A 220978-nucleotide genomic window follows, 5' to 3' on the forward strand; every position below is an offset into this window, starting at 1 on the left:
ATGCTGCAGGATGTTGTGTTGCTCTCGCTCCTCTCACTCTGTATCAGTGATGCATTAGGACAGAGTGATACCTCCCCTGGCCGTTGGGGATATATTTGCATTGGAGCGTCTGAAAGCAGCTGGAGTGAACCAGCTCAGTAAAGGCACCTGAGTGCTGAGCGCTTACTCTTTAATTGCTTCATTATCGTCTGAGCTAATCCCTCTCCAATTTCGACACTCTCATTTTCCACACTAATTTGTCCCGGTCCCTCTCCGGCTCTCTCCTCCCACAGTCCGCGCTGCTATGGCACCTATTTGCTTTCCAAGGCAATGATAACAATTAATGCAGCAGTCGGCGGCGCTCGTTTCATATAAACCTGTTTTAGCCGACCAAACAAGGGGCTGCTGATAAACAGACTCCGGAGCCGAGGCGCAGAGCTTCCCGGCACCATTTGTCTCTCTAATTATGCTTTAATTACAACTGTGTATGCTAATACACTAAACATTTGCATAGAACATTCGCACAACTTTCTGCGTTCTCTTTAGGAGTGCTCCGGAAGGAGGCGAGAACAATTGGAAGAGGCCTGCACTGTGTTAAATTACATTTGGGAATTGTTTAGAATTAAAAACAATGCCGCAGCACTCTCTGACAAACTGTTTACTTTGCATTGTTAGGTAACAGCAAACAAAGTCTGAGCGATTATAGAATGAGGTGGTAATTTGTTTCTTAAATGCAAAACACTGTATTACATTTGTACAATAACTTAAATAATTAAAAAAGCTCCGTACGAAGGCACTCGGGATGTTTTACTCTGAATATCCTCATGAATATCTTTCTGCAGCAGGATGATGTCATACACGTTCTTTGACATTATGAGACAGACATTAAGCCACTTGGTTTTAAAGGTTTACAGAAATGTGTCTGGTTTTATTTAACTTCTGAATAATTCAGCTTCAGATCTGATAACACAACAGGAACAGGTGGATGATGCATGATCAGGGTTTATGATGATATTACAGTGTTTCACTCACTTATGGGAAGAGGGAAGAACTATTCTATCACTTTTGCCTTGTGACAATCATGGAAAATAGGGTTTATAGTGTAAATATAGTTTGTTTTTTTTACTGAAAAACAGTCTATTTGTTGATTCATTGTTTTTTTTATGCAGGTTTAAGCAAAAACTACTCAACAGATTACATACAAACTTGGTGGAAGGATGCAACATGGGCCAAGTTAGAATATACTCGTGCAATTTGCTGTGGATGCAAATGAAAATCTAAATGTATCAGGTCGCTGTTGGTTAAAATATGTTCTACAAACATGTACCGACCACAAATGTGTATCATAGATCATATGGATTTGTTAGGGAATCAACAGTTTATTTACGTCTTGAATAGTTTGTAAGCTAAGTTGAAATAAACATGACGGATTTCGTGCAAATATAAATCCAATTGTACAGTTTAGATTTCTGAAAACCCATCTCCCACAACTTAGGGTTAGTTAGTCAGTTTATTGTCTCCAAGAAGTAGTTCCTTGGAGTAAAATAAAGATATAGTTATGGAGAGACAGGAGGTCTGATATTGTTTAGAAATAGGGATAACAGATCAGTTTTCTCTCTAGGAATTCATTCATAGACATGAAACAATCAATTTATAATCATACTTTAAATATTTATATTGGAGAAATATCAAATTCCATTCTTGACCTTGGAAACAACAGCTGACGAAGCATTCTAATCTTAAGGTCCATTTATCGGCTGGTCTGCAGTTTTTACACTGTGTCACATGATCTTCACGGTCAAATGCTGCCTGCCCACTCACGATGGGAATATATATGTTCAAATTCACATTCTTTTCACTTTAAACACTTAACACATCCACGTGCTGATGAAGATCATGAGATAAGATTTCAAGCGTCAGAACTTTGCACTGTTTTTTAAAAAGTCCTACACCGATCAAGTCGTCTTGTTTGTTTGCCGATCCAGTGAAATATTATATTCTGTTCTGTTCTATTCTAATCTGCTCTATACCTCCGACAGCGTTGTCTCCACACTTCACTCCAGCGAGGCGTTCAGCCACACACTTAAGTTAACTATGTGTCATTGAGTCATTAACATACAAATGACCTGCAGTTATCCTGCGATCGGGGGGGGGCCTCAAATGCCACCAAATGCTAAAGAATCACCATTTACAGAAAAACGCAGCCGGTTTCTGGTAGGTAATTCCCCCCCTCACGCCGTTTTGGTTAAAATGAAGGCATGTAATTGGCCATTAGGAGGAATCGGCGTGACAGTTAAGGTTAGTGGTAGAGGTGAGGATAATGATAGTGGTGGTGGGCGGGTGTGAAGCGAGAGCTGAGAGAGGAAACAGACACACACTCACTCTCAGTGGTAAACACAACACATAGCTCCTCTGTTGTAAACGGGTGGTGAACCCACTCTATAGGATGATGTCATACACTGAGTCAATCCTCACTGACGCTGTCACGTGACTGTTTGTGTCACCGTTTCTGGGAAGACACACAAAACTGTACACACATGACACATGATCACACTTTCCAGGAAATGTTCACTTAAAATCTACGGGTTGAAAGCGTTTTTCTTAACCAGCAATATTTCATGATTGGGTTTACGCTCATTAAAATAAAATATTAATCCAGTTCATATTCATTCACTCCAGAGCAGGGGAACAATTATTCCTATCACGGGTCATTTCAATCTTTATAACATACTTTTGATGGCCACACTAAATTACTTCACACACATCACCAGTCTAATGCAATGGCTGGAACTGCTCCTATCTGGTGAGGGGACTGATGTCAGATGGTAGTGATGATAATGATGCTAGTCGCAGCTACACAATCAAGTCCTCACATTAGGGTAACACATTTTATTTTAACATCTACAATCAAAACAAAAAACTCCATCTATTGGATCATGTTATATGATTTTAAGCTTCTGAACACCTACTTCTAGCTCTGTCTAAGATCAACAATCTAGTTAAAGTTACACAGTGAAATAGTAGGGGTGTTATTTTCTAATATTGCATTATTTTGGCAAACTATTGGAAATTATATCAGCTTTAATATCTCATAACAGTCCATTACATAATCATTAACTGCAAATCATAACAAAACAACCGTCACTAATCAGAAATATCTAGAAACTCATACATTTTCACTCATATCACATTTGCTGATAGAATATCCAGATGATTGTGTTTTGTCACATCCACAGAAGATATCTCTGATCTCTACGCTTCATTAGCATTAAAGCTCACGCAGCTTTAATAAATATAAATATGTGAGGCTGAGTCACACCAACCTGCCATTGACACTGAAATTGATGGCTATCAGAATAATAAAACTCCTCTTGGCTTCACGTTTGGCCTCCTGCACTGTCTTTTATTACATTTTTGGCATCAGTTCCTCACACGCGGCACTCAATGGGACACAGTGTGTGACAGTAAGATCAATAGTGACCTAACCCCTCGGTCTGTCCAAGCAGGAAACCTAACAGCGATGAAGTATTTCATCTGGACCGAGCCGTAACCTCTGATCCTGAGAGAAAAAGGCCTCTTCTCTCTGTGGCGCTCAGAGATCTACAGCAGCAAACACTGACTGAGAGTTGTTGCACATTTTTCACAATGTTGACGGCGACTGACACCGGCCTCTTCTTCTCTTGGTGTTTGTCAGAAACACATTGTGCAAGTCATTCGTGGCCTTAATACAGAGGTTCAGGTTCAAAATTTCCAATTGATTTCAGCAGATTTGAATATAATACACAAGCTCAGCACCTGCGTCACTGCAGCACATTTACATTTTAATAATTATAATTTACAGAACTGTACTTGGTTTGTGGTCCTATACTCATATTGTCAGTTTAGGAGCCGGGAATCCATCAGATGAATTGTGGATATGCAAAGTAATTGAAGGACGCAGGGCAGAACACACAATGAAATACAAATATTTAAAATCAAATGTATGGAGATCAATCCATCAAGAATGTAAATGTAGATGAAATAACCATTTAGAGACTTTCAATTAATGCCCTACCCTATTTGTCCAATTATTTGTATCATTATGATGTAGTGTTTTTATTTATTTGACAATTTATCATTATATAATATCATTCAGTTATACTGATGTATTTCCTTTGTTGTGATGATGCTTTCTGCAAGTTGCGAGTTTTTACCATAGCCACAACCTTTGTGCAGCTAAGTATTAAAATTCAGGGAGGATTGGTATAGTTATTAATAATAATTAACTAATGACTGTAAAATATTCCTGCTAGATGTGAGAGCTGCAGTATTGCAAACTTTACACCACCTAGGACTTCAGCAAGGCTATGCAAATTTATATTTAAAGCACATTTTATACAAAGAGGCGATACAAATGTATACAAAATTGCATAGAGCAGAGCACAGAAAAATAAAAAGTAGAGTTTGTATAGGATCCATAAGAGTTGGGGAGAATCTAAGATGTTTCTAAAGTTTATTCAGAGTATTTATAGAATAATAAGTGAATCACCCTGTTTTGTTTGAATCCTATGAACACAGATTGTTCCCCTGCAGCTTTGTGAGAGGTCCAGTGGTTTCATAGTGTGAAAGAAAGTCTTAGGCCCCAAAACCATTAAGTGATTTGTTGACAAGGAACAATATTTTTTAGGTCAATTCTTTGGCTACATTTCTCTCCACTGTCATCGAGATTGAGACAGGAGGACGGAGGAGGACAAGACAAAATCAACAGAGAAAACAGAACAAATAATATTTCGCTCACACATCATCCATCTGACAGAAGGCAGCAGAAGGAGAGAGGGAAAGGGAGGGAACACAGGAAAAATCTCGTCCTGCCCGCCAATCTTTCATTTGCTCCGCGCTCATCCATCCTGGGTGCACCTCTTAATTTGGTCCTGCCACGGACTGCGCAACAGAGACCTTCAGCCATTGGAAAAAGAATGATCTGGCCTGGGAGGGGCAACAACTCACAGCCGGCAGGGCAACACTACTCAGCCGCTGGGGTTTGGTTTGTATTGCAGGAGCAGGTTTGAACCCTCTGGGCGACCCGGTTTTAAAGAGATGATCTGGGATGTGATTTCTGAGACATTGTGCAATCCAACTAACGACCAAGACTAAAAAACATTTATCATTAATCTATTAAATCATGATATTTGAGACTAGGCCAGCTTTATTTTGATATGTTCAGCAGTGGCAGTTGAGTTTCTTTGTATTCTCGTTTGAAACGATAGGCACTTGATTTTCAAACAGAAGTACAAAAGTAGCCTCATTTCTCACTGGAGGGTATTAACAGCTGAAAGGACAATGTCTATAAATTGTTGAAAAGTAAGTAAGCAAATCCTGGCTACATATGTTGATTTAAATGCTTGTTCTTGTATTGCAATAAAAGATAGCTCTGGCATTATAAGACCTGTTCATAGACCTTCCCTGTGACATAAGCTCCTATGTGCACTCAATAAAAAAAACACTATTACGAACTAACATCTGGCTTTTTTGATAAGCTCCAGATATGATTAGCTGTCATGAGAACATGATACAATAGTGTGATGCTATGAAACACGCCATGGAGACAATGGAGGTTTTTGACTCTTTTGTGACACATAGGAAAAATAAATCAGAGAGACGACATTACCTACTGTCAATAGAACATTTTGGTGATTTAATCAATCTATCAATCAATCAATCAATTCAGATTTATGTGTGTAGCTTGTATTCATAAATCACATAGGACACCATAAAGAGCAGAAGAGAGTTTCCAGAGCATCATTCCAGAGGCGTCAAATATTCATATTTTAAGCATAATTTTGATATGCAAATCATAACAAGAACAACAAGCACAACATAAAACACGTATCTATTGAGACACCAGAATTTCTGCCACTGACACAATCTCCCACTCAGTGAAAAATCTGTATCTGGGTTTGCACTCGGAATGACAACCCTGGAATAAAGTCTGAACACAACCAGTTCCACTTTCACTTCCGCTCTCTACAATCCAGGAAGGTTGAATAAATCTGCGATCAAGTTCCGAGTGTTGCCTCAGTTTGACAGATTAAGTTTTATAAATAGGTCAGACTGCAGACACAGGTGGGCCACGGCAGCAGACGTCTTTTTGACTGACAACCAGAACTGAGTGACGGGGAAAATCCCACTTGTGTTGCCTGATGACACAGACGCACACGAAGAAGAAAGGAGAAAGGACCCAGTCAAGTCTCGGTCCAGCTACAGTAAGTTCTGTGTGTTGTGGTGAAGTGCAGGGTGGCCACATGGTGACATTTGTGACTCTATCGATGTCAACCTAATTTTATAGTGAAACCAGAAGCCTTGTGTCATCCTCGTGAGAGTTGAGTAAGAGGCCTAGAATACACTGGGGAGATGATACAGCGCACACACACTCACACAGACACACACACACACACACAGACACACAGACACACACATGGACTAAGAAAGGAAAAACAAAGCTCACACGCTTGCATGGTGTAATAGGCCGGCAGTCTTATACAAGGTGCAGAAGAACTACATGGTGCATACAAACACACTCACACACACACACATACACACACACACGCACACACATACACACACACACACACACACACACACAGACACACACACAGAGAGACAGATATTCCTCCTGGGGGTTTACAGTAGCGTGCAGATCATGACACACACCAGACGGACACGAGCGCTCTCTGAACTTTGTGACACTGAGGGATCATGGGACAGATGCCAACTGAATGGACCCACAACAGTGCGACCAGGGCGAGGACATACGACTCCTCGGTTGACGTCTTCTTTAAGTGGACAGATCATTAGTGATGGACACAAGGACGCAGAAAGCTCCTCAGTCCTGGTCTGAATGAGATGATGTGACACAGAGACAGGAAATGGTCGGTTGGTCAGTCCACCACTTTGGTCCAGATTAAGATGTCGTCAACAACTTCTGAAAGTTATGATCATCTGATTAATGAACTTGTTGATCATCTCTCACTCGACCAGTTGGCTGGTGGACACGGCGCCATGAACTCTGGTCAACAACCAGGATTTACAGATGATGAATCATAACAGCTTCTCATCCAGCGCTATTAGGGCAAATGTTTAGTTCGCTTTTATAACAAATACTTTTGCGATGCTAAATAGATTAAACATTACACCTGCTACACATCAGTGTCGCTGCTGAGAATTATACAACCACCGCGCTAGAAAAAGGTAAAGAAGAAGAAGAAGAAGAAGAAGAAGAAGAAGAAACTTCTGGCATTTCCTGCACATCCTGCTGTTTGCAAAGACGAGAGCAGTGATCACAAACTACGGTTTAGCATTTCCATTGTACACATAGCACGCTGATGTTAGCATTAAGCTCAAAGGAAATCTGTGTAAACCTTTGTAATTCCTTTGCTTCTAATCTCCTACTAAAGACTATTTCACATTATTCCACACATTTTGCACTCGGTTCTCTGCCCTTTCGCTTTTACTCTCAACTTCTGCTGACATTTAGACAAGCAACATAAACTGTTTTGAACAAAAATAGGCTGTAAACACGGCAGGAGGAAATAAAAGGACCATCTGAAACCTCAGAGTTTTAGTAGCCTTGAGCAGCTGGTATTTAATTACTCAAAGTTTTGCCTCCGTCAGTATAATGACATTTACTTTACTGCTTAGACAGTGATAAATAAGTTGGGTCTTAAACTTATTGCATTAATGTGAAATGCCACTGATCTGCAAGCACAAGCGGCCTTCCCACCATGTGAGATGATGATGGCCGGCCCCGGCCGCTCACTCCTCAGATGTTACTGTGCTGCAGCAGAGAGAATTAGATCCTATTAGAGTTGTGTGTGGACTGAAGCGGCATATAGAGGAATTCCTGTCAGATGACTCTGGTTTCAGACAAATACAATTTAAGGTAACTAGAAGCGTCTTTGAAATAAATCAAATGTTTACAGAGTGATTAATGAGCTAAAATTGAGAGGATTCTTGGAACAATAATCAAGGGTCACAGACATTTGCACACACTGGGTCCACTGTACACAACACTGTGGAGGATTGTGAAGCAGCCTGTTGATGTTTGATGCAAGTCAACAAGAATTTACAGAAGTGAGGGACATTTTGTACCGGCTAAATAAATGAAGATAATTCAACTCTCGCTCTGACCCTTTTGAACTTCAGAGCGTTACTACAGCGTGTACAGCTGGGTACTGTATGTCCAGTTTCTGTTCTGATGCTCTCAGCACTGTGTGATTTTAAGTAATTGATAATTTGTGCACTAATTTTACTTCAAACTGAGCTCAGCACAATGCAACTGAAACAAATTGAGGCAAAAGTCAATTAAAGTAGTAAATTGAGATTTCAGACAATTACAAATCATCATTTCGTATTGTAGCATAATTTTCTCATCACTAAACTAAAGTTGTCTTTCAGTCGTAAAGTTGATCTTTCTGGCTTTTGAAAAAATAAACATCACCAATTTTACAAGTACTGCCCATGCATGGCTCTACCAACGTGGTTTTTGCAAAAAGCAGCTGTGAGTAGCATCATTATCTGACATCAGATGCCATATCAAAGAGAAGCAGTTCCAGCCATTGCATTTAAGGGGTTACTGTGATTTTGTATATAAGTAAAGCAAGCACGTTTATTTGTATAGCATCTTAAATATGATATATGAGTTCAATGATTTAGTATTGCCTATAACTATTTAAATGGCCCTTGATAGGAAAAAGGTTCCTCACCCCTAATATAGTAGATGCATTGATACACTCAGACATTCAGATATGTTTATTTTGTTTTTTCAATATCTTTTGTAAATGCTGCAATGTGCATATTTTTTTTAGGGCACAATGCATTGAAGTCAATGTGTCCGATGTTTGTGAGAGCAAAGTGGTTGTTTGGTTGGTTGATTGGTTTGTTGGTTGGTTGGTTGGTTGGTTTGTTGGTTTGTTGGTTTGTTGGTTGGTTGGTTTGTTGGTGGGTTTGTTGTTTTGTTGGTTTGTTGGTTGGTTGGTTGGTTGGTTGGTTGGTTGGTTGGTTTGTTGGTTGGTGGGTTTGTTGTTTTGTTGGTTTGTTGGTTTGTTGGTTGGTTGGTTGGTTGGTTGGTTGGTTGGTTGGTTAGTTGGTTGGTCGGTTGGTTTGTTGGTTGGTTGGCTTATAGTGCTTGGCTCTTTGATTGTTGCTGGTCGGTTGATTAGAAGGTTGGAAAATGTATATACAATCATTCATCAACAGACGTGTTTGTGCAGACTTTTCACTCAGAGCAACAATTATCAGGGCTTAATTTTTTTTAAATAACATCATAAAATGATGGTATCACAGGTCTGTTTGTTGACAGTGTTTCAAGATCAGATTTTCAGTTTTTTGAAAGCTAAACTTTGTTGATCTGCTGCAGAGATTGAGCTGCATAAGCAATGTCCATCTAAAATGAACAAACAAGCGATCAGCTCATGTACTATGTCATGACAGCACGGGTGAATCATCCACACGACCAGTGGTGGACTTGAATCAGATTTCTTTCTCTTTATTATTCATTGTTAATTGTTTGCTGTGCATAGAGAGCTCTCTTAGTTTCCCTCTCTTTCTATTCAGTTGACATTCCTGACGGGGAAAATCCAGAATTCCTAATGAAGTGCAAAGCATTACATCTGCAGGAAGATATCTGGGATCGCTCGCAGCTAAAGTCTTGAAGTGTTTCCCGCTGCATGAATCTGCACTCAAATGCCAAAAGAGCACGAAACAGACATGACATATGCTGCGAGACTTGAAATGTATGTAACTTCCTCAATATTATCCTTGACTGGCCTGCATTGTTTCAAATGTGTGTCCAAACCATGTACACAGATGAATGACCCAGAAAAGGAATTCCTGCTGCAGCTCAATGAAATGGCTCATGCCGGCCAAATTTAATATGTGATTTTGCCCGGACAATACCGGGGTTTGAGTAGAGCTGCTATGGCCTGGAGCTGGATGATGGAGAAGAGCAACACGGAGGAGAATGGGGCCTTTGTGAGCTCCTGAAATTTTGGAAGGCCCCTCGCAGGATGTAGCAAAACCTGACCCAGGAGGACAAGACCCCGGAGGGGAGGGAAGATGGGTAATCATTACACAAGTGCAACAAGTAGCAAGTAACTGCACTGTAATACACCACCAGTTAGATCATTTTATAAAACTGCATGGTAGAAACAGATGGTTGTTAAACATGGATCTGCTTTGTATTATTTAAAAACGTTTTAGATAAGAGACACTAACATATGATGCAAGTTTTGAGCTCCCTCGTGAATCCTCTAAATAAAACCTAAATGGTTACATGAATCCATCACGTGACATGGAGCCGTTGTTATTTGTAGAGGCCACTTTCTTTGCCACTCAAGAGGAAAAGGTCCAAACTTACCCCAGTGTACCCAGTTAAATCGAGAGAAAGTGAGTTGGCTGCGATTTTCTGTTTGGACCCGTCCGAGCCAGAGAGAAAACTGACCGAATTTCGAACCCGAACCTGACAGGCATTTAGTTTTTCAACTTGGCCCGATGCAGTTAATGTTGTTTCCCTTTCCCTGACAAATGTGGTCATTACTTGTTTTCACCAATTACAGACATGTGCAGTATAAAAACTCAGCCCAGCAAAAGTGATCGGCCCGACCCAATCACAAATATCATTTCAAAACTTTTTTCACTACTTGTACAGGTGGTATCGAAATCCCATTAGGACCAATCAGGACCCAACGTGCTGAGGTCAGGTGGCCCCAATCTGAGCTGCACCAAGGGGGTTAGTGTTGTGTTAATCGGATTCTAAAGAGACTCCACTTTATTGAAATTAAACAGAAAATGTCTTCAACAGAATCTATCTCTTCATTTCAGGTCACACTTCTACTGTTTACTGTCAAAAAACAACCATCTCACATCTGAAATTGGGTCAGACCTATAAAGATCAAGAACAGAGTTAGTATTCTAATGTTTGGATCGCTCTTTGATTCAACACTTGTTACCGATCATGCATCATGGAGCGTGCCCCCCCCCCCCCAGGGAAACATCGCTGCTGCTGGCACAGAACAACCAGTAGATCCTCTGATAGCATTTTAGCACATTAAGGTCTTTTGTAAACATTTGATAAGATTCAAAGAAGGCGTAAGGTTCTCCCAAACGACATTAGCCTCGCTAACAGGAGTCATCTGACAGGACTCCCTCTAATTTCTAGTATAGATTGTTTTCATGCAGAATTCTAACATGATAATTGAATCTGCTGTTCTGAGCTGCTTTCTCAAGTCCAGTCACATGGCCCCATTAGCCTGTTAAGCTTCCCCCTTTGGTTCCAGGGATGACAAGCGAGGAGGAAGCCGGCCAAATGAATATTAACCACCAACACTTTGATGATTTTTGGAACATGTTGAAATGAACAAGTGTCTCGATTCTTCGGAAGACGCCGCTCCGATGAACCAGACGCCTCCGGCTCAGAACAACCGCACACTTTGGTATTGTCTTTGTCTTTGTTATTGGATTTTGATTATTCACGTTAACTAACACTAGGTCACATGACGTCATTTAATAGCACCTGCAACTGAGGCACTTAATGTCCATCATGGCAGTTAAGATGTTACTGGAGCAGACACCCGGTCTATGGGTCCTCGGCAGGACTGGTGCAAAATTGAGGACAGTGGCACATATACTGTAAGGACATGGATAAATAAGTTTGATTATTCCCCCCCACCCTCCCCAGGCTGACACACACATGCTGTTCCACTAACTACCAAGAGGAAAGTTTTAGAAGCGTTCACAGTTCTGATACAACTGGTGTCTTGTGTAGACAGTCGAGCTCTGTGAATTGGTTTGAATGCGAATTTAATTTTCATGAAAGGTTTGTTTTTATTACATTTAATGGGTCGCATCGGTCCAAAACACACAAACCTCAACTCAACTGAAACCTTAGAGATTAATAGGAATTGTAATATTTCCAGGTACTACCATTGACATCCCTACCATAAACTCATATAAACTCCATTTCATTTGAAATATGAAAGTGCAATCCTCTAAATAAAACCTAAATGGTTACTTGAATCCATCTATCACATGACATGGAGCCATTGAATATTTGTAGAGGCCACTTTCTTTGCCACTCAAGAGGAAAAGGTCCAAACGTACCCCAGTGTACCCAAGATGACAGAAGCCATCTTTGGAAAGAGATGATTTGGCGCGTACATTGATATTTTTAATTTGGTCCATGAGGTTGAGTCTATGCAGCCACAAAGGGGGGCGATCATGTCCTCTATCTTCAGTCTATGGTATGTGCCCTTGAGTCCATCCATGCCTTTCGAAGGTTAGTGTGCAGTACATTCACATGTGTAGAAAAACTGGCCACAAAGAAGATGTTCACATGCAAAAACAATCCCTTTCTTCAATGGGCTAAAGGTGACACACTGTGAAGAAATGTGACCATCACAACTCACAGCCGATGTAATTCTACAGACACAAAGAGGCTGTAAGAGAAACCACGATGACGATGGAGCAGAGGGGTTCTCTTTATTTGGGAACATGCCCAAGGCCTTGATTAGTATCACTAATTCACACTTGTATCTTAGCTCACTACCAGTTAAGAGGACTGTAACTTAATCAGTGAATCAAGTGGTCCGTCCCAGTGCACTTAACAACATCAGGGGGGTTGAGAGAAGATGTGAAAGAGATAAGATACAAATCTTGAGCCTTCACTATTCTAAAGGAGGAGTTTGCCTTTTCACATTTGGAAAACGCAGCGAGAGATTCTCCAAATCAGAAGCATTCACAACTGCAAGATTGTCCGAAGTGTTCATGGGAGGGAGGCACCTGGATACAGCAGCAGGACATGTTGGATATATTCATCTGTTTGTGAACAGCGCATTGACACGTGTTGGACCTTATCACCAAAGGATCTCGAAACTTGTCGTCTTTCCAAGTTCAGATCTTCAGTGTCCCCTTGCTCCTCTGTTTCATCCTGAGATACGTGTTTTGTATTTGCAGTTTTGTCATTAGAAATGTCACCAAATCGCCCGTTAGCTTGAGGTGAGTTCTCTGGACATTTTCCGGCTGTATTCTCACATGGGCTCATACGGAAATTCTCCAGAGGTTTGTACCAAACTTCGGAGAATGTTGTGAGCAGCTGACTTTGACTTTTGCCCCCTCACATACATCCCCTTCGGAAACATTCAGGGAAATGTCTGGACTTTAGCGCTGATCTAAAACATCAAAACGTTACTACATGTTAACACCTGTATGTACGACTGCCTGCAGCATTTTACATATACAACAATATAATTACAAGTATAACTGTGGGATGGGGGTGGTTTACCATCCTTTAAGCAACAATCTGTGTACTGAGAACCAGTGCAACATAACATGACTGAAGTTTAGTTCTGAGGAATAGTTTCACTTTGAGAAAATGGAGACAAATGACAAAAGTGAGACGCTTGCAAAAAAAAGCCAAATAACAGATGCACATCTAACATTTAGTCTAATGCATTCAGACGTTTAAAAAATAAAAAAAGCCTTCTAGCTGAATGTATCAGGGCACAATCGCTCCCAGTTGTCCCTGCAGTGGGCTGACGGTACATTTTGACACCAGTTCATATGCAAAGAGCGGCCGGGTTTTATTTTAACATCCCACAACACTCCGGGCATTGTGGTTCCCTGTGAAACATATTCCAAACAAGCGCCCCCGTCACTTTTCATGCCAGCTCTGAGTCATCTTGACTTAGACATCCAAGCAACAAGACCCCCCCCCCACCCCTCCATGCCCTCCTCCTCTCCTTCGCCCCCCCGTTTCCTCTGACAACAGGGTCTGCTTATGATCTGTCTCGGGTTGACAAGCACACAGAGCGGGATTCCTAACAGTGAAACAGGCGATTTGGTGAAACCCGGCCATTGTGCGGCGTGGCGTTGGCCGCTCCTCTCAGTGCAATCAAAGGCACTTCCTCCGACACTGTGGCAGAGCGGGCCGCCGCTGGAGCCACCTCATTACTACATGCGAGGGGGGACTTGTGATCTTTTTAATTATTCTGCACTTCATTTCTATCCCACCATTCAAAAACGCAACACCAGGATTGATAGCTTCAGAGATCCATCTTTATAATCTTCCTCCCGGGCCCATAAATTATATCCAACTTTGGGGCCGGGCGGACGAGCCAGGGAGGCACAAGCAGATCCCTGTGGCAGCAGAGTGTCGGGGGGGCCGAGCTGAATGGGGCTGCTCTTTTAGGAGCTGAAAGCGGGAGAGAGAGGGGGGGGAGAAAAAAAGTACACTTGTTATCTTGTGAACCCTCAAACATGTAAGATCGGAATCTCTTGAATGTCAGCGACCGAAATGGAATTAACAAGAGATCTTTTTATTGTCGCAGAAGGTCATTAGGCTGCCAATCGGGGTAATTATGGAAATGATCTCCCCAGCTCTCTGGAATGTTTTCCTGCTTCCATAAGGACTTGAAAGTGTTCAATCAGCCTCTCTCGTGGGAAAGTTCAGCCATAACTGCAAGTGTACCAGCAAAATCAAATTAAGCAAAGAGATTTCATTAGTATTTATAGCCCGGAGGCATTTGTAAAAGTATGGAGCGGCAGAGTAATGTGGGACTGTGGAGGAGAGAATTATTGCTTAATGACAAAGGCCATACCTAGAAGACATACACATGGATAATGAATAGGGGGCATTGATTGCATCTTTAAAGAGGATTCTTGAGGGAATGTAAAATATTGATGCCTGTGTGGCTGACGGAGGATTTCCAGTGAGGGCGCTAACTTCGTTTGGGTGTTAGCACTTTTCAGCTGCTAAGTTTGTTACACAGAAGCTTTTAATCTTGTGTTTAAAAACACGAGTGAACACTGTAATATTATATACTAAAGATGTGTCAGTTGATTGGTCAATATTATGGTTGCAAAATTTTGGCTTAATGTTACAGAGCCACAATGTTGCTTTTAATCTTTTTTATTTACCGAAACTAAATCTGCAGTGGTAACTAAGTACATTTACTCCAATACTGTACCAATATGTGGTAGTTTCATTTCATATTACCTCAAATTGAATCTCTTATACAATGTAGGGGAAATATTGGCCTTTTTTACGCTGCTGCGTTCATGGTTATACTATAATTACTGCTTATAAAACATGTGTATTGTGATTTTTTTTTAATCATCCAACAGTATGTAAACTCAGAGCTGATATAATTAGTAAATTAATCAATTTGTCATCGTTCCAGATTCTCAGATATGTTAATATGCTGCTTTTCATTGTCGAGAATGAAGTTAACTGATCAAATTTGAGGTGTGATTGTTAATCACAATGCGTATTAGAAATTAAAAGCATTCTGAATGTGTCAATTTAATTTTGCGTGATTATAAATGGTGTTTTTACTTTATTTTAAAGTTTTACAAACCAAACAATCACTTGATTAATTCAAAGAACACAATTGCGGTTTGATAGAGGATTCAGAAAGTGTTCACACCCCTTTCCTTTATTGTGTCTCATGGTCGGGTGCATCCACTTTGCTTTAATTATGTGACAAGTGTGTACAACGTGACTGGAGTCACTCTGAATTGATGGGCATAGTTTAGAAAGGCAAAGACCGGTGTATATGATGTGACACAATCCACAAGGCACGTCTGGACCAAAACAAAGCCATGAACTTCAGTGTACAGTCTGTACACCTCCACAATAAAGAACTGGTGAGACATAGATCAGGGTGAAGGTGTAAAACCATTTTTTAAAGCATTGAGTTTGGAACCGCACCAAGACTTTTCCTGGAGTGAATCCAGGTAATCAGGCCATAAGAGGTTTGGTCAGGGAAGAGACCAAAAGCCCAACCTACTCAGACAGAGATTCAGGGCCTCTGCAGCAAACAGAAAACGAAGTAAGTTCACACACACTAAGCAGCACTCCATCAATCAGGCTGTGAAAAGTTGTGGAGTTTGCTGAATGACACTCTGAGAGCAGGATGACACAAAAACTCAAATTCAGCCCTTTGGTTCCTTTCTGGTGATGGAGGAACTGTACATTGGGATCTGGATGCATTTCTTCTGACCCAGTGTTAAACACAAGATGCTTAAGTCAAAACTGACACCTTGCAAATATCATATTTTAACAACCCCTTGTTTTGTAGCCATATTTTAGTTTTGGTGAATCGGTCAATAGTAATTTTATTTTGAAAAACACTCTACAACCCTTTTGGTGCTGCTGGTAAAGAGAAGGCATTATTGCATTAGTGCTATTAACCTGAATTAGGGCTGTTTGGAGCCGGTGTGTTAACAGAACTGTAACTAATGAAGATTATAATGGTCAATCAAGACATTCTGTGTATGTGTAATGTAAAGTATTTAATATTCCATGTTAATAATGTGAAACTGTCCAAATACATTTAGTTTCATTGCCTCAGTGTGACAAAAAATACAGCCCATTGTCTCCTGGAGGGACTCGGGCCAAAATGAAATGAAGTCAGATGGCTATGCACAGTGAATTGTAACGCCTGACTTGAATCATTGGGTCCATTCAGTCCACTTAACCTCCGAGTAATTGACAATTTAAAGGTGCAGTCCATGATTTGGAGAGACAGCACAATGACTTTGATTAGGATGTGGGAGATGCACTTCCACCTCCATTCGCCGGAATAACTGACAAGGACACACTTTTTTTTTTACAAAGCAAATAATGGATGGATGGAGGGTAAACTGCCCGGGATGAGAGGAGAAATATTATGGTTTTTACATGAATTAAATCATTTGACTTTAGGTGATAACACTGGGATGAGCCAACTTTATTTTCCATTCGGTACAAGAACAAAGGAACAAGGAGTTTAAAACAATAGACTTCATAATATATTGAAATCTCATCTCACCACCACATTGGCAAAACAGAAACACACACGGTAGTCGATCAAATAAAGTCTAAACCTTTTTTACACCACCATCATCTTTATCTTCAATTCACAGGGTTGGAGAAAAAGGTAAAGTGTCTTTGTGAGGAACTTGACAGATTGTGTGAAAGGAATATTATTATGGGAAGGGCTGACAGGACGTAGGAGGTGGTTTTCTGTGATGTTACATATAAATGTGTGTGTGTGTGCATCAGTAGGCATGAGGATATTGAGTTCAGGGGTCATAGTCAATGAGATGTGAATTATCAGAAACATTAATAGGACACACAACGTGACTTTTAACAGTGGACATGATGGAGAACATTTTTTTGTGAGGGCTTTGGGATGAGAATCACAGTTTTACTAATTAACAACCAAATTATAAAAATATATTTAACATAATTGACTTATTCACTTATATTCAGCAACTGATATTTTAATGATCCAGTTATTCTGATGTAGAAATAAACGCACTGTCCTGTTGACACTAATTTATTACCTGGATTTCCTTGGCGTCCCCTCTTGCTTTATTATTGTCCAATTACCGCGACCACCCGACTGCATTAGCACATTGTTTACTATTGTTTTATGCAGACGAGTGTTTGCCGCATGGGTCGTGACACCGTGTTAAACGCGCTCTTTAAAGGCCCAATCTGCGCCGTTTACAGCCTGAATCGCGATGTGCAACTTCTCAGCTCTCAGATCTGAATGACAAAACGAGGCCTGCAAACCGAGCGACATGGCACGTACTTAACAAGTACACATTGGCATGGTAATCCGGATTCATTTAGCTGAAGGTGTCACTTTCCCACCAGGTCCATGCAGCCCCCCTCCCCCCGGGGATGGGGGGGTGCATTGGTGGGGGGCTTCCCACTGACGGACGAGGGTTGGACGGGCGGAGCTGGGGCGGGGAGGGGTGTGTTTCCAGACGTTTGGGGAACGGGACCGGGATTCAAAACATTATGATATATATTTAAATATATATATATATATGTAATAATTAGAAAATCAATGAAGCAGATATTTTGAGATTTAAACATCCACGTGGAATCAGCCAATGAGCTCTCAAAAAAGATTTTTGCAACACTTTTATATATTCTTTTATTTATTTGTATTATTTGCCTGAAAGATATGTGGAATTAATAATGTCATTACCTTTAGATTTTATTTTTACCTAAAGATGTTTCATTTTACACCAAAAAGCATTGAAGCATAATCTGAATTTAAATAAAGGCCAAACACACAACTTCCAAGAATCCATGTCTGAAAAAAACAGAAATCAGCTGCTGGTATTTATGAAAAAAATCTATTACTGACTGGATAACATCAACAACTTAAATACACTGATGACAACTCATAACTGTCTGAAACTGTGTGGGGAAATAACAAATAAGAATATGACCATTGCATGCTTTTAAACTGGTGAGTCATCTGGAAACGTGTATATGGATTATTTCGTTTAAAATAGCCAATATGAACAAATGGCCTCAAAAGTCCATGATAACAGAATTTATCTCAGCTCAAAAATATGAGCAAAGTGTAAAAAGGAGAAGGTGCAGCGAGAGGAGATTTGAGGAAGAGTCGTTTTCTGCAGCTTCATCTGCTGTGATGTGTCTTCATACACACACGTGGAGACCTGTCTTCTATTTTGGGCCCTTTGTGCTTTGTTGTGACGGGAGATCCGGCTGTGGCTGGGCCGGCTGAAGGGTGGCTGCTGGTTAAGAATGAGCTCCATCATATTGTTTGACAGAAACTCGCAGGTTGATAGAGTGCATTCCCGGAGAAGCACTGGAAATGGTGATCTCCAAAAAGAAGGAGACAGAGAAGCAGCTCACATGTCTCTCAGCCTGTCAGAGATCTGAGGCCTCCACAGTGTCCACAGTGGAGAATCCATGTGTGGAAGAGTTATTTTAATGATCTATACCAATATATTTGCTGTTGTGACAATATCTGTTTACTTATTAAACCTGACAAGCTGAATATTTGGCTACTGGTGTAAAATAATCAACCTAATGGTCGTAATTATACAGGCTCACTCATAATGCCATCAATTTATCATAGTTGCCCCCAACTGCTCCTTCATCTATTAAATGAAATGAGTTGCCTTTAAAAAAATAAAAATCTGATTCTACAGACAGCTGCATTTGAGAATGTGAGTCAACTTCAATATTTTCAATATTTCAACCATATTTGAAAATAGTCTCATGTCTGTATTATCACTGTGAAGCAAAAACGAATATTTTCAAGTAGATGAAGATTTTAATAATTAAACAATAACGTTTTATACTCGGTTCCTGTTTGAAATGGGTTCCTGTGAGACAGACCAAAATTTAATCCATTTGTGCAACATGTTTTTAAACATATATGTAAAGCTCAAAAACGAAAAGGGAGCAAGGAATAACTACAGATTATGTAGTGTGTGTACAAAAAATAAATAAAATCCCAATCCACCTCTATGTCTTCAGCCAGAAAGACATTTGTTCTTTATCTGCTTTACAATGTTTGCAAATCCTCATAATTACAATATTGGAATTTTTCAATATTTGAACATATGACCTTGAAAAACAGTCAAGAATTTGCATTTTAATGTTTATTTTTTTATTAAATAATAAAGTGATAATTTATGTGAAGGAATCATCTCTGTATTTTCTATATTATGTAGAAAGAAGAGGAGAAATCACTCATTTAAAGAGAAGTTCAGCAAAATTGTCTGACAACCTAATAATGATTCACCCACTATTTAACGAATTAACATTATTCCACATCTCCCTGTCACTACTGTCAGCAGAAATATTATAAAACCCAAACACCCTCCCTGCAGAAAGGCCTAAGAGGAAGACCCTGCACCCCCCTGCAGGTGACCCTGACCTCTGACCCCCCCACTGGGACCGAGGGGGGCCACAGAGGACAGGAGAAAAGAAACCAGAGTCACCGGAGCAGCACATGATTATGATCACATTTATTTGTTTGGTGACCTTGTTGGTAGTTTGTAGTCATCACATGATGTGGGGGGGGACAGTTTCCCCTCCATCACCTGCAGCCCCCCCGCCCTCCCCTCCACCACCACCACCTAATGGTTTCATGGCGGAGCGAGTTGGCTTATTACACTAAAAGGGGTTTTGTCGCGCTAAGTCGTGCATGTGTGCTTAAAACGTACATTTCATTAACAAACTGCGGAGGTATAAAAGCGGATTTATGAGGCTTCAAAAGATCACAGGAAGGACGCGGTTTGCACCCCCCCCACCCGACACACACACACACACACACACACACACACACACACACACACACACACACACACACAACTGTCGGTGCCGCCGCAGTCAGGTTATATCAGCAGTTACTCTGCCTTTCACACAACACTGCAACTCCGGGATTCCTCTAAAAGGGAAGCTGACTGCACCTGTCTCCACACACACACACACACACACTGCCACACACAACGCATGGACACACACATGGAGAGGGACGCTGGTGAAGACACTCCATGACCCCCTTGATTCCTCAAAAATATGATTAAAATAAGAAATATGGCAAATACACAACCAAACATAACATCAGGTGTTTTTATTTGTAGCATAGAAAACGTGTAGTTGTATTTTCTAATGTCTTGTTGGGCCAATGGACATCTGTGTTTTGTGCGTAAAACAATAAATCCAAAAAGGTTTGATTTTATTTTGCTGCTGTGAAGAAATGTGTGAAATCATCTAAAGAAAATGGAGAGTAAAAATAAAGTAAAAAAATTGGTTTTAATTGAGGTAATTTTCAAATTTGTGGCCTGATAAAAAAACGTGTGTTCCTTAAACACACCTGGTAAGTGGGATACAAGTTGCTGTAGACTCTGATTTCATCTGCTAAGTAGTAGTGCGTATTGACGGAGCTCCAGATCACACAGGTCACCGGGAGATTAACACACACACACACACACACACACACACACAGACACACACAGACACACACACACACACACGGAGGATCTAATCGGAAGCCACGGTCCCCTCCTCTGACCCGTACGCGCATTATTAATGATAGCTTGTGATTAATCCCACTTTTATCCCGGGAGCACGACGAGGTGGCGGAGGTGGCGAACCGAGCAGCGGGGATCGAACCTGCGATTCAGACTCACTGTAACACACCAGACATAACACTGATGGGCCTTTTAAATAAGGTGGAATAAAGTGAAATCTTTAAAATGTGCTTTTTGTAAAAATCAATTAAGAAATTAATGTTAATTATGTAATTAATGTATAATATTTGTAATAATAACGATAATAATCTAAAATTCATTTGGTCCCATGCTGCTTCTGTAACTGGAATTAAATGCATGCCGAGAAATAACCACCACCTGTGTAATATCTCAATTTACAATTTATATTAAGGTTTACATTTATTCTAATAAAGGGTTTTGACACAAGGAAAATAGGCTGGTGTCGATTATAGATATTTTCATTAACCCCCTTTAAAAAAAAGACTTCCGATAAAAAAAATCAATTGCACCTTTAAATGCTCCGTGGCACATCGGGGGGAAATCTCATTTTCTGCATTAACTGGAATATTCGCTTTGAACCCGATGTGAAATACAAAAGCCTCCTCTTCCTTTCCCATGCAGTCTGGTTGGATTTCCTCCCCGGGCGAAGGGAAGTCCTCTCGGTATTTGATGTGACATCCACTCACCTTCATGCTGGTGAATAAAACGCTCTCTTTGCATTCACCCGCTGACCGCGTTTCCTCGGGTTTTCACATGTAAAACCGAGCAATGATCGGGGTCGTTAGCACCTCATACAAACTCTTAAGGGAAAGTCTTTATTCCCCTCCGATCCATTCATTGTCTCCACCGCTGCTGGTTCTGCTGCTGCTGCTCAATATTCTCTTCCCACCATCGGGCTAATCCTGCGGGAATAAATAGATTTTGAATTCATGCTTTGCAGCTTGGATCCACACGACGAGATGTGGAAGCTGCACAGAATCAAGTGCATGCGTCTCAGCTGCAAAAACTACGGAGCAAAAAAGGTTTAAACTTTACGCACGGAGTCTCCATTACGCACAGGAACACTTTGCGTAAAAGTATAGGATAAAATGCACGCTTGCACAAATTGTTTAAGACAATTAAAACAAAAAGAAGAAGAAGAGTCTGTTAACTTAGCTGTCGTCGTTTTCGTTCTGCTGCTCTCAATCGAGTTTGTATTTGTTTGTAAAGCTTTGGATTGTTGTTGTTGTTGTTTTTTTTTTTTTTGGTTTTACGCAGCCACGTTATAATGCGCATCGGATCTTTCAATCACGCAGCCCAATTTTCTCCTCCTCCTCTTCCTCCTCTTCCTCCTCCTCCTCCCGTTAAATGGTCTATGACGGACGAACACAGGGAAATCAGCGGAAAGCAGCATTGCTGATGTCCCATTGTTGACAAATCCATGAAACAACTCCAGTTTGCATGGTTTAACAGAGAGAGAGAGAAAGAGAGAGAGAGAGGGAGGAGAAGAGAAGAGAGAAGGGAGGAGGAGAGGACAGGGGGCGGTCTGTCGTCACCGCACCACGTGCCCTCCTCTGATAGTATATCTTATAGCTACTGGGGGAAAAGTAATCTATCAGACAGCCCCAGTTTTAAAAAAGCTCCGGCCTTTAAAAGCAGCATGTGTGTCATCTGGACTTGGTTCTGCTGATATCACTCCGCTAGGAAGTACACGTTCCCGAGGAGCGAGAGGAGGAACATCTCCACCAGAGCAGCTTCCTCCACTTCCAGAGGAGACACTATCTGCAGAAGTTGAAGTTGCTCTTTTGGCTCTTTGGCTCTTTTGGCTCTTCCCTGGCTGGAGGTCGCATTTAGACTCCGGGAGACATCCGATCACTTGACAGGAGACCAGCAGGATCCGGACCCGCTGCTCCTCGGTGCCATCACACCCGGCTGCTCCATTCCTCTGGCTCCGGAAGACTTTTCCTCTCTTTTTTATTTGTTTTGTGAAGCAGAGCAAAGTGAGAGAGTGTGTGAGAGAGAGAGAGAGTGAGAGAGAGATAGAGAGATGACCCTGTCTGGAGGCAGCGACCGAGCCGGGGACATGTCCGGCCACACCGTGCTCACCGCGGAGGACGTGGACATCGACGTGGTGGGCGAGGGGGACGACGAGGGCATGGAGGGACAGGGGGGAGACAGCGACTGCGACAGCCCGGTGGGGGGAGGCATCCTCCTGCGAGACCTCCGAGGAGGGGAGCCCGGGGACGAGGAGGAGGAGGCGGAGGAGGATGACATCGAGGTGGAGAAGGAGGAGATGGGCTCCGGCGGAGGGAGTCCGGGCTGCGAGAGCTCCGGGGAGGGAGGAGAGCCCGGCACCGGGAATAAGGGAGAGGGTCCGGAGGGGGGCTCCGGGTCGGGGGGCTCCTTGCAGAAACCCAAGAGCAGCCTGGTGAAGCCCCCGTACTCCTACATCGCCCTCATCACCATGTCCATCCTGCAGAGCCCGCAGAAGAAGCTCACCCTCAGCGGGATCTGCGAGTTCATCAGCAGCCGCTTCCCGTACTACCGGGAGAAGTTCCCGGCCTGGCAGAACTCCATCCGGCACAACCTGTCCCTCAACGACTGCTTCGTGAAGATCCCCCGGGAACCAGGTAACCCCGGGAAGGGCAACTACTGGACCCTGGACCCGGCGTCCGAGGACATGTTCGACAACGGCAGCTTCCTAAGGAGGAGGAAGAGGTTCAAGCGGGTCCAGCCGGACATGCTCCGGGACCAGACGGCCCTCATGATGCAGAGCTTCGGTGCCTACGGCCTCGGGGGTCCCTACGGCAGGCACTACGGGATCCACCCGGCCTACACCCACCCGGCGGCCCTGCAGTACCAGTACATGCCCCCGGTGGGACCCATGCTGCCGCCGGGGGTCCCTCTCCTGCCCTCGGTGGAGCTGAACCGCAAGGTGTTCAACTCCCAGCTCAGCCCGAGCCTCCAGATGCAGCTCAGCAGCCTCAGCTCGGCGTCCATGATCAAGTCGGAGCCGTCCAACAGACCCTCGTTCAGCATCGAGAACATCATCGGGGTCTCCAGCGCCTCCTCCGTGTCGCCCCAGGCCTTCCTGCGGCCCCCGGTGACCGTGCAGTCGGCCCTGCTGAGCGCTCAGTCCCTGTCTCTGTCCCGGAGCTCCGCGGCCATCGCCCCCCTCCTCAGCGTCCCCTCCAGCCTCCTCTCAGGACACGGCTTGTCCTCCGCGACCACCCTGTCCAAGTGGCCGTCACAATGACTTTATCACAGGAAGATATAGACTCTTATTTTTTATATATATAGAGACGTTACACGGGGGAGAGCACATATCTAGAGGCAGCACTGGACTCTGTAGCCAAGTAAAGACTGTTGTTGAGACAGAGCAAATAAAAAGAGAAGAAGAGATATTTCTGTACAGGTAATATTTGTAAATATTTGTAGAAAAGAAAAGAAGATTTTACCTGTTTGACTTTTAAATGTCCTTTTTCTGTTTTTTGTCCTCGTTTGAAATCTGTAATAATTATTTTTGTTTAATTTCATTTTTTGTATATCGGGAAGCTCCAGTTCCCTTTTTTTCATACAAGACACAAAACAAAGCTCTGAGGAAAAAGATTGTTTATAATGATAATTGAAAAAAATATTTCAAGCATATGTAATTCTATGTAGCTATATTGTGTTGTCAACTGAATTTATTTGTAAATAAATCCAAGAAAGAAATCAAATCAAACTTTCCTTTCCAACATTTTTTAAAAATCATTCGATAGATTGAATGAACTCGTGGCTGTTTTTACATTTAATTTCTCAGGCGTTGCAGTTTATTTTAGGAAATTTGATTTTTACAACCAAACATAAGATAGAAATGTTATTTCTTTATTCTATAAAATCATAATTGTCTTTCCATGTGAATTTTACTTCATAATTCCCAGGGTTAATAACAGTGAATATCGTTTCAAGATGTTGTTTTTAATTTAATAGTAATTCATAATAATACTATTCTAATTATATTACTCGAGCAACAGCAGGAAATTTGAAATACGATTTACAACAGCTCAGACAAACTACCAAACCACAAGCAGTTACTTTTTTAAAAAGCTTAACTTAATTATGAGACCTTAATAAGGAATATTTTGGGGGTTTCGCTTCAATTTAATTTCTACCTTCTGCCAAAGATATAAATATAATCACAAGGAATTACGTAAAATAATTAAACGTTTGCATAGGCTATAGATTTTATAATTTTAAAATAATTTTAAAATCTATAGCCTATAAAAACGTTTAATTTTGTTTCAATACACGTTTGAAAGGATTATTATATAAAAAGCAGGACAGGTTTTATCCTGAGATTTAGCGATCACAAACCTAAACATATTTATTTCAGTAATCATTTGAACTCAGTTAAGAAATATTTGAACTTGCAGTAAACAATTAAAACCATCTAATTATTTTTTCAACCCTATATTTATATACATGTTTGTTTTCCTGACAATGGCCGCAGCCTGGGTAGAGGTCACAGTTTAGACACCTTTTAATTTACTAGTAGCTCACATCAGCGCTCGGATCGTCTTACAGGATATTCTGCGGCTTGGCCACTATAAAGGTAACAGTTTCGCAGTTGTGTCTTGCTAATCACTTTTACACAAACAGCAAATGGTGTGTGTGAGTGTGTGTGCGCAGGGGGTGGCGGGTGTGTGGTTCCGTGAGTTTGTGTGTGTGTTATAGGCGCTATATTTATCTGATCCCCATGGGAAAGAAAAAGGGAAAGGAGCTCTCTCTCTCTCTCTCTCTCTCTGCCTCAATACTTCCAGACACCGAAGAAGGTGCTGATGATGCAAAAGGCTTCTCCAATGTCACCCTGATATTTCTACTGAACACATGTATTATAATAATAATGATGATTATTATAATTACGCCATGATTGACATTTATTATTACTAATAGTCTATCGGTTCTGGATGATATTATTGTTGCGTAAAACTTTTAACAGTGACATCAATATCGAAACGTAGAAGAAAGACGAAATAAAAAAATAAATATAGATATTACAGGGTCTGTAAATAGGACTAACCAATTTCTGCAATAATTGTTTTTAAGAATTATAATTTTCCAATAAATTTAATATTCACACATTCACTCTGACAGACAGTTTAAAGTGGCACTGAATGAAACACACCCAGAGGTCAGTTTCAGGGGACGTGTTTAAAATTTAAATCTGGTCAAATGTTGTCCAGAGGGGTAAATAAATAAATTCCAATAGTCATAGCAACAATAAACTAAACAGACCAATCGTATCTGTTGTTTTGATCGTAGATATTTTGAGTGTATACATGTGTGAGGCATGTTGCAGGTCCAGGATCAGCCTCCACAAATCAGACAAACTCTCAGTCATGTCTCGTCTCAGTGGTGTGTGAGTCTCTGTGTGTGTGTCTGTGTGTGTGTGTGTGTGTGTGTGTGTGTGTGTGTGTGTGTGTCAGTCCGACTCTCACCTCGGAGGGGGAGACGAGACTCAAGCCGCTAGGGGGCGTTCAATGACACCTCTTGTTCTTCATTAAAGAGAATCAAAAAACGAAATAAATATTGAGAAAGACCTGAATTGATTTCAGACAAACCATCTCATTAATTAACTCAATCAGTCATTTGCATGTTAATAACACGTTCAGGCAGAATACATCCTTATAGTTAATATAAGTGGAGGTGCAGATTTAATTTAAAGGAGATGATGACACTGGAAATAAGCGATTAACCATCGTTAATTTCCATTCGCAGCAGGAGATGTGTGACCGGGAGGCTGCTGCTTATTTTCATCCACATATTCTGAATACAAAAAAATGTGGATGAGACATTGTATACAGTGATTTACATGTGGTTCTATTAAGGGGGTGTAGGCCTCATGTTAATCTTGGAGAAGGTGGATATTGCTGATGTTGAGTTTTAAATTTACGGTTTCAGTGGCAGATGGTGGGAAAATACAAAACTGATTATGGCTGCTTCAAAAACAGATAAAGAAAATACATTTCAAAATGTTAAAAACGGGTGATAACGTCATTATACAAATAAGTACAGGCCTTATTTAATTTGGTGACACCTATAAATATGTACATTGATAATAATAATAACGAAAATGATAAGAATCATTTCCTCATAATATCGCAGTAATAAGATTATAATTTGTTCAATCAAATACAATATCGAGCTTTCCACGTTATTATGACGTCAATTTGCTCAGTGGACGCAGAAGAGAGAACCCCCCCACCCCCTCTCTAGCGCGCGCTCCACTCAATAATGACCTATGCGCAGCTGCAAGTGCGTGTGCACAGGTGGAGAAGAGGCTGAACTGGTTCCCACAGCTCCACCACCACACTGCACTGGTTCCCACAGCTCCACCACACACAGTCTGTGTTAGTCTCAAGATAGAGTCTATGACATTCTTCATAAAGTCTGAGTTTGACTGTTGACTTATCACATAACTACCATATGAATATAACATCATAGAAATAACATTTGTATTCTTCAGATTGAGTCAGTTGAGCTTTTTAACAGGATACAAGAAAACCAAAACGTATCTATAATCTTTCATTATTTAGGGTGTTTACACATCACCTATGATTGGGCCAGGTGTACAGACTCTTTAAAAAACTACCGCATTACCGAGGTTTAATTCAGAATGTTTTGCAATTTTGCACAGCAGTTTGATTGTATCATTATTGACAGAGACATCATATTTAATGTACCTGCCTTTAAATACATCTTGATAAATACATTTCAGGTTAATATGGCCCAGGTTGTAACTGAAAACACACCAGTTCCATTGTTTGTAGCAGTGCTGGGTTTTCAGAGAAAATATACCAGGGGACAGGAAATACAGGAGATTTAAAAAGACAAATCTCAAGAAGACTATAAAAGAGTGACAAAAATTATAGGATATGATTGATTACAATCGATGTGAAGGAGACAAAGACAACATCACACAGGTTATCAGCGAAGCCCAATGTATTCACCTGGTAGGAGCCCTCAGATGTTGTTTCAATACACCCATGAAAAACGTGTTGTTTGCAAAAAACATAAACACACAAGTACTAATTAAAGTAATCCATTACAGGTGAAATTTAAAAGTAGTTTACCTAAAGGCTCTAATTTAAATATTTGTTAGACTTAAAATAATATCAAACCAGGTCATAAAATGGTTAGTTGCCATATATTACCATGACATGTACAGAAGCTACTCCTGAATCTGGAATTTTTACAGTCTGATAATCTGCACACAAACTTGTGCCATTGCTGGTTTGAGAAAAACAAATAACCACATTAGACACCTTCATTTAATGCTACTAGCACGAGCCCATGTAGCCACCTGCAGTGGGATTTGTCAGAGTGAGTCCAGAGCAGCTGAGACTTGATCCTTTGCCCATTTACATGCCATTTTTACCCATCTACATACAATGTGTCCTATCATGTGTTACATATCAGTATTTTCTTGATCCCTGAGAGGATAAAGTGCTTCATAATTCTGTCTCACATTATCATAACTTCACATTTAATGGGATGGATTCACTTGCTTTCACGCAGCAGTAGTTCCTGCTTCCCTTGTCCTAAGCATGCAGGGTTCTGGCTGATATCTGGCTGATAATATTTTTATTAAAAGGAAGGAATGCATGTGCGACCTATGACCTTTAAATCAGTAAGGCCATGTTAAGTGTCACAAAAAAGAAGCCTGTTTCTGAACCAAATTCTGCTTTGATGGAAAACAAATGGCACTAATGGTAAATATTAGTCATCGCATCCTTGAAATTTAAAAAGATAAAGGTTTTTATTATAAGTTTTTATTTCTCCTCATATTGGCAGACATGTGATAGAATAGTAGAAAAGATCAACTTGGACTTGTTGGAGCCAACTTGACTGGAACTATGATAAACAACAATGACATTGGCGAGCAAGGCCCAGGCCTCCATAATAACTAGGTCATCCTCCACCAGCAGCTATAGCCTTCTCCTGGGTGGAGATCACAGACTGTAAATGTAGGTACAGCAGTTACTGAATATTTAAAAAGGCATAGAGATGAAGCAATAAATGACAGAGTAAAGCTGGTGTGGCCGGGCATTAATAACTAATGGGTACCAGTGAGTTATAGGCTACTGCCGTTGTAATGAAAGTGTCATTGCAAATCAGCAGTTGTCCGAGGTTATTATTATTTATGCATAATTGATGCCGGAACCACAAGGAACACGTCTCACCCAACAAATCCCAACACCTTGGGAACAAAGACGACGGTGTCAACACAGGAAAAGGTCACAGAGGAGAAAATGCCCCTGGGCTGAGATTTACAATGTGAGGGGAGGGCGAAGCTGTTGTAACCACACATACAGAAGGTTACAACAAACTAGTTACACAACTGAGTCTCTGCAGGGGATGGTGGCTCCACCAGGGTAAGCGGCTGCAAAATGGACGACACGTGTAGTTGCACTTGCTACCGTGAGATCCTCATCTGTTTCCATAACTCGGAAAATATATATATAAGATAAAGGATTGATTTTTTTTGTGTCGTTAATTCAGTCATCTTCGTTTCTTTAGTGGCCAGAGTTCCAAATGCACAAGTTATACTATCTGTCATTCGGTCACTCATTCATTAGGTTCCCTTTATTCGAAGTGTGCCATATTAGTAAACTTTAATTTCCAGAAGAAGACCAGTTTTGGAACCCACACATTTTTTTGGGTTATGCCGACAGTCATTTGAAAATAATCCTGTCTTTGTTTTCCATAATATTTCATTCATATTTACATTTATAACAATTTCTATGACTTATTTTTCATTTGTAGGTGCCTAAAAGTGCCCTGTGCACTGGAACCAAAGGTTTTGATGATGCACATTTCAGTTCATTTCAAATCTATCACTGTATTTGTATAGCGCCAAATCATGCGCTATACAAATGCATTATCTCAAAGCACATTACGCAAACACATACCAACTTTATGATACAATTATTATAACTAAGTGTACATGAAAACAGAGAAATTCGAAGAACGAAGGAGATAAAGAAAGAAATGTTCCTGCAATCGAATTCATGTGTTCATTCAGTTTGTGGCTGTGTTGTGTTGTAAGTGAATTGTGTAATGATATTATCAGCAATGGTTACGTTGTGACTAAGTGGGCAGCTTATTCATTTCACAATAAAACGTGATAACACTGATGAAATGTATCTTTGCATGATATCCATCAATTTGCCATAAATCATTATAACAAATGATGCATTCAAGTGCCTAGGGAATTTAGTTCTTCTAGATTCGAGTTGTAGCTATATATATATATAAAATTAACATTGAATACCGTGAATTGACGAAAGACTAAAAGCGCATCTAGTTATATCTCCCATAGATCCATCAAACTATTAGGGACGTTATTTTTTGCATCAGCAATGAAGCGTTTGCTGGACGAAGAAGAAACACCAATTTTTCCTAATGTTCACAAACGCCTCTTGAGTGTCTGCGCCTTACGTCATCCCCCAGTGTCCAATGAGAGCGTGAAACGAAGCCTTGGTGGATTACGTATACAGGAAATGTTCACTGCCTGAATGGGGAGATGAGTTTGTTTTCATCGTTTCTTTTCCTTTCCTCGATAAACCTGCTTCTGCCTCGTTGAAGAGATGCCGACGTGGAGCCTCGTGTCCATCTGTGTTCTGCTCGGTTTGGCGGCGCGATGGGGGGTCTCGTTAAACCCGTACTCAGGTAGGAAGTCAGTGTAGTTCCACGACAACAAGAGAGAACTACAACAAGTCCTCTGCTGTAGTTCAGCTTGGACTCTCAGCAGGGTGCTACACGTTAGCATGTAGCATGTAGCCTGCAGGAGATTGTTGTGCTCTGTTTTATTCACCTGTGTCTCTCCCTCTCTATCCACAGGGGCGGGGAAACCTCCCATGTTTGGAGACTACGAGGCTCAAAGGCACTGGCAGGAGGTGACCCACAACCTCCCAGTGCAGGAATGGTCAGTGTGTACAGAGGAGAAAGTTTTGCCTGGAAAGAGGATGAGATAATTTGGGGTTGGAGGGGTTGTGTTGTTTATCATCACATTGTGTAATGACTGGGCTGAACACACTAGTTTGCAGTGTAGAAGGGACCCTTGTCCAATTTCTGAATAAACATACACAACATGTGTTCTCTTACAGGTACTTCAACACCACTGACAATGACTTGAACTACTGGGGCCTGGACTATCCTCCTCTTACGGCCTATCACAGCTGGATCTGTGCTTATATGTAAGTAGTTTTATTAGATTACACAACTTCAGTATGAGTGTAGCCTCTTTGCTATTATATGTATATTTACTATGAATTATGTTCTGCATAGTGGGCACATGTATTGCAGTACACCACACATCTGTGTTTCAGGATGTCCTTCAGACATTTGATGAACCAACAATAGTGTTAAAATTAAAATTCAAAATCGAAATCGTCCGTGTTTTTCCTGCAGAGCCAAGATGATAAACCCTGAGTGGGTGGAGCTCCACAAATCCAGAGGTTATGAAAGTCCAGCGCACAAGTTATTCATGAGAGCTACAGGTACAAGAATCACAGTAAAATAAATAGAAAACCTTCCACGATTCATGTCCATCTCCACCTTAAAATACCGATAATTGTTTTACTTACATTACTTCACTTACAGTAATGATTCAAATTTGCTTAGATGGATGATATTGTGGTTTGGATTGAAAATTAAGTATCATGTATGATTTCTTTCTGTTCCAGTCCTGGTGGCAGATTTGTTGATCTACATCCCCGCTGTGGTTTTGTACTGTTTCTATCTGACGGACGGATCCTCTAAGAAAAAGGTAACGCTCGCATTTAGTGCATTTATCTCTTTACTATCTAATAGTAATGAGTCACATTTTCCTCTTAGTTTGGGAAAACACCCGTATTAAAGCCATCTACAGCACTAAATCTGAGAATTACGAAGTCATCAATATAATATGATAATAGGATGTTATTACATTTACAGAAGTTACTGCTTTTTAAGGGAATTGCCCGTTTAGATGGAAAACTTCTCTTGTTTTTACAGTATCTTACATTATCAAACAGTTATTACAAGATCACCAGTTGAAAGAGACTCTTACCAGCTTTGTCTGCAAAAAAATGCAGAACAGATTATCCCAGCATGCATTGCAGGACAGACTCCTGGTACCTAACTATCAATAAGAAAGGACTGTCTAGGATTGACTTAATGAAATAAGAAAACAGCTCAGTTATCAAACCGATTATCTATCACTGGAATCTAACTAAATTCTGTCAACTTGTAAATGTTTTCTTTTTGTGTCACCAGGTCTCCACTCTGTTCTGCTTCTTGCTTTATCCAGGACTGATTCTCATCGACTATGGACATTTCCAGTATCCTTTATTTTTTTACTATTTGTAATCAATCAAACTTTATTTCTATATGTTTATGCAGTTCTAAGTCACAAATGACAGATGAGCCAAAAATAAGAAAACCAAATAAAAATGCAGATAATGAAATACTGTAAAAAACAATTGTTTTAAAAGCTATTACAAGAAAATAGATACAATAAATGGAGAGAGCTTACGTTTAAAAATATTTATTGATTTATTAAACATTACATCTTTATTTTAAAATGCTACCATTGTGAAGTAAGAATTTAAAATACGTTGTACATCTCAGAACCTGCCTTTTTTATATTTTGCTGAGTTGTGTAACACAGCTTTCCTATGTTTTGAAACCAAACCCTGCAGCATCATTATTTTATGACGATGGTTATGAGCCTTTGTGCCACGTGGAAATGATCATTTACTTGAGATTAACTGAAAAGAAACAATAGCCAACTTCAGACATACTGTGGTTGTCTTGTTTCACCCATTCACACTGTATCTTCTCACGCCATCACATGATAATTAGATGAAAGATCAGAACAAATGGAGCAATAAAAAACGGAAAGTGACATAAGCCATGAAATTTATGGTTCTTCATATCAGTGTTTTAAGCCCTTGTTATTCAGACACTAAAGAAATACAACAATGACATTGTTCAACACATCTGGACTGAACTGACCCTGGATCAGCTTCTGTGACTACACTTATAATCCAGTCATGACCTTAATGGTATCAGGTACAATGTAGTGAGCCAAGGCTTGGCTCTGTGGGGGGTCCTGGCTCTCGGTCTGGGCTGGGACGCTTTCGGCTCCATGGCCTTCTCCCTGGCTCTCAACTACAAACAGATGGAACTGTACCACGCTCTGCCCTTCTTCTGCTACCTGCTGGGGAAGTGTGTCAAGTTGGGTCTGATGGGGAGAGGGTGAGTCTCTGGATTTACTTGCCTATTGTGTCCCTCTTGTCTGTCTTCTCTCACATTCTCTCTCTTTGGCAAATTAGCCGTGAGTCACCCACTGTCTCCACTTGTCATCGTTTAAATCAGTAGAACTCAGTAGAGCATTTACCTCCACCTCCAACAGTTAATATAATCAAGCCATACCAAATTACACAAACTCATAGAAATCTGTCTTGTTAATATGCCGGATTTCCTTTTATCTAGGTTCATATATCTCTGGGAAATTGGAGAGAACATTCAAAACTCTCTCGCAATGTTAAATAAAGTGGGGAAATGTTAATGGGATCTTCCATAACCAATCATTCAAACAAGTTTCCTGATAATCCATCTGGTAGTTTTTGTGTAATGCTACTAACTTAACACTCACTCAAACAAACGTCTATGAAAACACAACAATCTTTGGCGGAAGCAACTTTATTCAGCCACAGTTCCCAGATGACCCACGTCTAAAACCACAGAAAGAGAAGAACCAGACCAGCTGATCTGTTTTCCACCGTCTTTTAAATTACTGTTATTTAATTTTTTTATTCCTGCGATCAGTGATGATTTCACCTCATGTCTAAATAAAGCAAAGGCCGGTAAATAGTTATTTAAAACCTCAACAAACTATAAAAAAGATAGATAACATAACATTATGATCCTTCAGTTCATTCCCCGGTGATGTCGTTTTGTCGCGCTGCCTCTAACAGCGTCAACTGAGTGCTGAGAGCAGATATGTAATGTCAGTCTATTAGAGAGCCGTGTCCTCAGGAGATGCCACAGAATGACTGAGGTAATCACATTGGATGTTGTTACTAGTGTGTCCAGTGTCTGTTTGTCTAGTAACAATGTACCAAGGGCATTTAGTAGCAAATGGAAAGCTGGATTAGGAGAGCCAGGAGCGGGGGGGTGGGTGGGTGGGGGGGTGATATGTCCAGATGACACTCTCGCCATGCCCAAACTCCTCAGCTATGTCTGTGTGTGCAACTTAACCAGCAGCTTGACGGTTACAGCTGACAAGATATCCTGACCTACACTAAAGACTTTCAGCTGATGCATGGCTTTCACTGCATTCCTCAACACAAGGGTCAAAGTCCAAATTTAGGACCTGCAGACAGTGTGTACTAATTGTTTGAAGAATACTAGCAGACACAGACGGAACCGAATGCTTTACGTCAACATGTGTATTTTTGGAAACTAAAGCGAGACCAAAACACCCTAATATCGTGGCGCTTGTCTCCGTGTGACCCTTTTTTCTCGTGCAGGCTTATGTTGCTGGTGAGAATTGCTGTCACCGTGTTGGTGAGTTTTGCCCTCTGCTGGCTGCCCTTCCTGTCTGACCCCGGCCAGGCCCTACAGGTGGCCAGGAGGATCTTTCCCGTGGCTCGCGGTCTGTTTGAGGTACAGTAGAATCAACACTCAGCCTGAAAACCACAACTGAGAAGCCCTATCTTCCAATGAGGCCAAGTCTTTAAAAAAAACATTTGTAGTTGTACTTGTTCTTGGGAATTAATGAATAGCTGCTCTCTTCTCACAATCCAAATTTGCCATTTAAAGAAACGAGTGGAAGAAGATACTATCTCCTGACAGATCATGAATATAAAAGGATAAATAGTGTTAGACCAGGATGGACTGGAGATCAGAGGAGCAGGTCACATGTTCATCTCCTGTTCCCACTGAAGCCTGAGGGATGCAGAAGGATTGGAGTTGCAGGGGAAGTAGGAGGATTATAGTTCAGTTTTAAATTTTTTATACGACCCCTTCTTCAACATGTATCCCCGATAAATTCCAAAATATTGACAAATGATTTTGACCCTAATAACAAAAATCAAATATTCTGAAAATCCTGATATTATCCGTTGCATAAAATGAGAAAGGAGACATTTTGAACAAATATGCCGAAGGGTTTTTTGTATGGTTTTCAAGATGAAATATCCTTAATGCCATGTTTTGTTTTGTTATAAGATATCAGTTTCTTCATATCTTTTTAAATGGTTTTCTGGTTTCAAGCTGGAAAATTTAATGAATTAAAAAAATGGTCCAAGAAGTCAGCATTTTACTCATCTGTCATAGTTAGGATCTGTTAAATTATTGTGTTAAATATTAGTCTGAATTGAAAAGGGTCTTTTAAATGTCCTTAAATTGAGATGTTCCACACTGAGTTCGACATGCCTTCACCCCCCAGCGCCGCACGGCTCAGGACATGGATACCCTGCAGCATAAAAGAAAACAGTGGAATAAAATGGTGAAAGGTCAAGAGATCAATTTCACTCTGACTCGCAGGAGTTGGGGTTCGGGATGTACAGGAGGAGGAGGGTATAGATAAATCTAACTAATTTATGGGCTGGGTATTTTTAGCCCTTCTTAGTCAGTCATGTTTTAGCCGTATGGACCAACGAGTGCGGCAAACTCTGCACTTGAAGGCGTATCGGAGCAGATCCGACAACTGTTGCCTGCTGCTGACTGCGTCTTTGGAAAGTGTGTTAGTATTTTGGACTCTTCTATAGCACGCACACACACACATACAGATTTGTATGTTGTCGTCACTCTCATAACCTGAGAGGGATGAGTAGGGACAGGAATCTGACATTAATTAAAAAGGAGGGTGGTAGTGGACAGGGAGAGAGAGAGGGAGAGAAAGAGAGAGAGAGAGAGACCTGACAAACCTCCAGGCGGCAGCGTTAAAAGCTGTCATGGGAGAAGCGGAGGTGAAGTCACTGTGTGGGACTGACAGCTCAGATGCCAAGGTTTGCAGTTCTCATTCCTGAAACCCTCTAACACCCGTCTTGTCCTAGTCCCCGAGGTGGCACCCACCACAAGGTGTCATGGATGTGAGAAGTAATTGAAAATTCTACCGGGGGAGCGGATGGCTGCGTGCCCCCCCGGCAGTATTTGTTCAATGAAATGATGCAAACATAATACACAGGGTGTGAGAGACTCTATCCTCCCCTGTGACGGCAGCATGAGAGGCTGCCCGGGGCCGGGCGTCCTGAACTAATTGTGAAATCGTGCACGTAAGCAAAAGCTTACAAGGGGGGGGAGAAGGGGACACAAGTGAGGAGGGGTGGTGTTGGGGGGGAGGACGAGTGGTGGTCCTGGCGACTTCTGGGAGGGAGCAGTTGTAAGTTTACCCACCGAGCTGCATTCTGACGTCTCACGTTGCCGCCTGCTCACAGAAACGGCACCAAATGCTTCCCCCTGTGAAATTCCATGCTAGCTCATAGGTGAAGGAGCCGCGCTGCCCCCCCCCTCCTCCCCTCCATCGCTCATGTGTTGCCTTGAGGCGGTGTCCAGGAAAATTCCCGTGGTGGTTATTTGGAGCGAGGAGGCAAAGAGGAGAGTGAGAGTGGGGGGGTGGGGGGCTGAGACAACACAACGCTGGATGACCCAGTGCTGCTGACTGGGCTCGAGCTGCCACTAAGATCCACACAGCTGTGCTGGAGCAGCTGTAGCACAGAGGGGAGAGAGAGAGAGAGAGGAGGACAGAAATAGGCTCTCTAGACAGGGCCCAGTGAGAAACCACCTGCAGTGGCATCTTGAAGCTGATCTAGGATCCACGTCTCTACGTTGTGGGATGTCAGCTTCGATATCATCTGATTCTTAAGAACTGAAATCAGCTGAATCTCAACAGCGAGGTTTCCCTCATCGGATCTCACAGCTTCTCTATCAGTCACAGTGTAACAGTGGGATTTCTATGAACTCATACAGTCTCGACACGAGAGAAAAGTTGTGAGTCAATCAACAAAAAAATGTATCTAAGTCTTAATAAAAGATTGATTGTCATTTCAAATCAAGCGGAAAACATTTATTTTCCCCCAAAAAGTTAAAAGTTGCGGCTTTTCTTTGAAATTGAATCGATTTGTGCGCCGTGATAAATAAATTTCTCCGCTAATTTGACATTTTATGAACAAAGCGTTTATAGATTAGCCGAGAAAATATTCATTTAATATCAATACATTTTTTTAATTGTATTGCAGCCCTTTTTTTCCTGGAATCCAAATTTCCGAAGTCAAAAACGGAATAAATTTGATTACATAGAGAATTATCCAGCGTATTGTCAGTGTGTGGTTTGTGGCAGTGCTCTGTGGTTGGTCTGTATCTGCTGGTTATGCAGAAACTACTCTGGTGTGACTCTTGACCTTCTGTCCCCAAGTTTACAAATAAGTCCGATGCTTTCTCTGACAAGGGGGTGAATTTATGACACAGGGTTCCACACAAATGCCCCGAGGAATTTTTATTGAACTCTCAGCGGGGAAATAACTAGTGAAAGCAATGCCAAATATTTGCTTTCCCTTTGCAGAATAGAAGTCGTTGAGTCTTGTAAATTGTTGTGTTTTTTCACCTGATATCAGTTCTTATTTAAGTGTGTGTGTTTGTGTTTGTGTGTAAAGGATAAGGTGGCCAACACATGGTGCAGCCTGAACACTTTGATAAAGATCAGATCCATTCTGTCCACAGACTCTCAGCTCTACCTCAGGTAAACCCTTTATATTGAGTATCTACCGCTTTTCTCCCTCCTCTAGCTTCCATCGTTCCTTTCTCTTGTTTTTATTTCTCTGTCATTGTCATTCTTCCCTCAACTCTTCTGCTCCCGTGTCCTGTTTTCACTCCTTTCATTTCCTGGGAAAGCAGAGTTTGCCCAAGGGAATAAAGACTGTGATCCAGCAGAGTGGAAATAAGATCATCCCCGAAGGAAACGTCTTGTGAGGAACTTCTGAATATAAAGTCACAACTGTTTCTGGAAATGTAGTGACAAGGGGTTGAATTGCCCAAGGAGCCACTGAAGCATGAGTCCTGCGCAGAAAGAGGCAGAGTTTTCCAAAATATTATGATGGATTGTGGGCGAGAGAAAGAGGAGGACAAATAAACGGTGCTATCAGGGGAGAACACGTAGTAAACTCGTGTTCAGCGTCTCCACCCGCTTGGCAACAGTGCATTCCAGGAAGGCTTCATGTTATTTTGACCAAAAGCTGAAGACCTGCGCTGTCACAGCGGAGGGAATAGTCAACGCAGCAGTCGTGTCATGGTGGAACGAGCTTAAATAACCCCACTCGCTAAATTTAGGAGTCCAGTGTTGGACGCATGGACACGTTCCTGCCAGACTGCTAAGACCAGGGATCAAGTTGGACTTCTTTGACTGTTGTGCATTTCAAACAAATGAAAAACACTCCTGTCTTTTTGGCACCGGCAAATGGGTTGTTAAATGCCCCAGTGTGGGTGTGCTGTGTACACAGAAAGAATCAGCTGTGAAGAGGGATCCATGTCCTTCCGGACCGCAGGACCCAGCCCTACACATAACGCACATACAACACACACACAAACACACACTCATACTGACTGAATACCCACTGAGGGCTCTTTTGTTCATTTAAATTGCCACTTGTTCTATTTATCTGGCTATTTATATACATCACTGTTCTCATAATGCTCTGGTATCACTCCTACAACGTGGAGAACAAACACATTGTTGCCCTCACACTTTGCACTGACTCGCTGCGGAGCCCATCAGCACGTTCGGTGCCTCTGGCCCCCAGCAGGTGACAATTGAAGGGTTAAACTAATGCCTGCTTACCCTAATACGGGCCCAGTATTCAGACCTTTCCCACACAGCCTGGGTCTTAGCAGCAGAGGAGGATGAGTTCGTCTCCAACATCGAAATCAGATCATTTAGAGCGACTTACATTAAATAAACATTAAAATTGATGGCAGCAAAACACAAAACAAACAAATACTGCATCACAGTACTGAGGTAACAATTATTATATATTAGATTAGATTAAATTAGATTAAACACAGTGATATTAGCTTAAGAGACACATATACACTGTAATACAGTGGTTCTCAAACTTTTTCTGTCATGCCCCACTTTGGGTCTAAAATATTTGTCATGCCCCACCCGCTCCCCCCGCCCCAAAAAAATGGGCCAAGTTTAACATGTGTATTTACATAACATACACATGAACATTAAATCCACATTACTTTCAGGAATTTCTGACAAAAAGTTGTTTGAAAAATCCTTTTTCTAACAACTTTTTGTGACATTTGTCACTTATTTAAAAAAACAGTGCCATAACTTTGCTTAAATTCAACATAATTGAAGTACTTTTGGTGACATTTCTCACTACATTCCTCCATCAGTCTGTACTTTTCAAAAATAGAGAAAAAATTAATTCAATTAAAATAATTTTGTTACAAAGATGATAAAGCTTTGTTACAGTGTAATACATCATATTAGTGTTTATATAATGAATCCATAGGGGGTAAGAACCAATAATCTCTTTACTTTAGGTAGTGTAACTTGTCTAGTCTCATCTCATCCTAAAAAGTAAGGTATAACCCTGATTGAATAAGTTGTATTTAAAGTTCTTCTTGACTCCTCTTACATTAGGTGTGATACCTGCACTCTGGCTTAGTCGTTTGTTAGCGTTTGGTCGTACAGGAAAAAATTGTCGTCTTTTATTATCAATATTAGTTTTCACATGAATCCGTGTCAACAGAGCAGAGACGTGCTTGAAAGCCTGGGATTATGTGCAAATACATTTAATTATATTCCTCCAAATTGATTTCCTGCTCCTCAACTCGTTCACCCCCCTTCCCCCCTTTTATTTGTCATGCTCCATTGGATTTTCTGCTGCACAATCACTTCCTCTGTTGTTGACGGTGCTGATGTGAGATCATATGAATGTAGTGAATGTGTCTGTTCTGTTTTCCCAGCTTCGCCTGCACCGTCCTGGCGGCCCTGCCCTCCTCCATCAGGCTGCTGACCAAGCCAACCTTCTGGCAGTTTAAACTGGCCTTGGTGAGTGGTTTTGGATTACCCATAAACCTCTAATGTAACTAACACACCTGCAGCTCGAAAGTATGAGATGTGATTGTCTCCTTGAACGGTAAAAACTTTATGGACGATGGCACGGGGTAGAGGGGAGGAGCGATAATTAACGTGAATCAGTGTCTAATATTATATTTATATATTTAATTTTAATTTCTCGAACACAGCATAATACATATATGATTTAGTGATACCTGTGTTTATATATGTTTCTGTCTTTCATCGGAATTATTGAAAAGTATTCTATCAAGTATTTCTGTCCTAAACCGGTAGTAGCTGTTATATTGAATATCTCATTGCCTTTTTTTTCTAGGTAAATTCATCTCTAGCATTTTTCCTCTTCTCCTACCAAGTCCACGAGAAGTCCATCCTCTTGGCAGCCTTGTAAGTCTTTTCTCACACAGAATAACATGTAACATTCGGGACATTTTTAATTTCTACTCACACAGGAGCTTTGTCTCCGTCGTTCATCTGAAATGATGTTTTGCAGTTTTATATTAAGTTGAATACATGTGCACTTTGTTTAAGTGACGTCATTCACCTGCCACAGCTGCTCTCTATTAAAGTAAAGCCTTTGCTAACTGAACGGTTATTCACCTCTGTCATCACTCTGTGCACTAACTACATCTCCTGCACACGTGGGTGTAAGATGTGCTCGTGTGCGGCTCATTATTATTCACCTCCATATGTATAGAGCTGTGGCGGCTGTAGGTGGAGAGTGATGCCTGGGATAGATCTGGCAGCGAGGGATTTGGTTCCTAGATCTGGGCTCATCTATTAATCTAGATTAGGGTAGATTGTTGCTTTATTAACTATTGAGTTATATCTCCCACCTGTCCCCCGGAATCAATCAGTAATGCATGTCCAGGGATTAGGAAAGAATGGCAGGCGGCAGCTCGGGGCATTGTTTGCGCAGGATCAATTATTGGACTGTAACAGGATCGCCAAAGAGCACTGGCTGTAATTATGGTCTCAGGGACCGGTGGAAAGTGCACCGAGCACCGACACAGACAAAGTTCAGTTAGCAACAGTCCTGCACCACAGACCCACGGCTTTTAATAATACGTTTATCACAGCGAACAACTGGAGAGCTTGATTTTGTCGTTAAAAACTTGGTTCAAATAAAAGTTGGATATGGGTTAAACGGCTGCAAATATGCATACAGTGCAATTACACTAATGAGGCGAACACTGACATAAAATAATGTGGAACAACAAACGCTGACTGCCTTGTGAGCAGCTGACAATAATCGATTCCTGTGAAAGTCCCATTAGGTCAGTCGCTTTATTATTACACCCGCATGACATCAATTCATATCCAGCTTCAACCTAACGTGGCCTCACTTCCTGTCTCACTGTAAAATGATATTTAACGGTACTTTCTGCAGAGTGTTTTCAACAGTGACAATATCCAGTTTTGATCTTTTCTAGGCCGGTGTGTCTTCTGCTGAATGACCTGCCCCTGGTGGCTATCTGGTTCCTGCAGGCCTCAACATTCAGGTGAGACTATGAATATGGATGGTAGGTGAACCAAAGCTGGAGGTTATGTTTTCATCATTGTTTATTTTTCAGCAGGATTATGCAAAAACTACTGAACTGATTAATATTAAATTTGGTGGAGGGGTGAGACATGACCCAAAGAAGAACCTACTAAATTTTGAAGTGGATCCGGATAATCAGGCAAAACAGGGATTAACTTTCCTACTTTATTTAACATGGTGGGATAGGGCGATGGACTTAGCAGAGGTAGGTTCCTTCCGGGCGCCTTCTTTCTAGCACATCCTCATACATATCAGTCCTGTAAATATGTCATGTCCATTAATTATTCACTGGGAACATCAAAATATCAACAAAAAAGCCATATCTAAACCAATTTTGTAAAGATGAAGATAGTGGAGAAAGAAAACCTCTGAAAAAGCAACTTGTAATTATGCCTGTAACGGCCGAGTTGAGATAGAACTCTCGTGTCCTCTCCTCTTATCTTCACAGTCCTTTCCAGTTCTGCCCTTTGCTCCAACCATCAAATACCTAGAAATAATCCCAAACAGCTAAATGGATCTGTGACCAGGGTTGAGCTGAGGACCATGAATGGAAAAGACGAGTAGTGCTGCAAACGCTCCGTCTAACTTTCACCAGCTGTTGTTAAATTCTTCCGGCAGCACTAATTGTTGTGCGTGTGGTTTAGTATAAGGATATCTGGGGATTACACGGCATAGTCTGCATGCCTACCATCTAAGTGTGTGTGTGCTGTGTAGGGACAGGAGGTCATTCTGGAGCTGCTTCCCAGTACAGTCTGACTCGGACACATTATCTGCATCCTCTCCAGACTCGGCCGTTTAAAACAGAAATACATCTTTTGTGAGCCTAATTGGCCGAATGGCTGCTCAACGAGGACAGAATGCAGCCAGTCTGTTTTTAAATTGAAGAAGTATGTATTTCTCCAGTGTTAAACAGTTATCCTCTGAATGGAGCTTTATTATCGGAGTGCAAGTCTGAATGAGTGGTCTATTGTGAGCGAGAGGTTTTTTTATAAAGTGGGGTGATGTGCGATTTACTATGAGTCAACTGTTGTTCTTGTCCATGCCCCTCCACTAAACTAAGATAAGCTTGGCACGAACGTCCGAGCCACTTCCCTCCAGGGGACGTGCAGCTTGTGCAGGCCTGTTGGATATAAAAGCCGTGTGGTGTAATGTTGCCCCATCTCTCAGCAAACATGATACCGACCCTAACAATGTGCTGTCAGGCGTGGATGAAGATATTTTGATGTGTTGTCAATCAACGGTGGAATATAATGTCTTTCTCTCCCTGTCTGTTCTTGTCCCTGTGCTCAGCATGCTGCCGCTGTTTCTGAAGGACGGCCTGCTGGTTCCCTACGTCTCGACCTCGCTGGCCTTCCTCTTCTACAGCATCTACCTGCTGTCGGCCCTGGAGCGCTGCTCAGAGGACGAGCTGAGACTGGGAGCCTACCGCAGGCTGCTTTGCTTCCTGCCCAAAATGGACTTGGCCTGCATAGTGAGATGGAAGGTCAGTATTGAAGCGCTGGTACAGTGACTAACAGCCAGCACTGATTCTGTGATCTGCTTGTTCCATCTGTCTCGATGTTACTACCAAGCACAGTCTGCTCGTAAAGTCCAGACGTTGAATGTTTAGTTTATATGTTTCGAAAGGTGGAGGCTGCAGTTTCAAGTAGAATAGAATCCGTAGGGTGTACACCTAACACAAGGCCCAACAGTCCCGTTATGAAACCATTTAATTGATCCAGATTTTCATTTGGATTTACACCAAATTACACACACTCACAAATATCAGTCCCCTAAATATCTCAGATTTCTTCATGAGGTATCTAGTAGTGCACCCTATTGTGCCATGTTAAATAAATTGGAAAAAAAATGGCTGAATATGTTAAAAATGTGTCATGCCATGGAAATCAGGTCAGTTGTTTTTTTTGTAATCCTGCTAAAAATCCAACAAACACAAATTAACACATTGGAGGTGGTTTGTGAGCAAAGGTCACTCTAGTTATACCTTGAATAAATTTTTTTTTTGAAACTAACAATTTAGTAGCACTTAAATGGCACTTAATTATAGCATTTTGTAGTTTTGCTTTATTTTTGTAGAAATTGAACTTCTTGATTCTTGTTGCTCTTGGTTTGTACCCTCGGGGTTGAATGCACTTATTGTAAGTCGCTTTGGATAAAAGCGTCAGCTAAATTAAATGTAATGTAATGTAGTTATTCAAAACCTTGACCACAGGCAGGACTTGCTCCGCTCCATGTGTTCATGTTGTAGACTCGCCTCAGATAAGACGCACGTCCAGTGAATAACAGTGAGCGCAGAGTTCCTGCTGCTTGATAAGTTCACGGGTTCAATAGTTCACCTCGGCTCGTGTACGCTGGGCGAGGACGATGCGGATGTACGGCTGATGGGTTTGTAACAAGTCCGCTGGTGACTCCAGGATCCCAGGTGGCGCTCGACCCAAACTGCAACCGTGCGAGAAAGATATACGCAACTGTATAAATAAAGATCATGTGCCGCTGTAAGCTGTGTAAGCTGTCCGGGGATGAAAGCCGCTGCCAGGCAAAGAATTATTTATCACTTATTCAAGTTTCCACAGCGTCTGGAGGGGGGTGCAGCGGGAGCCCCTCAGCGACAGGGGCACCGATAGGGTGTCAGAGATTAAGAGAAGGTGTCTTTTTATAGCGCGCGTCATTAACACAGGTTTGCCTAGATATATTTATTTACACAAGCAGCATAAATAGCGAGCCCCGATGATGACGATAGGGTTTCATGAGTTTGGGGTGTCGAAGGCAGGGTGGGGGGGGTTCTTCCATCTTACCCACAGTCTAATCCCTGCGTCATATTTCCCAAATAGACACAGCAGTGATCTAACTTTCACCATCACCTCAGGACGGTGACAGTATAAAGAAAAAGTGGTTTTATTGGCCGAAAAATGTTCCGAGTGCCTGTCCTTTTGAATATGATATTTCAAGCCTCGGCCTTCTCTTTATAGCACTTCTCAAATGACCAATTTGATGTCCGTCATTCAAGGATAAATATTCAATGTCGTCTGAGAGCTCTTTTAAATTAAATCATTCATTGGTTTCGTGTTACGGTTGCAATTAAAATTAAGGGAAACGCTAACAGTTTGTTCATAGCCTGCGGTGCCCAGTCGTTTCATTGTTTCACTAGCAGAAGTTCCTGATTCAGAATATAAATTCAGTGATTAAAATTACTTTGGCGAAGAGTTGGACATAAACGCCTGTGATCGGTCTCTTTAGCCGGCAGCAGCTTAGTATTCAAACTCTATAGTGGCACTCAGCTGGTTTTAAGCAGAATAACCCGATGGCATTGACTTAAGTTACTTTAATGTAACTTGAACAAAAACAAACAACCATAATATAATTTTATTAAATACTTCAGATGTTGTGACAAGGTTCACTTATTAGATTTAGACGAAGCTTTCCACCGCTTCTAATTGTGTTCATCAGTGGATTCATGGAGATGATGTGCTTGAAATCGTTGTTTGCTAAGGTTTGGGCATCCCTGGACAAATTAGACTGTTGACATGAAAACAAGTGAATAAAACCTTTCAGCCAGGAGACATTTAAAAAAAAGCCTCTTTTCAGAAGCTGGAAAAACACAATTACTGTGTGTGCAAAAGTTTGTGAACCTTCTGAAGTTTGTTCTTAGAAACTCGCTCTTTGGAACGTACCACATCCAGGTCAGAGGGTTTCTGCAGATCACTTCATCTTCTGAGGTTTTCTTTGCGGTCGTGTTCTCACAGATTTTCCCCGATGTTCAATTTGAGGGTCTGAAGAACTTAACTAGACTCCAGCTTGTGTCACGGTGGATTTAAGATTTGATTTGGATCTATTTCCTGTTCTAGAGGCCAGATTCTAAACTACACTGATATTTAGTTGGATCCATTCTATCATATAATATTTTCACCACCATGCTCAACAAAGGTGTTCTGTTCATCAGATGCTGCTGCATAGTCCTCAGTTAACTTCCCTTTCAGATCCTCAGTCAGTTAGAGGAGCCGGTGGTTGTGTTGTTGAGGTTTGACCAGTCTGAGAATTTATCAGCTCTGGAAATGTCACAGACTTAACGACTTAATGAAGTATTATAGGAAGGAAGTATTTTACAAGTAGAGTGGTGCCTAAACTTAATGCCTTTGCCACAATCGCTGTTTTTTTAAGTTTCTTGAAATGGACCAGCTCGTTAACATTTGGAAATTTCATTTTTAATGTGTGTTTTGCTGCAGGCGGAAAAACAAATCAACAAAATATGTTATTTGCCTATGGGTGTCCAAATGTATGAGCACATGCTGTGATGTGACTGAAACTCTGAGGTCACAAGATGACAGCTGAGCAGACTCTTATTTGGAATCATATAACCTCACTCTCTCTCTCTGTCTCTCTCCCTCTGTGTTACAGTTCTACATCTGTGTCGCAGCCATGGTCGGGTTAAGCGTGGCGAGCGTAGCCGTGACCCCCCCGCCGCATCTACCGGACTTGTTTCCCGTGCTGGTGTCCACTTTGGCTTTCCTGCACTTTTTGGGGACATTTGTATATTTCCACGTCGTGCAGTTCAGTGGCCCGCCCACCAGGAAGAGCCAGAAGAAGATGAGCTGAGTGATGCCAAACCTCGAGGCTACGAGCTGGTTGTGCTTCAGTGAAAGCCAGTGTTACATTCTGGGGTCGATTTCCTCGAAAGGTGCACAAGGGGATTCCCCTCGTGCCGCCAGGAACCAAATAGAAATGGGACAAAGTTCATATTCAGGCTTCATCTTGTTAGCCAGACTCTGACCATAGAGCCTCAGTGATGTTTGCTGGTAAATGTACTGCACAAGAAAATGCCAATTCATTGCTGGGATATTGAATGAAAGGAATGGGTGGTGATATTTTGGACCAAATGATTTTGTGAAATTGTAAGATGAACTCGGTAGACCTCCGCCAAGGCTCAACAGTCGCTTTCTGAAACCACACTTAAATTCACTATATGCTTATTTATATTTGTACTAAATTCCATCACACTCATCAGTCCCCTAAACAATTACTCTTTCCCCATCAAGATCCATGAATTATTTTCTGTGAAGGAAAGTGAAAAAACACTTTAATGTGTTGTTTCCTGATCCAAACTTTCTTTCCAAGTAACAAACTGACAAGAGGTGAAAACACAACATCCTTGGCCGAGGTAACAAGCTGAGTACATCCCACACATTTTAGTTTCAAGCTACAGAAGGTGGTCACAATAATAGGAACACCTCTGTTAGTTTTAGGTTATTATTCAAAGAGGTGCTGGTTAAAGCTGTAGATACTTGCTGTAATGACATGTAGTGGTATTGTGAGGTGTTTGTGTTACTTTGTCCAGCCTCCACCTTCTGTGAGGATTGTGATTGGACTCAGGTCTGCTCGTTATGATCGTTAGTGATCCATTCATGTGAACTTTTTTCCTTTTTTAAATAATTTTCTACTTTTTTTAAGTGAAGTTAGTCTGGTGAAAATAAAATAAAATTCTCGGCAATTGTAAAGTGAACACAAGTGTTATTCCCACAGCCTCACACACAGTAAACTGTCTACATTAACCAAGTCATCTGCTAAATCACCTTCTAACAGTCTGCCCCAGACAGAGCCAATAATTGGAGAGAAATTATATCTTTCAACGCTTTTACTCAACAGCATTAAATTTTAATTACAAGTCCCGGGTACTGGAAGGGTCCTGTACAAGAGACCTGCACATTTGTAGTGACGGCTGAGGCCTTAAAAAGAGATGATGGAAGGTGACATATCTGAACATAATGCTATAAAGTTGAAATACCACAGAAAAAAAAGGTGCAAAGCAATTTCTTTCTTCAATCTCTGAGAAAGTTAATGACCGGCATAAAAAAAATCCATTACAACTATAAATGTTATCAGGTCAGTGAGGGTTGCCTGTGCATCTGAGGCTCGGGGCCAATCGGCACTAATGGACCACAGGGACAAATAGGAGCCGGAGATCTGAGTTAACTGGTTCGACACTGGGACACGGACACACGGGAACCATTAGAGGTGGCGTGTGGGGCGTTCGCTCGATTTTTTACAACATGTGTTTATATAGGCTAATGAAATGTCAATTCCTTCACAAAGATGCAAGAGAATTTGATAATGTCCTCACTTCTAAAATGGAGAAAGCAATAAAATGCAGGTGGACAAATACAGCAGAATCTAAAGAGAAATCACATTTGAAAACAATCTGTTTAATTCAAATTAAAATAGTGCAGCAATGATAAGCTGAATCATCTATTCAAAGAATATTCGATTTCAGGACAACTGGGAAAACAAATCAGCTGTGATTCAAGTGAAAGCTGCTGGAAAAGCCAATGAATGTGGTGTTCTGTCACAGAAAGTTAATCAACATCAATTTTGATAACTGATTTATCGTCCAGTCATTCATCAAGCAAAACGCCCTAAAGGTGCTTGTTCCAGCTTCTGCTGTTTTGCTGCTTCTCTTGTTCCATTTCATATAATTCAGCAGAATATCTTTGGATTTCTGAGGATTTGTTAAACTAGATAAACCCTTGAAAGAAAAACGTGTTGGACTCCTGGTTCTTGTTATGTTGCTCAAAATGAATAAAACAAGTGTTGAAAACAAAAAGCAAAAGACTAAACTACTGAACTACTAACCTTCAACTGAAGATCTGTGTCTGGCTGTGATCACACTGCTCTGTTGAAACTGAAGGAGACAGATTCAGTTTCGCAAATGGATTCAGATGAACTTCTTTCATTTTAACCACTTGAACTCATGGTTCTCTTACTAAAGCTAAACGAGCATCTTCCATTTCCCCAGTCCTCCTTCACCAGCTTTTCTCCCAGGATGCACTCTGGCTCTCAACCTTTGAGATGATGAAGCCTCGGAACTAAACCTGTGCTAATGGGACCACGGATTAATACTCTTGAAATGACACGAGATAACTTGGTATAGATCCCAATCGGTGCTGGTGAAGATGTGGATGTGTTGTAACGGGAGTGGGAGCTGGGTATCAAACCCACCGGGGGTCCTTCATTCAACCTCCTCAAGGGGCTTGTATCAAAACATTAGTTTTGTTTATGGCTGTACCGGCTTTGTCCTTCACGTGGCCTCTAAGGGTGATAAAGTGAGAGTTACACGATCCACCTTAGGCAGAAATAGGAAATGTTGCTGTGAACACCAGCTGTTGCTTAGGTCGACTTGGGCAGCGAGAGGCCTCAGCCTTCCCAGGCGCTGCCAAATAAAGAGACTACTGTGTTGTGCAAGACAGTCCCCCCCCCCACCACCACCCACCTTTACTTTCCAAAGGTGTTAAACTGCACGGGTGGGGAGCGTTGCATAGTTTTAGCCATAAAGGGGATGAGGGTTGCCATCTGAAAGAACATTATTTGCACAGCGTTGCAGCATTGTGGTTAATGTAGAATCAACATTTGTCAGCTGCCCGGCAGAGGCTCTGGGGGGGGTTGGGGGGGAGGCGGGGGGTCTAACGTGTCAGAGGAGCCGCTCCTACCGTTTCAGACACTTCTCCCGCAAATGAGTGACGGCCTCCGACACAACCCGGCCTCACCACTGACAGCCCGGATTCCACATTCGTCTCCTGCCTTATCTCCGTGGGATCATACGCACAAGAAGTGAAGAGCAATTCCACGAGCTGTCAACAGCCAAGGTGCCTCGCTAACACAAACCCGGGGAATATGGGAGAGAGGAAAAACATGATTGTAACCCCACTGGCACCCGGTGATGTCACGCACACGCCGCAGTCACTGTCAGGATTCTCACCGAGAAGAGAGTAAACAGGAGGCAAATATTATTCATAAATGTACGGCAACTTTATTTGTGATTAATTCAACTCATAATGGACTTGAGAAACTGGTAGGAGCTGCCCTTCTTCACAGGATCTAGAGAGAAAAATGATAAAAACCCAAAGTCAAGTTTTTGAAGATATATGTAAATGTGTATATAATATCTAAATTGCATGAAAATAATCTCTAGGGCGAATTGTTTGTCTTTTAAATAAATCCCCTCATGGATGATGTATTCTAAATCTCATTCACTACGACCTACTGCTTATCATTTGCTGTATAGTATATTTTTTTGCACCCCCAAGATGAAAGGCGGTGACGTTTCGGTAAATCAGAAATCACGCCTGAGAAGAGACTGCATACTCTGCAGCCAGCGCTGTGGATCGAACACCACCTGCTCCTGTTGGACCCAAACAGCCTAATATACAACTCCCCTGTTTAATTGCCGCTGTGTGGTCAATCAGAAAGCATAAAACTCCCGGTGGGTAGGTGGCATCTGTCTGTGAGGCGTGAGAGGATTGATGTGCCGGAGCCTCGGAGCTGCCGGGGCCCGGCGGCCTGCAACCGGGCGCCACGCAGCACCATCACTTTTATGACATCTTAAGGAATCTTCTTTTTTAATACAGCCCATTACTGCTGACATACAAATCTTCCCCAACGTGGTCCCATCTATGGCCTGATCAATTTTTACACTGCTGAGCCGTCCCCTTTCCCCTCATTTTGTCATTTCAAAATTCATATTATATAGGATTGTCTTATGGGAGAAAGAGCAATAAAAATACGTTACCACCTCGACGACGTGCACGAGTCAGTGCTGGGCCGTCACTAAAAAGCTTCACCGAAAATAAAATTTGTTTCTGCAGTAAGCAGAACTGTTTAAATGTTATTTATTTTTATGTTCCTAAGAAAATATATTGTGAAGTGCAGCATTGATTTAGAACATAACCATGTCTCGATACGCGTTGAGGGGCTGAATTTATGAATCCTTTGCACAACTCCTTTAATTGAATTTTCCAAATCTCTCAGCAGACACAAATAATCAATAGCTACAGCTGAGGGAAACTTGCCTCAGAATTATTAGGGCCTTTCTTTTTCAATTTTGTAGTCATCAGCACATACAGGCGCTGTGGGTATTTGTAATGCCGCGACTATGCCCCCAAGGATTTATGCCCCGGCCCAAGCCTGATTGCTCACGAAAAGTGACTTTAGACTGCTTACTGAAACTTTTGTTAACCTTACAGGAGAGTAGACGGGAAAGAGAGAGAGGGAGGGGGGAGGCAGGAGGGAAGGAGACAAGGAGACAAGGAGGCAAAGTGTGATTGGAAGATTGAGCTTTAAGGTTTAAAATGGATTTACTCGGAGGAGACTGAGGTATCCCACAGATCCTGGACATGGGGGAAGATTGTAATAGCTACCACGGAAGGATTGTTTTAAAAATTATTGAAATTATAGTATTTTAACGATTAAAACAAACCTGTATACAATTCAATTTAAAGCATTACACATCCTGGTAGGACCAGTAGCTTATAGGAGCTATGTTCTACTGCTCTGTACAGTTTGTGCCCTTATTGAGTCAGTTTACAGTTTTGTGACTTGTCTCGTTGTGCGGCTGTTACACGATGTTTTACCATTTAACGTTATCTCATTATTGTTACTTGTTTAAAGAAGGATATGCAACAATCATGTGCTTCTGTTCTGCTGCACATTTGCCTCCAGGGTTCCCAGAGGACGAGATACAAATAGACATGTTTTTGCAACAGACAATCGAGGTTTACATTGTGGTCGTTTTGTGAAGAGCAACCCGTCACCACAAATCAGTGCGTTTGATATTATCACAATCACACGGTATCTCAACTGGTGCCAATAATCATCAGCACAGATAGATTTGGATTTTTGACATCTCCGTCTTTTTAAATGCTGTGATTTAATCGTGTGTCATATTATCACGGCTCAGTGTTTTGCTCTGTCATTCTGAATCCTGCTGCAGCCACAACACAGAACACGTTCAGAATTTTGACTATTATCTCATGTTACTACATTTTTTTGAAATATATTTATTAAATGTGTTAGTATTGTCTCCTTGGCTGTTTTATATTTTGTACATTTCTCACCTATCTTAAACACGCTCTACAAATAAATCAAATAATGATGAATTGTTATTATACCTCTGGTGTGGAGGGAAATAAATCAAACATTTACTCAGTATTTAAACTTTAGCCCTTTTCAATATGTTTCTTATCATGGCACAATACCTTATATTCGATATTCAATGATATATGTACTGTTTATTATTATATGTACATTATTGAACACGTACAACAGTACATAGTATGTTAAAAGCACCTTATTCCTATCATTCCCACTGTGTGTATATATTGATATATAATATGTTATCTCCCACTGATGATGTTAAATTCAACAACCAGCCTATACAGCATAATCCTACATCCTCAGTTTTTCCCCCCAGACTTTCTTACCCCCCTCTCAGCACATGGACCCGAAGCGTTAAGGCCAAAGCAGCAAATCTAAACAAACATTTTACACAAGAGCAGAATCACGCTTCCAGATACCATCAACATCATCTGTCTGGATTTCACGCTCTCAGCAGATATAGGCCAGAGCTCTTCGGCAGCTTTGAATAACAGTTTGTTTTCTTAAAATGTGTGTCTGCCCGCGCACAGAGGAGCGATTCTCTCCCGCAGCTATCGGCCCTGACATCATGAAGTGTGTTGTTGTAAGGAGGTTTATGCAAAACTGATACATTTCATGGATCCACCATGTGACAAAAATGTGACATTCCTGGGGTGTGGATCCACAATGCATCATGTATGTTTGGCTCCCTTACTGGAACTAATTCAAATAATTTCTAACAACCTTATCGGAAAACAAGCTTGCTTCCTGACAGTAGCCCCTATTCATTTTCCACAAGTCGCCATTGTATGATTGGATCACAAGAATTGCTCTGCTGCAGGCATAACATGTGCCTAAAATAATCAAATTAATTCTTTCCCTAGGAAATCTACTCATTGACTTGTTTGTGCAACCATAACAAAATGTTGTTTTTCTCCGAAAGTCGCGGAGCACACGATTGTTTGAGCGACTAAAACAAGCGTCCATTGATGCTGTTACTGTTAAGGAGCGAGGAAGATGCAGGAAGAAGCGAATCAAATAGTGAAGTAGTGGCGGGTGGGGATGTCCTTGGGAATCAAACGCCCTCGTGACTACGTTAGTGTTCCTTCTCATCTTTGAATCAACCAATTTTTTTTCCTTTTAGCCCTTAACAGACCTTAAGATAAGGTCACAATCACCACAATCACACATGTCTACATGAGGTGAATGGCCTCAGGCTGAGGGAGGCGAGTCACTCAGCTCTCATTACAAGCTTTTTCATGTTAAATCTGACTGAGTGTGAATAACGTTTGAAGAAAACACCTTTTGTGGCGTTTTCTGTTTTGGTGAATTGAAAGTTGCAAGTCAGCGCTGCCTGAGAAAACTGACATCACCACTGCAGTCATTCATTCAGTCTGTATTACGGGTTTATCCACCAAGGAGGTCCATGGGGACACGGTGGCTACACTAGGTGTTTTAGGTTTTCTAGAACATTACCTTATTAATCACCCATATTTTGGTGACAGCTCTCATTGAAATTAGTGACTAAAACATCTGATTTGTTTATTAAAAAGTGGAGATACCCCTATTCTGTCTTGAGTGGTGTAGCTTGGTCAGTTGACTCGAAATACAACACGGCGATAAATTATTATAAAATCCCTAAAAGCACATAGAAGTTGTGAAAAGGATAAAAATAAATGTAGATTATGTGAAAATATTAAACTGAGCTTCACTCGTCTTAAAACCGGCGGCGGCAGCTTTTATTTTTTCAATAAATCTTGAGGTATTGTTCAACCCTCAGCTCCACTAAGAATGAGGCCGTAAAGCGTCTCAGTGTGATAAAACCAAACTGACGTGGATAGGTGAGTTAATGTAGATGGTGTAAAAAGCATAATGAATGAAGCACATGAATGTTAAACAACAGATATTGTTTACTCTGTGTATTGTATTTAGTTTGTTGTATTTATTATCAGATACATTACCTTGAGTGTGATTGTTGGGGCCTTTTAAAGATGAAGCTGCTCTGGACGCTGTAAAGGCAAAAAACATCATAACATTTCTTTACGATGAGGCAACAAATTCAGAAATTAATAGAAAGTTAGTCCCGCTGATCCGATAGACAAGTGAAAACTGATTTTACTGTAAAGTGGGACTCAATCCATTTTACGTCAAGGTGAATCAGTGGGAAATAGAGGAAATACCATGAAACCTCAGTTTTGATTTGGTTTTCTCACACAATCAGGTGAAACCACGGAAGTCACTTCATGTACTCACTCAGTTCTCTGTGTCTCCTCAGCTCAGTCCTCAGGTCAACAGAAGATCCAGTGAGGGGACGTCCTTGTTCACTGCTGCCCTCTACTGGCTAACTCCAACACGGGGTTAAAGAGGAGAATAAAGAAAACCACAAAACCATCAATACACAGGAAATAGAAAGAGAATAAAAAAAGGTAGCCAGCTGTCTTGGAAATAAATGGACAAAGAAAGGAAAAATGCAGTCGTGCAAGAAGCTATTCAGAAAGGAAAAGTCATGTCAGAAGTGGATTTTCAGTGTGTGATAAAAAAAACCACCATCTCTCAATCTGGAGATATGATGGAGACAAAGAAATTTCCGCCTATTCTAAAGATTTAAGACCAAAGGAAAAAGCCTCTCACCAATATTTCCTCCAGCTCTTTCCTGGCTCTGACGAATGCATCTACGGATTGGTCCAGTTTAGATCGTAGGGAGTCCAGTCTGAGTAGAGCCAAAGAGAAAGAGAGGGAGAGAGGGGTGAAGATACAATCACACGTTCAGAAGTATCCAGATTATACAGACAGGGAATGATACTAGAATAAATGGCTGGTTGACAGTAAATAACTAATACTGGTTATTTACATAGCGGCTGTTTTGATATTTATCAGTGGTTTGAAGTATGGTAATTTGATGGGGCTCGACATATACAAAAAGGACATTCAAGATAAACACGCAAAATACCTTTATTTCAGTAGGTTTCTCTGGGTTGAAATACTGTTTATAACTAAACCATTAATTTCCTGAACTACCTTTGCTTTAAAGTAGAGATTTATTCATTCACTCATACGTTTGTTTGTGTCTTTTTGTTATTTTTGTACAACTCTGGCTCTTTTCAGTCCGGCTGTTTTGGATTCCCTCCAAATACAATTAATTTAATGTCGAGAGCGTCAATAAATTAAAACACTGCACCCAAGTGACCCTAATCTGACACGACCAAGTGAGTGTAATGAATGTACTGTAAACCGAGCCGATGTAACGTATTAGTGACAGCGCTATGAAATTAAAAACTAATGCTCGTCTTGATGGATGAGCCTGACACCAAATGTCTGCCTGGGCTAAGGAAATGGTTCTTGTGTTAAGTGACTCTTATACAACTATTTTTAGTGCTATGTAAATCACCGATAATTTGGCCAGTGATGGATCTCCATCATTTCATGTCTCCTGTCATTAAATTCTGATATGTCATTATGACCATCAGGAAAGTGTGGCAATTGCAGTACAGCAACTCAAAGGGGAGTTGACTTTAACCCTTTAACTCTGTGTTCTACTTGGACTCTGTTTAATTAAAAGTGACAAAACTCAACAGCAAATACATAAATAGCACAATATAAAATAAATGCAAAATCTGTGTCATAAATACTCACTTTTCCAATTCTGTCTGAGGGACCCCTTCTTTTTCAGAGACTTTGGTCTTACCGCCTGTTAATGAAGCACCACATCCTTAATAATGTAATTAAGAATAGACAAACTTATATACAAATTATTAACAAAACTATTAAATCCTTGTCTCTATAAATCTGAAATGCAGATCATGAACAGATGTAATTTCCAAGGAAAGACTGAGTAGCAGATTTAGTTTATTCATCTGGCAGTACATTATTGAATTTATCTCAATAAGGTAATTTCTGAAAGGAGAAAGACTATTGGAGATATAAATATTACGTCTAAATCATTGCTTATAATACACAGAATGAGGTCATCTCAATGGGATCTCGATGGGAATCCACCCACCTGCTTGAGAACTTGTGGTCGCAGGCAAGGTTTTGATGTTTCTTGTAGGCACTGGGATTTTAGAAGTTGGCTGCTGTTAAGGGACAGTGAAAAAACCAACTACGCTGAAACATACCACAATATTCAAACATTATAAACACAGACAACCTTGATGTTACATTTTAAACCTTTAAATCCTTCTTAACACAGACTGAATCGAACATGTCAACCCGTTAAATCATTCTTTTAATAAGAAATGAGAGTGAGGGGTGATTGACACCTCAATATATCAGAACACCTGAAAGACTGTTTACTTACATTCTGGGTGGTGCCCGTGGGCAGAGGTTTACTCACACTGTTGGGAAAAATTATAGATTTAATATATTTAATAAGGGAACTAGTACTGGTTATCTGAATATCCAATAGACAACAATGCAGTGACCCAAACTAATTATTTAATGCATCATAAAAATACAACATCAACACTTTGTAGAGAAAGGTCCGTCCCACTTGTCCCAGTTTGAATACCTCATGTATTATAACATATTTCCCACCTCAGTTTAAAGGCATAAAAGCCAAATATAGCAATTTCACTTGGAATATTACAACAAACGCAGTATTAAGCCCATGTGAAAATAAAACAACCTTCATTAAGTTAGATAATAACTTGCAGAAATGAGGATAGACCTTTTTGAAAGAAGCCAGTTTTATACAAAACAATTAAAACAATGACATTATTTAAAGTTATGTTGAATGAATTGATGCGATGTGTAAAACCTGTGTTTACATTCATGGCAGCAGTGAAAACATCTGTAATGTTTGAGTATTTCTGAAGTAAACTGGAGTTAAAATCTCCTTCAGAGCGACACATTTTGAATAAGACATTAATATTATATCATAGTTATAGTATAACTTTAGATTTAAAGGATACAGTAAAGTACTCACGGCATTTTCCAGCTTCAGTTCGTCTCAGTAAAACGTTTGTCACAAATATACAAGTGATGGAACTGGCGCCTTTGCGTCAGTCAAATGGTTCGTGTGAAACATGAGCGGTCACATATATGGTTCCAGCTTCCCCTGTTTTTTATATCTACTGCTCAAAGTATTTTTAAAATTAAATACAAACTCTTATTGGATAGTTTTTGCTGATATGGAGTGTAAAGAATAATTCAAAACAATCACATTATGTGTAATTAGCAACGAGAACTGTGAGTGTTTGTTTCTTTAGGGACGTATTTTCATGAACACCTGACTTTTTTTGTTTACGTAGCAACAGGCAGCGCATAGCAACGGTGCAGGACGGATGTCTCTGCTGACGCGAGTTTCATCCAGTTCAATGAATCCTGCTTGTTCTTGGGTCCATATACACGTTAGATAATTAAGATTAAATCCCATTTAGCTCCAGTAACATCGTTTGATATCCAGGTAGCTAGGAAGCTAGCTAGGGAGCTAAGGAGCTAGCTACCGGAGCTACATCCCAGTCCTCCCAGTGATGTCTGTCCAGGAGTCCCACCGTGACGAAGAGGAGGATTTCTACACCCAGTGCAGAGCCTCGTACCTCGCTGTGTTCAAGTCCAGTTTGTCGAACATCACGTCGAAGCAGCAGCTGTGTCGCGGTAAGCTAACGTTAGCTAGCTGGTAGCTTTTTAAAAGGACCAGTACAGCTTGTACTGTTTTCACTGGGTGTGTGACGTGGGCACAGGGGACAAGCTGCAGAGTTGATGTCAGATAACAACGTGGACACCAGCAGTCCCTGGGACATCAGTGGGATGTGACCCATTAAAACAAACTGGGTCTGATTTATATTTAGCTTCTCCTGTTGTTTGTTTATGAGCCTTTCTTTGTGTTCTCCTTCCCAGACCTTGGCTGTGTATTGACATCACTTTCCAGTTATTTGAAGGAGGAAAGTTTTTAATTTTTAGATTTGTGTGGTTTCACTCTTTCAACTCGTAGCCCCCCACGCTGACCTGCTGATCCATCGTCACTACAAACACATGACGTGCTGCTCAAGTTGAATCGGGTTCAATGAGCCTGTTGTAGTGATCCCAGTTATTAAAAATACCACGAAATGTATGAATGAAATTTGGGGAAATGTGCATTAAAAGAAACTCAGAATATTTCTGCGCCACAGACTTTAGACAATAAGTATAAAATCAGTTCTAGGTTTGTCAGTGACGTCCAGAGGTGTCAAGTAAGGAAGTACAAATACTTTGTTACCTTACTTAAGTAAAGGGTAGAATAATGTTATTTTTATTTTAATATAACATTATAGTCGTTATGGCCTTTAGAAAAATGTTTTTTTTTGGAGGAGGTGGGGTAGGGCACTATATGCCCCTGAGACGAGGTTTAAGAGTTTGCCCTTAATGGAAAAAGATGTCCCCTTACCTTACGGGATTATTAAGTATCTATCTATCTATCTATCTATCTATCTATCTATCTATCTATCTATCTATCTATCTATCTATCTATCTATCTATCTATCTATCTATCTATCTATCTATCTTTTACTTTTATACTTTAAGTAGTTTTGTAAACCACTACTTTTACACTTTTACTTAATTAAAAAGCTTGAGTTGATACTTCAACTTCTACAGAAGTATTTTTAAACCCTAGTATCTATACTTCTACTTGAGTAATGAATGTGAATACTTTTGAAACCTCTGGTGACGTCCCTCTATAAAATGCATAAAGCTTCAGTAAAGAGATGATGGAGAATATACGTGACACTACAAAACACAAAGGCCTATCAGAAAATAAACATACTGTTGTTTATCTGCCTGTTTTACTTCTATAGTCTAAAGTTTTTCCCCCATTTCTCACATGTAGTTCTCCAGCAAGCAGGAAGAAATCCATCCCTGGCCACTCTCAGTAAATACTGGAGCCCAAGAACGTCCAATCTGAACTTTGATGACTTCTGTGAGATTCTCAAGTGTGAGAAGAAGACGGAGGAAGCGGAGCTGATGACAGCGTTCCAGAAGATGGATATTAACGGCGATGGCTTCATCACACACAGCGAACTGGAAATGGCCCTGACCACTGTGAGTAGATGAAAACATATCGTATGAGAGAGACCTGCAACACATTGTCTCCTCTATTGTTTTAAATGAACGTTGCAGTTTTGGCTTCTGTTAAATTGACTGATGTTGTGCAATCAGCCAACTGAGCGACCCATTAATGTTTCATTACAGACTGAGTAAACATAAAATGATTAAAATCACAGTTACTGGCTCAAGCTCAAACAGAATAGAATCGTTTTTTTACTGTGGTGTTTTCTCTACTGAAGTAAAAAATGTGTTTTATCTTTCAGAGTGGGGAAAAGATGACGCCCGAGGAGGTGAATACCATTTTCACATTAGCTGACATCAACAAGGACGGCAAACTAAACTATGCAGAAGTAAGTTTGGACGATGAAACGTGTTCTCTAAATATATTGTCAGCTGGAAGTTATTTAAACTGATACACTGGTTGATCAACTAAAGATCAATTAAAAGAGCAAAATTATACCATCATTAGCAATGTAATTGAATTTTCAGCTCCTGACGTTATTGTCAGGACTGGTTTATTCATTCAAAGTTGTATTCTTTAAAGTTGAATTGATTCGCACACAGAAAACGTTATATTGTTCAAAAGAAAACAGTAGTGTATCCCTCCCCTGATTTGTCTTTATTCAGTGTCATATTCTCACCTCTACTTGTGACACCACCTCCAAGCTGTGCTCATGCATCATGTCTTGACTCGTGGTTTCCCGTTGCCGTCAGTTCTGCAGACTGCTGGTGTCGACAGTGGAACAGTGTCAGGTGGCAGCTTTGGAGCGGCTGGAGGCGGATGCTAAGCTGAAGATACAGAACTTTGGCAGTCAGTCATACAGTCCTGCAAAGAGCGCCGTGTCATCAGCAGCCTCCTCAGCAGCAGCAGCTCAGCCTCAACCTCCAGAAACACCAGACGTGACACTCAGAAAAGGTACAAATCTGAGGCTTTCCAGAAGATTTGTGTATGTTTTTATGCTATTAAAACATGCTGCTGTGCTCTGACATCATTACATTATCATTTGAACCCAGAGCTACATGTCGCAGCATTCACCTGTCACAGATATACACTAGATATACTCCACACTTTTCAAAGATGCACACCGGTCGCCCCAATACACCTCACAGATTAGTTTGGCTGAATAAATAACAGCTCTGTTATCGATTGATTTTTCCCTCCCCCTATGACAAATGGCCTCATTAAGACAGACAATACATCACAATAACTCCACAACTATAACAGTTTTCCTGGAGGGAGGAGACTGTGAAGCGTTGTGATTATGGCCGATCGTTGCCGCCATTAAGAAACTGGCAAAATCTCTGTCTACACCGATGAAAAATGATTCCTTTCAGATCTGCATTTGGAGGAAAAGGATGTGTTTTTGTCGCTAAAACAAGCAAAGACTTGTTTCAGGTCCAGCTGCAGCCTTCTGCTCCCACAGACAACACACAGGCAGGTTTTTCTGTAGAAGACGGCACCTTCAGCCGTGTGAAGACGAGTGTAAAAAATCTACTTTCTTACACTTTAACAGCAGCATTGTGAGGAGAGAGAGGCCCGGAGATCCTGGATGAGCGATCCAGGGACAGGCCCACAGTGGGAAGATAGATGGGGTTGATTTAAGTGGTCAGTCCATGTTCATGCTATTGATCTGGAGGATCCACCACTTCTCACTGGGGAGATGATGAGGGATTAGATGCTGGTAGAGAGGAGGGCCCCGTCGACCACCGCTGCAAAAACAAATGAGCTCCCACATACTAGTCAGGATTATCACATTATTGTGCCTCTCCCAGGTATTGATTTATACCTCTTACATTTTAACAAGGCTCTGACGCCAGGAGCTACGTGATCGCACATGTTGAACGGTTTTTTCTTGTTGCTCAAAAACAGTTTTGACTGCATTTGTCAGTATAAACCAGTATTTCCCTGAGTGCTACACTATAACTGTATTTGACAGGGGTGATTCCGGCTGGTTCTTCGCAAAGCATTGATGACATTAAATTATTTATTGGGTGTTTTGTGTGTAGCAGACAAATTGATGAACTGCCGTGGTGTTTTCTGATAATTGGTTTATTTAGTTCAGTTCTTGTAGTTTTCCAGCACCAGGGAACCACAAACAACTCTCACATTCAATAGAAGCTCACAGTGCAGCTGTTGTTCGGCCACGTTCCAGTGCATCTTCGTCCATATTCACAAACAAGCTACGATTGGCTCCTCCAGATTAAAATACTCCCATCAATACAAAATAGATCCGCGACGAATACCATGACAGTGGGTCTATTTATTCTCTGCCACGGTAATTTGCTTGTAAGCCCATCACATTACTTCGCATCTTGATTTCCCCGGCTTGGAAACAATCAGAGCCCTCATTAGTGAATTGATATTTTCTGGCTTCAATTAGTGTTCGAGATAAAAAAAGTTGTGCGAGGTAATGGATTTGAGAGGGTCCTGTTATGCTATTTGTGATTTAATATGCCTCCATCATTAATGGAAATGGGGCTGAACTTGAGATTCACACGTTTGTAGAACCCAAATGCAAAGAAGCCCATCTTCATGTGAACTTGGGAATGCACTTCTGGGAAGGCAGAGTGCATTCTGGGCCTCATCTCTCTTTTCAAAGTGTGTTTAATATGTGGAGATGGGAGTACTGTGCTTAATCTTATAATGAGCAACGTTTTTTATTAGTAATAATTTTGTCATTTATAAAAAAAATCTATATTGAGTATATTTGTCCGTGTAATTTCTCACCTTTCCATCCTATATGTGTTTTGGTTTTTCTTCAGACAGCCGATCGTCCTCTCGTCCTTCCTCCGCTCGCAGCCGCCGGTCGTCTCTGGCGAACTCGATCAATATGAGCTCCAGCAGCTCCAGGTCCGGCAAAGTACAGGAGCCTGCAGGCTTACAGGTAAACTACAGGCGTCACATATGGTACGGTCATAATGATTTAGTTTTGGAGACTTTTACATTATCGCCATGGAGGATTCTGCAAAAAAATATTTCCATGACCTTTTGTGGGGTTTGGGGTTATGACTAAAGGAAACACTGATTATATTTTGGAGGGGATCTGGAGAAAGAAGCAGATCCAGGATTCATCTCTTTAACTTCTCTTTTCTATCTTCTTTTTAACTTTTGTTTGCTTTTGATTTAGCCTTGGCTGAGGTATGCACAAGAGCCCTTCTACTTTCAATACCCAACCAGATGTAGAGGTATTAGCCACTTTAAAGTCTGTTAAATATCTAATTTAAAAACTGCATTTTTATCTATATAATAGTAATTCCCTACTAAAATTTTGCCACTGCCACTATGTTGCAATGCCCATCCCTATATGTACATATAGTACAAATTTGATGCTCAACAAGTAACTGATATATATAAAACAGTCACAACAAGAACAACAACACAATAAGAATACCACAAAACTGAATGACAAGCATCACAGTTTTTATGAATTATGATAGTTAGCTCTAAATTTCGTTCATGATCCATTAGTCAAATCACAATTGACAACATAAAACTATGTTAAAGATTTATCACTTACTCAACCAAAGTTTATAATTGTCATTTGAATACAGAAAATCAATTTTGACACTGAAACTTAAATTAATGAATGTTATTCAAAAAAGAAAATGTCACATTATTAATAATTTATAGCGTCAATAACAAACCCATGTGAGATGCCCCATGATAACGAAGCCCCTCTAGGGGGCGGATCTCCCCAGTATCACTGTCACACACTATTTTTGACGGGCGCATTTAGCCCCGGGTCAGTAGATACACACCGTATTGATCCATCGCTCTTTGTTTTCACTCTTTTTGGATTAACCTGGCCTGGTTTGCTTTACAGCAGAGGAAAAAAAAGTTAATAAATAAAAAAATATCACAGCCTCCTTCATCTCTGAGGTCCACACAAGGCGTTGAGATTGGAAAGGGCCAGACATCGCCAAGGTAGAAGAATGTGAGTCCAGAGATTACCTCTGAGGGAAGTTCAGCTCTATATTGGCTGCTACACTGCCACAGGCTGATAATTGGAAGGTGGTGGGTGGAGGGCAGGTTGTGTTTTTCTAGTGGTGTAAGTGTGTATTTGCGTGTGGGATTCAGATATGCACAGAAAGGATTCATCTGACTTCCTCAGTCTTTATGTAAAGGTTAAAATTATAAAATGTAGCAGATTAAGTGTGTGTTTGTGTGTTTGTGTGTTTGAGTGTTTGTGTGCGTGTGTGTGTGTGTGTGTGTCTGGCGTCCTGCGACCCTCCGCTTGGCCGTAACTCAGACCTTTGGCCCGAGCAGGTGACAGCAGCTGTATTAGTCTGCAGGCCGACCCTCTCTCTGTGGAGGCATTCATTCTGATGTCTTTAAGCAGGAGACAGGTGCCCATGGCAATTTCCCTCATTTAATATTGTCTGGACAAACCACTGAAGTGTTATGATTTGATCTTTTATGCCTCTCACAGCCCAAGATAAATACAACGAGAAAATAGCTTTCCTCCGCAGGAGTGACACTCGCCGTCTTTATGGTACTTTTCTTTGTTTAACTTGGTGATTTATTTGTCCACTAAAAGGATATATGGCCTATTCCAGACTCGCCCGACCCTCAATGTCCTCTTACCGTGTGTCCACACCAACTGTGTTTTCATTTAATGGGTCCCCGATGAACGGAAGGAAAACTTGCCTTGTTTTGATGTTCCTGTTCAATTTGAAATTATTATGTCGTTTCAGTTGTGCTGCCAGACAAAGGAACAACAGGATTTCAAAATGAGAGAAATATTAGGATTCATAAATATCGCCAAAGTAGCCTCCTGATGGTTTTGAATGAGCCCTGGCCCAAGATTGAAAGGGCTGTATTTATCAAAGTTAAATGGACTCCTACTCGTCGTATCAGGAACTAGAGGGAGATTTAGTAGAAAGCCAGTGTAGCACTTCTGCCCTCCTCTGGACCAGCAGGAGAATAACAAGTGTTTACACGCTGCTGCGCCCAGACACAAGCTGTGGAGTAATGAATGTGCCCCCCTGAAGGTTGGAGTGGTAATTATCACAACGGCAGTTTCTTTTAATCAAGTGAGCAACCTCACTGCTGTGATTGACTGCTTAATTCCCTCTGTCATGCCAAAATATACTTCCCCAGTCACAAGATCAATCCCCCTTTTAATAGGAACTGCAAATTAGTTTTGGTTTCTGTTGAATGAATAAATGCATTTTGTTGTCAAGTAGCAAAACTGTTTGTTGGGATTGTGTCAGGATTTTAACGGCGGCCACACATCATCAAATATATGAGGATATACAAAACGTGAAAAACGATATTCTTTATTTCTCTGTTTAGGAGATGATATTTTTTTCGGCTCTATTAGCCAACACCATGGGAATGAAAGTTTGTGTGAATATTGCAAGTCGGCTGGTGAAGAACAGATGTTGTCTATCGTTGCAGGAGTGGCACCACAGTCACATGAAAGGATGTTTCTTCTTGGAGGACGATGGGAGTGTCGGCTCTCTGCAGTACCAGGTCCACATCCCGCAGACAGCCAACGTCTACCTGACCGTCCAGCCGCAAAGCCTCAGCCACAGACCGGGTAAAAACGGCAAAACTACAGCTGCCATAGGGACGTTATATTTCTGCTTGATAGAATAGCACCTCTGGAATTGTGGGAATTCAGTAGTTTGCTCCTCGGTTATTCAGGATCCATATAGAAGCATGCTGCATCGTTTCAGCAGCGTTCAGGCTAGTTACAATTTTAAATAGGCTTCATGTGACACCCAGACATAAATAACGTGTTGGCCCCTGTAATTATAAGATTATGAATCATAAACAACAAGAAAAAGACCACACAGAAGCCTGGCGTTGTTTATTGGCCCCTGCAGGGTGTTTCTACATCGTGTGGTGGCAGATCGGGTTCTGTAGGAAACGTGCTAGATTGTGTTCCAGCCGAGTGGGCGATATTTTATGACGAACATTAAGAAGAAAGGTGTTGTTCAGTTTATTGGAACGTGCGGTGGAAGATACTGAACTGATGTCAGCGGTAGAAAGTTAATTTTCCTGTATATGTTGTTGAAAACACTACTCAATATGTTTGTAAAGACAGGAGAAAACATGTGTTAACAATTGTGTATTTAAATCCAAGCATCACGTTTTAGCTTCTCAGTTAATATATCATATATTTTTTATATGGTAGTTTTCATTGAATGTGTATTTTGATTGTTGTTTAATCAGGTTAACTTGGATATAAAACAACAGAAGTTTATGGACAAACCACAAACAGATAGTATACTTATAATAGTGTTTATAATAAGCCACAGTAGCATGTTCAATAATAACATATGCAAATATTTATTTGTTTGTTTTATTCATCCTCTCCATTTTTGGAAAGGTTTTGTCATAACCCACAAAAAAACACTCTTATAAGACGACTACTTGATCAAAGTCTTATTTAATTACATATTCCTGTTTATCATGTTTCTTCTCAGACAAGTCTCCTCCCTGGATGACGGTGGATACGGCTCTTTTCATTATGACGGCTGGTGAAGCCAAAGAAGAATCTGTCGTGCATTTCACTGAGTCAAGAGACAAAGAGGTATATTATATTTGTGTTGAGAGATGAACATTTACTCTATCTCTTTATATTCACTGTTACATGTATCTGCACTGTTGTGTTTTATTTTCCTGATCCACTCTTGTTGTTCCTGCAGAAGTACATTTGGAAAGGAGAGCTGAACACTGGGACCTACTTCCTGCTTCCCTTCACCAGCGGCTGCAGACTTAAGAAAAGGAGCAAAAATGATCTTCCTGACAAACCTGTGGAGCTCGTCTACAGGACCGACTCTGGAGAACTAGACCTCACCAGGGAGCTCAGGTTTGTAGTTTGGATATATTCTAAAAGGTTCCACTTTAATCTAGAAATTTGTGGTTTATTCTGGAACATTTAGGCTTTTTCTCATGCATGATCCTATTCTCTACTGTACATATGAAATACAACTAATTTTGAACATAGACTTGATTAGAAAAATGGCGTAAAATATGTGGTTATTGTTGTGAATACTGGCTGAATGCCTTCGATGCCTTGCTTGCTTTCTTCCTTGCTACTGCAACGGCGAGAAGGTCCCTGCATGAAATGTCTCGGTGTCGCTCCCTTTGTGCCACAGGGAGGCGCTGTCTGAAATCTTTGAGGTCATAGACTTGGATGGAAACGGTCTCCTCAGTCTGGAAGAATACAATTTCTTTGAGCTCAGGACCAGTGGAGAGAAGTGTGACAAGGAGGCCTGGGCAGTCTGCAAAGGTAATTATCATGTAAATACATAGAGAAACATCATGTAAAGGCAAAATCAGTCAACCAATGATTAATATTAATATTACAACATGTTGTTTTTGGGGCGGGCCAGAAAACTTTGATATGAGAAGCAATCAACTGACCAAGCAGGGCTTCATGGAGCTGAACCTGATGGAGGCCACAGAGAAGGATGGAGACCCTGCGGACCTGTGGGTCATCCTGGAAGCCATGGGCTACAACCGCATGCTGGAGCTAGTAGAGGTCAGTCTGATTTCACTCTACACAACCATACAACAACCTTATCCTACCAACAAACTGAATGATCTCCTCGTTCTCCCTCTCCGTCAGGCTTGTCCATTCCAGATAGATGTACACTGTGAAGACACGCCGCTGTCTCTCCAGCCTCTCAGTATGGACACAGGGCCCAAGCTCCTGAACCAGGCCATCCAGAAGTCCATCATAGCCAGGACAGGGGCCAAAGCACTGAGGGGACTAGATAATGTTTTCATCTACACCTACCGAGGAGAACACAGGATCTCCTCACTCATAGCTAACAAGGTCAGCAGCCATCTGTGTGTATCTGACTCTGAGTTTGATCTGAAGGTGGTGATGTGAAGGTTCTCACACAGTTTAGCAATACTGGAAATTGATTTTCAGTTCCACCATGATTGTACAGCTGCAGTGCATCTTCATGGCCAGTAGAGGGATAATAGTCCAACTTTTATTGTGATAGAATTTATTGATTATTTACTTTGGTATTGATCAGGACAGGACACAAAGCATCAGGGTGATTATACTTCTCCAGGAAATGCTAGCTCGCACATTCTGTCTTATTACAGTCCTCTGCTGTAAGTGTGTGGTTCGCTGGAGACCATTCAACCCTATTTGTAATTGATATGCAGTGGTGGTATCTGTTCTCATAGCAACAGGAGCTACTCTAAGAGAATGACCCTGTGATACAATAGAACCTCTTACCAGGGAAAAGTTAACCTGGTTATCATGAGAGAGTCATTATTAGTTTTATTTTGTATTAACGCATTGTCTTTCGATTCAACTACACAAACTCTACTGCTTTAAAGAGCGCTTGTCATAGCTGTACTTAGAATTAGCACAAGGGCCACTACCTTGTTGTTGTGTGTTTTTCCACCATAGCTCCTCATTTATTTACCTTTCTTCTATATTTTTTAAATGGTTTCTTTATATTCTCTGATCTCAAGAATGAAAGTTAAACCCTTTGTGTTGCAGACCAACCAGAAAGTGACGGTGCACATAAACAACGAGCAGAACAGGAACTGCAGCAGCAGCAGAGGCATGAGTGTGTTCGCTGTGGAGGTGCCGGCCCGGACCAAGATGGTACCAAGTTTTTCCTTTTGCACTTTCAAAGTCTGAGAAATGTCTTTAAAAATACTTTAAGAAATATAAATATGACGGTAGAAGGGGGTTAAATAATTAAATGGTGTTCTAGATGTTAATACAAACATGTGTTTCCTGTCTTCTAGGTTTGCCAACACATTCTACCTATCAGCGACAAACAGGACTGGACCTATAATTGTGTGGAGACGATATTAACCTGCTCATGAAGATGTGCTGCTATGAAAGATTTAATGCTCTTAGTGCCACTGCTACAGAAAAGGGATGGACCAAAAACCATTAATGAACCAGTGCTTTTAAATATATGATTCATAGATTGTTCTTTATGACTGCTGCTTGTGTGCCTTTGTTATGTGTGACATATTGTGTTAATGTTAAGAATTTCAAAATTCCCTTAAAATAGATTAACATTAAAGACCAAAGGTTAAAATGTCCACATGGCTCTTTTATTCATGATTTAGCATTTAAAAAATAAATGATCTTGTCATGACAAACTAAAAATAATAAACTCAAACACAGAAAATCTGGGATCTGGATCTCAGCTCTCTTTCAAATCACAACAAAGTTTTCTGACAACATTAGAAAAGAGAGAATTAAACATAGATACAGTTGATGTTATTAACTAAGATGACGGCAAATTGTGAGGAGGAGCCTAAAGCTGGTCATAACATGAAGGTAACACAGCTTCACTTTGAAATTAGATGTAGAAGGTTTGTACACTAAGTCTGTGTTACTCTGTAGATATCAGCCACCACCGTCCCTGCTCTTTATACAGTTTGGGGCTGTGAGGATTTAGTGTTGGCCATGAAATGCATTCCTCTGTATTGCAGTCAGGTCTAAACTTTATTCGCCCTTGGCCTTTGCAGCTGAGAGCAGTCTTGACCTCCTATTTATATCCCGCTGGTCATTATTTGCCCTTTGACTTTCTCTGCTGAAACAGTAGAGCCGGTGAACTAAATGTCACATGACACGTGAGAGGAACAGTATTTAATGTCCTGAGCCCCTGTCTGCTTTTCCTTTCCCAGCACAGAGGTTTAGTGACGCTCGACTGCTCGGGTCTAGCTGGCCTTCAGGAGCTGTGAGCCAAACTGGACATCTACAGTACTGGACTGTCAATAAAACTCTTTTTATATGTAGTTATAAGAAAAGTTTAATTTGTATAACTACATTTTTATTTGTGTGTCTTGATATTCTTCAAAATTAAAAATCACACAATGCCATACAATTGATACGCCTCTGAAGCAACAGTGAACATGCAGATATGGAGTTAATAACCTGCCAACATGTAGGTTTAGCTCATTCTAAACACACGTTATAAACATACACATGTTGTGTCTATCCTGGCTTACGCACTCACTTCACACGCCCCCTTGTCACAATGGCAGGTCTGACGTTAAACTTTGTTCTGCTTTGATCAAACAGGCTGTGGTGCAACAGGCAAACAGCAGCGGTCTATTTCACAACAGGTCTCCTGTGAAATAAACCTTTTCACACAAGTTCTCTTTAAATATTTTCCTCTCTAGGGAGTCAGATATTTGGTAAATTGCACTGACTTATTAGAGAGTTCATTAATTTACTCTTTTCTTCACTGTGTTAAAGTTTGGGACAGAATCCTTGGAGTCATTGACCCCTCTGTGCGTGTGTCTTCACCTTAGAGGTACAAAGGTCTGTTGAAGCAGGAATGAACCACCTGCATGTCTACACAGAGGACAAGGCTGGGATGTTGTTTACAACAGTTTGCTGTAAGGGCCTGGCTCAAGGGTACTTCAACAGGGTGGATAAATGCTTAAGTGCCCTTGTTTTTTGCAATTTTCTCTCTTTTTTTATTTGGAGTTTAGCTAAAGTAGAGGACCTCACATGCAACAGATTGAAATGTACAGATGCTGGGCATTTACTATTGTTATAAGAGTATTTATGGATTCAAAATTATACATTTTGTTTTTCGCCCAGACACTCAAATTCCACTCTAAACGGTGTCATTTACACCATGTTTTTAGCCTAAATGTCTTCTGATATCCTCCTGCTAGTTACCGCAGCAGTTTATGTTTTTTCCTGTGTTTTGTTTTTACGTTTGAAGATGTACCCCTGAAACTCCAAAAGTGTTTTCAAACACTTCATTTTTTGGGTTGAACTATCCCATTAATGTCCCATGTTGCATGAATGAGACCTGCTGCTTGGACTCTGCAGGTGAGAGATGACGCCTTTCCAAGTTAACCAGTGGGCGCCCTCTCTCCTCAGCGTTTCTCCGATGGGCCACAATGTCTCCAGAGGGTGTTCAATCATCACGAAGGCAATAATACCTCAAAAATGTATTTTGAAAAATGATATGAGTGTTGTGGTGGGTTACTGGGGGGCACTGGAGCCCCCAGTCCCTCTAAATCTTTCTACGGCCCTGTGCAGCATTATGTCTCCACAGTGCAGTATTCTTATTTCTTAAATACCTTTCATGTGTTCTTTATAAACCCTAAAAAACCAGATTAAAAGTTATTGCACTAACTTTTATCAATACAAACCCATGTTGATCCACTGGTCTCCACTTGCCCTTTAAACCCGAGGGGGCGGGTCCGCCCAGGGGGGCGTCGTCCGCTCCACGGACCGGATCCCCTCGGTTCTCTCTGACCTACCAGAGGAGCTCACAGTCCGGGTCAAACATGGTGAAGATAACCACGGTGCAGACCAAGCCCTACGCGGACCAGAAGCCCGGCACCAGCGGCCTGAGGAAGCGGGTCACCGTGTTCCAGCAGAACCAGCACTATGCGGAGAACTTCATCCAGAGCACCATCTCCGTGGTGGAGCCCTCCCAGCGGCAGGAGGCCGCCCTGGTGGTGGGAGGGGACGGCCGCTTCTTCATGAAGGAGGCCATCCGGCTCATCGTGCAGATCGCAGCCGCCAACGGGGTCAGTCTGCCCGGGGAAACACAGTCAGTCCACCCGGGGGAGAAGCACCGTGCACCTCCGGCTGGCGTGCGAGCTAGCTTAGACACACACAACCAGCTAGCTAGCAGGTTAGCATCAAGCTAGCCGTCCCATTCATTCATGTCAGAGCATCACTCAGCATTAAAAAGGACAATTAAACGTTTTATAACTTCAAAACAAAACTATCTTAAACCACACTTCAATGCTGATGACGTTACAGTAAAGTTAGCTTCTAGTATAACACGTTATTAGCATGCTTTTACTTTGTAGAGGTAATAACTTGCAGCTAACATCGAGCTAACTTGACAGGTTTGCTCTCCTAACTTTATATTTGCAGGCTCGAGCAGCTTCCGGGCTACTAGCCTCCAAATATGGTGTTTCCAGTGTAATTTCCCAGTTTAGCTTGATGGTCACTGGTCTGGCTGGAAGTTAATGGTTCTGTAAAGTCATGTCTGGTCACTAATGCTAACGTCAATGTGGCGAAAACACACAATAAATCAACAATAATGTGTTTTAAAAAATGCTAACATTACTGGGATGTTATTAGTGATAAAGCTAAAGGTGATGCAGTGCACTAAAGTGAAGCTTCCCCTCATTCCTGTGGTTTTCATGGAGAATCAGTGCTGGAGCAAACAGGTTCTTCCTGCCTCTACATGTCAATATCTGATATTATATATTGTGCAAGATCTCAGGTTGTGCATGTGGAAGGAGACTCGATGGTTGTCATGATGGGTTTGCAGCAGTTACAGTGTTTTTAAATGACATGTTATCATCACATGTCTGGCTTCTCCTGCACAGTCTCCAGTCTCAGATTGACCCCAGTGACCTTTTGGATAAAGTGCACGAAGAGGAGAAGGGGAGGGGGGGTGTCATGTCAAACCTTTGACATTTAAACACTGGCCAATGACACGACCCCATCTCTGCATCTTTGCTCCAGCATTTAAAGATTTAAAGCCTTTTTCTGGAGATTAATATAATAGCATTTTGGGGATCGCAAAAATGAGCAATCCTGTGTTTGAATCGTGCATGAAAGGGAAGAAGGGAAGCCTGGCTGTTGTGTGGTTTCATAATAGCTGCAGTGAGATGCCACTGGCTGCTCAGGGGACTCCAGAGGGGGGGGGGGAGAGACGTGCAGCCAGTCACGTTGCCCTGCATATGTCTGTAGCAGAAGCTGCACCGGACAAATGCACGAATGGGACAGGCAGTTTGTATCTTTAATATGAAATCATCCGATGGTGTAATCCCAAAATGCTGCATTCACAATTGCAAGCAAAAACAATCCCACAGTTACTGCACAGGCAGCAGCTAATGGTTTTGCAGTGGTTCCTGGCTGGTGTCACTGGGTTCAAGCTGCTCAAAGCTTTTTGGATATTTCTTTGCCGTCTCTCCACGAGTGTCTGTGGTTTGGTGAAATGAAGCAGTGAGGAAACCGTTTCATTGCCTCACGTCCACGTACAGAGGCGTCTCTGTTCATGTTTGCACACAGCAAACCGCTGCATGTTTAAAAAGGATGGTTCCTGGACTGAGATAGATGTAACATGAAGATACAGTGTGTTTGTGGTGTGTTCTGCAGCAGTGTAAAGGACTTGCATTACGTCCAAAGTGCAGTGTCCAGAACGATCTAAATTAAATTGCTATTTGGTGTGTGCAGGTCTCAAGGTTGTTCCGAAGCATCTCTGACAACTCGCCACAGTTTTAGTTTCTTGTCCACAGATCTGTCTGTCCTCTGTCTCTTCACAGTGTCTCAGACCGACTCCATTATGTTAATGCAGTGTTGTCAACACACAATTTGTTGTAAGGTCTCCCTTGTTGTGTTGTCGCTAAGCATAGATCTTTATGATTCTGGCTGTATAGTTTTTTTAGTCATCATGCTTCAGAATACATTTTGAACATCCTGGTACCTTCCTGGTGGCGTTGTTTGATGGATAAGAATCAACAGTTTTTGCACAGTATTATATGTTTTAAATATATCATTATTGCAGTTCCTGTATCGTAGCTGCCTGTCTCCCACCCTACGTATTTAACTGTATTGTGGATTAACCTGTTCTCCTGTTCTCCTGTCTCCCCCATTTCTCCTGTTGTTGTTCCAACCTGCAGATTAACCGTCTGGTGATTGGTCAGAATGGCATCATGTCCACGCCTGCAGTCTCCTGCGTGATCCGCAAGATCAAGGCAGTGGGGGGCATCATCCTCACAGCCAGCCACAACCCGGGTGGCCCCGATGGAGACTTCGGCATCAAGTACAACATCGCCAGTGGAGGTGAGCGGCGACTACATTATACTCTCAGTTGTCACAGAAAATCACAGACCTAAGGTTCCTACTTGGGTGAAGAGAAATGTCAAATTTTTAAAATGCTGTTTGACTTGAGCACAGTATCACACTATAACCATCCACCTTTGTCCCCAGGACCTGCTCCAGAGGCCATCACAAACAAAATATTTGAGGTGAGCAAAAGCCTGAAGGAGTATCACATCTGCCCACAGCTGGAAGTGGATCTGGCTACAATTGGCAAGCAGACATTTGAAGTGGACACTTTCAAACCTTTCACAGGTACACAAGCATGAGAAGCACTGCCCTATCCTTAAATAGAGGATAAACAGTATAAAGGCACTTTAGTTATTGATTTGTTTGAGATAAACAGCAGGTAGTTGCAATGTGGTCACAACATTTTGCTTTAAAACATGATCATCTTCTTTGATAATGAGTGAATAGCATTGTTTTGTGAAAGATATTATCTAATGAGTGGTGTGTAATGAAAGTCACTTCACCTCTTCAGATGTCTTGACTGTGTTGTGTTTCCTCTCACTCGTCTCAGTGGAGATCGTGGACTCAGTGGATGCCTACGCTGAGATGCTGAGAGGCATCTTTGATTTTCCTGCACTGAAGGAGCTTCTCTCCGGAGCAAATCACATAAACGTGCGACTGGATGCTATGCATGGAGGTAAGAACCAGCACCACACAGGCTTTTGATTTTTATAGTGTGAAGGATTTTTAAAGTTCTATAATTAAGTTCTCTGTAAGATTGTACGGTAGTGTGCAGTTCCTCTAAATCAATTTTTATAAATGTAGTTATATAATTAGTCTTAATATCCCAGTGGGAAAATAGGTTGAATAAGAATATTAAATTTAAAAAAATACACAAAGGAGTAGGTTTAAGAGTTCTTCAAAGTTTTTTGTCAGGACATTCAGATACAGTCAACATCAGATTCATGTCACAATCATCTACATCAAAACAACTTTCCAAAGTAAAGTTAACTTAGGATAGATCTGATAAAGCAATAAAGCAGGACAGCACATGTCTGAGTTTCTGTAAGTAGTGCTGGATAACCCTTTTTATAACACTATAAAACTTATATCTCTGTAACTTTGTTCGTAAAAGATTTATTGTGGCAATAGCCAAACACTATCCAAACACATTTCTGAAAATGACAAGGCTGAAATGTACGGATGAATGAACTGTTTAAAACTTTATTAGGTAACTTTTTTTTTTGTTTTAAGAAACAGGGAATTCTGCATGTATTAAACATAATTATCGAGGTTAAACCAATGATGAAAGAAAAGCAGTTTACCTTATTAAGAATAGATCCATTATTCCATATATGTATGATCTCTTTGGAGAAACGCTATCTTTGTAAATGTAAATATATCAGTTTTGCCATTTGTTTATGGAATGATTGGAGTTTGAGGTGAATTTTACCAACATTAACCAAATACCAACATAAAACTGAGAACCAGTCGAGGAGGAGACATGATTGGAAATAAAATTCCATAAGGAGGTTGGCCACTTGGATTAATGTCTGATCCAACTGGTATTAAAGTAAAGTTTAATGTGGTGAACTCCAGACGCTGACGGTCACAGTTAACGTCCTCACTCAGAGTTCCTTTATGTCCCTGTGAGGGCGTAACGACTCCTTTTAATGATGCGCTGTCTCCCTCTAGTGGTCGGTCCTTACGTGAAGAAGATCGTCTGTGAGGAGCTGGGGTCTCCTGCCAACTCGGCCGTCAACTGCGTCCCCAAGGAGGACTTCGGGGGCCACCACCCGGACCCCAACCTGACCTACGCTGCCGACCTGGTCAACAGCATGAAGGCAGGAGAATATGACTTTGGAGCCGCTTTCGATGGTGATGGTGTAAGTCAGCGTCTCTTCCAGAGGGCGAGATTCTTTAAAGCTGTTTTGAACAGAGGGGGACGAGAACTGGATTTCAATCTATGATGTCAGCTCATGGGAAATTAATTCAATAAATACTGGTTTATCAAGTTTTAGGTTTTAAGGGTTTTCTTTTTGGGGCCTGGGTCCTGAGGTGAGTAATTATAACTTTGGCCCAGGTTTCATTAGTCCTTTTTCTTAAGCAACATTTTTCTCATTTTGGAAAAAGAATATACCAACTTTTAGTATATAAAAGAAATATGACCAATGTGTCATATATTCAGAATTCATAATGAGATCTAAGAAGTATTTTTATGACATTTGTAGGGAATCTTTTCTAAAATATATCCCATTAAGTTACTGAACTTTTCAGGAAGCTAATTACTGTAAATTGAAATATTCTAAATCATGTCTCATATTGGCAATTGTTTCTCCCCCATCTTCAGGACCGTAACATGGTGCTGGGTAAACATGGTTTCTTCGTGAACCCTTCGGACTCTGTGGCTGTCATCGCTGCCAACTTCACCAGTATCCCTTACTTCCAGAAGACTGGTATCAAAGGACTGGCCCGCAGTATGCCCACCAGTGGAGCCCTGGACAAGTAAAAACCATTAAACATACCAGCTACTCTGAGTTTCTATCTCTTGGGTGAACTGTCAGAGAACTGATCTCCACTTGGTTACAGATGCATGTTTTCTTTTGTGGTTTATTTTGTGTGCCGATCTGTTCCAGTGTGGCCAAAGCTCTTAAGATGCAGCTGTACGAGACTCCAACTGGCTGGAAGTTCTTTGGGAACCTGATGGATGCCGGCAAACTCTCCCTGTGCGGAGAGGAGAGCTTCGGCACCGGTGAATTAAAGTCATCACATTAGTTAAACACGGCTCTGTAGTAAGAGAAGGAAGTTCCCCTAACGCATTCCCTTCTCCTCTCCGTCCTCTAACCCACCAGGCTCAGATCACATCCGGGAGAAGGACGGCCTGTGGGCGGTGCTCGCATGGCTGTCGATCTTAGCCACAAGGAAACAGAGCGTGGAAGACATCATGAAGGATCACTGGCAGAAGTTTGGCAGGAACTTCTTCACCAGGTCAGCACTGGTCCATGTAGGATGGTTTATGGAAAGTGGGCCTGAGTCCCTGAGGAAAAATATTTCAGGTTACCAGAGATAAAAAGATATTTAATGTTTGACTGAGACGATGCAGGGATGCACAGTAGTTTGGTTAAATAGAACTCTGCCATCTAGTGGAAAATAAGAGAAGTACAGCTCAGTTGTTCAGGTGGGTTTGAGATGATGTTGAAGTGAGTTCTGTTATGTTTTGTTAGTGACAGACATTTTATCAATAAAGATATACTGATAAACCTCTCTATATAATACAACACAGTTCTACTGCAACAGAAACTACATCAAACCAACTTTATTATTTCGAATTTCAGTAAAAACAGATACAGAACATGAAAACTTTGTAGAACAAAAGTTTTTATCTTTGCATATAAAAAAGAAAGTAACTTTCTCACAAACTCAAAATCATCCCACCTACACTTTCATATTAAACTCAACTTGATTACGTTCTGAGCAAATATAATTTTTTGCTTAAACCTGATTTTTCTTCCCATCGCAGGTACGACTACGAGGAGGTCGACTCGGACTCCGCCAACAAGATGATCTCGGATCTGGAGAAGACGATGTTCGACCCGTCCTTCGTAGGAAAGAAGTTGTCCTCGGGCGATAAGACTTACGAGGTGGCTGTGTCGGACAACTTCGCCTACACGGATCCTGTCGATGGAAGTGTTTCCAAAAACCAGGTAAGGAGCCGACAAGGCAGATGTCATTACCTCAGTTTTCCATCTATCTTTGGATGTAGTCCATATTCTTCCTCCTGCAGTCGCTCCTTCGTAACCCAAACAGTGACTTCATGTTCGAATTGACTCAATACATAATAAAGTCATGTTACCCAGCATGCAGTGGTGTGGCTTACCGTACCTCTTCCTCCACATGTTTTCCTTTTACTCTGCATTTTTCATTCATCATCGTCTCTCATCCGTCTCTCTCTCTCTCTCAGGGCCTCAGGATCATCTTCTCCGACGGCTCCAGGATTATTTTCCGTCTCAGCGGTACAGGCAGCGCGGGAGCAACCATCAGGCTCTACATTGACAGCTATGAGAAGGACCCCCAGAAGATTTACCAGGACCCACAGGTCAGGCCGCTACTGGAGCGATTCCAGCCAGCTAGATCCAGAGAGAAGGAAAGACTAGACAATGAAGTCATCAGATAGGAAAATAAACATCCACAGGACCAGGAAGAGATTTTTCTTTTCTCTTGGAATATTTTCATATGTAGAAAAGAAAAAGATACCCACGAGTCATCATCTTTTACAAAACGGGTCAAAGGTCAACTGCTCGTGTCAAAACTGGAATGAGCTTTGAGTGCTCGTTGGCACGGAGCCTCAAAACCTCCACGCTGAGTGGAAGGATCTGTAATGTCCCAGACAGCCAGCTTGTGTTGAGTGGAGCTCTCCAAAAACAAGTTCCAGAGGCGGTATTAAACATGAGAGGCGATGGGGTTGTTTGGCCAAGTCTTGAGTTATGGCAGCTTATCACGGCCAGTATGAAGAGAGAGGGAAAGTTAGCATCAGGGGGAAATAAAGAGTGCTAGTTCCAACTAGACACTTCATAAAGTCATCCTGACTGGTGTGGACAGGGAGGGGATGTAGAACAAGAAAGTGAGACAAGCTCGAACAAAAAATGAACAAGAATTCGACTCCAGCCCTTTCTCCTCTTCAGCGCTTTAACTCCATGAAGATAAGCAGAAACATCTTGTTCCAGGGTCTTAACTTGACAGATAGATGGCTCCAGGGTGAAGGGTTCAGTTGGCCGACTCTGGATTAGTTTGATTTACACTCCCAGAGGGTTTTTATTTTGATTAGAGCAGGTTTCGAGGGAAGAGGAGAAGGACTGCACAACAACCTAAAGTTATTTTCTGGGTTTATTTTGGTTTGCTCATCTCCGGCTGAGGACCACCACCGGGAAGTGATTTCATCCTGGCAGCTCTCTGCTTAGACCAGGACAGTTTATGTTTCTGCTCCATCTCAAGGGAGGTTCCTAATCTGCTCCTTCACGTGATGAAGCATTTCATTGAAACTATTAATCAGGAGTGATTTTTTACATTAAGTGTAATTAGTTGTGGTTCAAAAATGCCCCCGAAAGGCCACACAACTGACTGGGGTGTGTAACCGGTCACTAGAGCTGCATATAACAATTAGAAAGAGAAATGAACTCAGTGAAGTTGTTTATGTTCCAGCAGTGCTGAGCTGGGTTTATTATCTCAGCCACTAAGATAGATTGAAGATTCAGATATTTATTTTGTTCTTTCAATCCATTTATATGTTTTTTATCTTATCTCTATCCGTCCTTGTGTGTTTTATTCCTCTGCCTCCTCTACACATATGAAGACTTTGGTCTCATGTATTTCATAAAAGTCCAAACTGACAAACTAAACCAACAGACGGGCAAAAAAATAACCTTTTAAATATACGTATTAATCTTTGGTTATTTAATCATAACACATGAATCATTCCTCATTTATCGAAGTTTAGATAGATAGACTTTCTCAAATCACGATCAAGGAAGGTGAACTTTTCCTCTCACTTTAAAAGACGCTTTTAGAAATAATATTTAACTCTGATTACTCTAGATTTAATAATAAGCTCCTATTGTTGCACGTAGCTCATACATGGCTGTAATATAATGTTTGGTTATGGAGGATTTGTGCGGACAACCTGAACAGGAAGTGATATTTTCTGCGTGTCTGTGTTGTCTCCTCGTCCAGGTCATGCTGGCTCCACTCGTAGACATCGCCCTGAAGGTGTCTCAGCTCCGGGAGCGGACTGGACGTACCGGCCCGACTGTGATCACATGATTCCTCAGCAACTGGAGACCTCCACTCTCTTATGGGGGGGGTGAAGCTGCCTTCGAGTTCTGTCTGGTGTTCCGTTCATGGTCCCTTTTTAAAAAAACACAGAGCTGGATGCACAACTGAAACTCACACATCCTGTATTCCAGTATCCACTGCCATCTTCTAGTGTTGACGTACGTTCAGACAAATTCCTAAAAAAGAAAGATTTGAAATTAATAACAAATTTAAGGGACATTTTAAGGGAATTTAAAGACTCAAATTGAAACTGTGTTTGTCCAAGTGTGTCCATATCTGTCTCTGAACTCTCATACATCAGCAAGCTGGGGCAGTTCCACCCCTCTGTCCATACATTTCCCCCGACCGACCCAGTGCCTTCCCTCTCCCTCTGTTCTCCACCACCACCACAACTAAAGCCTTGAGAAACTAACTCATCCCCCATTAATAAAAGATATTTACGTCAAAATAAGGCCTGGGATCATGTTTTAAATCTGCTTCCGTCTCTTTTTTAATGCGTGTAAGTAATATGTCGATGTGTGTCAAGGGCACACCCGGGTCTGTACCTTTCCTTCAAGAATCCAGCTGGTGCTTGAGTAAGTGTCGGGGGTCTGCTGCTGTAATTGCTTTAGCAGAACCTGGGTTCAGAAAACTGAGCGCTCACAAGAGAGACTGAAACGAGAGTGAGTGGAGTGGTATTAATAATAGCTTCTTTTTCACTTAGGGGAATGATTCTAGATAAATGCAGAGATCCTGGGCCGTGGCGAACGAGCCAAGTCGCGGTGCGAGAGAGCAAAGCTTCGCCAGAGACATTCCTGAGGCCAGCGGAGAGGCATAAACCGATTAATTCTCCCACTCCCTCGTAAGTTATCTTGCGTAATTAGAGAGTCTGTATAAGCTTGATTAACGATTAGCATTTAAAAGTGTCAGGAGGTCGGAGGATCCCACTGGCAAGCGGACGGGAGCTGAAACAGATTTAGATTTGGGTTTCTTTGTAAAGGGAACGAGTGAAGGGTGTTTGACGCAGATTGGAGCATTTGAGGCTTCACAGGTGCTGGATCGGTGTCAACTTTCTCCTCATATCTGTGTTTAAATTGGCTGCGATTACGCTAATAGGAGCGTGGGTGGAATGCATCAGGTGCACGCTGCGTGTTTCTCTCTGAACTCAAATAGGTGGAAAATTAGCCTCAATCACAGATGGGCACATTTTCCGCCAATTTCCGTCACGCACGTCGGTGTCATTCCCTCCGACCGCCACAAGCGCCTCGACCTGTTTGCAGCGATCTCCGCCTCCGCACGGAAAACACATGGCAAATAGTTGAAGTTCCCCGGACTGGAACTAATTGGCCAATCAAGTTGTATTTTCTCGGCCGATTCTGAAAGCGTTTGATGTGTGACGACGTTGTGCTACAGCTGACTATTACTGCTATTCTCCGTTTCCTGCGATTTACAGACACAAGCTCTGAGACACGTCACACACACAGACACACACACACACACACACAGACACACACACACACACACACACACACACACACACACACACACACACACACACACACACACACACACACACACACACACACACACACACACACACACACACACACACACACACACACACACACACACACACACACCTGAACCCCAGTACCAGCTAGATCTGAATAAATGCTCCCATTCCTTTTGTCTGTGTTGACTTAACATGTTGGATCAGGCTTTTAAGGCCCATTTCCCAGCCTTCAAAGTCCCAGTCAGCACTCTGCAGGATTCATAACGGCCTCAAACAGGTTCCCTCTATTCTCTCGGGATTCACAAAACATTTGTTTCAGGCCCTGTCGGGGTAACGCAGTGCAACTCATAATGTGTTCCTCTTGCTCGGCCTGTAATGGCTCCCAGGCTGTATTTGGATTGGCTGTCAGTATGTCAGGTAATCACAATAAGGCTTACATTAAGCCGGCCTGGTCCGCAGCTATTAGATGTCCAAATGGCTTTTTCTCTGGAGCTGGCGCGGAGCCGCGGTTCTTGAGAGCGTCCTGTTCGTGGCTCGCTCGCCGGTCGAGGGCAACGTGGCAGACAAAGACATCATTCTCCCAAGTGCTCGAAAAAAAAAAGGAGCCAGGAAAAGCACAAGTGGGTTTCATTCCCCCTCCGGTTCTTCTGGTTCCTTCTGTGAACTCTCTCTCATGCTCGGGCCCAATTTTCTGTGTCAATGATACAGAATTAGAGTCAGAAGAAGTGGATTAACTAATGTTATGCCTTTCTCCATCTCATCCAAAGTGAACAATTCAGTTCCTGTTCTAATTTCAACTCTCAAACCTAAGTGCAGTATCAACACTGTTGTAGCTCGTAACTGTGATGTGAGAAATGTGCACGTCTCAGACTCTGAAACCTCACTGCTGGAAAAGTTCCTGCAAAACTCAAATGTCAAACATTTTTCTTCAACCAGAAACGATTAATTATCTGGATCTGCACCAACTTGTGCACAATTAAAAATCTCAACACGATATACGTGTCTATCTTTTCTTATCAAGATCCCAAAAATATGTTCCTGACAATTTGAAAAACATTTGATTAAGATAAAATATATAAAGTTATGGCAATTTTGACGATTTCAACAGGTGGTCAACCCTGCAGTGGGCTCTGGGCCTGCCACACCTCCGTCTGCTTGGCTGTGGGGGTCTTCAGCTGGGGACCACCATGCTTGTTTCCCTCCTTCATCCCAGAACATGGACTGGTAGCGGGGGTGTGAACACTGACGACAGCTCGTAGCTAACTTATCTCAGCCAGAGCCAAAAGCTGGACTTCTCCGTTTTTCCACTTCTCAGCTTCTTCTCGGTAATATCAGGGTATTTTTTAATAAAGTTAAACCTTTGAAAACTTTGTTTACCACATTTATATATAAGTAACTGTAGTTTATTGGCCTTTAATTATGTGTCCATCTTTAATGTACCCAACCCACACAGCTTTAGGTTTTTTTTTTACCTCAAAGACACTTCTGTAAAATTATGTAACTCATACTTATGGAAATAACTATGTAGTCATATAGTCAGATACAGACAATAGGCCTACATAGCCGTGTATAATCAATGCTATGATGTCACCATGTAGATTTCATTAATATCTTGCTGTAGGCTTATACTAATATGAATGCCATTTGTTAAGTGTTCAACAAGCTGGGCAGGAACAAGCAGGTATAGTATCGAAGTCATAATTTTGGTATCGTGACAACCCTAATAAGTAGTGGGTTTGAAATTACAATCTCCTACCTGCTCCTTACTTGAAGTGAAGTTTATTGGATAAATGGAAAGAAGAAAGGGAGAATATAAAGTTTCTGTTCTAAACACATTTTCTTGAAAAGGTTTCTGAAAGGTTGATGAATTAAATCAGCATTTTCATGATCACAATGACGACTCCCCTTTCCTTTAATGCAGCGGCACCATAATGTTTGCGTGAGAAGTTTCCTCCACCTATTTATTTGTTGTAGATTATCACTGACTTTTCCAAAAGACAGCTCACAGCCTTTCAAAGGTGACCCCATGAAAACACGTAGCCTGTAGCACTGAGTTAAGATGATTTCCCCAGAGTGGAGGGATGTGTAGGTGGATACAGAGGATGGACCACGACCAATACTGTGTGTCAGCCATTAAACGATGCCTCAACTGGGATGGAAACTGTCTGCAGTTATCTGCTGATTGAAGAATGTGTAAAGTGGTTGCACATTTTCTGGCAGGATGAAGCGCAAAATCCAGCTGAAGCACCAGCTTAGATTCATCTGAGGATGTGACGGAAAAAGGGACAGAGGCAGATCTGGAGAAAACAAGAGGAAATACTGAGGTGACGTGTTCACACACACTGTGTAACAAAGAGACGCCTGTCCGGGGGCTGCAGGAAGCCTCGGAGATCTTTAAGGACACCTTCAGGACACGTATCCACTCCCCGGTGAAAGTTAGAAGACTTTCATTAGCATGGTTGCAATTTTAATAATCATATCCTACTTTGGGCCAAATGAAGTCGACAGACATCAAGGAGGAAAACATCAGATGTAACGTAGCTACTTGATCGGCCTGGTGCTGAGTTCTTCCTTCTCCGAAAACCTCCTCCACTGCTCCGAGTCGCTTTAATACAGAGTAATCCGCGGCTTAGTCTGAATTAATTTGTCTGCTTGAGCAGAACATTTTAAAGAAGCTGACATATGAGGTAAATCATCTCGCACGTTTCTCCAAACCATAATCAGTCGCGCCCAATTTCCTCCAGTGTGACCTTCAGTTGTTGTGTTTGCTGCCCTCGTCGTCTCCCCACAGTACAACCAGTCCATTGTTGTGTTCATTAAAATGTCATGTAAAAATCAGGGCACACGCAGACACACACTTTTTGGTGTGCCGTTCCAGAAGAAGCTCAGACCCACGAGGAGAAGACACTGAAGTCTCTGAAGTTACAATTTGCAGTTTCAAAGGAGACTTTCAGCTCGTTTTAACGTTCATAATTTTAGTTTGTGTTATCTTTTAAAAAGCTTTTCATGCTTTAATGATCAGAAAAACACATCTGTCCTCAGACTGTCCGTTGCTGCAGCTCCTCTTTTCAGCCTCTGTCTGAAGCACTTGGTTTTAGTTCCTGTCTCTTTAAGCCTGTTTAAGCCCAATCTGCTCCGATTGGCTGGCTGACCCACTCGGATCTGATTGGTCAACCACTCCCAACGTGTGCAGGTTATTTTGACCTCTGACTGGTAAGATGAATGTTATGCAAATGTGGAGCATAGTGATGTCACCATGACGCAGAAGTACTGGCCGGACTGATGAGGTGTTTCCATTTCCTTTTGGCTTTTTAACTTTGCAGAACTTTTACATCCACAAAAAATCCCCTTTTACTTACAATCTAGTTTAATCAAGAAGAATAATCAAGAATAATAATAATCCAACACCACTTCTTCGAAAATCCCCACGTCTGGTACATCTAGTTTATTAAAGTGTGATCACACATTCACTACTAGCAAATGAGCCTCAGTCTCTGTGTACGTGTTGAACAGCTGGATTTGACCGCAGTGCTGCTTATGATCAACTATTTCCCTCAACCCTCAATCAGTGAATTCTAAATTTCCACAGCCAATCAGGGAGCAGTGGAGCAGTGGACGCTGAAAAGATGACGTACAGTAAATACAGAAAGACGGGGAATTCCACACAGAGGCCGAGTGAATGAAAATTGAAGCTCGTCTTTCCCCCGACCCACACTGGGACCCACCCTGGTGCTATCTGGAGGTCCTCAGGAAGCAGTGTTATCTCCCGGTTTAGCCCCTTCTCTCTCCGGGGGCCTCTGAGTGTGTTATAGATGGAAGGAAGGTTTTGATTAGGAGATCTCAGGAGGCCGCTTCAGACGACCAGGACCTGGACGCCCGGGCCTGATGAGGAGCAGAGATAATCGGAGGTGAAGCCCGGACACGTGTGATCCACCCGGTGCAGATCTCAGATCTCCAGTCTGAAGCGTTATGGATTCATACTTCTCTTTTCCTCTGTGACCGTTAAATCAAAACAGGCTTCTGCGAGGATGGTGTTTTCCTCTAATGAGCGGGGGGGCAGGTCACAATATGGGAGAACCGGAGATGCAAAATTACTTCCATTCTCTTTCATGCTGGTGCTAGTCTTTCAAAGTGAGAGTTTGTCTAAAGCCAGAAGTGAGCAGAGTAAAATGAAACAAGGTGGGTGAGTGTTACTGTAAGGCTCTGGGATTAATAACTGTAAAGGTGTGTGTGTGTGTGTGTGTCTGAATGTGTGTAGTTGTGTTTAACGTGTCTGCAGATGTGATTCTTTTAGGCACAAGAAGCCCCATTCTCTTCTCTTTACACCCCCCACCCCCTCCCTCCCTCTTCATCCATGTGTCCTTGTACATGTGGTGAATTGATGGAAATCACATGAAGTTCACTCAGAGGTTTTAAACATGGCTTTAATGTGGAAAGGTAATTCGTGTCGTTATTATAACAAGCTCCTTTTTGAACAAGGTCTTTATTTGGTTTTTCATTATGCAAACAACAGCACTAGAATAGAAGAATATAATTAATTTATTGTTGTAAGGTTACAATAGTAACTCATCAACTTATTGTTGTAAAGTTAGATTATTCGATTAGGAAGGAAAATTCAGTACTGAGGTGCTGTTAGTGGTCTGTATATATATGTATGTGTTTACTTTAAATGACAGTTTTGCTTTCTCTTCCATGTGATGTATAAAGAAATATCATATTCATCCCTTATTCAAGTTCCTTGATTTCATTAGTTGTTTTTTCCGTATCACACCCAGAGGCTGAAGGAACCGATGTTGCTCTTGGACGCTCATCACGTTTAGCTCATTGTCTAAGTAAAATAAAACACTCACCCTGATTTCATCACCGAGCCAACAGCAACACCTCATTCCACATAATAAGCTGTGGGGTTATAACCAGTAAAGCTTGTGGCTGCAGTGGTAAGTATCGCATGTTACTTATTATGACTTACTGAGGCCTATTTGTGACTCTTATTGCTTGGGGCTAAGAGAGGATTATCTAAACTTATCTTAAACCAGGTAGGATGAACACAAAGTTTTCTACCTTCTCTCTGAACCATAGAGTGTTTATAAGAATCTCTGCACACAAACAATAACAAGTGACAGTTCATTGTTTGAGGAGGACTCACTAATGATGAGGATTCACTCTGAAGTAGACTCCAGAGATCAGTCCAAATCAAACAGGCAGGTTTACAGTTCCTGTAATGAACACTTGGGGGCGACAGTCTGCTAATGAGAGCCATGTGGCTCCTGTGGAAACGAGTCTCTCCTCAGTGGAAGTGAAGGATTGAGAGAGAGAGAGGGAGGGAGAGGGAGGGAGAGAGAGAAGGAGACGAGGGGGAAAGTGAGCTGGGCTCCAGTGAGGAGGGAAGACACAACCCGGGACAGACGGAGACAACTTTCCTCTCCACACTCCCGCAGTGGTTCCTACACGGAGTGTGCGTCTTTTTCATTTGGACGCACACGTTCCTCCTCCTGCTCAGACTCGTAGGGATTTGTTTGAATCTTGGAGGAGCTCGACCACTTGACTCAGGTCGAGCTGTGGATGTGAAGATCGGCTGGAGGTTTTTTACCACAGAGCCGGAGGAATGTACCCGACCCGGGCAGCGCGGTGCCAGGGGACGAGTCCCGGCTGCGCGCTGTGGATCGTCCTGCTCCTCCAGTGCGTCCTGGACCTGAGCGCGTCTGGTGAGTCCCACTTCTCCTCTTCCTCACAAATCCATTCTCCTCTTCCTCTTCCCTCCACCTCACAAAACCATTCCTCTGTCTCCCTCCAACCTCCCTTGCTCCTCTCCTCACTTTCTTCCCTTCATCTCCTTGTGCGTAAAACCACTTTGGGGACTTTTACGCACCATAAAGAAAGTTTGGAATCATCCATCAGCGAGCTCATGGAGGATCTGTGTTTCCTTCTATTTGTTTTCAAGCTGCTGAAAACATCTCATTATTGTCCTCCATGGATGTAAAGCTGCGCTGTTTGCCATCAGCCAGGCTCCTCTCTCATGTTAATGCTCTTTGGTTTTTAGATTAACGTCCCATTGTCATTCTGAGACCTCTGCACGAGGAGAGACTCGACTCCTTAGGCAGACAATGGGGGGGCTCTTAGGCGGTCAGCTGGATATCCATTGTGGCCCCCCCCCCCAGCACATTTAGAGATAAGGGATCCATGAAGGGCCCTGGAGGGGTTGGGCTGCTTTAGAGCCTGTTTGGAGAGAATGAGAAGAGAATTAAGATGTTTGACCTCTGAGGAAAGAGCAATCTGCTGCCTGGGCTTCTCCCACAAATCCTCACTTTATTATCTGAAGCTAAAAGTTTCCTCATTTCAACAAACTACTGAACTACACCCCCCACCCACCCGACCCTCCTTACATGTCCTGAGTGTCTGCCTCCACATCTGAGGGAGCGAGCGGCCTGCTGCTGAATGGAACTCTGCTTTTTTACACAAGTATGATTGAATCCAGTTTGAATGAGTTGTTTATGGAGAAAAAACATTCTCTCCTCTCGTCCTGTGGCTTCTGAACGAGGATGAAACGATCCTCTCGTCCCAGATGATGAATCGTCCTCGCAGGGTTTGTCTCGGGTTTGTTTGGATTCTCTCTGTCCTCCCTGAAATGCTCTTCAGTGTGTTATTTACAGCACTGGGGCACAACTGAACTTAAAGCACTTCTCCGATCGCCATCTCTTTCTTCCCTCTATCTCCAGGCCTCTCTTTCTTTTTCACAGTGAGGCCGAGGAATGTTAATCCACGTTGCTTAACAGGATGAATTTGCTATAACTTCTTCAAATGGACTTTTCATGATTAAATATGGAGCGGAGACGAGCTAAGCCCCCAGCTTCTGCAGCCAATTCATATCTGGAAATATTGAAGAGGGGAATTTCTAAGCCAAATCTACCCTGAAAATTAAATTTCATGTGCTAATACTGATATTCAGGCAGAAAAACTGATTTGCTTTGTATTGAAACTATAAATCTACTGAAAAGTCTCAGTCTCTGTCTCTCGGAGATGATCTGCGAGTGTCGTTCGTGACTTTTGCTCCACATTAGAATAATCATAGCTGCATCCTCAAACGTTAAAGGACAAGAGAATCCCTCCCATCAGGTCGCTCTTCAGTCGGATCCACAAACTTTAACTGGTATTCACAGCTAATGACGCAGCTCCAGGATCTGTTTGCAGAGTCCTGTGTCTCTCCTGGAGTGAAGTCCTACGCCCTGTGATCAGTGGATATAGCCGGGTCTCTGCTGAGGAGGCCAGTGAGCAAACGCAGTGAGGACGAAGCAGAAAGGCGCGGCCGTCTCGTCTGTTGTTTTACTGGTCTGTCTGTGAACGGACACTCGAGAGGTCAGAGGTCACCGAGCCGTGGCTGCAGCGTTTCTAGGAACAGTCGAGGCTTTCCTCCTGCACGGCCACAGGAGAGGAAGTGAGTTTACCTTGTAGACCTGAGGTTAAAGGGATTTCAAGGAACTGCATGTGAGCCACTTACCAACGCCTGAAACTGGACTGGCTCACTCAGTGCAGATGGAATCACATGGATGCTAATTTTCTAAACCAACTAAACCCAAATTAAACACGGCAAGGCTTTCTACATTAAGTTTTCACCCTTGTCAGCAAAAGTCACTCAACCAATTTCAAACAAACTGTCACCTGTTTATTCAAATTGAACATATCCCTTTTTTAAATGCCAGGTGTGAAGCTGAAAGGATGAGCGGTTCTTGTGATATGCGTTCCACATACAGACAAACTAAGGTTTCTGAAATTGGTAGATGGATATTTCCAGTCTAGTTTAAGGAAGTGATCAGATCAAGGCAGAGGGTCAGGTGATCTATACAAGGATATGGAATCCTGATCATGAGATTTTTAATTTTCACCCCCGAGCAGAAATCTACCTCTGCTAATTGTGTTTCTTCTTAATCAGTAAAACTCAAATTTAATCCAGGTTCTGCATCGTGGAAATCAGATTTTGAATGATCACATCCTCAGATTACCAAGTGAACGGATCTTTTTAAATGAAGCTGCTCAAGTGTTTTTAAAATAGTCACCGTCCGTCCATCTAATAACGTTTCGCTCATGAGCTGCAAACTAATAGTCCGTGACATGTTCGTAAAAATAATTTGACAACACTGTTTTCCCGCTACATAAACTGTGGATGTTCCTGAATGTGGGGCATTCACCTCTGCACATAAAAGGTCCTGTGCAGGGCAGCGGCCACGTGAAATGTGTTTAGAGTTGCGTTTAGCCTTTTAATAACACTCAGGGAGGCTATAAATCACGTCGGGTGGAACTGCCTCGGTGCAGTTTTCAGCAGGACACACTGTTGACACTGCAGGCACTTCAGCCCTGGAAAGAAAAACGCTCTCCTCCGTCCGACAGGCCGAGTGTGTAGCAGCCTGTGCTGCTCCGCCGGCTCCTGACATGTCTATCTGTGCTGTTCTACGTCTTCTGGCATTTTACTCCGACTCGTATTAAGGGAGCAATTTACAAGGAGGTGAGAGAGATGTCAGAGGTAATGGCTGCAGGTTCTGTGTGTGTGCATCTATTCAGATCAGCCACGCCCCTTCCGTGAGTCAGTGTGTGTCATCGAGGCAGCGCTTCTATATTCTCTCCTTTTTATGTGCGACTATATTGGGTTTTATTGATAGTTTATCCAGATGCTGTGGGAACCGCTGGGCTCGGTCATGGTCTGAGTGGTGCATCCCGTTCAGATAGACCAGTGTCTCCAGGCTCCGTTACGCTTCTCCGTGTCCGTGGCACGCAGAGAGACGCAAGGATACCACCGACTCTTTTTGGATTTATGCTTCTCGGACAACTTTACAATTCACCGCCAAACAGTAGGTGGCGCAACGGAAGACGAGCTTAGAGAAGCCTACCTCCTCGGCGTTTGTTTACATCTATGGTTTAACTCCTTCCGGCTTTCCTCACACACAGTGAACGATTGCAACTAAATAAAATAAAGTGACTCCCAGCGGGTCAAAATGCTGATGTTATCGTTTCTTAGCGCAGCGGTTCCCCGGTCTTGTTTCCGAACTGCGTTGCTAATCCCACAGCTTGAAGCTACACGAGGCAGCTAGCTTCCGGAAGTGATGAAACCGGAAGTTTGAGGTCCGGAAATGATGTCGTTCCGAAATGCTGTCGTTAGCGGACCAATCACAGCCAAGGGCTAGGTAGAAAAATCAGAGGTGCACAAAAAGCTCTCCGAGGCTCGGAGTGGGCGTTCCTCTGTCCGTTTCTGTCCGTGTCAGTAAAAACGGAGAAGCATGTATCGGCCTTTAGACTCGACCCCCCGCCGGGCAGCCGCCGACTGCTGTGCATCACTAAAAGCTCCTGGCATGACGCAGAAGAATGTGGCAGGAAGTGAATGTGTGAAACAGATGTATGGTCTTCTCTCTCTGGGAGGAGGAGGAGGGGCAGATTTTTTTTTTTAAACATTTTTTGTTGTGTTTTGGAAACGATTCGCCTCCATTTTGAGTTTGTGGAATGAGAAGAAAGTCACAGGCATTCAGTTAATCAGGGAGCGCTCATCAATCATACACACCCCCCCCCCCCCTCTGTTTTATGTCACTAATTTAAAACATTGGTGCGTAAACCACGTTGTGCTCCAGCAATTACCCACTTCCCATTTGTTATTAAGCACACGTGGAGGCCGAGGCTCCGGCTGAACTCAGTGCTGCCACAGGGCAAAACTGTTGGATGATTATTACACACTAACTGTTTAACTGATGTAGAGTCAGAGGCTCGTTTGCTTTTAAATGATGATAATTATCAATTAACTGATTTTCAGTACTTTTAAAAAAATGGGACTTCTGTAGATTACATCTGCCAGGAAGGCTGTGTTCTGGTTGGTTTGTAAAAGAGATTAAGTGGAAATTATAGACGGATTTCTACGTAACTTGTTGAGCAGATGCATTATGGGTCACCGGAGAACTCACAAAATGTTGGTGTGGATCCATAAATGTATCTTCACTTTATTTAGTACTTTATTAAATAGAGTTTAGTTTTACATTTTCAACCTTTTCCAGGGAATAATTCCTGGATCTGGATGAAACCAACCAGGGTAATTTAAGGACCTGATATCTACGAGTGTGTGAAAGCTGGTGCAGCTCGATTGAATTTAAGACGACTGTTGGGCCTTGATGGGGGTTTATTGCCATTGTAGATGTGTTTGTTTTTCAGCAGGTATTTAAAAAAGTCATATTTAGTGGACTGATATCTGTGAATGTGGGCAAATTGGTGCATATCTGAATAATTAAATGATGATAATTATCAATTAACTGATTTTCAGCACTTTAACAAAATGCAACTTCTGTAGATTACATCTGCCAGGAAGGCTGCGTTTCTTGGTTGGTTTGTAAAAAAGATTAAGTGGAAATTATAGACTGATTTCAATGTAACTTGTTGAGCAGATGCATTATGGGTAACCGAAGAACTCCCGAAATGTTGATGTGGATCCAGGAATTAATTTACACTTTATTTAGTACTTCATTAAGTAGAGTTTTGTTTAACATTTTAACCGTTTTCCGAGGGAATAATTCCTGGATCTGGATGAAACCAACCAGGCATATTTAAGGAACTGATGTCTATGGGTGTTTGAAATCTGGTGCAGCTCGATTGAACTGTTGGGCCTTGATGGGGGGGTATGAGGCTATTGTAGTTGGTTTTGTTTGTCAGCAGGAATTCATGAATCTTAATTTTAAAAAAGTCATATTTAGTGGACTGATATCTGAGTGTGGGCAATTTGTTGCAGATCCATTTAAAAAACCTGGAGTTATCTACTCTCTGGCTTGGTTTGTAAAAGAGATTAAGTGAAATCTCTCACGGATTTCTACGTAACTTGTTGAACAGATGCATTATGGGTCACCGGAGAACTCACAAAATGGTGGTGTGGATCCAGGAATTCATTTTCACTTTATTTTAGTACTTCATTTAGTAAAGTTTGGTTTAACATTTTCACCGTTTTCCCAGGATTTAATTCCTGGATCTTGGAGGAGTTGATGCCATTATAGTTGGTTTTGTTTCTCTGCAGGAATTCATGAATCTTGAAATAAAAAAAGTCATATTTAGTGGACTGATATCTGTGAATGTGGGCAAATTGGTGCAGATCCAAATAAAAAACACTGTCTGGCTGCCATTCAGTTGTTTTTATCTCCTCTCACGATGATAGTTTCATCTGCTTCTCTGATGACGACAGAATCTGTAGTTTACTGTTGATGTGAGATGACAGTAAAGTCTGCAGTTGTTTTCCATCGAGCCGCTGGCCGGGATGTCTTGATAATATGTTGTCAACGCTTGGTCGACGGAAGAATTTAGGAAGACTCTTGATTTCAGTTTTCCTTCTCTGCGGCCCGACTCTCTGCCAAGTCACAGAACGTCTTTCTGTGAACGGCGAGGAGTGTAAATCTCCTGCCTTTTTGCGAAAAAGAAAAAATGCTCTTATTTCTCCAAAACCCGTCTCTGAGGAGAACGCTTGTTTCCTCGCGGTCAGAGTTCCTGGGAGAGGCAGCGTTTAATCAAAAGCTAAACACAGTCCGCCCCAGATCCTCGAAGCAGACGTTTGATAAAGTTTCTGCCACTACGAGCTGCAGCCGAGCGTGAAACCCGTTTTCCTGCAATTTACTGTCTGCACAGGAGGTCGCTGGGTTAGGTGGAGGGGGGGAGAGAAAACCTCTGCAGGGTTCAGGGAAGTGGATCAGGAGAAGGAACAAAAACCCTTGGTTCAGGTCTGAGAGCTCCAGCGTGTGTAGATGACACTGTGGCACTTTGCAGAGTCTGGAGTGAGTCAGGAAATAAGCTGTGGCAAGGCAGCAATAATTTAATTTTACAAGTGTACGCTACAAAAATAGATTCAAATTATATATTTGCCCCTTTCCGTCACTTGACCCGCGATGTGTGCGTCCCGCCACAGATGAAATGGCTCACTCTACCTTTTTTTTTTATTCAGTACGTTCTGTGTCCGTGTCTTTCAACTGCTGCCTGGAAGACAAATCACGCCTGCCACATAAAAACCTGCTCTCCTCTGTACTTTACACACGCAACACAATGCCTCCTTTGCTGCAGTGGTCCGGCGGCCTGTGAGTGCAACAGTGTGCTGATGACAAAGTGACACTTTAATGAGTCTAATGGAATAAGCCACACATACTGCCTATCAGTTTCCCCATGTGGACTTGGCACGGTCCACTGTCGGGGACTCGGGGGGGGGGGAATAGCAGGAGGCTTAAAGAGCTCTAACTTTTTATTGAGACCACTCTTCATTGCAGTTTTATCAAATTACTGGTTTCCCCGAGCGTCCTCCACGCCACCGCTCCGCTCCGGGCTTAATAAGAGGAGATCATGCTACATTTGGTTTAACAGGAGTCAGGATGAAACATGGCTCTTTCAATTCCCCTCTATGTGTCAGAGTAAATCTTTTAAAACCTTGTTTGCGTAGCATTAAGGACTTGAGAACCCCCCCCCACTGCAAACAGACCATCCGCCCACAATTAGCTCTTTGTGCGACGCCGCACTCGCTCCGAGGTTTTGAAATGCCTCAGACCTTTTGGGCTCCACAGCCAAAAAATTACTAGTATTTATTTACTCCCAAAAAATGTGTGACGCTTATCAGTCGGCCTTGTTGCTCAGGGGTCAAAACTACGCCTGTAGAGAATCAGTGTTTGTTTTCATGTCTTCAGCGTGTTCATCTGTTTTCTTATCACTAATTCACTGTCTGTTCTCAACCGGCCTGTTTGCAATGGGCTGTTTGTTTAATCTGTGGTGATGCTGGTTGCAGCTTTTCTGTCTGAAACTTTAAAAAGTGTCCTGCAGTGAGTGAGCAAGTGAAGACCTGCTGCTGGAGTCAGGCCACAGAACCCGGGAGATGCACAAGGAGCTGCTCGGTACAATCAGAACCAAGAACTGGAGAATGAAATGAATGAGCTGTTGACGTGATCTATAATGTCATTTATGTTGACGAGTGCAGAAAAGGGGATCAAAAGGACATGAGACTCTGGAACAATGCAAACGTAAACTTTAGAACGTGTAACTCGATATTTGTTTTCCCCAAAAAATGGCCCGTGAAGCTATTTTCGATGGTGAATAATCTGCTTGTTTGGTTTTGTCTGGATGACGAGTTGGAAGGACAGAAGATTCTCCTCCAAGTCACACTAAGTTCAACCCTGTACTTCAATGGGCCCTTAACAAAGAAGAAGAGATCTGTGAGTCACAGAGAGACAGAGGTTTCTGGAATGAGTAGAAAGATTTGAGTCGTTGGCCAAAACCGCTGAGTCGGAGGAGCTGAAGTGGATCTGTGTGATAAATGTCTTCACTCCAACGTAGAGAGGAGAAACTCTCAGAGCAGCAGAAGCTCGACAGAGGAGTTCACGCTGTTTGTGGATTTGAATCGCCTGTATTTTTTATTTTCTTTGGAAAACTTGTTTCCACATATTCATCCCTCAAAGTGTGTTTCCAGTCCAACTCACAGACCCACTTTCTTCCTGCTGGAAATCAGAAACAAGTCACCTCACCACCACCACCACCACCACCACCAGTATGACATCAAGACGCTTTGGCATTCCTCTTATCTGGCGGGCACCAGACGAACGCTGGCACTCGCTGCCCGTTTTCTCATTTTCTTGGCTGGAATCTCTCACTCTCAGACACACACACTCACACACACACACACACACACACTCTCTTGCAGTTCACTTTGGCCTCCGCTTGGCTGAGACTGACATGCTGCTCTTGGCTTCACTTTGTGTGTTTACTCAACAATAAGTGCGAGCGGCGGTGGCTCCACACCAGCTCCTGCCGTCTTTTTACAGACACAATCCCAACGACTCCCACTGGTAACGTTTTTTTTTTTACAGTATTCAGCGTTTTTCGGTTGGAACAAGTGATGTGAGCTGACACAGAAACTCTTACTTCATCCTCAAAGGCCTGTGATGCTCCTGACAGGGTCGTGTATGAAGGGCGGAGTTTAATCACGCTTCTCACTATCGGCTCCGGCTCCACGGCGCTCGGTGCTGCTGCCGTTACGCCGTGAAAACCATCGGACCATCAGACATTTATAGGAACTTATCGCACCGCTGTTATTAATAGAAAATCATCACGTGTTTTTTTTACACAGTTTCTGGTTTCTTTAAAAATGATTCTTGGCATCTTCACCTTCACCAGATCGTTCCCTGTTTTTCTGCCTGTCTTTCAGTTTTCACTCCTCCAACACAAACAACTGGTGTAAATAACACTTTTCCCTTGTGTGTGTTTTTGGTTTAAGTGCAAAAACTCAAAGTCTTTCTCGTAGTTAAACTAGAGATGTGTCAACTGCAGGAAATTACATTTTATGGGGCTTCTTAGGATTTGTGTTCACTTTATTTTAATTCAGTGTTTCCCCTTTGGAATGTGTGTGTGTGTCGACTGTGAAGCCAAACCGTCTTGATCGCCCCCTGGTGGCTGATTGCTGCTTAGGTCATAGACCCCTCCATGTTGGTGGATGGAACATGAACCAAACAAAAGAAATCATAGGACATGTTAAATATACTTAAATAAGTTTCTGTCATAGTTTGTGGTTGTCAGTTGTCCAGTCAGTTTTAATGATTGTGTAACAGAAATCCTTACGTGTGTCTTTTCCATCATTTGGTCTTTTATTGCTTGGTAATCACAATCAGAGTAACCAAAGAGACTTTTATCCGGTTTCAGCCTGAAGTTGAGGAATTCTGTCTTTTTGAAGATTAGTTTCCTCTAAATGGGTTTTTATTTTCCTAAGCTGCCAATTTAACAAGGCCGGTTTGGCCCCTAAATAGAATTTTTAGATCCGCTGAAGTAATAACAACACGATTTTCAATGTTTAAGCCTTTTTTCCCTTTCATAGTTTTCAACAGATTCGAAGTGGAGATGTTTCATGAGACTGGATGATTCTGGTTAAAGCCTGCGGGACTTGTAGACCATGATCTTGTTCGACAGCTGACTGTGTGTTTGATGATGATGATGATGTCTGTGCAGAGATGATTGAATTTGATTCTTGATTCATCAGCTGTGGGATGTCTGCTCTCAACTCTGCAGCAGATGTTCAATTTATTGTTGCCTCCAGCAGAGTAATTGGTTTGCTGTGGGTACTGACCAGTATTTTGTGCAATGTGTTTTTCTATTCTACGGAAAAGTCTTGGCAGGCGTGTGTGAGGTGTTGTTTTACTATGAAATGGAATTTACGGTCAACTGTTCGTTTGGCTTCTTTCCCGTCTGTTTGCTTCTTTCTCTTCCCGTTAAATTTCTCATTTCTTTTTTCTATCCACAGAAAGTCCCATGGCATCAGTACTTTCAAATCAAATCTTTTCCTTCAAGTGCTTGTGTTTGTTTGTAATTGAGGGAAATGAAGTAACCATGATTGAATTAAATTGGCATATGACTTAAATTATGAATAAACTGAGACTGAACTATATTTCCCATGCTGCACCACTGCAAGCAATGATCAGATTTGACAGATGTAGATCAATTACAACAACATTTTTATTTATCATAATTCCTGGTCTGCATATATTTATTTATTATCTTGTTTGGAGTGTCTGTATTTCTGATCCAATCAAAATGCACAAAGCTTAGTTGTGGAAACCGAGTGTGGACACGAGGCCGTAAAAGGAGAGGAAATGATGCCTTTGAAAAACCTCGTTCACTTGGCGGAGACGTGGTCTGAAGTGGTGTTTTTAAACCCGTCGGCGTGAGAGTGGACACAGACTTAGCGTGTTTGTTTAACCAAAGGCTTTGTCACATTGTTGTGTAAGGGAGCCCACTGAACCAGCAGCCAGTGTTTAACCAGCCACTTGATTCCCACACAAAAGACTCAAGAGGAGCTGCCTCTGACTGGGGGCTCCGCGGATCTCAGACTATCACGTGAAGCAGTGCTGCCTCTTATACTCCACACAGAACCGGGCCAGAGCAAAACCAGTGCTGCACCGTACCAGCAAACTGTGACTATGATATCCAGGGACAAACATGTCAGGGACCAGGAGCCTTAAATATATCAGTGACGTAGCAGGAATAGAAAAATGGCACCAGCAACCATGAAGAAATTGGACTTAAATGGAAATTCCCTTTGGATCCGTTCTAATCCTGAGTCGACCGCACTGACCGAGGAATCTGGAGTTAAAGGTCTCACTGGCTTTGATTCTGACGTACTGTTAAATGGCCGTCCTGCAAACCACTGCTGGCCAGGAACCTGTCTCGTTCAGGACCGACCCAGTGAGACAGACCCACCGTCCATGTGGCATTAAAACTATTGTTGACGGGCCATAAGGGAAAATCATTGATCGGGGTAATGCTTTGGTCAAAGTCGGCATAACTTCCTTCCTACGTTTTTTAAAGTTTGTTCCAGGAACTATAGCCGGTAGCGTGAGGGTGTGCAGATTATGGGGCAGCAGACGCTAAGAGCTCTGGCAAACCCTCAAAGCTTCCTTCAGTCCCGGGGAAAAGCTGTGACTGTGCCCACACACTCTCTGGTAGCCTCTTAAATCCATTGTGGCTTGATGGCATTGCCATACGGAGCTCCTTGCAACTTCTTTCAAGGCAAAGTTACCGACTTCTATTAACCCAACTGTCAAGTTTTAAATGGAAATGTGGGTGAGAAGAATCCTAGGATAGACGGGTACGGTCGATCCAACCGGGACCAGGGAGGAACTGGAATGATAACGGGATGGTGCAAAGAAAAAAAGTTTAAAAAAAACAAACTTCTTTCTATCTGGTGGAGAAACACCAGGTGATCGTCTCAGTAACATTCATACGTTTGAATCAGACTCTATGGAGAACTTATAAATACACATGGAAGCATGCAGAGTGAGGAAGGGAGACGACTATAAAGACATAAATATGTGAAATAAAGAAGTTTAAAAGTGAACAACAAATAAAAGTTGACGAACGTTTCTTCCACAGCAGGACAGAACGGAACGAGAAGTCCTTCTAGGTTATTACCTTTTTTTTGGAAGGCAACTTTTTCTATTATTTTTTTAAACCTTTTGTTTATTCCATTTGTGATCAATAATAATCAATCAAGAATCAAAAATTATTGAGTCCGGTATGGACTTTAGATAATAGATAAATTAAAGAATTTTGTTTTCTCCTTCTCATCCAGGCAGAGAGTTCAGCTCATGAAGAGGGGAACTCTGTGTTTAACCCGGGGCGGGGGGGAAACAATCTCGTTGACTTGGGAAGCTTCCAACCAGGAAGTCATACATCTATCCTGCAGGATGCCGAATGCCCTCCGCAGAATCTCTCTCTCTCTCTCGGGGAGCAGGTTTAAAAAAACAATTGGGAGTGTTGAGGGGAACATTTACCAGTTACCCCCCCACCCTGTCTCTCTCTCCCCCTCTTTTGTTTTTCCACTTCAAACTGTGATTCAACTTCCAGGTGGATGTTTATGGAGGGTGACACGACTGCTGGAACAACCCAGGTTCAGGTTTATTTACTCTCGTGCTGGATGCCTCTCACACCTCCCTCTCCTTGTTTTTCTCTCTCTTCTGTCTCTCTCTCTTTCTCTCTCTCCCCCCTCCTTCACCCGGAGAGCATTGATTTCAGCAGGGCAGGAAATGAAACTGCATTGCCCTGCGACTCCCAGCAGGAGAGGGAGGGATGGGGGGAACCTGGGGAGGGAGAGAGAGAGGGAGAGAGGAAGAGGTTCACTGAGTTAAAGAAGTTTTGAAAGGGATGAAACGACCTGCCGGTGCCGGGGCCGTGAGCGAGGGACCGTGATGGGCCCGGAGAGAAAGCTGAGAGGGCCCAGAGCGATTGGGCGAGATTGAGAAAATATTTTCATAAAGGCGTTTGACTGACGGCAGGATTAAATGAACTCTCAGCCGGTCGTATGGAGAAGAAAAAAAAATCTGAAACATTTGGCTCGTTGGGAAAGAAAAAGTGACTGAAGGGCGGAGAGAAATAAACAGCAGACGAGCAGAGGAGGAGAAGAAAGTGGGTCTGGATACAGTCCACGTCTGGTGGCCTCCCCTTTATCTCTGACAACTCCTGACCCCTCATCCCTCTATCAGAAGTCAATGATCTTCTCCTCAGAGGGGCCTGTATAAGAGGCTTAGACCCGCGTGATCCCCCCCCGCCTGTTTGTTTAACCTCTGCGTGGCCGCCGCAGCAGCGCTAAGCTTTACCCACAAGAGCTCATTACCTCTCCGCCATGCGTCTCTCTCTCAGAGTTTCATCCAGCCGTCGAACATGAGGCTTCAAGGGCCTCAGAGTCAATACACTGTTAAAAGTAAAAAGGGTCAACTCGACAAGTCGTGCTGGCAAAACGGCTTCTGGATTAAATTTGGACTTCTCCATGCAAGGAGAGTGATTGCACTATATTGGAAAAATGTAGAACCACCATCACTGGCAATTTGGAAGAAGGAGTTGATGACTTGTCTTGGACTGGAGAGATTGACATACATTGTTAAAGGTAAACAGGAGGAGTTTGCTTGTATTTGGGAAACATTTATGTCATTTTTGACCAATGAAACGGACACTGACTGAACAACAGGTTGTGAAATGATCCTGCCTTTTTTTTTCTTTTTTTTACTCCATTAGTTTGATGTCTGTTGTCATTGTCCATTTTATTTATTTCTTTTTCTTTGTCTGTGTGAATGAGTGGCTGTTCGAGGGGATATAACTGAAAATGTTTGTAAATTCGTCATAAAGTTTGATATGCACTTGAAACTTCAATAAAAAATATTGTTAAAAAAAAAAAAAAAAGAAAATCTTCTGGATTAAATCTGGAAATAAGTGCACGTACATGACAGGTAATGTTGTTTCCTTGAAGGAAATCCGATTTTCCAGCTTCTCCCTCCACTTTAATGGAACATAAAAAAGCCGTCATGTCGTTACAACCATAATTGGAGCAAAGGAGAGACGGCTCAGCTTTGCAGATGTTTCTCCACAGTCCCGCTGCATTTAAGCAGAATATTTATTGTGCTTTATGAACGTCTGTTTATATTGCTGCATGCATTGTGTAATGATGTTTTGCAACACGTCCTTGGCCCTGCCCCTGTGGATGTGTGCAGCCTGCAGGTCCCTGCTGCAGTGGAAGTGGACAAAAAAACAAACAAAACAAAACATGGAATCCCAGCTTTGGGCTCTGTGGCTTATTATTCCTGACATGCTCCGTTGAGAAAGGCTGAATCCAAATGGGCTGATGCTGATGATTCAGAGGGAGACAGTTTGATTCATGGCCTGTTTGAGTGCGAGCTCAAACAATAGTGGAGTCGAAAGGTTGGAAGTTTCCCCCGTGGAACAGTTCTCACTCGGCTGAGACTTTAAAGTTGAGTTTGTTTGAGTTTGTTCTTCTTCTTCCGTCCTGTGTTTGAGCTCGAGCCGGTTCAATGGATATTTGGGGTCAGATAACGATATTAGGGAGGAAATAATGTACGATATGGATAAAGCAGGTCGACATGTCTGTATACAAAAATGTGTATTTATCAAAACCACATGGCAAAGAAATGTAAGTGAAGCCAGATATGTTATACTTGAAACATTAACATCATTATTCATTATTAGTATGCATCTTCTCCCGGCCTTTTCGATAGGACAGAGGGTTAGTAGTGAAAGGGAGACAGAGAGAATGGGGGATGAAAAGAGCCACAAGTCGGAATCGAACCCGGGCCGCTGCAGGTGAGCTTTACGCCGCCCACGTGTTACTTTTCTCTAATTGGCCGGTTGGTTCCTGATCTGAGCTCTTGTCTTTTCTCATGTCTCGTGTTTGTATTCCAGTTATTTCTTGTATCCTGCAGCCTGTCCTGTTCTCTCTCCACCTTATTGGTTCTTCACTTCTCTGTGTCCACGACCAGGAGGCAGTGACCCACTCCTCCCCCCCCCGCTGCCCTTGCTCTGCACCCCGGGCGCTGTTAGTCCCATTTGCTCTTTTAATTTAAACTTGATTTAACTTTAGCCAGCTGGCCGCCGTAACCTCTGTCCAGGACAGGCCCGGACAGGAGGGGACATTGTCTCAATACTTGCCTCTGTGTGATTGTGAGTACAAAGACGTGCCTCCTCCAAACATGTGTCCCTGACCAACGTTAACACATTTCCAAGACCTGCTTTCTGTAATCACTTGACAACGACCCATGCAGTTTCCAAGTGATCGCTCTGGGATCCGACTCGTAACATTTGCTGTGGATTGTCCTGTAAGACTGTGACTACTGTAGTGAACGTATCTTCTAATAAGTCAAATGTCCAACCCTGCACGTCTTCATAGAGAATGATGTGGGGAAACATGTGAGTGGCTTTGAATCCTGGTTAATTCTTATCAGATTTGTATCAGTAGATGTGGCCAAGAATCTTTTTTTAGGCGTTGCTGTGAAATTTTGCTAATTTGAGGGGAAAAAACATTTGACTTCCTTTAGAGAAATCTCTTTTATCCTGAAACGAGCAGAAATAGGCAGAGTGCCTTTCCCATTTCCTTTCTGTTAGTTTCCACCGCTGAGTCATGTTTCAACGTCGTGAACACACTTTAAACCTCAGTATCTAACCAGTGTTGCATCTTGTGTTACATGACTGAATTCATGTCTGTTCCCCTGTTGTTTCCAAGATGTAATAATCACATTACATTACATTACATTTCATTTAGCTGACGCTTTTATCCAAAGCGACTTACAATAAGTGCATTCAACCCCGAGGGTACAAACCAAGAACAACAAGAATCAAGAAAGTACACGTTCTTCAAAAATAAAGCAAAACTACAAAATGCTATAAGTAAGTGCCATTTAAGTGCTACTAAATTGTTAGTTTCAAAAATCACCAGAAATCCTGAATATTTTCGTGCCAATACCCAGTTCAATGTGCGTCATAACATCTCGCTGGAGAAGGTGCAGCGTCCGTGTCTAGACTGTGAAGAAGAAGAAGTTAGCGTGTTCACCTGGCGTCATGTTTCCATCCCTGCCGATCAGAACCTGATTAACGCCGGCGTCTCCAGCGGAGTCACTCGACCCGGGAGTGAATTCCGATTGTATCCATTCTCATTGCAGACAAAAGCCAGATGTCGGCTGGGTGTTTTTCTGACGAGTGGAAAAGGGGAATTCAGACAGACACAGAAAGAGAGGAAGATGCTATCACTGCCGGCGAGTGCCTCCATGTCGGCTGGAGACTACTTAAGGAAATCCCACATCCCTCCCATGTTTAATTTACACACATACCCCCAGACTTAATGAGTGTAGTGCAATACGTCCAGGAAGTAACCCAGGCCCTGGATGAGTTGAGTTTAATGTGCCCACCGTGCCCCCTTGTTTCCTCAGGTTACTCCGGCTCCTCTGCCCCTCGCGGTAATAAAAAAACCTAAAGAAAAACAGTAGTAACCAAAAGTCCCAGACAATGGCCGAGAAGTGTTTTACAGCCGGTTGCACAGCAGATAGCGGCCCTGCATGTTTGCCCTCGGCCTGCGATTACACAAGTGATGTAGCCGGAGCGTGATTGGTTGGTGTGTGCGTTTTGCAGCAGTGCACGCCCCCCCGCCCCCGTCCCCGGCCTGGTGGTCTTGGAAAGCCCCCAAGATCACTCGGGCTGCTCTGTAATGTGAAAGCAATTAGCAGCCAGCGGTTTTTTACGCAGTGCCAATAATATGTGGGATAACAAAAGGGGAATGTAGGTCAGCCGTGAGCCCAAGGTAGATGATGTGGCATTTTTCAAAAAACAGTTATGATGCAGATTTGCAGAAAGCCAAGCGACACATTGTGGAGTTATTGTGGTCTTTTGTGTACTGCTACGTGTAGAGGTATAAAACAGGAAGTGCTCATCGACACAAATCAAACACAAGGGCGCATTTCCTTCTTTCCAGCTTCCCAGGAAAGCGATATTTGGATGTTTTTTGCAGAGTTCAACGTCAAATTCCTGATGTAAACGGGTTTATTTCAAGTTTAAACCCAGATTTATGGAGCTCCCGGCCGACCTCTTTGATGTCTTCACCCTCCGTTTACTTCATCTGACATTCATTTTAATGAGACGGACATTCTCCCCCGATAGAGATCTGCCAGCGACTTATGCGGGAATACAGTAAATCTGTGCCACACACATATTCAAGTAGGGTTAGATTGAGTTCCCCTTGTAAGTGAGATTGTGTGTGTGTGTGTGTGTTTACAGTGTGTGAGTGGGGTGTGTGCCCTCTGCAACATCTGGCAGCTTGTGGGTTTTTTTCATGAACTGCTAAATGAGGGGAAAAATACTCCCAGCTGTCCTCATGAAAACTCACCTGGTGCAGAGACGTTGGAAGTTCCTTGTTTTCCTCTCTCGCTCGTTGTGTTGCCCAGGACACACACACACACACACACACACACACACACACACACACACACAGCACACACACACACACACACACACGCCTGTTTAAACCATGCACGTGACCTGGTTTGAAATCCTCAGTAGAATATTCTGCACGAGTGTCCTGGCGTAACCTCAGAAGTCAGATTAAGACGATGGAAGACGGACAGTTCGGTCAGGGCCACATGCATCGTCGTAGCAACCGCCGCCTCCTCCTTCTCGCATGGTAAAGTCATTTTCACCTCGGCCGCTGCGGGACGAGGAGGAGGCCAGGAGCAACATCCAGCCGCACCCCCCACCACCTCACCTCAAAGCTCCGGGAGCAGAGCCGGGAGATATCGGGACCCGAGAGCTGAAAAGCAGCTTTTGTCCCAGGCGACCTTCCGGGGACCTCTGCCTGACTGCTCTATCAGCAAATCATAAACCATAAGGACTGGAAACACAGGAGCACATGGCGGGAGGGTTAAAACAAAAAAAGATGAGGGAGGGAAGAAAAACAGAGCGAAATCAACTTGATGAAAGAGGTGAAACGCAAAGTAAACAACACAGAAAACGCCGGCTGTAGATTCAAAGTCATGAATACGTCTGTGTGCTTTTTGCATTGTGGATTGATGACGACCTTGAGGGACGACACTTTACCAGTTGGTTTAATCAGAGCAGCTCTGCACACTTCACATTCTGAATGGAGATGTAAGACCTGCTTCCAAACAGGAGACGTGATCCACTATCAGCTTCCTGTCTCCAGTCTGGACTGAACCATTTAACACCGAGGCTCCATCAGTATCTGTCCACAGCTTTCACTGGTTCTCTTCCACTCTCTTTGCATAACTTGTCTATTAAACCTCTTGACAGTTTCTTGTTTTCATTTCCTCCCTTCTCTTCCTCTCCTCTGTTTCTCGCCCAGACGGAGAGACAGCGTCAGGCACCACGTCTATCAAAGCTCGCGGCTCACAGCTGAGATTTAGTGGGATTAACACCTTTCAATCTCAAGCCGTCATTTCAGGATTTCCAGGTTTCACGCCAGCTGTGTGTTGGATAAACAAGGAAGCCGAGCTGCTGCCAACACACTGCTTCTATTGTTGGGTTCGACATGATTTAGCCTTCGTGTAATCCCACTGTGTATTTAAATGTACACCAATATGTTACTTAGAGCCTGTTTGTAAAAAAACAGGTCTATGACACAGTCGTTACAAAAGAAGATCATTTTACAGTTTTTCAATCAACTTAACAAATATGTTTCAACTGATAAAACACAAATGACTGAAACTTGTTCAGATTAAAATTAACTATTCATAACTTTAATTTGTTAAAACGTTAGCCACATGATTGTCCATCTACTTTTAAGTCGGTCAACAATAGTCTTTTTCCAGTAGATTTATTTGTACTGTCTGTGTGATATCACCTTTTAATTCCCTGAGAGGCATCATAACACAGATCTGAGGAGCAGGCGCCTCTCGGATATTTACGCGTAGACCCGAACACATTAATCATTCTTGAGACTAAAATCCTCCTTCAGTCCATTTTAATGAAATGTCACAGTCCAGTTTACCGTCTGCGGTGAAACTGTATTATCGTACAGTCGTACACTTCTTAGGTTTCGGGCTCTGCGGACCATAAAATAATCAGTCTGGTATGTACACAGCTGCGTCCATAAGTCTCGGACCACTTAGAGATGATGTATATTTTCTGTATTTACACGTTTCTCGCCGTCGTCCCGGCTTCTTCTGATGTTTTTTTGTCTTTTTCCACAAACACGACCGAGCTGATGTCGTCTCCTTCTCCAGACGACATCTCTTAGCCTCTGTGCCGCCAGGTTAGAAGAATTTAATCATCTACAAGTAGTATAGATCATAAGTCATCCGGGTGGCACACTGCAGTAAGTAGGAAATCCCCGGTTTAACCACAGGGCCCGAGTTCAAGAGCCGGCGCTGGTGAACAGCCACGCCCTCTCAGCGCCGCTCAACAAGACAGTGAACGGCGAGCGGCGCCTCGGGGGGGCTCTTCATGAACTGACCCTGTGCTCTGACGTCCCAGTGGAGTCGGGGAGATTGAAAAGAAAATGTCTCTGCTGGGATCTATCAAGTAGCCCATGCAAATCGGTACACTTCCTCAAAATGTGTCCGGTCCCACCGGCGCCACTGGACCAGCGAGCTCCCAGTCCGACAGACAGGAGCTGCACTGAGGCACTGGGTTTGCATGACGTGCTCAAAGTTGATCTCGGTTATGAATTGTTATGATTTTATTTGTTTTACAAAGTGCTTTTTATTTCAGAAACTTATATTGAAATGCTGCAATGCACTCGACCTGATGTTTTCTGTGTAAAGACTTTTCTTTGTATTGATGGATTTCTCTGGAGTGGAAACCCTGAGACAGTTTGATTATTGATATTATAGATTTATTTATTTGTGATGCATTCTCTCTATAACACATCTCCATAAGTTTTTATTTGGTAGCTTTGACCCGAGGTTCACCTGTTTTTGGGGAATTGCTGTGGAATTAAATCAACTTGTTAGCTGAGTTTGGGTTGCAATAACCAAGCTTTGCAGGACGGTGGATTTGGGCTATTTTTAGAGAAGTGAAAAGGCCGAGAAAGCCAACGACCAAACACCAGCTGTTGTCAGATCAACACATTTAACTGAAGTTAAACTGCCTGACTCACAGATATAATTGGACTCGACTCTGAAGCTTGATTTTTAGTAATTTACTGGAGAGCACCTCCCACAAACACTTCACCACATGGCTGCTTTTCTCTACATCCAAGAAAGAGGTTATGTTTTCTTTGTCTTTGTTCATCAACAGTATTAGGTAAAAATACTGAATGGATTTCCGCTGAACTTTTGTGGAAGGATGAGACAGGGTGGGAAAGAAAGAAACCGTTACACATCCAGGAATTTTGTTTTCCCCCTTCTTCAACATTGCGATTTGTTATCTGACATTTTCACAGTTTTCCCAGGGAATCACCCTTCATGGATCTTGATGAAAGAAATCAGGTATTTTACTTAAGGGGACTGATGTCCATCTGTGTGTGTGTAATTTGCCGCAGCTTGATTGAATTTAACGGGACTGTTTGGCCTTGGCGCAGGTTTCTGCTCTTCTGATTCTACTTTTCTGGGAGTTTTCGTTCTTTTCTTGGGAAGAAGTGAAAGATTCACGGATCATTTGAAAGCTGCTGGACGCTCGGTCAGGCAACGATGCGTTTCAACAGCGAAGGAGATTCTCTCTGCATCTTCCTGCTTCTTTTGTCGAATGCAGTGTTGAATGAAACACCTTCGGGAGAGCTACTGTACGACACCCTGCTGAGGACCAGTGACCCCTCCAGCTCCTGTGGCGTTTATTCACTCACATCCACTACAGTCGATACAGAAACATCGGGGGGAGCGGCTCCACAGATCATGGGGCTAACGGTGGCGATTCCAGCTCTATCTTTAGTTACCGTCCATGAATGGAGAGAAAAGAGGAGAGGCCAGCAGAGGGTAGAAGGTTGGGGGGGGCAGAACAGCAGCCGAGAGAAGAGAGGGAGGGAGAGATGGCTCCTGGTAAATCATTTAAATGCTGCATTGTGTGTCTGATTGTGTTCATATGCTGTTAGTGACTGTAAGTTGCACTGGGGTAGGGGAGGGGCGTCCAAGAGGTGAAGGGACCGAGTGAGAGGGAAAGAATGGGTTGAATGAAGGAGGAGAGAGAGTGACCAAACAACAGAGTGAAAGGGAGAAGGGCGAGTAAGTGGGGCGTTGAGGGGCCAAAGCTTTTATGAGCCGTGGAAAAGGGGGTGAAAGAGGGAGAGAGGGGGAGTTGAAGTATGTGGAGGGTCTGAATAGGGGGTCCCCATGTCCTCTTTAATGTCAAATGAATAACTCCTGACCTAACACAGGCCTTTAATTGGTATAACCACCAGTTGGATGGAGTGCACCGTCGGCCGTGTTGTGTGAAACCGAGAAAATGCTGCAGTCACTGTGGAAGCAGGAGTTTGAGATTAGGTGTCTGAGAATGTGAAGATCACCCACTTACACATGTAAATACAAGTTTACATTGACTCATGATATTCAACACGAAAAGTATTCCAATATTAAAATCTATGTATTATCATTATTTAAGAGAGATTTACCAAGATTAGTAAATTCCTTATGACATTTATGTTATTGAGGCTTTATATTTTACATTTTATCCGGATGCTTTTATAATTGACTGTAAATATCAAGAACACACAAATACAACCAAATATAAGGCACTTGAATTATGTAAACCTAACTTTTATTCTGTAAAATAACAGTTTTGATATCAATGAGACAAAGGCTGATACTGTGATATTCAACTCGAAAAGTATTCCAATATAAAAATTAAGGTATTATCATTATTTAAGAGTAATTTACCAACATTAGTAAATTCCTTATGACATGTATGTTATTGAGGCTTCATATTTTACATTTTATCCGTATGCTTTTGTAAATGACTGTAAATATAAAGAAAACACTTGTACAACCGAATATAAGGCACTTGAATTATGAAAATTAACATGTTTATTTATGTAAACCTAACTTTTATTCTGTAAAATAGCAGTTTTCATATCAACGCAGACAAACTATGATACAGTGACAGTCTCATATCAGCTGTTGAACTGTTGAATTGACCCTGGATGGTTTATTGAAGTCAGAGCCACTGGGAGGAAACAACAGTCTCATGAAACCAAAACAAAGAATCTCAGGTCAAACTCATGAAAAAGTTTGTTTTGCAAAACATCAGTTTGGAGAAGAACCTAAAGCTGCAACAAAAATCAATTTTCTTTAGTTTCGACCCTTGGATTGGTATTAACTGCAACTATTTCCCATTACAAGTTAATATGGATCTTGCTTCTTGCTCCCTGGCTTCTGGGCGGCTGACCACAGAGACCCCAGCTCTCCCCCAGTATGGCCCCCCCCCCCCTTATTTGGGGGGAAAAGGAGCAGCCTCGGGCCGGCGAGCCCCAGGACGCTCGCTGCAGGAGAAGAGACGGCTGAAAGAAGCAGCTCAAGCAGAAAGAGAGGGAGAGGGGTTAAGTGGAGGCAGGTGTTCCATGACAAACCTTTCAACCCCCCCCACCTCCCACCTCCCAACCCCTCCTCCTGTTCCCTCCACAGAACTCCCTGTTACTGCAAACCAGCCCAACAACAGACACTTGTTGGTCATTCCCCTCTTCTTCTTTGTTTTAGGTGGTTATCCTTTTATTCAACCACCTTATCCTTATGATCTAATCCATCCACCCGAACTCCACCTTTCCTCCCTTTTCAACCCAGGTTCCTTTCCACCGTCTGTGCCTCTTTCCTCGGGACCACCTGGCTCTGTGGTGTGAAGCGTATTAAAACTCCCGCTGCCCGAAGTAGACGGACAATTTTCCCACTGCTCCACTCTGCCTGACCCAGCTGGCAAATTCATTTAGATTAGATTGACGTAAAAAAAATCGTGTTGCTGCTCTCTCACTGTGTTCCAGAGGTTATTAAGCTCCAGGTCTGATTGCTGGAAAACAAAAAATACAGGGAGCGGCCTGATTGATGTCACTTTTCTAATTTTGTTAAATAAAATTGAATCAGCCTGTGATTAAATATTTTTGTTCCCTTTTTAAATGTAATGTAGTTAGTGTCTCTTTTCAGTGGCGTTCGCTCTTGGCGAGTCACTATCACATCTGCAAGGGTCTGATATGCAGCGTCTGCAAAGTGAATGGTGATTATCCTTCCCACTTTTCCTGGGCTTTCTAAGTTAGCCGCTCTCTGTCTGTCACATTCAGTACGTCAGACTCCACTGACTGAAGTTGAAGTCAAGTTTGTGGAGTGATGTTTGCCAGTTTTTTGCTTCTAAATTATACAGATTGGCCAAAGGGAGCATTGGAAAGTTACTTTGAATTCCCTCAATGGCAGAAAGCAACTGATGTGGGGTTTGAAACCCTTTTAATGAGGAAAGAAATGCTGACAGAGCATAATATGTCTCCTTTAAATGTACGTGATTGATCAATCATCATTCATTGGCATGAGAAGTTGCTTATGTGGAGGCTATGAAATGGAAATGTTTGTGTATATCAAGGCCACTCACACCCACTGTAAGAACGTTAGTGTTGTTAATGTAAAGACGGATGAGTCAAGAGGAATTCTTAATGTCAGACATCACAACCTTCATATAACCCTCCTGCTCTCTGTGTGATTCACAGAGCCTCTATTGTGTGGAGGGCGAATGACTGACAACGGTGTGTCTGCTGCTCTGCCCAAACACAAAGTGTGTGTGTCTGTGTGTGCGTGTGGGTGTGTGTGTATTGGCAGAGAGATTGATGGTTTAGTCTATTAGATGCTGTTGGTTCTAGTCCCACAGTGACTGGTTCTTCTTTTCTTGTTGTGTCATGAAGAAGCGGCTCCGCACACAGCAGCCAGCTCCACTGGAACATCTGGAAGGAAAGACATGCGGCTGTTTTTTGGTCTGAATCACCACTTATCATCACACACACACACACATACACACACACACTCACACACACACTCTTCTGGTATTCCTTCCCTTGCTCATTTTCCGCAGAGTCCTGTCCGCTCTGTCCAGACGTGACCTCGGTGTCAGATGTGTTCACAATTACAGGCAAGATGTGTATATCCTAACTTTGTCTGAAAGCATCTTTATAGTCTCTCACTCTGTCATCAGATGACGTCTTTCAATACGACCTGATTTCTATTTCCAGCTACTTTGGCTTGATCTCCCTTTTTTTGTTTTAGGCCGCCTGCCCAGGTATGTTATAGACCACTAAGGTATATTTCGACCCACTTCAGCTATCGGCAGATAAAACTGCCACAAATAGAATCTCTTTCTGTGGGAAACACAGCATTGTGTTACTGTGATATACACACACACACACACACACACACACACACACACACACACACACACACTTAGTGACGCAGTCTGGTCCAGTCAATGAGCGACTCCTCAGCGACCCGGCTCCAGTCGTCTTGAGAGAGAAGAGAGCAGCACTGATAACCACGACTGGATAAGAGGCCGAAACCAAAAATAGAACCAACCACAACAATTCACCGCACTGGTCCTGATTAGAGACAAAGGAACAGAATGCAGAGATTCCCTCGGCTCGGCCTCCACCGTCTCCCGTCCGCACACATTGTGTTGATTTCATTGTGCCGACATTTCTGAAGATGATTCCAGTGGTTAGATCTCATTAGTAACAGATAATCTGATGTTGATTACTGTGAAATTCTTTTCCCAGAATCTTCACCACAAAGAAAACGTCACCACAGTCATCATTGTCTCTATGATGAATTCCAGCGACTCTTAACATCTCTACTATAATAACAATCATTTGATTTGAACACATTTTTGTGTTGGAGTTAAAGCTTCTGCAGATTGAATCTATTTCACTTGGCCGCTCTCTCTCTTGTGCAGAGACGCACACACTCGAGTGTAAGCGTCGTTCTATCTGAACTCAAATAACACAGTGATAACAGGGTCGCCACTCTGTGACCGAGCCGCTGCCTCAGCTAGCGTCCGCTTGTGATAATGAGCCGGACCTTATCTGCGTTATCAGAAACAGGAAGAGAGGCAACGTGCCAGACAACAGTAGTTAGAAGAGAGGGGGGGAGGGGGAGGGGGGCTGAATTTACAAATCTCTGTATGTTTTAGTGACGTCCAACAATATTTCATTCATAGTTCTGCTTCATTCCTCCGGTGTCCTGAAGGTTATTGAAGAACTATTGTCAAACTTTTTTCGTTAGTTGAAGTTAAGTTATTGCTTTTGATTTTAGCCGAGCAAGTAAAAACTTAACATCGTTATTTTTGGTTAATAGCTGAAGAAGAGCGACTGAGGTTATATCTAAAAAATAACTAAATCCACTTCATTCCCCTGGAAGCTCAAGACACCAGACCAGATGTCAGGGTTTATTTTGACTGTTAAATGGAAAATTGACAATATAAATTAATTTATTCATAAACAATTGTACGTGTAGTCAATTAACTATAGTGTTGATTCCCCACCGCTCTATTCCACCTGTACCTGTTTCCCAGAAAACCAGGCCTGGAGATATACTTGTTTTTAATCTACGCTTATACGCATGCGTCTGTTTGGTGCGTCGGCTGTGCAGGTCCTCAGAAATAACCGCTACGTGTCTGCGGTACACACATGAACACTAGGGGGCAGTATGTGATCTTCAGTTTCACCATGTTTTTTATATACAGAATACAAATGTGGAAGTTCTATAGTTCTAACCCCTTCTTTGGTCGCCCTCTAGTGGAACACTCCAGTGATATTGTACACAAGTATGTGAAGAATTAAACGTTCCTGCAGCTGGTCGTCTACGAGAACGCGCGGCTAAACACAAAGAGTCTCTCGGGACGAGCAGAGATGGGTTCACTGACGTGCTTTCCAGAGTAATAGAGAGAGAGAGACGGTTATTACGTGGAGACATATGGACGTGGTTATACGCAGAGAGCAGGTAAAGGATGTTTTAGCGATGAAGACGAGTTAAGACGGGAGTGAAAGAGCGAGAGAACCGAGGTGGTTGTGAGATTCGTTGGAGGGAGAGACGGCGAGCGGGGGGGGGCAGGAGGTTATTGGATCGCCCCGGTCAGTTACAGGAATGACTTCTCCCTGACTCCAGGTATGTGATCCCGGCTGAGCGCGGGGATATCCTCTGTTTATGCTCAGGCAAATACCTGCAGATTAGGTCGGCCTGGTATTCACCTGATTAAAATGACCTTCTTGTGTAAACTAAGCCTGAGAGCAGTGCAGACACACACACACACACACACACACACACACACACACACACACACACACACACACACACACACACTCACACTAGGACCTCTTGGAACCTAGGCAGTATATGAACAATTCTGTCTGTGTAATTAAGACACACACACACACACACACACACACACACACACACACACTAGGACCTCTTGGAACCTGGGCAGTATATGAACAATTCTGCATGTGTAATTAAGACACACACACACACACACACACACACATTAGGACCTATTGGAACCTAGGCAGTATATGAACAATTCTGTCTGTGTAATAAAGACACACACACACACACACACACACACACACACACACACACACACACACACATACACACACACACACAAACACACTAGGACCTCTTGGAACCAAGGCAGTATATGAACAATTCTGTCTGTTTAATTAGGACACACACACACACACACACACACACACACAGACACACACACACACACACACACCAAATCACCAGGGAGATTACGAAGTAAATCCCCTCAGAAGAATCAGTCGTGAAAATAAAACTATTAACTACGTGTCAACACAAAGAGCTAAGTAGTGCACCTTTATTTTGAAGAACCATCCCCCCCACCAACGCACAAATACCGATCTCGGTCTGCAGGATAGATCTGTGTGTGTTTCCCATGTGTGTGTGAGTGTGTGAGTGTGTGTGTGCACAGATGTCAAGGCCAGGTGAAAGGATTAAACAGCAATAGGTCAAAGCCCAAGGCCCGACCGCTCGGTTCTGGGGGTTACACTCCATCAATCATCCGTCTCCTCCACATCTCTGCTTGTTCTCAGGTTCCCTTTTGTCTTCAGCCTCCTCTCAACATTCCCATTTCTGCTGCTGCAGCGCGTCTGTCTTTTACTTTTTTAGTTTCATCACATCCCCCCACACTGCAGTTTGTCTTCTCCCTCCATCTCCCTGTTGTCCTCTTTATGTCAGTTATACGTGCCGAGGTCAAGTAGCGTGAATCCGCAGATTTCAGCCTCAATTAGAATATTAAACTAAATCCCAGTGTCTCCCCGGCTCTCCTGGGCGACACACGTGTTTGGATGCAGAATGTAACTGTATCCTGAGCTTGGTATATCACTGCTGACAGCTGTAATGTTGCAATGATGCAGCTTCTTGCTTGAGACCGGCTACATGTGGCCTCCCTATCCCCCCCCCTCACTGCTGTAAATCCTTGCTAGTCTAAACCTTTTGGAGCTGTTAGTATCTACTTGTTTCATGATATGTGTTGTACAGACACATGGTGTGTGAGTGGGAATCCAGAAATTGGAGCCAGCCTCATAATCAGTATTTGCCAATTTGAAAACTCTTATTTTTCTTTCTTTGTTCAAATTCTAATTATTTGCTATATAGATATGTTTTCTTTTTATTCATAGTTTATGTTAAAGTTTATAATTAAGCCTCAATCACATATCTTTTTCATAAAGGTTTGAGAAAAACATCTTTGGAATCATCTTTTTAAATATGACTATAATCCCCTATATCAGTATTGTTATACGTCTGTACTTCTTAGTATTAGCATCTGCACCAGCCCCCAAAACACTGTCTTTACTAAGGTGTTCCAACAGCTGATATTCAGACCATGACTCGAGGGAGAAGCAGCTAATGGTTCCAGTAGCTTGATGGTACAGAAGCCTTCTGGAGAACATCAGCCCACTGTACACGGGACAAACAGATGACCCTGATAAACAAGGTCCTCGGCCTCTAATCCGTCTCTGTCCCACTTCAAAAAGACTTTTGATTGGCTGAATCAGACGGGCCCTTTTTTCCACGAGACGAAAGAAAACATCGGATAATTAGATTTGCGGCTAGATTCTTCTGTAATATCTTCTGGCACTTGTCTGGACAGACGGTTTTTTTGAAGCTTATCAGTGGCGAGTTCTGAGGTCAAAGGAGGGAGGTCAGAAAGGTCAGGAAAACCTCTGAGATTTGACCCCTAGACACTTTGTCTGTTTTGTTTGTTAGTCAGCAGGACTTCGCAAAAAGTACTCCACGAAATTAAGTAGAATTATGGGACAGTGACCAAGAAAGAACTAATTCCATTTGGGACCAAGGGAAGAGATATTAATCTCATTCTCTCACATGGTGAAATAGGGCGTTTTGGACATTTTCACAATTTTCTCTGGTAATAATTGATGGATCTCGATTAAAAATGTGTCTTATTTAGGAGACTTTTATCTACGTGTGTCTGCAATTCAATGCTGGAATTGAATTTAAAACATGTGGTGCATTTGTATGAGTTCTACCGAGTTTAGATTTAAATACTCTGATTGCCTTTTGTTCAGACATGCACACAGCATCTTACTGGATCTCTAAAACAGGTCTAACTTTGCTTTTACTTATCAGATTTAACTAAATGACGATGGTTTTTGCATCATAGTAAGTTGCAAGAGAAAGGAACACGTGGCCTAAACTGAGATTCCCAGTTTAACACAAACACCAAATTGAGAGTAATGGTATTAGCACATGACTGCTCTGCTCTGCTCCATCTGTGGTTGTGTATCAGTTATCTTACGTCCACACAAAACCTCACAACAGGTCGTCGGGAGAGCAGAACTGACTCCAGATCAAAGGACACCCCCCCGACCATGTGTCTGAATGGAGCAGGTCTGCAGCTCTGTGGGCGCGGCCATGTCTAAATATTGGTAGTTTAGATCCATACGTGATCTTTATCATTGGTTTATATCACAGATAAAAAAAATGTGTCACACGAGGAGAAAACCTGTTGCCAGTGGATGGGCCGTTTGGTTTCCTTGGTGGGACGCGGTGCTGCAGAGGACACTGGGAGGAGTGGGAATGTCCAGACAAAGACGACCAGTGGAGAAGGAATGCCGGCGTCCTGCTGGGCTAATCCTAGCGGGAAGAAAAGAGAAATGTGGAAGGCGAGGGGACAGAGGGAGGCGATGAAAAGATGGAAGAAGGAAGGTCTCAGGGTTTTGGGGCAGAAATGGAAAAGGGGTTGCTTGAGAAAGGAACACAAAAAAAAACAACCCTCTTCCTATTCACTCCCTTCGCTCTAACTTTCACCTGCTTTCTCTCTATGGCTCCGGGGTGTTCTCTCTCTTTTCCGCTGGTGGTCCGACTGCTCTCTGTTCACTTACGGAGGCGTCTGGAGTTAATGAGACATCTGTACAGTCTGAGAGGTGAAGTCCTGTAGATCAGCGTTCCTCAGTCTGCGTGTCCCAGCGCTCACTCGGGTCTTTTCGGGCCTGAGGGGATTGTGTGATTCCACATTCACCCTCAAGGGGCATTATGCATGGAAACAAACACCCATCACACCCAGTTGTCTTTACTAACTGGAGGCAGGAATGTAAACCATGTCAGACGGAGAGAATCAGATAGTACAAATTTGGCAGATGCCCCTGAACATGCCCCTGGACAGATCTATCTATTCCCTCTCTGGGAACCCCGGCATGTTTTGTATTTCTTTTTCTGATTTTTTTACGCCAGGTTAGTGAGCGTGCGTGAGCAGTTATGTTTCCAATCCGAGCATGAGAGGAGACAGAGAGAGTCTGAGCCCTGTGATTCGAAGCAGATCTTCAAAGCCTCCGTATGAATGTCGGAGCGCTGCAGCGTCAGATTGACCCCCCCCCCCGATAGGAACCAGACCACTGGGAGCTCAGGGAACACAGACCTCGACTTAAAATGACCTGGGAAACAAATGACAGGCCAAAAAAATTGTTTTGTTTAAAAGGTGATGTGGTGAATAGAAGATCTCCTGAGACCAAAACAAATAAATATTACTCTCTCTCTATTGTCCGTGCTTGTTTACTCTGAAATAAAAGCATCAAATCCCGGCGAGCTCAAATCGTACAGATACCATAAAAGAAGGCGATGTCATTCCAGGAGAAGTTGCCTCACCGGCTGAATCCAAACCGTTTCCTGACCCGACTTCCTGCGCCAGGCCTCCTGGTTTGGTCCTGTCTGGTCCAAGCTTGAAGCAATTACAAGCGGCTCGGGGGAAATCACCTCCCTCCGCTCTCGGCTCGGGCTCGTTTTTCATAACACCGCCCCGTTCTTTTTAAGTGTTGACAGAGACATTAAACATGAAGGCCTCCGTCACTGACACAAGGCTTCAGGACAAAAGCGAGTTCGTATTAGCTTTAAAAAAAAAACTACAAAAGATCCAAAAATCGTTTTTAAATGGAAGATGGATAAAGTCCATTTAAGGGAAAGTGACATTGAACATGTAGCTGTTTGCCATTAACACGATTTTAGACTCTTAGAGGAGGAAGCCAGTAATGTTGCGCCCTGAAATTATGTTTGTGTTATATTTTAACTGTTATGACATTAGCTGCCTATTAATATAAACTGTCTGCATCTTTTTGGACGACTTTTAACTGTGTCTTCTGTTGTGAAATACATATTGTGTGTTTCCATGGAAAAAAAGACGAACTATCTGCGGATTTATCTCTTTCGACCGCAGAAGAGAAGTTACAAGGGATGAACTGAGAAATGTGATTCATAGACAGTGGAGTGTTTGTTGTGGTGACTGGTCCAGACGCATTTCCACCGTGGATGGAAACCGAAGACGGGTGTTTTTTGTGATGATCGCGCCGCTTTTCACTCCTCACACAAAACAGAGGTCAGAATCTCTTCATCCCCACTGTCTCTGCTTTTCCTCGTTCTCGTTTCTGCTTGTCTTCTTTGATTTCTGTCTTCCTTTATACCTTTTTCTATTTTTTTCCAGCTTTTTCTGGCTCAGGACATTTGTCTCCCTCAAAACCCAGAAGGCCCGATGATCTAAAGCCCTCTCTCGGCTTCAGGCAGGTCTTGATCTCAATAAGGGAGAGAGAGAGAGAGCGTATCGTTGGTTATTGCCACGGAGGATTTGAAAAGAAATGGCAGTTTGTCATCTCCGTCGTCTTGCTATGCTTTCTCTCTTTGAGCGTAAAGTGCAGCTCTGGGTGTGTTTGCAGGAATGAATGAACTCTTCGATGGAGCACAAATCACAACAGCAGGAAATGTAATATCGGGAGGACGAGGAGGAAGGAGGGAGGGCTGGTAGAGATTGGGAAAAGCCGGTGAGCCAAGGTTTTCATTAGAGGTCCCTGTGTGAATGTGTCCTCCTGCAGGAGAGGGGGCATTGTTCTCCTCCGTGCCCCCCCCAGCTCCGAGCTCCTGCCACAGGCACGGCTTGTTAGGGAGACAGCCTCCTGTAGAGGAGGCTGGACGAGGGTCATCAAGGGACAAAGGGCCTTTTGGTGTGCTGACAGGCGGACAGGTCAGACGCTGCTGTGCCTGAGTGTGTGTGTGTGTCAGTGTGAGTGTGTGTGAGTGTGTTGGAGAGTGAGGAGGGTTTTTGTGGTGTGTCCACATCTGTGTGTATTTGTGCTCAGGCGCAGGAATCCAGCTCTTGCATGTTTTTACGTGTTTGTTCACAGCAGTCGGTTCAGCGTGAATGGGAGACTGTTGACGGACAGTGGGCTGATCAGCTCCCAGGAGAAAGATAGCCTGTGTGTGTCTGTGTGTGTCCGTGTGTGTGTGTGTGTGTCTGTGTGTGTGCATGCTCACTGGGGTCTGTCCACACATGGGCCTCATCCATACTACTACGTTTCTGTTGAAGATGTACGGGAAAGCGTGTGCCGGTGTAAACAGTAAGACACGTCCAGAATTGCACTACAGTCCCTTCAATTAAATGAAACCTTGTATTGTTAAGACCACATTATGTTTCTCAGCCACTCGTTGGTGCTAGTCACAGGTTTCGAGCTCTATTTGTCACCATATGGCTGAAAAAAGCCTTCAGCTCTTATAGAACCACATTTAAATCCACTAGATCATGATAGAAATCGAGTGTAGAACAAATTCAGCATTTTTAAAGATGCAGTATATCCGGAAGGCAACAGGCTGAAGAACCATCGAGGCAGAATCCTTATCGTCTCACATCTGCCCCTGGAGGCGTTTCGTATAAAGGCGTGTGTCTTGTGAGATGAGTTATTAAAACCGACAGGTAAATCGAAGGCTTCTCTTTCTCCTTCTATCTCCCTCTCCCCAAATCTGTCTCATTATTACCTACTGGTTCCTGCTTCACTTCTTTTCTTCTAATTTTTATATTTCACTCGCCACAAAAACTGAGAGAACAAGAATCCCTTCATCAAACTGCAGCTCTGTGTCCAGCGGCCTGACCCGGCCGAGCTCGACCACATTCCAGGAAGTGAACCGACTTTTAGTAATCTCATTTGTTTTTAATTACACCAGAGCTATTTTCTTTTTAATTGATTTGTGGGTCATGTAAACACGGGGAGAGATTTCCCTGCCTGTGAGCAGCTCGTGAACTTTTCGCCTGCTGCTGTGATGTATGTGCAAAGTTTGTGGTGTTTTTAGGAGAAATCACACACTTAATAAATCCAAAATATTGGCAGATAACTGTCTGTCATGTTTTATCTTGTATTTCACTACTTTTATCTGTTTGCTCCACCCTTAAGTCTTTGTTTCACTGTATTTCTTTGCATGTCCATGTAGACCAATTATTACACACACTAAATCATCCCGGTGTAACTTTCTGAATGTTCTTTCTTTCAAGATAAGATCTTTATTAGTTTTTTCCACCCCATTTTAAAGACGTTTATACATCAGAAAGGCAGTAAATACCTACATCTAAGAGTGTATGTGACATTAATGGGATTATGTATGATAATCACGGATCAGACCTTCACACAATACGTGGCGTAATCCACAAATCCTTCATTTGCCCTGGTGCTGTTTATTAAAGCCTCCAGCAGTTGCAGCCTTCTGCTCTGGAACCCGGGGCACCTTGATGGATTTGGTATGTTATTGGTGGAGACACTGGGTGTTACAGCCTGACCCCTCCCGCCATTTTGTGTGTGTGTGTGTGTGTCTGTGTGTCTGTGTGTCTGTGTGTCTGTGTGTCTGTGTGTCTGTGCCTATGTGTACTGTATCTGCATTAAAGGTTGTGTGTTTCCGTCAGTGCGGTGAAACAGAATCATTTCTGTGTGACTTTGAGGAAGTTTGATGCATTTGATCCCGTAATACAGTTTGTTAGTTTTCAGACTTCGTTTTCATATCACTGTCAGGTCACATATGTTTTCCGTATGTCCCACTTTAATGTGTGAAACGACAGAATGTAACTATCGTCGGATGAGTTATGGGTCAGGACAGAAACCATTGAATTTTGATCCTGTATATAATTTCTTTAACATTGAGATGTGGGGCGTTTTTGCCACATGTCCGTTGATTTCTCCCAGAATAATTCATGAATCTTGATGAAAAACATTGAGCAGGTTTAAGGGACTGAAGTTTTCTGTGTGCGATTGGCAGCAGATCCAAATAAAAAATCTGGATCTAGTGAATTTAAATGTGGTTTCACCAGTGGGACCGTTGGGCCTCGGCCATTCTAGTTTGGATTTATCCCCTTTTCTCACAGCTAGTAACAGTTCCTGATTTATTCCTTTTTTTCTTGTCCTTTATCTGTCTTTTCTTCTGCCTCTCACACGTTATTGTATCTGAGGAGCAGAAAAGAATCACAAAAAAAAAAGTGTTTGTCTATTAAAGCCCTGAATGACCTTGTGTGTCTGGTACTGGACTCATTGTTGTTCCACCAGCATGGCGGATTAGCCTGTGAAGTACCCACAATGCAGCGAGCCATGCCGCTACAGCCCACGTCCTATCAGTTGAATCAACAGTGACTGTGATGAAGCGTGGTGCTGAGATGTGGATCGGCGACATGGCCGTTGTTTGGCAGGTTTTGTTGGAGTAGAATGAAAAATATAAAAATCCAAACCAGCCTCAGTTCTGTATGTTTGGTTCGGAGGTGAACGCCTTTCGTGACGTGCGCTGAATCTGAAGCAGAGGTTCAACTCCTTCCTGTTGTGTGTTTACTTTGTCGTTTTATCCCCGACCCTGAGGAGGTTATTCACCGATCCACAGAACCACATGGTCATATGTAGACGTCTTGGAAGAGAATCAGTGACATTAAAAAGCTCTTAACATAATCCTCCATTGGCAGTTTGATGGCTGCAGCGTCGCCCTGTTTTAACTTTTGGGAACAAAAGGTTCTGAGAGAAGTTATTTCTCATCGAGCTTGAATGAAACAAAAAGGACCACCCATTGTCTTCAAATAAACACACACTCGGCCTCAGCTCCTCGTACAGGAACACACAAGGGATTTTCTCTTTTGGCAGGAACACACACACACACACTCACACTCACTCACAACCTACAACATCGTACACTCAGACCTACTCTCCCGTATAAACACTGTATTCTATATCAGCTGATTTATGCGACTCATACCTGCAGACTTGCCCCTGCACGCAGACATGTGACGTTCGGTTCTTCAGTGTATTTCGGCTTCAACGCGTTCAACCATCACTAAATTTCTATTGAATCTCTGATTGGCGAGTCGCATCAGTGCAGAGCAACAGCAGAATTAATCCAAGTGTCTGAGTTTGACAAAGAATCATTGTGTGGTAAAAGTGCATGTGTGTGTGTGTGTGTGTGTGTGATGGGAATCAGAAGGTTTGACTTTTATGACTGGTGGTGTTGAATGGGATTCAGATGATAAACATCTATATTATCGATTTATCCAAATTTGTTCTTATATGGGTCTGTTCAAGCAGTCAAAAATCCAAATATATACTGTTTTCTTTCATAAGATGTAAAAAGATCCTACACAGTCAAATCTGAAACCACTAAATGATTGATCTTTGAGAATGAAAGTAGAATACCAAAACTCCATCAACACCCAACAGCATGAAACCACTTTTAAATTCACAAGATCCTGATTTCTATTTTGTATGTCATCTTGTTTACAAACCAGCCAACACACAGGGGTGAAAACATAACCTCCTTGTCTGAGTGAGTAATTAAATTAAATCATCAGCAAACAATTGTTTTAAATTACTCTTAAACAATTGTAATAATAATACTAATGCCCTCTAGCCACTGATCTATGTCCTTTTAATGTCTCCATAACAGAGCGGATGCCAACAGTTTTCTTCTTTCTTATACGTTCAGTCAGTCCATATGAAGAAATGCGCCGAGTCGACCACGACTGTCTTCCAAGAAAAATACAATTTCCTCCTGCGTCCATGCAGCCTGTTGCTTTCAATCTATGAGATGAAATGGTTCATGTACACATCCGTCACTGATACCCCCCCCCTCTCCTCCACTCCCTCTATCTTTTTTCTGCTCTGCTCTATTTCCTCCGTCTCCTGTTTCCATGGACATCAGAGATTTGTGTCTTCCCAGTTCAAGTGGAGCTGTCACTTCCTGCTGAGGCGCAAGCAGACGCAACATTTGGACGTCAAGTCAAAATACCTTATTATGCCCCCCCCCCTCCTCTCTCACCCACTGGCCCTCCTCTTTGTCTTTGTTCCACGGCCCTTTGAGGGTGTTTTTCAGAGAAACAGGCATTATTGACATCCAAGCCCTAATCAAATGCAGGCATTTCTGTCTAACTGAAACCATGACGGGCGGGGGGAGGAGGGGGGAGGAAGAGGCAGGGGGGCTTGGCTTCAGCAGCAAAAGCATAAAGCATAAAAAAAAGAACAGATTTTTCAACACGAGTCCGTGAAGTGATTCCAAATCTGCCGCTGTTTTCAATTGCAGAGGCGTCACACGAGTGTTTGAACCTGCAGAAATCAAATGTGAGAAGAAGTGACAAAAGCTTTTTTACTTTAAATCTCTTTCTTCTTCTTTTTTACCATCGGAAAGAAATAATTCACGTTGACTGGATGTTGTGACTTGAGTCCCGGCCGTTCATCTCTCTGCTCCTTCTCTCTGTGTGGAAATACCTTTTACCCTTTCGGGAACTCGCTCAGAGATTTGGAATTGATTAACTTTTAAGCAGCGTTTCAACATGCTGCACTCGTTTATCCTCACCTGAAGTGCAGGCGAGTGCGTCTCCTTCAAGGTTATAGATCCAGTCCTCTGTGTGTGTGTGTGTGTGTGTGTGTGTCTGTTTGGCCTTGTGCTGGAAGTGTTGGTACCGTGGTTACACGCGGCTGCAGGAATGTCCGATCGTTTTATTGTGTGGCCGATGTGAGACTTTCACGGTCACGTCGTTATAGACGTTCGTTTGCTGGTATTCGCTAATAAGAAAACGTTTCACATTATTTATCATGCAGTTAATAACAAATCTGTATCATATAAAGCCTCAATTAGATTTCTTTGTCATGAGGGTTTGATAACATCCTCCTTAAAACATCGGCAATTAAAAGAAATGAATAAACCAGAACAAATATCAGTACCAGAATGTTTTTACTCCCTTATGTTATTGGCATCTGGCACCAAAATCCATATCAGTCGGACTTTGATCATGGATTTGAAGTTTTAATTGAGAGGATAAATATGATAAAATGGCCCTAATAGGTAATCTAAAATAATTTTGAGTTGAAAGACTTTATAAGTGCATGGAGTCTATAGAAGGATCGAGACTTGGATTAACGGGTAAAACTTGGATTTAGATATGTACTGGATATATACTCTATATATATATTGATGCCCTTTGCTAGATGTTTCTTATTTATTTTTTCATAACCCTAAGTAAATAAAGACCAAATCAAGTTTAACCTTCTGTAAAGTTTGGTTTTTCTCTCTCACAATCTGTTGGTTTTAGCAGGAACGTGAAAGTGGGCGAACTTTGATTTATGTGTTTGGGGCGAGCGACTGCGGGAGAGAGATACGCCTCAAGCCAAACACACACAGAAGTACAGTGTGTGTGTGTGTTTTCATAAACAAACACACAACGTCTTCCACGGCTTCTTCATACCGTCCTGGCGTCGGAGTGTAAATGATGTCGCGTTACAGCGCCTCCGTAGCCATAAAATGTAATAACGGGTGTTTTGGCGTCAGCCTGGTCACTTAGAAGAAGCCCCCCCCCCCCCGGGTCCTGACTCCGAGACGTTTCTCTGAAGGTGGAGGACTCGCCAAACTCCAGATTCTATCTAAGCTCTCTCTGTTTGGTTTCACATCGTCTCACAGTTTATTGACATTGCTGTGCATGCCTTACACAGTGCAGTGTACAGCTACACACACACACACACACACACACACACACACACACACACACACACACACACACACACACACACTGCTGTTTTTGTTGGACTCGGCAGCCTGAGACCTGTAGTGTGTCACTGCGACCATGGGGCGAGAGAGAGACCAGGTGCATTGTGCCCTTGTATGTTTGTGTGAGAGCAGGAGAGAGAGAGAGAGAGAGAGAGATAGGCCCGACCTTGTGTGTGTGTGTCTGTGAGTGTGTGTGAGATTTCCCATGTTCCCCCGGTCCTGTCTCGATCACAGAGCGATACTCAGGTCTCCCGCACAGACCGATTCATTCTCTCTCTTCTCAAAATAAGAGCGGCATTAATTTACCGTCACAATAATCTGTTTTACCTCGAGTCTCGACTCGGTCACAGATGCAAACACAGATTCCCACAGAAGTCTGGGCTCCGTGTGAGGTGAGGGAGACCTGCTGCTGGATGTTAGTCAGAGGAGAAGTGTGTGTTTTTATTGTTGTCTCATCAGATTGAGTGCAGCCGGAGTGGGGGTTGAATGACAAGGAATGTGATACAGGTCAGAAGCTGGATTTGAAATCAGTTCTGCATGAAGAGAGAGAGAGCACCTTCAACTTGAACAAAGCCTGAGGAGGAGAAAGCAGCCTCACTCACATAAAACCACACGTGACCACGTTTACAAGCCACTTCAAATGGTTCACATTCTCTGTGAGCTGATGTGCTTTTTACTGGGCGTCCAAAGAAAGTTGTTTTTAAACTGTGTGTGTGTTTTTTCTTCCTCCCTCTGGTTTAGAACTGCCCCCAGCGATGAGATTATCGTTGCATTTAATGGAAGTGAAAGTATGTTTTTCGAAAAAAACCACACACACACACACAGATTCCACATAGATAGAAAGAAAGACACAACCTCAGTCCAAAAGTGCACTTTTACTTTTCAGGCAAAAGGGAGAAGTAGTGAGTGTGTGTGTGTGTGTGAGTGTGTGTAGCCGCTCTGCAGCACACACTGCATGCTGTCATCCTGCAGCTAAATGACAGGGTGAGACCGCTGGATGACAGCGGGACGTTTGATCGATGGGACGTTAATGAGAGGAGAGCAGGACGAGCGCTGGGGAACGAGCCTCTAATACCAGACTGACATGAGAGCCGGGAGAGACCGCCCCGACCTGTGGGAACTACAGCAACACAACAGCAACACAACAGCAGAGCACAAATTACCAGATTCAAAAAGGAAACAGGAACATTATACATTTCAATTTGTCTGTTTTAATGTTAAGGGGGCGTTTAGTGTTCCTCATCGATGGGATCGATCTTGATAAAACCATTTATCAATTATTTTTTATAAGTAGTTATCATTAAATGTATAAAAATCACAATTGAAGAGATACTAATAAACAGAAGCCAGTCTGCTTCTATTCTTCCAGGTGTAGATTGTGCCAAAGGAGATGAGATAAGAAAAGTGTCACTTATATTTTATATATTTAATTCTTATCCACCGAGCAGATCACAGGATGTCAGTAAACTAAGCCTCAGGATATTTGGAGAAGCATCATTAGAAGGATGTTGTTTGTTATAACTAGAGTCCAACTGATTTATCGATCGGCCGATATTAAGTTCTATATGTTCTGTTCTGTTTGTGTAATTATCTATATTTATTGAAAGTAAAGTTTATAGTTAAACTGGTGATATATCTGTATCAGAAGTACCTGAAAATCCATATCAGTCGAGCATTAGTTGTCTGTCTGCGTATATTGGGCCACATTTAATATATTTCCCAGTAAGTGGCTCAGTAGACCCTCTGCTCTTATGAGTCCTTTCCTTTAAACGCTCGTAGAGATGAATTATTTTATTAAATCTTTATAAAACCATGGCTGTGGGAGCCGCTCTTGGCCACAGGCCTTGCTGCTTCAGGTCCCCTCTCTCCCATGACAAGCACAGAAATATGCTCTCCGGCTTCTGGATCGAAGGCAAGAGACTAAGTGTCTCCTCTTGGTTGCAGGCTGGGACATTTTTAACAGCCCTCATATTAAAGGATAAAGCCCGTTTCAGTCCGGTGAGAAGCTGGCTGCGACTCAGCAGCAGAGACCACATGTTGATAGAACCGCTCATTCTCTCTCTCTTATAGATCAGACACTCGCTCATTTTGCAAGAATTGCTTCAAAAGATCGGGTAAAAATAGGGGCTTCTAATATAAATTTAATAAAATACTAAATTTTTAGTGCATTTTTTTTTTAGAAAGAGATGAATAATTCAGATTAGGGAAACTGATTCCAATATAATCAGTTTCTGGGATGTATTAATCTTGTTAGACTTTCCAGTGGGGTTGTATGTGAGAGCAGCAAATGTCCGAGTCAGTTGCTCCAAACACTTTCTGTCGACCCCTTAGTGAAATATCCGAGTGAGGCTATGTAAATAAAAAGATCTGAGGAGGAAAAAGAGGTGTTGTATGAAGAAGACGTAGACGAAGATGTCAACCTGGAAAGACGTCAAGATTCAAGAGCTTCAATCAGTGTTGACTATGTCCTCTCACTTCTCTCTCACAACTCTTATGAATCTGCAAATCCTTGTTTACCGGATTCCACTTTACCCTCACAATCCACCCATTCTCCCATCCTCTCAATTTTCCAGTTCCCCAATAATCTTTTTTTTTAAAGGCCTGTGGCGAAAGCTTCTAGAACCAGTTCCTCTCATTATAATTTTTAAATCAGGTTTGTGTATTCATTGGTGCAGTGGAAAATAACAAAAGTCCCCAGATACAAGCTCCAAAGGGCTTAATAGATTCCATATCTGTTTTTGAAGGAAGTGGCTCGGAGTCGCCCAGAACAACACAGATGTTCAGGGGAAGCCTGCAGGCCATCGGATGAGCGGCTGTGTGTCGTCCTGGTGTTTGTGGTCTGTCATCCGGTCTCCTGACTCCCCCCGGTCACAAGCCTGTTCGATGTCCAACAGAAGGCCTGTAAAGACAACCGCTGTCTGTCAGCGAAAGTGTCTTTTAAAAGCCGGCTTAAATCGTCAGTGTGCCGCAGAAGCCTTGACAGACGGAAGAAATTGAGATATAAAAAAAGCAGAAGTGGTACGGTGGTGATGTAATATGCTCAGAGGGAGATCAAAAAGTGAAAACTGAAACCTTGACGTGCTTGAATCCGTGTTCCAGTCAATCACTGAAGTTCAGGTTAAAGAAGAGAACATGTTAAAGTCCTGTTTTCCACCTTCCTTTCAAATGTGTCACGTCCAAACATTCCTCACGTCAACTAGCCGCTGACCCGCGTGCTGACACTTCCTGTGATGGATGCAAGGAACGCGACAAACCCGCATTGACAGACAGCTAAAGTAGCGGCCAGGCAAACGCAGGATATTTGTCTACTCATTTTGTGGCCAGGACCTTGTGTTTGCATGTCATTACCGACCCGACGCTCCACAAAGTCTTCATTCATGCCCGACGTCCCTCTCCACGCCGCACGGCTGCTTCCCTGCGTCCGCTACCTTCCGACCCCGAGGAAAACCGACATGCCCAAAGGCAATTAGCTCTTTAACGTATCCACTTGTTTTCCACGGGAATTCCTCTTGACTCTTTCCTGGCACGAATCCCCCGAGTGCGACGTTTTTACATTAGATCTTTTTGTAGAAAAATCGAGATTTAGAAATAGAAATAGGTCAAGGGCAGGAGAAGCAGCCGTCCACCCCCCCCCCCCCCTTTACAGGATAGGGTTGATATGTAAAATGTTGGCAGATGACAGATCAGTTGGATTCCTCCTGGTTGTTCTCGTCTAATCCCTTCACCAGCCCTGAGAACTGTACAAAGCCAGAAGCTTGACGACCATCCATTTATCAACTCATCATTTATCCTCCCTCCGGTTTGGGTATCCTCCGTCGACTCCCGGCTCCCCCCCCCAGTCCTGTGTGTGAGCGTGACAGCTGTCATTAATGAGGCTAAATGCGGCAGCGGCCCGGGCCTCCTCGACAACTGGCCGCTGGCGCACACTGTAAAAAGTGCGAGTGTCTAGTTAGCGTGTCAGACTGGAGGTGCTGAAAAGTGTCTGGCTGGGAAAAGAGTTCCCTGTATGAAACCAGGCCAAACACCAACACACACACACACACACACATGCAGCTATCAAGTGGTCAACGGCACTTGTGTGTTGAGATTGTGGGTTGGTGGAGAGCGTGTTTAGTGTACTTGCGTGTGTGTGTGTGTGTGTGTGTATGTGTGTGTGTGTGTGTGTGTGTGTGTGCACATGCTGACTTGCACCATGCGTGACCCACATTCCTCAGCGGTTGTCTCATTCACACCCGTTGCCATTTAGCCGAGCGCCGTTTAGCACAGATGCAAAACGTCGGCTCCTTTACGATGCACATTAGTCAAACTATCATCTCAGGAACTGAAAGAGCAGGTTGAGACACGGGAGGGTTTCAGATTTATGCGGCGCCGCTTTCATGCGGTAATTGCCGCGCACGGAAAGTCCGACACACTCGTTGAAATCCATGAGGCCTCGGTGCACGAGCCAAAAGAATCTGCACCGGAGATGGAGTCTAGAAGTTTGGACGAATCTTTTTACGAGTTGAATCATTATCTGTTAAATGACCGGCTCCTGTTCTTGACCAGTGCACTTGAGCATTTAGTCTGTGTTTTATCAGCGGTAATGAGGCAGTTGGGCCCCGAGGCAAGAAATATGGGAATAAGTAGCCCGGTTGTTCCCGCATGACGTCAGCGAGTTAGTGTGGCCGACATGTGCCTGGAGGGGGGGCGGTGTGTGTGCAATATCATGGTTATTATCCATCTTGAGCCAATTAAAGTAGCTTAGCTTGTACCACAGGTGGGACCACTCCGTCGTCACCGGAGCACAAGTAGTCATGTGACACGTGCAGGGTGGAAGACAAATGGAATACGTGCAAATTATCCAACTCGCCCCGACTATAAATACAATAACAATTAATTAAAGTGTTATAGTGTTAATCATGTAGTGTAAAGAAAGCTCGACAGGCTGCACCTGCACACGGGGAAGCAGGTTTGGTCGGGGTTTCGCTTTCCTGTCGTCTTGTAACGCAATTCTCAATTGTGGGTCTTTGTATTTCATAAAGATTAAAACCCTTTAGCTTTTTTGAGCCCTTCAGACTGTTCTAGATATTGTTGAAGAAGAAATCCGTTTGTTTACTTTGTACTTGGAGCCGAAGAACATGCTCCAGCCGCTCCTTGCTACCCCACAGATACTTCTTCCAGCTTGTCCGTCTCTCTCCCAGTTCCCTTCCTCCTGTGTTTTCTGTCATCAGAAGCCGGGGAATCACTGAGGCGGCCACGGCTCGCTCCTCCCAGGTCACGGACCAGTAGTGCTCGGGGACTAATGAGCTTTCAGTAACACCCCCCAGGGTCAGTGCTGGCAATCAATTGGAGTTCCCAACAAGCCAATCTGAGCTGTTGCTGGTCAATTAGACGGCCTCATACACACACAGCTGCACAGATGGTACATTCCTCAGGCAGGTGGCAAGAGGACGACTGGGTGCCGGACACGCAGCGCCTCGGTCAAGGCCAGCTGGGGGGGGGGGGGGGGGGGGGGGGCTCCATCATCTGCAGCAAGTGTGGTCTCAACCCCACCACCCCCACCCTGGACCCTCTCTGCCGTGGCTACAGGGTTCTTCAAGCTTCAGGGCCGTGACAGCTCTTTCCCGAAACTGTGGGCGTAGATGTAGATGTACTAGATCCCAGTGCTCGTCTTAAATAGGCTCTAGATGAGTTCTCAGTTAGAGCTGCAGAGTTTTGTTGTCTTTAGGGGGCCTCAGTATTTGTACAGTAACTGTTTCCAACCAAACCAACTTCATGGTTTGTCAGAGAAGACCAAAGGGATCAGAGAACAGTCAGTGTGTCAGACGTAAACGCTTAGGGCTGGATGAACGATTCTCTCTCTCTCTCGCTCTCTCGTGCCTACACTCAAATGATGACATATGTATATATATTATAAATTTGCGTATAGAGCGGGGAAGTGAGATCTGATCACAAGTGGTCAAAGGACGCATTTTAATGTCCGGTGTGTTCATTTGATTCACCAGCTTCTTGTAGGAAACTTGTGAATTAGACGATTGAAACTATTTATAACAAGACATTTTCTATGAATGTCCGGCCTGTGAAAACCAACAGTTTAGTTTAATTATCACATTATCATGTGGCAACGAACCATAAAAATACCAAACCGGTATTTATATAACGGAACTGCACTTAATTTATTACTCTGCTGGAAAGTCACTTGTGGCTGTTTAAAATCTCTTTTATTAAAGGTGCAGCTGGATGTTTTTTCTGAGTTCATATCTTTGAAACGTAAGCTTCTATAGGCGGATCATAATTTGTATATTAAAGAAGTGGAAGGGTGTAATATTGGCAGTTGTTGTGTAATGCAACGGTAAAAAAAACTGCAGACGTGCTTGGATGAGCCGGCAGAGAAAAATCCCTAACCAGAGACGGCCAAGTTGATTATTTATCCATATTCACAGGAGGACGTCTGGAAAAACAGACAGTAAGTGTGGGATGAATAGAGTCACAGGAGAGACAGATGAAGTGAAACCAACACGATACACACATACAGACACACACACACACACACACACACGTAACAGCTCTTCCAGGCCTGCAGTGTCATCCAGGACCTATCCGTGACAGGAAGGCAGGTTTGAGTCCGGCACTCTACACCTCCACTGGCATCTTTTTACCTGCTTATCTTGATGTGATGTCAAATCACCATTCGTCAACACGAAGCCGGATCGCAGCCCACACATCATCTGGAGGGCGGAGAGGGGACAAGGTGGATTATGGGTAATCAGAGCAGGCCTCAAGACGCTGACTGAGGATGAGCGGGGAATGGAATGCTGGAGGGAGGGAGAGAGAGGGCTGTCGGGGAGATAATGGAGTATCAGCGTTTATCAGTCTCTGGATCTACATGTGGGAAGAGGAGTGGAGAGGGAGGAAAGGGTGAGGGCGCTGAGATGGATTTAGGGAGAGAGGGAGGGCACCTTGTATGATGGGTGAGTGAACCAGGCAACCCAGAGGTCAGGGGTCGCTCCAGTCAGGTTTTTCTCGCCAAAGGAAACTGCTGATATGATCTGGTTGAGATGTATTTGTCAAGATGGTGTCAGAGCTGGGGCTCGAACTCAGGACTGTTGTCATTATTTATTAACCTTCTTCCTCTTCTTATGTAATTCTTTTCGAATCAATAGTTTGACCTACTTTACATATTTTGTCCAAGCAACTCTGTAAAACCTAAAGACGTGAAGAGATTAATGAATTATCAGAAAATTCTAAATTTATACTGATTTACAACTGGAACTCATTTTAATAGATTATTATTGTCATTGATTCATCACATTAATCATAAAAAATTCTCATCAAATATTTTTATCCTAGAAAATGCTAAATGATTATTTGATTATCGGATAGTTGCCAAATAACTTGACTTTGCATAATCAAATCAATTAATTTAACTATTCTGGTCTGGACTGATTAACTTCTCAGCTAGTAAAAAAATTACAGGAAAAACTATAATCACAACTTCTCAGAATCTGCTAATTCATCTTGACATGTCTTGCTTTGTCCAACAAATTGAAATATTTTCAATTTATAGTGATAAAACACCTTTTTTTTTAAAGAAGCTGGAACAAGCAAATATTTGGGATTTCAGCTAAATTCATTTTCCATATATTTTGTAGTTAAAACAGCTTTTTGAGGACAAATGCGTATTCATGGAGCCGAAATAGCAGATGATGAATATTCTGTGTATTAACATCTTCAATCCACCTGGAAGCATTCAATCTAAATGACTCCACAGGAAACACTAATATGGCTTCTGGCAGGGGGGGGGGGGGTGGGGGGTTGCAGATGAGCACAGTGAGAGTTTGGGAGCCGAGGGAGGGAGAAGACGATGACCGAGCTGATGAGTCGAGAGAGACACTGAGACACAGGAGGAGGAATGTGGGCGAGCGAGCGGAGACGGGAGTGAGGGATGCTGAGTGTATCGGGGGGGGGTGTTTTCCCAGACCTCTCGGTGTCCCCTCGGTTTGACCCTGGTTTACGACTCTTTTACGACCCTGGCAGACTGTAGCCGGCCAGATTCTCTTCTCCTGGGCTCTGCTCCCCTCGTCAACCCCCAGCCCCCCCGAGCCCCCCCCCCCCCCCAGGCAGGGTCAGCTCACTCTGTTACACTGAGCTTCTCAACTATTGTGCATTAGTGTAAATGAATTGTTGAGTTTAGTCTTGAAGACGTTTTGCAGTTCTCCTCGTTTGTCTGGTTGAGTTGAGCTCACGTCCCTTATCTGAAGTGGTGCTGGCTCGGAGAGTTGTTGCATGAGTGGAAACTACTGTAAGTACTTTACTTGAATAAAAATATGAGGTGCTTGCACTTCATCTCAGTGTTTTCATTGCTGCTACATTGTACCCGGACTTTATATCGACTTAGTCTTTCCGATATTTGCACATGTAATTGAGAATGGTAGTTTAACACTTTATTATAAATAACTCTGAAGAAAAGACGAATATAACCAAATACATAGAACTTGATTAAATGTTATGTAACATGTAAACATTAGTGCACAAATTTTCTGGATTGTTTAACCTGTAAAATACGTTTTCGTGTTGTCAAACCTACGATACCGATATGTTTGTGAAAGGCTCAGATCAGCTGATATTGTATAATTAATAGTTTAGTGGAAATTGGCTAATCACGCAAACACAAACACTGGTTAAAAACATACCAGCTTCAGTACGAAGTTTTTACTGCAGTCTCAAAGTATATAAAATAAAATACTTGCATGTTTTGTGGATGTATTTCTTGGACATTAAGTCACTTCCTATATGGAACAATTCTCTTTTCTCCTCGCGGCCTCACGTGTAAGAACTGAAGACTTAAACTCTAACTGAAGGTAATTTATGAGCTTTTTCCTCAAGTGAAAACTCCTGAGCTGGATCTGGAACAGTCCATGAAAATACCTCTCACAGCTTTTCTTTTCAAACGTCTCACGCTTTGATAAATTTAGGTGCTCAAAACTAATTTGATCCAGTGCAGACTAATGGACTGTGTGTGTGTGTGTGTGTGTGTGTGTGTGTGTGTGTGTGTCGGACTTAGAAAAAGCTCCACTCATATTTTTCCCTAGCTGTACTGTTTCAGACTGTACAGGGAATTCCTGGAGCTCCTGTCTAAGTTATGGCCTGCTGCTTTTAGCCTCATGCAGTCTGTTATAGTCACAGATCCGGGAACACTCCCAGAGGAGGATTACCGAAACGCAATGACCTGACGCTGCCTGAAACTCCGCTCGTTTTTTAGCCAATACAAAGTCTGAAACCAGCTCCAGCTTCGGGAGAGGGTGTTTCTCTCTCTCTAAGAAATCTTTGTGCGCCGTAAAGTCGCAGCAAATAAAACCCCCACTGCTGATACTGTATATAATTTCCCCTCGCAGGCCTATAACTTCTCCCCGGCGGCTTCGTTGTGCAGAAACTCCCAAACGCCCGGCAGCTCCGCTCTCCGATTTAACAAGGTGAAAAGTGGTGGGGAGGAAAAAAACATCTCTAAAATTAGAACCCCCTGAAAAATATGGAGAGCGCACGTAGTAAATTACACTAACAAGGGGAAGCCATCCTGTTCTCCTGCTTTAAATCACCACCGGCTGCTGCCAGGACATCACTGCTCCTCGGAGTTGCGTGCAGACGTTTCACCTCCGCAAACAGGAAGTGAGGGAGCGAAGCAGCAGAATGAAGACGTCTCAGCAGGGAGACGCTGTAACTCTGAGCAAAACCGAACCGGGGAGCGAGGAACAGACACACAATGAGCTGCTCGGCCGCAGTGCGTCTGAATGTGTGTGTGGACGGGAGTACATGCACAGTTCTGAGGTATTACTGTTTAATGGATAAAGGTCTTCGGGAAATTGTCGCACTAAAATCAATGTGACCTCACCTTCACATGCTGACTCCGAAACTTTTGACTGTCTGTAAAGTTTTCAGTCGGATTTGCTGCGTTTTTTTGTATTTTTTCTCTCCTTTAAATGGGTTCTGGGAGTTCTGGAGTACTGGTAATCAGTTCTGGTAGCGAATCAAACGGGGAACACTGACGTCCTGAAGCTGACCTGAAAGCTATCAGGATATTTTTCGCAGCTCCTGGAACAGATTATGAAATTGTCCTTGTTCCCGACGGCTTCTCTGCCTTGGATGGACACAATGTTTTTGTTTTTGTAGAAGTGGAGGATCACAACATTATCCTCACTGCTCAACTCGGACAATTTTTGTTAAATGACAGATTCAACATACGCATTTGAAAAAGTACGGAAAAAACCTTCACCTGCACACAGACATGTGACGTCAACCCGCTGTTTTGCCCACAAAGGTTTCATTTCCCGCCGGGACGCTTCGCTTTAATGCAGAAATGTGGAATGTTTGAAATAATGCAGCTGTGAAAGACCACAGAAGGTGCTGGTCTACTTATTTTATTAGTTTTCTGTAATCGGACTCCTTCAGAAGTCTAAAAATCAGCCCACCCTCCTTGTCCAGACACGTTAATTCAGTTGTTTTCTTCTGTCTCTATCTCTTTCACCGACGACCTCTTCCTCTCATCCCCTCTTCCTCCCGCTCCCTCTCTACCTCCTGCTGTCTCCCCTGAGTCGTTCCCTCTGCCGCCTCGGTCTCTTCTACCCAGTGAACTGCGGCTGACCCCCCCACTCATGTCAGTGATTAATGTCCTCCCTCCTGTACGACTCCTCATCCCACTCAGACAAAGAAAAGAATAAGCAGCGTCTTAATGGAGACATGGAAACTTCGGTGTGATTACATTTGACTGACAGCGGCAGGAAAACAAAAAAGACAACTGTGTTCAGAGTGAAAAAATGCAACATCACCTTTTAGCACAGAGAGTGAATTAACGTGAATTAACTTCTTTAACCTGTTGTAGCCACATAGTAAGAACCTGTGACTCTTCTGGCTTCATTCACACTAATATGTTTCATCACTTTGGCTACAGTCACATCTGGCGTCCACACTGCTCCAGAGTTTTTAAACCTTTCGCCTTTTGGACACAGTTGGTCCTGTTTTAGTTTGAAGACTTCAGTGATGGTTTGGAATGACGCTGACATCAACAATCGATTCCTGATTTGGTCTCATTGATCAAGACTCGACCAACGGTGGTGACTGCAACATGAAGATGAATTACTAGTGATACCAACAGTTACTTTAACGTACAGTTCCATCTTGTGTGTTGATGTTTTTGCCTTTGTTGGTCTTCGTTTGTCGTATTTGCTGCAACTAAGCAACCAACTGCAAATAGACAATCTACTTCCTGTTTACACCATTTTATGCACGACCAGTGTACACGGCCGGTCGTGTGATATGTACTTAAGTCGATCTTATTTATTTTAAAAGGCCTTCTTCCCCTGGGCCTTTGTATAAAAGAACACTTAGAGTAAAGGTCTTTCCCGAAGTCATCTAGTTGACCCTTTTCTCTTGGAACTAACTGTGACCCACCTGTGCTAGTTTCTAAACCAAGCTCCATAAAAGTGTAAGTTTTGTGCTTTGTTATAATTAGACTGAGAAACTTAAAAAGAGACAGAGACACTTTGTCCCCCTGACCTCTGCTAACCTGCAGCGGCAGGTTTCACAGGACAGGACGCCTCTGATCTTTCCCTGTGGCCTCCGGGCCTGAGGGGACAGGACGGGACGCTGGGACGTCTCCTCGAGGAAAAGACAGAGATAAAGACAGAATAGATAGAGGCAGATCTAAAGGAGATGTGGGAAGCAGAGGGGTCAACATGAGACAAGGGACAAAATGAAGCTCTTTGTTGTTGTGCAAGGACTCTGTGTAGCCTGTCGTTCATCTGTAGCTTATAATGGACCAAAGTTATGTTTAATTGTTCCCTGTGACGTCGGGTGTCTTTAGTGATTATGACCGGAGCAAAGGAGGAAGTGTGTCAGCAGTTAGACATGGGAGATGGAAGTTTGTGTTCTGCTTCAAACCATCGAGATCATTATTTTGCTTTTTCCTCACGACTCTTCCGTAGCCAAATCCTTAGTATGCATGAAAATGATCTTAAGTGAAAATTAACTAATGAAATACTAACAGACAAATGTGATACAAACAGGCATCAGGATATTGCACACAGCTGAATGCAATTACGAATATTGAATAAATATTTAAATGACATGTAAGCAGACATGAAAATCATTACACATGTTAAATAATAATAACTAATAGATGAAAAATAGAAATGGAATAATAAGAAATCTACACTTTCAGCTGCTGTAAACTGTTCTAGTCATAATTCCACCTCCTGAACTTTGCATGTATTTATGTATATTTATATATATTCATATGTATGTGTTCCAGAATAGAACCTTAACTAAGATGCATCTACATGTAAAAGTCGAGTCAGCCCAGTCTCGATCGGCTCAAGTGCATCAGAGTCTACAAACTACTAACTAAGCTCCTGGTTCTTGTGAGTATTTGTGCAGCTGCTGGAAGTTGAAGCAACAGGTTCCACAGAGCATGTTGTGAGTTAATGGGCTTAACGGTGTAATGGAGGCAGATCAGGACTCATGAAGACTCATTTGCTCTTGGGGCCGAATGGATGACTCGTCAAATCACACAAACACACACACACACACACACGTGCACACACTGTATGGACATGCGAAAGGCAAACGGTGACAAATTAGCGTCATTGCAGGCGTGTGGACGCTCACACGCACACAATCCCATCACCTGCGTCTCCGTCCCTCTCTCCCTCCGTCCCTCTCTCCCTCCGTCCCTCACTCCCTCCGTCTCCCTGTCTGTCACCACACAGGGATTACACAGCGGGATACCTTACACCGCTGCTGCAGAGAAAATGTAGCCTGCAAAAGCTCGACTCGAAGTGAAAACACAACCAGTCATCTCCCTCTATCTCTTTCTCTCTCTCCGCTCCCTCCCTCTTTCTCCTCCACCTTCTTTTCCCCCCCACTGTCTCTGGTTTTCTGCAGGAAAACCTGAGCTTTTGTTCTGTTCTTACTTATTGGGTTACACAGACATTTTGGAATTGCTGATGTCAAACTATTGTTTTGTAATAGAAGGGGCGAGTTTTACCAAAGAGGAACATAATCATTACTTTTCCTAAAATATTTCAGAGCTTATTTTAGATATAAAATGGGAGAGTATTGGATAAAGTTCTGATTGGAGACCAAAAAAAAGTTTTGTTGAACCTAAGGAATAAAATCTAGAGAATGTGGATGATACTTTTCTGCAGCTGATACCCTTTTTGTGGGCTAGGGTTGACATTTACCACAAAAGGTAATCTGATTACTTTGTGGGTTACCCCGACACGATAGTTGAGCCCAGAGGAAAATGTTCCTTCCCGTGAAACATCTGCATGATCACTGGCATGTGTCTGGGCCCGAGGCGTCCCAGGAGCTGAGGAGCTTCTCCTTGTTTTGTGTTTGATTATGAGGAGCAGCAGCCCGGTCGTCACCTCCCACTCTCTGAGCTCTACCTATTTAAAACCATGAGGAGGGGTGTGTGTGTGTCTGTCTGTGTGTGTGTCTGTGTGTGTGCAGATCTGTCTGTTAGTGAGAAATCATATCCGACCCTGAGGTGCCATCTGAGAAGCGTAACAGACAAGTCCCTGCGTATATCCCTCTCTTGCTTTCGCACAAACATAAAAACAGACACACACACACACACACACGCACACACACACACACACACACACACACACACACACACAGTGCGTTCTTCCACGTCCTCCTCTTCATGTCAGTTCTGGACACCACGAGTGAACCACACAGCCGGGAACAGGACAGTGGCTAAATCAGGTCAAAGAAACGCTGATGGATTTGTTTCCAGCTTGTGTCTGTGTGTGTGCGTGTGTGTGTGCATGTGTCTGTATGTGTGTGTGTGTGTGTGCGTGCGTGTCTGTGTGTCTCTCTGTGTGTGTGTGTGTCTTACAAAGGAAAACTGTGTTTCATCCCTCATTCTGTGACTGAAATTTCCCTTTCCCTCATATTTAAACAATGAGTCAGCTGACTATTAGTCAGACGACTAAAAACTACCTAGATTTGTTGGTTCCAGCTTCTCGAACCTTCAGGTTTTGCTACTTTATAAAGTTGAAGCTCTTAATATGTTTAGACTTTGGATCGTTTGGTTCAAAAGACAAGAACTTCTAAAAGCTTTAGCAGCATCCAGATTTCCCACTATTTTCTCCTATTCAGCCTAACCTTGCTTAACCTAAGTTCCATCTGCTCTTCTGCTTCCTTATCTCTTGCTGTCTTGTTCTTCTCTGAGTCACACACACACACACACACACACAGACACACACACGCAGACCACCACACTGGAATCCCAGGCATGCCGTGTCCATGCAGGCCAGATGAAGAAGAGCTCTGTGTGTGAAGCCGTCCTGCTGCTCTGGGCTGTGATATGACGAGCAGATAGCGGCTCTGCGAGATGAAAGCTCTCGGCTTTATCTCTCTCCTGCTTGTCCGTATCCTTCGTGCCTTTGTTCTTTCCCTCCGCTCCACCGGAGTCAAGAAAACTGTTGTGTCACGACTTTGATGTGAAAATGCCGTGGTGGTTCCACTAATGTCTCTTGTGTCTCTTCGCAATGTTTCAGTCACAGAAACGATTAGTTTTTTTATATTTCTGTTTGTTGCACAGTGAGCGTTTGTGCTTCTTTTCCACATTAAATCCCTTTTGTTAAATGATGCATCTATTTGTTCCATACAACAGTATTTGATGCATAAAGCGGTCGATGTCTGCACATGAGCTCCAATCATTTTATTTCCACACCTGCAGTTTCTCAATTTCTCTAGTAATTTTGCCTGAGAAAGACCAGGTGTGGTTAAGACATGCGGTCATGAAGTGGAACTACTGGAAGTGATTGTGCGGTCGTGTTAGTTGTTGTGTGCGTCATTTCTTCGACCAGCAGACGGACTTCGGTTTGTTGTTTCGCCAGACAACTCGTCCTGACTCCAAAGGAACTGAGAAGAAACAACGACACAGAAACGCGTGAATACACGTGTTGTACACACAGCTACATGATCACATTTAATCATAATCTGAGAAGCATATTCCAGATACCATATGTGTCTAAGGGGGTTCAAGAGCAGTGTGAAATAATGTGCACACTTAAATAGTCAGCCTTGTATACATGCATGCCAATAATGAACAATAACTCTGCCAAAGCCCAACAGTTCCCTTTAGTTATATCAAGCCTTATAGGTAGGCCAAGAAAAATTATGCAAATCAAGAAATTATAATCTTCAATGCAGAAGAATGTATGTTTTTTCTAATCAGGAGCCGGGAAAGTGTCGCAAATGCCTATGGTGCACGTTTTAAAAAGCAATACGAATAAAATGAATCTGCCCCTTCGCTCGGATCTGTGCACAAATAAATTAGGTTCTTGACCGGCCAACGTTCCATCCTTATGCCGAGTTTTGCGGAGATTGGATCTGTAGTTTTTGCTTAATCACAAACAGAGTAATCAACCAATCAACAAGAGTGGCATTTGGAGCAAATACCTCCACCAAGGCTCAATAGTCTACCTAACTTTAATCAAGTTGCACCAAATGTCGTACACTCGTAGAGATCAGTCTCCTAAATATGGCACTTTTCCAAATTAAGATCCATAAATTATTTAACCCCCCTTGAACCATACAACATCTTTCCACCAAATCTTGTGGAAAATGAGTTTAACAGTTTTTGTGTTGTCTCGCTGAAAAACAAACAAACGGATAAGAGTGAAAACCTAATGTCCTTGGGGGAGGAGGTAGAGATGTTATGAGCAGAGACTGAGGAGTAAAGTCGTCCTCCCACAAGAAGCTTAAGCACCGACGCGAGTCTAATTTTTCTCTTCACAGGCTCTTTAAAGGAAACATTTAACCTCTGCTTTAAACCCGTGACCCAGACTGATGCAAGCTGACACGACCGAGCCGCCCGGTCACGGCTGTCTGCCCCGGACTTATATGGAAACTCGCCCATACATCGTTTGAAACATTAGATTCCGCAGCCGCCCGACCGACGGCACTCATAACCCAGCGGTTTGCTTTTATGGCAGTTTCCAGCAGAGATGTTGAGCTGTAAACTCTTTGTCCTCTGAATGTGTTGCTGCTGCTGCCTCCTCCTTTAACCACTTCGCTCTCGAACCCACGGCCTCCTGCTTTTCCTCAACCAAGATCCGGGGATGATTAACCTTTAATTAATAGAATGTCATATTTTTTTTCCTGCCTTCCTGCAACCAGATGGTAGTTGAGTGTAGCCAGCGACGGAGAAACGACCCCAGTGCTCCATGTGCATGCTTGAGCTTTGTCGAGCCAAATGATGCAGTAAATGGCCGGTCTTTGAACCCATGACATGCTTTAATAGAGCCGTACATTATGTGATCATGCATGCTGTTTCCCGTTTAGCTCCGAGTGCTGGAGACTGCTAATTTAATTGTGGTGATCCTGGTATTTTGGCACCCATCGGGCGTATTAGCGAGGTCAGGCTTTTTTTTTTTCTCACTGTTACAGTCCCTGAAAATAAGAAAAAAGAAAAAGCTGTTAACTGGATTTCCCTCATGTGCTCTTTGTGTTATTGGTGAGTGAGGATCCACATGACGAGGCTTTGGCCAGGAGGAGTGTTCAGAATTAGGACATTACACAGTTGACTCAGTGCAGCGCGTCAACACAACACAAGTTTTCTTTGTTGCATGTGTAGCTCCAGAGGAAACCGACAACTTTCACGCCCCCTTAGGCTGTAAAGAAGCTGCAGTACAGCAGTAAGGAAGACGCCAGTTAGAATGAATAAGTCATTAATATGTTACTTAAAATGCCTTCAGACATTTACTGAACTCATCATGACCTTCTCTGGAGCGTCTGTCTGTGAGAACACAAATGTCCGAGGGAGAGCCTCCGGGCTTTCTTCGGAAATTTGCAGCGGGTAACGCAGATCGCAGATTTCCTTGAAAAACTCACGTGGTTTAGAGAAAGCGAGGAGGAGGATGTGAGGGAAAGTGACTCGAGTTAAATGGAGATGAAGCAATGAAAACACGCACATACCACACTTGTGTTCACCTGTGACACACGTGACCCCTGTGTATAGAGATGAAAGACCTGACCTCTGCTGAACCCTTCAAACCTGTTCTTATCTAACCCCCCCCACTTCCAGACTTACCTCCCAGGTGGTGTGGGTCGCTGGACTGGTCAAGTCCAGGAAGCAACAGCCGCTGATAATCTTCACAGATATATCTTCTGCACACTGAGATTAGGGATTCGGCCCGTTGACATTATGCCTCTCCAGTCGGCTCCTTTGTAGAAGCTGACAAAGAGAAATCTAGCAAAGGCTCATAAGTAGCAACTCGGACGAAAAGCTTTTAGAAGATACGATATAAACTGAAGCTACTGTAGAATACAACACAAACCTTTGCTCTCTACGAGGTAACACCTGAGAGTCAACGGGTAAAAAATCTCTTTAATTGCAAGAAGTTTACGAACTCAATCAGGTTTGAGTGAATATGATTGAGTTTGAATGTAGTGTCTCCCGGCTGTTTGCTCAGGACGGCTTTTCATCCTTGCGTCTTCCATTTTCGTAGCAGAACAACGTGACATTACTCATTTACTTCACTGATGGGGTCAAGAGGTCATGCAAAAGGTCACACTTAAAGTGAGTGCCCTCTGCTGGATCACAAGGGAAAACTGCTTCAGACAATCTGTTTTATTATGATTTCAAGCATTTCATGACAGTTCAGTTCGATTCAGACCCTGAGGCGATAGAAACGGCTAAAATTTGTGATTTCGGATGATTCGTTTTTAAGTTTTATCAGCAATAATCTTTATTTTCCAAGTGTTTGTTTCACTGAATCGGCCAAAAAAAGGAAACTCAAGCAGCAAAGACATCAGAGAGAAGTGCAACAGGATTAGGTTGAATTTAAATAAATATGGCATGAGTGTTTTTTCTCCTGGCAAAGTTTATCAAGTGAACGTCTCTTGAATACATGTGTTCTTTGGCTTAGTCAAGCTCCTCTTTCAAAATGAGTTCCCTGTGGAAAATTCATCCCTTCATTTGTCTTTTGATCTATTTTCTCCTCCTTATCTACATCAACCCACCCAACACACACACACACACACACACACACACACACACACACACACACACACACACACACACACAGAGACAGAAATACAGTGTCTCTGCCCAGTCTCTCTGGATGTGTAATTTGTTGTAGCTCTTCTCCTGAGCCAAAGGCAACAGCTGAACCAAGTCTCAGTATGAACTCCCCCCCCCCCCCGCCCCTTCCTCCAGCAGAGCATCAGTCCTTCATGGGCCGTTCAGATGAAGAGGGGGGACTGGGAGGAAAGGATGAGGTAGAAGGTATCCTGCCTTGTGCCGGGCCAAAGCAAATAACGTATCCTGTGTTTGGATTCGGCCTTTGACCCACGCTGCAAGATATCCCCACTTTTCCACCTGTTCCATTTTTCTTTATTTAGTCTGTTTTGAGCTGAAGGGAATGTAAATCGTTTCACGGGCACAGAAATGAAAGGTCCTTCTTCCAAAAGCTGGAAGAAGGTTAGCAACTTTTTGATATAAAATTCATTCCTGGACTTGTCATCAATAGAAACAGCATAGATGGAAATGAATGTGCTACTCTTGGATTAAAGTGACATCTTTGCTCATTTTGCCAGGGAAGTCCAGGTGTAGTTCACAGAGGGATCTGCTCATGCAGACTCAATAGAGCTACAGTTTACTGTATCTCCTGTCAGGACTTGGCAGAGGGAAGTGGATGGGAACAACGCGCCCTTATCAAGCATGCTATACTGTACTATGTGTGTGTGTATGTGTGTGTGTGTGTGTGTGTGTGTTTGTGTGTGATAACTGATCCCCTTGCTGATCTGGAAGAAATTTAAAGTTGTAGGAACAGGGGCTGTCCTGAGAGGGATGATAAACCCAGCATGGTACAGAACTACCCACCTAACACACACACACACGCACACCTCTTTAACTTTAATTCACACATAACAACGCAGGCATCAGGCGGATGCACATCCCTGTTGACCTCTGGTCATTCTGTCTTTATTGTCACGTTACAGTGTTTTCCCCAAATCACAATCTGAGTGCTCTCCTTAATGAGGTGAGGAGCATATATACGGCTTCCTCTCACTTGACCTTTTTATATATCGGTGTGTATTAGCAGAGTGAGAGAAGGGCACTGCCTGTTCCGGCAAATAGTTCTGTGGGAATCAGCCCCCAAACACACACACACACACAAGCACCACCCTCTCTATCCGTGCCCATCTGTCGGAGGTTGACCTATTAGGTGTGACCTTTCGACTCGCTGGATGCATGGATGCAGTCGGCTGTTTTATTAGAACGTATCCATGTCGCCATCTCACACAAACAGGCCCGCGAGCAGCTATCGAGTGTCCAGCTTCACGAAGACTCTGGACCCGGTTGTGTGTTCTCTCTTTCAGCTCCAGCTTGCCTATATTATGAACCTCCCTGCGTTCAATAGGCCCTTTGTCTTTGTGTGTGTGTGTGTGTGTGTGTCTGTGTGTGTGCGTGCATGATTGAATGAGACATTGTCACCTACACTACCACATGTGCATGACCCCAGAGATGCACGGAACAGTAAGTGCTATAAATATGATTTAACAGAGCTCTGGGCATTAAACCAAAGACGCGTGTAACCCTAATAAAGTTTTAATGTAAAAAAGTTTGTGAACTTCCTCTGAGTGCAGGGCTAATTAAAGGGCTGTTGCCGCTTCTTTCGCCGTCCAAGCATTTAATTAAATTTCAGTCCCTGCCTGCTGTGGCTGTTGACGTGTCTGAGTTTGTCCTCACGCTCCAGAGTGCAAAGACTCAGGGTTTGTTGTCTGTTTCAGTGCAAAAGCGAGGGACAATATTTCATTATTGATTAGTTTGGATCAATCGTTTTCCCTGTAACGTTGTCAGAAGATGGTGAAGAATGGTCACTGCAGTTTCCCAGAGCTGTTTGTGTAGCCAGGTGATGTTTGTTGCAGGATTTTCTGACTGAAACTGTGACCTTTGGTTGTTTGAGCCGTGGCAAATAAAGACCATCTGCAGGACTCAGGCCACAGAACCCTGAAGCCGCAGAAAGAGCCGCTCACCTGTTTGTCCAAAGTTCGTTGAAGCTCGACTCGGTGAAACTGAAGCAGAAACTGAAGAATGAGTAGTTGTCCCAATCGACACTGCACTTCCTTGGACCCATAACGATACACGTGCTTAGTGTGAAGCTGCTAAGATTAAAGTTTCTCAAGATATGTGAGCCTCATTTAGACGGAGATTCCTGTAATCATCAGCTTTCCCTCTGTATCTGAGCTGTCGGATTCTCCTGCTGCTTTTAATCACGTCAACATAGTTCAGGGCTTCATCCTGCGTTACTTTGTATTTTGTTCGTTGTCAGATGAAGGTGAGAATGGTCAACACAGTTTCCCAGAGCTGTTTGTTGAGCCTGATGATGCTTTTTGCAGGATTTTCTGACTGAAACTGTGAAAGTGAAGTAAAGGTCATCTGCAGGACTCAGGCCACAGAACCCTGAAGCTGCAGAAAGAGCCACTCACCTGTTAGTTCAAAGTTCGGTGAAGCTCGACCCAGTAAAACAGAAGCTGAAACTGAAGAATGACAAGTTGTCCCAATCGACACTGCACTTCCTTGGACCCATGACGTTACACGTGCTTAGTGTGAAGCTGCTAAGATTAAAGTTTTTCAAGATTCCTGTAATTATCAGCTCTCCCTCTGTATCTGAGCCGTTGGATTCTGCTGCTGCTTTTAATCACGTCAAAATATCTCAGTGCTTCTTCTTGCATTACTGTGAAATACACACAGGAGACATGTTTGTGAAGGACAGCGATGCAGAGACGGCTCTGGGACACTGAGCGAGTCCACACACCCGGGTGCTTTGGAATCCGATGATTCATTAGCAGGACATCAACTTAACCCAATTAGATGGGAGTCGACGTCACACACGGGGGATTTGTAATCTTTGGGCTGCACTCAGCATCAGCTCTGCTGTCAGCACTCTGAGTGGACGTGAAGGTAGAGACGGCTCATTGTTCAGCTCCATCGCGAATTCCACTCCACTCGCAGATATGAAACACCATCTTGTTTTTGTACATTCCTCCCAAGCTCGCAAAAAAAAACAAAAAAACCTGATCGATGCTCTCGGCTCCGAAGCTTTGCCAAGAAAAAGATGGAAGAAGGATGAGCAGACAGATAATGTGAGGATGTTTGATGTCTCCCACATTGTGTTTGGGTGTGTAGAGGTAAGACAGCGGCAGCGGCGGGGAATGACCGCTGGAGACTCCACCATCAGCAGAGAGAAGGTTGTAAAACAAGCAGGAATGTTGCTGCTGGGTCCTGTGGGGTTTTCATCAGGGTGGGATGTGAACTGATGGTGACAAGAGGGAACCCAGAGGAGAACAGGGTCTCCTTAGAGTTCTTTATGAATAGTCAGGATTAGAGTCGACTGATATGGATTCTTTGGGCCAATGCTGACACCGATATAGGAGAGTCAAACAAGTCCTATACCGAAGTGAATCGTTCTTCTTCCAAAAGCAGGAAGAACGTCTGCAGTTTAAAAAATATATAATTTATTCCTTGATTTGGTTTAAAGTTTCTCTGGCCGATACAGTAAAAGTAATAATTTGGTAGTGATTCTTGATGCTGTTATCAAACTCTTATGTCAAAGAAATATAATTGAGGCTTCATATTTCCAGTTTAACCATGAACTTTACAATGAAGAGCTATAAATAAAAAGAAAACACACATACAACAAAATACACAGAACTTGAATTCAGAAAATAAACATACTTTTATGATAAAATGGTGAAATGAATGCACATTTTATCTGCATTTTTTATCTTATATGTCTGTTTGGCTCTAATCTGGATGTCGCCAGACTAAAAAACTACACAAAGAAGTGGACGAACCCGTAGACGCAGCTCGGCTTTTAGTCTGAGATGAACAGAGATAGTGAAGATAGAAGAGGAGTGCAGTGTTTGTCCTTTATTCCACTCACAGTTCAGAGAAGTCCAGCAAGGCAGTAAATAACTCTCTGGTTGCCTTTCGTCTGTCCGGCTCCAGAAAGCGGCCGGAGACGTCTGAGGTGATGTTGAATGATCGTGATGTTGATGTGGTTCCTCATTCGGTTTCATCACACACTTCAGACAGGGGGCCAACATTTCTGGGGTGTTGTGTCATCCCTGTGGTTAGATTTCCCTGCAGTGCTCACAGGGGTTCAGGAGATGTCCGAAGTGAACTCATGGAGAAGAGGCAATTATCTTGTTAATCATGTCTGACCTGCCCGAATACACACACTCCAGAAAGAAGTGTGAAGCTGCGTGGGTTCTGGACCCGAGCCCGGTGAGAGAATGAGAGTGTGGTTACTAGGGTTGCAAAGGGGCGGAAACTTTCTGGTCAATTTCCGGAAACTTTCCAGAAACTTTCCATGGGAAGTTAAGCTCAGGAATTTTGGGAATTTTGAAAAAAAAAAAAAAAATAAGCAAATTAATCTAGCCTATTTCCATTAATTTATCCATCAATTGTAAAATATGTTTACAGACGATTCCAATTGTTTGGCTAACTATTTATATCTCTGGCATTGCATCAGTGTTTTTTTATAAACTTTTTTCTCATCTTATTCTACAGAACAATGCCACGTGCACTATCTCATGTGTGGAGACATTTCACCCCAAACAATGTAGAAGGAAAGGCTGTGTACATTTGCAAATACTGTGCAAAGACCGATGTTAAGAATGACACAACGATGCAGAAGCGTATTAAGTCAAGTGCCCAAAGTTTCCTCAGGGCTCAAATCAGCCTATGACAAAACAAAATGTTTATATTTATGTCTGTATATGACAAGGTAAATACAGTTAGTATAAATTACCCACAACATTTCCAGTATATTCCCGTATATTCCCGTTAATTCCCATGGAAAGTTTCCAAGTTTGAATATTCCCGGAATTTTGCAACCCTAGTGGTTACTAATAAACTCTTTTCATGTGATTTCTGATTTGTTTAAGGGGAACTGGTCCAAAAGATACCGTTTAAAGAATAAACAGAGAAATGCACACGCCCTGAAAAGCAGACAGACGGCAGAACTTCGCCAAATTAGCCACATGCCAACCAGAACAACTGCCCTTGTGGGGGGGTGTAGGTGAAAGAGAGAGAGGGAGAGCGTGTAGAGGGCGGAGACAGAGTGAACGTTCCAGCTGTTACCGTATCAAGTTTGACATCCGTGTTTTATCCTCCACCCACCAAAGAGCTCTGAGATTGACACACAACCACAAACAGACACACACAGAGATTTATTAGCCCTGAACTGCCCCCGGGGCTTGTTTTCGTATATCGGCTCTTACCCCCCCCCCCCCACACACACACACACATAATAAGGTAGTCACACACACACCTACATGCTGAAACACTCTGTCATCAACTCAACTCTATTTTTGTTATTCATCTCCTTCACGTCCACACGGCACTTTTATTTAATAATGATCCGTCTTTCTTAACGCTCGACTTAAAAGGGTTAAAATTACAGGTTTGACAAGACAAAAGGACAATTAAACTATTTTTCCACACGCACACACACACACACACACACACACACACACACACACACACACATCTCAATACAAATGCACTTCTCTTTTCACACACACACCTGTAAACACGTCATGTCACGCCCCCCAAAACGCCCCAAACGCCAATGAGCTCACCTGCCCGCTCCCTCTATACCACACAACTCGCTCGCCACCCCCCCCGTGTGCAAAAAAATATACTTAGCTACACACGCCTTCGCAAAAAACAAACACACGCAGCTACGGGCGTCATCGCTCTCCGCTCGCAGATGCCTCTTCTTCGCGGGAGCGTGTCGGGTTCTGGAGATAGCGGCAGATTATATGGAGCATTAAGACATTTGCATGGACGTCCCTTCAACTGTGTTGTTCTTAAACACAAGGCTGAAGGTGACGCAACCTTTCAGCTCAGGAACAGGGGCCGTCTCCACCTGGGATCCCACCCTGGGGAGGGTCCACTCCCCCTGCTTCCCAGCTCGGCTTGTAAAAAAGCCAAACCCCCAGTGTGAAAATTAAAGAGATGCACGCTGCCTTTATGAGCTTCCTTTGACTTCTCCTCTCTCTCTCTCTCCCTCGCCCACACTGCAAAGGGTGAAAGTGCTTTGTGTGACACATACTTTGGTTTGATTTATCATGACGCTGTTTTCTCTCCTTGATCTTTGTTTCCTTCTCCTCCACCCGCTCCCATCCTCTCACCCCTCCTCCTCTGGTTTCCTGATGGTTTTTACAGCCTTTGGAGTCGCCAGTTAAACCGAGAGGATTCACTCTGCAGCGCCCGGAACCCGGAGGCAGGAAAACCCGACCTCGTGAAAAGCCGCTCCAAATGACGTGCAAAGCTCTCGTCGAAATAAGCCACACACACATTTTTACTCCAGAGAACAATACGCCTGAAATACAGAGTCATAATATACAATCGCCCTCGCATTGGCACGAACCGTCAACCGCCATTCATAAATCACAGAGGTGGGGGGGGAACGACCAGACATTCCCAGTTATTATTATTTGCAGTTATTCCAGGGCACGGCGTTTCCGAAGGTCTCCAGGGGATAATGACAATGTTTGCAGCGTGCGTTAACCCTGCAATCGGATCTGGCTCCGTGCAGACCCGGCTCTGCCAGGCGGCCAAGTCCGTTAGACAGCAGCTAGAGAGACGGTTCCTCTTCTTCTTCTTCTCTTTCCTTCCACAAGTGGAGCGACTCAGGCCTCTGCCTTTTTATAGCAGTTCTTCCCGGAGTGACACGCTTTCAATCATTACTACCGCTCAGCGTGGGCTCAAGTGGGAAGCGGCTGTGGCATCCGAGCCAATCCGTTTGGTATTTAACGTACGTTTACAGCTCCTCCAGAATGTGAGTCTGGTTTCACTCAGTGCTTTGTTGTCGGGTCGTTTGTGACATGCTGTTTGTACGACACCATTATCACCATTAGGGCCTCCTTGTAACACAACACTGTGTGACGGTTGATGTTTCTGGCCCAAACTTTGCAGAGATAAACACAGGTAATAACAGTGTTTTCAAAATTGCCTGGTGTTGAGTTGTGGTTTGTCAGTCGGGTCATAATGTGGACTAAACTTCTGCAAATTGCTTTAATTTGCAGGAAAGAAGCTGTGAATAATTTGGCAGATAATGTAACGGTATTAAAAAGCTCCTTCACATGGAGGCATCATAACACACTAATGATGTCGAGGTTTGAAATCATTTTTTTTATCAAAGGTGTTGATGTGAACGCGCATTGGCAGTTTTATTACATCTGGCACAAACATTCACTTGAACTCAAGGATGACCCGATTAGATTTGGTTGGTCAAAGGTCAAAGGTCAATGTGGCTTCTTCAGCCTCTTGAAAACTATATCAGGGTTTTTCCTGCGTAGAGAATTGTGAAGTCTCCGCCTCCCGACAAAATTCATTCATAGGTGGAAACCGCTTACAGTCACTTTACTTTGTATAGTCACACAATCACTTTGTCCTGCGCCCAATTGATGTCTAAAAGAGGCTGAAAGTAACTTGAGGGAGAGGTAATAGCCACACACACACACACTGTCTCCGCTGCTCACTTTTCTCTCTTCCTCCCGCACACAGCCAGACACACACACACAAACAAACAGTGTGATCAGACACATGTGTAAACTCAGACTGCAACAGATTTAGTAAACCTATGTGATGACAGGGATTTAGTGGATCTGTGCGTGGCTCCCTGGGTGTCGGCCCCGGGCTTGGTGGTGCTGTAGCCGGGGCTGCAAATGGTAAATGGTCTGAATATATATCAAGTTTTTCCACCCAAAGCACTTTACAGTACAGTTTTACATTCACACACATTCATACAGGGTATCTATGTGCAGGCTCTGGCTCTGGAGCTGCTTTGGGTCCTTGGGTCTGTTCCCCGGCTCCGAGCAGTGGAGCCTGGAAATATAAAGTACGTAGACTGAAACGGTCCTAGTGGGCGGAAGTATACAAACTCAGTGCGGTATTTTTGTCATTTATTTGGACGATTTAATAGACCTGTTTATTGTCGTCCTTGCTTTAAGTCGATATTAATGTACTTGTCTTGAGTGGATTGATGAAGTGTGATGAATGTGGATTCTGTCGTTGCAGATGGTCGACGAGCCAGCGTCTCACTAACTGCACCGACTGCTCCACAAAGACATCCTCGGCTTTATTGGCCACTTCATCATTTTGCTTTTGATGAGAGTTAACGGTCCAACGCTTGGATTACGGCTGGCGTCCTCTGCAGCGCTGGTCGCTGGCCCGGTTTAGCCTCCGCGCCGGTATGATGGGATATTTCTGGGATTTCGCAGAATGTGAGGTGGCTAATATTGCAAGAATAATGAGTTTTCCATGGGGATTGAAGAGCGTAGACTCAAACAAACACGAGGCTTAGGAACATCAGGGCCAACGTGAGGAATGTAATGCCCATTCTCAAGGTCTCATGCCCTCATCACGTGCAAGGGGCACGTTGGGATTTCCTATTGGGGTCAGAGAGGAGCATTCAGGTTTGGTTGTGTTGTTTTACTACCTGTTTAATTCATTCTGAAACACTAGAGTGACGATGTGCAATGCAAGCGCCTGTTTGTGTTTGTGTTGTAGATGAATTTCACTTCCTCGCTAGTTGAGCTATTTCTCAACTGTGGCAGCCTGAAGGTTTTTTAGTGTTTCCTTGTTGTGTTAAATTAAGAATCCACTTTGTAAGCATAATGTTGGCTTGTGTATCTCAGCATAAACATTGAGTTTTTGCCTCAGCTTATATTTCATTTAAAAACCGAATCACAGGAGGATTGTCTTTCAAGACGCTGGACTACAGCGATGTGCTGCTCAGCCAAAAGAACAACACAGGCCTGGATTTGGCAGCACTGGAGATAATGAAAAGTAATAACGAAAAGTAATAAAGTGTGTGTGTGTAAAAAGCTCAGGCTGCATGTTTGCAATGTTTTATGTCTCTGCCTGTGCGAAGAAGACAGAATTCATTTCTGTGCCTCAGCTGTCGTGTTTTAGTTTCTCCACATTACCCAGAATTCCAGACTGGGGCTCCCACCTCCTTCATGTTTGGACTGATGCTATAAATTACAGTTCTCCCTCTTTGGAGTTTGCGAGTAAGCGACGATTTGCACGAGCGTCGAGTGAAATGTCAAACGGGAACAACGAGGGAATAACATCTTAAAAAGAGAGAAGGAGGTTTCTCGTATAAGTGGATTACTGCAGCGAGACGGGAGGAAGCACAGCAGACACACAAATAAAATATCAAATAGGACATGAGAGGTGTTCGGGGATTTCAGTGAGACAAAATGGTTGTAATTCATTTTAACTGCGGAGGTTTCGGCCTTCGACTGGAGTGTTTCAAAGTCTCCGCTGCAAGAGGACATGGTTTTTCTCACTTGTTTCTTCAGGGATATACTGTACGTAACACGTGAAGGTTTTTTTTTTACCACCATTTATAGGCAAACACCAGTTGGTTCCTGTTTGCAAATGAATTCAACAGTCGGGTTTAAAAACAGATCTGAGCTGCAGTCGAAAAACACTGCACAAAATAAACACTGTGCTTCGTTTTCAGCGGTTTCAAGTCTAATTAAATCATTTCAGAGAGGACATTACTTACTTCACCACTTTGTCATGACATGGGAAAACATCTACAAAGAGGAAACTTGGCTTTGGACTCTCTCATTTCAAGTGATCCCGTTGAAAGATTTCCGCATTACCACGGAACAGAGCAGCCCGAAAGCACAACAAGAGAATCTGAAATTAAATATGTGATGAAATGGGTTTAGAGTTTGAAAAATGAATTTGGTTAAGCACAACAACGTCCTGGCCCGCGATGCTTGTTATTTTTTACAGTGTTTTCCTTGGGATGGATACGAGCGGAAAGAGCCAACCAAAGCTGTCGTGTTTTTTTGTTGTGGAGGGAAAAGAGGAGGAGAACCCCTGGAGTGAAGTGGATTGATGGTCAGCTGGGTTTAACCCCAACATGGGGATTGTTATCAGGTTTAATGCACAGACGTTTATTGTTTCAGGAAACGCTTGATGGAGAGTTGGATCATGTTTTGATGACATGGAAAGGAGGCTAGAATTGTAAAGATAGCGTTGTAAAAGTTTGTGGAAGACGCAGCATTTCAAGAGGTCATGTGGTCTTGTCTAATTTATTCTACCTTAAGGTACGAAAAGTGATACGCTTGTGTAACGTTACTCCACTAGAGGGCAGCACAGAGGTCAACATTTCTGTCAACAAACATGGCGAAGTCGAGGCGATGTGATAAAGAGGCAAAAGCAGCTGTTTGTCTTTGTGCAGATGTGAAGTAACATCATATAGACGCCTGTCGCTTCTGACCAACTCTTAAAGTCTCTCCGCAAGAAGTTCCACCATTTTTTTTATTTCTTCGTTTTTGTTTTATGGTCATCTCACGCGCACTATTGGCTACACTGACCTCTAGATGATTTCCAGTGGTAATGCTCCATTTATCTGTTCGTCCCTATTCATAAGCTTTCAGAAGATTTGCACAACTATGTACAGATTTGAGGCTCAATCAGTTGCTGTAGTTGTATCTAATATTGAGTATAAATAAGCTTTAAGCCATGTCTCAATTCTGGGGCAACACCCTATGGTTTCATTTGGTAAGCTCCTTCACATGCGCCGACAAATTTGTCCTTCTATTCCCGAGCGATGAAAGATGAATACTCTTGAGCTCACCTATCTCAGGATTCATTGTGCGCCAGTGGCAAATGGCAAGAGCGGAAACAAGCTGGTGATGCAAGCTGGAGAATTGTGTAGGAGCCGTCCTTCTACAGAGGTCAGGAGGTCACAGACCAAGTAGCCAGAGTCCTCTGATGCATGAGGCCCCATGTTGTTCCTCCTCGTTGTCTCTGATCAGCACTTCCCTTGTTTGTTTCCTTCTTGTCTCCTTCTTGCCGTTCGGCCTCTTCGGTCGTCTTCTCTGTCCACCACCGACTTTTGGAAAGCTTCAAAGAGGGATCAAAGGCTCTGGCCCCGAGTGGCCTCCTCCGCTCATCCCCTTCTTCTTCGTCCCTCGGTCTCTCCTCTGCTCCAGCTCTGTTGTTCCTCCCCTCATGTGCAAGTGATTAGACGACAGGGCCGAGGGAAAACACAAGCTTTGTTTTTCAGGCAGCGGGCACACTCGGAATTCCAGTGGATTTACGGCACCGAGGCAATCACTCAGATCCTCACGGGTTAAACTGGACTCTGGAGAGCATTCCTGCTATGTTCTAGCAACCAGGTCACTCCATCTGTCCTCCTCTCCTCTCCTCTCCTCTCCTCTCCTCTCCTCTCCTCTCCTCTCCTCTCCTCTCCTCTCCTCTCCTCTCCTCTCCTCTCCTCTCCTCTCCTCTCCTCTCCTCTCCTCTCCTCTCCCCTCCTCTCCTCTTGCCTCGGAGATGATACAAAGATCCATTCATCGGCTGAGTGACTGCTCATTTTCTCCTCTCGGCCCAGATGTCTTGCCTCACTGTCACTCTGCCTCTTATGAAAGGTCAGATCCTCATGAATGGTACAGTTGCCACTATTGTGCCTCTATAAGCAAAGAGTTATTTTGGCTATTTTCTCATCTGCTCTGAAAGAATGGACAGAGCACTGAGGCTCTTAATATAATGACCTAGCCTTGCAGTCACCTTGACAAATACTGGAGTCTCAGTGCAGCTCAGAGCTTGTTAAAGGGGCCTCATGGGGCCCATCACCTAAATTAAGAAGAGTTGAATATTCTTCTTTGACGTCCACGATATTACTTCAGTGACACGGGGTGAGTTTCTGGCGCAAATTAGATCCAAAATCTGAAAACCTTTTTGCAGACATTTACCATATTAATCAGTTTTTTAGCATGTTATCATTCAAATGTGCAGCGTCAGTGATTTGCTGTGTGCAGAACACCACGTACTCAGGCCGGCTCAATCACCGGACCCCGGGCGTGAAGCACCAGTTGTGGAATTCCGGCCAGAATTGCAATTTCTACCAAAAACAATCACGAGTATGAGACGTGTGGATCGAGGAGTCGCTCCGGCATTCCTGTGTGTTAACTGGAGAGTAATGAAAGAATATAAAAAGGCCCCGAGCTCAGATCACGCTCCAGTCAAACAAAGGAGGAGTAATAAGACATTTGGAGAGAAGGGAAAACTCTCAGCCTGCAAGTGATTTAAATCAGGGGACTTACAGACCAGTGTGTGTGTGTGAGACCAAGCTTCCATGTGTGTGTGTTTGTTTGTATTTTTGCATGCGCTCCACACATAAATACACACACACACACACATGAAAAAATAAACACACGCATACAGCTCGCACACTGACCTCCAACTATCTGTGTGAAATCGCAGCTGTTGGTATAATTTGACTCGTGAGCTGTTTTCTGTAATATTTTCTTTCACATTTACAAATTATGGGATCTTCCGGCTTATTGCGAAATATTTGATAATGCATTTTGGGATTTATGCATCGTGCTGTGCAGAAAAACTGCCTAACTTCACTGTGTATAGACTTCACTGTCATTTAGAGTGTAACACTCACCAGAGACCAGATTCCTTGTGGTTTCATAGGAGGTTGAACATAATAGAAGTTGGCAGGTCTGTTTTCTTTGTGTGTTCGAGCAGGTTTGGGTTTTCAAATCTACAGCAATGCCAATGTCTCCATGTGAAACAAGCCTTCGCAATATTCTCATTGCCACATCTGGTCAACCCAAACCTTTGCAATCCTCGCTGAGAACCAGAATCGAGTCTTTTTAATGTAACTGGTGCGTCTCATATCTCCAGCAGGTCTTTGTCTGAGCTGTCACAGAGAACAGCTGCAAGACAAACAGCATGAAAACCTGCAGAACGCCTCTGTTCTTCTCCACATGCTGCCAGCCACTGAGACGCACCTGGGGAACACCACGTTTAGTTTCCCTTTTGTGAAAGAGTCAATGTGTGTCGGAGCAGTTCATGGAGATATCAAGCCTGTTTCACACAAAGTATTGACAGGTGCATGTTAAGAAATGGTTGTAATGTGCAGCTGGTTCGCAGGTTTTTGTGAAGCAACACACAGATTTTTTCCATGTTGGTAAAATACACAATAACTCTTCTCTACTCTTCTTATCTCATTATTATATACCAACCAACTGTCCATCCCTTTACTGGCTATACTAGCCCCATGCACGGACTTTACCACTACATATTCTTATATATTTATATATTTATATATGTATATAATTTTGTTGTTTTATATTTATATATTTTATTGTACTATCCACTCCAGCAGCACAAGAATACTTCCCTACTGGACACTGACACAATCACATCATTGCATCCCATTCCTGTATCTGTATATATATTCTCCGTATGTGATTTATGTATGTATGTCAGTGAGGTGTTTAAGTGTTAACTCTATAAGCAACTGGATGATCTGAATTTCCCTCGGGATTAATAAAGTATCCATCTATCTATCTAATAACTTTAGCTTTATTCCAAAACGGAATAACAGAGGTTTTACTTTAGGAGTATATGTGTATCATAAGGAAACCAGATCATCTAAAGCAACACATCATACAAACTGATTTTCTTCCAATTTTTGACTTCGAATCAAAGTGAACAAACTGTATCTTCACATCACGAAAAACACTTAGCGATGAAGAACTGCTCCCGTCTCCCTTTGTAAAAAAACCAGGGACTGACCCCGTGTGTCGGAGTCTGGTGATTGTCAGCGGTGGCTGCTCAGTTCAAAGGCTTCATACTATATAATAATAATAATATGTAGACAGACGGAGCTACCCGAGCCCATCCACCAGATGTGGAGTTTTAATACACACTCCAGTGTCTGCAGCCTGCAGCCACACAACACACACACTGACAAGCCGGCAACGTATACACACACGGACGTGAAGCCGTGGAATCAACCGTAGATCTCTCCACTTCATCCCCGGCCGAGTTAGGTTTCAGTGCTCGTCTTCCTCTCACGTCTGTTTCTCTTACTCACTCTCTCCAGCTGACCATCCAACTATCTGTCAGCCTCAATATACAAAGACCCGGGTTCGGTTTATCCCCTAAATGGCGTCGTCCATCTGAGACGTCGGCTTCACACCTTCTAATAAACCGGGCGAAGAAACCTGTGAAATCATTCCGACATCGTGGAGCCGGGTGCGTCATCAGATTCCAGCTGTGTCATCAAAGACTTGGACCAGGAGCTGGAAAGTTCTTCTTTCCACCTTTGTCCCAATCTCATGATTAATTGTTTTAACGCGCTCGCAAACAATGCAACCGCTTTGATCCTTGACTGTTTCTTTGCATCCACATTTGTCAAAGCGGACCTCGAGTGCGTGGCCTCCGGTAGCCGAGCAGCCCGAGTCTCAACCCCAGAAACTCCCTGTTCCTTTTCTTGAAGAGGGACAGAGGATAGTTTACATAAGCGCCAACCAGACCTCAGCTCATCATGGTTTTTATTGCCCTTTGAAGGACGCTGTGTAAAAGAGAGAGAGGCGGTGTATAATCCGGTGGGTCCGACTTGGAGACAAGTTTCCATTCTGCAATTTGATAAGTTCTGATCCACAAAATGAAGCTCCACAATAACAAATCAAGGCCAACAATATTCCTCTCAACATATTCCATATGCTCTCACCGTCTCCACCTCTGTCCTCCTGTCTCCCGTCTGCACGTCTCACCCCATTTCTTTTGATTTCCTCTCTTTCTCGCCTCTTCTCCGCTCCTTGTCTCCTGCACACTTGTTGTTTTTATTGAGGAATGCCGCAACCGGGGCGAGCATTTGATCTCAGCGCTGCTTTGACCTACACACAGCGAGAGAGCGAGAGAGGGAAGGAGGAAGGGAAGTGGGGGTTTAAGGCAGCATGTGTCCCCACTTACGCCGGCGAGATGGCAGCGCGATTCACGAACTCGCTCGGTGGACAGAAGAGAGACGCCTAATCAAGGCCAGAGGAGCCGGAGCTGCTGCCAACTCTAACACGTACATGGACACACAATCACAGACACACACACAAACACACACACACACACACACACAAGGACTTTGCTCGAGACAAGTGCCTTCCCCTAGCTCAGCACATTTGAAGCCTTATATTGCAAAAGTTCCCTAACTCCGCCGTCTCTCCCTTCGACATCCCTCCTCAGCAGTCTTCATTCAAATCAATAATAAATAACAGACCAGAAAACCTTTGACTTATAAACCTGTGTCAGTGACGCTGGTTATATTTTTAGACTAAACTAAAAGAGCTTAGTTTATGCAACTTTCAGCATCTGTAGGAAAACAGTCTGGCTTTTCTTCTCCCAGCTGAGCGACTTGAAATTTGAAATTAGACTCATCATGTCGTACAGATGCACAACAATTTGTGGAAGACAATTAAACAAGTTTATTCTTTCCTACACATCTATATTTACAACATAAGCATTTGCATGATGACAGCTGTGCACCTTTTTGCATATTCATACAAACTGGAAATGAGGAAGAGAACAAACAGGAATGACTAGGGTGTCTCAGACTCAGATGGTGGCGAAGGTTGTTGGTTCGATTCCCAACTTCTTCGATTCTCTTGCCACAATCAAAAAACAAGAAAAGAAGATAATTTTTAAGATGTATAGTTCAAATGATATGGTAAATACTGTAGCTCAACATATGGAAAATAACGATATATGGTCCAGTGTAATAACTGTATTCTGCTTGTCAATGCAAAAGCAGCAAAAACACAACAATTAATTCAAAGTTTGAATGAACCGAGGCAGGAGCAAAAGTAACATGTGAGACAGTGAACGGCTGAACTTACAGGTTTCTAACAGACTCCATCTCTGCAAGTGAACAGGAAATGAGGTCATACAATAGACATCTTTGTGCCTCTCGTCCTCCTCTAACACCTCTTCCTCCTCCACGCCCACCCTCCGCCTGTCCTCCTTTCCATCGTCTGGGGTGGAGGCGGATCAATCGTGAAGAGCGGTGGGTTGACGGGAGGTGAGACGGTGTTTGGAGAAGCGAGCTGAGACGCTTCACAAGGTGGGCCGTGTCCGATGTCTGCTGGAGTGAGACGGAAACGACAACAAGCTCTGGAAACACGAGAAGAAGAATCGCGGTCGTCTTTGTCTCTTGCGCTAGATTTTTATTTCTGCTCTCTCTTCTGGATTTCGCCCACTCTAATAAAATCCAGGCTTTCTAAATCCCTGTCGTGCGCCACAAAAAATAAGTTCTCTGTGTTCAATCCAGCAAAATGTCTCTGAGTGTATTGTTAATCATCACTGGGATGGAACAGTACTCCAATTAAAGTGAGATGGGGCGTGGTCTTCCACCCGGTGTTTGTTCTGAACCATCTCTGAAGCCTTGTGCATCATAAATTATCATCATGATCCGTTATATATTTATAAAAAATTACGAGACCTTTATTATTGAAAGTGACAAAGCCGTCAAAAAACAGTCTTATCATCACAGGAAGTAAATATTAACATATCTTCAATCCTAGATTTCCTAGATTTGTTTCTAATAGGCTTTAGTTAAAAGCTGCAAAATGGGTGAATGGACATAATGTTTCCACTCCCCCCCCCTCGCATATCTCAGGAACGTAAAACCAGATCCATGTTATTTTTTAAAAGAATAATTCAGTTATTTTCTCCTGCAGATTGGCACTCGGCTCCTCTGCTGTCTTTTCCTCATGCTGTCTCCCCCCCCACCGTCTTTTCATCACTCTCTAACCTTTATGAAACCTGTCTGCACTTTCCCTCCTTTGCTAGTTTTTTAAGATTTTCTTTCCTCCATGTGCTGTTATTCTTTTCCTCCTCAAACACACGCGCCGACCATTTCCCGACCCACAGTTTAAGAATCCAGTCTCCGTTTCCATTCAGTGGGTTTTCCCACGTCGTCAAGTTCACTGTAGATCATCTCCTCAGCTTTCATCAGATTCATCTGCCTGACATTTAGTTCTTCTTTCACATTTTCTTGCCCTCTGTTCCCACCCCCCCACTAATCTTCCCTCCCTTTGACATCAGGGATGGGTCCAGTGGGAATTGAATAGATGGATTCCATCTCTCTAAAATGGATTGAGTATGTATAGACAAACATCTGCTCATTCACTTATTATTTCAGATCGGTATATGTCTTTATAAAACACCGGAACCCCCAAAGTTTAGCTTTTTTTTGCCAACATTTCTACTTTTCTTGTAGCTCGTTAAAAGACGGAAGATGCACATTCAGTCTAACTCCTGATCTTGGAAACATGCCTCATCGTTTATGAATTCTGTCAACACGTCAAATAAATGTATTTATTAGTGTTTACATCTGTTGAATCTGGATCTCTCAGCACTTTCTGAGATGCATGTGAAATCTGTTTTTGTGGTACAGTTTAGAGAAATGCTCGAGGTCGAATTCCCCGGCTCTAAATAATAATCATCTGCTGCAGCGGAAAGTGTTTTGGTCATTGAGGGTTTTTCAGCTCTTTCTCTCTCTCTCTCTCCGTCTCTTTGGGGACACGAAGCTCTCACTTCTCATCTCTCTTGTCTCGTCCTTTCCCTCCTGTCTCCCTCATTAGTCTTCTTGCTTTTCCTCCAAACAAGTGGAGGAATGCTGCTGCTTATTTTCTTAACCCGGGACGAGGAGAAGGTTCCCATCAAGCATGGGCGTGATTGACAGGGACGCGTGCTGGAAACTCTCGGAGGTTTTCTGTTTGCCTCGAACTCTGTCTCTGGAATCAGGCTGGAAAGAACAAAGAATGAGAACATAGGGCGTTTTTGCTGGAATGATACTTCTTTCACCCTTGGTGTCCAGAAGATTCTCCAGGTCGGACGTGTTTACAACAACTTGAGCATTTCTGCAACTTGTAGGCGAGGGATGTCACCTGAGTACAGCTCGTAGGAGTCAGGACATGACGTATAATTTATAGCACATCAACACAGCTGTCGGACTTTATCTCAATAAGCTGTTGAATCTCGTTGTCTTACCAAGTTGACGTCTTTGTCGGCATCATGTATTCCACCTTGAGATATTTTCAGTTTTGAAACCATCGTGTATTAAAAATGTCGTCATTTTACCCACTCACTCAATGTGAAGTTTCTGGAAATGTTCTGTATTCTCTCTTTGGCTCACTCGGACATTATCCGGACATTTTACTCAGAGACTGACAGGAAAGGTTTTGGAAAAATGTCCGGAGCAACTGACTTGGACATTTGTGTTCTCGCATACAGCCCCTGCAGAAAGTGTCACGTCTGAAAGCAGCGTCTGTCTCAGTCTTTACATTATTCTGCTTCTTTTTCCTCCCCCCACTTGTTCTCTTCATGTCTCTGTCTCACTTTGGTCCGGAGTCAGATTTTCTTTTTTGAGTCCATCCTCCAGCGTCTGCCATGACGTCCTGAGCTGGAGACACGATGTCTCAGACCCAGTTTCCCAGAATCACTCAGTGCAGTTTATCAGCAGTCAGTGGCTCGTGTGACACTCGGTTCAATCAGAGAAGGAACTTTTGCAAACCGCACTGCTTGAATCAATCAGAGTTCTTCATTCAGAACTTTGCGTATTTTAGTTTAAAAGCAAACTCTGTGTTGTGATGGAAGTTTCTGCTGATGATTGATAAAAATATGGTGAAACTAGATAGAGGGAAATGCTTTATATGATTATATATGATGCATTTCTCTTTAACTTCTTTAAGTTGATCAGATATAAAGTAAATGTTTGTGTTGTAGCTTCTCTACAATGTGGTTTTGGTCTTTGTTTCGTATTGAAAGAAAAGTCAATCCAATGGCACTATTGGACAGTTTTTTATACAATTAGTAAACTTGATGTAGAGGAGGGTTTGCGTCAGAGTCTCGACCAGGGGCGTTGCAAAAAGATAGGCAAAGCAACAACTGCCTGCGGCCCCCCGAGCCAAGAGAGGGCCCCTGAGAACATAAACCTCCTAACAAGACTCCATGCCACTAGATCTCAACCCCTGAGGTTTGGTTTGGTTTCATGTGCTTCTTCTGTTCAGTTTGGTTCGATGTTTTGGCTCAAAAGTCCCTTGAAACGCTTCCTGTCAATCAAGTGGGCTACAGAAACTCACTTATTCCACTGAACCACGGTTTTTAATTTCCAGACTTGTATTTTTTCCAGATTTTGCACTTTTTATAATACTTATAAACAGTGTGTAGTAATGACCCCATCACAGAATGTGAGCGAATGTGTCTTATATTGTTATATGATTAATAACTGACTGTGTTCACTGTATGTGGAAATGCACAGACTGCCAGATGTTTGCTTAATGGTATTATTTTACATGCATGTGTTGCGTTATTGTATCTACAGTCAAAGCGACCGTGACTTGATGAAAGACAGATCAGCAATATTAATAAGGTTAATGTTTTCTGAACTACCCGGTCGCTGTGTTTTAAACATGTCATTTGAATCCAACATCCTCGGTCACGCTCTGTGTTTCATTAATAGTTCTTGGCCTAAACACTCTTCATGGATGTAAACCAGCGAGCCTGCCAACAACATCTCAGTCGTCATCCGTCCTGCAGCCGAGGGCAAGTGAAGAAACGCAGACAGACATGAAGAATGGTTCTGGAACGGTGCCCTGCTTAGCTGAGGTCACATGACGTCTAAATCCCAGTCACGTTTGAGATCCAGCAGCATTATCCTGCCGTTCCCAGATTCCATCTGCGAGGGCGGCCTCTCCTTTTGGATTTGTCATCCTCGAGGAATCTGGGAATGCCGGCTTGTGGGCCGCGTGTCCCTGGCTGCACCTGAGCAGGCATTCACAACTTGGCATTCGCTCCGTGCACACTTTTAGCGTCCGTGATAAACTACTTTCAGGAGAAGTCACGTAGGAGAAGCCAGGCGAGATGAGTGTATCCATGTCCCGCACACAGACAGCCTGACTGACGGCTCCAGGCCTTAAATCTTGCGTTCAAAATCTGACCCGTGACACCCAGACCTCGGACGTTAAATTTTAAGCGCGCACCATATTTCATATTGAACTATGTTTCACATCAGCTGCTCCACAGTGACACACAGGTGCGATGACTCGATTCACATTCCGCAGACGGATGAGCAGACGGTTACCTCCGCGGATTACGTCAAGGTCTCCGGGCTCAGTGTGTCTGCTTGGAAGCCATCAGGTTTTCCAGAAAGCTTAGTGCACACAGAAACACACACAGATACAAACACACAGACACACACAGACACACACACACGTACGTACCCGTCCTGTCAGGTGAAAACAGATGAACTCCACTGTCGTTGGTTACGTGCTTGTGCAGATTCCTCAACTGTCTGCTTACACCGCCTGTAACATGAGCCAAGGACACCCTCACCCAACCCTCACCCATCACCAGGACTTAAACTTCAGCGTGGTTGGAGGCATCAGGGCCTTGTGCCAGAGCCCGGTGAGACGTTAGAGACCTGGCTTCTGCAGAGCCATTCATTGTTGATAGATACATTGTGTTGTAGGATTCACAGAACGTAGCCAATCTTAAATCTGTGCAGAGGAGACGTCTGAAATCTTTATTAAATCAAGACAAAAAAGTTTGTTCCCAAGCTCCAGTGGAAGCTGTGAGTCTGGGAGAGTTTCCTTAGCGATCTTTGGTTTCTTCCCAGAATTCATAGATAGGCAAGTCGTCCGATGGACTGTTAATTATTAATTTGCCACTGGTATAAATGTGCAGGTTAATGGACAAGTATATTTTTTGAATTGTGATGTAGACCTGGACAATTGAAAATAGATATCATCTCATTAACAGCATAAAATGAGCAAACTGAAAAATCACATTTGATACAATAATCTTGATTTTTAGACTTTTAAAATTACATTTAATCGGAGTCGTCATTTTCAAAACCAACATTTCGAAAAATAAAACGATAATGTCAAGATATAATTATATTAAAAGTCATTAAACCGTAATATAGAACCGTCCCCCAGGCTCTTGTGGCAGCTACTTGAGAAGCAGGTGCAAAGGTCAAAGAACCAACACATAAAATCCTGCTGATTATAGCCGGCTGCTAAATGGCTCATTTACGAGGCGTCGCCACAACCTTTAGGGACGTCGCTCTGCCGTCCACTCAGCAAAGTTCTGCCGTCGCCACCGAGGAATGCCGGGGAGTGACAGTTGTCGGTGTGAGCCTGATGCCGTGGGATAATTTGTGAAGTGACAGGCTGCAGTTTGAAATGATCTGCTCGTGAGCTCGGTGGTCGGAGTCAGGCACAGAGCGTTTTCTGTGTTTCCTGTGAGGTGGTTGGAATCAGGATTTGAGGTTTGAAAGGTTTCTGCAAGAGGAAATTTACATGAAATACGAAACAGAAAGGGAAATATTTGTGCCTCCATGTGACCTGGATCACACTGTTGAATATTGAAGTGAGAATAAATACATTGAAAGACACATTTTGCTCGTTTGGCTCAAATAAACAGTCAAATGTTAAATTGAAATTCACCAAGAAATTAACACGAAGCCAAACGAGACTTTCACGTGTACTTTTCCAAAGCTTGGAGTCAAATTTCAATAGAAGACATTTTATAATTTTTTTTAAGATGAATCATTGTTTTTCTTTTCTTCGCCTATTTTGACCAGTTTTTTCGTGTTAGAACAAACGTCCGTTGCAACTCGAGCTCTTTCTCTCTCTTGTTGTCAATTGTTCGGATCCAGAATGAGGCCTTGTCCCGCAGCCTCCTGTCTTCTACCGTGACCACCACCACCACCCCCCCTCCATCCCCCTGCCTCTCTCTCTCTCTCAACCCCTTGTATCACTTATAAGGTTACACAGCAGAACATTGTAGGGCAGCTTAGAAGAGTGTGTGTCTCTCTCTCTCTTTCTCTCTCTCACTGATTCCTGTGCTCTGTGGTCCATGATGTCCTCAGGTGGATACTGAACTGGGCTTTTATTCCTCTACACGCTCCAATTGCGCCTGGGAACTAACACCTGCACACACATACACAGGTGCAGCCACACAGAGACACACACAGAGACACATCCTGTTCTCAGCTCTACAATCTGACATTCGAGGATAATTTCAGGTTTGTTCCACTTTGGTGTTTTACAATTTCAGCCATAGTTGTGCCATTACTTCTATTTGCTACTAGATGAGCTCGGAGGGATGCTTCACTTGTGCTGCCGGCAGTATTAAATGTATAATAATATATTGCTTTGTGTATTTATTTAGGACCTACACCACAGTACAGACCACAGTACACCTAAAATCTGCCTCTGCATATAGGAAGTTGGGACAGTGTTCTTACCATAGAGTGTAAATACTTCCTCCCACTATCCAGAATTGAATCCAAATGTCGACGCTGCCATCTTGATTACTGCTGTCAGTCATGACTTTTCACCCTTTTATATAACTTAAACAACTAACAACTAAAAACCAAACGTATCAGAAAAATGAACAGTTAAAGTCACAGTGATGAGAACTGCCTACAATGATAAAAACTTTTTGAGGTGTGCTTTTTAGTTTGGCCCATGTCTCATCCACCAACACTTTTTTCGGGAGCTATCTTGTCGTCCATCTTTATATACAATCTTTGGTCCTTACTTACGATCTTACCTCCTAATTCATTTTGATCTTGATTGATTGGCTCGTCTACCACTCCTCAGATCATCTAGAAATGATGGGGCGTGATGACGTCGCTCTGTCACTAACATCTCAATAGATGGTAAAGTGACACCAATGTATTCACCACAACAACAAATAAAAGAACCAAGTTGTAATAAAACCTAATTCCTCCATTTGAGAAAAAACTCCATCTGCCTTCTCATTTTCTGTCGTCAGGCTCGTTTCCGTCCCCCCCCCCCCCCTTGCTGACAACCACTCAGGGCCCGTGTATAACCAGTCAAACAGTTATTCTCATTTTACACAATTACAGCGACTCTAAAGTCTCCAGCCAACCCAGATCTGCTCCGTGCTCGCTGGGACGGGAACCCACTTCTTAAGGAGCACATTTTTACGAGTGCCTTCATTTTTTCATATTTTTTCTTCCTCCTCTCTCTTTTTTCTGCACTCTCACATTTTCCAAGTCTTCTTCCCTCCATTTATCTTCCGCTCTCCTTTCAGTTCTCCCTAACTTTCCCCATTCGCTCTCTTCTTGTTTCGCTCCTTCCTCTTGGCCTCGACAAATCGTTATTCTCTCAGATCTCCGCCCGTTTTCCAATATTGAAACTAACGGCGCTAATAAGTCATAAAGGCAGCTCCAGCAATATGTGGAGCTCAGTCTGGGTCTGGATACACGCAACATGAGGACATTAGCTGCCTGGCTCCGCCTCCTCTGTAACAAAACATGAGGTTTGTGGAATGAGAACGTGATCACATAAAGGTTTTGTGGACTGAGGTTTTTTGGGGTAAATCCGAGTCGTTTTTATGAAAGAGGCACCTAATGTAGTTTTGAAAGATCAAAACAAAGCATGTGAGCTCACAGTAGAAAACAGAAGAATATCTCTCCTCTGTGTTATATCGTTTTTTTCCTCCACGAAGGAGGTTATGTTTTCACCCCTGTGCGTTTGTAGGATTATGGAAAGATTACTTGACGGATTACCACGAAATCCAGGATCTTTTTTCACTTTCTTAAACACCCTTAAATAGGGTTTTCTATTTTTACATTTTCCTTGATTTCGCTGATATTAATTCATGGATCTTGATTTTTTTTTAAACAGTCACACTCTTACTGAGTGCTTTAAGTTTATGGGAAAAGATGCAATCATAAAACAGGAGCTAAAACTTAGTGTTTCCGACAGTTTGAGGAACTTGATGTGTTTTCTAGAGCATCCTAACCTTTTCAAATAATAACCCACATTTGAACCTGCATGTCTTCTTCAAGAATGATTAGAAAAGCGAATGATTACCATTCCTGAATTTTTTTTTCACCTACTGTATCTCTCACCACTTTAAGGAAGAAGTGTTATCTGACATGTTTGCTTCGTTGTGAGACTGGTGAGTTTCCTGTTCTCCCTGATAACCTCTGAGCTCGGTCACTTCTCCAGCTAACGGGGATGAGAGAGGACCTTGGGAGAGTTCCTAATAACAGAGCAGCAGAACTCATACATCAGCCTCACTCACCACACCAACCACCCTGGCTCCAAACACAGCCCCCAGACCATAGAACAGCACATTAGTTGCTATGCACAACCACTCAGATTGGACATTTCTGATTCGGTTTTGCTTTCGCCCTCCTCCGCCTCCCCTCTTTCTCCTTCTCCTCCGCTTCATTCCTTTCCCCTCATTCCCATGCCCGCGGGTTTGAAGTTCTGCACTAATTCCCATATGCTGCTGTCACAGTAAAGTCACACCGAGCTTTATAGGGGTTAAGCTCATGTCCCTGCGTGATTTTTATCATCCTAAGCCAAATACAGCTGGATGGGGATCAGAGGCTGCTCTCATGGAACTTTCTGTCTGGACGTCTCACAGGAACCTTCACGTTAACCATTTGCTGTAATTGTTGCCACGAGGATGGCGATTGGATGGCACCCAGTTAAAAATGAAAGAAGAGCACCCAAAACTTAACTTTGAATTTTATGAAATATGACATATCAGCCAAGAATAGTGGATGATAAATCTTGTCAGGCATGCAAGCTTTCGTTGTGCGCTAACTTCAATGTACCAAAAATGTCCTGAGGTTAACTTATCAGTTCTGACAAGCTGGAAACAGCTTAGCCACAACATTAAAAACAGTTACCTGTTCTGAAAAAGAACCACCAGTACGGTGATGTGAAACTTTAAATAGTTTTCAATGGCTTTATGGCTCGAATGAGTCAAAAATACAGTGACCCAGGTTATATTGCTTTTCTTTAAAGGCACTTTGAGGGAACTTACTTTAAAATGTGGCTTTTTAACAGTTGAGATAATCTCCATCCTTGTGAAAAAAGAATGGGAGGAGATGGTATCTTTGCAAAAATAGTTCTCGAAAGCCGAGTTGTGGCTGTAAAAGTGGAAGTGATGTGAAATGATAAAAAAGTTAAAAGGTAGTCGGGCTCTTGGAAGGAGAGATGGCATGAAACCGACTTCGACAAGTGCTGACTCTAAGAAACTGAAATTATTAAGCAGAGGCCGAACAGAGTTTTAGATTTAACTGTCAGTTCACTTCAGGCTGTTGAAACTTACTTCCAGAGTAAATCAGTTACCTGCTACCAAAAAGTTGAATTACTCTTTAAAATCATTTAGAATGTATAATTGTAAGGATGAAATCGCATATTTTGGTCATAAATGTTACAAAATTACCAAAAAATAAGTAAATAATAAAAATGCATTCCTGAAATCAATGTCCTTTATTCGCTTCAACCACCTCCAGGGATAATTGGGGTCAAAAAGTTTGGGAACTGCATTAGAAGAACAATGCAAAAGACTGATCTGCCCGATTATGGAACTACAACTGCAAAGCTGGGGTCATGGTTGGAAAGAAAATAGTATTGACTGACAGAGGATCTGACTCATCATCCATTATCCAGACACGTTGTAAACGTATGAGTAACTACGCCACCTCCAGCCTGAGGAAAGGCTCAAATCCAGGCCCTTTTTAATAGCTTCTATTGCTTCTCTCTGCCAGATGAGGATCTCTGTGATACACAGATGCAGTTAACATGTACCATCGGAATCCGATTGCCGCAACCAAACCTGCAAGAACCTCTGATCTAAACCGAAACAGGCGCTGTGAAGGTGCCTATTTTTAGTCCCTCATCAACAAATTGGGGCCTAATTCAATTGCTTCCCTCAACTGCCGAGAAAAATTTGAAAGCTAATCTCAAAATTACTCTGCAATTCATCCCCAGATATTCCCGATGATTGTCTTACTGGAAGAGAAGTAACAGATGTGACCTAAATAGAGGAGAAATTAAATAGAGGAGAAATTAAATAGAAGAGAAACAGAAGAAACCGGTGAAAATTCACTTGTTATCGTTTATTCCTGGAAGCTCCAAAACAGTTCCTGGAAATACCACACTTTCCTCTGAAGAGTTCCTCCCTCGTATCCTTTTAATAAACCTTGGCCTGGTGCACCGCTCCATCCTCCGTCCTCCTTCACCTCTGTTCTGTTGAACTCTCACCTGGCTGCTCGCGGCCATCTTTTCTTTTCACTAAGCTCCGAGCTTCTTAAAGTCTCGTCAGTCTGGAACACAGAGAAAGTTTTGTCTCACCTTGAGGCCTGTACCAAACAAGCGTCCCCATGTGAGAGCCTGAAGCCGTATGACACATGCAAAGAGATGAAGAATAACAGGAGAAGAACAACAGTAGGCAGCAGAGGTTATGAATTATCGTGTGAACACAGAATAAACAGCGGTTTAACAGAGACAACATGATGAACAAGCTTCCTATCTTTATGGTTTATCTCCCCCTCAGTTGCCGGTCGTCCAATGTATCTGCAACGATCTCGAACATAACTCATAAAGCTGCCAGCTTGTTATGAGCCTGCTGCCAAGCCGGCTGACACCCCCCCCCACCAACAGGTGCAGAGGCCCAGAGCGCTGCTCATTAACACCGCTCGTTTCACAAGCATCGCCACACGCTATCCACCGACCTGACGCGGGACGTGTGAAACGCCACATTATCACCCAATTAGCGTGACCCCGGGTCAGCGGCTGGTCCCGTTCGGCTGCAGGGTTAGGGTTAGCTCTCCGACCACTCCTAACAAGAGCGTTTTCAAGAATGTCAACTATTCCCGAAATCCATCGAGCCGTTTTCAGATCCGCGCCAGAACATAGTTGGGAACGGGTTCGGTTCGCAAACATATTTGCAGCCGTACGGTCGTGTCAATGCACATTGCCTGCGCCCTAACATGTGCTTGTGACTGGAGGATGCCTGTCCTCGGTTGGCAGGCAGCCATTTACTCATTTATCATGTTAAACTATCCCAGCCTGCCCTGAAACACACACACACACACACACACGGACACTCACGGACACACTCGGTTGGCTGGAAAGGCAGAACTTGTAGCTGATTGTAATCGTGGGAAAACATATGTGTGTGGAGTGTTTGTTGGTCTTCTGGTGCCATGAGAATATGCAAAAACCAAACTAACATTGTCAGGTACCGTACTTGTGTCCTTGTCCGTCCTTCTTGCTTTTGGCACTGGCTTCTTCATTCTACAGTACAGGCATCACCTTGTGACCCCTGCCTGTAGAATGCTTCTTCTCCTCTCTCCTGTAATGAAAAGCAGAGAGGCCGTTCTGTCGTCAGCTGGTAATAACGCAGCATTAGGTCCACATGCTGCGCTGATAGGCTCATTGTTATACACTCATAGCTTTGATCTGCACCAGTATATGTACTGTACAGTGACTATCATCCCAGTTTAACATTTTAGATGGGAAAGCTGTTAAAGCAGCGGGTCTTTTGTTTCTCGTATGCAGTAACCAGGCAACTGTGTTTTTGTTATAAACGATATCATTAGATCAGCGTTTGTGGCTTTGCAGATCTTTATACGTTCATGTGTTGTTGCATTTTGAAATGAGCTCTTGTTCACATTCACACGTATATACTCAGGATGATGTTTGCGGATGTGTTGAGCATTGAACTGGTGCAGTCATTTAAATACTCACCTCCGACTGGGCAGGTATTTCCCACATTTCCCACAAGGCACACAACACGTGTCGTCTCATTCCAGTTACATCATAGAGATTTTATTTTGTTTAAAGTACGGTTATGCAGTGAGTGGAATCAATTAGAGCTCTGCCTCTGTTTACTGACGCAATCGTAGAAGTACAGCGTTGGGTCGTCGCTCCGGCACATTACTGGACATCTGCATGAAGTAGAACCTTTTCCCAGTTTCCCCACTTCAACCCTCTTGATTATTGGTGTGCTGTTATGTTTGAATTTGTGTATGTGGCCCTTCTTTCCTGCAGTCTCCCCAGAAATACAGACTTTCCCCTAAAAAATGCCTGATTCGAATTGAAGTTAAATGAAAATTGAACAAATGCTGCTGACACATGTCAGGGCTCATAAGTGCTAATAGTTGTCTCCGTTTCCTCTGTTTGCAGGGTCTGACTTTCCCCAAGACCCCAGTGTGCTAGCTACCGCTTCATGGAGCTCCTCTAGTGATGGTAAAGACGCACACATGAACACACACTCCCCAAAAAGTAGGGTTTCAACACAATCCTTGTTTATGTTTAAGCAAGAAAACTGTCACAAACAATGCAATATGTTCATGGTGCAATCAACATGTGCTGCCTTGAACTGTAACTCCACATTTGTTTGACTTGACTATCCATAATATGTTCAAATGACTTTCTGTGAAAACGGTTGCCTTGAGCCACCCAGTCCACAGCACTGGTCCCAGTCCACAGCCCTGGTCCCAGTCCAAAGCACTGGTCCCAGCCCACAGCACTGGTCCCAGCTCGGCCACTGTGGAGGATAATTGATGGAACGAATCACGCGTTGATCTACTCAACATGTGGGAACTCGGCCACAGGTGCACTGCATTTCACTAATTTCCACTGACCTACTTTTAAGTCTCTCGGAAGGAAGCGTTTCCATCGGAGCTTCAGAACGTGTCGGTGTTTTCACTTCATCTTCTCACACTTTACTTCAAAGTGTAGATTCAAAAAGAACAAAACCTTTCTGCAGATTCTAGATCACCGTATGTTATCAACTTGCACAGTTTGCCTCCCGCTGGACCGAGGATCCCGTGTGGGAGGGAAATGCAGGACATGTGTTCTGGGGAGGTAGTTGCTTGCAGATGTGCTGCAGGAGAAGGTCACATGACGGAACCCGTAGAACAATCTCTTATTATTCACCTGCGTGTTGTGGGAATAGTGACGTTTGTTGTTGAGAATGTCGCAGAATGACGAACCAGAGACGGGTGATGGTTCAACTGCTAATACCGGAGTGAGTGAGAAATCCAGGAGAAGTCGATGTGTGACCACAGCAGGGTATTCCCCCCCCCCAAAGTCAAAAGAACACAGACTCAATCCTAGTGAACAACTGAAGAAGTATGAGCTCTCAGCAGTGATTCGTGGGTCTGGAACCAGGTGACACTGAAGTATCTTCCTTTGTTCGTCCTTTGATTTTGCCCAAGATGAACCTTATTAAACATGTTGACACTTATTAGGTTTTTGATGAAGTGTTCATCTCTATATCGTTGGCAGTTGTGTAACATAACATTTGCTTATTTCTCAGAACGTATGAATCAGTTCTTATAGTTTGTCTCAGGAGGATGATATTTGTGCAGGTTGAGAGCTTGGCTCTGGCAGAGGATCACAAACTGAACTTTAATGCTCTATCAAAGTTCCTCAGTGATCTATTAACTTGAGATGAACTCCTTGTGAATCTCGAGGTCAGTAAAAGGTTTGTGGGAGCTTGAACTGGTTTGCGGACGTTTCTCCTCTTCTGGTTTTCATCCGTTCGGTCCAGCACCTGGTGCTTATCAAGTCTGGATGTGCGTGCTTTCCTATTCTTTATGAGCAAGTCAAAGTGTCACATACTTTCCACCTGGTCCAAAAACCCCTCAAAGGTTTGTTGAATATGGAGATGACAACATCTTTAAAGCTGCTCGGTTCTCCTGCATCTGCTCGGTTTGCTTACTCCTTCCTGTCTGATGAAGTTTTCCAGTTTTGCTGTCGAGGACGTTCACGTCTCCAGGTTGAGATCAGCAGATCCACACAGTGGAATCATTGTTGGAATAACTGAGTCACATACGTTAAACTTCTCTGGATGTCGACACCGTTGACTGGAGTGATCAGTCAAATCACGCCCCCTGTCGCCACCCACTCCCTCATGAAGACACTGGGACTTGGACAATCGTCAACTTGAGACTTGATTGAACTTGACCTTCTGTGTTGTCCCATTTTGTCTGGTTTGCTTAATTCATCTCCTTGCAAAGCCAGTTCTCCCACAGCCGACTCTTTGTGGAACAGAGGATGAAGACAGTAGTTCTCTGGACCTGATTGAGCCGTTAAGTCAAGATAATGATTATGGTGAATAATCAGGAAAGTTTAAAAAACTCATAAATACAATGAGCAGCACTTCCAAACAAATCATAGAGGGCTCTCCTATTCTTTATGAGCAAGTCAAAGTGTCACATTCTTTCCACCTGGTCCAAAAACCCCTCAAAGGTTTGTTGAATATGGAGATGACAACATCTTTAAAGCTGCTCGGTTCTCCTGCATCTGCTCGGTTTGCTTACTCCTTCCTGTCTGATGAAGTTTTCCAGTTTTGCTGTCGAGGACGTTCACGTCTCCAGGTTGAGATCAGCAGATCCACACAGTGGAATCATTGTTGGAATAACTGAGTCACATACGTTAAACTTCTCTGGATGTCAACACCGTTGCCCAGAGTGATCAGTCAAATCCCGCCCCCCTGTCCTCACTTGTCGCCACCTACTCCCTCATGAGGACACTGGGACTTGGACGATCGTCAACTTGAGACTTGATTGATCTCGACCTTCTGTGTTGTCCCAGTTTGTCTGCTTTGCTTTAATTCATCTCCTTGCAAAGCCAGCACTCCCACAACCGACTCTTTGTGGAACAGAGGATGAAGACAGTAGTTCTCTGGACCTGATTGAGCCGTTTAGTCAAGATAATGATTATGGTGAACAATCAGGAAAGTTTAAAAACTCATAAATACAATGAGCAGCACTTCCAAACAAATCATAGAGACGGATTTACTTTTTCCACAACAACAATGAAATATGAAAACCTGCTGCGTGTGCACATCTGTACACGTGCACGCAACCATGTGTTCAAAGTAGTGTATCTCTGTGTGTGTGTGTGTGTGTGTGTCATTTAGAGCTCAGCCCCGTGACTAACATCTGGTTCTTATCTGATGGATGGATGGTGATTGCACCACTTGTTTTGTCTGCAGGCGAGGACTGGTTTTGATAGAGCGAGCAGACAGCATTCAGGTAGCGTGGCTCTATCAGCACGCATCAGTAGCAGGAAGTTATCAAGCTGAAAGCGGCTCATTACTGGGGCTCAAATCTGGGGTGATGATAGTTTACCGAACTGGTTTTCCTCCGAGGCTCTCCTTCATCCGTCCTTTGTTTTTCCTCTTCCTCTGGCTTCCTGTCCTCTCTCTCTCTGCTGGAGACTGACCCAACTTTAATGAAACTCACCTTTAGCCGTGTCTGGCAGCGCTACAGTCCCGGCTGCTGAGTCTATCTGATCTGCAGAGCGTGTTTAGTTAGCTGTGCGTCCGCTCTTGTTGTTGAGCCTGAGTCGTGCTGGGAGCAGCCAGCCCGGCCCCCCCCCCGGCCCGGCCTCACTGCTGGTGCTCGTAATTGAACGTACACATGCATTCAAATATAGAGCTGCTGCCCGAAATGAGAAGGTAACGTGCAGCTCGTCCAGTTCCGAGCTCGGGGTCATTATTGTGTGCTGCGGCTGCGTGGGTGTGCGTGTGTTTACATTTGCGTGCTTGCGTGTGAGTGTTTGATTGTACCAAACCGCTGCGAGAAAATGCCGGCTGATGACAGGGCGCCATTTAGTCGCCGGCCACATTAAAGGGGACAGTCCGCGGCCTGAGCTGGAGTTCCACAGGGCTCCTGGTGCCAAATACCACAACACTCATCGCGAGACAATTACACACAGAGTGGCCTTGTTACACAGACATTGGCAGGACGTGTTTGCTATTAAATCATTCGTTGCGCCTTTTTTTTTTTTCAACGTTTCCTCTCGTCCCTTCTGTCCCTTTCTGGTCCCGCTGCTTGAGAGTCCACAGCTAATGAGGTGCGCGGTCGCAAAAGTCCAAAAGAAACATTCTCTTTTCCATCAACCTCCACTAATCACACGATGAAGTGTCTCAGCTTGTGTGACTCTCTTGCCTTTGGCGAACACACACTCTCAAGTGGGGACGTGTCCTCATTTAATACATGAAGTAAGTCATTTGTGGGGTTTTAAGACGCAACACATCATCATCACGTTGACCACCCTGTATTCTCCCACATGTGGTTAACTGCCACTGAGTGCCATCACTCCACAACCCTCTCTGCTCTTGATTCACGGATCGTATTCTATTTATCCTATATTTCTATTATTTATTTTTTTTTCTTGTGTTTATTCTGTACTTGGTTTGCTGTCATACCCAAATTTTCCCTATTTGAATCCATATATTTTTATATGCAGATGATTGAACCAGCGACCTTCAGATCAGTGGAACACCCGCTCTACCTTCTCGTCGTGTCTTTCAAACTCTATCCTCTTCAGTTGTCTCATGACATTTAAAGTGGTTATAAAAAGAAACACAATCAAACTCGACAGATCAAATCAGAAAATAACTTCTAAAAACAGTGACAAATACACAAAGTGCTGCACTCTGTATTTCCCTTCACTCCTACACACTCAGACACACACTGTAGATTGTATTTGTGCTGCTGATCAAATCAGAGTTCAACCTCTAACCCGCCATTATATAACCCTGCTATTACACCATGTTACATTTAATCATTAGATTTACCTTGATAATCCATTTACAGGACAGTTAAAGAAAAAACTGAAAACACAGGGGATGTGTGTGTGTGGACATTATAGCTGCTCAGTGTGTGTGTGCGTGTGTTAATGGTTAATGTCCACATGATGTAATGCAAGAGAATCTCTCCCCCACACACTCTTAAGTGAAAAAAGTGTTTTATGTCAATTGTTGCACATATATTGGGATGGAGTGGAGGAGTAAGTAGAGGAGGAGAGACGGAAAAGAGGAGAGGAGGAGAGTGTAAGTGCAGGAGATGATTCTGAAGTATCTCGTTATTTGATTCTGAATCCAGTATTTTAATGTGAAGAGACAGGAGTGTGCGACTGAGGTTGTGTGTTTAGAGAAAGGAGGGCGGATAAAAAAAGTCGGTGAGCCTGAGGAGAAGTGAGGGGGAGAGGAGTGGGGGTCTCCTCATATTGTCACACACTTGTTACTACCACATCGCTGTGATAAGCCGGGGGGGGGTTTAGGGAGGACAGCACACACAGACAGACACACACTCACACACACACACACACAGAGAGAGGCTGTATGCCAAGAGAAATGTGCCCACTTCTCCATTTAGCAGACACATCATAAGCACTTCTTCAAACACCTCTCGACAATACGCTTACATCAGATAAATCCTACACACAACAGCAAAGGTTGCTATGGTGACAGAGAGGACCAAGTAAGGGTGCCAGCAGGCGCCAAACCAAACTGTCGGTACAAAAAAGTCCAACGCCTCTGCTACACCAAGTGTTACTCCAAGATTAGCAGGACCAGGATTGTCCATTTCCCACAAATTTAGTCACCAGTTCAAACTAAATCAAACTTTAGCCCTGAAAAAGTAACTGTCTTGCAAATTCTTGATGACAGGAATAGAGTTCTCTGGTAGGCTTGATTCAGGGACGGCATAGTGGTGCAGCGGGTTCCAGGTTTGAACCTTTAGCCTCTCTGTGTGAAGTTTGCATGTTCTCCTCGTCCCTGTGTGGGTTTTCTCAGTCTGATCCTCCCACAGTCCTCAGACCTGCAGTGTAAGTTAATTGGAGACTCTACATTTCCCATAGGTGTGAGTTGGTTGTTTCTCTCTTTCTACCGGCCCGGCCAATCACAGGCGACCTGTGCAGGGTAACCCCGCCTCTCGTCCAATGTCGGCTCTGATTGGTTCCTGCCCCTCTTGACCCTCAAAGGACAGAGACAAGGGAAACATCAGAGGCTTAATTCATGGCAGTTAAACCATCAGCACAGACGGCTTCATGAAGAAAAGTCAATTTCATCTCGATAATCCTGGAATTTTATCGAGAAGCTTTTGCTACAAACTCTCCACATCCTTCTGCGTAAGTGTGTGTAGCTCGTAATAAACAGTAGAGGATAAACTGATGTATTAGGAGCGAGCGAGACGCGGAGCAGCTTCAGAGAAGACAGCGGTGCCCTTGTAGGGAAAACCCTGGTTTGAAAGTAAGACCTGGATCCTGTGCAGGGTTTGGGTGGTTGTGTATTAATCCTCAGCCGCTGAAGCCTCGATCCTGATGACTCTCCTGCTCTTTTGTGAGATTTCATCCGACCTTTCTCTCGAAATACCACTTCAGGTTGTTGAGGCCTGCAGTTTTTTAGGAGGAGGAAATATGCGGCATATTAAACTTTGTGTTTCATCCAGAGATGATCTCACTAATTAATTTGCATGGCTTGTAAACGTTTTAAGGTGCAGGTCTGCTTGTGTTTGTACTCGTCAACGTCTCCAGTCAAACACACACACACACACACACTCTGAAGTTCGTCTGACCCGTATTTGAGATTCCCCTCTATGTGCTTCGTTTGTTTGTTTTGGCCGGTTGTGTGTAACCAGGAGCATTTCTGCATACCTACGCTGGGTTCTGTGGTCAAGCGAACTTTCCAGTGACATGAAAACTGTTTTTCTTGCACATTTAAACTCTTAGGTGGCCCTCCACATTGTTTTTTTTGCCTTGACCACCTCGAAGGAAAAATGCTATCCTGGTGATAATCATGCAAAAACAAATCTTTTTCTTTGTGTTTTTACAACACAGCAACAACTTAAATTCTCTCCTGAAGGTTGTTTGGTCTTTTTTTTTCCTCTACAAGCTGTGCACCCACCACACAGGTCGTGTTGCCTCGTACACAAGCCGGGGGAAAACCCTTCTGGCATCACAGAGCCCTGATGAAAAGCTAAATTAGGTGCCATCGTAGTGTGAGCCACAGAATAACCTGCAAAACCAGACTTTGAATGTGAGCCCGAACACATTGAGTTGTTTTACCCGTATTTATGCACGCGGCGGCTTGTTATTTTAAAAAACGACCTCTGACGTTGTACAGTGAGTGTTGCTGGATTTATGTGAGCCCCTGGCTTTGAGTTCTTGTTTGTCTGTTTTCCAGTCATCTTGCTCTTGATGTTTCTTCCAACTTGACTTTTTTATCTCCACCAAGGAGGTTGTGTTTGTTTTGTGTGAGTGTTTGTGAGCAAGATGACGCAAAAACAGCAAATTACCACGAAACTTGGTGGAAGGATACAGAGAGGACCAAAATAGTTTTGGTGCAGATCCAGATCAGAGGGTGGATGGAAGAATTAACTTTTTGCTTTCTTTAGCATTGTGTTTCCCAAGATTTTCTTAAGTAACTCTTCATGGATCTTGATGAAACACATGTTTAGGTAACTGATATTTATATGTGTGAAATTTGGTGCAGCTTGATTGAATATAACGGGACTGTTTAAATTTGTTCTCCTAATACCCTTCATCATATCGTATTATCTCATATATCCTCTTTACTGTGTCTTCCAGGTCCCTTCTTCATCCGTCTGGAAGCTCCACTGAACAACATCACCACCTCCTTGGGCCACACGGCCGAGCTCTTCTGTCGAGTGACCGGTAACCCGCCCCCCACTGTGCGCTGGCTGAAGAACGACGCCCCGGTGGTGCAGGAGCCGCGGCGCGTGTCCTACCGCTCCATGCCGTACGGGTCGCGGCTCCGGATCCGAAACCTGGACACCACGGACACGGGATACTTCCAGTGCATGGCCACCAACACCCAGGGCACCGTGTCCACAACGGGGGTGCTGTTCGTCAAATTCGGTAAGAGGGGTTGGAATTTCTGGCTCCTTCCAGCAACACTCGTCTCAGCTGATCCCCGGCCTGTCGCTGGCAGCTTGCACAGAGAAAAATCTGGGAGCAATATTGTTTATCCTGTTGTAAAAAAAATCCCCCTGTCTTCTTTTCCAGATCCACTCCCTACACCTCTGGCAGGAAGACCAACGTAAGTCTCTCTTCCTCTATTCATTTTTCCTCTCTGTCAGTCCGTTCATGCTGAACTTACCAGGATGAAATAGAGGAGAAGCTTTAACCAAAATACAAAAAAAGTGATTTGTTAGCATTTCGCGGATGTGAATTGCAGAAAGGTCTGAGGGTCTTATTTCAGAAATTAGTGCGGTGCCATTCTAAACATGCCTGTTCGGAACGGGCCTGTTCTGATGCTGCGTCCTGAGAAACAACTCGACTCGACACTGACGTGTTTTACAGACTGAACCAACAGTCTTCAGCAGTTTCCTCTGTGTTAAACTAAACAGAAAATATAAAAACGGCGGAATAACAAGGTTATGGTGACGGATGGTGTGATGTGACGTTACCACAACGACCAGATGCTGCGATGCTTCATTTCAAATGTGCAGAGCCGACAGAGCTCCACATCGGAGGTGATGAGGGACAAGGTTTTCTTCTGCTCATGCTTAGACCCATGGATGTACAGTTGTGCAGCCATCTTAGCATTAGCTTGTTAGCTATAGCAGGATTATGCAAAAACTACTCAACTGATTTCCATGAAATTCTGAGGAGGGGTGGCACACGACCCAAGAAAGAACCCATTAAACATTTTGTGCAAATCTGGATCAGGGTATCCAGGAATTTATTTTTCATTTTTTTAACGACGCAAGATTTTTAGCATTTCCGTTTCTTTCTTTCTATCTATATTAATGGGAATATAAGGCCTGTTTAGAGGATTGAGATTTATGAGTGTGTGCATCTTGTGAATTTAGATGTAGTTTCCTAAGAGGACTGCTGGGCCCCGGTGGAGGTTTACAGTCTATTGAATGCATCACATTCGCCACTGCACTTCCTTAACTGCTCAGTTTGAAGCAGATCGGATGAACACTTCTCAAAATATGCCAGCCACACACACACAGGCAGATGTTTCCTTGCTTTTTAGTGAGATGATTGAACTCATGCTCGTGAATGTGTCACAAGCTTTGTCTAGTGAACCACCAAACTCCCAGAGGACTCAATAATCTTCTCTTAATGAATATCATCAATTGTGGGTTTGTTCCATAATAAGAACAAATTTCATAATAGCAAAAAACAAAATCGTATAAAAGACAATTTCAAACGATTTTCCAAAAGTTTGTTGACATGTTGTTTGTGGTCGTCTGACACAGTCTGAAATTCTTAGCGTTGTTAAATCATCAAGTCCTAAGATGCATGTTCATTCATTATAACAAAGCCTGACCTGTCATTTTCTTTTCTTACTGCTTCAGATCTCAATGTGGCTGAATGAATATTAAATATAACTCTTCTGAATCATCATTGCTCTTATGCTCCCCGGGGCTGCTTCTGCTCGACCATCTCAGCTCACATGCTTCACGTCTCAGTACAGACTGTGTACAGTAGGAATGTGGAGCATGTTAGAAAGCACAAGTTTACGTCTGCGTCTTGACGGCGCCGATCCTCGGAGCATCGGAGAAATTGGTTTAATTTGCCTCCAGCCAACTCTAATCAGAAAACAAGACACGATTGAAAATGCTCACATATTCTAAACCTGGGACGTTCATCTAATTCCCGGCTTATAATGAGTTAATCAGAGCGGAGAGCGACGGCCTTGTGTCTGCTCCGGAGTTTTAGTCGATTAACTTAAACTTTACCTAGAAACTTATTCTAACATTAGCCTTGTGGAACAATGACTCACATCTGTCTATGTGGTTGCTGTTATATAACGTTTTATAGTCGCCTAATTAGCCGCCCGCTGCCGGAGTGTACAAGCAAAACCAACCACAGGCCTGATCTCTTCAACACGCATATCAAATTAAAGCAAATATAACCAAACAACGAAAAATGTTTTTCAAGCATCGAAAAATTATATTCCACTCAAACATTTCCATGGTTTCTGCGCCGCCCGGATCGAGTCTGGCGAGTTTCCTCTGCTTTGTTTTGGAGTTTCCTCGGTGTTCTGGGATGAAACTCCATGAACTTTCTCAGCTCGTTTGATTCTCTCAGGATCAGACCACTCGATGGTTTTCCCCCGGTGACATGACGGCCAGGCTGGCTGCCATGTTCCACGCAGCGCCCTGTGAGTCCTAGCTGCTGGCACACGGCCGATAACCGACACGTACTAAATCCACTAGCGCACACGGGCGACCCACATGTGCACACGATTCGCTCACATGCTCCTTCTCCAACATCTGCTTTCTGCCATTTTTTGTTTACGCGTTTGTGATTTTTTGTTGTTTGACCAAATTACAGCTCGTTTCAAAGTCGACGCAGCTGGAGCACAAAAACATCACAATGCAATTTCTCGAGGGAAATATCTATAAAAAAACATGAAAGAGTCTTCGGTTTCACAACAGTCATGCACATTGAAAATAAACTCTGAATGGGAACCAAAATAAGTTACACGTTGACATAAGAGATCATCGCCGACACCAGTATTACGACGATTGACCTTATTCTCAATAAGACACCATTTCCATGATGTTTACGTGTGTTGTTGATAAAATATTCCATATTCTGATTATGACTCCCATCTACTGTATGTCCTACTACATGTTAACACTTGAATCCAGGTCATGCTTCATCAAGCTGTTGCTGTGAAAACTCCAGTGTGACCTAATAATGTGATTAGGACATGTACATGTCAACATACTGGTCTGAATACTCCACGTGTCTTAATTCAGTTAGTGCTTATTCCAAGTGTCCTCACTCGGGTTCAGGTCTCCAGATCCGGCTGTTTACGTGGTAGTGTCTTATTCAGACTAATGTCTTAATGGGGTAATATTGGTAAACACGTCAAGCGCTCTTACAGGGCTTGTACTGTAGTGTAGGTCATAAATCCCACCTCCTCCATGTTAATGAGTGGGTCATGGACCAAAGTTAAAAGTCAAAGTACACGTTCAAAATCATTGTCGGCTGAGATTGAGTCACGATTGGTCGAGCTTGTGTATCTTCAAATGCACAAAATGGCATCGATTGTATACGGGATATTTTGGCTTAATTTCTGAATAGTGAGAGGAGGTAGAGATACGATGTCCATCTTTATTCAGTCTGTTTTATCCAGGTCATTAACGTTAATACAGCTAAATTGAATCATTTCTTGACAAGCTTCTCACCCTTAATCTGAGGATTTCCAAGATTTCAACTCCTGTTGTGCAGCTTTTACACGTCACACGCTAAAGTTGTGAGGAGGGAAAGATATGTCGTCCATCTTCATTCGCAGTCTGTCCTTTGATAACTTGGCTGTAGAAGCTATAGAAGAGTCAGAATCATGACCATCACCATGATGATGATATTCATGAATTTTCATCTAAGTCATAAACGTTAACACAGCTAAGTTGAATCAAACTTCTCGCCTCATCCTTAATCTGAGGATTTCCAGGATTTCAACTCCCCCGATGTGCAGCTTTTGCACGTCACACGCTACTTCCCACTGTGCACGTTCAAATAGATTAACTTCTCCTCGAGTTATTTTGCTTCCACGCCAACTGGTAAAGGAAAGTGTTGCAGTCGGGCGAGGACCAGGCCGAGATCTAGAGTCTCATTACAGTCATTACAGACTTCATTTAAACGGACAGGGGCCTCCTTTGACAGCGGCTGGAGCTGCGGCGGCGGGCGGATCGTCACTGCTGCTCGTCATTAGTGTCACGGCCGACTCCATTAGCCGTAAATGTAGCGTGGCAAACGTCAAGAAGACAAGGTCGACTAATGATGACACACGATGACCCGCTCGCCTCATAACGCAGCTGCTCAGACGCCAGAACTCCTGCTTCTCAAAGTTCTCCTGGAAACGACATCTGGTGCAGAAGCTTCTCGGTTTAAATGAAATAAATTCACCTTCACGGCAACTTCTGTTTTTTTTTTTTGGGATGAATTAGCCACAAATATTACTATGACTAAATTTGGGGAAATGTTTCACGCCACCCACCTCGTTGAACCTGAACATAACATGAACTTCATATCCTCTGTTTATCTTTGCTTCGCTCTGTGATTTCCAGCCCCTCCACGTTGGCCTTAAGTATACACCGTGTGGTGTGTGGGGCATTACAGTGTGTGTGTGTGTGTGTGTGTGTGTGTGTGTGTGTGTGTGTGTGTGTGTGTGTGTGTGTGTGTGTGTGTGTGTGTGTGTGTGTGTGTGTGTGTGTGTGTGTGTGTGTGTGTGTGTGTGTGTGTGTGTGTGTGTGTGTGTGTGTGTGTGTGTGTGTGTGTGTGTGTGTGTGTGTGTGTGTGTGTTCGTACACTCAGGGTTGGGTTGTTGGAGAGTAGCCGCAGGGAAACTCGAGGCTGATATCCTCGAGGGTTTTTCGACTACAACCCAGGCAGAGATTGTGCCGTAGATCACAAATACAGGGAGATTTTCATTGAATTGTGTAATGTATTGTTGGCATGACCACATTCATGTGGTCCATAAATTAAGAAAAACATCCTAGGAGGTAGACTGTATATCTTACTCTTAACCCATCGTGATGCACAGTGTTTTTATGGTGTCAATATCTCTATATATTTTTAATTGTCGTACAGAGATTGTGTGATACTCAATGTAAATTTGACATTGATTCCTGTTCTACTGTGGCTTACCTCCTAATAAAAATATTTAAAAAAGAAAAAAGAAATACAGGGAGGAAGAATTATGAGGACGATTGAGATGGACAGAGAAAGAGGGAAGAGGTGGTGGAAATGTTTTAAAATATTTTTAGATTTCTAGGTCCTTCCTTCCATATCTGTTTAAAACACGTCCACCTGAGGTTTCAAGTCATTTCAGTTCTCAAGTCGGACAGAGAAAGTCTCAAGTGGCTGAATGCTGGACTTCGGGATTTTTATTTCTATTAGGCACGAAACATATTTTCCAAAATGTTGAACTAGTTCTTTATGTTTAAACAGCTTGGCTGCAATTTCACGAAAATTAAAAATCCAAACTTCATCGGAGTGCCAGCGTTTTTTTGCCAAAAGTAAAGATTAGTGCATGTCCTCCAAATACCCCATGGTCCTCCTCTACTTTCTCCTCCCTCCCTCCCTCCCTCCTCCCCTCTCCCTCGCCTCCGCTCTTCAGAGATGTTTTCATAGAGCCAGAACAAACACAGGGTGAGGGGAAAAAGCGACGCCTGCCAAAATTAGACCCCCAACTTTCTCCGCCTCTCTTTCTCCCCCTCTCTCTGTGCGCTGCCACACTTCCTTCATTGCAGGAGGAAAAAAAAAAAGAAGATGGAGACGGCGGGAGGGTGAAGGGAGTGAAAGAAAAACAGTGTTGGCGTGGAGTGGGAGGAGGATGGTACCATTAACACTCTCGCATGTTGTTCTTTGATGCTCGGGGTCGGCGGCGTTCGGGTGCGATTAGCTGCATTAGCAGACGGGAGGTTTAGCTGTAAGCTCGGATCAGGAGCAGTTAATAACTCCTAACCCCCCCCCCCCCCCCCAAACTGAGGCCTGCATACAAAGTGTCTGCAAAGAAAAAGAGAAGGGGAAAGTGTCTTTGATGCAAACGTACACTAATCTCTTTGTGTCTCCTTTTTAAAACACATTCATTTGTTTTATTAATTCGCTTGTATTAGACGGATCGGTATGTATACGCATGTATATCAAGAAATCTGCTTAAAAAGCAATTCAGTCATTTCCCATTGCCAGTAGAATAGTTTTATTCACTCAAGCTTCATGATTCCATATCTGCCCATCGGACCAGGAGCTGATAAAAACCTGTATCTACTTCAGAGTCATTTAACCTGGGGTCGAATGCCGATTGTATCTATTCCCATTACAGACAAAAGTCTGGTGTGAGTAAGTGTTGGTTATTTTGACCTATGGCTTTATTCTTACTTAAAAGATATTTCAAAGAGCAAATTGATCACAGAAAACAAACAAAAACGTTGCAAACTGTGCAAGTGGTACCGGTTCAGGTGGTACAGCGGGTCGACCAGTCCACTAAAGTGTCCTTTGACTCTGATTCTGCCCCTGACGGCTTTGTTGGGTGGTGAAGAGCGTGGCTGTTGGAATGGATGAATGTGAGTCACGTGCAAGTGGTCGTTAAAAATTGAAAAGCTCGATATAAATGAAGTCCATTTACCATTCTGTTGGTTTTACGGCCTCAGACTCTCAGCGCTCTCGTGGCGGTGATTCCAGCCACAGCAGGCGGCCTTTGGCGGTTCTGAAAAAAAACTCCCTTCCACGCTGCCTGCCTAAATATCTCGACACGGACACAGAAATTATGCTGCAAGCGTTTTCCTCATTAAGCGTCATTTTCAATGAACTTTGACCAAATAGAAAAATAGAAACCAGTTTTGCCAATTGTGCTCCCTTGGCCTGTGTGTTGGGCTTAGTTGGCCGTCCTGTCGGCTCTGTGAGCAGAATAACTCCATGTTTTATTTCCTGCATCTGCTTTCTCAACAAGCCGTGGACAAGAGCTCTCGTTCTTGCAGCCATGTCTGTAGCTTTCAGAGTGAAACACACACTAAATACAGTCATTCTTAAAGTATAAGCATGAGTAAAAGGCAGTTTTGGAACAGTTTTTAAGGATATTACAAAACCGTTGTGTTGGTAAACTATGCAAAACCATCCACTCCAGCACCGAGCAGCAGAGTGTCAGAGACATATGATGGTGTAGACCAAAATCGGAGCTAAAAGACAATAGTGGATCTACATTCATCAGGGGCCACATACTCCAAATGTTAACGTTGCTTGTTTGGCATTTAAATGATAAAACATTTTGTTGCTCCCCAGTCACAGAAAGATGAGTTGATTTCTTTACTCCGTAATTCCTTATATGAAGAACAGCTGTTTTTACCATTCCATAAACTTTATGGATGTAGAAGTGTTTAATCTGACAGCAGCGATAAAGACACTTTATGCAACATGGCCGCTGATCCCGGAGTTTCTGTCTGTGTTTATAATAGAGGGTTTTCTCCCTGTTTGAAAAGATTAATACCACTACACCCTGGCTGTCAAGGCTGTTTAAATTTCTCAAACTTTCCCCACCACTTTTCTTTCAGCACAGGCACACACAAAAAAAGCAATTACAAAAATAGCTGGGGTTTTTTCTTTCCCTCCTCCAAGCCGCTCTGCTCCCTCCTCTGTCCATTCTGAAGAATAAAGGAGAGACGTGTTTAACCAGGAACAGATTCTCTCTGGTTCTTTTCTGTCTTCGTTTTTTTGTCTGAGTCAATTGAAACCACTCTTGACAGTGGATCCAACAATCACACATTCCCGAAAGTGCTGGTATGATAACGATTATATTCTTTCCGTACATATGTTCCCTACATGTACATGTGGACATATATGAAACACAGTATTAACGTTTTTGTAGGTTTGTAATTAATTTGACAGTTATCTTGTCTGGATGCAACTTGGTGACTCAGAATATTCCTATATTTAAGTGTGTTAAATGATTTTCATATTTGCGTGTGTGCATATATACATGGCATGAACACACACTCACAAATAGACACATACATGCACACACCTAAATACATGTGTGTGTGTATGCTTGTGTGTTGTCCACCTTGTCTTCTTATGGGGACAAAAAGCATCATCATTACACTGAAACTTTCTAATAGAGAAGGTTTTGTACAGAGATGCACTGTTTGAATGTGTGTATGGGGGTAAATGTCAAAAACTGTGAAAAGCTCTATATCAATACAGACCAGTTAGGGTGTGTGTGTGTGTGTGTGTGTGTGTTTGGGTGTGTATGTATGTGTGTGTGTTCGCGGGGGTGTCTATGTGGCGCTGATTGACAGTCCAATTTTACAATCAAATCATCAGACGCTTAAGAATTCTGGAGTAATTTGACTTTGTATAGACAGGACTGTAGTGTGTGTGTGTCTGTGTGTGTGTCTGTGTGTATCACCCATAGGAGAGCCGGGTTTGATTGACAAATTGGTTCCAAGAAGTCGTTTCCAAAATGTGTAATGACTGGAAGATGTCACAGCGAGTTGATCTCAAGCCGTCTCAGACTGGCTCAAAGGTATCGGGCAGTAAAATCTGCGTGTACTGTAATAATAACAGATTGATTGATGTCTCTGAATCCTCGTCTCCCGTCTTCTTCCTGCGCCACGGCAGCTGTTGTGAGAGGCTTGTACTTACAATGTCTGTGTGTAGTCAGGATGATTTATGAAGACAGCAGGTAATTACACAATCACTGCCGGGGACGGTCTTCTTTTGTGCTCTGTGAGAGAAGGTGGATCAAAAGAGGCCGTCGAGGGTTTTTATCTGATAAAGATCTGCAAACGAATCCTCATTAATTCATTACCGCCATTTCACGGCATTCATCTGAGCTGTAAATGAGTTTTTAAATGAAATAATTGTTTAGTTTATCTGTTACAAACATTTTTGCTCGCAGCTATGCATCATGGGTCTCAGGATCGAGTCCAGCGGGCAAACCTGTGGTCTGACTGATCCCACCAGCTGACTGAGGCATTTACATGACTAATCACTGATGGGGCGAAGATGCAAGACGCCGCAAAGACAATCAGAACAGACAAGACTCACTGCCGCCCCTTTTTATCATGATTAAATCAGCTACTGACAGAAATATTGATGTGGTTTTGGTTATTTTCAGATCAGTTGCAGCCTCCCTGCAGTATTATTTCACTATTTACCAGCTGTAAGATTTAAGTTAATCCTAATATCAAAGCTTTTAACCACCTGAACTGTGCATAAACACATTCAGGATAATTATAACTATCAGTAAATACACAGAAATATGCTGTTGCAGTTCTGCTATTTTCAATGTGTCTACGATCCCTGAAAAATCTGACATCTGCTATTGGAGCAGCATCCGTCCGGTACATGTGTTGGTTTCCCTGGTGTTTTTGCAGTTTTTTTAAACTCTTTATTTATAGATCATTTTCATCTTTTAGTACAGGGAGGTAAAACAAAAGACAAATACAAAACATTGAACAATTACCCAAATTCAAGGTCCAGGGGTGATCAATGTTTTTGCAGTTTTTAAACATCACAATAGTATTTTGTAGTCTTTTGGGGAGTTGCTGGCAGATTGTGTCATCCTGGGCCAGAGCCAGGTTGTTTCACCATTTCTTGTGTTTGTGCTAAGCTTTGCTAACAAGCTGCCGATTTATATATAACTAATTAAAACCAAACCTACTGGAAAAAAGAGCACTTGGTTAAATAACACGTCCCTTATCTTTGTTGCATGTGAAATGAGTCTGAGTGTCCAGTTGAGCAACGTGCAGGTTTGAATCCAGCTCCACGGTTCCAGCGTCTCCTTCTCGCCGCCTGCAGCGTTTTGAGCGAGAGCTGCTTTCGGTCACAATGGCCTCTTAACTCGGACGGAGAATGTGAGCGCGCCGCATTGAGAAACTCTGGATTTCGGTTTCACTTCTCCTCACCTCAGCGCCAGTGTCAACACGGCTGTGGTTCTCAGATTCAGAGGCCAGGATTGATGATGATTTTTTGCTCCACACCACAAGCATCGCACCCGTTCACTGAGGGGATGACAGGCCCACTCAGCTTTTGGATGCACCACCCCTCTGCCACATACTGATCCACTTCGGCACTCCACATCAGACTCACATCGGGGGGGGGGTTCTGCTGGAATTATAATGATTCTTTCATAATAATGGAGTTTTCTCAGCCCAGAGACTTGACACTGAGAGCAAGAGCTGCAATATCCCTTCGTTTCCAAGTGGCCTGGGAATGTCCAAACATGGAAAATGGACCAAACCTTCTCGTGGAAAATGAAAAGAAAATGGTATTCTGTCCATGTTTGCTTTAGTTTTTGGATTCCAGTTGTTAATACATTACCACAGTGTGTATGTAGCTACACTGATACCCAAGGAAAAACAAAGACGGCCTGCTGAGACTTTTCTTCACCTCTGTCCTCTCTGCTCTGCAAGTCCGGAGCAGACACTCTCACTGCGTCCAAGAAGTGCCCACACAGTAACTCTTACAAACCCAATCCCGCACACATGTTTGGTTGAATCCTCGGGGGGGGGGGGGCTTCATTGCCACCTTGTTGTGGATTCTTTGCAGCGCCGTGCTGATTGATTGGGGATCAGAGCCCTAATATGGCCGCTCGGGGACCGGCCCTTTGACACGGCCGGTCCCAGGGCACCGGCAATGTTTGAAACCGGAGATCCTTCGTCAGCCTCCTCCCACCGGCCGGGATGCCTCTCTGCTGAATGCTGCCCAGGTCAACGGGCTTCACACACACACACACAGGCCAACACACATGAACACACACACACACACGTGGAGACTGTCACAATGTGTTGCCGGCTTTAACCATTATCGCAGTTTACTTTGTTGGGCCTTAGCATGGGGCGCAGGTCTGTCTTCACGCACGTTACCACACACGGAGAGTTTCATGCACAAGTCATTATGAGCCGGTTTTTTCACGCTTAGCTCGGACAGGACCCACTTCCTGTTTCCTGTTTCCCAGAATCCCCTGTGTCTGTCTGTCGGCGACCCTGCTGGCAGGTCTGGTCAAGGTCAGATCTGCTCTGGTAAAGAATGCGGGTTAAGAATGTGCGTGTTCTCGTTTTTTTTGTTTCCCCTGTGGGACCTTTTCCACTTTTCGTCAGGACCAGTAGACCTCACTGGGACCAGAGACTGGGTACTAATGAGGAAAAACATGTTTTCTGAGGTCCTGGTTAAGAGTAGTGGTAAGAGGTGGATTAGGTTAGGGTTAGCGTGAGGTGTGAATTGGTCATGGTTAAGTTTAGGGATAAGGTCAGGCTGTCTACAATGAATAGAGGTCAATGCAAATGATAGGTGCACAAACCTGTGTGTGTGTGTGTGAATCTGCATGTTCATATATGTGTGATCATGTGTGTGAATCTGCGTGTTTGTGTGTGTGTGTGTGTGTGTGTGTGTGTGTGTGTGTGTGTGTGTGTGTGTGTGTGTGTGTGTGTGTGTGTGTGTGTGTGTGTGTGTGTGTGTGTGTGTGTGTGTGTGTGTGTGTGTGTGTGTGTGTGTGTGTGTGTGTGTGTGTGTGTGTGTGTGTGTGTGTGTGTGTGTGTGTGTGTGTGTGTGTGTTCCTCATGGATTGTCCCTGAGGCTTACAGGGCCTAGATGGGGTATTTGGGGTTTCCCTGATCTCTGACCTAAACCCCCAATGAACACACTCACACACACACTCAAACTCAGAAGAAGAAAAAAACGCACATTCATGCAGACAAAGTGTCCACAGAAACGTTCTCTCTCTCTCTGCCTTCAGCGGCGGTGGCGACGTGTGTGAGAGGAACAGAGGGAGGCACAGTGAACCTTCAGCCTTTCTGGATATATAAATAGAGAGGCTTTTGTTTTATCAGTTTGGACTCGGAGTCTGAGCCAAGGGGGATGTTTAGAGATTTGTAGAGCTTAACGTGATCAATGCAGTTTGATGTTTGAGATTGTTGATGAAAGACGCCCTCTCATCTTATCAATCGTTGTCAATTTATCAATCAATTTTCCAGTTACTGGTCTTGGCTCCTGATAGAGAAGTGCGTGGATATGACTAGAGGGCATTTTGGCTTTCAGGCAGTACCTCAGCTCCCAGATCAGTTCCAGAGACGGATTTTATTGGACAGACTTTTGGATGTTGTGTTAGGGCGACGGTGGATTTGATTCAAATGAAGACGGATGTGGTCGTTGACGATACAGATTCACATCAGCTTTAACTTGATGAGCTGCTGAGGAAACTAAACAGAATTTCATCATGGAGTTACGACAGACTCTTCATTTAATCAGGATTCATATTGGTTCTTATCTACATTGTCAGACATCGATGTCGATTAAATGGTTTTGTTTCTATACTCGCCGCCGCTCAATTACTGATCAATTCATAAACCAGCATCACCACTGACAAAGCAAACAGAACTATTCCAGTCTGGCAGGTTAGGTAAAGCTACTGCAGTCGCCTCACAACGAGAAGGCTCCTGGTTTGATTCCGGATTCGGCCTGGGGGTCTTTCTCCCCATGTGTGTTTTCTCCAGCTCCTCCAGCTTCTTCCCACAGTCCACAGACGTGCAGATTGGGGGTTAGGTCAATTGCAGTCTCTAAATTGACTGTAAGTGTGATTGTGTGTGCGAGTGCTGGGTATCGCTCCAGCTCTCTCCCCCCCCCGACCCTCAAAGGACAAGCTGAACAGATGATGGATGGATATTGGATCAATATTCAGAATCAGTTGAGCTGATGTAAAGCATCAGTACTTGGATGTGTCCGGCCTTTCAGTTTCAATACTGTTCTAGTTAGTCCTGTTTGTTTTTCAGAGCACAGGAGCCTGTAAACCATCTTTTATTGGAACATTCAGGAACCACATCCTCTCCAGACTGTTTTGAAAAAGCAGCACGTTGGCAAAAAATATCACGTGTCTGCATTTACATGTCAAGTTTCTTTTCGGCCTCCCTGTCATTTTATCCATTTGATAACTGTCAGCCTGTGTGTGTGTGTGTGTGTGTTTAGTCCTCCCTGTGATTCTTTGGACAAAAATAAAACCCACATAAACATAACTCATTGCACACAAGCTGTCTTCCAGTTGAGGATTAACGTCACTAATCTGATCTTCTGGGAAACTTCGTGTCTGTCTCTGAAGAACTGGTCTGATTTAACTGTCACGGCCACATTCCTTCAACTTGTCTTATCTGCTTCAGCTTCATGAAGTAGTAGTCATCACCAGTAAGTGTGGCAGCTGTGGTGTATTCTGGTATAATGACGCCAAAGCCAGTGGGTGAACAGATGAAATAGACCAAGAGTTTGATTTTTAGAAATTGGCTTCAGAATCCGATGTTTTCCTCTGATGAATTAATTAATATTACTTGATTTGTATTGTCAATAACATTTTCCTCATGAGTCTCAGTCTCGGAGTCTTCTTCAACACAGCTTGCAGCATTTAGAGGAAAATAGACAATAAAGCACAGAGGGTAGATACCATTTGATTGACAGCTAGTCCCGCCCAATGGGTCCAGGTGACACGTGTAGGAGGGCGAGCACTGTCCTCTCTCTCAGGCTCCACCCCCTGCTCCTCCAAATATGGTTGCTTCTGGTTTCAAAAAACCAAGATGGCACAGAACTTCAAGGCTTCATAAACAGCTTCACACAAACTAACATCACATTGTGTTGCCATATAACATACAAAAACTAAAATATGACATTAGCATTAAGACACTTTTAAACAATGCACATATAGAATATTAATGCACATAGAAGAGCTATAAATGTTTCTTTATCCAACATATTACCATGTTCCCCTCATGAATTCTCATGCTGTGTATCTTTTAATCAGACTTTAAGAGCTTTTTGTTTGGTTTTCTGTTTGCTGCAGATCTTTTGAAACCACAATTTGTAAGCAGGGATTATTTGTGAGCTCCACAGTGTGACATTGTGTTCCTTCCCCACAACACACGCCTCTCAATCGCTCTCATCAAGGATTATTGCTCTTTACCTGCAGGAAGCCAGGCTTCTGTTTGAGACGTGTGTATTCTTGTTCCGCGTGCTCCGTCAGCCAGGAACACGGGTGCTCCTGTCTGTTTTTAAGTGTCTGCCTTTGTGTGTTCAGAGTGGGGTCTGTGATCTAAGGAAATAAATCATGCAGGGAAGTGTGTGTTTGTCTGTGTGTGTGTGTGTTAGTGTGTGTGTGTGTGTAGCAGGTGGTGAGCGGTGGTGGTGGGGTGGCTTCGCTCTCGGCTATCATCTCTTTCCCCTTTTCTTTCCTTTTGGACTCTTCTCTTTCCTGTTATTATTATTTCCACACGGACGTTTGCAGGCAGCCTGGAGTCAGTTCAAGGAATGTTATTTGAAAAGAAAAAAAAGGGCTAGCACAAATGCAACAAGAAGGATGTTTGTGATATTGCTCCAGGGGAAAGAATTACATTTGGAAAAAAACGGATTATGATCTGGTGTATTATTCATACTCAGACATGTCCCCGATCTTAAGTTGCCAAAAGACAGCTGCCTCTATAGAACTACAACATGCACTTTAGCTTTTTTGGCATGTGTGTGTGTGTGTGCTCACCTAAAGACAGTCGGATCGAGCCGGGTGGCACTAAAATTAAAACTTAACTTCCCTAGAAGGTTCTGGGTTTTAACCTAACAGCCAGACGCTGTCTTTCTGGGTCTGTCTGGTTTTCCTTGGTTAATTTGAGCCTGTAAATCGACCATGGGGTTGGATATGAGAGTGACTCCGCCTCTCGTCCAATGTCAGCTGGGATTGGCTCCAGCCCTCCGCGACCTTGAGTGGATAAACATGATGGATAGATGATAAACATGATGGATAGATGATAAACATGACTAAACCAAGTGATGGAGAGAAACCAAACTTTGACGCAAACTGTCTCGTACACATGTAAACTCCCAAACTGGCGAGGAGGCCAGAAGGATCTGAGAAAACAAGGAGGATCTGAAAGAGGGAAGCAGAGTTCACCTCTTCAGAAGAGAGATGCCTGTGGAGCAACATCAGAATCAACATTTAAATAATCCTCTCTGGGACAACTTGTTGTGATACTATAAAACAAAAGTTTGTAATAACAATTTAATCCTTGTGAAGCCGTGACCTCTGCTGGAGCAGCGTGGTGAGATCATAGCAGATGGCGAGCAGCAGCCTGTGGTATTAAACAAGCTGGTGGGACTGGATCTTACTGCCGGGATGTAGAACAGGGAACATTGAACTGTCTGAAAACACTGTCCTGCTAAATGTCCCCTGCAAATTATGAGTGAAACTCTGGAACAAAAGAAAAGTGGAAGATTATTTTAGTCCCATGTTGTTTTGTACACAACTGTTTCCAGTGCTGTTTTCCATCAACTCTCTCTCTTTTTTCTTCTATCTATTTTCCTCACCATTTCCACTTCTGTGCTTTCCTAAGACACCCTCCCAGTCTGTTATTTGTTTTCAGAGACCTCTCCACCCAATAAGTCAGGGATTAGTCAAACACAACCCTCCCACCTTCCTCCTCTGTAATTCACGGCTGTGGTAATGGACTCGTCTGTGTGATCCCTGCACTCGATCTGTTTGTGTGCGCCTGCGTCTGTCCAAACACTACAGGGTTTGTGTTAACTTGTAGGAGACGTATTAACCTCCTCTGCTGCTAATCGGCCCGGCTGACTGACACCCTCTCTCACGCCCGGACCCCCGATACCTTGCAGTCCTGCAGGGGAAGTGATGTCACCAGGTCAGGGGCATCGTGAGGAGTGAAGGGGTTGATGTCGGGCTCCTTCACCTCACCACATCACCGAGTGAGCGGGTGTGTGAACCCTGTTATTAAAACTCTTTAGCTGCACTCGTGACTTCAGGCCTGTGTCGGCAAAGACTGGGCCTGAAAACAAAGTCTTCTGCAGAGTGCAACAACACTTCAAACTCCAACATGAATCCAGGAGCCAGTCTGTGCATTATTATTTACACACAACTGTATCCGAGTGGCATTCAGTGAAATGTTAACATCTATCTACAATACCTGATTCATTAGGGTGCATATTAAAGTCATTCCTGCTTTACTGTTATGACTGAAGCTTTGAGAAAAGTCACATCTTCAAATATATCTTTTTAATTGTCCCTTCGTCGAGCCCATTGTGTAATTCTAATGAAACTTAGAACATGAAAGACATCTGACAGGACAGGGGCCCTTCATGGGCGAATCAGATTTCAGCTGGGGCCACCCCGCCCCCCCATCTGGCCCCACCCCTGGATCCGCCAATGCCTGTCCCACAACTTAAGTCTTTCGAACTCATCATAATAGAATATAGAATATTATAAGATTATAGTGAAAACTAAATCCCTTGTTTCTTTTCAGACAGAACAACAGAGGAAGAAATTAATCTCATTCTCAAGTTCACATAACAAACTGTGTCCTCCTCCATGTGTTATTCTGTGGGAAACAGTGAAGAGACAGTGAAGGGACATTCCTGGATCCACACCTGCATCCTTCCACCAAGTCTCGTCCAGTAGTTTTGCATAGTCCTGCTAAAAGACAGACTAACAGAACAAAAAAACGAAATCCTCTTTGACTTCTGAACAAATGTTAACTTTCTTTCACAAATCAATGATAATTCAACGATGGGAAGTTTCTTAAAAGCTTCAGCGTTTACTCTTCGATCCCACCACTGCCTGCTTTGTCATTTCTGGGAAAATTCCTCTGACTCACTGGCACAGATGTATTTAACAGTCCTGGCAACAGAAGTAGTGGATAACTCTTTAAACTCTACACAATATTTATCATGAGCTGAGATGGCAACCATGATTCAGGCCATGTTAGAGCCAGCATTAACCCACTCACTCATTTGAATGGGGCCAGTCCATTGATACGCTGTTGGTGCCAGACGCCTCTGGCAAAAACAAGGTAGAGTTGAATCTGCGTTGGCCAATTAAATCTGCGCCAGTATTTTGTAATGTGAAGAATGTATTTCTGCTCGTCATCGTCGTCTTAGCTTTCCACAGCGGTAACATTCTTTTGGATTTGGTTTTGGCTCCATCTCCATTTAATATAATAACTATTTTTAATGGTTAGGGTTTGGGTTGTTATTGGTCATATTTGAAAGTCGTGTGCAGTCAACGCCATGTGTCATCGGCCAATCAAGTGGATGCAAAACCTTTAGTTTAGTTTGATCCACGCCCCATCTGCTAACATGGAGGATGCAGGGTTAATCAGGGATACTGAGCCACCCACCAGGGGGCAGTCAAGATGCTTGAGCTTCACTTCAGTGGAGCTGTCATGTCGTCTGTCTTTGATGCTTCTTTCCTCTTTCCCTTCCTTCCCTCGGAGTCTCTCCATCCGTCTCTCTGACAGCAGTGTGTATGGCTGCAGTCAGTGAACAGTAGTTACACGAGGACCCTGGAGAGAGGGGGGGGTCTCTCTCTCTAACGCAGCGCCTCAGTTGCCCTCCCTCATTGTTCATTCCCAGCGCTGTCACGGGCCACTGGCAGCCACAGACCCCAGTCAACCTCAGCCTCCGGTGGCCATTTTGGCTCCTTGTCAGTGAGCGATCGTTACATCCTGCAACCGCACATGTGTTCTGCGAGTCTCCGGAGATAATTGAATTACACCGTGAGCTCGGAACTCATGAATATCTTTGTTAGGGACATTGGGGGCGGTTGAGAAAATATCAGCGTATGTTTCACAACTAAAACTGAACAAGTGAATTCATGTTTCGGCCGAGCACTATTTCTGTGTTACCTTTCCTGATCGTGAACATAAATGATAATGCTGAACAGATTGTGTTTTTCTCATTTTGCTCTTTATTCTAAGGAGGAAACACGATTCTCTCTTGTGTTTCCTTTGTCTTTGATTTGCAGTTGGACACATTCCCGTTAATACACAACACCATCACACACACACACACACACATGCACAAACTCAGAAGAGGCACACAGTTGGATGTCTTCACTGCAGCATGAGGCCTTATCACTTTACATCCCAAATACCTTTCATCCAAACAATGCTGCTGTGTTGTTGGAGTTTGCACGTTTTCATTACCATGTATTTTATTACAGTTTGTAGATCACTTCCTTCCTTTGGTTGTTTAATATATACCAGTAAACTTTAGCTATGTTACGTTATCGATCTGTCGTCAAACATTTAAAACCTGTCACACGATGCATACTGCTTAGTTTCTGTAGATTAGTTTGAATGGAGCAATCAAACCTCAGTTTACCTCTGAGCTTAATGTTGTTTTATGACCACAGTTCAAAGCTTCTTCAAATTATCAACAGGAAGCTGTAATTATAAGAACAAAATACGTATTGCACAAGCTTGCACTCCCACCCCCCCCCCTTCTGGACCCAACAGCTGTGACCTCATGCAGCTCATCCCCTCTTCACTCAGCGCCCGCAGCAACTCCTAGAAAACCGAACCCTGAAATCTAGAATGTCGTCGGGGATCTGCTCCTCTGCTCCCTCACGTCCTCACCCGCTCAGATCTCATCCGTCCCTTATTCCCTTCAACAAGTAGTGTTGAGTTTCACGTCCTCTCGACCTCACAACTCATCACAAACACATCATCCACCAACCAGGCAGACCAACTTATCGAGGAGAAATATCCAAGTTTACATGTTCAAGGCCTAAAAAGACTTCCTCCATAATCATACAGACTAAGTACAGATGCAAATGAGAAAACCCTTTATTCTGTAGTCTTACTGAAGTAATTGTAAAAGTAAATGTGTTTCTTTCTTTCTTTCCTTGAAGTCACCAAATCTGAAAAATGTTTAAAAAAGTCTCTACCCCCTCTTGAAACCACATTTAAATCCACTTGATCCTGATTTGTATCTGGATCCGCACCAAATTACAAACAGTGATAAATATCACCCTAAACTAGATCCATGAAATCAGTAAAAAAAAAAGAGAAGAAAGCTTTCAGAAGTTACGTAAAAATCCGTAGCACTATAAAAAACATAACAGAACCTCCTTGATGGGGGTAACAATATTAAACTTCTTCCATATGCTTTATTTCTTATGTCCTTATAGTTGTTAAAGACACAGTAGAACTCATATGTGCCCAGTTTTATAAAACGCACTGAAAACTCACATCCCATCAGGATGTACTGTATTAAAAGCGTCTCAAGGTCGTCTGGCTGCAGTCTGGCTCTTATTGGCTCAGGTGTAAACGCTGTGTGGACGGTGCTGGAGAAAAAGAGCAAGTGTTCCCCTCAATAAATAATGAGGCTGGGACGAAAAAAAAAAAAGTAATTTGACAATGAATCAAGACGTCCTAAATATTTTGTTTAGGTTCTGTTGGTGGGTTTGTGTTTAGATCTGGAGTCTGTTGGTTCTGAGACAGAAAAGCCTCTCCTTGTAATTACCATTATAAAACATTACACCAGAAGGCCCATGGCGTTGGTGTGTAAAATAAAAATCCCAAACAGCCATTCACTGTTTACACAAATAGCAACCACGCTTGGCTCGGCCGGCCCGGGATTGCTTACACAGACACACAGAAATAAATGGAAACCAGGGAAAGACTTTCAGAAAAACCTCAGATGTCTCAGATGTGATTAGGCTGTTTGGTACATGCCCATTTCTCTCTTTAAACCTGCTATAAGTCATCTGTGCTCGGCTGTAACTGATGCAGACGCTTTAATGCGCCTCTGAGACCCAATGCAGTCGTATTCAAAAAGTGAGGAGAGTTCAAATGAAGACGGCGGCGGCCGGTTTGTGATTTGGACCGAGCCGGTTCGGACTGGCTGGAGATGTAATTTGCCCGCCGGGATCTGGCTGCTCTGTGGTGGATCGTCTACTCTCCCTTGTCATTTACTTGTCTGTGTGTGGCTCCATGTGTGTGTGTGGATGTGTGTGTCCTCCATCTTTGGTGACGCACAACCAAGGCGGCCGGAGTCCACTCCATCCCTCGTTCTTTTTTCATATCCTGCATTGAAATCAATCAGCAATCCGTCGGTTCCATCGGTTTTTCTCACTGGGAGACTCTTTGCTTTTAGATTTATAGACGTGCTTAGCACCCAACGAGAAGGAGCTCTCTGCCGAACGGAAAGTACGTGAAGAAGAAGCAGTTTGTGGTTTGATGAACTGGTGCGAAGCCGTCTGCAGGCGAACCACAACGTGAACTCATTATTACCGATATCCACGTTTTAGTAGGAAATTACATATTCCCAGGATAAACCTGTATTAAGCTGAAAACATAAAGTTACCATATCTCTGTGGAATCGACGGAATGCAGACCAATGCTCTATAGATTGTGTGTGCGTGTTTGCGTGTGTGTACATGTCTGGTAATCTCATTTCGATCTGCAGACAGGGCTAGAGCTGACCTTGGCCTTTCACTCACTTAACACTCCTCAGAGAGAGGGAACCTAATGACCTCCACCTCACACACACACACACACACACACACACACACTCTGGTGCCCCTGCAGTTGTTTGTGCCCACACGGATCCTTGTGTGTGTCTGTGCGTGCCTCCATCATTGTCATCTTGTCTCCAGGTGCGTCTCTGCAGCGTTTTACTGCAGTTGGTGCAGTAATTAGAGTAATTCACACATCGTAACGTAGCTTGTAAACTTCGTGACCCGCGTCAACAAAGGCAGGGACGGGTGATAATGAAGCATTAAGACACAAGCTCGGTTTTTTACAGTTCGCCACAAGTTGTAAGTCGCTGTGTTTATTTAAAATAAAGCTCCTTCAGTCTCTGTTGTGTTCGTTTGTTTGTTTGTAAGGCAAGAGATTACACAACAACCACGGGATGGATTTCCATTAAACTGGGTGGAAGGATGTGGTGTGAGTCAGGAAAGAGCCCATTACATGTTGGTGCAGATCCAGGATTTTTTAAATACTTTTTTAAATATTGCAGTAAAGGGCGTTTTTCCACATTTTCATAGTTTTGCCAGGGGAATCATTTTTTGTGAACTCATATCTGAACTTTTGTGCAGCTTGATGGTATTTAAAGGGAGTGTCGGGTCCTGGTGGAGGTATGTGCGTGTGTTCTAGTTATTATAATTATTATTATTATTAATCATAAACAGTTTCAAATGGAGTGCTCCTGTCTGCCTTAACTCTGGGAACAATATCCAAGGCATGAGGATGAACTTTTAGTCAGCCAGCAGCTACAATATGATTCTTTGTGCTTGGTTGTTTGTGTGCGTGTGTTTGTGTGTGTCTGTGCCGAGGCATCATGCACCCCCTACTCCTCCCCTTTGTATACTGTGGTTGTGCGTTGTCTCACACTCCTCATATGGCCCAACTGAAAGCACATGAACCAGTGATCTCACACTGAGCAGACAGGCCTGCGAGTCGCCATGTGGTTTCTGTGTGTGTGTGTGTGTCGTGTTTATGTGTGTGCATACGTGCGAGTGTGTAGAAATGAGAGAGGTGAGAGATGGAGGGAGATGAATTTGTTTGAAAAGAAACAACAAAAGAACCGCAGGAGCGCCGAGTAGACGACACAACCTGGGAAGTGAAATCAGAAAAGGGCAGAAAAATAAAAAGAGTCATTGAAGAAAAGAGTTTCTCTCTCTCTCTCTCTCTCTCTCTCTCTCTCTCTCTCTCTCTCTCTCTCTCTCTCTCTCTCTCTCTCTCTCTCTCTCTCTCTCTCTCTCTCTCTCTCTCTCTCTCTCTCTCTCTCTCTCTCTCTCTGTGTCCATGTGGTTCAAATCATGGCTGATGGGGAAATCTCTGCACTGTAAACAATCAGGTCAAACTACCAAACATTAATTCTTAATGTGGTTTACATCTTTACCGTGAACTTGGGCGTTTGTGTGTGGTGTGTTTGTTTGTGTGGTTTGTGTTAGTGTGTGTGTGGTGTGTGTGTGTGTGTCTGTACTCATTTTTGGTACCTTCCTTGAAGCTCTTCCAGCCTAAACACTGACCTTTACAGGACCAGTAGACCTCATGGGATACTAATGAGGAAAAACGTCACTTCTGAGGTCCTGGTTAAGGTTTACAATGAATTGTGGTTAGGTTAAAGTTAGGATTAGGAATTAATTGTTTTTTAAGTTTCAGGATAAGGTTTTAGTCAAACAAAAGGAGAAACAAAGGGGGAAACTGTTGAGAATCTGCAATAAGAAACAGTCCAACCAGTCATTTCTCTGTTATACAAAGAGAGGCTGACATCTAGAGGTGTCTCTGTGCATTGCAGCTTGTTTCACTTGATTCAAACTAACTCCTCTCTGTGTCTCTGTTGGTCTCAGGGAGGATTTTGATGAAGAGGGATTCTGCCAGCCGTACAGAGGCATCGCCTGCGCTCGCTTCATCGGAAACCGCAGCATCTTCGTGGACTCGCTGCAGATGCAGGGCGAGATCGAGACGCAGATCACAGGTGAGGACGATGTGCTGCTGACAGGGAGATGTGTCTTTCATTAACTATGTCCATTTTCTTCTCCAACTTTTCTTTTGCAGGTTTTCAAACTTTAGTGATAAGAGATTCAGTAGGATTTCACCTATGAACGAATTCCCTCCGAGTCTTTGATTATATAATAATAAACTTTATTTGTATATCACCTTTCATACAAGAAATGCAGCTCAAAGTGCTTTAAATACAATATAGATACAAATGAAAATATGTTAATAAAGCATGTTTGAAAACCAAACAAGATATTTGAAAAAGATTTATATTTTGGTTTATATTTTACCCCAAGATTTGTTAATTTTGGTTATATAATATTTTGTTGTATTTGTTTTCTTTTTATTTCCATTAAACAACATTCTTTATAAATTGAATGGTTTAACTGTAAAATATTCAGCCTCAATTACATGTCTTTGTCACAAGGGTTTGATAACGACACCTTTGCAATTTCTTAAAATATAAATTGGCTGAAATAATAATCCATAACTAATAATTTGAAAAAACCTGCTTTCAAGTGGTCTCAGACTTCATGTCGTTGATAAAGAACCTTTGAGAATCCACATACTCTACATAAATTAAATCCTTACGCAAAATATAACTGTTTATACGTTTAAACATTAATGGATTTGCAGTCCTCATTGGTCCCGTTCAGTGTTGCATGTTATTTATTAAATCCGTGCAGTCGTCAGCTTTTCACCACCGAACACTTCGGGGACACAGGGGCCGTGAACCCGCTCTCAGATCTGATCAAGGACGAGTGATAATTAAGATTTATGATGCCACAGATCTGCATTACTCCTGAATCATTCATTTCAGAGGAAACCCAGAAGCCAGTCGTTCTCCAAACCTTCATGTCACCTTTACTGATCTTTATTTCATTTATTCTGAGCAGGATGTGCCATAGAAGCACTTGGATCATATCCAGCTTTACTTATCTGCGTTTCAATAGCTGGTCTTTTCCTCCACCCCCCAAGCGAATCCCCCTTCCTGCCAGTGACAACCACAGAAACACATATGTTTGCAATAAACGTGCAGGATGACTATGAATCATGTGTTTAATGCTGCAGCTTACATTGTCAGTCGCACTCTTTGATGCATGTAGACGCTCTGAAGTGAGAATTGCTGACTTATCACCTCTATATTTCCTTCTAATGTGAGAGACACAGAAACAAATAATGTAACCAATACATTTTCTTCAGGCCTTTTTCTGTTCTAACGCCTCCTTTGCCTCCTTCTATTCCCAGCGGCCTTCACCATGATCGGCACGTCCAACCACTTGTCCGACCGCTGCTCCCAGTTCGCCATCCCGTCTCTCTGCCACTTCGCCTTCCCCACGTGCGACCGCAGCTCGGGGACGGACAGACCCCGGGACCTGTGCAAAGACGAGTGTGAGATCCTGGAGAACGACCTGTGCAAGACGGAGTACATCATCGCCCGCTCCAACCCTCTGATCCTGAAGAGACTGAAGCTGCCCAACTGCGACGACCTGGCCGCCTACGACAGCCCGGAGGCTGGGAACTGCCTGAGGATCGGCATCCCCATGGCCGAGCCCATCAACAAGAGTAAGACTATGGCGCCTGATGATTCCGTTTCATTACTTCTACTCATGTTTAGTTTCTAAAGAGATATGAATCCCTGATCGTCTCTGTTGTCGTTGCTAAGAGGAGCTGTTTCAAAACCGTTGCTTTTTGGGAATTTAGTTTTTGTTATTCTTGGTTCTTTGATTTACAGAGTCTGCCCTTGTGATTAAATCATCCAGTCTTCAAAATGTCCAAAACAGTGTCAAATCTTCCCAGAGCTTCAAGTGAAGCCTTCAGATTGTTAGTTTAGTCTAAAATCCAGAGACTTTTAATTTACTGTCATCTTTGAGGCTTAAAAAAAGCAACAAAACTGCACATTTTATTTGCTGGAACCAGTAAATTGTTGCATTTATGCTTGAAAAACGTCTCGAAAAGATGAATTGAACCTGAAATATTACTTTTTTTAACAGACAAATACATTATTAAGATAATTCCGGCAGCTTAAGTCAAATTTACAAGACCTTTGCCTTCAGTTTCTGTGTGAGTTGTCAGTGTAGAAGTTCACATCATCCCTCTCATGATATTTAATGTACTTTATTATTTCCCTCTGGATCTGTCAGTGCTGCTACTCATTTATCAACTACCAGAGACACGAAAGCAACACGGAGACTTAACGCACTACCTTGTCCTGCTTTCCAGATCACAGGTGTTACAACAACAGCGGCGCAGATTACCGCGGGACAGTCAGCGTGACCCGGTCGGGCCTCCAGTGTCAGCCGTGGAACTCTCAGTATCCCCACAGCCACACCTACCTGGCCCTCCGCTACGCCGAGCTCAACGGGGGGCACTCGTACTGCCGTAACCCGGGGAACAAGCACGAGGCCCCCTGGTGCTTCACGCTGGTCGAGGGGGTCCGCATGGAGCTGTGTGACATCCCCATCTGTGGTGAGAGACCAGAACCATGTTGACTCTGTAATAAATTCAGATAATCTTCTGGCGTGATGTTGATCTTCTCTCTCTCTCCATCACTAGACCATAAAGACATGTCCGGCGGCGGCAACATGGAGATCTTGTACATCCTGGTTCCCAGTGTGGCCATCCCCTTATCCATCGCTCTGCTCTTCTTCTTCATCTGCGTGTGCCGCAACAACCAGAAGACGGCCAGGCCGCCGGCCCCCCGCCAGCCCAAGCCGGTGCGAGGGCAGAATGTTGAGATGTCCATGCTCCAAACCGCCTACAAGCCCAAGGTAGAGAGCAGCAGAGTCATGAAGCTGAACCTGTGGAGAAATTAAACGATGGAGGTTCTTTCTGTGCTTTACTGAAACCGGCCTCATTCATATAAGATACAAATCAACTGATCTGAAGCCTCAGACGTGACCGTACATTTGAATCATCAACTGTCAATAATGATGGACGACATGACGGCTCACTGCCATAACCACCACCACCACCATGTTATTGGAGGGGACAGGGACCAAACTAAAAAGTCAAAGAACATACAAATACATTTGCCTCACATTTTTTTTTTTTTTTATATTTTTATTAGGAGGTATGGCACAGTAGAACAGGAATCAATGTCAAATTTACATTGAGTATCACATAATCTCTGTACGACAATTAACAATATATAGAGATATTGACACCATAAAAATACTGTGCATCACGATGGGTTAAGAATAAGACATACAGTCTACCTCCTAGGATGTTTTTCTTAATTTATGGACCACATGAACGTGGTCATGCGAACAATAAATTACACAATTCAATGAAAATAATAATGATAAATAATTAATTGAAAATTCAACATTTGTAGATGGTTCTTATCACACAGATGTTTGTTCAAGTGAATTTCTTTCTGATAAGTTTAGTTTTAATTGGTGATGCTAAAAAGAAACAAGGTGAGGCGTCTGGATTGACAGCTGAGACTGACTCGTGATTGGTCCGTCTTTATTTACAGAGGAACAAACATCTCTAAAACAAAAAAACTTTACAAAAAGATAGGATTTATTACAGGGCTGCACAGCATTAGGTGTACACAACTGTGGTGACTCAAAACAGTAGTATCTTAGTCATGAGAGCTATAATGGCAAATCCCTCTGTGTGTCAACTGGGATAGGTTGCAGCATGCTGGGGTGACTGGAGTGTGTGTGGTTATGTGTGTGTGTGTGAGTGTGTGTGGTTTTGTGTGTGTGTGTGTATGTGTGTGTGTGGTTTTGTGTGTGTGTGTGTGTGCACATGGAAATTCTCCGTCTAAGCCAAGGCTGCAGATCTCTATCACCAGAGCTCAGCAGGTCCAGCAGAGTTCAACCGCAGCTCTTCTCCTTTGTTTATCTCTCTCTTCCCCTCGTCTCCTTCTCGCTCTCATCTCACCTAGTCCATCTTTCTGCGTTGCTCCTCTCCATCCATCCTTTAACTCCTGGAACTCTTTCTTTCATCATCCTTCACTCTCTCCTTCCTTCCCTCCCGTCCTCCTTCTTTCACATGCCCTCTCTGCCAGTCCACACACAGCTCACGTTAGGATCTGTATCACATTTCTCTGGAGGCTGCACACTCGGCCGTATCATGTCTGTTTATCTTTCTTGGTGTAATGTTGATGGAGGTGGTGGTGGTGGTGGTGGGCGGGTGGAGGTGGCTCTCCAGACAGTGTGTCTGCATGTGTAAGAACCAGACCTGACGTTCAAGGTAATGAGAACGACTTTAGCATCAGCAGCTGCCGAGGGAACCGCGAAATGTCACCGGAGCGTCAGAAACCATTAATATCTCTGGTTTTCTTTCGTTTTCTCTGGAATGGAACAAATGCTTCAGCGGCCTAAAGAAGGGAATCGTTCCTCGTTGTGTTTAGATGACGACATTGTGTCTGCACAAAGTTTACAGTGCATCAAATACAGGTTTTCAGAGTGACACCCGTGCAGCCGTGGAATTATACAGCTTGAGTTCAAGACATTGAGATATTGTTCACACAACAGACGGTAAAACCATTAAAGCTGTGTTTCCCAGTGCAGGCATCTAACTTCCATAACTATTCTAACCCGTTTTTAAAGGATTTGTAAAGTTGTAAATCCTCATGTGAAACAGTAGTTTATGTTTATTATTGTGAATATGAGTCTCTGCTCCTCAAGTCTACAACTTACTCTGGGATTAGGCTGCTACCCAGCAGGCTTTGCTACAGGGTCACCCAGGGGCCAGTGCCTGTGACAATCCGTTTAGACACACATAAACACACACGCACACACTCACACACACAAACCTGCGGTGATGTGAGGAGGATCTGAGGGTTTGGGTGTGGGGAGGAAAAAAGGGGTGAAACAAGCCTGTAACTAAAAACATCTGCGTCTCTCATAACAGCAGCAGGCCCCCACACTCTTTCATACACACACACACTCATCGCCCCCCCTCAGTGTGTGTGTGTGTCTGTGTCTCCTGCTCACCGAGGAATTTCTTGAGTTCCTGGAATCTGAAAATCTCTGCCAACCTCTCCTCACCTTTTATCTTCTCCCAAGTGCAGCGACACACACACACACACACACACACACACACACACACAAGACACACACACACACTAGACACACACACATTCACACACACACGCACACTCACACAGAAATTCCGACTCCTTCTGTTTCACCTGCACAGTTCAAAAATATGAGAGTTTAGCTGGACTCACTGAGGATTAACAAATATTGGTATGATAATAACATAATATGATGTGAACCAGACATACGGGTCACAGCATTTATGTTTCCAGATATGAACCTGTATGAAAACCTTCAATTTACAGAATAAACAATACAGAAAAGATCTGTATTTATTAACTAAAGTATATTTATTACTTGTTTCAGGATAGATTAATAAATGGATGAATGCACTTTATAGATCTCAAACCAACTACCAGTACTATATATTTGTTTATATTTGTTTTTAGCTTTTATATATATCAAGCTTCCAATATTTTTTTTCATAATAAAGGTTTGATACCAACTTTTTCTACTATATATATCAGCTAATATATTGTATTGGAAATATTTGACCCTCTAATATCAGCATCAACATCAACCCCCAAAAGTTTTGAAACAACTGAACACTTGATTTCTCCTCCTATTCATTATATAAATTAACTCAGTGTGACAGAGTTTTTGATAAAACAGTTTTTAGAGTTGTGTAGACATGAGGAGATATAGACCATCACCAGATTGACCTTTTCCACTCAGACTCGTTGTCTTTTTCCCTTCTCCCTCCCGTGATCCTTCTCTCACAATGTGAATCCTCCTTGTTGGCGTGATGTTTTCCCACTGAAACACCGTTAAAGCTCCACGGTTCAGCTTAGCCTCGTTGGATTTAGCTGAACAAATAAGCCTCCAGTTCTCCTCAGACTGAAAGAAGCCGGTGGCGTCCCTCCTCACAGAGGAAGCTCCGGCTCGCTCTGTTATTCCTGCTGCAGATTCTAAAGTTTTACTGGAAAATAGAACTAATTGCTTTGTCCTAAACGCTGCTAACATGTCAGATAAATCACACGTTGAGGCGGACAGATTTCTCGATTTTTCCCACATTGCTTTCCAAAGCTTCGGGAGTCATTAGGGCGCTGACGTCACCGTCTGATTATGACAGTTACTGCATCAACTCCCCAGATTATACTTTTATTATTTTACATGCACACAAAACACATATTTGGTGTCATATCTGGCAGTTTGCCTGCATGGAATTGGGAAGCAGCGATGTTAACTTCAATTTTTCAATAACGGGATGATTTACTGTAATGTTGTAATGTTTCTACCGCTGATCTCATTCCTCCCTTTTTCTGTTCCCTCTTTTCCTCTTCCTTCTGCAGAGTAAATCCAAGGAGCTTCCCCTGTCGGCTGTGCGCTTCATGGAAGAGCTCGGCGAGTGCACCTTGGGGAAGATCTACAAGGGTCATCTGTATCTGCCCGGCATGGACCAGGCCCAGCTCGTGGCCATTAAGACCCTGAAGGATCTGTCCAGTACGCAGCACTGGGGCGAATTCCAGCAGGTACAGGATGAATCCCCTTCACTCAGGTTTTACTGCCTCCAATCCTGCATCATTTAAAGAAATACTGGCAGTGTAGAGGGGTCGGTTTGCATTTTGTGTCTTAAAAGGGAGGAAAATAATAACATATGCAGCTGCTCTAAATAGCTTCTAACTGGTAAATGTGTTTAAAGCGGTTTAAATAAAATATGACACTAAACTACTGCAGCTGTAAAGGACTTTTTTCCCTTTGGAAGTATCAATCCTCCCACAATACTTGCAGCCCGACTTGTTATATTTCCTCAGAAGGTAAACGTGGCGGCCGCTGGGAGACCGTGCGGCTGGAAATCACTCGACGCCGGATGATTTCTGCTTGAAATAGCTCCAAAAATAAACTGTAGCTCCAGACAGGCCGGTCCAGATAAATATACAGATGTTCAGGAGGATTTGAAATAAATGACTTGTGTAAAATATAATCCTCACTTTTCCATTTGCAGGAGAGCGAAGCTGCAGAGAGCGTTTAAAGTCACACTACACCCAAAATCTGAGTTTTTAAAAGTGTGAAGTAGTGTTGAAAAGTGGCCAGAAAAAGTGTATTGGATATGATATCATTGATTTATCATAATAAATCAAAAAACTAAAGTTTCACGGCCAACTTTCAATACTTCAAACCCCCAAAATGCATTCTGATTGAGCATCACCTTAAAGTCTTGAGTCTGGACATTTTATATTCTATGTACTTCTGCTGCATGGGGTAGGCTGGCCAGGGGTGGGTGGGTAGTATTGTGGGTAGGGGTATATCCATCAGATTTGTGTTTATAATTGTATAATTGTACTGAGTACCCAAAGAAAACCAATAAAAAATGTTAAACATAAAGTTTTGAGTCTGCTGCACAAGTGTCACAGACAGAACGAAAGATGTACCTAGAAACTTAATTGTGAAAATACACATAATAGATAATGAACTTGAGACACAGGACCGGTGACACTTCCTCTTCAGCTTGCTCTCATTGGCTATTGCAGGTTTCTGCTCACTTGCCCAATCGCTGCTCCTTTCATACTACACGAGTAGAATCATAAATATCGCACATGCTTCAAATTGATAAAGCAAATCAGGCAGATAATCATCCCTGTGTGCAGCTGGCATCGCACTTTCTTTCCCGACTAATCTTTCTTTCGGTGTCTTTCTTTTCTTCTCACAGGAGGCGGCCGTGCTGACCGACCTGCAGCACCCGAACGTGGTGTGCCTGCTGGGCGTGGTGACCCAGGAGCAGCCCGTCTGCATGCTGTTTGAGTTCCTGCCCCAGGGCGACCTCCACGAGTTCCTCATCATGCGCTCGCCGCACTCGGACGTCGGCTGCAGCAGCGACGAGGACGGCACGGTGAAGTCCAGCCTGGATCACGGAGACTTCCTGCATATGTCCATACAGGTACAACGATCATACGAGAAGAGCTTGTAGGTCTGTTCAGTGCATAGTAAGATAGATAGATAGATAGATGGATGGATACTTTATTAATCCCGAGAGAAATTTAGAATAACCAGTAGCTTATACACTTAAACACCTCACTGACATACATACATAAATCACATACGGAGAACATATTTACAGATACAGGAATGGAATGCAATGATGTGATTGTGTCAGTGTCCAGTAGGGAAGTGTTCTTGTGCTGCTGGAGTGGAAAGTACAATAATATATATATATATATATATATTCGGGCTGGGCAAGTTAACTCGTTTCAATCGAGTTAACTCAAGTGATGAGTTAACTCGATTAATTATTTTATCTTGCATTAACTCAGGTTTGATTATTTATTGTTTTATTGTGAAAATCAGGCTTTTATTTTGTGAAAGTCTGTTGCTGACTGCTGCAGAACAGGAAAAAAGAAAATAATTGGCGGATAAACAATCGAGTTAACTCATCACTTGAGTTAACTCGATTAAAACGAGTTAACTTGCCCAGCCCTTATATATATATATATATATATAAAACAACGACAATATATACATATATAAATATATAAGAATATGTAGTGGTAAAGTACGTGCATGGAGCTACATCTAACATCTAACAAATCCTTAAATGATTGTATCTTTCTTACCACCCTGATCCAGGTGGCTGCTGGGATGGAATACCTGGCCAGTCACTTCTACATCCACAAAGACCTCGCGGCCCGGAACGTTCTCGTGGGCGAACAGCTTCACATCAAGATCTCCGACCTGGGTCTGTCCAAAGAGATCTACTCGTCGGACTACTTCTGCGTCCAGCCCAAGACGCTGCTGCCCATCCGCTGGATGTCGCCCGAGGCCATCACCTACGGCAAGTACACCTCCGACTCGGACATCTGGGCGTTCGGAGTGGTGCTGTGGGAGATCTTCAGCTACGGCCTGCAGCCCTACTACGGCTTCTCCAACCAGGAAGTGATGGAGATGGTGAGGAAGAGGCAGCTGCTGCCCTGCCCGGAGGACTGCCCCCCCAGGTAATCTCACAGCTCATAGAGGTTGATCTGCAGCAACAATATCACATGTGTTTGGAAAAGGAAGCAAACTTGCTCTCCGTCTTTCCGTTTCATGTGTGAGGAGGCTTTTTCTCAGACCTGGTTCAGACCTGATATTAACATCTATCCTAAGTGATGGGGTCAGAAGGGGTCAGTTCTCAGTACTGGTGTGAATGAACCCAAATCCATCCTCCTGAGATCAGATTAGGGTTGCAAAATTCCGGGAATATTCAAAGTTGGAAACTTTCCATGGGAATTAACGGCAATTAACGGGAATTAACGGGAATAAACTGGAAATGTTGTGGGTAATTTATACTAACTGTATTTACCTTGTCATATACAGACATAAATATGAACATTTTGTTTTGTCATAGGCTGATTTGAGCCCTGAGGAAACTTTGGGCACTTGACTATATGCTTCTGCGTCTTTGTGTCATTCTTAACATAGGTTCACAGTATTTGCAAATGTACACAGCCTTTCCTTCTACATTGGATGGGGTGAAATGTCTCCACACATGAGATAGTGCACGTGGCATTGTTCTGTAGAATAAGATGAGAGAAAAGTTTGTAAAAAAACACTAATGCAATGCCAGAGATATAAATAGTTAGCCAAACAATTGGAATCATATGTAAACATATTTTACAATTGATGGATAAATGAATGGAAATAGGCTAGATGAACAGATGAACAATCCTCAATCAGCATGCTAATATATTTTCCCCAGTGATATCATCGAAACTTACCTGACTAGTCCTGCACACTACAGCAGGCCTCAACAGCCCTGCTGTAGAGTGAAGGATGCTGGGAGTTATCTGTGCATGTGATGGAAGAATGCACAGTCACCTTAGATCAGATCACATGTTGCTCCATTCTAAAGTTAATTTGTGCTAAGCCACATATAAGGGACAGCCTCCGCAGCTGATTGTATTTATACGTATTTATACCGTTCATTCATTCACAATATTCGGAATATTTAATTATTATGTTTCAAATACACTTCCTGAAGGGAACAAGGCAAATTTCCTTTTAAAGCTTTAATACAACAAGACCATAATAATAATAATAATATTAATAATAAAGGCATTTGTTTTGTTTTTAATCAAAAGTAGTTTATTAAATTAATTTGAGGAAATTGCCATATTTTACTTTTAATAATCTAAATCTCTTGTCCCCCAGGTTCTATGGTCTGATGACTGAGTGTTGGCAGGAGGGACCAGGACGGAGAACCAAGTTCAAGGACATCCACGCCCGGCTGCGAGCCTGGGAGGGGCTGTCCTCCCACGCCAGCTCCAGCACGCCCTCTGGTGGCGGAGGCAACGCCACCACCCAGACCACCTCGCTCAGCGCCAGCCCGGTCAGCAACCTCAGCAACCCCCGCTACGCCGCTGCTGCCGCCGCCGCCGCCGCCGCTGGGTACCTGTACCCGGCCCAGGCCATGCCCACGCCGGCCCAGATGGCCCAGATGCCAGGCTGGGCTCCCATGGCCGTGCCCACGACTCACCAGCGCTTCATCCCCGTCAACGGATACCCCATCCCCACTGGGTACGCCGCTTTCCCTGCCCACTACGCCCCCCCTGCTCCGCCCACCAGGGTCATCCAGCACCACCTGCCACCTCCCAAAAGCCGCTCGCCCAGCAGCGCCAGCGGCTCCACCAGCACGGGTCACGTGAGCGGCGTGCCCTCCACCACGGGCTCCAACCACGACGCCCACGCCCCGCTGCTCTCCCACTGCATCATGCCGGGCAGCGGCGGGGGGGTGGCCCAGGTGTACGGACATCTTACCCAGAAGGGGATGGGACACCTGGAGCACGGGTCACACACGTCGGCGCTGCTCTCTGCGGATAACGACGTGATGATGTACGACACGGTCATCACCGCGGACCTGTAGACAGACGGACACTCAGACACCTTGAGGCCTCTCACCCAGTGACCTTCTTTGAGAATCCTCCTCTGGTCGGACAGGGAGCGAACAGAAACCGGTTCTGGAAGCAAGAGACACTGTCGCAGCCTCACGAGTATACACACACACACGGCTGTTTGACTTTTAAATGCCTTCCTGTTCAAAGCAAGTGTCCTCACCACCATGGTTTGAAAATGTCTTTATTTTAACCTCTGTGTAAATACGGTACATAAGTCCTGAATGAATGAAATACAAAGATATATATTCAAAAATAACTTTTTTTATTATGGAAAACACTTTAAAGGGGAAGAAGGAGCGAGTCCCTCCCTGTGTTTCTTCTCTGTGTGGTTCAACCTGACAGACACAGGTCAACAAGGTCGTGACCTCCGGGTCTGAGTGACTCGCTCCTTTCTGGACGTTGAAATGGAAAATAAAGTGCTGTACATCAAAGCTTGTGCAGTAAAAGAGAAGATGCATAGCGAGTGATGGAAGAATGAACGAAGCGGAGGTGTGGAGCTGCCCTGGAACCTTCAGCCTTTTCAGACTCTCACATGGGAACTGTCCATCGAAGCAGCTGAAAGTGAAACACACTTGTTCATCCTCCTTTTCAGAAATGACAACTGAATGTTCAACATGACTTTCTGAGACTTGGACACAGGCCTCTTTGCTTCTTTGTTTCGTTTTTTCGAATTTAGTAGTAAATTCTGCATCAGCCTCCTTTCATTCCTCTATATGAGGATCTGTCTCTGCCTCCCTCCATGATTTGTCTGTGATCTCAGTGTCTATACATGGATCTTCCAACCTGCCGGTGGATACGTCATCCAATCCCTCACGTCTACAAACGAAATCTCACACCAAACATTTTCTCCTATTGTAGATTGGATGTGATATTTTATTTTTCATTGTTGTCTAAATTGTGAAGGAATTTACAGATGTTTATTCACAGGGTTTTTTCGTCATATCTCTGTTTTACTTTCCTGGTTTTGTTTCATCTGGATTGTGCACAAACAAAACTCTGAGGACATCACACAAAGGAGGGAGGATGGAAACAATTAACTATCGTAACAACTAGTGGTAACAGTAACGAAACAGAAATAAAATAGTCCAACTGTCCCCTTATGAAGCCACGTTCAAATTCAGTACAACTAGATCTTTTTCTCACTTATACAAATATTTTCCCTGAAATGTCCATTAATTATTCTGTGAAATCAACAGAAATGTTGAAAAGCAACATATCTCAGCTGTGTTTACATCTTAACACATCCAGTGTCCAGGTTTGTGTGATCATTTGTGGTTTTGATGCGTTGTCTTGCCCGATCCTCCTGTGTTATGAAGAAGTGTGTTTTTGTGAATGATTAACTCTCTAATGCTGTCGTCACACCAGTGCTGCCTGATCTGTCTATTCTCATTTCATGATGACGGATGATTGCATCGCAGCAAACGGCTGAATATGCTTTTTAATACTTAGAGGACAGAATCTGCTGCAGCAACAAAACAGTTTGTGATCTCGGTAGTGAAAGGTAAAGTATCTGTGTAGGAGACAATCATTGGTTTGTTGAATGTAGATAAAAAGAAAGACAGTTTTCTGTTGACTTTAAATATTAAGTTTGTCTGATCTGTGATCTGATGTCACTTAAAGAAAGTGTATCCATCGTCCTTGGAGGGGTCACAGCCGAGAGGGATGTGGACAGTTCACCAGGTTACGTTTAGTTTGCCCTCAGATTCAAACTGAATATTGTAAACAGCGAAACTGATTGTCTGTAACTAGCAATATGAGAGGTTTAGACTTTTCCACCTTTGGTAGAGATTCGTTCCTCGTGTCAAATCCAAGGCCCAACTGTGCCCTTGAATTGAATCAAGCTGCACCATGTTGTTCACACTCAAGTTCCCTGAATGTGCCTGATATTTTATAAAGAAGATTATTTTATTATTACCAGAGAAAACAGGGAAAATGTCGAAAAAATGCTTCATATCCAAATCCGAACCAAAATTAGATTTCTAACTGCATCCTTCCACAGAGTCTGTTGAAATCCGTTTTGTAGTTTTTTTTTATGGTCTTGCTTTACAAACAAACGGTACAAAGTAAGAACCACATCTCCGGACTATATCTTGTTCTTGTGTTTTCCTCTGAAGCAGACTGAGCGACCCTGGCATCTGAGTGGGGACACATGTCCTCCTGCGTGTAAAGGAACGTACATGTGTGTGTAAAACTATAACAGTGCAAATAAACCACTTGTACACAAGACTGTGAATCCTGATCAAGTCTAGGTACTTTTGTATTTGGCCAAAAACAAATCGTTATTGTACCTTTTATTTTATTCTTTTCTTTTTCAACACAAAAGAAACCAGCATAAAGATCCGACAGTGTACCGATCAGAAGGTTCCTACCTTTTGACCACGAGAGGCCTTGTCTTTGTATTGTGTCTGAACATTTTTGCACAGATGTTTTGTATTGCAAAATCATGTATTAAATGATGTTGTTTGGTTAACCCTGAAGTCACTGATATGATCATTACTGTGGTAACAGCCCTGTGAATCCACTAGGGGGCACTAAACTACAACCTGCTGTGGAGCTTTTCATTGAATTTTCCCCTGAAGCTTGAATGACCACCACTGGCCAGGTGGTGGCGCCATTTAGCTGTAACCCGTAGTGTGGGTATGGGTTTGAAAACAGCTGGAAATAATATTAGTCCAGCTATGAATTTGGCCAAAGATGGAAAAGTGACTCAAGAATTGTGAAGCGCTGTGTTTTCTCTCATTTCCTGCTGAAAGTCACATTTTGCACAAGAGTATGAGTGTGTGTTTGTGTGTCTGTGTGCGTGTGTGTGTGTGCATGTGTGTATGTGTGGAACCACATGTTTTTATGACTTGTCTGCACACACGGTCCATGTGTAAAATGTGAGTAATTCACTCACCGTACACACACAGTTAAAGTTGTGTAATTACACAAACCATTTCCCCAAATTATTAATAGTGTTGTGAGTTTATAAATGTTTACAAGTTGTGACCACTTCAATCAAACTGGGATATTTTTAGTTAGATATGTTCATCCAGTGGGGTCGGGCCCCTGCTGTGGGTCACCAGGTTTAATCAGAGATGTCATGCAATCATTAAAGAGGTAGAAAAAAAAGAAATAACACAAATTTGCAATCAGTTCATTTTTGTTTCGTATCTTATAACTTTTCTCCAGACTTTACTTTTTGTTGAGACACAATATTTTCCTGAGGTCGCAAGCTTAAATGGTTGGGAAACACTTAAATACTTTAAAAGCGTATATATGCGTTTTATTTACAATTAGAACCTAATCGGAAATATAACTGAATACAAATGAATGTGAGAGTAATAAGAAGTTCTCTGAGAAACCTCAAGGAGCAACCTGGACATGTTGTCAGTGATGAACCCGGGGTCATCAGGTGTTTCTGGTCCTTAAGATCAGACACCTTAACCCAGGGACCAGACCAAGGATGATAAGCATCCCCAATTCAGCTAGCAGGTCAGCATACTTTGTTCTTTGTGGTGGAGCTGAAGCATAAAGTGCCATAAAACTTTTATACGTTTGGCACAACTAAATGAATGAACCTAATCATCCTCCTCTCACTGGTAGCTGGAGTGGGAAAGGGTGTGGACTGTCCCATTGCTCAAACCCCTCTGGTTCAGTGAAACCATAACTTCCTGCGACCAGACCGTGTCACCAATGGGACGACCACTCCCCCCCCGGCAGCCCCCAGGGCGCTCTCTGCAAGCTGAGGCCCAGTTTGGCCTTTTGAGTTCAGGCTAATGTCCTGTAATGAGCTCTGAAAGGAGAGGAGAGGCTGAAAAACAGAATGGACATGCTCAGAGCAAGAGAGACGGATGGATGAAGGAGACCGATGCGTTGAGAGGCTGATAGGGATTATGCTCAGAGCTTTAAAGTACAGTGATCAGGTTATAATTGTGTTTCCGCTGCATCTCGAGGTCCTTATGGGAACAACATGTAGAGTCAGAGGGATTCAGATGGTTTCCAGTTGTGGGGTCCGGCCTCATCTGGGCCCTGTGAACAAATCAGGACGACAGCTGAAGGAACCAAGGGAACAACACTCAGCTTTTCTTATTGAATGTGCCCTGCAGGTGTTTGGAATTACAACATTTGCAAAGCAGATTTTTAAAACTATTTTTAACATGAGTTTACAATCTGCATGTCCTTGTTGCATCCATTGTTTTCTTTTGTCTTCACTTCTCCAGGCGCACTGGTTGTCACTTAGTGCAATAACATTCAAACACGTCAGGGATCCTCAAAAACAATATCGTCATAGCTCCACACACAAAAGCTCCACAGGCCCTGTTTCAAGGCTGCAAAGCCGGGTGTGGTCTTTCCCTCCGGTGACCACACCCGGCTTTGATGTTTGGAGGTCATCAGGGGTTCAAGAGGCTCATATGGATTAGAAGAAGTCAGTTGATTAGTTGCTGAGCAGCTAATTTTAACAGGAATTTTGATTTATGTAATTCACAAGAACACAGGCCAAACATCCCAGTTTCTCAAATGCATGGTTCATTTCAGATTTCACTGAAAAAGAGCGATTTGTAAGATGTTAACTTTGGCTCTAGGAAAATTGTGGCGGTCAGTTTTTTTTAATGTTATCTGATATAATGTATCTTAATCTTATATTGTATAAAACAAGCATTTTAATGGATAAATCACGAAAATAATAAGCGGTTTAATGAAACATAAATTGACTAGAAGGGCAGTAATTTAGGTAAGTACAAAAAAATCCTGGATCTGACTGTTTGCCCAGAATCAGTTGAAAAAATAATCTTCCTCACAAATTTTTTGCGTAATCCTGCGAAATAAAATCTACACGGCTCGTTCTCAGAGAAATCCACGAAAATGTGTATCGCACTGTTCAAGAAAGTGAAGCAGAATTCCTGGATCTGACCCTAAATGACAAACATGAAGGCTTCCGCTGTGGTTTGCAGTTGAGTGAGTGAGAAGGGCGAGCGGGGGTGGGGTGGGGGGAGGGGTACAGTTTCACCGTCCTCTCGCTCTGTCATGATGCCGCTGGAAGCCTCCAACAAGCCCCCGATTGTTGGGGAACATGAGCTGTTTTTGTTCTTGGGCTGACAGGAGCTTGACCTCCGCTGTCCGTGCTGCCAGATACTGACCTTGGAGACGGGAAGTGAAGTGAGGCCTTTGAACGCTGTCAAGTGAGCTATCAGTGCCCGGCTCAACTTCCCCCGGGGGCCTTGACGGAGCTGGGACGGGTCGGGAGGACTGTGAAGACATCTGTCTGTCCCATAACAATTATTTTCCAGAGACATGTTGAAATCTTGGTTTTTCTTATGAATCTAAACCCTTTGTTTTAAGTTTGTTTTGTAAAGTACTGATGTGAAGTATTATTATGAAACAACTTTAGCATTTATTTCTGTACTTTGACAAATGAAGATAAATGGATTTGTATTTATATAGAGCTTTTCTAGTCTGATGAAGACCACTCAAAGCGCTTTACAGTACAGGTTTCACATTCACCCATTCACACACACATTCATACAGTGCATCTACTTGCAGCACTTTGTTATTCTATGGGGGGCTATTGAGGGTTCAGCATCTTGCCCAAGGACACTTTGATGGTATGCAGATGGTTCGGACTGGGGATCGAACCGCCGACCTTCAGGTTGGAGGACGACCACTCTACCCCTCAGCCACAGCCGCCCTAAGAAATCATAATGAAGCTGTTATGACTCAGATGTGGACGTCTCAGTCTTTTAAATTGTGTCTTTTTACCTTGACTCTATTTTATATTATAATTAAACCTTAGTTATTTGTGTCGATTGAATGCATGTTTTTTGTGAACATCCCCTGAAGGACACAGACACTGACCCCAAGCTGCCATAATTAGAGTGTCAACAGGTGGATGATGAGGAGCAGGCCAGAAAAGAGAGGAGACATTTACATTTCACCTGGGAGAAGCTCATAAAAGAATCAGCATATCTCCATTATACCTTTTCACCACAAATAGCTAAAAACAGCCTCCAGCCTGTAAACACCAACAGCCTTTGTATGTGGATGACAATGTGTTTGTGATATGATCTGCAGAGCTTTGATGAGGAGAGATGCTGGAGATTTATCCTCAACTCGCAGAGAAGCCTGTGATCCCTGAACCGAACCGAGAGCCGGGGAAAACAGAACGCTGCAAACGATCCCTCGTTATTCCAGCGTTTCATTCCTCTGCACACGTGGGAAACCTGGTGACTTGTTCTGGGAGTGATTCATCTCATCTGTATTTACAGTTTGCACCGTGAGGTTTGCACTGCAGTGTAAATATTATAATGATCCCCATTTCTCTATCACAACCGGTGATTAACAAAACAAACAGGGAGGTGCCGTGTGTTGATGGATTCCACTTTCATGGGAATCTTTGTTGGTCAAGCAATTAAGTAACACATAAAACCATGTATTCAAAGAGATTGAGGACAAGATTAATAACGAATGCAGTGCCGGCGACTTTTGCATGTCAAATGATTCAATGAGGATTTGCTTCGTCAGGAAGCTTTGTGTTGTTTCCAGCAGTAACACAATGATGCTCAGGTGCAGCACAGTATATTGACTACTTTGAGAAGTTGAGAATTTGAGATGAATCATCTGAAGATGTGTTTTCACCCGTGTCTGTTTGTTGGTTGGTTTGTAAGCAAGATAACATGAAAACAACTGAACAGATTTCCATGAAACTTGGTGGAAGGATGTGGATCAGGGGGAGAATACAATCATTTTTGGATTTCTGGATCAGAAGGCAAATCCACGTTGTTGTTGTTTTCACTTTCCTTAACGTTGTACGATGGAGGCTTTTTTTCATCTTTTTCACAGTTTTTTTCTGGTAATAATTTACGGATCTTGAAAAATCTGATAAATTTTGGGAACTGATATCTGTGAGTGTGTGAAATGTGGTGCATCTCGAAGTTAAGCAGATTGTTTGGCCTTGGCGGTTGTATGCGCTCCACAGAGTGTGTTGTGACTTTTATATTTCAGACTGCAATGGCTCTTCCAGTAGGTAAGTGGACACTTTAAATCCAAAGGAAATGGTAATAAAGAGAAGTGGACCTCCACGGCAATCAAACCCTTAACAAAGACCACAGATGGAATAAACTCCAGTCGCCTCGAGAACCAATCGTGATGCTGCGTTTATTAAATGCCTAAACCTCCGGTTGGCCACATTATCCTCTAAAGTGCTGAAGCACGGTCTTGTTCTGTATCTTTGACAACTCATTGTTCAGGTGGGGATCATTCAGCTGTTTCAAACATTAACAGTCCCTCTCATTGTCGGACAGACACTCGTACGGCCGCAGAGTCGGAGAGACGAGTGGGGAACAATGGAGTGAAAGATGGATCCACATTCCTTCTCTCTATTCATGCCTCTCAGGTCTGAGATCACGTGACCTCTCTCCAAAAGTGGCTCGTGGACCCACAGAAGCTGGAGTAGGAAGCAGTGGACGACATATGTAATTTCCTGCTGAATTACCCAAATATGAGAGTTCAAGGATGCACTGTTTGGGTTGTTTTGGTTATTTCTCACCAAGTACATAATAAAAACAGAAACGAAATAGAAATGAGTTATGTCTTATATTAGAACTATACCCAAAATAATTAATAGAATTACATTGCAATTTATATATTAATGATATAAAAAAACAGTGCATAGATTGGTGTAATGTTATCGTGGAATAAATGGAGAGAAGTAAGAATATATTCTATCATTGTAAAAGTGTTATAAAATTGTCTTTGAAGCTGAAATGAAATTGGTGCAGATTATGTTGCAATGAATTGACTATGTCTAATCCAATGATTTAGTCAAACTGCATTTTTAATTAATAATATTTAAATGGGGAAAAACACATTTCCAGCATCAGGAAAAAAAATTCAATTCTGAAAACTCAAATCATAATATTGACATAATGATCAGTTTAAGATTTAAAAAAATTGTCTTTGGAAATGTTTTATGAAGGAATAAATGTGTTCACTTTGTTTGTTGTTCAGCTCATAGACACGCGATGCATTTTGGTAACTTTCTGCTTGTTTACAATAAAACTCCACAGATTTAAAGGGAGAAAGGAGGGAGCCGACAGAAAGTGAGTCATTTAAACACACTGGGGCCCAGGCTGCTCCGGTTCCGGCTATTTCCTGATGTCCCTGAATAATCTGCCTATATTGACTCCTCGGAGAAAACCCAACCAGCCATTAAAGTTAGTTTCAGACAGTCGCTCCTTGCCAACACTACCACAAACAGGAAGTTAACAGATGCCAAATGCTCTGTCCGCCCCTCGGGCACTGAAGTACTCCGGCTACCGGCTTCATCATATTTCTACAATACCAACTGGACATCATGAAACTAATTGCAACCCCCTGCTGTGTCGGCAAAGTGAGTGTGCATTTCCTTTACGGAGAAGCTGTGAATAAATTATTTTGGGATTACAGATATAAATAGCCTGCAGCCAGGACCTCACCCTTAAACGATGCATGTACACAAAGAGGAATGCAAGCGTTTATAATTCAATATTTTATAGATAGAAGGATTAACTTCCTTAACTGACTATTTTTTGATACTAAAAATAATCAGTAGTTGCAGTTTTGGGGAAAATCCTGTTCTTTAAATCACACTTACACAATTAGTGTAACAGTATATCCAAGATAGATAGAAGATGTGTTTTGGTCACTTAAATTGTTTCCAATGTTAACAAGCATCAAGCATCATGCTGCTAGCGTGGCTAATCAAAAACAAACTGTATATTTAAGACATGCATAAAACAGATTTATAGACTTGTTTGTCTATTTTAAGCGTTCAGTATTTTTCTGCATCAGTGAAAAACAGCCTGAGTCCAGGAAATGTGTGACACGTGTTAGCTTCATTATTCATTATATAAGGAACTTTGATATGATACAAGTCTACATGAAGTGGGTTTTTCCATATGTTCCATTAAATGTTGGGTTTTGATTCAGCGTCTCTTGAATGAACTTGTGCATCCACCATTTATTTTAGTTGAAAAGAGGGAATGTATTCTTCTTTTGCCTTCCCATTTCATTCCTTCCCCTCTTCACCTCCCCTTTCATGCCTCATTCTGTCCCCCTCTCTGAGTCTCCTACCCCACACTCCTTCCCCATTCTCCCTTTCTCCCTCTCCTCCCACTCCACTCAGGCTCTCTATCTAATAATCCATCCATCTTTGCTCAGGAATGGAGGTCTAATGCTTTCCATCTGTGTGTGTTACTGGTGGGGCTCCAAGGGCAAGGCCTGCCACTCTTTATTCACTCCCCCTCTCCACTTCAGCTCCTTTCCAACAAAACCCCCGAGTCTGGTTCCACTCAGCTCTAATGTCTAAGATCTCTCTCCACGCTGTGTTTCCAATGTGGTCTAAAGACGTGAAAACAAACAAAGGCTACAACAAGCTCTTCCACTCCACTCCACCAGGTGGCGGTAACACAGAAAACATTGAGGAGATTCAAACAATGCTGCTGTTGAAGAGAAAAGAGACGAACACGAAAGTGAATTCAAAACAACTGAAATTAAATTTAACGGAATGCAACCTATAAATTGACCTATCCTACTCAACCAATCAGGCATGTTCAGCACAGCAAGCCCCACCCCAAATGTTCTGGTACCACCCCCCAAACAAGCATAAAGATTTCTCATTAACTAAATTGAAACTGGTGGAGACGTCGCATACGCACCAGGAGTTCCTTCAAAGGTTTCTATTTTCTGGGGAAAGCTCCATTCAACTTCTTGCCGAGAGCTAGATGATAAGATTGATTCCGCTCTCATGTCTGTATTCTAAAAATGAAGATAAACCCAGAAGGCAGTTATAGAGTTGTCTGGACACTGGGGTGGAAACAGATGGACCGACTCTGTCCCGATGCTAATACCATTTGACTATAACAATGACAAGGAGCAGTTTTCTGGGTGTTCGTGTACTTTTCATACTTTGACTGAGCAGGACTCACTCTGCTTCCAGTCTTTATGCTAAGCTAACGTTAGCAGCGGGTGGCCTGGTTTGCGGAGCTGTCCTGTCGTCCATCTTTAAACAGTCTGTGGTTCCGATGAAGACCAACTCAAACATCTACGATCTATATCGAGCGATAAAATTCTTGGATCTGTGGGTCGAGTCTGGTTTGAGCAGTTTGTGGCTAATTAATATCTCATCGTTATCTACGTGAGACATAAAATGTGAAACCCGACAACACAACACGCTGTGTTCGCAGTGCTCGTCTCCTTTCTTCACCTCCTCCCATCTTCCTCTGATCTTTCTGTCTCTTCCTCTCCTCCCCTCCTCCTATCCTTCTTTCATCTCCTCGCCTCTTCCTCTGCTCCTGCCGTCCCTCCTCCTCCTCCTTCTCTTTTCATCTCATCCTCTCTCCCATACTTATCCTTTGATAGCTTTTTTTTTTTAGGTCTGTGTCTGTACTTGCGTGTGACACACACACACACAAACACACACACACACACACACACACACACACACACACACACACACACACACACACACACACACACACACACACACACACATACACACACATACACACACAAGGCAACGTTTCTCATTATCGGCCTCAACCGCAGGCAGCTTTGTAATCACGTTGTTTGTTTATGTCTGTTATATACACACATACCTATCTCTTCTGGTTTTCTACACATATCTCTCGTGCACAAGCGAGACTGAGTCACACATTTCTTCTTCTTCTTCTTCTTCTTCTTCTTCTTCTTCTCTCTCTCTCTCACACACACACACACACAGATGTCAAACACAGCACTGCAACAAAGCCACAGCCCCAGTCTTGAATAGAGCCAGAAATAGCGTTGGGTTTGACTTGGAATCGGCTTAAGTCTTCAAAGAGAAACATTTTTTGATGCAGCAAAGGGAGTGAGAGAGCGAGAGAGGGAGAGAGGGAGAGAGGGAGAGAGCGAGAGAGCGAGAGAGCGAGAGAGCGAGAGAGGGAGAGAGGGAGAGAGGGAGATGGGGAGAACGGGATGTGGGAGAGTTCTGTGGGGGGGGGGGGAGTGGAGCAGATATGGTTGTTACATCCAGCTGCAAATAAGGGGGGCAAAAAACTTCAAAGACTCAAGTTGCCATGGTAACTGTAGAGCCTGCTTTAAAGCCCCACCCCTCGCACTGACACACATACATGTCACAGATGGATTCATAAGAATTGATGGAGGCTGTCGTGTCTCTTTATTTTCTTCATGGACTCTGTTGCAGCTCATTAAAAACCCAAACATCAGATAATGCTCCGGTCCCTGTGTGAAGTGATCGGTTTAGTTTTATTGTGGAAGAACCAACTGAAGCTGCTTCTTCATGTTTTGCTCTGCATTGATGTCCGGGGGCTCGCTCCCTCTAATTACGACATCACGCTCCTATCACAAAGTCACAGCCAGTGGATCTAAAGTCTTCTTGTAATCAGATCCATCTCCCAGTCCGTCTGTGGCCTTTCAGAGACGCTGCACATCAAGTTCTGCATGTGTTGCTGCTTTTTGTTTATTGATTTGTAAATAGATTTCTTTAGCCCTTTTCCTTTCACAGATAAACATCGGTTAACTTAAGTAAAAGTAGCAATACCACAGTGTAAAAATACTCCATTGCAAATACTAATAGAGTCCTGCATTTGAAGTCTTACTAGGTTTAAAGTTCAAAAGTTTTAAAGTAACAAAAGTACTTAATACCACAGTGTAGAAATGATCTTTGTCAAATAAACTAGCAAGAGACAGAACTTGTTGTATGGATAGATACAAAATAGTTTCTGAGCTGGTTGGTCCACTACTTTGGTTCAGATTGAAGAATCTCAGCAGCTATTGGAATAATTCCCATGAGATTTGGATTTTATTTTATTTATCTGAATCAATACCTTGGTTTTGTAATAAAATACATGAAAACCTACCAACATTCCAAACATGAACCAGTGCTTATTGGTAAATACCGTCAGCCAGGAATGTAAGTGGCGACTTCTTTAAACCACAAGCAACAAGGGCGGGTTAGACATATTATTCTGGAGGATATAATTACTTTCAGTCATGCTTTGATTATTGTTGACATGCAGAGTTCTATGATTAAAAACACTATGTTGCTGGTGTCTCGCTAAAAGGTTTGTTTTTGTCTTGTCAGGGCTCAAACATGTGGATGAAGATGGTAAGGGTGCTCAAGAACTCTCAACTGCAAATGTTGCTTTATGCACAAATTCATAATTTTTGTACAAATAATCACTGGGATCATAACTGATTAACAAACAACGACAGATCTGTTATTTTATCTGTCTTGAGGACATATGTGCTAAAGTACAGTGTATTGGACACTAAAGAATGAAAGAAACAGAAAAGAAAACCTCATAAACTTTTGCATGGTAATTCTACAACTACGTAAACCGACGTATGTATGAACATGGACCAGATTCAACAAATTGTAGGCTCCTATGTATTCTCTGAAATGTCATTGATGATACTGTTATCAAGGTTTCAAGGTCGTCCAGGTCGGTGCATATTGCATCCAGCTGTGTTTCCATGACTCCTGAAAAATGTGATCCACTTCTGTCCGTCTTCCTCGGCCACGTGCACCACAGGGGTCTCTCCTGCATTAAGGAGAAACTCTGTCTGCTCGTTTGTCCCCGGAGCGCTTCCTGTCTGCAGATGGAAGGCTGCCCAGAGACTCTGAAGCTACCAGTGGGTTCACATCAGCTGGGAACTGGGAAGTTGTTTACATCGAAAGTAATTTCTGTTTTTTACCACTGTTCTGATCAGCCTGGCGCCGTGGTGGCAGAGAGAGAGAGAAAGTCTGGTTAGTCGGTCAAAGCGACTCCTCTATATTTGTGTGTTATCAGATGTAATTGGTTGTTAGAGCAGTAGAGAGAGTGTCTTTCTACATGATGGATGGTTTTACAATGGCCCTATTGTGCTGATGTGTTCATTATGTTGCAACTATCCACATGGATGATTCTGGGCGGTTTTTCACTCTGCTCCCTTCATCTCTGTGATTAGACATGAAGAGTGAATGATGATCTTTTTCCCTCCACATGACGATGTTGGTGTCTAAAGGAGGAGCAGCTGTGCCCAGAACATTTCCTCTGAGCGGTTTGAGGCTGACCCAGGAGCAGCTGGAGTTTAGAAAAAAAAGAGATGGCAAGAGCTGTGGTGAGGACACTCGTGCAGAGTCGTGCACCCTCATGCCTCCAGTCCGTCAATACGTCCATAATTAATGAAAGCAGCTTGATTAACATGTTTGTGGATGTTTTATTTGATTTCGTTTTTTTACTGCTGGCATTTGACGTGGTACAGAACTAGACA

General features: G+C 43.1%; 6 protein-coding genes across 7 annotated transcripts; 5 read left to right on the forward strand and 1 right to left on the reverse strand.

The window, feature by feature from the left end:
• The first annotated feature begins 22855 nt into the window (after nucleotides 1-22855).
• foxd3 (forkhead box D3) lies at nucleotides 22856-24064 on the forward strand. Of its 2 annotated transcripts, XM_061078692.1 has the most exons (2): nucleotides 22856-23002; nucleotides 23063-24064. In XM_061078692.1, exons 1-2 carry the CDS (start codon nucleotides 22856-22858, stop codon nucleotides 24062-24064), a joined length of 1149 nt encoding a protein of 382 aa, XP_060934675.1. The 2 variants fall into 2 exon arrangements, with proteins under 2 accessions (XP_060934675.1, XP_060934674.1); XM_061078691.1 differs by having other exon boundaries at nucleotides 22856-24064.
• Nucleotides 24065-30364: 6300 nt separating this feature from the next.
• Nucleotides 30365-46966, forward strand: alg6 (ALG6 alpha-1,3-glucosyltransferase). Its single transcript, XM_061077787.1, has 14 exons — nucleotides 30365-30522; nucleotides 30694-30778; nucleotides 30960-31049; nucleotides 31264-31352; nucleotides 31539-31621; nucleotides 32110-32174; nucleotides 32908-33093; nucleotides 34371-34506; nucleotides 37497-37582; nucleotides 39820-39904; nucleotides 40248-40318; nucleotides 41365-41433; nucleotides 42765-42957; nucleotides 45870-46966. Exons 1-14 carry the CDS (start codon nucleotides 30441-30443, stop codon nucleotides 46065-46067), a joined length of 1518 nt encoding a protein of 505 aa, XP_060933770.1. The 5' UTR covers nucleotides 30365-30440; the 3' UTR covers nucleotides 46068-46966.
• Nucleotides 46967-49287: 2321 nt separating this feature from the next.
• itgb3bp (integrin subunit beta 3 binding protein) lies at nucleotides 49288-56365 on the reverse strand. The gene is made up of 8 exons (XM_061078177.1): nucleotides 56299-56365; nucleotides 55672-55708; nucleotides 55375-55447; nucleotides 55008-55062; nucleotides 54006-54084; nucleotides 53628-53715; nucleotides 53336-53383; nucleotides 49288-49340 (listed from the first exon to the last, which is right to left on the reverse strand). Exons 1-8 carry the CDS (start codon nucleotides 56301-56303, stop codon nucleotides 49288-49290), a joined length of 438 nt encoding a protein of 145 aa, XP_060934160.1. The 5' UTR covers nucleotides 56304-56365.
• Nucleotides 56366-56845: 480 nt separating this feature from the next.
• efcab7 (EF-hand calcium binding domain 7) lies at nucleotides 56846-67370 on the forward strand. Its single transcript, XM_061078524.1, has 13 exons — nucleotides 56846-56969; nucleotides 58180-58391; nucleotides 58661-58747; nucleotides 59112-59313; nucleotides 61161-61282; nucleotides 63799-63940; nucleotides 64833-64939; nucleotides 65055-65218; nucleotides 65508-65641; nucleotides 65745-65893; nucleotides 65981-66190; nucleotides 66878-66985; nucleotides 67132-67370. Exons 1-13 carry the CDS (start codon nucleotides 56846-56848, stop codon nucleotides 67210-67212), a joined length of 1842 nt encoding a protein of 613 aa, XP_060934507.1. The 3' UTR covers nucleotides 67213-67370.
• Nucleotides 67371-69583: 2213 nt separating this feature from the next.
• On the forward strand, nucleotides 69584-78443 carry pgm1 (phosphoglucomutase 1). The gene is made up of 11 exons (XM_061077738.1): nucleotides 69584-69900; nucleotides 72016-72178; nucleotides 72326-72469; nucleotides 72735-72860; nucleotides 73859-74049; nucleotides 74514-74668; nucleotides 74800-74915; nucleotides 75016-75151; nucleotides 75684-75867; nucleotides 76125-76259; nucleotides 77891-78443. The coding sequence occupies exons 1-11, from the start codon at nucleotides 69655-69657 to the stop codon at nucleotides 77978-77980; spliced, it is 1686 nt and encodes a 561-aa protein (XP_060933721.1). The 5' UTR covers nucleotides 69584-69654; the 3' UTR covers nucleotides 77981-78443.
• Nucleotides 78444-85089: 6646 nt separating this feature from the next.
• ror1 (receptor tyrosine kinase-like orphan receptor 1) lies at nucleotides 85090-207675 on the forward strand. The gene is made up of 12 exons (XM_061078648.1): nucleotides 85090-85189; nucleotides 167411-167473; nucleotides 174614-174904; nucleotides 175052-175085; nucleotides 196632-196759; nucleotides 198031-198348; nucleotides 199006-199251; nucleotides 199339-199553; nucleotides 203132-203311; nucleotides 204490-204717; nucleotides 205404-205768; nucleotides 206964-207675. Exons 1-12 carry the CDS (start codon nucleotides 85090-85092, stop codon nucleotides 207673-207675), a joined length of 2880 nt encoding a protein of 959 aa, XP_060934631.1.
• The last annotated feature ends 13303 nt before the right edge of the window (nucleotides 207676-220978 follow it).

Source organism: Limanda limanda, chromosome 9 (assembly GCF_963576545.1).
Source record: "Limanda limanda chromosome 9, fLimLim1.1, whole genome shotgun sequence".
Taxonomy (NCBI): Eukaryota; Metazoa; Chordata; class Actinopteri; order Pleuronectiformes; family Pleuronectidae; genus Limanda; species Limanda limanda.

Bases quoted from the DNA above. Each gene is read 5' to 3' on its own strand.
- itgb3bp (XM_061078177.1), bottom strand. The intron at 55,448-55,671 runs GTAAGTAAACAG...GTCCCTTAACAG, and splicing joins CCACGGGCACCACCCAGAAT to CAGCCAACTTCTAAAATCCC. The intron at 55,063-55,374 runs GTGGGTGGATTC...CTTCATTAACAG, and splicing joins GACCACAAGTTCTCAAGCAG to GCGGTAAGACCAAAGTCTCT.
- alg6 (XM_061077787.1), top strand. From the start codon at position 30,441: ATGCCGACGTGGAGCCTCGTGTCCATCTGTGTTCTGCTCGGTTTGGCG. The intron at 31,622-32,109 runs GTAACGCTCGCA...TTGTGTCACCAG, and splicing joins ACGGATCCTCTAAGAAAAAG to GTCTCCACTCTGTTCTGCTT. The intron at 37,583-39,819 runs GTAAACCCTTTA...CTGTTTTCCCAG, and splicing joins GACTCTCAGCTCTACCTCAG to CTTCGCCTGCACCGTCCTGG.
- foxd3 (XM_061078691.1), top strand. From the start codon at position 22,856: ATGACCCTGTCTGGAGGCAGCGACCGAGCCGGGGACATGTCCGGCCAC.
- efcab7 (XM_061078524.1), top strand. From the start codon at position 56,846: ATGTCTGTCCAGGAGTCCCACCGTGACGAAGAGGAGGATTTCTACACC. The intron at 59,314-61,160 runs GTACAAATCTGA...GTTTTTCTTCAG, and splicing joins AGACGTGACACTCAGAAAAG to ACAGCCGATCGTCCTCTCGT. The intron at 61,283-63,798 runs GTAAACTACAGG...CTATCGTTGCAG, and splicing joins AGGAGCCTGCAGGCTTACAG to GAGTGGCACCACAGTCACAT.
- ror1 (XM_061078648.1), top strand. From the start codon at position 85,090: ATGTACCCGACCCGGGCAGCGCGGTGCCAGGGGACGAGTCCCGGCTGC. The intron at 175,086-196,631 runs GTAAGTCTCTCT...TGTTGGTCTCAG, and splicing joins CCTCTGGCAGGAAGACCAAC to GGAGGATTTTGATGAAGAGG. The intron at 196,760-198,030 runs GTGAGGACGATG...TTCTATTCCCAG, and splicing joins GATCGAGACGCAGATCACAG to CGGCCTTCACCATGATCGGC.
- pgm1 (XM_061077738.1), top strand. From the start codon at position 69,655: ATGGTGAAGATAACCACGGTGCAGACCAAGCCCTACGCGGACCAGAAG. The intron at 75,152-75,683 runs GTCAGCACTGGT...TTCCCATCGCAG, and splicing joins GGCAGGAACTTCTTCACCAG to GTACGACTACGAGGAGGTCG. The intron at 76,260-77,890 runs GTCAGGCCGCTA...CTCCTCGTCCAG, and splicing joins AGATTTACCAGGACCCACAG to GTCATGCTGGCTCCACTCGT.